Source organism: Mobula birostris, chromosome 23 (assembly GCF_030028105.1).
Source record: "Mobula birostris isolate sMobBir1 chromosome 23, sMobBir1.hap1, whole genome shotgun sequence".
Lineage (NCBI taxonomy): Eukaryota > Metazoa > Chordata > Chondrichthyes > Myliobatiformes > Myliobatidae > Mobula > Mobula birostris.
In genome coordinates this window covers 22,167,780-22,456,137 of record NC_092392.1, presented here as the reverse complement: position 1 = coordinate 22,456,137, position 288,358 = coordinate 22,167,780, and positions in this window count along the sequence as shown.

The window sequence follows — 288,358 nt, the reverse complement described above, 5'->3', positions numbered from 1 at the left end:
GAAGGCTTGTGAAGGTAGAAGGTAAAATGAATGCAGCAAAATACAGGGAAATCCTGAAGGAAACCTGATGCAGTCTGCAAGAGAACTGCAACTTGGGAGAAGATTTGTCTTCAAGCAAGGCAATGACCCCAAGCGTAAAGCCAAAGCTACACAAAAATGGCTTAAAAACAACAAAGTTAATGTCTTGGAGTGGCCAAGTCAGAGTCCAGACCTCAATCTGATTGAGAATTTGTAGCTGGACTTGAAAAGGGCTGTTCACTCCCCATATCCATGTAATATGACAGAGCTTGAGCAGTTTTGTAAAGAAGAATGGGGAAAAATTGCAGTGTCCAGATGTGCAAAGCTAACAGAGACCTATCTACACAGACTCAAGGCTGTCATTGCTGCCAAAGGGGAATCTACTAAATACTGACTTGAAGTGGGTGAAAACTTATGGAGCCAATTGTTCTGTGTTTAATAATTGTAATAAATTTAGACCAATTTGGGGAAGTTTGTTTTCACTTTGACACAAAAGAGTCTTTTCTGTTGATCAGTGTCAAAAAAGCCAAATTAAATGCACTGTGATTCAATGTTGTAAAACAATAAAACATGAAAACTTCTGGCGGGGGGGGAGGTGGGTGAATACTTCTCATCGGCACTATAGATTGGTTCTGCGGACATTAGCCTACTTGCTTTAAAAACCGTGGTTAATTTCTCATGTTCCCATTGCTTAGTGTTTGTGAAGCCCAATGTAGGTACAGATCAGAAAGTATCTTAGCTCCATAGCAATAGAGAAGATACAAAAAACATTGTGCTGAATTCTGTTGATCCTGACCTGATAATAAGCACATCGAAGAAAATCTTTTAAAAGATTCAAATTACATTTATTGTTAAAGAACGTATAAATTATACAATTTTGAGATTTGTTTGCTTATGGGCCGTCGCCAAGCAAGGAACATGAAAGAAACCAGATCAAAGAAAAGATAAGACCAACCTTCAATGTGCTCAGAGAAAGAGGGAAAAAAACAAAACAAATCATGCAAACAATAAGAAGTGAGCAACAACAACAGCATTCCGAACCAATTCAATCCTTAGATCCGAATCCTCGGATCAGCCCGGGGTAGGCCCAAATCCTCAGTATTCATTTTGTCATATTCGTGGGGCAAATCGCCACAAAGTTCGCAGACATGAAACACAGCAGCTGGGGGTGGTCTCAGTTAAGTATGATAATAATTCCCATTCAGCCAGGACTACAGCTTGCATTCGGACATACAATTATGGAGTCAGAGAGTGATAATACGGCACTACAGCACTGAAACAGACATTTCAGCCCATCTAGTCCATGCTGAACTTTATTCTTCCTAGTCCCACACATTGACTCACACCTAGACCATAGCTCTCCTAACCACGTAGCTATCCAAACTTCTCTTCAATGTTGCAATTGAATCTGCAACCACCACTGATAGTTCGTTCCACACTTGCATCATCTTTTGGTGAAGAATTTCCCCGACAGGTTCCCTTTAAATATTTCTCCTTTCACCCTTAACCTATGACCTCGAGTTCCAGTCTCACCCACCTTCAGTGGAAAAGGCCTGCTTGATTTTACCCTATCTATGCTCTTCATAATTTTGTATACCTCTATCAAATCTCCCCTTATACTTCTACATTCCAGGGTAAAAAGTCCTAACCTTTCCCTATTACGCAGGTCCTCAAGTCCTGACAACACCCTTGTAACTTTTCTCTGTACTCTTTCAATCTTATTCATAATTATATTATGCTTGTTACAAAGGAGTAAGTTAAAGGTGAAGAGAACAAAATAAATATCAACCTGTAATTATTTAAAATTAGCATCATTCCTGCGCTGTACCTAATGAACAATAAAAGCTCTTATTTTCTTGGAGTGTAGGGTAACAAACATGTTATTGTAACCAGCCTCCACAAATCACAAGGTGCAGTAAGTTTTTCTTTCTCCTGAGAAATGTTCTGTTTAATGATTACTGCATCGTGGAATGCTGTGAAACAGCTTTTGGCTGCTGAGTGAAAATAATCAGCTTACGGGAATGGCAAGGTCTTCCCACAGTCACAGAGTAAGCTCAGCATGCGGCACACCCATGTATCCTGCCCATCAGCTCAGAACACACAAGGTCCAGAACTGATGACAGGCTAGCCAAAAGCAGCAACAACTGCTTTGGTTTATGCAGCCATCCTTAGTATGCTTCACAGTGAGATTTCAAGGACAGAATCCCTTTGGCTATGTTGGCTTTATCCTTGACCTTTTCAGGGGCATGGCTGTCTTAAGCCGATCTTTCAAGATGTTTACTTTATAATTTAATGAACAAATGGGAGATTTGTTCAGAAAAGCTGCAATGGACCTTCACTGATTCAAGATGAGAGTTTATCTATCACGTAGAGATCGAAACAAACAGCCAAGTGTGTCATTTGTGTTAGCAACCAACATACCCAAGGCATTCCACACGTTGCCTCACACTCTGGCACCAACACAGCATGGCCGCAATACTCAGTAGAACAACAGAGAGCACAACAAAGCAGAACGAGAACTGCATATCAGGCTCTGTTCCTCTTTTCCACCCAGCCACATACATACTCCAACCTCAGGACAAGCCATCTTAAGACTTCAGCCTCCAGCAGACTTGAACTCAGACCAACAGACATTGGGCCTTTGACTTCTATCGCGACTGCAGAGAATCGCTGCAGATTTGGGCTCCATCCCATGGGCCTCGACTTCCTGACTTCTGGAAGTCCAGAAAATGAAGGGTCTCATCACGAAATGTCAATCGCTTATTTCTCTCCATGGATGTTGTCTGACCCGTCAGTCTTAGCTTATGTATAGTTTTTCATAAATTCTAATGTATTTCTTTATTTTCCTGCAAGGAAATGAACCTCAGATAGTATATTGTAACATTGGGTCCCATGATAATAAATTCATTTTGAGCTCTATGTTCCTTCAGCACTTTTTGTGTGTTATGGTAGTGTTCGCCTTTGTCAGGTATAATTTCCTCACCTGTTTGGCGAGCTGCTGCAAATCCAGCTAAATAGCACAAACTACTGCTCCTGTGGAGCAGTAATGGGGTGCTTATCAAGCAGGCTGCTTTTCCTCACCATTGATTACAAAAATTACAAATTATTGTTGATACGAGGAAATCTGCAGATGCTGGAAATTCAAGCAACACACACAAAAACTGCTGGTGAACGCTGCAGGTCAGGCAGCATCTATAGGAAGAGGTACAGTCGACGTTTTGGGCCGAGACCTTTCGACAGGACTAACTGAAAGAAGAGATAATAAGAGATTTGGAAGTGGGAGGGGTAGGAGGAGATCCGAAATGATAGGAGAAGACAGGAGGGGGAGGGATGGAGCTAAGAGCTGGAAAGTTGATTGGCAAAAGGGATACGAGGCTGGAGAAGGGAGAGGATCATGGGATGGGTGGCCTAGGGAGAAAGAAAGGGGAGGGTAAATCCAGAGGATGGGCAAGGAGTGTAGTGAGAGGGACAGAGGGAGAAAGAAGAGAGGGAAAAAAGGGGGAAAGAAAAATCAAACACATAAATAAATAAATAAATAAATAAGGGATGGGGTGTGAAGGGGAGGTGGGGCAGTAACGGAAGTTAGAGAAGTCAATGTTCATGCCATCAGGTTGGAGGCTACCCAGACGGAATATAAGGTGTTGTTCCTCCAACCTGAGTGTGGCTTCATCTTTACAGTAGAGGAGGCCGTGGATAGACATGTCAGAATGGGAATGGGATGTGGAATTAAAATGTGTGGCCACTGGGAGATCCTGCTTTCTCTGGCGGACAAAGCATAGGTGTTCAGCGAGACGGTCTCCCAGCCGGCGTCGGGTCTCACCAATATATAGAAGGCCGCACCGGGAGCGGTGGACACAGTATAGGTGTCGCCTCACCTGGAAGGGCTGTCTGGGGCCCTGAATGGTGGTGAGGGAGGAAGTGTAAGGGCATGTGTTGCACTTGTTCCACTTACAAGGAAAAGTGCCAGGAGGGAAATTGGTGGGAAGGGATGGGGGGGGGACGAATGGACAAGGGAGTCGCCAAGGGAGCGATCCCTGCGGAAAGCAGAAAGAGAGGGGGAGGGAAAGATGTGCTTAGTGGTGGAATCCTGTTGGAGGTGGTGGAAGTTACGGAGAATAATATGTTGGACCCGGAGGCTGGTGGGGTGGTAGGTGAGGACAAGGGGAACCCTATTCCTAGTGGGGTGGCGGGAGGATGGGGGAGGATTATTGTTGATGTACTATAACAGTCCCAGCACAGCACCATAACCACTTGAGGTGCAGCAGGATCACTCAGGATAGTACTGAGAACCTCAAGGCCTTGCATGAGGAGCACACAATGTGGAGAAACAAACAGACCACCTGACATTCTACCCACAAAAATCTGCAGATTCCAGAAATCTGAAATAAAATCAGAAAATGCTAGGAACACTCAGCAGGCCAGACAGCATCTGAAACGTTAACGCTATTTCTTCTTCAGCATTCGCTACCTGATCTGAATTACAGGGAAAGGTGGAATGGGTTAAGATTTTATTTCCTGAAGCATAGGAGAATGAGCAGGGATTTGATAGAAGTATATAAAATTATGAGGTGTATAGGTAAGGTAAATACAAGTAGAGTGTTTTTGGGGGGTGGGATGAGAACTAGAGATCATAGATTAAGGGTGAAAGGTGAAATATTTAAAGGGAACCTAAGGAGAAACTTCTTCACTCAGTAGGAGGTGTGTGAGGGAAGAGCTACCAGTGCAAGTGGGGGATGTAGGTTTGATTACATAAGCACGTGGATGGGAGGTGTACAGAAGGATATGGTGCAGTTTTGGGTCAAAGGAGCTGGGCAGAATAGCAGTTCAACACAGACTAGATGGGCCAAAGATACTGCTTCTATGCTGTAGTATTGAGCACAGACTCTATGAGTGTTTCCAGTATTTCTGTTTTCAGATTTGGGAAAAATAAAAAATGCTGGAAAAATGGTAACTTTGGGAACATTTTGAGAGTGCAAAGATGGTTAGTGTCATCAGAAAACACAAAAGCTGTTTGAACTGAATATTGGTGAGTGTGGGATGTGGTCTGTACAAGACAGAACAAATGCCCATTTTCAATAACCTTTCTTGTTCCAAGTGATCACTGAGAGGGGGATGACGTGGCTGCCTGCTGATGAGTTTCCTATAGCACAATGGTTCAAGGAGATTGATCACCATTGACCTTCTCAAAAACAGTCAAGGATAGACTGTAACAGCAAAATGAAGTTAGGGAACACAACAGATAAAATGTGAAATAAATGCATCACTTTTTATTAATTTATGCAACCAGTGCATTGAGGTCAAGACTGAAATTTACTGTCCTTCCCAAATTGCCTTAAACTGTGCCCATTTCAACACACATTTATCTATATCTTAGTTCTGGAGTCACAGCAAATATTGTGGGCCACTTCCTCACCTGAATGTCATCAACAAACCAGATGGGCCTTATCAACAATCCCATCATGGCCCCACTGCAGCCACTGGCTTCTTATTCTATATTTGTTTAATTAATTCAGTTTTAAACTTACATCTATGCTGAAGGAATTTGAAATTTATATAATTTCTGGCCTCTAGATTAATAATCCAGTAATATCGCTACTGTGTACGGTTTGTTTCAATTGAATATGTTACCCCTAATTATTAACACTATTTTAGGAGTGAAATAAACCTCAGAATTTCTAGTAATTGAAAACCAACAAAATTCAGATGCTGGAAATCTGAGATTAAAAAATAGTTTAGTTTGTCTCAGATACTTTACATCAAAACATACAGTGAAATGCATTGTTTTGCATTAAATCAAATCATCGAAGATCGTGCTGGGCAGTCTGCAAATGTCTCCAAGCTTCTGGCACCAACATATCATGCCCACAACTTGCTAACCGTAAGTGTCTTTGGAATATGGGGAGAAGCCAGGACACCCGGAATAAACCATGTGGTCGTGGAGGGAACGTAGAAACTCCTTAAGAACAGCAGTGCGAATCAAACCTCAGTGATCACTGGCACTGTAAAGTGATTGTGCTAACTGCTTTGCTATCCTGCTGTGAAGGTATTGTTTGAATGTCATCCCCATCCACAGCCAAGCAACAGAAGTTTGCACCCTAGTCAATTCTTCCAAACAATCTTATTGACTAATAAAGTGTACCTCCAAAGAATTATATCATGCTACATCAAAGTTTAAAAAAAACATGCTGATGTTGGATATCTGAAATAAAAGTTCAAAAGTTCAAAGTAAATGTATCATCAAAGTATGTGTTATATATGTTACCTGAAATTCATTTTCTTATGGGGATTCACAGTATTCACAAATAAAGTTTGCTCCTCTGGTTCAACAGATGATATATTGGTAAGTTGTTCAGAGACTTCTTCAAACTGGCCTGGTTGAAATCCCCCACAATGATAAGGAAGGCATCAGGGTGCATGCTTCAGGACTGCTGATCACAGTGCTCAGCTTCTCCAGTGCCTGACTGAAGTTGCCCTGAGGTGGAATGTACACCACCTCAGCAGATAAAATGGATGACATTTGATTACTAGATATTCTAGGTCAGGTGAGCAGGACAAAGCCTAAACTGCCACATTTGTGCACCACGAGAGTTAATCATAAAGCATACCCTGTCTCCTCTGCCTTTAATAGATTCAGCTGTCCTGTCTTTGCAAAGAATTTTGAAGTTATTGAGCTGCTGTGCTGCATCTGAAATGTTGGCTATGAGGCCATGTTTCTGCGAAGCAAAGTACACAGCAGTCCCTGATATCCCTCTGATACTGCAATCCAGAGTCTGTACCAATACCAGCAGGATAGTCAGGGGTGGGGAGGTCTAAAGCCTTTATGTTTTAATCATACATGCAGACTGGCATGCAATCCCCACTTCTGTTTTGTTAGAGGAGGAATACACTCACAACCGGAGTCTGCCATCCAAGGCTCGTCTGACACCAACAATCATTCCACAGTCACATTTCCTTCCCCATTCCGAGGTTTGGTCTGAACAACAATTGAACTTCTTGGTGATGCCTGCATGCATTTATGCATGGAATTGCTGAGACATGATTGGCTGATTAGATACTTGCATTAACGAGCAGATGTACCTGATAAAGTGGCCACTGAGTGTATTTAACAATGTGTTCTAAAGGTAGGATGACCCAACCGTGGCTGACAAGAGAAATAAAAGCAAAAAAAGAGGGTTCCACAGGGGTGTGTGCTGGGACTACATCTTTTAACGTTATATGTCAATGATTTGAATGATGGAATTGAGGGGTTTGAAACCAAATCTGTGGATGATATGAAGATAGGTGGAGGGGCAGGTAGTTTTGAAGAAGCAGAAAGGCTACAGAAGGACTTAGATATATTAGAGAATGGGCAAAGTGGCAGATGGAATACAATGTTGGGAAGTGTATGATCATGTCCTTTGCTGGATGAAATAAAAGCATAGACTATTTTCTAACTGGAGCGAAAACTCAGAAAGTCAAAGGGACTTGGAAGTCCTCATGCAGGATTCCCTAAAGGTTAATTTGCAGGTTGGGTCGATGGTGAGGAAGGCAAATGGGATGTTAGTATTTGTTTCACGAGGACTAGAATATTAAAGCAAGGATGTAATGTTGAGGCTTTATAAAGCACTCGAGGCCTCACAGAGTATTATGAGCAGATTTAGTCTCCTTTTCTAAGAAAGGATGTGTTGACATTGAAAAGGTTTCAAAGGAGGTTCACGGAAATGATTGTGGGATTGAAAGGCTTATCATATGAGGAGCACTTGATCGCTCTGGGCCTGTACTTGCTAGAACTCAGAAGAATGAGGTGGGGGAATCTCATTGAAACCTAACCACCTTGATAGAGTGGTTGTAGAGTTAATGTTTTCTATGGTGGGTTGTCTAAGGCTAGAGGGCACAGCCTCAGAATGGAGGGCTATCTATTTAGAACAGAGAAGAAGAGAACTTTATGTAGTCAGGGAGTGGTGAATCTGTGGAATTCATTCACAGGTGGCTGTGGAGGCCAAGTTTTTGGGTATATTTAAGGCAGAGTTTGATAGATTTTTGATTAGACAAGGCATGAAGGGATATGGGGTGAATGCAAGAGATTGGGGCTAAGAGAGAAATGGATCAATCATGATGAAATGGTGGAACAGTCTCAATGGGCCAAATTTCCTAATTCTGCTCCTGTATATTTATGGTCTAATATCTCAGAACCTGTGGCATTAAGTGTGATGAAACAAATAAGGAGGGCTGGAATAATCGCAGTTAGATAAATAGTAAAAGCAAAGAAAAGGAAAAATGAGGCAGATGCAAAAATAACACAGGAAAGATCAGACATTCAGAGAAATGTCAAACAGGTGAGTTAGGATTAAAAGATTAATTCAAAAGTTCAAGACTATTCATATGTTAATATTGATGTCATACTGCTTACAGAGCCATCCACTAAAAGACTTGTTCTGAATAGATTGAGGTATTTCCTTTGAATTACTTGCAACATCTGATGTGTTTAATTTGTGAAAACAATTACTACATTGAGCTGGTCATATTAAGATATAAAATTAGATCAATGGAAATGCTATCGATTACTTCAGTCATACCGATAGAAGCTCCTTGCTTGGGTTTTACGCTTTGAATTCACTGTAGAGTTCTGTTTATATTGGTATCCTACTGGGGCTGGCTCCCCAATTCACAAATCCAACAAGGTCAGTGGCAAACAGAGTTTGAATTGGTTTCACTAGAAAAACTATTCAAACAAAAAGCACACAAAAGTAAGAACTGTCTCCAACCTCCTCACTCACGTCAGGTGTCTAGGACTTTTAATACTGTAATTTTGCAAGATCTGTATGTTGCTAGCAAAATCAGTGCTTACTTGCCTACATCCATTATCCTTGAGAAGGTGGTGAAGAGCCACTGTAAGGGTTACCACAATGACATTGGAGACAGAATTGAACATAGAACATAGAACATTAAACAGTACAGGCCCTTTGGCCAAAAAAGTTGTGCTGATTTTTCAACCTACTCCAAGATCAATCTAATCCTACCCTCCCACATAGCCCTTCATTTTTCTTTCATCCATTGACTGATTGGTTGTCCATTGCTTCTTATGATGATAGTTTCATGAATAAACCTGTGTGGAAGAGCTGTCTAAAGTAGGAAAAGCATTTCCACCCCATTGAACTCAGAAATCCAGGTTCAGTGGTCCAAGTTGCCATCACAACTAAGGTGTTCCTTAGTAGCAGTGGATGACCATGATTTCTTCTATGCCGCGTCTTTCCCTTCACTCTCCACGGAGCTTTGCAGAATCATCTTCTGGTCATGCTAACACAGGTATATCCCAGTATGAGGCCCACCGGCTACCTTCAACTGATTTAGCCTGTCTGTCAAAGCGATGTACTGGGGTGTGGCTGGTGTCTCATGCCAGCAGCTACTTGGAGCTGCAGGTGACAGCTGAGTGTCTAGTGGGGACTAAAGGGAAGTGAGCTGCCCTGGAATGGATACAACAAGCCTCTTCACCAGAAGTGCTAACCCTCTTTAGACACGCCTTCATCAATTAGACTTGAATAAATTTCATACTGTGTGGGTTTTCAGGCTCCTGTACATTCTCTGTGATGGCAGTAATGAGAAGAGAGGCATGTTCTGGATGGTGAGGCTCCTCAGTGATGATGACACTCAGCGATGGCTCTTTAACCACAGGGGTTAATTTCACTCAACTTCACTCGCCCCATCACTGAACTGTTCCCACAACCAATGGACTCACTTTAAAGGACACTTCATTTCATGCTTTCTATATTTAATATTTATTTATTACTAGCTCAAGCTGGTAAAACATGAGGTACGGGCATAGACAAGCACACTCATTTTTCAATTAATCGGAACTTTAGGACTATTCTAGTGGTGTCTAGTATTGTGGCTTTCTGAAGGTTTACATAAAAATTGCTGTGAAGGCCTAACAGTTTACTGCTATTGTTTAGTGTCTTTGGGATGATACCAGTGTAGATATGACTATTGGGACAATGTTCATATTCCATAATTTTCAGTTTCCTCTTTTCATTCAGCATATTTCTGGTGTTTTTCACTGATTGATTTCTGTATGTTTTGTGTGTTTGGAATGGCTATATCTATAAGTTGTTCTTGCTTGTTTATCCTGTAATATTACATCTGGATGGTTATTATGGATTATTCTATCTGTGATGATAGAACAGTTGTAATATAATTTGTAGGACTCTGACTCTAAAACAGGATCAAGGTTGTACTTGTAGTAAGGCATGGTGTCTTTTTATGAGTTTGTTTTTTTAAAACAGGATGTTAGTGAATGATGTTTGCCTCTTGATTTGCCTGCTGTAAGTAATCAGATTGAGTTAAACTGCTGCAGGATCCTGTAATGTGTTGATTGGTTTTCTAATCCAGGTAGTTTCCTGATAAATCTCCTCTGCACCCATTCTAAATCTTCTACATCCTTTCTATAATGAGGCAACCAACACTGAACACAATATTCCAAGTGTGGTCTAACCTGAGTTTCATAGAGCTGCATTATTACCATATTATTCTTGAACTCAGTCTCCTGACTAATGCAGGCCAACACACCATATGTCTTCTTAATCACTCCATCAACTTGCTCAACAACTTTGAATGATCTGTAGACATGATGATTTGTGAGCACATTGAATGACTAAAAAAGAAGACATGAACCAATCTTGTTGAACCTTAATAAACATGTCAAAAATATAAACAGAAAAATTCAAGCCTTTTCTCGTGATTTATCAAAGCACCAATCAGCTCTGCACTGTTGCAACATGAAAAGCTTTATACCTCCGGCTAGGAGATACTTCTGGCGTGTGCTGTGAAATTCTGCCTAGAAATTTTGACATAATTGTTATAATAATCTTATATCTTGCCTAATTCGTAGGACTGCTTCCTTCCTTCAAACCTCACGTCTAAAAAGAAATAAAATTATCACTAAGAAGGGATGACAACCTTGATAAAGGTTTTGTGTTGTTGAGTGGAAGATTAACTGATTGTGACACACCTACTGTATATCGTTGCATATTTGGTTCCAGTCAGGCAGTGCACATTGAAAAGTTCATTCACAGTGGCCAAGGGCAGACAAGCATGAAAAATGGCAAACGTCTTCCTGATCTGGGAGATCACCCTGTTTTCATAGCGCTGGAAACACCTGATGGGTCAGGCAGCATTTGTAGGAAGGGAATGGGAAAAGTCAAGGAAGAAGCAGAGAAAGGAAGGGACAGTGCAGAGAGACTAAAAGGACCTATCATGTCACTGCTTGTGGGACCTTCTTGTGTGTAGATTGGCACTCCACTGTGTTTCCTGCATAACAGCAGTGACTACACCTTAAAAGTACTCTGTGATATTCTGGTAGATGGTCTAGAAATGACAAGCTCTTTTACATTTTTCAAACACAAGAGCTGCTCGGATGCAGGAAATCCAAAGCAACAAACACAAGATACTGGAGGAACTCAGCAGGTCAGGCAGCATCAATGGGGAGAAATAAACAGATGACCTTTCGGGCTGAGACCCTTTATCAAGAACTCATTTTCTAAGTTCCTATCAGCCATGACCTTGTAGCTCATTGTAAAAGTGTAGTACCTATCTAAAATACCCGTGAATTTAGGTTTGACTGTGCAAGTATGTGCTCTGAGCACATTTACATGTGTAATTGTGTGTTCACATATGCATGTGATGGTGTGTGTGTGTGGGCACATGCACAAGGTATTTTGATGTGTGCATGGTTTGTATGTACAGTATGTATGTGCGTGCTGTTTGTGTGTGAGGGTGTGCTCATGGTGTTTATACATCTGGTGTGTGAGTACATGTTCACTTCTATATGCATGCATTTCAGTGTATAATAATTTGCCTCTGTATCCATACAGGCATGCTTATGTATGCGTTGGTGTTGTATACGAACTTGCACCATGCATTGTGCAAAAGTGAAAATAATTGAGCATACTCCTAGCCCTACTAACATTATAAGAATTTCTCTGCCCCAAGAGTTATATAAATTATAATATCCCATGTGAATCCTTTCATGAATTTTACAATGCATTAATTTTGCTGCAGTGAGACTATAAATTTTCAACCCAATGACCTTTCACTGGAAACTATATGGATGCAGAATACATTGGTTCTTACTTTAGCTCAAGACCGTGAGAGGAAAGTGATTCTCAGTTACCATGAAGAGATTTGGATGATTGACGCCGGGGTTGCATAATGGAATGGAATCTGAAGGTGTTCAATGGCTGTGTCAATGTTTTGAAATACATTATAAATGGTATTTTTTGTTTTGATAATACTGGTGTCAGTGCTGGAAGCAAAAACATTTCATTCACAATTGAGGAATGTACTTAGGACTTATTGTCAAATTCAGTGTCATCGGCCTTCATTAGTAGAGGGCAGACATAAGGGGGCAATATTGCATAATACTTTATCATGCACCTCAAAGTACCCTGAAAACTCATCCTTAATAGTGGACTCCAACACTGAAGTTAGGCTAACTGGCCTATAATCTCCTTTCTTCTACCACCCTCACTTCTTAAAGAATGAAGAGACATTTCCAATATTCCTGTCCTCCAGAACCATTCCAGAATCTAATGATTCTTAAAAGATCATTACTAGTGCTTCTACATTCTCAACAGCTACCTGTTTCAGAACCATGGATATAGTTCATCTGGTCTAGGTGAATTACCTAACTTCAGACCTTCCAGCTTCCCAAACACCTTCTCCTTATTGTCAGCAACAGCACTCACTTCTGCCCCCTGACACTCTCGTATTTCTGGCATACTCTGATATCTTCCAATACATAAATTCGAGATTCAGATTTATTTATCATGTGCATATTGAAACCTACAGTGAACTGCTTCATTTGTGTTAACAACCAACACACCCAAGGATATGCTGGGAGCAGTTTGCAATAAATGGACAAAAATAGCTCAAGATAAACCCAAAATATACTTAGACTTGAGAAATGTGTGTCATTTTGGAAGATTCTGCGAACATTTTCTGTTGGAGAAGGGAATAGCACTTGAACAGGTACATGGAAAGGTGGGAGTTGGAGAGATAAGAGATAATCACAGGAAACTGGGACTAGTTGGTTGAGCAGCATGCACTTGTTAGACTGAAGGGCCTTTATCCCTATTGCTTTATACCCTTGTGACTCTCTAAGAGCTGACTATGAAGAAGCCTTGTTAATTTCACCATCCCGAATCTTACACTCTTTTCCACACGACAAGTATTTGACCATCAATATTAGGATGAAGGAAGGGGAATCATGGAACACAGTAGAGTGAGAGGAATGGAGAGTGCTAAGTAGGAGGTTATCACTGGGGTGGTCAAGGCAACCACTGCCCTGTAAGCAAGAATTCAACATATGGGCAGCACAACAGCACAAGTAGAAATTGATCATGAAAGGATACGGGATGAAGGCAGGAGATTGGGGCCGAGTGGAAAAATGGATCAGCCATGATGAAATGGTGGAGGCGTCTTGATGGGCTAAATAGCCTTGTTCTGCTCCTATGGTCTTATCTCTGCAAGCTTTTATGCATTCAGTTGCTGCTGCATGATAGGCTGATTAGATATCTGCATGAACGAGCAGGTGTACAGGAGTATCCAATAAAGTGTAGAGTTATACAGCACAGATCAAGCCATTCAGTCCAACACTGATCATCAAATATCCATTTATACTCATTCTATTTCACTTTCTCATTCACATCTCTATCCCCTCCCTCTTCGCCTCCAGATTCTACCACTGATCTGCATACTAGGAGCAATTTACAGTAGCCAAAAAATCCTCCAACGTACACACCTTTGTGATGTGGGAGGAAGTTGGTTCACTTGACTGTCACAGGGAGAGAACATATGCGAGCTCTGCCCAGATGGCGCAGGAGATTGGGGATATGGTCACGAGGTTTAGTTAATGTTCAGATCAAACATCAGAATGGGCAAGAACTATGATCTAAGTGACTCACTGTGGGATGATTGTTGGTGCCAGATAAAGTGCTTTGGGTACCTCTGAAACAGCTGATCTGCAGAAATTTTCATGCACAGCAGTTTAGAGAGTTTACCAAGAATGATGTGGAAAAACATAAATTATCTAGTGTGTGGCAATTCTGTGAGCAGAAACAGCTTGTTAATAAGAGAAGTCTGAGGAAAATAGCCAAACTGGTTCAAGATGGTTTTAAAAAGTGAGCAGGGCCTGTCGGGACTTCTCTGTGGAGCGGGAGATCGCGGAGTAAGTTGGAGACAGTTCCTTGTGGTCTTTATGTGCCAGTTTTAAAAAAGCAAGTGGGGGCCTGTCAGAGGAGCAAGTGATTGCTTGAGTTAATGGTAACTCGGGTTAATTAGCAAGGGCAAATAAAAGGAAGCAGGATTTGAACCGAGCGGCAGATGTGTGAGTGGGCAGTGTTAGAGTGGTTAAGCTTGGACAAGAGCAGGCACAGTCTAGAAATTAAGTTTGAGAAGTTAGAGGCATGACAAGTGCAGGCATGATGGTAGTTCAGGCAGTAGAATTCTCCTTCAGTGAGATGTGGGATTTCAGAGAAGCTAATGGTCTCCCTGATTCCTACATCTGCAGGAAATGCACGCAACTTCTGCTCCTGACTGACAATGTCAAGGAACTGGAGCTGGAGCTGGATACACTCAGGACACAGAGGGGCTGAAAACTTCATAGACGAGTCTTTTTCTGAGGTGGTCACACTCAGAGTGTAGGCTTCAGATGGGTGACCACTAGAAGTAAGTGGAGAAAGCAGACAGTGCAGGGTTCTGCCGTGGCCAGTCCTCTGAGCAAGCAAGTATTCCCCCTTTGGATACTACTTGGGGGAGGGGTAACGACACAGCAGCAGCAGCCAAACCAATGTCACAGTGGCCGGCTTTGAGGCTCAACACGGAAAGGTAAAGTCAGGCAGAACGGTACTCGACAGTTGGGATATCAAACAGAATATACTGTGGTTGTGAAAGAAAAGCCAGGATTGTATTTGTTTCCCATGTTCTAGGGTCCAGGATGTGGGTAGAGTGGCTGCAGAAAATTCTCAGGAGGGAGGGTGAGCAGCCAGTTGTGGTGCATATTGGCATCAGACACATAGTTAGAAAGAGGGAAGAGGTCCTATGCAGTGAGCATAAGGAGTTAGAGAACTCCTGAGATAGTAATCTCTAGATTACTCCCAATGCCACACGCTAGTCAGGGCTGGAATAGAATGATGGCACAAATAAAAGAGTTGGAGAGTAAGTGGTGCAGGGGGAAGGGTTTCAGGCTTCTAGATCATTGTGATGTCTTCTGTGAAATTGCAAACATCATTCTACTCTTTAAGAAGGGAGGGTAGCAGAAGAATGAAAAATTTTGGTCAGTTAACCCAACTACAGTTTTGGAATCTATTATTATGGATGAGGATTTGGAGTAGTTAAAGGCGCATGATAAAGGAGGCCAAAGTCAGCATGGTTTCCTTAAGGGGAAATTTTTCCTGATAAATCTGTTGGAATTCTTTGTGGAAATAACTAGCAGAATAGGCAAATGAGAGTCAGTGGAGGTTGTGCAGGACTCCAAAGGAAAACTTGCAGGTTGAGTCGGAGGTAAATAAGACAAATGCAATGTTAGCATTCATTTTGAGAGGAATAGAACATAAAATCAAAGTATGTGATGCTGGACCTTTTTTCAGACCACATGGAATATTGAAAGCAGTTTTGGGCCCCTTATCTGAGAAAAAAATGTGCTGGCATAGGAGTGGATCTAGAGGAGATTCACGAGAATGATTCTGGGAATGAAAGGATTGACGTATGAGGAGAGTTTGAAGGCTCCGGGCCTGTTCTCACCGGTGTTCAGAAAAATGAGGAAGGATCTCATTGAAACCCATCAGATATTGAAAGGCCTAGATAGAGTGGATATGGAGATGATGTCTCCTATAGTAAGTGAGTCTAGGACCACAGGGCACAGCCTCGGAATAGAAGGCACTTAGAACAGATGTGAAAAGGAATCCCTTTAGCCAGAGGGTGGTGAATCTGTGGTATTTATTACCACAGCAGCAGTGGAGGCCAAGTCATTGAGTATATTTAAAGTAGTAGTTAATACGTTCTCGGTTAGTCAGGGTGTCAAAGGTTATGGGGAGATGGCAGGAGAAAGGGGCTGAGAGGGAAAATAAATTAACCATGATGGAATGGCGGAGCAGACTCAATGGGCCAAGAGGCCTAACTTTGCTCCTGTGTCTTATGGTGTTATGGTTGATGCTGACAGGAATGTGACAGTAACTTAAATAACCACGTGTTACAACAGTGATGAGCAGAAGATCATCTCAAAACATACAACACGTCGAACCTTGAAGGGTGGATTACTACAGTAGAAGACCACAAACATAAACCCAGTCGCTACTTAATTAGGTACAGGAGGCACTTAATACAGTGGCAACTGAGTGCATATCCACAATATAGCATCACTTCAGAGTTGTTTTTGTACATGTAATTCATATAATAAATTACCTTGCATAGCATTTCATCTTGAATCTGGAAGCTGTATATAACACAGTCTGTGGTCCACTTCTGAGGCCAGATGATAACAAAAGCCACTCACATACAAATGTACAAACTGCCCTGAACTTCACAAGCCATTCATTAACTGATAAAAAGCAGTTTGCCTGTTTACAGAAAGGATCAGATTCTTCTGCACTGTTCTCAGAGCTTAAGGAAGGACAAGGGACAAACTACATCAAAACAAGAAGTTCCACATTTTTTTTTGTCATAACAAAAGGAAAAAGAATGTACACTCTGAGTGACAGCCAGAGAATGAACAAACCATTCCAAATTTTAGTGGCCTCCTGCTGCTGTAGCCCATAGAGCAGATATGGAGGTACGATACAGTACCAGGCACTTCTGCATCAATGAGGACCTGCCATACAATTGCTCCCATGTATTCAATTACCCTACTAACTCATCCATCAAGGAAACCGGAGCACCCTGATGAAGCCGATATGGTCACAGAAAGAATATACAAACTCCTTGCAGACAGTGGCAGAACTGAGCCCAGGGCGCTGGCGTTGTAACAGAATAGTGCCAACCGCTGTGCTACCTAGTCCCTCAATTTGTAATGTAGAATGGGGTTATTTGAAGTCAGGAATATAAACATTTGCAAACACGAGGAAATCTGCAGATGCTGAAATTTCAAGCAACACACATAAGAGTTGCTGGTGAACGCAGCGGGCCAGGCACCATCTCTAGGAAGAGGTACAGTCAACGTTTCGGGCTGAGACCCTTCGTCAGGACTAACTGAAAAGAGTTAGTAAGAGATTTGAAAGTGGGAGGGGGAGGGGGAGATCCGAAATGATAGGAGAAGACAGGAGGGGGAGGGATGGAGCCAAGAGCTGGACAGTTGATTGGCAAAAGGGATATGAGAGGATCATGGGACAGGAGGCCTCCGCTAATGCCTCACCTCCCCCTTGTACCCCATCTGTTATTTATTTATATACACACGTTCTTTTTCTCTCTCTCCTTTTTCTCCCTCTGTCCCTCTGACTATACCCCTTGCCCATCCTCTGGGCTTTTCCCCCTCCCCCTTTTCTTTCTCCCTAGGCCTCCTGTCCCATGATCCTCTCATATCTCTTTTGCCAATCACCTGTCCAGCTGTTGGCTCCATTCCTCCCCCTCCTGTCTTCTCCTATCATTTTGGATCTCCCCCTCCCCCTCCCACTTTCAAATCTCTTACTAGCTCTTCTTTCAGTTAGTCCTGACGAAGGGTCTTGGCCCAAAACGTCGACTGTACCTGTTCCTAGAGATGCTGCCTGGCCTGCTGCGTTCACCAGCAACTTTCATGTGTGTTGCTTAATATAAACATTTGATTTGCTGCTATCTTTTCAACTAAGATGTTTTCCTTACAAGATGTGAGCTTCAGTGGCAGATTACCGTTGAGTTTATTCACTCTACTGGTATCCAGAAACTCAGATTATTGATCTGAGATGTGTGTTTACGGCCTCCTAGGGAATTAAATTCAGTAAATTCAATAATGTAGAACTCTAAGAGTTTTGTGACAACGAAATTACTAGGTTGTCATAAAATCCTATCAAGTTCATTATTTTTCTTCAGGGAAGGATTATCTGCCACCTTGGGACTACATTTTAAACCTGATTTGTCAATGTGATGGACTCATACCTGCCTTTGAAGTGAAGTTAAGTAAAGTTCAATCGTCATTCAACCATACATGCTAACCCATGAATACAGACAAACATATCAGTGTTCCTCTGGGGCCAAGGTGCAAAGCACAGTACCAACAGTCACACACGACGCAAGGCACGGATAGCACATATAATTCCGATAGCAGTAAAATGAAAATATAGCCCAATTCCCCGAGTGTCATGTCCTATAGTTAGATGCTGCATCGGATGTTGTCAGCAGCAGTCCGATCACCAGGTGCTAATGCATCTGCAGACGAAGGCAATCCAGCTTCTCTTCCACAGAGTAAACACTGGAGAGAAGCACCAACAGGAGGGGCTGGCCATCAACCCAACATGAGAGCATGGACTTACAATTATCTACAGTGAAATGAACAGCAAGTTGTTCATTTCAAGGCTTCTGGGAATTCATAATATATTGCTCACCTTACTACCATCACCCAAATAATAAGAAACCATCGACTTGTAGTGCAGGAAGTTAAAATCTATGTTAACTATGCTTACTCAGCAAATATGAGGCAGCATCTGATGAAAGTCAGATAATGAAACTGTTGACACTGAGTGAACATTGCCATCATCAATCACCTTTTAACTTGTTTTTATCTTAAACTGACATTATAGTCCAAGCTACAATGAAGAGGAGCCATTTTAATCAGACCTATAATATTATGTATCATAATAATCAGCAGGCAGGTCTCCAAATTTCCTTGGCTCACAACTGGACTTAACCAGAGTCAAACAAGGTCTTAAATAAACATAATAATTGTTTGGCTTCAATAGCTGAGTATAAAAGTTGTGTTGCCTCTTTGCAGTTGTTTTCAAATTTCAATTGGGCCACATCTGTGAGTCTTAGTGAAGGGTCTCAGCCTGAAATATCGACTTATTATTCCTCTCCGTAGATGCTACCTGACCTGCTGAGTTCCTCCCACATTTTGTGTGTGTTGCTTTTGATTTCCAGCACCTGCACAATCTCTTGTCTTTATATCTGGAGCACTGTGTCCATTTCAGATCACCACGTTACAGGAAAGCTGTTGAGGCTTTGGAGAGGGTGCAGTAGAGGTTCACCAATTGCCTAGGTTGGAGGGTATTAGCTATAAGGAGAATTTGGACAAACTTGTATAATATTTTGCTGGTGCGTCAAATGCCTAGGACAACATGATAGAAGTACATAAAATTAAGAATGATATATAAAGGATGGATAAAATTTTACAGGGTGGAAGTGTCAAATATTAGAGGGCATTGGTTGCAGATGAGAGGGGGAAAGCTTGCAGGAGATTTTGTGGGGCAAGTTTTGTTTTATATACGTGCAGCGTGGTAAGTGCCTGAAACATGCTGCAGGGGAAGGTGGTAAAAGTATTTACAACAGCAACAAGTAATTGGCATTCTGACAGATACACAAACATGCATGAAACAAAGAGGTACAGGCTATCTGCAGACAGATGGAATTAGTTATACTTGTACCATGGTATAGACACGGTAGACTGAGTTGTACTATTCAATATTGTATATTGTATAACAGGGTGTCATTGAACACCAGTTAAAACTGCTTAACACTGATTTCACCACTAGTCTATTGATCTTTTATGATAGGTGGTAATGAAAAGTTGGTAAAGAATGGAACCTGGATTCAACCCTGACCTCAAGAGCTGTCCATGTGGAGTTTGCACGTTCCACCTGTGACTGCATTGGCTTCCTTCCAGGTGCTCTGGTTTCCCTTCATATGCAGGTTGGCAGGGTGACTGGCTGCTGTAAAGTGCCTCTAGTACGTAGGTGAGAGGTGGGATCTGCGGGGGACTTGATAGAATTGTAGTGAGAATCAAAGTAGAATTAGTCTAAGTGAATAGTTAGTGGTCAGCACAGACTCTTTGGGCTGTCTTTTTCCATGTTACAGATGGAACAGATGGATGAACTCATATTGTCCAAAATCAGGAAGATTCACCCAACATTCATTTTACAGGATCTGCAAATCATAGATTGAGTAGCCAGCCAGGGACATTTTCTCAGGGCGGAAAAGGCTAATACTTTGGGAGGCATAGTTTTAATGTGATTGGAGGAAAGTATGGGAGGGGGCGTCTATTTCAGTGAGTGGTATCTTGGATAGGGGCTACAGCATTCTAAAGGGGCAGGATGACCAGCTGGAAGTTGTGGTCCATATTGGTACCAATGACATGTTGGAAAAGGGAGGAGGTCCTGAAGAGAGAGTATAGGAAGTTAGGCTGAAAGCTGAAAACCAAGACCTCCAGGGTAGTAATCTCTGCCAGTGCATGTAAAAATAGGATGATTTGACAGGGTAATGTGTGGCTGAGAAATTGGTGTAGGGGGCAGGGCTTCAGATTTCTGGATCATTGGGATCTATTCTGGGGAAGATATGACCTGTCCAAAAAGTATAGGTTACACCTGAACCCGAGGGGGACCAATATCTTTGAGGGCAGGTTTGCTAGAGCTGTGATGAAGAGTTTAAACTAATGTGGTTTGAGTATGGGAACTGGAGTGATAGGGTTGAAGATGGGGCACTTAGTTTACAAGTAGATGCAATGTGCCATGAGGCTGCAAGGAAGGACAGGCAAATGATAAGAAAAAATTGCAGTCAGTGGGATGAGTTAATGTGTAACAAGAGGCCAAAATCAAAAAGGTGATGAGTACAGGACAGAATGTGCTATATTGCAATGCATGTAGTATGCAAAATCAGGTAGATGATCATGATGAGCGGTTAGAGGTTGGCAGCTATGATGTTCTGGGCATTTCTGAGCCATGGTTGAAGGAAATCAATTGGGAGCTTAACATCCAAGGATCGTTTAAGGGACTCCTGGATAGGTAAATGGAGATTAGAAAAATAGAGAGCTACGGGTAACCCTAGGTAACTTCTAAAGTAAGTACATGTTCAGCACAGCATTGTGGGCTGAAGGGCCTGCATTGTGCTGTAGGTTTTCTATGTTCTATGTTCTATGAGAAGCTAAAATCAGATGTATCAGTATTACAGTGGGGTAAAGGGGATTACAGAGGCATGAGAGAGGAGCTGGCCTCAGCTGATTTGATAGGGGATCCTAACAGGGATGACAGCAGGACAACAATGGCTGAAGTTTTTTGGGGGAATTTGGAAGGTGCTGGATAGATACATCTCAAAGATGAAGAAGTATCTGCCTGAAGATAGCTAAGTCATCTGGACCAGACTTGGAGATATGCACATGGACGAAAGTAAAATGGAGAGCTATGCAGGAGTAGGTTACAAGGCCGGCATAACATCAAGGGCTGAGGAGCCTGTATTGTGCTGTAATAGTCTATGTTCTATTTACATATTACACACCCCTCATCACCCTTCATGAATGTTTGGAGCAAAAGGTCATCAATGAAGACAAGTGTTAAACCAACATATTTTAATTCAGTGTCATAGAGTCACAGTTATGAAGTTATAGAGCTTGGAAAAAGGCCTTTCTGGCAGTATTGTCCATGCCAACCAAATTGCCAAGCTAAGCTTGTCCCATCTGGCTGCATTTGGCCTATATCACTCTAAGCCTTACCCATCCATGTATTTGTCCAAACTCTTTTGAAAATTGTATCTATACCCACCTCTACTGCTTCCTCTAACAGATCATTCCATATACACACCACCCTTTTAAACATGCCCCTTTATATCTTTCACCCCTCATCTTAAATCTATGCCTCCTAGTTTTAAATAAGACTCCCTAACCCTGGAAAAAAGACTGTCACCATCCGTACTATCTACTCCCCTCCTGATACTGTATATCTCTACAAGATTACCTCTGGGCTCTTCCGCTCCAAAGAAAACAGCCTGCCCAGCCTCTCCTTGTATCTCAAGCAGGTATCAGCAACATAAATCTAAGAGATTCAGCAGATGCTGGAAATCCAGAGCAACATACCTAAAATGCTGGAGGAACTCAGCAGATCAGGCAGCATCTAGGGAGAGGAACAAAGACTCAAAGTTTCAGGCCGAGACAATGAAGGGTCTTGGCCCGAAACGTTGCTCTTTATTCCTCTCCCTAGATGTTGCTTGGCCAGCTGAGGTCCCAGCAACATCCTTGTGAATCTACCCTGCACTCTGTCTGGTTTAATGGCACTCTTCCTATGTCAAGGTGGCCAGAACAATACACCATGTGTGATCTCACAATCAACTTGTACAGTTGCAGCATGGTGTTCCAACCCTTGTACTCAGTGCCCTGACCAATGCAGGCAGGCCTTCAGCACCACCCTACCTTCCTGTGTTGTCAACCTTTGGACCAGATCCCTCAATGACTTGATAATTGCAACAGCGAAGTAGGACTAGGTTGTTAGATGGAGTGGCTCGGTGCAACTGATATTTGGATATCCTGCCACAAAGTATTGAGGGATTGTCATAGCCTCGAGCTGACAATCAACACAGGTGTGGTTTGATGATGTGTGCTTTCCCACTGCCCTACACCCATGACTGTGTGGTTGAGCACTGCTCAAATGTTATCTATAAATTTGCTGATAACACCACTTTTGTTGGCATAATCCCTGACGGTGACAAGGAGGTGTTCAGGAGTAAGAATAATCAGCTGGTTGAGGGCTGTCACAACAACAACCTTGCACTCAGTACCTGAATGATAATTGGCTTCAGGGAGGGGAAGTCAGGAGAAGTCACACCAGTCCTCATCGAGGGATCAGCACTGGAAAGGGTGAGGTGCTGCAAGTTCCTGGTCACCAACATCAGAGAGGATCAACATATTAATGCAGTCACAAAGAAGGCAGGTCAGCAGCTGGACTTCCTTAGGAGTTTGAAAAGATTTGGTAGGCCAGCTAAGGCTAGCAATTTTTTTACGGGTGTACCAGAGAGAACATTCTGACTGGTTGCATCACCACCTGGTATGGAGGCTACTATATGCGGGATCAAAAGAGGCCGCAGAGGGTTGTAGGTTCAGCCAGCTCCAGCTCAGGCACAACCCTCCACACTATCGAGGACCTTTTCCAGAGGTGGTGTCACAGGAAGGTGACATCCATTATTAAAGACCATGCCAGCTCCTGCTTGATCCTTCCCTCTCACCACCTTATTCCGGCTATCTCCACTCTATACTCTCAGTCCTAATGCAAAGTCTCAACCTGAAACATTGACTATCCGTTTGCTTCCATGGATGCGACCTAACAGTTCCTCCAGCCATCAGTTTTCAGAGACTCAGAGATTCTGCAGATGCTGGTAATCTTGAGCAACACACACAAAACACTGGGGGAACTTAACAAATCAGGCACCATCTATGGGAGGGGAATAAGCAATTGACATTTTGGGCCAAGACCCTTCATCAAGACTCAAAAAGAAAGAGGATGAAGCCAGAATAAGAAGGTGGGTGGAGGTGGAGGAGTTCACACTGACAGGTGGTAGGTGAGTTTAAGTGAGGAGAGATGAAAGGGAATGATATGATACTATGGAAGATGATAAGTAGAAGAGGCAAAGGGCTGTAAAAGAAGGAACCTAATAGGATAGGACAGTGGGCCATTGAATAAGGCAAAAGAGTTGGGGAAACAGTGGGAGCTGATGGCCAGGACATGAAGGAGAAGAGAAGGGGTGAGAGGACCACCAGAACAAGGAAAATGAAAAGGAAGGGTCGTGAAAACAAGGCGGACTATGTATCAGAAGCTGAGGAAATTGATGTTCATACCATCAGGTTGGAGACTACCCAGATAGAATATGAGGAGTCACTCCTCCAACCTGCATCTAACATTCCCTTTTTTAGTTTGCTTTCAGCTTGTCTTCAATTAGACAGCTTATCTAGTTTTCAGATTCCAACAAGTTTATTGTAGATACACCAGGGTGCAATGAATTTCCTTGTGTACATGACAATACAAAATACAGCAATAAATACAGCGATGAGGGCCGAAGTAGTGAAGTGGTGCAAGATGGAGCAGGGCAAACTAAGGTAGTGCAGAAAGAAAAGACACAATGGAAGTGGTAGAAATAAGGGTCTCGGAACGCGGCAGCACCACTAAGAAGGACCTGTGAATCTGATCATTTGGGCTTCACCTCAAAGTTCAAAGATCAAAGTAAATTTATTATCAAAGTATGTACGTACCACTATGTGACTACCCTGAGATTCATTTTCTTGCAGGCATTCACAATAGAACAAAGGTAAATAATCGAATCAATGAAAAGCTACACACAAAGATTGAAAAACAATGTGCAAAAAAGGTGAACTGTTCAAATATAAAAAACAAATAATATACAAATTAATAAGCAAATAAACAACCAAATTTCAGAAAGCTTTTGATGAAGTCCCACATAGGAGATTAGTGGGCAAAATTAGGGCACATGGTATTGGGGGCAGAGTACTGACATGGATTGAAAATTGGCTGGCTGACAGAAAACAAAGAGTAACGATTAACGGGTCCCTTTCGGAATGGCAGGCGGTGACCAGTGGGGTATCACAGGGTTCAGTGCTGGGACCGCAGCTATTTACAATATATATTAATGACTTAGATGAGGGAATTAAAAGCAACCTTAGCAAATTTGCCAATGACACAAAGCTAGGTGGCAGTGTAAAATGTGAGGAGGATGTTATGAGAATGCAGGGTGACTTGGACAGGCTGGGTGAGTGGGCAGATGCATGGCAGATGCAGTTTAATGTGGATAAATGTGAGGTTATCCACTTTGGTGGTAAGAACAGGAAGGCAGATTATTATGTAAATGGAGTCAAGTTAGGAAAAGGGGAAGCACAACGAGATCTAGGTGTTCTTGTACGTCAGTCACTGAAAGCAAGCATGCAAGTACAGCAGGCAGTGAAGAAAGCTAATAGCATGCTGGCCTTCATAACAAGGGGAATTGAGTATAAGAGCAAAGAGGTCCTTCTGCAGCTGTACGGGGCCCTGGTGAGACCACACCTGGAGTACTGTGTGCAGTTTTGGTCTCCAAATTTGAGGAAGGACATTCTTGCTATTGAAGGAGTTCAGCGTAGGTTCACAAGGTTAATTCCCAGGATGGCGGGATTGTCATATGTTGAAAAATTGGAGCGACTGGGCTTGTATACTCTGGAATTTAGAAGGCTGAGAGGGGATCTTATTGAAACATATAAGATTATTAAGGGATTGGACATGCTGGAGGCAGGAAGCATGTTCCCGCTGATGGGTGAGTCCAGAACCAGAGGCCACAGTTTAAGAATAAGGGGTAGGCCATTTAGAACAGAGTTGAGGAAAAACTTTTTCACCCAGAGAGTGGTGGATATGTGGAATGCTCTGCCCCAGAAGGCTGTGGAGGCCAAGTCTCTGGATGCTTTCAAGAAAGAGATGGATAGAGCTCTTAAAGATAGCGGAATCAAAGGTTATGGGGATAAGGCAGGAACTGGATACTGATTGTGGATGATCAGCCATGATCACAGTGAATGGCGGTGCTGGCTTGAAGGGTCAAATGGCCTACTCCCGCACCTATTGTCTATTGTCTATTGTCTAAATAAATACATGCGATTATACATAAATACCTGAATAAATAATACAGAGAACTTGAGTTCTAGAGTCCTTCAAAGTGACTCCATAGTTTGTGAATGATTTCAGTAATGAGATGAGTAAAGTGCTTCACACTGGTTCAGGAGCCTAATGGTTGGAAGGTTGTAACTGTTCCTGAATCTGGAGTTGTGAGATCTAAGGCTCCTGTATTTCCTTCCTGATGGCAACAGAGAAATGAGTGCATAGCCTGGATGGTGGGGTCCTTGATGATGGATGCTCCTTTCTTATGGCAGTGCTCTTTATAGATGTGCTTAATGGTGGGAAGGTCTTTTCCTGTAATGGACTGAGCTGTATTCACCACTTTTTGTCGCCTTTTTAATTTTTCGGCATTGGTGTTCCCATATCAGGCCATGATGCAACTAATCAGGATCCTCCCCACTGTGTATCTGTAGAAGTTTGCTAAAGTTTTAGATGACATGCCAAATCTGCATAACTTCTAAGAAACTGGATACTGCATTACTGCTTGTCAGAGAGCTGGTTGTCTGTACACTAGCTGGTGCATTATAACAGCATTTCAGAAAATATTTCATTGGCTGCAAAGCAAACTGAGGCATTTATAAGTTGAAAAAAAGTTACAGAAATTGCAATTCTTTCATTGCCTTTGCCCAGGATGTTGAAGAAGTTGAGCACTTGGCTGAGCTGAATGATACTTTCAAGACTGACTCATAAAAATCATTATGGAGACTGTTAAATATTAATTAGCCACTAAAAAATACAATGAAGCAACTGTTAACTGGTTATCTGTAGCAATGACCTCAGTGGACCACTTAACTCTGGTTCTTTTCTAACTATGTCACCCATCACAGATCTGCACAGAAACCATTTTCTCCATCCTTTGGCCTAATGAATATTGATTGGTATTCCTAATTAAAGTACCAGCTCCAATTATCTGATAATTTTGCAAGGAACTGTTTATTTAATTGTGTCACTGTCTTATCATATGACAGGATCCTGCCCTGGGAAATGGCTTTGAAGTGAAGATTAGGGTCACAACTAAATGACAGCTGTTCTTCTGAGTGACTTTTTTTTTACGTCAGATTGCAGTTATTTTTAGGTACTCTGAGAAGCAATGTTAGATAGAAGAAAAGGCTTAGGAGTTAAAACAGTTGTTTGAAGTATGAATCTGAGATTTTGTAGCAAGTACAAGGAGAAATGGACTAGAAATAAGGAACTGATATTCCTCAACAACACAGACATCCTCACAGGAATAACTAAACCCCACAATGTGGATATGGGTATGTTGGCGCCAGAACATGTGGCAACACTTGGGGGCTGCCCCCAGCACATCCTTGCATTCTGTCGGTTCTTAACGCAAATGACACATTTCATTGTATGCTTTAGTATGCACTCAGTGGCCACTTCATTGGGTACAATTGCTTGTAGATGTAAATATCTAATTAATCAATCACATAGCAGAAACTCAATTCATAAATGCATGCAGACAAGGTCAAGAGGTTCAGTTGCTGGTCAGACCAAACATCATAATGGGGAAGAAATGTGATCAAAGTGATTGAACGTGCAATGATTGCTGTGTAGATTATCTCAGAAACTGCTGATCTCCTGGATTTTCACGCACGAAAACCTCTGGAGTTTACAGAAAATGGTGTGATAAACAAAATATACCCAGTAGGCGGAAGTTCCATGGGTGAAAGTGCCTTGTTATTGGGAGAGGTCAGAGGAGAATGGCCAGATTGGTTCAAGCTGGCCGGATGGCAAAAGTAACTCAGATAACCAAGTGTTACAACAGCGGTGTGCAGAAGAGTATCTCTGAATGCACCACACGTTAAACCTTGAAATGGATGGTCTACAACAGCAGAAGGCTACAAACATACAATCATATGTGATAAATAAATGAATCCAAATGTGAATTTGAAATCCCTCCCTGTGGTCTAATGGAAAATGAATCCTGTAGCTCTTAACTTAATGGCAAATGCTCTTCCAAATGAACAACAGTTCAGTGTTGCCAGTTTGTTATGCTGTTGAAGGTATAATCTTTTGTCCAAGACAGTAAACAGAAACTCTAACTCTAACAATTGAATTCACAATTTTTTTCTTTAAGCAGACACATTTCTGTTTGTGGGTGCTTGTTCTGTACAAATTAGCTGCAGTATTTCATATATGACCACCTTTCTCAGGGATTAATTGCCTGCACATCATAATTGGTAATCTTTAGCTAATTAAAGCCCTTATGGAATTTTAAAAAATCTGCCCCTCATAAATTTGTCTATCTCTTACAGGACACCCCTTTATTGCCCCCAGTCTAAAAGGTGAAAAAAAGTGATCCCTGTGTGTGTTTTTCCTCATAATTGGTACATTTTATTCCAGATAGCATCCTGGTGAATCTCCTCTGCTCCTTCTCCAGTGAAATCACTTCTTTCAATAGTGCGGCAATTAGGCTATCAGGGGATTGAGTTCAAGAATGGCAAGGTAGTGTTGCTACTCTATAAAACCTTGCGGAGAGTGAGTGCCAGCTGCCTGCTGCAGACAGCGAAAGGTCTGCTGCTGGGCTCGTAGAATGCTGACCAGGTTTTCTGAGTTTTGGATGTGGACTTGGACTTCAGACTTTTTTCAATCTTATTGTTTTTATATTCTGTCTTTTTTGCCCAGTCTTTGTTTATTTTGTGCAGGGAGGGGGACTTGGGGAGTCAATGTGCTTGTTCCATTTTGTTCACTTTTTTGTGTGGGGAGGGGAGATTTTGGGGGATTAATGATCGTGCTGCTGTTCTTTGCTTTCTTGGTTTCATGGCTACCCAGCGAAGAAGAATCTCATGTTGTATACTTTGATAATAAATGAACCTTCAAACCTTTGAAATTGGGGCATTGTGTTCAGTTCCAGTCACCTGATTATAGGAAGGAATTGGAAGGTGTAGAGAGGGTGCAGAGAAGATTCACCAGGGTGCAATATGGATTGGAGAGCATGTCTTAAGAGGATAAATCGAGTGAGCTAGGGCTCCTCTCTTTGGAGCAAAGGAGGATGAGAGATAATATGATAGAGATAATAAAAGGCCACTGATAGAGTGGGCAGCCAGTGACATTTTTCCAGGGAGGAAATGGATAATATGAGAGGACAATGATAAGGTGATAGGAGGAAAGTATAGGGGAGAATATCAAGGGTAAGATTTTTTATACAGAGAGTTGTGGTTGCATGGAACTCTGGCCAGAGTGCCAGTGGTGGTTGCTGAGGTAGAATCATTAGGTATATTTAAGAGACTCTTGGAGAGGAATATGGATGATAGAAAACTGGAGGACTATGTGGGAGGGAAGGGAAGGGTCAGAAAGATCTTCGAGTAGATGAAAAGGTTGGTACAACAAGGTGGGATGAAAGGACTGTACTGTGCAGTAATGGTTATTATTTTTATTTAGAGATACAGACCCATCTGGCCCAACAAGCAGCACCACCTAGCAACTATAATCTTTGCTCTAAGTTCTAGAACCGTCTATATTTGTGGTGTAATCAATATTTTATAATGCTATTTTGTAGCCCTTTTGCCTTTGATTTTAATATCCAGGCTAATGTATGCAGGTTTTGCATGTGCCTTCTATCCTATCTTTATCTCCCGGGAGGAGGGAGAAGATGACGGCGCGACGGCAGCACACGCAGCCACTTCGGTGATGATGTCTGTTATCTGTCAAGTAGGGGACCATGCACAATTCTGATTTGATGAAGACAGACGTGAGAGCACAGCAGAACATCTGGAAAACTCCTGAAATGCCCGCTTCGCTGCCGCTGCTACTGTGTGGTAACCGTAATCTCCGGAGCTGAAGGCCCCGAAATCCTCGGCTTTGTGTGTTTCAGCGGCCGGGGAGAGATCGAAGGTGCTCGGGAGGCTGTATCGGAGAGGCTGGTCGGAAGCTCGAAGTTTTCGGACAGATGAACTCAGTGTCGGCTGGGGTCAGTTGCTTCCAAGGCATCGGCAAGTTGATGGTGCCTGGAGGTTTATGGCAGGGAGTTTCTCCCTTTTGCCACCTGCTATCGAGGACTTGGGAGTTGATCGACTCAGGACTTTGAGACTTTTTTTTACTGTGCCCATGGCCTGTTCTTTATCAAATTATGGTATTGCTTTGCACTGCGCAATTATATGTTATAATTATATGGTTCTGTCAGTGTTGGTCTTTGGTCTGTCCTGTTTTCTGTGATATCACTCCGGAGAAACATTGTATCATTTCTTAATGCATGTATGCATTTCTAAATGACAATAAAAGAGGACTGAGTGTTCTCATAATCTAATCTAACTATTTTATTAATCAGTGCACCTATCTTCAGTAGTCCTTAGACTTTACCTTCAGGTTCTTTTGTTCTCCAATATTCCTTAAGGCGCTCCAATCAATTATCATAACCTTATTGGTTACACCCCAAATTGCCTATTTTCATATTGATCACTTTAAGCTCTGTTTGTTATTGTTTTGCCAACCTTACCAACTGATAGGTAGCATCCTGTAGCTTTCAAATTTCTTCCTCACTCTCTATAATATGACCAACTCTTAAAATAATTCATCCCACTTCTTCCAATGTGTCCTTGTCAGACCTCAAGAAATATTCATAAATCAGAAAGCCCAGTGACTTCAATTTTCTAAACTATCAAACTTACTATCTTCCCTTTTGTATTTTTAGTATGTCAGTCAGGAGTGTGGTTTGACCTCCCCACTGAAGCAAAAGAACACAGGACACCTCATTATGACAATCTGGCTCTTAAAGTATTTCCACTTTTTTGGGAGGATTCAGCAAATCTATGAAGATCGCTCAAACTTCTGCAGATATTATTTATTTTGAGATAAGGTATGGTAACAGGCCCTTCTGGGCCAATGAGCCCAAGGTCCAATTACACCCCCTATGAGCAATTAATTTACTACACTGAATGTCTTTAGAATGTGGAAGAAAACCAGAGCACCTGGAGGAAACCCATGTGGTTACAGGGAGAACATACAATCTCCATATAATGTGCCATGGAATTGAACCCTGGTCACTGGCACTGTGGTAGAGTTGCACAAACCACTATGTCACACATACCTGTCTTAGGATACGAATTCAGGTCTGCCGAACTACGCAAATGAGCTCAGCAGTGAAATAGAACAGCCAGGAAGGTGGTCTGGGGAGTGAAGGGCGTGGCACCGCACAGAAAAAGTCATCATCTTACACTGCAGCCAAGGAAGACTTATACCACTGGACCCAAACTTCCAAGGTCGAAAGAGTGCAACTGCCCCAATGCAACAGATAGTCTAGTTTTAAAAACTCTCCCATACAGGTGGCAATGTCAGATCACATAGGACAGCCAACCAACCTAATCGACTGCAAAATACGTACAAAATGCTAGAGGAACTCAGCAAGTCAGGCAGCATCAATGGAAATAAACAAACACTTGACGCTGAGACCCTTCTTCAGGACTGAAATAGAAGGGGGAAGATGCCAAAGTAAATAGGCTTTCAAACTTGACCTTATAACCTTATGGTCTATTATGTCCATTTTGTAAAGTGCAGCACTTTATCTTGTGAAGAAATCAGTTGTGAGTACTCTGATCTGTTTTCTACTGGTGCAAGTGTGCAGACATAAGTAAGATATTGGGGAATTGTTCTTTGCAAACATCTACTCTCACTGTGGTACTTGAATTTAATCTGCCAGTTCATTGGTGGAGATCACCTGACTCTGCAGAAAAACAAACACGACTGTCCACCTTCAGATTTTTCCCTCAAAAACGCCTTTCCCATTTGAACCCTAAGCATCTGACATTTACTATCAGACATTTACAATTGGACATGGAGTATATAGAATTTCATAAAAGCAAGAGATTCTGCAGATGCCAGAAAACATACAAAATGTTAGAGGAACTCAGCAGGTCCATCACCCTCTTCACATCCACCCTCTGGTCCTTTGAACATTCGGTGGGTTTTAATGAGATCCTCCAACATTCTTCTAAGTTCCATTGAGTACAGGCCCAAGGCTGCCAAAAGCTCCTCATATGTTAACCCCTTCATTCCCGTTTGCCTTCTTAAACACTGACTCAACCTGTAAATTAACCTTCTGGGAGTCTTGCATGAGAACTCCTAAATCCCTCTGCACCTCTGATGTTTGAAACTTCTCCCAATTTAGATAATAGTCTGCACTATAGTTCCTTTTAAGAGCTTACCAATCATTCAACCTCCCACTCACTTTTATTGCATTACATGCCCTATCCTTGGCTTTTATGCAGGGCCTAACATCCCTTGTGAGCCACAGTTGCCTAACCCTGCCATTTGAGAACTTCTTCTTCTGTGGAACATACTTATCCTGCATCTTGTGAACTAGTCCCAGAAACTTCAGCTATCTCTGCTCTGCCATCATCCCCACCAGTAACTTGTTCCAATCCACCTGGGCAAGCTCCTCTCTCATGCCTCTTTACTTCCCATTATTCCATTGCAATACTGTTGCATCTTTATGCATCTCCCACTCAAATTGCAGTATGAATTCAATCATAATGAGCACTGCCTCCTAAGGGCTCCTTTACATTAAGCTCTCTAATAAGATCTGTGTTAGTACACAACACACAATCTAAAATAGCCTTTCCCTGAATAGGCTCAAGCACAAGCTGCTCTAAAAGGCCATCTCGTAAGCATTCAACAAATTCCTTCTCTTGCAATCCAACACCAATTTTCCCAATTCCCATGCATATTGAAATCCCCCATTACAATTGTGTCATCACCCTTATTACATGCTTTTTTCTGCTCCCTTTGCAAACTCAACCCCACATCTTGGCTACTATTTGGAGGCCCATATATAACTCCCATAATGATTCCCATAAAGGTCAGGCAGCATCTATGGAAAGGAATAAAGAGTTGATGTTTTGGGCCAAGACCCTTCATCAGGACTGGAAAGAAAGGGGAAAGAAGTCAGAATAAGAGGTAGGGTGACTGGAAGAAGTACAAAGTAGAAGTTGATAGGTGATGACCAGTGAGGAGGAAGGTAGCTGGGTGGGTTGGAGGCCAAATTTTGAAACTGGGAGCCGACAGGTGAAAAAGACGATGGGGTGAAGAAAGAGGAATCTACTGAGAGAGGAGAGTGGACCAGGGGAGAAAGGGAATGAGGAGGGACAGAAAAGGGAGGTGATAGGCAGGTGAGGAGAAGAGAAGTGGTGAAAATGGCGCAAACACGAGGAATTCTGTAGATGCTGGAAATTCAAGCAACACACATCAAAGTTGCTGGTGAACGCAGCAGGCCAGGCAGCATCTCTAGGAAGAGGTACAGTCGACATTTCAGGCCGAGACCCTTCGTCAGGACTAACTGAAAGAAGAGCTAGTAAGAGATTTGAAAATGGGAGTGGGAAGGGGAGATCCAAAATGATAGGAGAAGACAGGAGGGGGAAGGATGGAGCCAAGAGCTGGACAGGTGATTGGCAAAGGGGATATGAGAGGATCATGGGACAGGAGGCACAGGGAGAAAGAAAAGTGGGGGGGATCCCAGAGGATGGGCAAGGGGTATAGTGAGAGGGACAGAGGGAGAAAAAGGAGAGAGGGAGAAAGAATGTGTGTATATAAATAAATAACAGATGGGGTACGAGGGGGAGGTGGGGCATTAGCGGAAGTTTGAGAAGTCAATGTTCATGCCATCAGGTTGGAGGCTACCCAGACGGAATATAAAGTGTTGTTCCTCGAACCTGAGTGTGACTTCATCTTTACAGTAGAGGCCGTGGATAGACATATCAAAATGGGAATGGGACGTGGAATTAAAATATGTGGCTACTGGGAGATCCTGCTTTCTCTGGCAGACAGAGCGTAGGTGTTCAGCGAAATGATCTCCCAGTCTATGGCGGGTCTCACCAATATATAGAAGGCCACATCGGGAGCACCGGACGCAGTATATCACCCCAGTCGACTCACAGGTGAAGTGTCGCCTCAGCTGGAAGGACTGTCTGGGGTCCTGATTGGTGGTAAGAGAGGAAGTGTAAGGGCATGTGTAGCACTTGTTCCGCTTACACGGATAAGTGCCAGGAGGGAGATCGGAGGGGAGGGTTGGGGGGGACAAATGGACAAGGGAGTCACGTAGGGAGCAATCCCTGCGGAAAGCAGAGGCGGGGGAGGGAAAGATGTGCTTAGTGGTGGGATCCTGTTGGAGGTGGTGTAAGTTACGGAGAATAATATGTTGGACCCGGAGGTTGGTGGGGTGGTAGGTGAGGACAAAGGGAACTTTATTCCTAGTGGGGTGGTGGGATGATGGAGTGAGAGCAGATGTGAGTGAAATGGGGGAGATGCGTTTGAGAGCAGAGTTGATGGTGGAGGAAGGGAAGCCCCTTTCTTTAAAAAAAAGAGGACAGTTTCCTCGTCCTGGAATGAAAAGCCTCATCCTGAGAGCAGATGCGGCGGAGACAGAGGAATTGTGAGAAGGGGATAGCATTTTTGCAAGAGACAGGGTGAGAAGAGGAATAGTCCAGATAGCTGTGAGAGTCAGTAGGCTTATAGTAGACATCAATAGATAAGCTGCCTCCAGAGATAGAGATAGAAGGATCTAGAAAGGGTAGGGAGGTGTCGGAAATGGACCAGGTAAACTTGAGGGCAGGGTGAAAGTTGGAGGCAAAGTTAATGAAGTCAACAAATGAATCTTAAGGTAAACATATGGTGAGATATACATACTTTCAGAATAAATTCCTTTTAAACTTTGAACTTTGAAAATTGAGTTTATTGAGGCCAACACGGGTAAGTTTTTGGACTGCAAGAGAGGCAACGGTGATAGTAAGAAGTAAGAAAATAGAACTGAGACCAAGATCAGATAAGCCATGACTTTATAGCACAGACTCAGTGGGCTGTATGGTCACTCCTACTCCTTTTTTATCATGCGTCTATTCACGGCCTCCTCTACTGTAAAGATGAAGCCACACTCAGGTTGGAGGAACAACACTTATATTCCGTCTGGGTAGCCTCCAACCTGACGGCATGAACATTGACTTCTCAAATTCCGCTAATGCCCCACCTCCCCCTTGTACCCCATCTGTTATTTATTTATTTATATACACACATTCTTTTTCTCTCTCTCCTTTTTCTCCCTCGGTCCCTCCCATTATACCCCTTGCCCATCCTCTGGGTTCCCCCCCCCCTTTTCTTTCTCCCTGGGCCTCCTGTCCCATGATCCTCTCATATCCCTTTTGCCAATCAACTGTCCAACTCTTGGCTGCATACCTCCCCCTCCTGTCTTCTCCTATCATTTTGGATCTCCCCCTACCCCTCCCACTTTCAAATCTCTTACCAGTTCTTCTTTCAGTTTGTCGTGACGAAGGGTCTCGGCCGGAAACGTCGACTGTACCTCTTCCTAGAGATGCTGCCTGGCCTGCTGCGTTCACCAGCAACTTTGATGTGTGTTACTGCTAAGAATGGAACCAGAGTAGGGAATGAAAAAAGAGAGAATGGAGTAGGGGAAGAAATTTTCATAAATTAGAAAAATCAATACTCATACAGTAAGATTGGAAGTTATCCAGATGGAATATGAGGTGTTGCTCCTCCAAACTGAACATTGCTTCATCAGTAGGGGAGGCTGTAAATGTTGGAATGGGAATGGGGTTTCATACAGCCTGGTGAAATGTTACTGACCTGACATTAGTTCTCACATAGTCAATGCCTAGCTGTGGTAGGTTTACAACACTTTGCCCATTTCATGTTCAGATTTACTTTCAATGGACTCACTTTAAAGGACTCAGTCTTATTTATTACCTTTTTTTTATATTTGCACAACTTGTCTTTTGCATCGTCGTGGCTATCCCTCGAGGTCGAGGATAATGGTCCTCGTTCTAAAGTGGCCCACAGAGCGAAGACGCCTGTGCATGTATTTGTTTAACATGTACTTGATGTTGCACTCCAAGAAGCACATGATACTTCACAAATCAACCAACTGATTCCAGTGGCATGGAAACCACGATGATGGGAGCTGATGGATTGTTGCAGCCTTCATCCGCCTTCACAGCCGTTGAGTTTGAACTAACTTCGTCCACCTGTTCCACGGTTGAGGTCTTGGTTGGATTGTTCTTTGTCAGGGGCCTCACCCTCGACCTTACTGTCATGGGTGACCCTACCAGGAGCATAGCTCCAGACGGCATTGTTCTTGGGATCACAGGACCACACAAGCTTCTCCACCGCGACAAGGTGACAATCCACGGAGAAGTGTCTTTTGCATATTGGTTGTTTGTCAATCTTTGTATGTAGTTTTTCATTGATTCTATTGTATTTCTTTGCTCTACTGTAAATGTCTCCAAGAAAATGAATCTCAAGGTAGAATTTGGTGACTTTTACAGCAGGCACTTTGATAATAAATTTACTTTGAAATTTGAAGATTAGTTTGATAACTGGAGCAAAGTTCAGAACTGGATAAAGAGGCCGGAAACTAATGTTGTTTTTTCCATTATCCTATTCCCTTAAGTGATCAATAAATAAATCTGAACCTCCTTATTTTCATTCAAAGTACGAAATCAGTTGCTTTCAGCACACGTTTTTGGGGAGATTAGCTCTGTACCTGCACACAATGCAGTGTGAATGTCTGGAGCCTTTCTCAATGAGTTAGGTCAGCAGTTCCAGCTCATCACTCACCTGAGATGCTGGTAACTGACCCTGATCTCCCCACAGAACCCTGCTCCAAAGAGGTAGTTTGCATTCTTCATCTCATCAAAACACCAAAATTAAGAAAACTATGTTAAAAAGACAAAAAAAGTTGAAAGGTATACTGCAGTGAACATCTCGGGTTGAGTGAAATAGTTCAGAGATATTTTGAAATGCCCAGTTCTCAGACATTTATACTATAATTGTTTGTGACATTTTTTTAAAAAGTCTTTATTCATGGTTGACACCTGCCTTCATCCTGACCTCCCACAAGCGAAAGTAAGAGGAATGAGTAACAAAAATAAACTTAGCTGTTCAGAATAAAACATGTGGTTTATTTTATCTGGGAAACAGCTTGCTTTTAGTGAGATAGTATCTTGTCTCCCAAGTTAAAAATGTACGGCTTCAGGTCTGCCTTGAGTTTATGATCTGGCCTATTACTTCAAGGTTGTGGGGGAATCATGTTCATGGGTGGGGCATACCTTCTATCTATTAGATCATCCATCAGACAACGTCACATTTAGCAGATTAACCTCCTGCTAACAGGTAACTAACACAATGCCATTTGTAGTAACTAGATGCATATATTTTCTCTTAGTGACAGAGACAATAAGTTAGAGCATAGAACAGTACAAGTGCAGGAACAGTCTTTTTGGGCCATAAATTTCTGTAAAATAATTAAGCTAATTGCACCTAATTAAGTTAATTCGTGACGAAGAGTCTCGGCCCGAAACGTCGACTGTACTTCTTCCTAGAGATGCTGCCTGGCCTGCTGTGTTCACCAGCAACTTTTATGTGTGTTGCTTGAAATTCCAGCATCTGCAGATTTCCTCGTGTTTGTGTAAATTAATTCCTTCTGTCTCCTTGTGGCCCATATCCCTCCAAGTTCTGCATATTTGTGAGCCTCTTTAATGCCTCTATCGCACCTGTCTCCACCACTACCCCTGGAAGCACAACCATGCACCCACCACCTTCTTTGTAAGAACTTGCCATACACATATCCTTTGAACTTTCCCCCTCACCTTAAATGCATGCCCTTTTGTATTAGACATTTCAACACTGGGAATAAAGTTACGCCTTTCATAGTTTCATAAACATCTATCAGGTCTGTCCTCAGCCTCCACTGCTCCAGAGAAAACAACTTATGTTTATCCAACCTCTCCTTCTTGTTCATATCCCTTAATGCAGACAGGAACCTGGAAGTCGTAATCTGCACCCAGGCCAAAGCATCCATATCCTTCCTGTAATGGGGCAACCAGAAATAGAGCACCAGGAGGAAATCCACATGGTCACAGAGTAAAGTACAGACTCCTTACAATTAGTGGTAAGGAGCTCACACTTCCTTTGTACATCATTATTGTTAAGGGAACTGCAGTTAGTTGCATACTTTCCCTTTAAATTTAATCTCCCAAAATGCAGCACCTTGCACTTGCCCAGATTTCCCATCTTACCTTTCTCCGCCCATATCTACAAATGTTCTATATCCCACTTTATGTCCTGACATTCTGCTACACTATCCACAAAACCACCAATCTTTGGGTTCATTGTACCAGACCAACCCCATCTGTCCTGAAGGCATTGCAAAAAAAAGGATGAAAATCTCGGTCTGCAGCAAACATGTCATTCCTGATAAAGAACAGAATACAATGTGACAATACTACCCGACCTAGATAAAACTACCTGTAGACTAGCATAGCTCAATCCAACCCACGTACTTTAGCAGAATGTAAAACCAAACTGACCCTGAAGCTGAAAAAGTTTCAAAGTTTCAAAGTATCGAAATATACGAGGGATGATTGATAAGTTCGTGGCCTAGGGTAGAAGAACATGAGTTATTAATTTCAAACTTTCTCAATTTTCACTCAAAGAGTTGAACTGCACGTTCATGTAACGAGAGCTGTATAACTCATCTCCTTCTACCTTAGGCCACAAACTTATCAGTCACCCCTGCTGTGGACCACCTGGAGGTCCAAGACGCTCTCGTTACATGCACGTGCAGTTCAACTCTTTGAGCGATAATGCAGAAAGTTTGAAGTTAATAACTCATCTCCTTCTACTTTAGGCCATGAACTTATCAATCACCCCTGCTGTGGACCACTTCTACAAAGAAGTGATCCACATGCTCCACAACCACTGGACTATGTGTGTACATGTAGGAGGGGACTATGTTGAAAAATAAATGTGCTAGGTTTTCTAAAATTCACTCTTTCTACCTTAGGCCACAAACTTATCAATCACTCCTCGTATATATGATACTATATGCTGCTTTGTGATTCATTTTCTTGCAGGCATTTACAGGAAAAATAAAGCTTAAAGTTCAAAGTACATTTATTATCTATGTATGTATACTATATAAAAGCAACACTCACAACACACTAGAGGAACTCAGCAGGTCGGGCAGCATCCGTGGAAACGATCAGTCAACGTTTCGGGCCGGAACCCTTCATCAAGACTGAAGAGGGAAGGGATTAGGGCCTCTGCCCCTTCCCTTTTCAGTCCTGACGAAGGGTTCTGGCCCGAAACATTGACTGATCGTTTCCACGGATGCTGCCCGACCTGCTGAGTTCCTCCAGCGTGTTGTGAGTGTTGCTTTGACCCCAGCACCTGCAGAGTATTTTGTGTATACTATATAAAACTTTGGGATTGGTCTCCTTACAGGCTGCCACAAAACAAAGAAACCCAATAGAACCCATTAAAAAAAAGACTGTCAAACACCCAAAGTGCAAAAAAAAGTAAATAGTACGGACAACAAAAGCAAGCAAACAACTGAAGTTCATGAAAGTGAGTTCACAGCCATGAAGCCGGTCATCACTGCAACTGATCTGGGAGCCCGTTAGTTGCAGGCCACAGACTCACTTCAGCGCAGAGACGAGTAAACCCGCAGAGCAGCGAGCTGAACCAGTCCATCCCTGACCTGTTCAATCTGTTCCGATGCTTAAACCATCCAAACTTTGGGTCGCTCCTCACTCTCAGACTTGGAACCTGCCGCTTTGCTGCACTCTCGGGCCCGAGCCCTGCCGCCTCAACTCGATAAAAAATACAATAGAATTTACAAAAAGACTATACAGAAACAAAGGACAGCAAACAGCCTCTGAAAAGGAAGACAAGCCATGCGAATAAGAAATAATACCGAGAGAATGAGTTGTAAAGAGTCCTTGAAAGTGAGTCTGTAGGTTGTAGAAACAGTTTGGAGTTGGGTGTGCGAAGATATCCACGCTGATCCGGAGGCCTGATGGCTGTAGGGTAATAATTGAACACATATAATTATCATTTTGGATCAGTTAGTTAGGCATCCTTGCATAAATTCTTACTCTTTTAACCTTAGCTTCGGTTGTACTTACCCTGATTTAATTTTAGTTTTCAGGTACCACACCCCTGAATGAAGTTCAACAGAAAAATATCCCAACCTATGAATCTATTTTTACATAGACCTGTAAAGACAAGAGAATGTGCAAGTGCTGGATATCTTGAGCAACCAAACCGTGGTGAAGGAACTCAGCAGGTCTGGCAGCATCTACAGAGAGGAATAAACAGTCAACATTTCTGGCCGTGACCCTTATTCAGACTGGAAAGGAAGGGGGCAGAAACCCGAATAAGAAGGTAGGGGAAGGGAAGGAGTACAAGCTGGCAGGGGATAGGTGAGACTAGTTGCAGGGGAATAAGAATCAAAATCAGAATCAGATTTATTATCACCGACATGTGTCATGAAATTTGTTAACTTAGCAGCAGTAGTCAATGCAATACATAACATAGAAGAAAAAAATAAGTAAGTAAATCAATTACAGTATATGTATATTAATAAAAATTGTGCAAAAACAGTAATAAAATATATTTTAAAAGTGAGGCAGCATTCAAGGGTTCAATGTCCATTTAGGAATCAGATGACAGAGGGGAAGAAGCTGTTCCTGAATCGTTGAGTGTGTTCCTCAGGCTTCTGTACCTCCTACCTGATGGAAGGTCCTTAATAGTGGACGCTGCCTTTTTGAGACACCGCTTCTTGAAGATGTCCTGGGTACTTTTGCAGGCTAGTACCCAAGATGGAGCCGACTAAATTTACAACCCTCTGCAGCTTCAATCAGTCCTGTGCTGTAGTCCCCCCATACCAGACAGTGACGCAGCCTGTCAGAATGCTCTCCACAGTAAATCTATAGAAGTTTTTGAGTGTATTTGTTGACATACTAAATGACTAGCCACACAGTCATGGGTATAGAGAGAGTAGAGCAGTGGGCTAAGCACACTCCCCTGAGGTGCACCAGTGTTGATCAGTGTCAGCGAGGAGGAAATGTTATCACCTTTTGTGGTCATATAGTTAGGAAGTTGAGGATTCAATTGCAGAGGGAGGTACAGAGGCTCAGGTTCTGTAACTTCTCAATCAGGATTGTGGGAATGATGGTATTAAATGCTGAGCTGTAGTCGATGAACAGCATCCTGACAAAAGTGTTTGTATTGTCCAGGTGGACTAAGGCAGCGGTCCCCAACCACCGGGCCGCGGACAGGTACCGGGTCGCAAAGCATGTGCTACTGGGCCGCAAGGAAACAATGTAAGTCAGCTGCACCTTTCCTCATTCCCTGTCACGCACTGTTGAACTTGAACATAGGGTTGCCAACTGTCCTGTATTTGCCGGGACATCCTGTATGTTGGGCTAAATTGGTTTGTCCCATATGGGACAGCCCTTGTCCTACTTCCCCCGCTAAGGTAGAGCGTTCGTATGAAATCTTTCGTGCCAAAATGGCATAAAGCGAAGAAGCAATTGCCATTAATTTATATGAGAAAAATTTTTGAGCGTTCCCAGACCCAAAAAATAACCTATCAAATCATACCAAATAACACATAAAACCAAAAATAACACTAACATATAGTAAAAGCAGGAATGATATGATAAATACACAGCCTATATAAAGAAGAGTATGTACAGTATCGTCAGGAAGATTAAGCCAAAACCAATTTGTGGAAAAAAAATCAGCACATACATGCATGCGCACACAGGTGCCCGTGCAAGGCTTCATGGTCATGGTAGTCTTTCCTGGGGTAAACACAAGTGTCCCAGGATTTGACTGCTACTTTTGTCCCTTATTTGGGAGTGAGAAAGTTGGCAACCCTAACTGTAAAAGACATGTTGAGGTGAGTTTAACCCTACTTGAACACTCAACCCCCGGTCGGCCGGTCCACGAGAATATTGTCAACATTGAACCGGTCCACAGTGCAGAAAAGGTTGGGGACCCCTGGTCTCAGGCCATGTGAAGAGCCATTGAGATTGCATCTGCCATTGACCTATTGTGGTGATAGGCAAATTACAATAGGTCCATGTCCTTTCAGAGGCAGGAGTTCAGTCTAGTCATTCCCAACCTCTCAAAGTATGTCATTAATGTAGATGTGAGTGCTATGGGGCGATAGTCATTAACTGGTTAAATCATTAAAATAGGTGGATGGGGGAGAGGCAATGAAGTGAGAAGCCAGGATGTGATAGGTAAAGGGCTGATGAGAAAATCTGATCGGGGAAGAGATTGGACTGTGGGAGAAAGGGAAGGTGGAGGGGCCCCAGAGGGAGGTGATGGGCAGTTGAGAAGAAGAGAGGGTGTGAGATCAAAACCAAAATGGGGAAATGGAAAAAGAGAGGAGAAAGGGAAAATTTATTGGAAATTGGAGAAATGAATGCTCATGCCAACTGGTTGGAGGATACCCAAATGGATTATGAGATGTTGCTCCTCGAACCTGTGAATCTTTCAGCAGGATTGGGGAATAGGAGTAGTTTTCTGAATGCTGGAAGTAAAGCCATGGATAATGAGAATGTAAATCTGAGTTACTTTAATCTAGAAAAAACACTTAACTCTTAAAGAGTATGGCAGGCTCAGTGATTGCAGCTAAATCATCCAGCTGGCAGCAAATTACTAATAAGGTGGATCACGGATTGAGACAGGGCCCTCTGACTTTTCTAATCTATGAAATGTAGCTGAATCAGGCATGGTAATATAATAACAGATAATATAGAACAGAAATTGTTTAAAGATGGTGCTGGTAAACCTGCTGTCGCACAGCTGTGGTGACCAGGTTTCAATCCCGGCCTTCAGTGCTGCCTGTAAGGAGTTTGCAGTTCGTTCAAGGTAACACAGGTTCTACCTACGTCTGAAAGAGCTGCAGGTTGGTAGGTTAACTGGGCACTGTAAACTTTTCCTGGAATAGGCAGGAGAAAGAGGGTCAGGGTGGAGTTCATGAGAGAGAGAGAGAGAGAGAGAATGAAAGAATGAATAGGTTAGAGGGGAATAGGAATAGGATTGGTGAGATTAACCTGAGAGCAGACATGATTTTAATGGTTCAAATGGCCTCCCTCTACATCATAGGAGAATATGAAATAAATATAAGGATAAAATATTTAACAATGATCCACTGTGTACAACACTCTGCTCTGGACCATTGGACAACAGGATCTGACATGTCAAGCTGCTGTTGATCGACTACTGATCAACATTAAACACAATCACCTCATCCAAACTCATCATTAAGCTTCAAGTCCAGGGTCCCTATACCCTCCTCTGCAACTTGGCTTCCTCATTGGCAGACCTCAATCAGTGACAATATCTCTTTCTCACTGACCATCAACGCAGATCCACCTCAAGTCTGCATCCTGAGCCCCCTGCTCTGCTGTGTACACACACATGACTGTGTGGTGTGGCTAAGCACAGCTTCAATGCCATCATTAAATTCACTGATGGTACTACATTGTTATTGGACAAATCACAGGTGAGGATGATTCAGCTTACTGAAACAAGATAGGCCATCTAGTTGATTGGTGCCAGAAAAACAAATTCTCACCCAACATCGAAACATACAGTGAAATGGGTCATTTTACGACAACGATCAACTCAGTTGGAGGACGTGCTTGGGGCAGCCTGCAAGTGTCATTAATCTGGCGCTAACATAGCATGCCCACAACTCCCTTATCTTAACCAATATGTCTTAAGAACGTGTGAGGAAACCAGTGCAGTCACAGGTTGAATTTACAAATTCATCCTGTTTGAAATGTTTGGGATGTTCAACGAGTCAGAAAACAGCTGAGAGAAGAGGATCAGAGCAAGAGTAATACTGTATTGCTAAAAAGTTAGCAAAGTTAAAACTAGAGGACATACATTTATGGTGAGAGGGGAAAGATTTAAAAAGGACTCAAGGGGAAACATTCTAATACAGAGGCTGGTAAGTACACAAAACGAGCTGCTTGAGGGAGTAGTAGAGGGTACACAATGACAATCTGTAAAAGACGTTTGGACAGGTTCACGGAAAAGATCTAAAAGCCTATGGGCTAACTGTGTGCAAACAGGGTCTGCTCAGACATATTTTGGACAGCATGGACAAGATAGGGTGAAAGGTCTGATTCCATGCTGTGTAAGTCTATGATTCAAAGGTCCACTGCAGAATCTAGAGAGAGGCAATGCACAGCCCTGTACAATTTATTAATCGATCAAAATAACTACTTCACAAGAGAAACAATCTGGCTGCTCGATTCAATTTTACGTCCCAATGAGCAGTCCATACGAGCCATTTAATTAATTATCCGTGGCTTTGCAACATGTTTTCCCACAACTGGTGACCTAATATATTTTCCAAAGGCGTAATTTCAAGATACAAAGTATAAAGTAAATTTATTATTGAAGTATGTATATATCACCATATACTATCCTGAGGTTCATGTTCTTGTGACATTCATGGTAGATTTAAAAAAATAATAGAATCAATGGAAAACTATACACTGAGACTGACCAATGTGCAAAAGAAGACAAACTGTGCAAATACAAAAAAAAAAGCTTACTGTAAATACTTACAGTATCTGTGGTTCCAGTATCCAGGACGTAAATCTCTGGGCTCCGTGTAAAATCGACATTCCATGTACCCATTCCCTCTATCTTTTTTAAAGATTAGTTTTAATTGTCACATATATGTCAAAACATCAAAACATACAGTGAAATGTGCTGTTATGATTCAACGACGAACACATTCCAAGGACGGGGAGAACATACACGCTTCTGACAGTGAGCGGAGGAATGGAACCCAGGCTGCTTGTGCTGTAACGCATTACGCTAACCATGTCGCTACCATGTCACCCACTCTTTTGCACCACTTCCAATCTTTATTTCTTGAATCAATTGAGAAAGTCTTCCTTCTGTTTACCTTTTCTGAACCTCTCATGATCTTTTACAATGGTGTGCGGTCTAATTTTGTTGAATTCTTCAGAACTCATTACACTTTGAATTAATGCCACAACGCCTACTTATGTATAGTCACAGGAAACTTAAAAGACGATGCTTGCCTTTTACATTAGGACCAATAGCCTTCCGCCAGAATGACTATGACTAAATTAAAGATGAATGATCAGCTTTATTTGTCACGTATACATCAAAGCATCGAAACATACAATGAAGTTCGTTTGAGTCAACGCCAACACAGCCCATAGATGTCCCCATGTTCCCAGCACCAACATAGCATATGCCCACAATTTACTAACCCTAACCCATGCGTATTTTGCAATGTAGGAGGAAATTGAAGCACCCAGATGAAACACACATGGTCTTGGAGAATATACAAACACCTTACAGACAGCGGTGGATTTGAACTCAGTCACTGACACTGTAAAGCACTACACAAGCCACAATGCTACCATGTCACCACCACCCAGCCTCTTGCACCGCTTTCAATCGTTGGCTTTGAACAATATAATACTGAGAAAGACTTCCTTCTGTTTACCTGTTTTGAACCTCTTGTGATCTTTTACAATGGTTCCAGTCTACTTTTGCTGAATTGTTCAACAGTCTTTAAATGTTGAGTTGATTTATTCAAATGTCACTGGTATCTGCTCAAGACCTTTGCCTTTAACATTAGGACTAACGGCCTTCCAGAATGACTAGGACTAAAATTAAAGATTATTGACTAGCTTGTTTTGGTTACATATATATCCAAACATTGAAAGATAAAATGAAATGTGTCACTGCGTAAAAAACCAACACAGTCTGAGGATGTACGGGGCAGCCCGTAAGTGTCCACCAAGCTTTTGGCACCAATATAACATGCCCACACCTATTAACCATAACCCGTACATCTTTAGAATGAGGGAGGAAACCAGAGCACTCGGAGGAAACACATGTGCTCACGGAGAGAATGTACAAACTCCTTACGGGCAGTGGTGGAACTGAACCCTGTTGCCGACATTGTAAAGCGTTTGTGCTAACAGCTTCACTACCACGCCACGAAATTTGATAAGGGTAACAAAAGCCAATTTAGATCTGCAGGACCCCTTTGGAATTTTCTAAGTAATGGCAGGCAAATACTCCCAAGGAAATGTATTCATCAGTTAACCACAGTCATGCTTTTATACTTTTTATACAAGTCTCCCCACAATTTTTAGTGTTTTAAAAGTAATAGTTACAAAGTGACGTAGTCTGGCCACTGAACTGTGCAAGTGTAGATGGAATTCGAGTCATTTCTCCTGAGGCGTGAAGTTTAATGACAAGACTAGTCATGTTTTAAGACTGTATTTAACTGCCTGTTGTATAAAGCTCTTTACTAAGTTAGAAATTTATCAATTTTTATAGTAGGAAAGTCACAGATTAGTGTTACTATCTTCTTGTCAAAAAAAAATGTTCAACACCTATATTAATCAGGATCTGCCAAGCAACAATGTTAACAAAATATAGAAAAGTTTGTGTATAATGCATCTATCACAACAGCAGAAAGTTTCTATGGTATTTCCTGAACCTAACCTTCAAATGACCTTGTTTTTCCCCTTCAGTGGAAAAGCCTCACACATTATTGAGTGTCAGTGTAACCACACCCATGATATCTCCTTACCTGAAGATTGTGCAAGGAAGTCTTGAGGAGGTGACTCACCCACAATGCTGGGAGGCAGGATAATCCTGTTTACACTTACACAGAATTTGCATATTCCGATTCTTGTCAACTGGATTCAACAGGGTTTTTCTTTCAGTTGACTGCAGTGCGTTCAGAAGATGGGGGTCTCTGTTGCTTCTTTGAGAAGCCTGGGTATGATCTTCCACTTTTTCACAACTAAACTTTAAATATTAAAGATCAAAAAATTAGCCTTTATTCCTCAAATGTTCATTCAAGCATACAGTAAAAGGCATCATTTGCATTAATGACCAGCACATTCTGAAGATGTGTTGGGAGCAATCTGTAGGTGTTGCCATGCCTCTGGCACCAACAAAGCATGCCCATAATTTACTAACCCTAATCTTTGGAATGTAGGAGAAAAGCAGAGCACTTGGAGAAAAGCCACACAGTCATGGGGAAAATGTACAAACTCCTTACAGAGAGCGGCGGGAGTTGAACTCTAATTGCCAAGCCAAATAGACACAAGTAAATGAAGGAAAATATACCCCAAGCCTTCATATAAACGATAAGAAAACAAAGAGGGAGCTTCAACCCCACTCATGCAGAAGACAATGAAGATTATGGTTTATGCTTTGTCCCTTCTGAAATTCAGGCTGTGGAGATTTTAAGATGTGCCCCCTTCTACTGCATGTGTTTCTTTCATTGTAGAGAGGTGAAGGAATTAAAAGAGACCTGAGGGGCAACTTCTTCATACAGAGGGTAGTGTGTGTGTGAAGTGAGCTGCGAGAGGAAGTGTTTGAAACATTCAAAAAAGATTTGGCTAAGTGCACGGATAGGGGGTTGTTTAAAGGGTATAGGCTAAACATGGGAAAATAGGACTAGCTTGTTAGGCACCATGGACAGTATGGACGAGCTGAGCCGAAAGGCCTGTTTCCATTGCTCCATTGTTCTGTTACTCTAAATTTTTGGAGAGTAGAAAAGAGTGATCAAGGTGAACACAGATAAAGAAACCCCAAAGTTGACAGGGCAATAGTGTTGGAGTTAAATTCTGAAGTGGGTGCTTTGATTTTTTTTCAAACTTGTGAAGAGATTTGGTTAAGTATCCAGCGGAAGTGCAGTTCCTCCAATTGGAAAACCAGGCAGTCACACGTTGAACACCAGAATCCCAAAATAGGCACATAGGAAGAGATACCAGGTGGAGTGAGGAAAAGATTCAAGAATGTGCCCAAAGCTTCTAGTACAAAACTGATAGTCTAACATAGAACAGTAATCTAGAGTCCACTGTGTTTCAAGACACTGGAAAGATACAACTAATGTTGTCTACAAAATCCTTCAAGTTCTTTGGAAGATCTAATGAACCGACATCAATGTCTGCTCCTTGGATACCTTCCCCAGCACCGAGACCACAAATACACAGTTAACTACATTGGGCACTCTGTATCTTGAATCTTTCATGCCAAGACCAAATAGATTCAAGGAATCTCTTTGAAGAAATGCAGCATCCCCATGACTTTTGCTAGAAGGAAGAAGGAGCATTTGGCATGGTAAATTAGTATTGTTATGCCGTCCATTCAAATCATTTTATCACATCAATACATTGAGGTGGTATCAGGGAAAAGCCATAACAGAATGCAAAGTACAGTATTATAGTTTCAGAGAGAGTGCAGTGCAAGCAGACAATACAGAAAGTAATTTTTAAGAGACTTAGAATTTAGATATAAAAAGAGCAGATTGATTGTATTAGAAGCAATGAGTATAATGTATCTTCGAAGAGCATCTTGGAATGAATCACCACCAAAAAAAATAGAGGTATAATTGAGATTATGCAGATGTCCTGCGTAAGCAGCAGAAGGAGAGAGTGATCCCACACCCATCCATTGGATTGCACCGTCTCCAATGTGGCCTCATCATTCACCTCCAAACTTGTAAAACCAGAGTGTAAGTAAATCAATCACCACCCCAATCGAGCTCCTAGAAAGAAGGGTTGATTCTGAACAGTCCTTTTAAAGAGCTCAGCAAAGGAAAGCTTGATAATTCTGGCCACTTCCGTGATGTTCACTGCTCATAGGAAAGGAAAGGAACGTCGCATCCGGAGTTTCTCCGGTTAGCGGACGATTTCCCTCCACACCTCTCTGACGTAGAGGGGAATCACGTACGAGGCAAGTTACAGCAGTGGTTTGCCATTGCCTTCTGCCAGGTGAGTTTCCAAAGAGATCACCAGCTCGTAACCCAGCACGGATGGAAAGCATGCAGGAGAGCCAGCAGGATTCGAACTCGGGACCTTTCGTCCCAAAGTCCAGCACTGATGCCACTATGCCACCAGCTGGGGCTTCACTGCCCATTCTTTAACTGCCCATAAACAATTAAAAAACAACACCAGTGCAGAAAATACTAAAAATACTCAGCGGGTCCGGCCACATCGGTGGGAAGAGAAACAGGGGGAATGTTTCAGGTTGAGGCTCAAGAGACTGCAGATGCTGAATCTGGAGCTAAAAACAAATTACAGGCAGAACCCAGCAGGTCAGGCAACATCTTTGCAGGGAAATGGATGGTCAACGTTTTAGGTCAAGACCCTTCATCTGGACTGAAACTGAAGAGGGGAGATAGCCAGGATAAAGAGGTAAGGGGAAGAACTGGCAAGCAGAAGGTGGATCCGGCTGAGGAGGGCTAATAGGCATGTAGAGGAGGGAAAGATGAAGATAATGAGGTGTTAGATGCAGGCATAGAATCTGATTGGAGAGGAAGGTGGATCAAAAATAAGGGATATGGGGAAGGAAGATGGGAATATCAGGGAGGGGACCCAACAGGAGGAATGTGTGGATGATGAGCAGATGGAGTGGGTGAAACAAAAGAGAGAAACAGTGCAATCAGAAACTGGGATATGGGATCTGGGTAAATGTAGAATAAACCAGATAGTTCCTCCTGCGGTTCTTTTTGATTTTAAAAACTGCAGTGATATCCCAAAATATCTGAGGTGATGTGAAGTTCAAGAGTACAGGACGTTTTGACTCTACCGGCCAAGGTACATAGGGCCAAATGGCAATGTTATAAACTTTTATTAGTCTAGTCTTTAAAACATGTGAAGCCTTTTGCCTAATGAACTATTTTTATTTGGAAACTCTTTGTAAGAACGACATTATGTGTATGAACTAAATGGGTGATTCAGACAGTACTCTCCACTCCTTTATTAGAAGCCAGTGGAGGTGAGTTTGGAAGGATGGTACCTCAGGTGCTCAGGCTGATATCATGAGCAACACACAAAATGCCAGGGGATCTCAACAAGTTAGGCAGCATCTATGGAGTGGAACAAACAGCCAATGTTTCGGGCCTAAACATTTCATCAAGTTGATATCATGCTCATAGACAAGGGACAACACAAAAATTTCTGAATGGTGCACGAATCCATGAGCACAAAGTCACTATTCCTCATTTGCACTATTGATTTATTTTATTTTTCTCATAAAATTGTAATTTTTTATGTATTGCACTGTGCTGCTGCCACAATAAATTTCACAATATATGCTGTTGATAATAAACAAAATTCTCATTTTGATGTTATGTGAAAAATTGCAGTAATCAGTCTTCCAGAGCCAGATGGAATAAAACGTGTGACATTCTGGTTAATTCCCAAGCTATCGTGCATTCACTGTTATATTAGTTCTCTTCCTCTATACTCTTTTGGCAGGTTGATTGCTGACTGCAGAACTAAGTGCTCTGTCCTAGAATATTTGCAGATCAATCTCCAGTCAGTACATAGTTGATTGGGATAAATAATGAAAACCATTCAGTGTAGATCCCTGCCATTAGAGATGGTGGGGAACTTGTGTGCCTGTGCATTCATACAGCAATTCAAAAGCACAGGAACATCAGAAGCTACAGAGAGTAGTGGGCCGTGTCCAATACATCCTGAGCACATCCCTCCCCACCATTGATATCAAGGAGGCAACATCAGTTATCAAAGTGCCCCACCATCTGGGTGATGCCATCTTCTTGCAGCTACCATCGGGCAGGAAGTACAGAAACCTGAAGTCAGACATCATCAGGTACAAGAATAGCTATTTGTTTCAAGCATTCAGTTCTTAAATCGATTTTCACGACCTTAATCAGTACAACAGTATAGTAACACTATAACTATATAACTATTTTCTTTTGTTCTAATTGTGTTCTTTCTTGTTTTTTTTTAATAATTTATGTTTAGTTTGTATTTTCTCATGGATATTCTGTATTTGGTGCTATGTTCAGAATTCAAAATAAAGTTTCTATCAATGTATGTAATGTCACCATATATGTCACCATGAAATATCTCCATGAATTTTATTCTCTTGCAGATATTGATATTATAACAAAGAAATACAATGAAAAAACTACACACAAAGACTAAAAAAACATATGTGTAAAATAAGGCAAACTCTGCAAACGGTCTCGAGGCGCAGAAACTTAGAGACAGGATGAGAGCTGATCAATTCCATTCTGCCGATTAAAACGTTTAATTGGCAATGAAAGTGTCGAGGAAGATTGAGACATCAAGGCAAGCGAGGGTTCAGCAGCGACTGCCTTCCTTTTGGTCGCTGATAGGATCCCTCTGCTGCCGAAGAAGGAGTCTGTCTCTGTGTGGTGGCTCACTGTGGCAGGCACGTAGGCCTCTGAATTCATATGGTATCTCTCTCTTTCGATGATGCTGCGTTTAAGGATTGGACAATTACAATTATGGGGACTGTGGACTGTTTCAGACTTATGGTCTCTATATTCTGTGTTTTCGCCCATTTCTTTCCATTTTGTTGTGTGAGGGGAGGAGGCCCGACTTCCATGATTTTTCTTTGTTTCATGGCTATCTGGAGAAGACAAATCTCAGAGCTGTATATGGATACATACCTTGATAATAAGTTAACCTTTAAACCTTTGAAATACAACAAAAACAAATAATAAATAAATACATAAATAATGCATGAGTCACAGTGTTCTTGCAAGTGAGAAAGAATGTTTTCTAAGATGCTACTGCAGGTTAGTTTAATACCGCAGTTCTGCAATACATACATATACTTGTGTATCTAACAATAATCTCAACATAGCTTTGACCTTAATGCCTCTGCATTACTGGACGACATTTCCATTGCTGATTCCCAGTTGACAACAATTGCTGCCAAATGATCATCGATTCACCTGGCTTTTCCTCTGCCTTTCGATTAGATTGTGGCAGACCTGAGCCTCGGTATCTCCGCTGGTGGCACAGTGGTGCAGCAGGAAGAGTCACTGCCGCACTTATACCGTGACTTGGGTTCGATCCTGGACTCTGCTGCTGTTTGCTCAAAGTTTCCAGTTTCTCCCTGGAATCATTGTGAGTTTCCGCTGGATTCTCTTATTTCCTCCCATATCCCCAAACTTGTGCAGGTTGATAAAAAGGAAGCTAAAGATTAGTTTTATTTCTCTCATGTACGGTACATCAAAATATACAGTGAAATGCATCATCTATGGCAAATCAAATCTTTGAGGATTGTGTTGAGCATCCCACAAATGTCACCGCGCTTCCAGAACATACCCACAATGCACTCAGCATAACCATACCTCTTTGGAATGTGGGAGGAAACTGGAGCACCCGGAGGAAACCCATGCAGTCATGGAGAGAGAGTACAAACTCCTTACAGACAGTGATAGGATTCAAAAGGCAATCTTACAGCTAGTGCTGGAAGCATAGCATTATCTGCTATGCTACTCTGCCACCACCGATAAATTTAGTGACCACTGTAAATTTGATAGGTAAAAGATTGAACATGAGAGGAATTAATGGGAATATGAAGTACACAGCATACAAGGAAAATTAATGAGGAATGGGCATTGTTGTATGAGGTAGCATAGAACTGATAGGCCAACATGAAATCAGAAATACAATTAGCAAGCTGGAAATGGTGCAGAGAAATTCACGAGGATATTACTGAGACTGGTGAGTTTAAGTTATAAGGAGAGGCTAGATTTTTTTTCTCCCTGGTACATGAGAAGCTTATGAGTGACCTTACAAAAGTTGCATAAAATTATGGGAGGAGTAGTTAAAATAGATGGTCACAGTCTTTTTCCCAGGGAAGGGGAGTCTAAAACTAGACAGCATACAGTAGATTTAAGGTGAGAGGGGAACATTTTTAAAGGGATCCAAAGGGCAAAATTTTCAGAGTTTGAAATAAATTTATTATCAAAGTACATATATACAGTATCACCATACACTACCCTGCAATTAATTTTCTTGCTGGTACAAAAGAAACACAATAGAACCAATGAAAAACTGCATGCAAAAAAGAACCAGCAACCAATCTGCAAAAGAGGACAAACTGTGAATGCAAAAATAGGAAATTAATAATAATAAATAATATTGAGAACAAGAGTTGTAAAGTCCTTGAAAGTGAGCCCACAGGTTGTGGAATCAGTTTAGTGTTGAGGAGAGTGAAGGTTGAAGGGTAACAACTGTTCTGAACTTGCTTAATCTTTGGCTTACTATCCAAGAACAACTATAGTCTAACTTAAATTGAAAAGGAAAAAGGCAAAATTAGGAGAAAACACAAAGCTAGAGTGGAAATAGATCCAGAAAAACAGTGTGGGGCATAAAACAAACACTTCTGTTGGGTTAACTTTAAATTGGTACAAACCCATTTGCCAGACAGTCCTTCATAAAAATCCTGGCCCTTTAAGTAATCGAGTAGAATTTCTTTTCCTCTCATGTAGATAGTAGCCATGTATAAATTATTGAAAATTATCAGGTGCAATGAGTGTATTTGAGAGATTAACACAACTCACTGAGCTGCAGTTTATGCTGTTGTCTGGGACCCCTCAGTTGTGTGGCTCTTTAATTTCCTCATTATTTCTTACTCCTTTCATTTTGTAGTTCCCCTTGATTTCTCCACCAATGTTTCTATTTTTATCTGGCTTTCTATTTACTCGGTGTCTTTCTATTTTTCCTGTTACAGCTGAATACCATTCCTCTCAACAGTCAAGATACACCCCTGTGTGGTTAAATGAGGAGACTGAATAAAGAACGGCATTTTCATTCTGCCAGTGTGCACTGCAATAAACAACATTAATTTAGCTTGAAACTGATATTCAGTCAAATGAAATAATTCTAGGTAGTCAATTCTGATGACAGAAAACTGGATTAGCACCTTCTGACTGCTCTGATTAGTCTTTACTTCACATTATCAACTAATATTAACAACACTGTAGTAAACCATTCAGTCCAATTGGCTTCTGCCGACATTTATATCTTATGAGTATCTTCTACTATCTTAATTCATCTCAGTTTAACAATACATATTTTTATTTATTTCTGCTTGTAGTATCTGCTTGAGGCCACTTTATTAGGTACACTTGTACACCAGCTTATATAACAATTCAATGCATAAAAGCTTGCAGTCATGGTCAAGAGGTTCAGTTGTTGTTCAGACCAGACATCAGAATGGGGAAGAAATGTGATCTAAGTGACCTTGACCGTGGAGATACTGTTGGTGCCAGATGGGGCAGTTTGAGTATCTTAGGAACTACTGATCTCCTGGGATATTCACACAAAATACTCTCTAGTACTTAAGGAGAATGGTGTGAAAACAAAAAAAAAATCTAGCGAGCAGCAATTCTTTGGCTGAAAAAGCCTTCAGTGAAAAAGCAGAGGATAATGACCAGACTGTTTCAAGGTGGCAGAAAGACAACAATAATTCATATTAGGTTATGAGAACACTCAGTCTTTTATTGTCATTTAGAAATGCATACATGCATATAACCACATGTTTCAATAGTGGTGTGCAGAAGAGCATCTCAAATGCACAACATATCAAACCTTGAAGTGGAAGGGCAACTGTAGTAGGAGCCCATGAATATAGAATAAATTGGGCACAGGACCTACAGGTGAACAACAACTGAACCTCTTGACTATGTCTATGCATTAAATTGCTCCCACATAATTGGCTGATTAGATTTTTGGATTAAGAAGTAGATGTACAAGAGGCACCTAATAAAGTGGCCACTGAGTGTATGATTCGATGTGTAAAACATTTGCCTTTGAATTGGAAGTTTGTGCAACTAAGTCAATGCAGACTGACTTCATAATTTAACCCCTTGAAGCTCTTGTGTTATCTTAGAAAAACTGCTCTCAGTTCTTCCAAGGACAGTAATACATTTAGCCGCTATTTCACAGTTTCAGCAGCCCAGCTTCAATCTCAATGTCTGACGCTGTCCTGCTCAAAACTTAGACTTCTCTTTGTAACTCTATGGGTTTCCCTCGGATACTCCAGTTTCCTACCACTTCCCAAACACAGAGAATCTTGGATTTATAGAGCACAGAATATTAAGATTAGCTTTATTCATCATATTTACATCAAAACATACAGTGAAATGCATTGTTTGTGTCAAATCGGTAACGATTGTGTTAGTCACCCCACAAGTGTCGCCACACTTCCAGCGCTAACATAGTGTACACACAACTCACTAACCCTAACCAAACGCCTTTGGAACATGAGAAGAAACAAGAGCACTCGAATGAAACCCATGTGGTCACAGGGAGAATGTACAAACTCCTAAGGACAGTGGTGGGAATCAAACCTCGATCTTATAGCTGGTGGTGTAATGTGATTGCGCTAACCACTGTAATACTGTGCCACCCCTTTCGGAACAGGCCCTTTAGCCCAAGTGGTCCACAACGACCAACATGCCCAATTCAAGGCTGTTCCACTCGTCAGTGTCTGGCCCATTCTAAATCTTTCCAACCCACGTACTGTTCAACTGTCTTCTAAAAGCTGTTATTGTACCTGCCACAATCACTCCTTCCGGCAGCTCATTCCAAATAGATACCACCTTCTCCACAAAAATTTGCCCTGATAGCTCCAGTTAAATCTTTTCCTTCTCACTTTAGACTGCTGCCCTTTAGTTCTTGATAGCCTAATCCTGGGAAAAAGACTGAGTGCACTCACCCTACCTATACCCCTTATAATTTTATACCCCTTGAAAAGATCATTTGTCAGTCTCAGCACTGAATCTAAGGCACAGCACTAGCCACAAGCTTCCTGTCTGATCAATACCATCACACCATCACAGTCTGCTTTACGCCATCAAGCTTAATGTGTATCCAGTTTGTCATTTCTCCCTATGATCCATGTAATCTAATTTTCCAGAGGAGCCTACCATGTGGAAAATTATTAAAGTCTTTGCAGAAGTCCATATACACCACACCTACTGCCCTGCTATCTTCAACATTCCTGGTCACATTATCAAAAAAAAAACAAGCAAGTTCATGAGACATGATCTCCCATGCACAAAGCCATAATGACAACCTTTAATCAAGCCCAAAATGTTCATGCCTTTCTCCATGGTAAAAACAGAACAGAAGAGAAATATTAATCGAGCACCTTGTTCATCCACTGCATCTCCACTCAACGATGTCCTCTTTGGTCTTTAAGGGAACCTATTTTCTCTCTGATTACTATTTTCCCCTTAATATACCAAGAAGATTTCTTTGGATTTTCCTTAATCTTCTCTGCCAAAGCTATCTCATGCTGCCTTTTTACCCCCTTGACAGGTGCACGTTTATCTTATCCCTCAAAATCCCCTCGAGTCACTTATTTACCACAGATGTTAAACCTACTGTTCCATACTTCTGAGATTTAACTTTGCCACCTTCTCAAATAAAGGGACAAACGTCGCTACCCTCCAGCCTCCCTACCACACTTCCTCACCCATGGTTAACAATGTAAATGTTAGCTAGGGCTCCTGCAGTTTCTTCCCTTGTGTCCCATCTAGGATATGCCTGGTCATGCTCTGGAGATTTGTCTAGCTTCATACCTTCTAAGACATCAAGTATCTCCTTGTACCATAATGGGGGCTTTTCCAAAGATTCCCCTTTTCCTTATCTGAGTTCTGAAATCTTCATGTCATTCTCTATGGTTCAATACTGAAGAGAAATGTTCATTGGACCTTGTCATCCCCTGTGGCTCCAAACAAAAATATTCCCTTTGGTCTTTGAGGGGCTCTCTGCTTTCTGTCGTTACTCTTTTTTCCCAACAATGCTTTGGATTTTCCTTAATCTTACCTGCCAAATCTCAAAACCCATTTTTGCTGTCCTGACACGTGAGATGATAGCCACTGTAAATCGACTTTAGTGTGTTGGTGAGAAAATATATCGGAAGGGGGAGGAGCTGGGAATATGGAATGGAAGCTCCGTTGATTCTCAGTGCAGACAGAGCAAAGGTACTGTTGGAAGTCCTTTATCTTAAATGGGATAGTAAGCAGGATCTTTTAATGTGAAGAAAATTCATATCAATAATCATAAGAAAATTTACTGACAGAAATATGAAAAAAACTTTTGCAACAGGAAGTAATCACTAACAACGCCTCATTCATTCAAGTTTCTCTTTGTGGGAGCTTCCCATGCACAGACTGGGCTCAGTGTTTCTCACTTCAAATCTGAGGGCTCCATTGTCTGCAAAGCCCTTTGGGATATCCTGAAGAATATAAAATCCCCAAAATAATCCTGAAATCTGCCAAAAAATAACAAATTTCACGTCATATGCCAGTGATATTAAACCTGATTCTGATCCTGAAAAGCACTGTACAGATGCAGGTTATTACTGTCTTCCCCGTGAATTAGGCAAACATTTTTTTTAATGAGTCTGTAACTTTAAAGGTTTCAGCGATTTCATTTTATGTTTTATTCTTGAACAGAATAAAGCTTGATAAAGCAGCAAGTTCATTCTGTGTTCTTTTATTTTGAGATTTAGTTTGACCCTTGAAGCTGAATTTTAGAAGCGGCCTTTAGCTTGCAAACCTTTTTACGTCACACATTGAGCTTATCTGACTGAGGGCAAGATTCAAGATTAAAGTTAATTTATCATGTGTACATCGAAACAAACAGTGAAGTGTGCTATATGGGTCAACAAGCAACACATTCAAGGGTTTGCCGGGGACAGCCTGCTGAGCAGTACAACGCAGAACACAAAAATTGAGCAACAACAGCAATGTTAACCCCATTCCTCCCTCTAACCCAGCACAAACACAGCCCTCTAACCCCAAAACAGCCCAGCTTCTTCAGCCTACAGCCTTCAATGGACTCAGATTTGGATGCAGATAGGAAGGCACTGGGCCTTCAGCTACCTCAGTGAACTCACATAGATTTGCAGGCCCAGAGTATCAGGCAACGGGCCTTGACTTCCAGACTTCTGATTCGACCCCTGGGCCTCGATCCTCGACATAGGCTACAGGACACGCCAATCACCAGAAGTTAGATTTCGAACACCGGATTGCCAACTAGGCCTCGGAACTCCAGTCTCGCTAATTCGCAAACCCAGAGGAGTCACTGGACCTCGTTCCTGCTGCCTGTATGAAACTCTGACCCTGGAACCCGGTCACAACTTGCTGACCCTGGGGGAACCACCAGCCTTTGTCAACAATGGTCTGTTGGCATGGTTTCTGCGATGCAATAGCCTCAACAGCTAGAACACAAAGGGTTAACACACCTGCAAGTGTCAGCACTGTTCTCTCCTATTTTGGGTCCAACTGTTCACAGGGACTGCCTGAAGCCTTGAGGGGTGAAACCTGGCTCTTTTCTGTGCTGCATTGTACAATTCAGAATGCAGCACCTGCAAAGATCATCATTAATATTATACTTCCCACTCCAGCTGATGAAGGTATCGATGACAGTAGCCCAGTACTCTCCTCAGATTCATCCACGTGCTCCTTTGTTTTTGACTCTGTAACAACAAATTTCCTTTCACGCTGCCCTGTCAGGTGCCTGTGATAAATTGCTTACGGGTTCAGGGGCACTTCTCTGTTCTTTAAAAGACAGTATCATTTTTGACTGTGCAGGTTTTGAGATATTTCAGACAATTATAGGTGTGCACTTCACTGCCGTCTAACGCTACAATCACTATATAGGCAGGTAAACATCTGAGGAATATCGGGGACCCATTGTGAGTGCTGGAAATGAATAGCAGGAATGTAAGAGGCTTGAACGCGTGCTTTGCTGATTACATAATTGCTTAAAACCAATCCTCATTGTAGGCCTGCAATTCAAGAAAAGGGCCTTGGGCAGAGATAGCAGGTAAAGAATGAGTAATTGGAGTGGGATAACAGTTCGACTGTGGTTCCTCCCTGCATGCACTCAACATACAAAATACCTACTTACCTGCCCACCCATGCATAAAGAGGACGGGTCTGCAGGAATTTCAGCCTCCCCTGGGGACCTTGCTCCTCAGCTCTCAGTGTTGATGGGATCCAGGACCCAGTGAAGGATGAGCATCCAAGCCAGGACTGTGATCAGCTTAGAGGGGCCAGCCTGCAGGTGGTAGTGTTTCTATATGCCTGTGACCTTTGTTCTTTTGAGTGGTCAAGATTCAATCCATCTATTCTCTCTTGAAGAAGAAGAACTGCATGCTTATGTCTGTAAATGACACTTTAAGAAACACAAGAGATTCAGCAGGTCAGGCAGTACCTGTGGAGGGGAATAAACAGTCAACATTCTGGGCTGAGACCCTTCATTGGGACTGGAAAGGAAGAGGGCAGGAGCCAGAATAAGAATGCAGGGGAGGAGTACAAGCTGCCAGGCGGTAATAGAGACTTTGTGAGGGGGGCAATAATGTGAGAAGTTAGAAGCTGAGATGTGGAAGAGGTAATGGATTGAAGAAGAAGGCATCTGATAGGAGAAGACAGTGGACGGTAGAATAAAGGGAAGGAGGTGGGGAACCAGTGGGAAGTGATGGGGTTGGGCGAGAGAGCCACTGGAATGAGGGAAAATCAAAACAAAAATTCTGAGGAAATAAGGGAGTGGTTACTGGAAGTTAGGAAAAACAATATTCATTCCATCAGGTTGGAGGCTAACCAACCAACTGGAGGAGCCTCCAGTCTTCATTTGGTCTCATCATGGCAAGAAGAAGCTGTGGGACAGAACTGTTGGTTTGGAAATAGGAAGCAACCTGGAGATCCTGACTGTTGTGAGGACGGAGTGAAGGTGCTCAATGAAATAGTTCCCCAATCTTCGTCGGGTCTCATGATGTAGAAGAAACCATACCAGGAGCAATGACCCTGACAGCCTCATAAGTGAAGTGCCAAAACCTGATAGGACTGTTTAGGGCCCTGAATGGTGCTGAGGAAGGAGATACATTAAGGATGTTGCAAGGAATTTTAAAGGTTATACACAAGGGGTAAATCTGCCTGATAAACTTGGTACATGGTTATTCAGCTTCTCACCAACTCTAACCAGGCAACTAACATAGTTATGGTCATCTGAATGAGGTCACTGAGCTATATTGGGAAGCTTAAGTGATGTTAGAACTTGGGTCGTAGAACAGCACAGCACTGAAACAGGCCCTTCTTTCCATAATGTTGTGCCAGATCAATTAACTTACTAATCAAGTGGCTAACTAATCTCTTCAGGCTACATAATGTTCATATCTTTCCATTTTCCTCACATTCATGTGTCTATCTAAATGCCCCTTAAATGCCCCTAATGTATCTAGGCAGTGCATTCCAAGCACCCATCACTCTCTGTGTAAAAATCTTGCCCCTCATATCTCCTTTGAAATTACCCGCTCTCACCTTAAATGCATGCCATCTGGCATTAGACATTTCAAACCTTGAAAATACATTTTGTCTAGCTACAATGCCTCGCATAATTTTATAAACCTCTACCAGATCTCCCCTCAGCCTCCTCCGCTCCAGAGAAAACAACGGGATTTGGTCCAACCTCTTGTTAGAGCACATGCCATCTAATCCAGGCAATTGCTTTCCAAAATGCTCAGAAATCCTATCTCTATGAATTCACTCTAGTAACTTCCCTACCACTAATGTGAGACTTACCAGTCTACAGTTTCCAAGATTATTCCTGATTCCTTTCTTGAATAATGGAACAACATTAACAACTCGCCTCAGCAATTTATTCTGTTGACTCTCTCAGTAACCTGGGGTATATCATATCTGACCTTAGGGACTTATCCTTCTTAACGCACTTTAAGAGTATCCACATTACCTCCTCCCTTATCTCAAAATTCCTTAGCATATCAATACACAGTGCTGATCTCCCTACCCTCCATGTCCATCTACTTGGTAAATACTGATGTAAAGTGCTCATTAAAGACCTCACCCATATCCTCTGCATCCAAGCAAATGTTCTCCTTTACCCTTGAGTGGCCCTATCCTCTCCCTAGCTCTCCTCTTGTTCTTGTTTTACGCATAGAAGGCTTTGTGATTTTCTTTAATCCTTTTCCCCAAGAACCTTTCATGGCCCCTCCTGATATTCCTAATACCCTTCTTGAGTTCTTTACTGGCTTTTTTATAATCCTTATGGGCTCTCTTCGATTCTAGATTCCTAAGATTTTCCTTTTTCTTCTTGACTAAATTCATCACCACTCTCAACATCAGAAGTTTTCTTACATCCCCATCCTTGTCTATCATTCTGATTGGAAGATACTGTACCTGTCCTGTACTCTGAACAATTTGTCTTTAGACATCCTCCACATGTCAGATGTGGTCTTTCCCCAAAACAGCTGTTCCCAACTAAATCTCTCTCGTAACACACATAAAAGTTGCTGGTGAACGCAGCAGGCCAGGCAGCATCTCTAGGAAGAGGTGCAGTCGACGTTTCAGGCCGAAGGGTCCTAGAGATGCTGCCTGGCCTGCTGCGTTCACCAGCAACTTTTACGTGTGTTGTTTGAATTTCCAGCATCTGCAGAATTCCTGTTGTTTGCGTTTTTAAATCTCCCTCGTTCCTGCTTAACGCTATCAAAATATTCCCTGCGCCAATTTAATACTCACCTGAAATCTCCATCCTTAACAATAAAACTTAAGGAATTGTGGTCACTGTTCCCTAACTGCTCACCCACTGAGAGATTGGTCAGTTAAGTGTTTTATTTTTAACTGTTATTAATTAACATGTTTTGCATAAGTCAAATATGCTTGAAATTGACATTTTATCATTAGTAAAAAGCACATATACTTTTATACATATAAATATATACATATATATTTATGTACATTTATATAATATATGTATATATTTACATACATATAAATGAGGAATATACATCTCTGATATTTGGTTTCTGATGAAAAACAAAGTAGTAGAAAAACCTTTGACAACATAAGCTATCAATAGGACATCATGATGATTGGGGGGCAATCCAGCTGGAACTCCTAGACCACTCATGGAACAGCCTCATCTTGTCTTTTTAAGTTGCCCATGGTAACAGAGGGGTTGATATTTTCCCGGGCAGCATGCTTAAGAGGAATAAGACAGTCGATTAAATAGGTAAGACATAAAATGATACAGTGCTAATGCTTGCAAATAGGATTAGTGTAGGCAAGCAACTGCAGGACTGTCCATGCATGTAGGTTGGAGGGAGCAAGGGGGTTGTTTTGCTGTCATTGTTTTGTTGCTTGTTGTATTCTGTGTTGATCTGCTGAGCATTGAATATGATACTTGCTATATTGGCACCACGTATTCACAATCCGCAAGTGTCGCCGCACATGCAAATTTGAGCCAACGCTTGTGGGTTGCCCCCAACACATCCCTAAGTTGTGTTGGTTGTTAATGCAAATGATATATTTCACTATGTCTTTCGAAGCACTGTGCATGTGATAATACATCTGATTCTGAATCTGATTTTTTTTGTGGAAGTGAGAACTGGAATATAAGAATTTACAAACAATGGTGAAGTTGCAAATATCTTTAGGATCTTACGGTCCAGTACCCATAGGACACGATCTGATCCTTTTTGTTCTCATTGTGAGTTTCTGAGAGTGTGTTGGATGAAAGCTAGATGAAACATAAGTGATTTATTGAGAAACAGGAGCTCGGGAGTGATTGGAGCAATCATACTGTGCGTTGCAATCACACTTGACAATGCGTGAAATTAGGTCTGTTAACTGGAATTAAATGTGATTTATTTAAGTAACATTTTATGTTACTGCCAGAATACATACCCATTGCTGAATTACGTGCAGTTGAATAGTAATCCATTTTGCAGCAATAACAATTGGAAGCTCAAAGTTAGCTAGAGATATTGACCATCTTAAGATAAGTAGTAAGCCATTTCACCAATGGCTATACTCCGGCTACTCTCCTTGAGCTGGCATCTCAGTTATAATTTAAGCTCCTAGCTGACTGAGGTTGTTTCTTTCTATAGAACTAAATATACTGGCCATACCCTGAGATGTTCATTTAGTTTGTTGGATCACTGAACACTGGATCATTGAGATGAGACTGTTGCTCCCTAAAGTCCCATTCATTCATTCAGGTGATGAGTTAATATTTATAGTCTAATAAATAGTAAAATAGACATACGAGTAAAATTAGGCCATTCAGCCTGCTCTGGCATTCCATCATGGCTGATCCCAGATCCCACTCAACCCCATACAACTGCCTTCTCGCCATAACCTTTGATGCCCTGACCAATCAGGAAACTATCAATTTTTGCTTTAAATATACCTACAGTCGTAGCCTCCATAGACGTCTGTGGGAGAGCATTCCACAGATTCACTACTCTCTGGCAAAAAAAAATTCCTCCTTACCTCCATTCTGAAAGGTCACCCCACAATTTTGACACTGTGCCCTCCAGTTCTGTACACCCCCACCACAGGAAACATCCTCTCCACATCCACCTTATCAAGTCCTTCCAATGTTCAGTAGGTTTCAATGAGAATCCCCCGACATTCTCCCAAATTCCAGTGAGTATAGGACCAAAGCTACCAAACACTCCTCATATGTTAACCCCTTCATTTCTGGAATCATTCTTGTGAACCTTCTCTGGACTCTGTACAATAACAACATATCCTTTCTGAGATATGGGGCCTAAAACTGTTAACAATACTCCAAGTGCAGCCTGACTAATGTCTTAAGAAGCCTCAGAATATTCTCCTTGTTTTTATATTCTATTCCCCTTGAAATGAGTGCCTACATTACATCTGCCTTCTGTACCACAGACTCGACCTGTAAATTAAACATCTGGGAGTCTGGCACGAGGACTCCTAAGTCCCTCTGCACCTCTGATGTTTGAACCTGCTCCCCATTTAGATAATAGTCCGCACTATCGTTCCTTTTACCAAAATGCATTATCATACATTTCCCAGCACTGTATTCCATCTGCCACTTTTTTGCCCATTCTTCCAATTTGTCTAAGTTCTGCAATTACATTGCTTCTTCAGCATTAGCTACCCCTCCACCTATTTTTGTATCATCTGCAAACTTTGCCACAAAGCCATCATTTCCATTATCTAAATCATTGACAAACAATATGAAAGGTAACGCTCCCAATACTGACCACTGAAAAACACCACTAGTCACTGGCAGCCTACCAGAAAAGGCCCCCTTTATTCCTATTTGCTGCCTCCTGCCTGTCAGCTATTCCTCCATCTATGCCAGTATCTTTCCTATAACGCCATGAGATTTTTTATCTTGTTAAGCAGCCCCATGCGTGGCACCTTATCAAATGCCTTCTGAAAATCCAAGTAAATGACATCCACTGCCTCTCCTTTGTCCATCCTGCTTGGTACTTGTTTGAAGAGCTCTAACAAATTTATCAGCCAAGATTTCCCTTTACAGAAACCATGCTGTCTTTGACATATTTTATCATTAGTTTCCAAGTACCCCAAAACCTCATCCTTAATAATAGACTCCAACACTTTCCCAACCACTGAGGTTAGGCTAACTTCCCTATAATTTCCTTTCTTTTACCTTCCTCCGTTCTTAAAGAGTGGAGTGACATTTGCAATTTTCCAGTCCTCCGGAACCATTCCAGAATCTAGTGATTCTTGAAAGATCATAACCAATGCATCTATTATCTCTTCAGCAACCTCTTTCAGAACTCTCGGATGTAGACCATATGGTCCAGGTGACTTATCCACCTTAAGTCCTTTCAGTTTGCCTAGCACTTTTTCCTTTGTAATAGCAATGGCACACACTCCTGGTCCCTGATACTCTAGCACACAGCTAGTGTCTTCCACAGGGAGACTGATACAAGGTACTTATAAAGTTCATCTGCCATTGTATTTGTCCCCCATTACTACCTCACCAGCATCATTTTCCGCAGTTCAATATCAACTCTGTCCTCCTTTTTACTCTTTATATAACTGAAAAAACTTTTTAGTATTCTGCTTTTCACTTCTTAAGGCTTTTTTTAGTTGCTTTTTGTTGGGTTTTAAATATTTCCCAATCATCCAACTTCCCACTTACTTTTGCTACATTATATGCCCTTTCCTTGGCTTTTATGCAGTCCTTAACTTCCCTTGTCAGCCATGGTTGCCTACCCCTGCCATTTGAGAACAACTTCTTCTGTGGGACATATCCATTCTGCGCCTTGTGAACTATTCCCAGAAATTTCAGCCACCTCTGCTCTGCCGTCATCCCTGCCAGTATCCCCCTCCAATCCACCTCTCTCATGCCTCTGTAATTCCCTTTATTCCATTGCGATACTGATACATCTGACATATGTTTCTCCCTCTCAAATTGCAAGATAAATTCAATCATCTTCTGATCACCGCTTCCGAAGGGTTGCTTTACCTTAAGCTCCCTTATAAAATCTGGAATATTGCACAACACCCAATCTAAGATTGCCTTTCCCCGAGTAGGCTCAAGCACAAGCTGCTCTAAAAAACTATCTCAAAGGCATTCAACAAATTCCCTCTCTTGCAATCTGACACCAACCTAATTTTCCCAATCTCCTTGCATATTGAACTCCCCCATTTCAATTATTATATGCCCTTTCCAATCTCAACCCCACATCTTGCCTACTATTTGGAGGCCTATATATGATTCCCATTATGTTTTTTTATCCCTGCAGTTTCTTAACTTCATCCACAAAGATTCGACATTCTCTGATCTTATGTCACCTCTTACCTACAGATCCACACCACCACCTATGCCTTCCTGCCTGTCCTTTTCATAGCAAGTATATCCTTTTATATTAAGCTCCCATCTATAACCTTCTTTCAGCCACAACTCAGTGATGTCCTCAACATCATACCGACCAATCTCTAATCATGCCACAAGTTCATCTGCTTTATTCTTGCACTTAAATCAGCACCTTCAGCCCTGCATTCTTTGCCTTTTTGAATTTTGCCTCTGTGAAAATTTAACTCTTTTCACTGTCTGTATTTGTACCCAATCATTGGCTTGTCCTTCCTTACATTCATATTACACCCATCTTTTCTTTTAAACCTGCCATTTCATCCTTGGCTCTATCATACTGGTTCCCATCCCCCTGCCATTCTAGCTTAAGCCACTCCCAACTCTAGTAAACCTGCCTGCAAGAATATTGGCCCCCTCAGATTCAAGCACAGCCCCTCCCTTTGTACAGGTCACACCTTCCCCAGAAGAGATCACAATGATCCAGAAATCTGAATCCCTGCCCCCACTCCAATTCTTCAGCCTCACATTTATCTGCCACCTCATTCTATTCCTATCCTCACTGTCACATGGCACAGACAGCAATCCCAAGATTACTACCCCTGAGGTCCTGCTTCTCAACTTCCTTTCTAACACCCTGCATTCTGTTTTCAGGACCTCCTCCCTTTTTTTACTTATGTCATTGGTGCCAATATGTACCATGACTCCTTGCTGCTCACCCTCCCTTTTCAGGATATTGTGGACGTGTTCAGAAACAGCATGGACCCTGGCACATGAAAGGCAAACTACCATACGTGTTTCTTTTTCATGTCTACAGAATTGCTTATCTGTCCCCTAACTATAGAGTTCCCTATAACTGCTGCCATGTCTTCAGTTCCCTACCCTTCTGAGCCACAGGGCTAGACTCTGTGCCAGACGCATTGTCACTGTTGCTTCCCCCAGGTAGGTCCACTCCCCAACAGTACTCAAAATGGAGTACTTATTGTTCAGGGGAACGGCCACAGTAGTGCACTCCACTATCTCCCTTCCCTCTCTTGACAGTCACCCATTTAACTGTCTCCTGTAGCCTTGGGGTGACTGCCTCCCTGTAGCTCCTGTTTATCACTGCTTTACTTTTCCTAACAAGCCGAAGGTCATCGAGCTGCAGTTCCAGTTTCCTAACACAGTCTCTAAGGAGCTGCATCTCGATGCACCTGGTGCAGGTGTGGGCATCAGGGAGAATGGAAGTCTCCTGGAAATCCCACGTCTGACACCCAGAACAGATCACTGGCCCTGCAAACATATCCCCTATTCTTTCAAGAGATAAATAAGAAAATTAAATAAAAAATAAACTTATCTACTTACCTGTTCTCGCGTAAGCCTGTGTGAATGAAAGCCTGACCACTCTGACTCAGCCCATGCCAACAATGACCACTTTGCTAGACTTTCTTTTATAAAGACATAGAGACTGGGTTTTTCAAACTCTGTTCCAGACCTGTGTGGGAATGCTTCTACTGCAACTGTGCCGCTGTCCCATCTAAGACTCCCACTGAAAATTGACTGCTTTTTCGAGCTATGCTACGGACCTGCACAGGAACACAGCAACTGCGACTGCGACATTGATCAATCAAAGACTCCTGCTGAAAACTGGCTGCTTTTTCAAGTGCTGCTCCGAACCTGCGCGGGAATACTTCTACTGCGTCTGCACCGCTGTCCAATCAAAAAGGTATTCTGACCCACTGGAATGAGAGAGAGTGCAGAGATTTACCAGGATGCTGCCTGGATTGGAGAGCATATCTTATGAGGATAGGTTGAGCAAGCTGGAGCTTTTCGCTTCGGAACGAAGGAAGATGAAAGCGTAAGACTTTAAGACCATAAGACATAGAAGCAGGATTAGGTCATGTGGCCCATCAAGTCTGCTCCACATTCCAACATTGCTGATTTATTACCCCTCTCAACCCTACTCTCCTGCCTTATCATTAAACCTTTGATGCCCTGCTAATCAAGAAATATACCCAATGACTAGACATCCACAGCCATCTGTGGCAAAAAATTCCACAGATTCATAACCCTCTGGCTAAACAAGTTCCTCCTTTTCTCAATTCTAAAGGGACGTCCTTATATTCTGAGGTTGTGCACCTGTTTCGAGATTCCCCCATACAGAAAACATCGTCCCTAAGTCCAATCTATCTAACCTTTCCATATTCAATAGGTTTCAATAAGATTGCCCCTCACTCTTCTAAACTCCAGTGAATACAGGCCAAATGGTATTTGTATTCTGATCTACTGGATAAAGAGGGTGTATAGAGGAGATAGACCAGGATGGTGCCTGGATTGGAGAGCATATTTTATAAGGAAAGTTAGGGCATTTCTCTTTGGAATGAAAGAGGATGAGAGGTGACTTGATAGTAACGTACCAGACGATAAGAGGCATATATGGTGTGAACAGCCAGAGACTATTTCCCAGGGCAGAAGTGACTAATGCGAGGGAGCATAATTTTAAGATGATTGGAGGAAAGTATAGGGTGGATGTTAGAGGCACATTCTTCACACAGAGAGTGGTGAGCGCATGGAACACACTGCCAGGTGTGGTCATAGAGGCAGGTATACCAGGGACATTTATGAATCTCTTAGGTAGGCACATGGATGATAGAAAAATGTCAGACCATGTGGAAAGGGAGGAATAGATTGATCTTAGAGTAGGTTAGGAGGGCAGTGCAACATTTTGGACCAAAGAGCCTGTATTGTGCTGTAGTGTTTTATATTCTGTATTCTACATTAACACCTCAACAGTACAACATAGATGGAGCCTATTATGCTTGTTACCTATTCACAAAAAGATTCCATTTCCCCAAATAATTCTCCCCCTAACCTATATTCTCCACCTTCCCTTTAGCTTCTCCCAGATTCTAAGCATTAGAGGGAATTTAAAATGGCCAATAAACCTAGTAATCTGCATGAGTCTGAGGGATGGGAAGAAACTAAAGAAACCAGGGGAAAATCATACAGTCAAGAAGAAAGTGCAAACTACATAGCAGCAGCAGAAGTAAGGAATAAATTTGTTTTGCCTGATTGTGAGGGTCGCATAACCTCTAGACCTTGTTTTTAATTGTTCTTTCTAAATCCGGCCAAATTCTGTCATCCCTTCCCTTGGAATTAGCATGGTTCCATGAATCTTAGAGAGTTGGATCCTGTGCAAATAATTCTGTATGGATATTAATGAATATTACATCGCATTAGCTTGCAACTTTTAATTGAACAAGAAGATGAAATGCTGCCACTGATAGCTGTAGTTATTTGATGGACATTCAATGTAAGTTTACTTTATATAATATAATATCTCTTTTCCCTAACACAGGTTTAAATCAGGCTGTGTAGACGTAGAATTAAGATGGAGATTGCAGACGCTGGAATCTAAGGCAACATGCAATCAGCAGGTCAAGCAGCCCCTGTGGAGGTAAATTGACTGTTGCTATTTTGGGCGAAATACTTCGGTCTACACATCTCGCTGCCTCAGTAAAACAGCCAGCATAATCAAAAAGCCCCACCATCCCTGGACACTTTCGCTTCTCACAAAGGAGCGCCAAACTGAGATGTCTATTTCAAACTGTACTGCTATTGGTTTATTATTGTCACATGTACCAAGTTATGGTGTCATGTGTCCTGTTCGTACAAATCAAATCATTACACAGTGCATTGAGGTAGAACAAGAGAAAACAATAACAATACAGAATAAAGTGTTATGTCTTCAGAGAAAGTGCAGTACAGGGTGCAGGTAAGAAATAAAGTAGAAGCTCCTAATGAAGTAGGTTGTGAGGTCAAGAGTCCATCTTACCATAGACCGAGAGGCAGCAAAAAAGTTTTCATTTTGCATATCATCCAGACAGATATCAAGTACTCACTGTGGGGGAAAAAATAGCCTACTCCCTCAAATCCCCTTTTAAACTTCTTCCTCACATGTTGCCCTGCGCATTTTTAGCCTATGGCTTGTTCTGTCATGCTATATTCAGTGTAATTATATGTAAATCTACTCTGATACCAAACCAAGAAAGTAACCACATCTTCAATGAACTGAATCTCTGATTTCACTAATTCTAACCATTTTGTTTCTGAAAGGGCTAGTATGCTCATAGCCGAACAAAAACTGGTATAACTAAGAATACTCTTCATAATCCTCAGGCGTGCAATGTATTAGATCAACAAAATATGTCATCAGTTAGCGGTTTACCAGCAATAAACCACAAAATGACTCAGGCCTACTTTGATAGGCCGTTTGCTTTTTTTTATCTTCCATAATAAATATACATTAACATGGGTTTTTTGCTATTTTGTTGCTGTTACCATTAATCAAGTGGTTATTGCTGTTTTGGTTTTTTCTTTACCAGGGCAATTCCTCAGGAATTCAAGATAGCTTCCATTCATGCTTTGTGGGTTCCGAGCTGGTAAATAAGGAATCCAGAGACCTTGAGCTGGTAAATTGGCAAATTAGTTGACTCTTCTGAGCAGTTTTGGTGCTTATTGTGTTCTGTTTTTCTGCTGGAACGTGTGGCAACACTTGTGGGCTGCTCCCAGTCCACTCTCGGGTGTGTTGGTTGTTAATGGAAACAGCAAACTTCACTGTATGTTTTGACGTACATGTAACGAATAAACTTGAATCTTGAATCTATAGTCACATGTACCAAGGTATAGTTATCTTGAGCTTGGAAAGGTGCAGTTAGTTCACTGGAGTATTATCTTATGAATCTTTCTTTCGCTCCCTTTACAATCTGATCTCTCCTCTTGGTTTCCACATCCACAACATCATCGGGTGAAACTCTACTTTTATATCTCCATTGACACCTTACTTTTGGTCTTCCGTTCTTCCAGCTGGTCTTTCTTCTTTGCATCTACTTTTACAAGCAGCTTTTTGTCTCCCACTTGAAGTTTATGCAATTAATGCACACAGAGTAGATTCGGGTTCCTTAAACTCAAAAAAGCCAAATGCTTGCAACTTTCTGGAAGCTCCTTGAGCTCTCTTCCAGATTAAAATCAAGCCACATTTTCCAAATAACTGCCTGATTAACATATCAGAAGCTTTCTCAAATAGGTTGCCTACTAAAGCTGTTGTTGTTGGACTGCTGCCTTCATCAATTTCACGATTCCTCTGAGCATGGTCCTTCCTTGTTCCAATACGCTTTCCAACCAGAGGCACAGAGGTTGGCACCAACACTTGCTTGTCTTCTGTTGGGCTACGGTTCATAGTGTTCGTCATGGAGACAGTCATGGCATCATCCAATACATTTCTTAACTTGCTTTCAGTTGGCTTTACTTCAGGGGATATGGCATGCAAATTGTGGATGGATCTTCAACCAAGTTGCAGTTGTCTCAGCCAATCTTGCCCCACAATGCTGGTCCTTCTGTTTTTACCACATATAAGCTCAATGTGGCTTGTTGTTTGTTGTATTTCACTGTTATGGTTGTTATTCCCACAGAAGTTATCTTTCTGTTGGATATCTGCAGGCTTCAGTTTGGTGTTTTTGAAATTCCATTCCAATTCATTTGTGGAATGATTGAAACAGCTTAGCCAGTGTCCAATTCCATTTTAATAATTTGCTGTTCAATTCTGGTGTAAGCCATATTGCCTGTCTATTGCTAAGTTTCACACTGTAAATCTCAAGACTACACAGTCCTGTGTCACTCTCATTGTTGTTAGATTTTTCATCAGCAGCATGCAAATTAATGTTCTTTTTGAAACTGCTATTTGACGTTTTAGTGTTTTCTCTTCTCGGTGTAGACCATTTGTTTTAGTCTGCCTGACGTACTCTTTGTATATGCCTTACTGTATTGGATTTTCTGCAAGTTTTGCCTTTAAATCTACATTTACTTGATGTATGTGAGCCCCTGTCAAAAAGGTAACACAATTTGTTCAGTCAGGCTGGTCTCTGTTCAGAAGCTGCAATTTTATTCACACTCGCTTTCAATTCTGACTGCAACTCAATCTGCCTGTTTCCATTGTAATAGTGATTGTAATAGTAATTGCTCATTTGAAGGTAAGCTGTGCTTCAGTGAGGTACCATTTTTGAATGCTTTCTTGTAAAATCCAAAAATTAAGCGATCTCTCAGTGTATCAAGAACATTACTGAATTGACAATGCTCAGACAATTTCTTCAATTCAACCACATACTCTGAAAATGATTTCCCTTCTTTTTGATTCGACTTATGAAACCTAAAGCATTCTGCAATTAACAATTGCTTTGGTTCTAAGTGTTCCTGCTTCACTTTTACAATAGCAGCAAAGCTTATTTCAGATAGCTTGGCTGGAGCAGTCAAACTTTGAAGCAAACCGTATAACTTTAATCCTAATGTACTTAGCAAAATTGACACTCACTTCTCATTGGTTATTTCATTTGCTTCAAAATACTGTTCCAATAGCTCAATCTATATGAGCCAATTACTTGTTATGTAATCGAACTCATCAAACTTTCTGACATAGCCAGCCATCTCTCATCTTTTTCATGATTATTATCACACGGTACTCATTCTTTATTAACACTGAATTCTTAGATTTTCTTTTTTAAAAAAACTCGATCATGTCTTCCCTTCTGAAGAACACTGCTTTAAAAAAAACTCGAGCTATCTGTGCATGTGCTGGTAGTTTCTTTTTACTCACTGTTGCTCTATTTTATTTTGTTTTGAATGCCTCCTTTGCTTTAAGGGGTCGGTAACCATCTAGGGTTCTTTTTAAAAATATCACATCATCAATGTTACGTAACTTTAAAACATTAAACTAATTCAAAGAAATCACAGGGACTCCAGGAATGCAAGTTTAACTTGACCTTTTACTTTAAGCAAGGCTCGCACATATCATGTGGTATCATGTTGACGCAGACAATTAACATATTTATGCATATAGCCCGTAATGAACAATATATAATCAAACTATATATATACATACAAGATTACTCAAATATTATTGAAATATCAAATACATAATAATATTTAATTGTTGTATTATTTGACTAATTTTGTAAATATATTATTTGATTGAACATTCTTTGTTTACGTAAGTCATTATGGGTTATATGTGAGAAGTACATGAATGACATACGTCATTATGCCACCACATTATATGTGAATGCCTCACTAAAAAGAAAAGAAAAACTATGTAGACAAATCTTCCAACTCCAGTGTTTTTCTTTTGATTAGTTTTTGGAGTTACAAAACATAACAGTAGTGATGAGAAAGTTTTCAAACAAACCTGAGGTGAATATCTACCTAAACAACAAGAATTCTGCAGATGCTGGAAATTCAAGCAACACACATCAAAGTTGCTGGTGAACGCAGCAGGCCAGGCAGCATCTCTAGGAAGAGGTACAGTCGAAGTTTCAGGCCGAGACCCTTCATCAGGACTGAATATCTACCTGTTGAAACACAGCACATTTTCCTTCAGGAAGGGAGAGAGATGCTCAAGTTAAAAAAAAGAAGATATGGCCATAGGCTCAAAAACAGTGACTACTGGGTAATAATAATAAATTTAATAAAAGCAGAAATGGCTGGCTAGATCAGGAAGATAGACATGTCTGATTGCACAAGAGATAACTGGTTAATGTACACTGAATGATTAAGCAGTATTTTAAAGTAAATTAAATAAACAATGCAAAGCGAGTGCCAATTTTGCTGAATGCAATAGGTGGAAGAGCATACAATTTGCATAAGTTTTACTGCTCCAACCAAATCAGTCAAAATGAACTTTGCTGATATCATGAAAATAATGCGGGAATATTTAGAACTTCCAGAACACTTTACATTTCAAAAGAGGAATCAAAAAGAAGGGAAGTCCATTTCAGCATACAAATCTGACTGAATTGAAGGAGCTTTGTAAGCAATATCAGTTCAGTAATGGACTTAATGATGCACTGAGAGATCATTTAGTTTGTGGAATCTTATAGGTGAGCAGTTAAAAACTGCATCCAACAGAAGCACAACTCACATTTAAAAGAGCAGTTGAAATCACAGTATCAATGGAAATGGGAGCCAGGGACGCAACTGATTTGTAGTCAAGAATGAAAGTAAGCATGGACGAATTTGTAATGTCTAAACAGAAATCAGCCTGACCGAACAAATTGTGTTACCATTGCAGTAGGAGCTCACATATATCTGACCAATGCAAGTTTAACAGCGAAACTTGCATAACAGGCAACAAAGTAGGGCACATACAAAGAGTATAATGGGCAGACAAAAATAAATGGACTGCACAGGGAAGAAAAAAAGATAAAAAGTCACGTTGCGGTTTCAAAACAAGCACCAATCTGCATGCTGTTGACGAAAAACATTCTGTGGCCATTCCCCTCAATAATAAGTATACAGTTTTGGATACTGTTGTGGGGGATGACCTCCCAGGGAAATGCCACAGAGACCGGGTTACTGGCACTAAGCATCGGTCCACAGTGCAAAAGCGAAAGAGGGAAAAGAAGGGAGCTGTAGTGATAGGGGACTCAATAGTCAGGAGAACAGGCAGGATATTCTGTGGACTTGAGCAGGACACCCGAACGGTATGCTGCCTCCCAGGGGCCAGAATAAGGGACATCTCGGATCACGTCCACAACATTTTGGCAAGGGAGGGAAAGGAGCCAAGTGCCTTAGTAAATTTTGGTAACAATAGCATAGGAAGGAAAAGCAAAGAGGTCCTGAAAAAAAGAATTTAGAGAGCTACGTAGAAAGCTGAGAAGTAGGACCTCCCAGGTTGTAATTTCTGGATTGCTACCTGTGCCATGCGCCAATGAGGGTAGAAACAGGATGATTTGGCAGATTAATGCATGGCCGTGAAGCTGGTGCAGGGGACAGGGCTTCTGGTTCTTGTATCATTGGGATCTCTTCTGGGGGAGGTATGTCCTGTACAGAAGTGATGGGCTGCACCTGAACCCAAGGGGAAAGAATTTTCTCACAGGCAAATTTGTTAGAGCTATTGGGGAGGGTTTAAATGAATTTGGCAGGGGGGTGGGAGCCAGAGTGAAGGAACTCAAGATAGGACATGGTAAAAAAGCAAAGATGCAAAGATAGTGTGCAGTCAGACTGTCAGGAAGAGCAGGCAGATGATAGGAGATAATTGCAGTCAGCAGGGTGAGTATCAGAGCATTAGGAATGTAGAATCAAAAAGGGTAGCAAATACAGTACTCAAAAGTGTTATATACAATGCATGGACTATAAGAAACAAGGTAGATAATCTTGTAGCACTATTACAGATTGTCAGGTATGATGCTTGGCCATCACTGAATCATGGCTGAAGGTTGGATGTATATGGGTGCTAATTGTCCAAGGTTACACGTGGTATCAGAATGATAGGCAGGTAGGCCGGGGGGAGATGGCATTGCTCTGCTGGTAAAGAATGGCATAAAATCAGTCGAAGGATGTGATATAGGACCGGAAGACGTTGAATCCTTGTGGGTTGAGTTAAGAAACTGCAAGGATATCCTCTAGCCTGGGCAGAGGGTATTGATCTACTTTCAGTACTAGGTTAGTGGTGACCTTGAGATAACCACAAATGCTGATAGACCCATTCTTTTTGGCTACTGGGACCACTGGCATTACAGATGGACTCCACCCAAACTTGGAAAGAGTTCCTTCAGCTTCTGTGCAATCTCACTCACTGGCTACTTTTTCACGGATGATATTAGAAACCGAATGGGCTTTGCAAAACTTGGGTGTGGCATTATCATTTAGTATTATTTTACCCTTGATTTGTCTGGGGTTTCCAAAGCCATCTTTGGACACTGCTGTGGCATCATCCAGTACCTTTCTTAGTTCTTTCTGTTGACTCTATTGCAGGTGATGTGGCATGCAAATAGTGGATGGATCTCCAATCGAGTTCCAGCTCTCTCAGCCAAACACATCCCCACGTTGCTGACTCTTCAGTTTTTACCACATACAAGTGCAATGTGGCCTGTTGGTTGTTGCATCTCACTGTTACGAATGTCATTCCCAGAGGAATGACCTTTTCTTCAGTGTAAGCAGTTAGTTGGATATCTGCAGGCTTCAGCTCAGTACCTTTGAGTGCCATTCAAACTCATTTTGTAGAATGACTGAAACAATGGAGCCAGTGTCCAATTCCATTTTAATTAATTTGCAGTTCAATTCTGGTGTAAACCAAACTGCTTGTCTATTGTTAATTTTCACATTACAAGTCCCAGTGGTAGTGGATGATTGCTTATCAGACTGGAGGCCTGTGACGAGTGGTGCGCCTCAAGGATCTGTGCTGGGACCATCATTGTTTGTTGTCTATATCAATGATCTAGATAATAATGTGGTAAATTGGATCAGCAAGTTTGCTGATGACACTAAGATTGGAGGCGTTGTGGACAGCGAGGAAGGCTTTCAAAGCTTGCAGAGGGATCTGGACCAACTGGAAAAATGGACCAGAAAATGGCAGATGGAACTTAATGCAAAAAAGTATGAGGGATTGCATTTTGGAAGGACAAATCAAGGTAGGATATACACAGTAAATGGAGGGGACTGAGTAGCGCAGAGGAACAAAGAGATCTGGGAGTTCAGATACATAATTCCCTGAAAATGGTGTCACAGGTAGACAGGGTTGTAAAGAACGCTTTTGGCATCCTGGCATTCATAAATCAAAGTATTAAGTATAGGAGTTGGGATGTTATGGGGAGGTTGTATAAGACATTGGTGAGGCCAAATTTGGAGTATTGTGTACAGTCACCTAACTATAGGAAGGATATCAGTAAGATTGAAAGAGTGCAGAGAAGATTTACTAGGATGTTGCCAGGTTTTCAGGAGTTAAGTTACAGGGAAAAATTGAATAGGTTCGGACTTTATTCCTTGGAGTGCAGAAGAATGAGGGGAGATTTGATAGAGGTTTACAAAATTATGAGGGGTATAGACAGAGTAAATGTGAATAGGTTCTTTCCAGTTAGATTAGGAGAGATAAATACCAGAGGACATGGCTTTAGGGTGAAAGGGGAAAGGTTTAGGGGGAACTTCTTCACTCAGAGAGTGGTGGGAGTGTGGAACGAGCTGACAGTAAATGCAGGCTCACTCCTAAGTTATAAGAGTAAATTGGATAGGTACATGGATGGAAGAGGTCTGAAGGTTTAAGGACAGGATGCAGGTCAATGGGACTAGCGGAATAATGTTTTGGCACAGACTAGAAGGGCTGAATGGCCTGTTTTCTGTGCTGTAGTGTTCTATGGTTCTATGAAACACTTCAGCAATGTAGGCTGAGCTGAAGCCTGCCTACAGATGGATATGGAAGAAGAGTCCAAAGTGTTTCTCATCATAAACACTCACAATGGGCTTTATCACTATTAAAGGCTTATTTTTGGGACAGCAGCTGCAGCTGCACTCTCGCAGAAAGCTATAGGCCCGGTGGTCCATAGCTACCCAGGCACTGAATGTTACCTGGATGACATCATTGTTGCCAGTGAGGATGACAAGATACATCTCCAAAATCTCAAGACACTGTGAAAAAAGATTAGAAGATAATGGCCTCAGAGCATGACATGACATGTGAATTCTTGAAACCAAGATCACTTAGTGTGGTCACACTATTGACGCACAAAGATTACGCAAGTGTGCTGAAGACATTCAAACCAGTGTAGGATGCCCCAAGACCAAGGGAGATTTAACATTTGCAGCCCTTTTTAAAGTTCAAAATGTAAAGTTCTAAGTGCATTTGTTATCAAAGTATGCATACAATATACTGTATAAACTTGAGATTTGTCTCCTCAGGGGCAGCAACAAAACAGTGAAACCCAATAGAACCCATTAAAAAAAACAAGACTGTCAAACACCCAATGTGCAGGAGAAAAAAAAACAAATCATGCAAACAGTAAACGTAATCAAATAACATTCAGAACTGAATTTCACGAAACTGAGTCCACAGCAGCGAAGGCAGACATAGCTTATCTCGGAACCCATCAGTGGCAAGTCACAGCCTCAATTCAGCGGGGGGAGGAGTAAACATCATGAGCAACTAACTGAACACTGGACCATCTCTCTCCACCAACCCACCCCTCTCCTCCAGCCCCAACACCATTTCAATCTGACCCTGCACTTAAATCGGCCAAACAGCAGTTCATCCCTTGCTCTCAGGCCTGGGACCAGCCACCTCGATTCAGCCTGTACCCAATCTCCAATCTAGCTCGGAACTTAAATCAGTCAAACACTGGCCTGTTCCTCACTCCAGGGCCCGAGCCTCACTGCCTCAACACTGCTTTATCTTGGTCCTGCTGCTTCGAATTACTTTCAAGTTCGCTCCAGCAATGGTCAAACATTAGCTCGTTTCCCACTGTCGGCCCCATGCTCCACCACCTCAATTCGGCCTGTACACATTATACCTCAATGTCCTGCACCTTTAAGACTTCAGTTCACACCACCAAAATGCCAGATTTTACAAGCAGTTAAAAAACTCAACGCTGAAAGGGAAGTCACAGGTAGTGATTGTTTTCCAGAAAAAGTGTGATCAATAAAGTCTTTAGTTATTTTATTTGCTACCAGTAATACATCACCAGAGCATCTTAAACTGGAAGATGTGCCAATTACTAAAACAGGTTCCTGCCAAACCTAGCAGCTGTGCTCCACACCTTGAGCTATTACTACAGATCAGGAAGAAGTAGCAATGGTCAAACCATTGTGAGGTGGCTTTCAAAAAGGCAGAAGAAATGGTAACATCAGATATTGTACTCACACATTATGATCCACATTGTCCATAGGAACATAGAAACATAGAAAATAGGTGCAGGAGTAGGCCATTCAGCCCTTCGAGCCTGCACCGCCATTCAGTATGATCATGGCTGATCATCCAACTCAGAACCCTGTACCAGCCTTCTCTCCATACCCCCGATCCCTTTAGCCACAAGGGCCATATCTAACTCCCTCTTAAATATAGCCAATGAACTGGCCTCAACTGTTTCCTGTGGCAGAGAATTCCACAGATTCACCACTCTCTGTGTGAAGAAGTTTTTCCTCATCTCGGTGCTAAAAGGCTTCCCCTTTATCCTCAAACTGTGACCCCTCATTCTGGACTTCCCCAACATCGGGAACAATCTTCCTGCATCTAGCCTGTCCAATCCCTTTAGGATTTTATATGTTTCAATAAGATCCCCCCTCAATCTTCTAAATTCCAATGAGTAAAAGCCCAGTTGATCCAGTCTTTCATCATATGAAAGTCCTGCCATCCCAAGAATCAATCTGGTGAACCTTCTTTGTACTCCCTCTATGGCAAGGACGTCTTTCCTCAGAATAGGGGACCAAAACTGCACACAATACTCCGGGTGTGGTCTCACCAAGGCCTTGTACAACTGCAGTAGTACCTCCCTGCTCCTGTACTCGAATTCAGTGAAGCTTGTTTGAGACGCCTCGCCTATAGTATTGGTGCAGTCATGTCACATGTTATGATTGATGGAAGTGAACACCCATAGACTTTGCATCACATTTCCTTACCACTGCAGAGAAAATTTGTGCATAGATTGACAGAAGGGTCTTGAGTCTGGGTTGGGCTGTAACATGTTTCAATCAGTACTTGTATGGGAGAGAGTTTACCCTCATTACTGATCATCAACCATTAGTGTCCATCTTCAATCGACAGAAGACTGATTCACTAACCGCAGCAGCAGCACAAAAGCATAGGTTCCATTCCTTGAAGAATGCAAGTACAAAGTCAAATTCAAGGAGACAACTAATCATGGAAATGCTGATGGATTGTCCCATTTACCCTTGGAAAAGGAAACACCTGAAAAATTTACAGAAGAGGACTCTCCTCTTAATGTATTCTCCCTAATGTGAAGTAAAAGTCTCCCTATTACGGCAGAGTTGATCCAAAGGGAAACAGAAAAGTCCCTGCACTGTCTCGGGTCTACATGGTCACCCAGAGTGGCTGGAAGGTGCAGGAGAAACTCCAGTTTCCCAGTGCCAGGACGAACTTGCCCTGGATGGGGATTGCCTTATGTGGGGACTGAGAGTTGTTCTACCATCCAAACTGAGAGCTAAAGTGTTAGAGGAGCTTCATGTCGGTTATCTAGGCGTGGTCAAAATTAATCTGTTGACTCAAAGTCAATGCTCATCTGGAGCCTTGAGATTGCAGATTGACCAGCTTGCCATGCACTGTTCAGGATGCCAACACGTCCAAAAGGTGCCAAAACTATCTTGGAGAAGAAAGATGAAAGGAGAAGAAAGGTACCCAAAGCTGTTAGAGCCACTTCCTGCAGACCCAGTGTCAACTCATACAACCACAACGGAGGAGGCCCCAGAACCTGAGACTGTTTCACAGCTACGTCTCACCTGCTAAGAAGAGTGACACCCCTCCCCCCACCACCTGTCTAGAAAAATGTTAAAAATGTTATCCCCAAGAGTAAGAAGTCATCTACAGCAATTAAATCATTAGGCCTGAATGGGACAACTTAAAATTTACTATGCTGTTGAGGTCTATATAGTAGTTGTATTATTGCATTATATAGCAGACTGTGTATGCAAGCAGCAATTCTAGAAACGGTGGGCCACAAAATGAAATTCAGTGGAGAGTACTGTCATAACCCCCCCCCCCCCAGAGACGACAACTGGAAGCTAGGATGAAAACCACAAGGGCGGAGGTCAACAAACTAAATGAGCTGCAGAAAGGTATGAAGATCATCTCGGCTCCCAAGGAAGAGGTATGTCCACAGCCAAAAACCCTGGAAACTGCCAAGCAACGGTTAACAGCTCTGGCTACCAGACTGCAGAGGTACACTAAGGATGCAGAGGCCAAACGAATAAATGCAGTCTTCTCCAAAGAACCAGGAAAAGTATTTGCACAATTCAGTGCAACAACATGTCAGTACCTGAAACAACCAAAACAGCAACTGAGGGGTACTGGAGGAGTATATGGGAGAAAGAAGCATCACATAATACCAGTGCCCAATGGCTGAAAGACCTACAAGTAAGCCTCTGCAACCTCCGAGAGGAAGAACCTGTCACCATCCAAACAGTAGATGTCCAGCAACATATGAAAAACTGCACATCACCAGGACCTGACATGATCCACGCCTTTTGGTCGAAGAAACTAACGGCAATACATACACAGCTGGGAGTTCAAATGAACCAACTGCTTGAAGCAGGCTCCCACCCTGACTGGCTAACTCAAGGAAGGACAGTACTCATAGTGATAGATCCTCACAAAGGATAAACACCATCAAACTATTAGCCTATAACCTGCCTATCAACAACATGGAAGCTCCTATCATAGCCACCAAGCTGAAGGAGCATGTGTGTAAATTCCTGAGCCCTGCTCAGAGAGGGATTGGTAATGGATCCAGAGGTTCCAAGCATCAACTACTGGTAGACAAAGCAGTTATGCTTGACCCCACAAGAGCAATATAAGCAGGGGTCAAACACATAAGACAAGACCCAAGACTGTGCAAGAAATCTGCTGAAACCATCCAGCACATAGTAGCAGGGTGCAAAATACGTGCAAGATGCACTGAACAGCACAATCAAGTTGCAGGAATTGTGTACAGGAGCATCTGTGCTGAGTATGGATTGGACACTCCCAAGTCCAAATGGGAAACACCCAAGAATGTAGTGGAGAGTGACAGAGCTAAGATCTTGTGGGACTTCCAAATGCAGACTGATGAGCAGGTACTGGCCAACCAACCAGACAAGGTAATATTGGATAAGGAACAGAAGAAAGCAATAGTAATAGAAGTCACAATCCTGAATGACAGTAACATCAGGAAGAAAGAATATGAGAAGCTGAAGAAATACCAGGGCTTGAAAGAGCAGATAGAAAGGATGTGGAAGGTTGAATCCAGAGTAATCCCAGTGGTGATAGGAGCACTTGGAGCTCTAACACCTGGTCTGGGAGAGTGGCTCCGGCAAATCCCTGGAACAACCTCTGAGATCTCAGTCTGGAAGAGCGTACTGCTAGGAACAGCTAGGATACTGCACCTAACCCACAAGCTCCCTGGCCTCTGGCAGAGGACCCAAGACTGAGGGAAAAATATACATACACACTACCCATAACGGGAGTGAGGGGAATAAAATTATTAGACAAATCTCCAAGCTCCTGTTTTTCTCTGGATTATTTTCTGGAGTCACAGAACTTAGCAAGTGTTGTTTTGGGAAATTTGATGTAGGAAGCTTCATGGTCCTCGGTTAGATATCACCAGTTTGCCCTCGCCCAGCCCTGTGGATGTTATGACCAAGAAAGCACACCAGTGTCTCTTACTTCCTTTTGCATGTCCCAATGATTCTCACCAATTTTTACAGATGCGCCTTAGAATGCATCCTATCTGGATGCATCACAGTTGGGTATGTTAATTAATCTGCCCAGGACTGCAAGAAATTGCAGAGGCTTCTGAATGTTGCCCTGTTCATCAGGCAAACCAACCTCTCCTCTTTTAACACTGTCTATATTCCCTCTACCTCAGGAGAGCAACCAACATAATGAGAGACCCCTCCCACCCAGTCATTCTCTCTTCTCCACTCTCAACCTAAAGATATCACTGTTTTTGTTGCTTTTTGCATCTGACCAGGCAAAAACTTACTAAGCAAATATATGAACTCGGGAAACAACCCACAGATTTATGAAGTGGGACTTCAATAGGAGTTGCATTAACTTGAAAAAGAAAAGATTTGTGGAGTGATGCAGGCTGGTCCTTTAAGATGCTAAAATGCATGAAGAAATACTGATTTAGATTTAATGTAGAGTTAATTAACTTGGGCTCTGATCACAGAACCAGAGGAAAAATGTACAAAATTAACAAGCCTCAAGCAAGACTACAAAGTGGTAGATAAGTAGAACAGGCTACCACTGGATGGTAATTAACTCATTTAAAACTGTGTTTCTGCTTGGTACAGAATAAGTTGACCCATGCAAACATCCCACGATCTTGCTACACGAGCTAAAGTGTGGGAGAATCTACTAGCACGTTTATTCCTGTTTGTACTTATTGTCCAGTCAGATGGGAAGTTGGGGGAGGGTGTGTGGTGGTCTTCTAAATTTGACCCATACTACCTCACAGGGGTGAGTAACATTATTGGGATGCCTTGTCTATGTTTTTTGGATAGATAATGGACACATGATTTTTGGAGATTCAGTAGACTTGGTGTAAAACTACTTAACTCAAAAACTGAAAGGATTTGATGAAGGACATAAGCATTAACTGTGTCTCAGTCAGAAACGTCTACTGTCTATTCCTCTCCATGGATGCTGCCTGACCTGCTGAGCTCCTCCAGCATTTTGTGTGTGTTGCTCTAGATTCCCAGCATCTTGTGTTTACTCACTGTTCACCTCTCTCCACTGACGCTGCCTGACAGGCTAGTGTTTCTCGCATTTTCAGTTTTCCTTCCAACCTATTGCGAGCTTCTCAGTATAAATAAGCCTTAGGTGTCACACCACCGGGTTCAGGAACTGTTCATACCCTACAACCGTGAGGTTCTTGAACCAACATTAATTACTTCACTCACCTCAATTCCGAACTGATGGCAGAACCCACAGGCTACTCCACATCTACTCTATTTAGGCCTTTCAATATTTGAAAGATTGAAGGTTATTGGGGTCTCCCTACCTTCTGTCCAAGACCTCTTTCAGAGTTGATGCCTCCAGAAGACAATACATCATTAAGGACCCCTCACACCCTCTCCATGAACTTTGTTCTTCTGCCATCAGGCAAACGTTACAGGAGCATCAAAACTAAAACTACAAGGCTACTAAACAGCTTCCTCCCACAGGCAGTCAGACTGCTAAATAGCTGCTCCACCTGACTCTTGACTCTGCTTTGGACACTTTTAATTTGCACTGGACACTTATAACTGATTTTAACTGACATGTGGCTGTTGTGTTTTACTATTTATTGTTATGTTTATTATTTAGTGTTGCACTTGTTATGTTATGATTGCACTGCCCCTGAGAAATGCTGTCTCATTCTGCCCTGCAGAGCTGATGTATGGTTAGAATGACAATAAAGTTTTTTGAATCTTTGAATCTTTGAATTTTAGTGGGATCCCCCTGTCATTCTTCTAAATCCAGCGATTACAGGCCCAGGACCATCAAATGCTCCTCATACATTATCCTTTTCATTCAGGGAATCATTCTCGTGAACTTCCTCTGGATCTTCTCCAATGCCAGCACATCCTTTCTTAGATAAAGGGCCAAAAACTGCTCACATTACTCCAAGTGCAGTCTGGCCAGTGTTTTATAAAGCCTCAGCATCACATCCTTGCTCTTATGTTCTACTCATTTCGAGATGAATGATAACAGTGCATTTGCCTTCCCTACCACCAACTCAGCCAGCAAGATAAACTTCAAGAAATCCTGCACAAAGACTCCCAAGCCCCTTTGTACCTCATATTTTTGAATTTTCTCCTTTTTCAGAAAATAGTCCGTTAACTTATTCCTTCTACCAAAGTGCATGACTATACACTTCCCTACACTATATTCCATCTGTCACTTCTTTGCCCACTCTCCTAGTCTGCCCAAGTTCTTCTGCAGACTCCCTGCTTCCTCAAAACTATCTGCCCCTCCACCTATCTTTGTATCATCTGAAAACCTGGCCACAAAACCATTAATTCTATCATCCAAATTGTTGACATATAACTTGAAAAGTAACAGTCCCAATACTGACCTCAGCGGAACACCACTAGTCACCTGCAGCCAATCAGAATAGGCCCACTTTACTCTGACTCTGCCTCCTGCCAGTCAGCCAATCTTCTATCCAGTCCAGCATCTTTCCTGTAATACCATGGACTCTTCTTTTGTTAAGCTGCCTCATGTGTAGCACCTTGTCAAAACCCTTCAGGAAATTCAAGTAAACAGCATCCTCTTACTCCCTTTTGTATATCCTGCCTGTTATTTCCTTAAAGAATTCTAACAGATTTGTTAGCCAAGATTTCCCCTTGAGGAAACCATGCTGACTTTGGCCTACTTTATCATGCACCTCCAAGTAGCCTGAAACCTCATTCCTAATAATGGACTCCAACATCTTCCCAGCTGCTGAAGTCAGGCTACCTGTCCTATAATTTCCTTTTGTCTGCCCCCCTTGCTTCCTAAAGAGTAGAGTGATAGTTACAACTTTCTAGTCCTCTGGAACCATTGCAGTATCTTGAAAGATCATTACTAATGCTTCCACAATCTCTTCAGCTTTTTCCAGAAACAAAATATCTAATACTGGAGGGCATATATTTAATGTGAGAGGGGATAAGTTCAAAAGAGATATGCAAGGCATGTTTTTTATACACAAAGTGGTGGGTCTGTGAAATGCACTGCGAGGGTTGGTTGTGGAGAAGGCAGATATGATAGTGAAGTACAAGAGACGCCTAGGCATATATAGGTTTAACCAGTAATATACTGGTACTCAAGCAATATGACAATTAATAGTGGGATAATATAGACACAAGTTTCCAGCTCCTCTGAGGTATATGTCAGAGAAGACAAGCCTTTAGCAGGATGGACACAGCAGTCTGAATCGTGCTTCCAAATTTACTCCTCATCCTGACATTTCACTCAAAAGTACAAAACAATGAGTTCTTTTCTTGATCCACTGAAACCTTGGCAACGTCATCAATGGAATTCAATTAGTCTGGATTGTCTAACACAGTATTTTTCTGTTAACCTGCAAACTGCAAGTCACTTGATTACCTCAGCCAGTTAAAGCAATATAGTTAAGTAATCCCTAACATCTTTATATTTGACCTGTCATTACTTTGATATGTCAATTGATTACTAAGTCAATAGTATCTTACAGGATTATTTATACTTGTTGGAAGGAATTCTATGGGTTTCTGGTGTTGCATGTTTTGTGATTTAGTTTTGTTGCATTTTCAACATCCTGTAGATTAAATTATGCACATATTATGTTGATGTATTTAGATATGAATGCTAAGTCAATATGTGTAACTATCACGTGTAGCTCGACAAGATATTATTGAGAAACAGATGCAGAAGGTGCTTTGAACAAATCTGTTCAGTATATCAGCCAAACATTTTCCCAATTTGCAAGCTGTTTGCAAGTAGTCCTATATTCAAATAATTCATAAACAATAAAGCAAGAGGAATCCTTCAATGAACTGTTACCTAACAAGGTTGGAGAGTAGGAGCTCCTTGAGAAAATCTACAACCACTGGACTGTTGACCAATGAGTTTAAAGATGATTTAATTGTATTACTTGTAAACTTTGTAGGAACTGGAAAAAAAGTTGTTGTAGAAATATTGTAGAAATGTTTGTTTATACTACTTGAATCTATTAAACTTGAAAAGGAAAAATAAAACAAAACAAGATGATTTAATCTGATTACTAATCTGTGATAAATAATTGATAGAAGTACATGACAAAAAGAGTATTTGTATAGACTCTTGCAGGCAGGTGAAGATGTCAAACTATCTGGGAATCTGATCATTTTCAATAAGATCAGCTCTTATTTTTTGAAGCTGTAGAGGATATGGACTCATTCTACTAAGCAATGTTGTAGTAAAGGGGAAAAGAGTTAGATGTTGAAATGATTGAGTGAGATGGTTTGTGTGGAGTATAAAATGAATCGTGGATTGGATGGCTCAATAATCTGCCATTCCATGGCCTGCAGTACCAGACTAAATCAATCAGAAATTGTGGGCTGAAGTTAGACCCACAAGTTTGTCACCTGTTTTGAACCTAAGAATTGCAGGATGCATTAGCTACCTATGCAAAAATCATGACTATCTAGCTTTATATTCTTCACACAGCATTTTATTAGTAAGTGAGGACTTGACTTTATTGTCGCCAAACAATTGGTACTAGGACATACAATCATCACAGCGATATTTGATTCTGCGCTTCATACTCCCTGGATTACAAATATTAAATATTAAAATTATTTAAAATAGTTAAAATTAGTAAATATTTAAAAATTAAATTATAAATCATAAATAGAAAATAGAAAAATGGGAAGTAAGGTAGTGCAAAAAAACCGAGAGGCAGGTCCGGATATTTGGAGGGTACAGCCCAGATCCGGGTCAGGGTCCGTTCAGCAGTCTTATCACAGTTGGAAAGAATCTGTTCCCGAATCTGGCCATATGATTCTTCAAGCTCCTGAGCCTTCTCCCAAAGGGAAGAGGGACGAAAAGTCTGTTGGCTGAGTGGGTCGTGTCCTTGATTATCCTGGCAGCACTGCTCCGACAGCGTGTGGTGTAAAGTGAGTCCACGGACGGAAGATTGGTTTGTGTGATGTGCTGCGCCATGTTCACGATCTTCTGCAGCTTCTTCCGGTCTTGGACAGGACAACTTCCATACCAGGTTGTGGTGCACCCTAGAAGAATGCTTTCTACGGTGCATCTATAAAAATTAGTGAGGGTTTTAGGGGACAGGCCAAATTTCTTTAGTTTTCTCAGGAAGTAAGTGCGCTGGTGGGCCTTCTTGGCAGTGAACTCTGCTTGGTTGGACCAAGTCAGGTCAGTTGTGATATTGACCCCGAGGAACTTAAAGCTTTTGACCTGTTCCACTTGCGCACCACCGATGTAAATTGGGTTGTGTGGTCCGCTACTCCTTCTGAAGTCAACAACCAATTCCTTCGTCTTGCTGACGCTGAGGGATAGGTTATTGTCTTTGCACCATGTCATCAGGTTCTTAATTTCCTGTCTGTACTCAAACTCATCATTACCCGAGATACAGCCTACAGTTGTTGTGTCATCAGCAAACTTATATATTGAGTTTGATGGAAACTTGGCTACACAATCATGGGTGTACAGTGAATACAGCAGGGGGCTGACTACACAGCCTTGTGGGGCACCGGTGCTCAGAGTGATTGTAGAGGAGAGCTTGTCCCCTATTTTTACAGCCTGGGTCCTGTCTGTGAGGAAGTTGAAGATCCAGCTGCAGATCTGAGTGCTAAGGCCCAGGTTCCGGAGCTTAGGAATCAGTTTATTTGGCATGATGGTATAAAAGGCAGAGCTGTAGTCAATGAAAAGGATCCTTACGTATGCGCCTTTATTCTCCAGGTGTTCTAAGGAGGAATGTAGGGCCAGAGAGATGGCATCAGCCGTTGACCTGTTGCTCCAGTAGGCAAATTGCAAAGCATTGAGGTTGACTGGTAGGCTGTGGTTGATGTGTGCCATAACCAATCTCTCGAAGCACTTCATAGCAATTGATGTCAGAGCCACAGGTCGATAGTAATTCAGGCATGCCACCTTGCTCTTCTTCAGCACTGGGATTATCGCTGCCTTCTTAAAACACGAGGGGATCTTAGACTGAAGCAAGGAGGAGTTGAAGATGTCAGCAAACACTCCAGCTAGCTCGCTTGCGCAGGCCTGGAGAACCCTTCCTGGGACGCCATCTGGGCCCGTCACCTTCCTTGAAGGCCCTTCTAATGTCATCCTCGGTGACGACGAATCTCGATGCCACCAGGTCCGGTTCATCCAGAGGGAGCAGGACACTCCTCTTCTGTTCGAATCTTGTGTAGAATGCGTAGACTTATGGGGGCTTAAGAAAACCAAAGATTAAAGAAGAGATTTTATCTTTCATTAACAAGCTTGGTCCCTTGTCGTGTTATGAGGAACATTGGTGTAAACCTCCAAGCACAGCATGAAAGCAGGGTTAGGTCTGGTTGGGGTTCTTTGCATTATAAAATAGCCTGTTACACAGTGATAACTAGTACATGGAACACAGACTATGGAACCACTGGTTAAAAAAGAAGTTTATTGAGTTCACTAATGTCAAGAACATAGAACAATTCAGTACAGGAAAACATCCTTCAGCCTACAAAATAGTGCTGAATTAACTAAACTAGCAATTAAAAGCCTATTAAACAGTTTCTTTCTGCCTATACAATGTCCTCATCCATCTGTTCTCTACTCATTTGGTTGGGTGAGACTGGAATTAGAGGTTATAGGTTAAGGATGAAATGTGAAATAATTAAGGAGAACCTGAGGGGGAACTTCTTCGCCCAGAGGGCAGTGCGAGCGTAGAATGAGCTGCCGGCAGAAGTAGTGGATGTGGGTTCGATTGAGAAAGTAGTATGGATAAGTACATGGATGGGAAGGGTGTGGAGGGCAATGGTCCAGGTGTTGGCCAACAGGGTTAGGCAGAATAACATGGACTAGATGGACTGAAGATCCTCTTTCTGTGCTGTCATATAGTGTTCTATGATCCTATGACACAGATTTGTGTTAGGACATACAGTAAAATATTGACTTCAGTGATCAACCTTCAGATCTAAATATGCATTGTAGAATAAATTTAAAATGCAGCTCAGAACAGTTCTCTTTCTCTCTCCCTCTCTCTTCCTCTCCCCTCTCCCTCCCTCTTTCTCTCTCTCACACACACACACACACGCTCTCTCTCTCTCTCTCTCCCCCTCTCCCCTCTCCCCTCCCCCTTCCTCTCTCTCACTCTCTCTCTCTCTCTCTCTCTCTCCCTCTTTCCCTCTCTCCATCCCTCTCCCCCTCCACCGGTACTTCTCGCCGGTGACTTCATTCACACAACAGAAATGTGCATATCTAATAATCTCTTAAATGCTGATATCACATTTGCTTCCATCATTACCACAGGAATGCATTCCAGGCACTTCAGGGATAACTGGGAAAAACGTGATACGTCTTCTTTGAACTTACCCATTCTCACATCTAATGCATGACCTCTTAAGAATAGATGTTTCAACCCTGAGAAAAAGGTACTGTATGTCTCCTTTATCCATACATCTCATAATATTACAAACTTCGATTTGGTCTCCTCTCAGACTCCACCGCTCCAGAAGGAAACAACCTCAGTGTGCACAACTTGTGAAGAATAATACAGTGGACGGGAAGACCATCTGGTTCTTCATCTCCAACTCAGCTGAGGATGAAGCTTAAAGGCTTACTGGCCCTGTCTTGTAGTTTGAACAGCACCTTTATTCATAATGGCTCTGTTTTCAGTTTATTTAATTCACTGGTTTTACTTCTCCCAGCAACAAAAGATCTAACTGATTTTTTTTGAAACATTGTTCAATAATTCATTGTGTCTCAGAATCTAATGTGTTGGGCAGGTGGAACTTTCTTACTCAGGCACAAATTGTACAGCTACTTTCATGGTTAGACAATGATTCGAAACAACTGATCTCCACCTCCAAAATAGTCAAACCTGGCTTTTGTGAATGTTGGACTTCTAAGAGTCCTGCAATATCTCCCCAAAACCTGTTACTGATTCTCAAAAATTCAGTTAGCCCTTCCATTAAAGTCTGTAACTTTTTGCTTTTATGTCATACTATGTCCCCAGATGCACAGAATGCATAAGGAAATGAGACTCCTCTTAAACAAACCTCTTGGCTTTGATGTAACTGTTATCTCCGTAAGTGTGAAAGGGGCAGGCAACACTTTCATTCATCTTAGTGCATTAGGTCGATTAGCTGATTCACTGGAGTATGTGATCTCATTACCAGCCAAACTGCAATCCTGTGACCTCATTATTCTAGACAAACTAAGATGACAACATCTCAAGATATGAATTTTTTTTATGGTAGACTTGACTTAAAGCTAGGTATGTTTTAACTGGGAGGATCAACAAAGCAGATTCTAAAGATGCTGTTGAATCTAAGTCCCAACTTCTGAAGATCCATGAAAACTGGTCAGATGATGTTTGAAAGGTTGAACATGTTGGCAAAATACAGGGTTAATGACAGGATTCTAAGCAGTGTGGAGGAAAAGAGGGATCTTAGTATGCACATCTATAGGCTCCTCAGGATTTCCACACAAGTTGATAGGGTGATTAAGAAGGCATGTGGTGTGTTGCGTAGGTCTTCATTGATCAGTAGATTGATTCAAGAGCTGTGAGATAATGTTGCAGCTCTATAAAACTCTGGTTAGACCACACTTGGAGTATTGTGTACAGTTCTGATTGCTGCATTATAGTAAGGATATGAAAGAGCTGGGGAGAGCGCAAAGGAGATTTACCAGGATGCTTTCTGGATTGGAGAGCATATCTTATGAGGAAAGGTTGAGAGAGCTAAGGTTTTTATCATTGGAGCAAAGGAGGGTGAGAGGTGACTTGACAGCGGTGTACAAGATAATAAAAGGGATTGATAAAATGGGTAGCCAGTGACTTTTTTTCTCCAGGGAGGAAATGGCTAATATAAGAGGACATAATGTTGATGTTAAGGTGATTAGAGGAAAGTGTAGGGAGGGAGGTCAGAGGTAAGTTTTTTTTACACAGAGAGAGGCACATGCATGGAGCCAAGAGTCATGACATTAGGGACATTTAGTCTCTTAAATAGGCACATAAATGAAAGAAAGGTGGAGAGTTATGTTTAAGGGAAGGGTTATACGGATCTTGCAGTAGATTAAAACAATAGCATAACATTGTGGGCCGAAGTACAATTGTGCTTCAATCCATCCGAAAATGTTCTCAGTATGAAATGGCTAGTCCTTTGTGTCCTTTGATCTCTCTCCTTTCCTCCATTGGTTTATTACTAAAGGAGCCTCAGGTCTTTATGTTTCATCTAAATGAAAAAATATTAAATGATTAACCCGACGAGTCTTTGCTTATTGTGATTGGATGGCTTTTCATATCATTAACAGTATAAGTCAGTTTAACTGTTTGCAAGCGTGATTAATAATTTACTATTACAGCAGCAGGACACTTTTCTTTCACTGTTATAGAAGAACAGTAACATCTCAGATTGTGTTCATGAAATAGAACATTTTATTCTCATAATATTAGAAAAGTCTGTGTAATAGTGTGGTGTTGAATCTCCGCATTAATCCTGAACCCTAGTAATTATCCACTTGCGATTCAATTTTTATAATTTATACATTCTTAACATTGTACGATATCCAAAAACACATCATCAGAATGTGATCAAACATAATGACCTGTATGGTGCTGCAGTGTTCTCTGTTCTATGGAGTCTGTCACTGGAAATGGTCAGAGCAATGGTCAATATGGAATATTCAAAAGAAAGTAAAAGTACCACAGGGTATGTAAGGCTTACTTACTCAGAAACAAATTCAGCCTTGGCTTTACCGTCCTTCACAATCCACCTAACTACCCTCTTCTCCTCCCCCCCCCCATTTCCTTTGATTTCTTTAGCATTAAGAAATACACGTATCACTTTCTTATTTAATGGCTTAGCCTCCACGGCCTTTTGTAGCAGAGAATTCTACATGTACACCATGATCTGTGTGAAGAAATGTCTCCCCACTGTGATTCTAAATTAAGTACCCCTTATTCTGAGGAAGTTACCCCTGGTTCCATCTATCAGGAACAAAAAACTGACCTGCATGTAGTCTGTCCAGTTCATTTGGAATTTTAGATACTTAGCTGTCTTAAGAGTAATGGTTTGAGCAAGTGAAATTTTTTCCTTTTTGGAGTTTTGGAGGATTAGAGACAACTTGATAGAGATGTGTAAGATTATGAGAAGCATAAATAGGGTAAACAGCTAGTACAATAGAGACATGTAAGAAACTCTTGTATAGGCACATGAGTATCAGAAAAATGGAAGGTTATGGGCTTTGTAGGAGGGAAACGTTAGGTTAATTGTGCAATAGGTTTATATAGAATGACACAACATTGTGGGGACAGAAGGACCCGCGCTATTCAAGATTCAAGATTTTTCATTCATTGGCCAAATTAAGCGCTGGGCCAGACTGAAAAAAGTCAAGGTGTCAGGGCCGGAGGCAAGGGAAGGTCAGTGTTTAGTTCACTGCTCACGAGGTTTACTCGTCTCTGCCCTGAACTGAGGCTGTGGCCTGCAACTAGCAGGCTCCTCGACCGGCTGCACTGATGACTGGCTTTGTGGCTGTGGACTCACTTTCGTGACCTTCAGTTCTGAATGTTATTTGCTTACTTTTATTGTTTGCACAATTTGAGTTTTTTATGCACATTTGGGTATATGGCTGTCTTCTTTTTTTACTGGGTTCTGTTAGGTTTATTTGTTTCATGGCTACTGTGAATATAGGCTTAATCACCCCAATCTACCTTCAAATGTCAGTCCTGCCTTTCCAAAAACTGTCAAATAAGTGTTTGTTATACTGCAAGGGGGCATTCTTGCTGCAATAAGGAAAACCAAACTACACATAATGTCATTGGTAATGTTCACCAGGGCCAAGTACAGCAGTAATAAGAAATCTTTGTTCCTATACTCATATCTTTTTACAATACTGTTGCCTTCCTAACTGTTTGCTGCACCTAAACACTGGGCCAGCTGGTGGCGCAATGGCATCGGCGCCAGACTCCGGAGCGAAGGCTCCTGAGTTCGAATCCAAGTCGGGCCACCCCCCAAGCACACTTTCCATCCGTGCCGGGTTGAGCATCGAGCTAGCCACTCGGCCTCATAAAAAAAAAGGGTCAAGTCAGGAACGTTCATATCGTGACCCAGTTAATTCGAAAGGAGACCAATCCTGACACCATGCACCAGACAGGAATGGCACACACCAAAAAAAAACCTGAACACTTGTGCAGTTATTGAAAGCAAGTTTTGTTGTATCTTCCTACTTCTCTTTTGCCAATCCATTGTCATTCAAATAATGAATAATTTTCTTGTTTCTGTAACCACAGTGGAGCACATCATATTCACCCACATTAAAGATTAGTTTTATTTGTCACACGTACATTGAAACAGATCTTGAAATGTGTTATTTGCTTTAACTCAAAGCAGCAAGGATGGTGTTGTGGGCTGCCCGCAAGTACCGTCACACGACTGGCACCAACATAGCATGCTCACAACGTGCAAAACCTAACTGTACATCTTTAGAATGTGGGAGGAAAGCCATGTGGTCATGGGAAGAATGTACAAGTTCTTTACAGACAGTGGCGGGAATTCAAACCTGTTCTTATAGCTGGCACTGTAAGCTGCGTTTGGCCAGCATTCACCCACTTACCCAACTTGTCTAAAGCTTGTGTAGGGTAGGACTTCCAGATCTATGGCCTTGACATCTGGAGCTATGGCCAGCCACAATGGAATAATTGATAACAGAGCCAAACAGCACAGAAACAAACCCATCACCGTATCAGATCCACTCTGGCATCCAAAGTCCCCCGTACACCAATCCCACATTTAAATTGCTAAATTGGGTTATCATCATTTTCACATGGACTGAGGTGCAGTCAAAAGTTTTGGTTTGCATTCCATTCATGCAGATCATTTCATCTCATCAGTGCATTGAGTTTACACAAGGGGAAACAATAACAGAAGGAAGAATAAAGTGTTATACTTACAGAGAAAGTGCAACACAGCAGACAACAAGGTGCAAGGCCATGACGAGGTAGATTGTGAGGTCAAAATATACATCTTATGCTATGGGACTGTTGAATAGTTTTTTAACAGTGGGATAGAAGCTGTCGTTGAGCATGGCGGCATGCTTTCAGGCTTCTGTATCTCCTGCCCAGTGGGAGGTGGAAGAGAGAATGCCAGGACGGGAGGGTCCTTTGATTATGCTGGCCACATTGCTGAAACAGTGAGAAGTCTAGACAGGGTCCATGGACGCAAGTCTGGTTCCCTCCTTATTTGGAGGGAACAGATTTTTATACAATCGTGCCATTTCATTGGGACCCCGCAGATATATTTCCGTTAAATCATCCACATAATTTCTCAAATACAAAGGTTTTGAAAATGTGCATGATAGAAACTGGAAGTGAGACCAAGAGTTTAATAAGATGTTGATATATTATACACTATTACTGAAAATTTAGTAAATATAGAATAACATGAAAGAAGATGTGACACAGAAGAAAAACCATTTTATTTTTTGAAACATCTGTAGCTTGAACTTTGACCAAAATATTTTGACTTCTTTCTAATATTTTGGATTCTACAATGAATGAGAATCAGGAATTTATTTTCAACTTGAAAAGCAAGAAAGATTTTCTTAATCTTATTGAACTTGCCTCTATTATTTTGTTGGAAATGAATTATTTCTCGTTCTATCTTATAATGTCATTCTACGACTGGTGGCAGATAAACTGTTCTTGGGAGAGAGAGAAAAAAAAAGTTTTAATTAATTTTTCCATTTTTTATAGAAAGATTGCCTGGTAGCAAGTGAGTGATCCTAAACTCTGTCTTATTGATCATGAAGTCAGGGCTGGCGGCAATGCATTCAGAACTAAGTATTCCTTCAAAATATCATTTTCATCTCTCCCAGAAAATTCTGAAATGCTGTTAAATAAAGGATGCATTCTGGCTAATTTTAAGAATTTTTGTGTTACATGGATATAAAAAGGGAAAGGTCGGGTTGAACCTGTAAAAAAAGGAAAATTGTAGAATATGTTCCAATGGAAGAACATTGATGGTATTTAGAGCCTATAGAGTCAGAGAGTACTACAGCACAGAAACAGGCCCTTCAGCCCATTTAGTCTGTGCAGAACTGTTATTCTGTTGTCCCATTGACCAGGACCTGGATCGTTGACCTCCATACCCATCCCATCCACATATTTATCAAAACGTCTCTTAAATATTGCAATCAAACCTGCATTCACCACTTCGGCCAGCAGCTTGTTCAGCATTTACACCACCACTCTCTGAGTGAAGACATCCCCCTCAGGTTCCCCTTAAAGGGGCAGAACAGCAGTATAGTGTCTGTTAAAAACACACACACACATACACGTGCACAGACGCACATGCCCACACATACACTTACTACATACATGCATGCGCACACAAACACACACGCACACACACACACACACACACACACACATACACGCACACACTTTGCACAATACTGTTTCAATTGCTGTCAAGAAATTAAGCAACTTTTTTTCACAACAAACTCACCACAACACCAGCAGGATAATGACCAGATAATCTGGCTTTAACGACAATGATTAAGAAATACGTGTTGGCCAGGACATATTGTTGTTATTGTGCCAAGATGACATTTAGCCTCCTTGACCTTGATAGCAATTTACCATTTGACTCTTTTTTTCCCCTTTTTATTTTTTCCCATTAGTTTATATATTGGTCTCATGCTTGTAAAAAAATTGTTTAGGCAATACTGCTATAAATTCAAATCTGAGTAGTTTTGTACACTAATGGTATTACCTGATTCACAATCAGGGCTATGGTAAATTTATCTGGGCATTAATACATAGGGGCTGTGGCAAAAGCTCTGTTGATGGGATAAATTTCATTTACTATTCTGTTGGCTAGCTGTCAGTTAAGCAGTTTCCAGGATAGTGTGGATCATTGGATAGAGCGAGAGAAAGCTGCGACTCAGAAACAGGCCCTTCAGCCCATCAAGTCCGTGCTGATCATCAATCACCCATTTACCTAATCATTACATTCTCCACAAATTTTACCCCTCACAGCAGCCAATTCGCCTACTGACCTACATGTCATTGGACTGTGGAGGACACCACAGCTCCAGTAGGAAACCCCAGAAATCACAAAGAGAACATACAAGGTCCACGCACACACAATGCCGGAGGTCAGGATCAAATCCGAGTGGCTGGAGCTGGGTGCAGCAGATCTTCCAGCTACACTACTATACCGCTTGGATTCACCTCAATGGTGTCATTGGACCTCGTTCCTCCTACCTACACAGACCTCCAATCCTGGGAGCCGCTGACCTGAGGGAACTAGTGGACATGGCAGGGCCACAAGCCCTATAAAAATCATCCCCACCTTCTCAGAAACTGTTAGCGATGGGTTACAATTGCTTTATGGGCTATAAATGTTAGTAACACATGTATCCAGAAAGGGGTATAAAATGAGTTATCTGTTACAGTTGCCTACATAGTTCACTTTCCAGGAAAGTGCCTGCTAATGAACAGGCAGACAGTTGTTTTGCCATGACGAAGATTATAAAATTGTGAGAGACATAGACAGTGAGCTTCACAGAGGGAGCGGTGGGTGCCAGAGATGGTAGTGTAACCAATGTGACAGTGGTGTTTAAGAGGCTTTTAGACAGACTCATGGCCATCCATGGTCCCTCCTCAGTATTGCCATCAGGAAGAAGGTACAGGAGTCTTTGGTCCCACACCACCAGGTTCAGGAACAGTTACTACGCTTCAACCATCAGGCTCCTGAACCAGTGTGGATAACTTCACTCACCTCAACACTGAACTGATTCCGCAACCGCTGGACTCACTTTCAAGGACTCGACAACTCATTCTCAATATTAACTGATTAATTACTTGTTTGTTTTTATTATTATTTTGGTATGTTGCATTTGCACAGTTTGTCTTCATTTGCATTTTTGTCTTTGTGTTTAGTTTTTCCATTAATCCTATTGCATTTCCTTGTCTTGCTATGAATGCCTGTAAGAAAACGAGTCTCAGAGTAGTGTATGTTGACTTTGAGATCAAACTTATTTTAAATATGCAGGGACGGAGGGTCAAAGATACCCTTCTCCCATGCAGAATGCATCAATTCACCCTTTTCCAGAATAACCTGGAATCAATACACTGGTAAGCTTTAGTTATACTGAAATACCTGAAAATAATTCTTTTTCGTAGGTTGACCCACGTGAGAATTGTAACGACATAGAAAGCCTTAATTAGTGTTCAACAAATTCTTTGACTCTCAGAAGAACAAATATGCATCTGCATTCTAATTATGATAATTTAAGTATTAAACAGAACAGCTCTTCAAATAATACACATTATTACTATAGCATTTCTTTAAAAGGTTGATCTAAATTTGCAACTTAATGTCTACCTGCACTGTATTTTCTCTAGACTGCTGCATCTTATTCTGCATTCTGTTTTTGTTTTATCTTGTACTACCTCAGTGCCCTGGGTAATGATTTGAACTGTGAGAACACCACTTGGATTACTGTGTTCATTTCTGGTCACCTCACTACAGGACGAATGTGGATACTATAGCAAGAGTGCAGAGGAGATTTACAAGGATGTTGCCTGTATTGGAGGGCGTACCTGATGAGAATAGGTTGAGTGTACTTGGCCTTCTTTCCATGGAGCGACAAAGAATGAGAGGTGACCTTGCAGAGGTGTATAAAATGATGAGGGGCATTGATTGTGTGGATAGCCAGAGGCTTTTTCCCAGGGCTGAAATGGCTAACATGGGGTTGGGGGAAGCATAGTTTTAAGGTGTTTGGAAATAGGTACCAAGGGAATATCAGGGGTAAGTTTTTCCACACAGAGAGTGGTTGGTGGCTGGAATGCCCTGCTGGTGGCGGTGGTGGAAGCAGATACAATAGGATCTTTTAAGAGCCTCTTAGATAGGTACACGGAGCTTAGAAAAATAGAGGGCAATGCACTAGGGAAGTTCTAGGCAGTTTCTAGAGTAGGTTACATGGTCGACACAACATTGTGGGCTGAAGGGCCTGTAAATTTCTATGTTCTATGTTCTATTAACAGTACGCGAGACAAACTTTCTACTATCCCTCACTACATGTAACAATAATAAACCAAATCAATTTAATAAATTTCGGTTTCTTGTCTGTGTATGCTTCAATCTTTATTTCACTCTCTGTGAAACCATTAATTTAAAAATTGTTATGTTTGCCTTCCTGGTTTGCAGCTGTTTGATTTTTTTCAGCTTGATTGGACAAAGGACTGCTTGGTGAAATTATAGCCACTGTGATTTGAACTCACCTCTGACAACAAGCAATTCTTGTAAAGATAAAGTGTTTGATACAAAGGTTTCAAAGTGGCGTCGGACAGTGTGGCTGAGGTGGTGATACATTCTGTTACTTACTTGCTGACCAAAAGGTCCAGGGCAATTTTCTATTCACCTTATTGCCTGCCTACACTGCACTTTTTATGTAACTTTTGCACTTTATTCTGTATTCTGTGAATGTTTTACCTTGTCTACTTCAATGCACTGTGTAAGGAATTGATGCGTATGAACTGTACAAGTGTGTCCAGTCAAGATGGTGCCTGTGTACAATGGTCTATCTTCTGGATAGATTATGAAACCATATATTTCACTTCTTTTATACCTTTTACATTTGTTTTCATCTTGACTGTAATTCTGGAACTATTGGAACCTGTGATTTGCAGTTTGGAGATTGTTTGTGTGTTTCAGCCTCTGAGAGGATTCTGGGGGACAGAGGCAGCATGCAGGCTCCGTTTCACCGATTAAAGCAAAGAGGCAAATTGAGGCAAATGTGGAAGGTGAGTGCCTGCTGCCTGCCTTTTGATCACTGGTGGGATCGCTCTGCTGCTGGAGAGGGGAGAGCTTATGCTATGCCCGGAGAATGTTACCCAGGTTTTCTGCATTTTAGCTATGCACTCAGACTATGGACTTCTTTTTCAGTCTTTTAGTATTTCATATTCTGCGTTTTTTGACCAATCTTTCTCAGTTTTTTTTGTGTGCGGTGGAGGGGGATTTGGGGATCAATGTGCCTATTTGGTTCTTGGCATATCAAAAAGTGGCCGGTCGTGAGGCCATGAGAGTGGGTCCCATTTCTGCAAAGAATTGAAGTCAGCATGTAACTCCAGGTCAGGGTCTTCAAAAGAACCCTGAAAAGGAAAAAAAGAGATATTAAAGATAGAAACAGAGCTGTTTCCGAAGATCCAAGCAAAGGAGTCGCCGTTAGGTGCCATCATCCTAAGCTCCGCCCCTCTGTCAATTACTGATAGGAATAAAATATTTCGACCATAAGATCACTTCAAACATTGGGAAGAAAACAGACAGGCTTCCGATTCAATGCTACTTTACTAAAGACTTTACCTAATTCACAATACTGCAGAAATTATGAGTTCTAGAGGATCAGGCCTCTACTGCAGATTGGATTGTTTGACTAACTTCTGCTCTTAGGATCTCTGACTTCTGACTTGACCCCTCCCAGAACCTCTGAACTTCTCTCTTGGCTGTTCCTGGATCAAGCTGACCACCCAACCAACCCAAACCCCAGTCTCGGCTGTTTTTATAGCAGATACCATGAATCAGACCAATCACTGCTCTGGAGTGGAGTCATAGACTGCATTGCACCAAGGAACATGTACAACCTTTGCTTGGTTTGTCAAAAGAATCTGTTCCTCGACAGAATTTTTGAAAGCAAAATTGAATAAATCAAAATAAAGCTAAGTGACGTGCATTATGATTACACAGGAGACACAGGAGACAGCTGAAGCTGGAATCTGGAGCAACACAAAATCTGTTGGAAGAACTCAGAGATTTGAGTGGATTCTGTGGGAGGAAAGGAATTGTCGACATTTTAGGTTAATACCTTGTATCAAGGCTCATACGTTAGGTCAACCAAAAGCACTGACAAACCCTTTCCTCCCACTGATGTTGTTCGATCTGCTAAATTTCTCCAGCAGGTTGTTTATTCTACCCTAACCATACATCTTTGGGATGTGGGAGTAAACTGGACCATCCAGAGAAGACCTATGTGGTCATGCATAGAGTATATAAATTCTTTTCAGACAGTGGTGGGAATTGAACCCCAAATGGTGATTGCTGGTGCTGTAAAGCATTAAACATTAACTGTTATGCTACTGTGATTCCCTTTATGTTTCAGCGATTCCAGGCTTCAGATGGACTATTCTAAGCTGCACCAAAGATGTGTGCAACTCATAAACCTCACATCCAATGCATGTTCATGGGCAACCAAACCTTATAAACTAATTGTAACCCTCAAAAAAGGCATCAAAACTCTTGGGAAAGTTGAGTAATCCCACATAATTCATTTAGATATCAATGAAAAGTTGGATTCAGAGCATTTCTGGACTTCCTAAAATCCATCCTTGGTCAATGCACAAGACATTACTGCAAAAAGGAAGAGTTGGACACAAGCCCCTGGTAGTGCAAGAGGAGGGTCATAGTACTCCATTACTGAAGTAGGGTTAGGATTCTGCAGGTCACTTCAAGTGCCTGATGATTGTAGGAAAATAGATGTACTTGAATCTGGTGGTGTGGTACTTTAAGCTTCCGTAGTTCCAGCACAATGGTGATAGTGAGAAGATGGCATGACCCTGGATCATGGAGATCTGTGAAGGTAAATGCCATCTTCTTGAGGTACTGCCTGCTGAAGGCTAAATAGCCTCCTACCATGTTGGAGAAATATGAGGAAGTCAAAGACTGGTCAGTATATAAACGCATCTTTGATCAGTAGAATTAACCAGATGTACAGGAGTAAGTACAATTGATACTTAATGTCACTCTACATTGATGACTCAACATCAGAAAAATGAAAGAGCTGATTATTGACTACTGGAGAAGGATCCATGAGCCAATCCTCATTGGGGGTTGGAAGTGAAGTGTGTCAGTAACTTTAAATTCCCTGGTGTTATCATATCAGAGGATCAGTCCTGGGACCAGCACATAAGTGCCATTACAAAGAAGGTAAGACAGCACCTCTGTTTTTTTAGATGTTTGCATAGATTTGGCATATCGACAACATTGACAAACTTCCACAGATGCACAGTGAAGATTATCCTGGCTGGCTGCATTACGGGCTGGTATGGAAACACCAATGCCCAAGAATGGAAAAGCCCACAAAAGTGATGCATCCAGCCCAGTCCATCATAGGAATACCTCACCCTGCCATTGAGCACATCTACAAAGAGCACTGGCATAACAGAGCAGCATCCATCATCAAAGACCCCCATCATCTGGTCCATGCTCACTTCTCACTGCTGCCTTCACAAAGAAGGTATGGAAGCCCAAGGTCCCACACCACCAGGTCCAGGACAATAACCCTTCAACCATCAGGCTCCAGAAACAGCATGATAACTTCACTCACTTCAACTCTTAATTGATTCCATAACCTATGGACTCACTTTCAAGGACTCTGCAATTCATGTTCTCAGTATTATTTATTTACTACTTTGTCATCATTTGCACATTGGTTGCCTCTCAGTCTTTGTTTAATGCATAGTTTTCCATGGATTCTATTTATTTATTCTACTGTGAATGCCTGCAAGAAAATGGTCAACTTTTCAAATATTGAACTTTGATACTCAATACACAAATTTAATGATTGTGACTGTGCAGGGTTTTTAGAACCGAGTGATCTGTACCTGTACTGAAAGCACAGCGGAAAATATATTTCCACAGTGTCTCCTAAACATTTCAAAGCAATTAGTGTTTCGCTGTATGATTTTTCAAAACATGTCACAAGACACCTTGACAACATGTTTCAATGACCCTAAACACACAAATGGATTGACGTAAGTAACACAGGGAATGTTTTCCAAATTGCAAGCTATATGTCAATTAAATAAACTACCGTAGAAGTATCAATGAGGGTCTTGTTTATTTTTGACTGCCGTTAATAGATTTGTTGAATTTGTAAAGCAAGAGAGGGACATGAGAAAATAACTAGTTGTTATTTCCCAGGCAGTCTCCATAACATCAACCGCATCCATCTCTGTTTCCCCGCAGAAGAGGGACATATCTCAAATAACGATGAGTCAGAGTACAGGAAAAAGATGGAGAGTCCAGTGACATGGTGTCATGACAATGTCAGCAAAACAAAAGAGCTTGTCATTGATTTCAGGAAGGGGTACCAGGCACATACTTCAATTTAAATCAACAGTTCTCAGATGGAGAGGTTTGAATGAAGTTCCTCAAAGTGAACATCTCCAATACCTATCCAGGTCCAACCATGTTGACACCACAGCCAACACCTCTATTTCCTGAGGAGGCTAAAGAAATGTGACATTTCCCCTTTGACCCTCACCAACTTTTATTGAAGCTCCATAGAAAACATCATGTCTGGACACATGATAACTTGGTATGGCAACTGCTCTACTCAGGACTGCAAGAAATTGCAGAAGACTGTGGTCACAGCTCTGAAAATCATGGCAACCAGTGCCACAGCCCCTCCATGTACTGTGCCTATACTTCTCGCTGCCTCAGTAAAGTAGCCAGCATAATCAAAGATCCTACTCACCCCAGATAGGTTCTTGATTAGCCAGGGCATCAAAGGGTATGGGGAGAAGGCAGGGGAGTAGGGATGACTGGAAGAATTGGATCAGACCATGATTGAATGGCAGAGCAGACTTGATGGGCTGAATGGCCTACTTCTGCTCCTATATCTTATGGTCTTATGGTCTTATTGTGTAAGGAGGGAAGAGTACTGAGGAGCAGGAAGGGACACATCTTTGAGGTTATAATCAAATCAGCCATAATCTTACCAAATCTTTGACGGGTTTGCAGAAACCTGCTCCTAATTCACATGTTGGTATGTAAAACCAGCTTGTAAAGGCTGTTAGCTGGTAAGCAATTGAACGGATTGCATTGAGGATTTTGTATCTCAATGAAGCTATCATTAAGTGTTTGCCTAAAGCTGATCAATTTCACTGACTGAATGAATAACTGCCACAAAGAATGATTTGGCCACACTAAGTCAAACATTTCTCATTTTGTTCAAGCAGTTTATCAGTAGGTCTGTAAAATGGCCTGCCATTGATCGGTGCACGTAAGTATACAGCTGCAGAAGATTGATAATCTATTAACTAATTCCATTCACTTACAGCAATGTATTATTTTATACTTATAATGACACAGATAATGCCATTTGGCCCATCAACCCAACTCTCATTTCTTCATTATGTGCCATGGTCATATGATGTGGGCAACCATGCTCTTTACAAGGCCATGATTGTCCTTGGCAAGTTTTTCTACAGTAGTGGTCTGCCATTGCTTTCCTCTGGGCAGTGACTTTACAAGACAAGTGACCCCCAGCCATCATCAATACTCTTCAGAGATTGTTGGCCTGGCATCAGTGGTCACATAACCAGGACTTGTGATATGCACTACCTGCTCCCATGGCTTCGCGTGACCCTGATCGGGGGCTAAGCAGGTGCCCAAGGGTGACCTACAGACTAACGGAGGGAAGGAGCACCTTACACCTCCTTTGGTAGCGATGTATCTGCACCCTTCCACTTTAAGCCCACACTAGTTCCCATTAACCCTATTCCCTCATCTCTATTTCCCTACTTCCATGCAATTCATTCTCTTTCACACTTATTCTTCAAATGCCCTTTGATTCTTTTTAACCTATTCAAAGGGACAATTTGTATTATCCAATCAATTTACCAGCATGTCTCGGGAGCAATCTGCTTGGATGGCATGCAGACAAATCTCTGTACATGTGACAGTAATAAATCAAATTGAACTCTAATTCTGAAATATGGGAGGAAATCTCCAGAGGGAGCCAAAATCTCCATGGAGACCGAGAAAGTGACAAATCACTTTCTCCCCATCATGGAATACAGTCTGGATACAATGTATAGTCAAAGTTCAAAGTAAATTTATTATCAAAGCACATATATGTCACCATATATAACCCTGAGGTTAATTTTCTATAGAATGGTAACTACAGATCAATGAAATATCAACTAGAGTGCAAATGCAAATATAAATAAATAGCAATAAATAATGATAACATGAGATAAAGAGTCTTTGACAGTGAAATCATTGGCTGTGGGATCATTTCAATGATGGGCAGGTGAAGTTGAGTGTTGTTATCCCCTTTTGTTCAAAAGCCTGATGATTGAGGGGTAGTAACTGTTCTTGAACCAGTTGGTGCATGTCCTGAGGCTCTTGTACCTTCTACCTGATAGCAGCAGCAAGAGGGGAGCATGACCTGGGTGGAAGGGATCCCTGATGATGGAAATAGAGCCATTGAGTAATACAGCATGGAAATAGGGCATTCAGCCCAACACAATATTGCTGACCATAGTGCCCAGCAAAATAGTCCCATTTGCCTGTGTTTGGCTCATATCTCTTTATATGTTGATTCGGGGACTGGGGACTAACAAGAGAAATGCATAGGTAAGAACTTTGGTCAGCATAGATGCGTTGGGCTGAAGGGCCTGTTTCCATGATGTTTTATCCCATGAATCTCAACTCCCCTTTGTCTTTTTTGCCATTTACCTTCACAGGGTAATTTATTGTATTCAATAAGCCTGCGACACATCTTTGTGATGTGGAAGGAAATCAAATGGAACCGATAGAAAGGTGTGCCGGTCACGGGAGTCCAGGACTGATCCCAGGTCATTGGAGTTGTGAGGCACCAGGACTATCTCCTTATCGAGTCTACTCCACTGTTCCAATACGGCTGATTTATTAACACACTCAACCCCCATTTTCCTGCCTTCTCCCCATAACTTTTGATGTCCTTAATAATTAAGAATGTATCAACCTTTGCTTTAAATATACTTAATGACTTGGCCTCCACAGTTGTTTGTGGCAATGAATTCTATCAATTCACCATCCTTTGGATAAAAAAATTCGTCCTCATCTCTATTCTAAGCGAACATCCTTTTAGTCTGCCGCTATGCACTCTAAACCTAGACTCCCCCACTATAGGAAACATCTTCTCCACATCCACTCTATCTGGGCCTTTCAATATTTGTTAGGTTTCAGTGAGATCCCCCAGCATTCTTCTAAGCTCCAGCAAGTACCAGGTCAGACCCATCAAACACCCTGCATATGTTAACCCTTTCATTTCCGGAATCATTCTCGTGAATCTCCTCTGGACCCTCACTAATGCCAGCAAATCCTTTCTTAGAGTCTTTGCAAAATGAATACTAACATTTCAAATGCCTTCCTCACCACCGATTCAACCTCCATCATCATCACCATTAGGTGCCGTGCCCAGTTTGAGCTTTGACTGCCACGGCCCACACACTCCTGTTTCGGATCAAGTGGATCAATTCATTGGTATTCATTTCCAGTTCTCTGACTGTAGTCTCCATCATCATTTGTCTTTGTCTTCCTCATGCTTTCTTCCCTTCAATCTTTCCCATAATTACCGTGCATTCTAACTCCTCTTTGCTAATCACATGTCTAATGAAGTTACGTTGTCTTTTCATGATCTCACACATTATTTCTCTTTTTGTGTTTGCTCTGTTCTTTGATATTCTTTGCATCCTCCTCAAAAACCACATCTCTGCTGCTTCAATTCATTTCCTCATGTTACTAGATATTGTCCAACATTCTGAGCCATATAACATAACTGGATAAACATAACATTTCAGTACTCTGAGGCGGGTTGTCATGCCTAGTTTAGTATTGGTCAGTATACTCTTCATTCTCGTAAAGGTGTCCTTTGCCATCCCTATTCTTCTTTTGATGTCCATGTCGCACCTGTCATCTGATGTCTCCTAGCTTCCTAAGTAGCAAAAGTTCTGTACTTGTTTTATGTCTTCCCTGCACGTTAACCTTTAGGGAATCCTGCACGAGGGCTTCCAAGTCCCTCTCTGGAAAGATGTGTTCCAAATAGAATAATTCCAACAATTCCATAGGGGAAGGGACAAACTGAATGAGTTCCTGCACAAAACAAGGTTATCAAGAAACAAAATAATATGGTTAGAAATTCTTTGACAAGTGAAATGTGTTAGGGCAAACAGATCCTCAGGGTTACATGAGGGCATAACAAAATATATTTGTTCTGTTCCAGTTATTCCCAGTTTTGCCTTGTTACATTTAGAGTAAGACACAAGGTCAAGGGCATTGGCCTGCATGTGCAATGTGGGCTGACCCACTTAAGAGCACAGTGGAAGTCAGAAGACTTCCTCTATTTATGTGATGATGTTAAAAATAAACTTGCATTTAAATAGCACCTTTCATATCCTTTCTTAATGTCCCAGGTTGCATTACCACCAATAAAGCACAGAGGCCAACTAAATAAACTGAGGCATCAGTACTGAAATTAGAAGAATGAATGCCTCTCCTGTACTTATGACATTCCCATCCCATCCCACCTCATTCCCTTTATTCCATTATCCACTGTTCCCTCCTATTAGATTCCTTCTTCTTCTCCGTTTTCTACCTATTACTTCACAGCTCCCTAAATCATTCCCATGCACCCACTTTCATCCTCACTTGGTCTTACCTATCACCTGTCATCTTGTACTCCTCCTCCTCTCCCTACCTGTCCTAGATTGGCTTTTGCCCTCTTCCTTTCCAGTCCTGACGAAGAGTCTCCAACTGAAACATCGACTGTTTATTCCACTCTATAAATGCTGCCTGGCGTGCTGAGTTCCTCCGGTATATTATGTGTGTTGCTCAAGATTTCCAGCATCTGCAGAATCCCATGTCTATGAATTCTTTTTGTTATGATAGGATGAGATCAATGGTCCATGCACCAGTGTTCATTAGGAGATTGGAATTGGAGAGGGTCAGTAATTTTAAATTCCCGGGTGTTATCAGAGGATTTGCTCTGAAACCAGCACGTATGTGCCACTTCAAACAATGCATGCGGACCCACTACTTTCTTAGATGTTTGTGCAGATTCAGCATGTCACCTAAAACTTTGACAGATTTCAGTAGATATAATGTGGAGAGTATCTTGACCGGTTGCATTACACCTGGTATGGAGCCACCAGTTGCTAAGAATGGAAAAGTCGACAAATAATGATGGATATGATCCAATACCTCACAGGAAAAGCCCTCTCCACCACTGGACACATCTACAAAGGGTGCTGCCACAAGAAAGGAGCATCCGTCATCAAGGACCCCCACCATCAGGCCATATTCTCTTTTCACTGCTATCATTGAGAAGGAAGTACAGGAGCCCACACCGCCAGGTACATCCTTCAACCTTTACCACCCTTCAACCCCTGCTTATGGTTTAGCTTTAGCAGTGAATGTTTGCCTCGCTATTCTGCCCCCAATCACTCAAGACAAAATAAAGAACAGGGGTTGTTGAGACAAACCCTCAGACTTGCTCCACCATTCAATAATTTTGTGACTGATCTGATTTTAGCTTCACACACAAAATGCCGGAGGAGCTTATTAGGGTCTTCTGAGATCCTCCAGCATTGTGTGTGTATTACTCGGATTTCCAGCATCTTCAGATTTTCTCTTGTTTGTGATCTTGACTTCAACTCTATCTGAACTTGATTGCCATAACCTTTGAATCTCCCATAATCTAAAAATTCTACCTCAGCCCAGCTCTAAGGGGATATTAGTGATTAACTGATTGATTGGAGAAGCTAGCGTTGTTGGTAAGGCTAACTTTTATTGCATGTCTCTAATTTTCATTGAGTTGTTACCCACCAAGCATCAGACTGCTGAACCAGCATTGATGACTTCACTCACCCCAACTCTGAACTCATTCCACAGCCTATGGATTCACTTTCAAGGCCTCCACAACACATGTCCTCAGTATTATTCATTTGTTTTTTTTATATTTGCACAGTTTGTCTTCTTTGCACATTAGTTGTTTGTCAGTCTTTCCTTGTGTGATGTTTTTCATTAGTTTTATTGTATTTCTTTGTTCTAATATGAATGCCTGCAAGAAAATGAATCTCATGGTTACATATACATATTTTGCTTATAAATTTACTTTGAATCTTGAACCTTGAAGGTGGAAATGGGCAGTCTTCATAATCTACCATATTCTTTGTTGGAGTTTTTCTCACAGTGCTTTTATAAGCTCTTTTTCATCTTTCCTTTGCCATCGTTCATGAACTAGGCACATGTAGCACACTGCTCCTGTTCGCGCCGGTTGTGCTCACTTTACAGTTCTGTGCATTCTAGTTTATATCTCCCGTTCTTAATCTTCCTACCAAAATCTTCCAAATGCTGTTCTTCTCATGCTATGTGCTTTTGATGCTGCTGCACGTAGGTTTTTCATTGCATTTGTGCACATGACAAACTCGACTTGACAAAGTCTAACACATCCGATTTAGTCACAGTCATAGAGTTCTACAGGCTCTTCAGCCCATCTAGTCCGTGCCAACCTGAGCCCTCCAATCCTCATTCACGTACCCATCCAGATTTCTCTTAAATGTTACAATTGAATCTACATTTGCCACTTGCACAGGCAGCTTATTACACACTCACACCATCCTCTGACTGAAGAGGTTCCTCCTCAGGTTCCCCTTAAATATTCCACCTTCTACCCGAAACTTATGACCTGCGGTTCTAGTCTCACAGAACATGAGGGGGAAAAGCCTGAATTAAACTCAACCTGCCATATATATTCCTCCCGTTCCACCAGTATATTTACATTTTCTTCAAATCTATTATTACCCTTCTCAGTATTATTAAATTACAGAGGAAAATGGGAAGGGGGGAAAGAACAAAATCTGGACAGAGTGGTGACTTGGAGAGACTGAATAATATTAGGGGTGGAGATGATGGAAAGAGCTGGTGACAATGGAAGAGATGTGAATAGAGGCATGTAAATATAAATATCTTCTGCATCCTCTCCAACAGAAGCGTATTATTCCATGTCTATCTCAGAATTGGATACAATACTCTATTTATCACCAGACTATTGCATTATAAAGGATGGAATTATGGTTCATTCACAGAATAACGAATAAAAGATACAACACAGTGCACACCCTTTGACCTATAATATTGTGCTGACACTTTCACCAACTTAAAGATCAATCTAACCCTTCTCTCCTCCATTTTTCTTTCATCCACGTGCCTTTCTAAGAGTCTCTTAAATGCCTTTAATGTGTCTGCCTCTACTAACATCCCTGGCACTGTGTTTCAAACACCCACCAACCTATGTTAAAAAAAACTTAACTCTGACATCCGCCCTATACTTTCTTCCAATTGGCTTAAAGTTATGCCCCTCATATTAGTTATTTACACCATGGGAAAAAACCTCTGGCTCTATCCATGCCTCTTATCATCTTGAACACCTCTATCAAGTCACCTCTCATCCTCCTTTGTTCCAAAGAGAAAAACCCTCGCTTATCTATCTATCCTCGTACAACATGCTCTCAAATCAGGCATCACCCTGCTAAGTCACTTCTGCACACTCACCAAAGCTTCCACGTCCTTCCTGTAAGGAGGCAGCCAGAACTGAACCCAATACTCCAAGTGTGGTCTAACCAGAACAGCAACATTACCTCATTACTCAATCCCCTGATTAATGAAGACCAACACTCCACGTGCTTTTGTAAACAGCTTATCAATGTGCACAAAAACTTTGAAGGATCTACTGACATGGACATCAAGATCCCACTGTTCCTCCACACTACTAAGAATCTTGCCATTAACCCTGTATATGGAAAACAGCACAAAGCAGTATATATATATATATATATGTGTGTGTGTGTGTGTGTGTGTGTGTGTATATATATATATATATATATATATACACACACACACAGTATAACCAATACTGGAAGATCTAACAAGCGAATACTTGAAGAAGTACAGCCAAATTGTTCACCAGGAGGCTTGATTATGAGACAAAAGCTCAAATATTTTGGCCACATCATAAGACTCTCATGTTAGGTAAACCAGAAGGTAAAAGGAAGAGAGGACAACAGAGACTATGATGGAGAGGTAATATTACTCAGGCAATGCATATGACCTTGGGAGATCTTGGCAGTTTCCAACAAAAAGCCATGGTGGGCAGAAGTCCGTGAGGTCATGAAGAGTCAAACTTGACTTAATGACTGAACAACAACAAAATAACCAATAACCGCTCAGTGGCTACTTTATTAGATACAACTGTACTCCTGCTCGTTAATGAAAATATCTAATTATGCAGCAGCAACCCAATGCATAAGAGCATGCAGGGTGGTCACATTTGGTGTAGCGGTTAGTGTAACACTATTAATTACAGCTTAGGGCGTTGGAGGATGGAGTTCTATTCTGATGTCACCTGTAAGAAATCTTCACATCATCCCTGTGGAATGTGTTGGTTTCCTCTGAATGTACTGGTTTCGTCCCACCGTCCCAAGAAATACCAGTTAGTGTGTTCATTAGTCATTGCAAGTTGCCCTGTGATTGGGCTAGGGTTGAATTGGGGGTCGCTGGGGCAGTGTGGTTTGAAGGGCTGAAAGAGCCTACTCCTTTCTGTATCTCAATAAATAAAAGAAGTTTAGTTGTTGTTCAGACCAAACATCCAAATGGAGAAAAGAATTTTATCTAAATGATTTTGACTGTGGAGTGATTTTTGCTGCCAAACAGGGTGGTTTGATTATCTCAGGAAATGTTGATGTCCTGGGATCTTCACGCACAACAGTCCCTAGAGATTACAGACAATGATGCGAGAAACACAAAATATCGAGTGGCTATTCTGAGGGCAAAAATACTTTGTTAATGAGAGAGGTCAAAGGAGAACGGCCAGGCTGGCTCAAGCTGAAAGGAACTCAAATAACCATGCATTACAACCATTACATCCATACATTAGTGGTGTGCAGATGAGCATTTCTGAATGCACAACACATCAAACCTTGATGTGGACATGTTACAGCATTGGAAGACCACAAACATGGAATCAGTAGCCATTTTATTAGGTACAGGAAGCACCTAATAAAGTAGCCACTAAGTGTAAAATTATTCTAATAGTTAAAATTGATGCAGAAGTTAGGGAAATTTTATGCACCATTAAAAGAAATTCCAAATTTATTTTGTGAAGCAATTTTACTTTTAGAACTTAATCAGCTTTTTGGTGATTTGCTATCTAATTTATTGTGAGAATTCAAAGGTACAGATTCAAAGGCAAAATAAGTGGTATTATGAACTATATTCAAGAAATTACCTGTACATTCAACTCACCAGGTTGTGCTTTACTGAGTAGTAGGTAACATTTGTCGGTCACCTTACTAGTGCATACTTTGACTCACTGACCTTTACTTCGAATGTTGTTGAGGTATTTCGAACGATCGAATCACAGAAATATCAATAGCCTGAAATCTTGCTGTGTTGTTCAGGAGGCCTTTTGTCAAGCACATTAACAACTATGCATAAAAACAAAAGCAATATAAATAATTACCTCCCTTTATTTTGCATTTTCACTTATATACGGGAGATAAAATAACGTCCGCAGCAATGTCACTTTGTTGCTAAGGCAAGTACTGTAAGATTAATGTTTCATGAGCTTGGCCAGGTGACATTAGCAACTATGGGTTACTGCAGGCTGGTTGCCAGCTCTAACCTCCAGGTTGCTCTGCAGTATAATCATGGCTACACTGCGTATTGTAGTGTACCTAACCCCTTCTGAAGCTCACTTCAAAGGTCCTGGATCTGCAAAAACAGAAAGGGCAAGCAAACACCTGCAAGACTTTAAGCCAAGACCTTAGCTTCTTTGGAAATATTATTGCTAATCAGACCATAAGACGTAGAAGCAAATTAGGCCATTCGGCCCATCAAATCTGCTCCACCATTCAATCATGGCTGATTTATTATCCTTCCTGACCCTGTTTGATTTGGTTTGCTAGCCTTTATTAATCAGAGCATTGAGTATAGGAGTTGGGATGTAATGTTGAATTTGTATAAGGCATTGGTAAGGCCAAATCTGGAGTATTGTGTACAGTTCTGGTCACCGAATTATAGGAAGGATGTCAATAAAATTGAGAGAATACAGAGGAGGTTTACTAAAATGTTACCTGGGTTTCATCTCCTAAGTTACAGAAAAAGGTTGAACAAGTTAGGTCTTTATTCTTTGGAGTGTAGAAGGTTGAGGGGAGACTTGATAGAGGTGTTTAAAATTATGAGGGGGATTGATAGAGTTGACGTGGTTAGACTTTTTCCATTGAGAGTGGGGAAGACTCAAACAAGAGGGCATGGGTTGAGAATTAGAGGACAAAAGTTTAAGGGTAACATGAGGGGGAACTTCTTTACTCAGAGAGTGGTAGCTGTGTGGAATGAGCTTCCAGCAGAAGTGGTTGAGGCAGGTTCTATGTTGTCGTTTAAAGTTAAATTGTATAGATATATGGACAGGAAAGGAATGGAGGATTATGGGCTGAGTGCAGGTCAGTGGGAATAGGATAGGGTAAGAGTTCGGCACAGACTAGAAGGGCCGAGATGGCCTGTTTCCATGCTGTAATTGTTCTATGGTTATATGGTTATATTATCCTGCCTTTTCCCTATAACCTCTGGTCTTTTATTAATAAACCTCCAATTTAAATATGCCTAATGACTTGGCCCCCACAGCCATCTGTGATGAATTCCAAAGTTTCACAACCATCTGGCTGAAAAGATTCCTCATCATCTCTAATGTAAAGGGATGTCCCTCTACTCTGAGGTTATGCCCTCTGGTTTTAGAATACCCCATCATAGGAAACATCCTCTCCACAACCACTCTATCTAGGCTTTTCAATATTCAATGCATTTCAATGAGATTCCACCCCCCTCCAGTTTTCTAAATTCCAGTGAATACAGGCTCAGAGCCATCAAACACTCCTCATACATTATCCTTTTCACTTCCAGGATCAGTCTCATGAACCTCTTGGATCCTCTCCTATACCAGCACGTCTTTTTACAGATCAGGTAACCAAAACATCTCACAATGCCCCAAGTGTAGTCTGGTCAATGCCTTATAAAGTCTCAGCTATTGATTTCTTATTGTCATAGGTGCCCAGAAACTATGAAAAGCTCTGCTCAGCTTGCCATCTTGTCAGATCATACCATATATAATTATATCTAGATTGTAAAAAGAAAACAGGATTGGGTTATAAAGAGTAGAGTGCTGACAGGCAAACATAAGGTGAGAGCAATGATATGGAGACTGGGAGATCAAGAGATCAAAAATTTATCTTTTAGCATGTGAGATGTTTGTTGAAAAGTCTGATAACAGTGGGATAGAAGCTGACCTTGAGTTTAGTAATTTGTACTCTGGGGTTATTGTATCTTCTGCCAGATGGGTGAGAGAGAAGAAAGAACGACTGAGTTACAAGGGGTCCTTGATTCTGTTAGCTGCTTTTTGATGCGGTGGGAAGTATAGACGGACAAGTTTTGAGTAAATGTCCAGAATATAAATACCATAAAAATTAGCTTTTTCACAGCCACAACACAAACATGACAACATAAATTGCACAAACTTTAATAAACATTGCTAAAGCAAAGGAGGAGGTGCTGATTTTTGTAATGGGCTGGGCTTATTTCACAGTTCCCTGCAATTTCTTGTGGCCTTGGACAGACCATGTACCTATCTTAGAAATTATTAAATGCCTCGAATGTATCTGCCTCAACTGCTAACCCTAGCAGCAAGTTCCACACACCCCCCACTCTCTTGTGTAAAAAATCCTACCTCTGACATCCCCTTGTAACTTCCTCCAATCACCTTAAAATTATGCCCCCTCATATAAGCGACTTATGCCCTAAGAGAAAGCCTCTAGCTATCTATTCAATCTATACGTCTTATCATCCTGTAACACTTCTATCACGTCATCTCTCATCCTCCTTTGCTCCAAAGAGAAAAGCCCTTACTCACTCAAGCTAGACATGCTCTCTAATCCAGGAAGCATCTTAGAAAATCTCCTCTGCACCTTCTTTAAAGTTTCCACATCCTTTCTATAATGAGGCAACCAGGTGTGAACACAATATTCCAAGTGTAATCTCTCTAGGGTTTTATAAAACTGCAAAATTACCTCATGGCTCTTGAACTCAATCACCAGTCTAATGAAGGCCAACACACCATATGCCTTCCTTATTTAACCGATGTCAAGTCATTGGCCTGAAGCACTGACTTTGGTTGTCTCTTGACAAATATTGCTTGACATGTTAGGTAACTTGTATTCTTCTGAGTTACACCTGGTGTCCTTGCCAATGTTTCTCCCCTCAACTTATAACCTTAAAAAAAAATCTGTTGAACCCTGCTACGCTGCATTTCTGACAATATTACAGTACCTTGCAAAAGTCTTAGGCACACATATATAACTAGGTTGCCTAAGATTTTTGCTCTGCTCTGCTGCTGCAATTAAAAAACAAATTAACCTGATCCTCTATTGTGGACTTAGAGTGGGAAGGGGCAGGGAAAAGGAGACGGGATAGGGAAGGGAGTGGGAAGCACCTGAGAGACATTCTGTAATGATCAAGAAACCAATTGTTTGGAATCAGAAGATCTTGCCTGGTGTTTCAGGACTGTGTATGTCTACAGCTGTGTCATCCCCCACCCCTGGCACTCCTTCTCTACCACCTGTGCCACACCCCTGCCAAAGTGCTGTACCTTCGTCATTCCCAATATCCTTTGCCTATGTCAGATCGACAAACTCGCTCTACACTCCATGCTGACAAATGAAGAACACTGAAAACCTTTTAGGCACCCTAGTTATATATATATATATGTGCCTAAGACTTTTGCATAGTAACATACTTCACTGACAGTTGAAGTCACAGAGAAGTAACACACAGAAATGACTCTTTCAATGACCAAATTCAAGCTGACGTTCAAGCACGTATTTCTACACCAATCCTACCCTAACCTATTCTATTCCCTCCACTTCCCCATCAGCTCCCCCACCATTCAACACATTAGGAGCAATTTGTTGTAGTAAATTAATCTGTCAGTCTGAGTGATTACAGGACGTGGGAAGAAACTAGAGCACCTGGCATCACGGAGGGGAAGTGTAAACTTCGCACAGACAAAAACACAGGGCAGGATTGATCCCAGGTCAGTGGGACAGTGAGGGGAGCAGATTTACCAGCCGTATCTCTGTACTTCCTTCCTTCATAAATTGTGAATGGTACATCCACCATCTTCCGCTTGTTCCAGCACTCTGCATTCCCCTCGTTTTAACCTTTTGAGCATTGTGTCCATATCCCTATCATCTCCCCACACTAGCAGTTTCTGACACACGATGCTTCCTTCCTACACCTCCATCCTCCTGAGCTCCCTCTGCATCTTCAGAACGCACATTGAAACTTGCTTTTTTTAACAAGGCGTATACACTCAGTGGTCAATTTATTAGGTATGCCTGAACACTTGCTTGGAAATGCAAATATCTAATATGCCAATCAGGTGGCAGTAACTCAAAGTATAAAAGCCTGCAGACATGGCCAAGAGGTTCAGTTGTTGTTCAGACCAAACATCAGAATGGGGAAGAAATGTGATCTAAGTGACTTTGACTGTGGAGAGATTGTTGGTGCTAGACAGGGTGGTTTGAGTATCATGGAAATTGCTGATCTGATGGGTTTTTCATGAACTAAAGTCTCTAGAGTTTACAGCAACTGATGTAAGAAACAATAACATCCATCGAGCAGCAGTTCTGTGAATGCAAAAGCCTTGTTAATGAGAGAGGTCAGAGATTGTCCAAACTGGCTCAAGTTGACAGAATGGTAACAGTACTTCAAATAACCATGCACAAAACCATAAGACCATAAGACAAAGGAGTAGAAGTTGGCCATTCGGCCCATCAAGTCTGCTCCGCCATTTTATCATGAGCTGATCCATTTTATCCTATTTAGTCCCACTCCCCTGCCTTCTCACCATAACCTTTGATGCCCTGACTACTCAGATACCTATCAATCTCTGCCTTAAATACACCCAATGACTTGGCCTCCACTGCTGCCCATGGCAACAAATTCCATAGATTCACCACCCTCTGACTAAAAAAATTTCTTTGCATTTCTGTTCTGAATGGGTGCCCTTCAATCCTTAAGTCATGCCCTCTCGTACTAGACTCCCCCATCATGGGAAACAACTTTGCCACATCCACTCTGTCCATGCCTTGAACCTTGAAGGAGGTGGGCTACAGCAGCAAAGGACAACAAACATAGATTCAGTAGCCACTTTGTTAGTTACAGGAGGTACCCAATAAAGTGGCCACTAAGTGTAAGCTACCTGGCCTAACAGCTCTCCATGCTTCAGTGTTAAAATCTTCACTTTGGATTTTTTTGATGAAAGTGCTGTAATTATGCAAATTGTTGGTCTTGAGGCACCTGAGGGTCCACTCAGAAATCAAACAATCCAAAGTCATGGAAAGATTTACACTTGTCATTTCTGAAAGGAAGTATTGAGCGAGTCAGTCCTCTAAACTATGGGGGAGTCCTGTGCGTGTTGTTAGGGAACCCTATTTGTTTGATTCCAAGCTTCATGTCTATGGAAACACTGTGGGGATGGGTTTGCAGTTGTTACAACATCTGTGTTACAAAGAATATTTATTTTAGGGATCAGAAAGTTTTATATGTAGAGAGTGGCAGATGTGTGGAATGGTTCACCAGGGGCAGTAATGGAAGCAGGCAGTTTGGTGAAGATGAAGAGGTTTGAAGGTAGAACAAGAATATGAAAGGAAAAGAGGGATATGAATGATACACAAGAAGAGGACATTTATTATAAAGTTGTATCAAGGTCAAAGTTCAAAGTAAACTTATTATTAAAGTACATATATTTCACCATATACAATCTTGAGATTCGTCTTTGCTGGCATTTACAGACAAATAAAGAAATACAGTAGAATTTATGAAACACTACAAATAGCAAAGACAAAAAATAAAAGAAGACAAATTGTGCAAATTAAAAATAGATAAATACTGAGTTGTGGAGTCCTCGAAAGTGAGTCAGTCCTGGGGAGTCAGTTCAGTGTTGAGGTGAGTGATAAAAATCAGTACAATATCATGGGCCAAATGACCTGTCCAGTGCTGTACTGTTCTGTGTTCTATGTTTGCAAGCAGATCAGAAATCTGGTACAGTTCAGAGTACCTTTTTTATCAAAGTATGCATATGTCACTGTATATGTCACTGTTTGCTACCCTGAGATTCTTTTCCTTGCGAACATTCACGGCAGATCTAAAGAAACACAATAGAATCGATGAAAAACCACACACAAACAACCTATGTGCCAAACTGTGCAAAAGCAATAAATAAATAAATAAATAAATATTGAGAACTTGAGTTGTAGAGCCCTGGAAAGTGAGCCTGTAGGTTGTGGAATCAGTTCAGTGCTGAGGTGAGTGAAGTTATCCACACTGGATCAGGCGCCTGATGTTTGTAGGGTAAGAACTGTTTCTGAACCTGGTGCTATGGGACCTAAGGCTCCTGTACCTCCTTCCCATTGACAGCAGTGGGAAGAGAGCGTGGCCTGGTTAGCGAGCGTCCGTGACGATGGATATTGCTTTCCTGTGGCAGCACTCCTTGTGCTCATTGGTGGGGAGGACTTTTCCCTGTGATGGACTGGACTGTATCCACTTCTTTTTTGAGGGCTTTTCCATTTATGTTTGCATAACCAGACCAAATACAACCTGTTTGCCCACACGTGGGCTTTACTTTCCATGGAATATCAACTTGGAACCAAAGGGCATACGTCACCAACTGTCAGAAGAGAAAGCAAGGAGATATAGAAAGGCAAAACAGTGAAAGGCAACCAAGAAGAATTTAAGTGATGAAGAAAAACAAATTAGGGATAGCACCCTCGGAAATACTTTTTAATAAATTAGTTCCAGGTATATCATTTTAGTCAGAACCACTTGTTGCTCTCAACTAAAGCATGGTGGGAATCTAGTGAATCTGGTTCTCAAAACTCATGAAACTTACAAAGCCAATCGACATGAATGAGATGGTTTGTGTGCATTGATAGTTTTGAACCACAGACCATGTAACTCAGCCTAATAGAATGACTGCACTATGGCTTTTCCTTTAATGTCAAACGCTATTAGCAAAAAAGCTATTTATCCATATTTCGCTCCACTGCTCAAATGCCTAGCCAACTAATTGGGTTTCATTACAAATTCCACCCCCCCCCCCCAACCCCCATGCATAGTCTGACAATTAGGCAGTAGCCAAGCTTTACGACCCCTGGAACTTCTCTAGGTAGCTTTGATCAATGCTTTGTTCAGTGACACACATCTAATAGCCAGGAGTGGCGAGAGCTGCAGTGTCAGCCATTGATTTACGTACCCAGGCTACATCCTCGCCCAAACAGAGGTGTAATTAGCAATCATGGTGACTACTGATTTGACCTGACCTCTAGGCAGTTTTAGTTGCCTTTCATTCTTCGCTGGCTCTCCGCATCTTGCCTCGATTCACAAAGAACTATCTTGTTTCATTTTCAATTAGCCTTAACAAAAAGGCCCGGCAAAGGATGTACTTCTTGGTAAAATTCCATCGTCCCCAGAACATACTGGTGCAATTCTACATTGCCATCATAGAGAGCATCCTCACATCAGTCATCATGGTCTGGCTCGGAGCAGCATCTTCTCACAATATACAGTACAAAAACTTCAGGGAACTGTCAGATCAGCAGAAAAAGTCATTGGCTGCAGTCTACCATCGCTGCAGGACTTGTATGTGTCCAGGAGAAAGAAACAGGCAAAAAAAAGCATTACAGACACTACCCAGCCTACAAACTGCCTTTTTCCAACAGCTCCCACCTGGAATGTGCTTCAGGTCTATAAAAATAAAGCCTTCACACCATCTTAAAGCCTTCTTCCCCTACCCTCCTGTATCTACTACTCCCTCATTCCACCCCCCCCCCCGTCGATGCACTGTAAACACTTTAAATCCACTTTTTAGAATGCTGTTTATATAGTAAGTACAAACGTACATGCTAGTATTTATGCATTATGTAATTTTATTCCATGTCTGGAATTTTACCTCTAACATTATTTATAATCTTTGAATGTTCCTTTTTGTTGTATGTCACACTCTGACCATCGCACCACAGCAAATTCTTAATACATGTAAATGTACACGGTACCTAAAGTTGATCTTTGATTCTTTTCTGAGTTGGAAAAGCATATGTGACTGATATATTATTTAAACATCTTTCAGCAAGGATATGTGGACAGCATTAGCTTTGCATAAGAAAGCTCACCTTTTTGTCCTTGATATGTAATCGCACTGCTAATTGTACTGTCACTCTTATATTAAAATGGAGAAATTTTGAAATTAAGTCAATGGTCTAACTTTAAACGATAGGTCAACTGAAGACGTTGAGTGCTTGGAACACATTTTCAGGTGTGGTGGTAGAAGCTCATACATTCATGACATTTAAGTGACCCTTAGACTCATGGATTAGGAGGGGTTACATTGATTACGGAGTAGGTTAAAAGGTTAGCTCAATATCATGGACTAAAGGGCCTGTACTGTGCTATACTATATTGTATGTTCTAAACAATCTGCTAGAGGAACTCAGAGATCAAGCAGCATCTTTGTGGGGTGAAGGGAATCGGGTTGAAGCCCTACATAAGGTCCAAGAGTGGAATTAGAATTGAAATTGGCTTATTGACACACGTAATGAGATATAATGAAAAGCTTTGCTTTGCAATCCATTCATACAGATGTTTCAATACCAAAGTATAATGAGGTTGTCTCAAAGAAAAAGCCACAAAAGGATACAGAGTATGGTGTTACAGTTACAGAGAAACCATTTGGCCAGTAGACAATAAGCTACAAGAGCTATGACAATGAGAGGTTCCCCTTATTTTAGGCCTCCAGAGATGACCTTACCAAAGCCTCTCTACTCCTACAGCGCAAGCAGCCTTTCGACTCCAGACATTGACAATATTGTAACTTACTGTAAATCATTTCAAGAAGCAGACACAAGAGGCTGCAGATGCTTGGATCTGGAACAATAAACAATCTGATGGAGGAACTCAGCAGGTTGAGCAGCATCTGTGGGGGGGTGGGGGGAAAAGAAATGTCATCACTTCTTGGTTACAACCTTGCAGGGTTTCAATGCAAAACATCAATAATCCAATCCTCCCCACAGACACCCCTCAGCCCACTGAATTCCCGCAGCAGATTGTTGCCCTATATTCCTGTGGCTGCAGCTTATAGCATCAATGCATATGGATCAGACAGGATAAAAATACTGGATCATTACAGTAGAGTCTCAATGAATCAGTATGGTTTTTATAATAAGCTCAAAGTGGTGTGCAGCTTTATTAGTTAATTTTCCAAGTAGCTGCACATAAATTACCATATTTAATTTGTACAGCTCTCAAGCCTTGGCTTGTTGTTACAATACGACCACGACCATTTGACTGGATGTGCTTCTGGTATTCTGAAGCAGGTGCATTGATAACTGAATCACTGAATTTCATGGTTTAACAAATGGCCAAGCTGCCGCCTTGTCGCTGATGGATCCTTGCAAGGGCTAGGTTTTTATGCAACCATTTTAATAATTTAACATTTTAAGATGACCAACAATTTGATTTGAAAACAGAATTGAGAATAGTGACAAGCAACACACACACAAAATGCTGGAGGAACTCAGCAAGCCAGGCAGCATCTATGGAAAAAAGTAAAGATGCCTGGCCTGCTGAGTTCCTCCAGCATTTTGTGTGTGTTGCTCGGAATAATTTCCAGCATCTGCAGATTTTCGCTTCTTTAAGAATAGTGACTCTTTATTTGCAAGAATATGGGTGCCATGGTGACGTAGTAGTTAGCACAATGCTATTACAGCTCAGGGAGTCAGAGTTTGGAGTTCAATTCCAGTGTTCTCTGGAAGAAATTAGTATATCCTTCCCGTGAGCACATGGATTTCCTCCAGGTGCTCCGGTTTCCTCCCACAGTCCAAAGATGTACAGTTTAATTGGTAATTGTAAATTATTCTGTGATACGACTAAAGGCTGATTTATACTTGAGCGTCAAATTGACGCCATAGGTACGGTGTAGTTGCGAATCCTACGCAGTGCCTACACGGATCCCTACGCCGTAGCCTGACACGCACCTCTCCCAATATGTAAGTACGCGTCGCGGCAATGCAGACGGCAACAACTGTGATTGGTCTGCCTGGTAGCATCACATTTCCTCCTACGCTGCAATAGCTTCCCATTGGGTGACTGAAAGGCAGGGAAGGAACTCTAGCTGCAGTGCTTTCCATAAGGCTTTACAGACCTCCGAAATTATGGAGGACACATTTCGCTTTTACAAAAAAAGACGCTCACTTTAAACTTGTTTACCCTGAGAAAGACTACCGTGACCATGAAGCCTTGCACGGGCAGGTGTGTGCGCATGCGTGATGTGCGAATACGTAACGTGCACATGCGTGTACGTGTCCGAATTGCAGAGCAACGCAGACACACCAGTGCATAAGTATGAATGCTCACAACGGCGTAGCCCACTTGCGTAGGCTACAGCGCAAGCTAGAACACACAAGTATAAATCAGCCTTAAGGATAAATAGATCGGTTGCTGGGCAGTGCAGCTCACTAACTAGGTTGGTCTATTGACAAAAATTGCTTTACAACGACTGCTTCTAGATGACTAGTTCTTCAATGAATGATGTGAAGACACTGCATTGTAGAGTTAGCCTCCCTGTTGTAAATGTCTCTGCTGCTCTGAAATAGTCATTGAGAATATCAGTATCTTTCCATTTTAACTGAGCCCATATCGGCAGTCTGAATTTTTTCCAACAGTAGGATGTGTTTTAATTATGAATGTGAGAGCCCCTAAAAGTTAAACGTTAAAGAGTGAAAGGATTTGATACCTCAAGTATCAATGTTAATTGAAAAGATTAAAAACATAACATTAAAATGACATTTTTAAAAAGATGTTCTGCTTTCTTAGAATCACAGAGAGATACAACATGGAAAGAGGCCCTTCAGCTCGCTGAGCCAGTTACAACCATCAAGCAATCATTTACCTCAATCCCATACTACCATATTTTACTCTTAGGATCAGAATCAGGTGTTGTGAAAGCTCAAGCAAGAGAATCTCTGCAGCTGCTGAAAATCCAAGTAACACACACAAAATGCTGGAGGAACTCAGCAGGCCAGGCAGTATCTTTAGAAAAAAAATACAGTCGACGTTTCAAGTCAAGACCCTTCGGCAGGACTGGAGAAAAAAAAAGATGAGGAGTAGATTTAAAAGGTGGTGGGAGGGGAGAAGGGAAACACAAGGTGGCAGGTGAAACCGAGAGGGGAAAGGACGAAGAGTTGGGAAGATGATGTTGTTTTATATTAACGGTATCTGTAGATAAATGCAAATAAATATAAATAAATGAACTAGGAAAGTAGGATTATGCAAAGGGCAAAATTAAAACTCAATACCAGTTTTGTTGCCAAGAAATAGCTGATATTGAGCAGCTATGGTGCTGAATTGCAATTCCTATATAGGAGTACAGTTAGTAACAAGCATTAATTCAAATAACGCCAGTTAATCAGTGAACAGTTAATGAGGACATTGTCTCAGGATTCCTGCTGTATTTAAATCAGTTATGAAATAGAATGATTCTATAATGGTGCCATTTCACTTTAGTTTGGCAATTTTAATTAGTTGCAGGCTTACAATGATCAGCTCCTTTGATGGTAAAGTTTGAGTCTTCTGAAGTATTTCACCAGCACAGGCTGTGAATCTAGTTTTATGTCTGAAATTAGTATGTATATAAAAAAACAAGATTTTGATCCTTTACAAATTCAGGGTAAAGGATGATATTATATATCTCTATCGTATCTTGATGCATGGTCACGCAGCAGTTAGAGCTGCTGCCTCACGCTGCAGGAAACCAGGTTCAAGCCTGAAATTGGATGCTGTGAATATGGAGTTTATATATTAAATCTAGTCTTCTGGTTTCCTCCTAAATCTTGTGCTTGTAAGATATTTGGAAACTGTAATTTACCCTGTAGTGCAGGTTAACAGCAAAAACAATAAAAAGGATTGGTAGACATTTGTGAGAGGGAATAAATGGCAGAGGTTCAGGGAGATAAAGAGGGGGTTGTGGATAATTGTTCCACTGTAAGTCAGCATCAGTCCGAAGGCCCAAATAGCCTGCATCAGTGGCTAGACTATCAGGGTCTGTATTTCTTGGAGTTTTGAAGAATGAGAGGTGACCTTAATCAAGTCATCCTACAGGGAACAGCCAGTGGACTTTGAGATGTTTCCACTCAAGTGAGAGATACAAACAAGAGAACAAGCCCACAAAATAAGGGTTAGTCATTTCAAAATGAGGTGCGTAGAAGTTTCTTTTCTCAGATAGTAGCGGGTCTCTCAAATTTTCTGCCCCCAAGGGTGGTGGAGGCTGGATTATTTGATATATTATGGTGAAGATAGATAAATATTTGAAAAAATCAAGGGATCAAGAGTAATGGGGAACTGGCAGAAGAGGAGACTTTGTTCTTATTTGGCGATATATCTTGGTGACAAGCCCTTCTGGCCCAATGAGCCAGTGTCTCTCAATGACATCTATGTGACCAATTAACTTACTAACCCACACGTCTGCAGGATACAGGAGGAAACCGAAGGATCCAGAAGAAGCCCATGCAATCACGAGGGGAACATGCAATGTCCTTACGGAGAGCGGCAGAATTTTATCTGAACCACCAGTGCTATTATAGCATTATGATACCTGCTACACTACCATGTTTGAGGCCAGCGTAGGTCAGCTGTGATCATACTGAGAGAGACACTACATTCTGCAGATGCTGGTACCTGGAGCAATACACAAAGTGCTGGAGGAATTCGGCATCGGCTGACCCACTGAGTTTATCCAGCATTTTGTGTGTTGACTCAGTAAGTTAAGATCTACTAGTTACTTTTCCCCTCCGATGTTAACCACCATCAGATCCCACTCGATGTCTTGAAAGTGCTCACTGCTTGTCTGTGGATCATAATACTGTTGATCTAACTCTGAGATTGTCGATCACCTCTACCTCTACCTCTCTGCTCACCAGCGAACCCATCTTACCCCATACAACACAACCCCTCTCCATACCACTATCATTACAAACATCCCTTCCCACACTTTCAGATCCATGGAATTCCTCAAATTCCCGGAGAGAGGAATACACCTGGACGTAGATCCCCAGCAAGGCACTGATCACTGGTGAGTCCAGCCCAAATCACTCTCAGTCTGTGATCAAGTTTCCCATGCCAGCATTCCTCTGCTGATTGCCACCAACCCGAGCCAAGCCACGAATACACCCCTCACACACCACATAGAGCATAGAACAGTACAGCACAATACAGGCTCTTTAGCCAGTGATAATTTGCCAATCTATACTTACTTACTCCATGAACAATCTAACTCTTCCCTCCCACACAGCTCTTAACCCTCCATTTTCATCCATGTTGCTATCTAGGAGTCTCTTAAATGTTCTTAACGTTTCAGTGTCTACCACTACACTCAGCAGTGTTTTCCAGCCGCTAACCACTTACTGCGTAAAATATCTACTTCTGACATCTCCCCTAAACTTTCCTCCACTCAGCATAAAATGACTTTAAAGACTAGCTTTATTTCTCACATGTACATCGAAACATTGAAACATAGTGAAATGCATCATTTGTGTCAATGACCAACACATTCTGAGGATGTGCTCGGGACACCCCAGAAGTGTTGTCATGCTTCCAACACCAACACAGCATGCCCAAGACTTGAAAATAGTATGAATTTGGATTGTGAGAGGAAAATGGATCACATGGAGGAAATCTACATGGTCATGTGAAGAGCGTACAAATTCCTTATAGACAGTGGGAGGAATTGAACAGGGATCACTGGCACTGTAAAGTGTGAAGCTAACTGTTATACTGCTGCACCACTAAACCCCTCTGGTATTAACCACTGCCATCCCGAGAAAATGGTGCAGGCTGTCCACGCTATCTATGCCTCTTATAATCTTATATACTTCAATCAAGTCACCTTTCATCATCCTTTGCTCCAAAGGAAAAAACCCTTCTTGCTCAATCTTTTCTCATAAGACATGCTCTCTTATCCATACAGCGTCCTGGTAAATCTCCTCTGTACCCTCTCTAAAGCTTCCACATCCTTCCTTTATTAATCGACCAGAACTGAACACAATAAACTTCCTCCCTTAACCCCTACATCCCCACATCTCTTCAGATTATGCCTTGGTTGAGAATGCCAAACAACCAGTGTGTGAATGAAATTGTGTACCAAATGCTCAGTTGGTAAATTCTGGGTCTTTCAAGTTGTTACACCGTGCTCAGATCCCGAGTAAGGTAAGCCCCACCAATTTTTACTGCAGCTGATTAAACAATCATTAACTCACTGCATCATAATCCTACAATGTGTTTTATACAATGCAGAATAACCCCTGTGTCATTTTACCTCAATTTGTTGTTGAAATTGTATGGAGCGTCCGATGCACAGGATTGAAAGAGGGTTACAGACTTAGCCGGTTCCACCACAGGCACAACCCTCCCTACCATTGAGGACATCTTCAATAGGCAGTGCATCAGGAAGCCAGCACCCATCATTCAAGACCCTCATTATCCCAGGACAAGCCTTCTTCTCACTACCTCCACCAGGGAGGAGGTGCAGGAGCCTGAAGACACACACTCAGCATTTTAGGAACAGCTTCTTCCCCTCTAACATCGAATTTCAGAACGCTCCATGAACTCTTGAACACTACCTTATTATTCATCTTTTTCATTATTTATTTATTTTTAATACCGTAGCTTATAGTAATTTTTATGTTTTGCACTGTGCTGTTGCTACAAAACAACAAATTTCACAATGTATGAGTGATGATAAACCTGGTTCTGATTCTGAAATGAAACATTAACTCCTATCTCCATCTCTATTGCTTGACCCACTGGCTACTTAGAGTGTTTTCTGATTTAATTCCTTTTCCAGCTCCCTTGCCCTTCCACTTCAGCGCTGTCTCTATCCACATGCAGCCAGGTGAGAAGAAGCAGAGCAGGGTTAACAGCAAGCAGATAGGTGTCTCTCTAAAAGACATCACTCAAGTCACTGATGGAGTTCACAAATGGTGCAGAGTCAGCACATGTTTTCCTGAGGGCTCCTTGTGTAGCTGGGATCTGATAAGGTGCACGTTCATTTATTATGAGCCCGATATTTGTGTCTTCTAAGGAAGTTTCATATCCGGTTAATCAGGTCATCAAGTATATCAAATGAAACCAAAAGGGAACTACATAAATATTACATGCTTAATCAGTGAGACATACCATTTGAAATTCAAAACAATTTGAAAAATTGAATTAACTCTGACATCATTCTCTTTCTCTTTACTTTTGTTTCAATGCTTTGCTTTAAACTGTAATCCCTGTGTCAGAGTGAAAGGGAGAAGCAGTTACCAGGAACAAGAGTGAGAGGGAGCTAAATCAACACTTACTCCACAGAGACGGGATTAAAAACCTTGGACTGGACTCTCCACTGGATAATAAGAACACGCTTCCTGTGAATAATATGCATGAAGAATATAAACATGTGTCATTGTGTGCTTTATATTTTCAAGTCTAGGTTCATATCCTGAATGGAACAAGCTTGGTTCTGAAATTAGAATGACTCATCCATGCATTGTTCCCTCAATATTTGAATATTCAAATACATGACTGGATTATTCTGCCCTGCATTATTACACTTTTCATAAAATTGCCATCTGATAGCTATGTCTTAACTTTAACCTGGACTCACTAACTGGTCAACCATTTTAAGATAGATGATGAATGCCCTGGTCAAGGGATTATGTTTCAGAACACATCTTAAAGTGACTGCTTTAGGGAAGTGATTCCATTTAGGATATTGAGAGTTTGAAGGTGAAGGGCAATACATACAATCATGCAATCAATCTATGTATATAAGCTCCTTTATATATTTAAATTTATTGCATTTTTTATGATTGTGTTCTGTATCGTGTTGCATTTGATCTGGAGTAACATGTGGGTCAGCAGATTAATAAGCAACTATAAATTGACCAAAAATGCATAGATGAGAAATGGAATTGATGGTGGAGGGGTGGGGGGGTGTGGGGTGTGGTGGATGGGAGTCTTGAGAGAGTAAACTGGCATGAGTGTATGAGTAGTGCAAATGGGTATTTGGTGGGACAGAGGCTCTATTTCCATGCTGGATGACTCTCTGACTCACAATAACACTGGTTGCTTTACAATAAGCTTCTGAATATTGTAGATGGACACCTGTTTTACCAATGTTACTCTTACCCAGAATGGCCTATATGTGACTCCAGACCCTTCAATATGATTGACTCTATGAATCAAATCAGATGCAAATAGAAATAGGCAGTTAATGTCATCAAAGCTGGAAACCTCCACAAACTGTGATTAATAGAAAGGCTATGTGCAGGCAAACTGCCTCAAAAAAGAAACACTTCTCGGGCTTCCAGACGGGTATCGATTATGCCCAACGTTTCGATGACAAACTCTGCCATCTTCTAGAGCATGTCTAGACCTGTGATATTTATACCCCTGTAGTCTGTTCCTCCTGATTGGTTAGTCCTCATCCAATCAGTTTTCTGCTCTCCTACCTTGTTTACAATCGGATTTTAGTTCTTACTTAGAGTGAGACCTTCATCTTTGTTAAAATTCTTTAGGACTAGAGTGCCTTAGAATTTGCAATAATTTTATGAACTGCACTGTACTGCTGCTGCAAAAACAAAAAAAAATGACATATGTGAATGATGATGAACCTGATTCTGATATGGGTCTCTACTGAGGACTGAGAAGTGGGAATGGGGCAGGGAGAGGAGAATCATGGTTAGGAAAAGGGGAAAGGAGAAGGAAGGGAGCAGGAAGGACTGGAAAGGCAGTCTGTAACGATCAATAAACCAATTGTTTGGAATCAAATAACCTTTCATGGTGTCTCAGGGCTGGGTTTGTCTGCACCCTCACCCCTATCCCCCCAACCGTGGCACTCCTCTGTCCCACACCCCTCCTGTGGCACCCCTTCCTCACCAGTCCCAACATCTTTTCCTCCTGCCAGATTTACAAACTCACTCTCTGCTCTGCACTGACAAATACAGTAGTGGCAAAGGTCTTAGACACCCTAGCTGTATAGTAAAAACGAAGTTAGACTCACATTCCTGGCTCCTTTGTTTTCCCTTCAATTAGTTTTTATGTTCTGAAGTTACAAAACATAACAAGGGCAATGAGGAAGTTTTAAAATGAACTCAAGGCGACTACCTTCTGTTCAAGCACAGCGAGACATTTGAGTTTATAAAAAAGCAGCACAGCACATGCTTCTTCGCATGGGGATAGGGACATGGAGTTTTAAAAAAAGCAGAGAATGGATTCAATTCATGGGTTCATAAAGATTGAGTACTGAATGATAATAATCATAAATTTAAAAAAACAGATATGGAAAGATAGCTGCATTTGATTGCATAAGAGATAACTGGAATATGTATCCTGAGCTAATTGAGCAGTATTGTAAAGCAAATAGAATAGCTAATGAGAAACAAGTAACAGTTTTGCTCAGTGCATTGGGTGGAAAAGCATGCAGTTTGCTTAGACGTTCGACTGTTTCAATCAAATCAGCCAAAATGAGCTTTGCTGATATCATGAAAGTAATGCAGGAACATTTAGCACTGGATTCATTATTGATTGCAGAACAATTTAGGTTTCATAAGCAGAATCAAAAGGAAGGTGAGTGCATTTCAGTGTACATGGCTGAATTGAAGATGTCTGAGTACGGTTAGTTCAGTAATGGGCTTAATGATGCACTGAGAAATTGCTTATTTTGTGGAATCTTACAAGAAAGCATTCAAATATGGCTCCTAACTGGAGTATAACTTACATTTAAAGGAGTAGTTGAAATAGCTGTATCAATGGAAACAGCAGACAGAGACACAACTGAGCTGCTGACAGGAATGAAAATGAGTGTGAGCAAAGTTGCAACATCTGAGCAGAACCCGGCTTGGCCAAACAAACAAGAGAAAATGTGCAGATGCTGGAAATCCAAGCAACACACACAAAATGCTGGAAGAACTCAGCAGGCCAGTAAGCATCTATGAAAAAGAGTAACAATCAACGTTTCAGGCCAAGACCCTTCATCTGGACTGAACAAATTGTGTTACTGTCATGGCAGGGGCTCACATACACCTGATCAATGCATATTTAAAAGTAAAACTGCAGAAAGTACAACTAAGTAGGGGGCATACAAAGAGCATGTCAAGCAGACAAAAATAAATGGACAGCATAGGGAAGAATTAAACGTAAAAAAATCAAGTTGCAGTTTCAAAAAGAGCATTAATCTGCATGCCATTGATGAAAAATCTGTTAATGGTGAGAGTGACCAAGACTGAGTAGCCTTCAGATTTAAAATGTGAAAATTAACAATGGACAAGCAATATTATCCACACCAGAAGTGAATGGCAAATTAATTAAAATGGAATTGGACACTAGCTCAGGAGCTTCAGTCATTCCACAGAATGAGTTTGAATGACATCCAACTGAAGTCTGCTGATATCCATCTAAGAACTTATACAGGAGAAAATACAATTCCTCTGAGGATTACATTCGTAACAGTGAAATACAACAACCAACAAGCCACATTAAGCTTGTTTGTGGTAAAAACAGGAGGGCTAGCATTGTGGCGATGTGATTAGTTGAGACAACTACAACTTGATTGAAGCTTTATCCACCATTATCTTGCCACATCCCCTGTTATTGAGTCAACAGAAAGTAAGTTGAGAAAGATACTGGATGATGGCAAATATATCAGGGGTAAAATAGTGTTAAGTAGAAATGCCACACCCAAGTTTTACAAAGCCAGTCCAGTCTCCTATACCATCATGATAAAGAAGCCAGTGAGCTAGATCACATGAATGTTGAAGGAAATCTTTCCAAGACTGATTGGAGCCCAGAGGCAATGCTAGAGGGCCCAGTAGCCAAGATGAATGCATTTGTCAAGATCTGTGATTTTACGGTCACCATCAACCCAGTACTGAAAGCAGATCAATACCTCGGCCCAGGATTGAGGATATCTTTGGAAACCTTTTTGGAGGGAAACACTTCAGCAAAATAGATTTAGCTGAAGCCTACTTTCAGATGGAGGTGGAAGAGGAGTCCAAAGTATTTTTGGAGTAGCATCTACAACTGGACTCTGGCAGAGGCTATGAACCAGGGTGATGGAAAGCTGTTCAGGTACTCAGTGTTACATGGATGACATCATTGTCACCAGTAAGGATGATAAGGAACATCACCTAAATCTCAAGACAATGTTAAAAAAAAGATTAGAAGATTTGAGCAACACACATCAAAGTTGCCAGTGAACGCAGCAGGCCAGGCAGCATCTCTAGGAAGAGGTACAGTCGACATTTCAGGCCGAGACGTCGACGTTTCAAGCCGAGACTCTTCGTCAGTTAGTCCTGACGAAGGGTCTCGGCCTGAAATGTCGACTGTACCTCTTCCTAGAGATGCTGCCTGGCCTGCTGCGTTCACTGGCAACTTTGATGTGTGTTGCTTGAATTTCCAGCATCTGCAGAATTCCTGTTGTTTGCGTTAGAAGACTTGAGACTTAGAGCACAATACACCAAGTGTGAATTCTTTACACCAAACATCACTTACTGTGGTCACACCATTGACACACGAATGTTACACAAATTATGCTGAGAAAATTCAAGCAGTGGTGGATGCCCCAAGACCAAAGGATGTGTCGCAGTTGCAGTTCTTTTAACAATTTATCAGTTACCATAAAAGGCTCTTGCCAAACCTGGCTACTGTGTTCCACCCCTTGAACTCACTATTTCAGATTGGGAACAAATGGCAGTGGACAAAGCAGGGTGAGGTGGCTTTCCAGAGGGCAAATGAAATGGTGATGTCAGACACTGTACTCTCACTTAGTTATGCACATCATCCAGCGAAGCTTATCATGCTCTCTTCGGGTTGCCAACCCATCCACAAGTGAGGTATCCAGGGCTCTCAGAACCTCTTCATACAGTCTCAAAGTCAACTCCTACAACCACATATGGAGGAGACCCCAGAATCTGAGATTATTTCAGTGCCACATGTCTCACCTGCCAAGTAGAGTGATCCTCATTATCAGGAAAGACATCCCACAAGATAAAGAAAACCTCCACAGAGATTAAATTTACTATGTGGAGGATATCTCTATAGTAACTGTATTAAATAGTATTCAATTGTATAAGTCGAGATGCATTCTATATTAAGTTGGAGCTTACAGCTAAGCAGAGTGCAGTGCTGTGTATTCAATATTTCATTAATATTTGAATAATACTGTAAATATATTGTTTGATTAAGCATTCTTTGTTGTTTCTATAATTCATTCTGGTTATATGTACAAAGTGCATGTGTGACATAGGTCATCATACTGCCATATCATAAGCATGCACCTTGCTTAAAAACAAAATTAGACTCGCATTCCCAGCTTTCTTGTTTTCCTTCCAGTTGGTTTTTATGTTTTGGGGTTACAAAACGTAAAACATGATCATTCTTAAATTTTTGACACAAAGTAGGAATGAGCTGTCAGAGGAAGTGGTGGAACAGGAAAAGCATTGAAGAGATTTCTGGGAAGGTACTTGAGTGAGCAGGGCATCATGGGATATAGAATTAATAAAGCTGAGTGGTGTAGATAGGCATAATAGTTAGCAGAGATTGTTTTTAATAAGATTAGCTTTACTTCTCACATGTACATCAAAACTTACAACAAAATGTGTCAAATCACATCAGCAAGGATTTTGCTGGGCAGTCTGCAAAAGTCATCACACTTCCAGCAACAAAACAGCATGCCCACAACTCACTGAACCTAATCTATTCAGCTTTGGAACGTGGGAGGAAACCAGAGCACCCGGAGGAAACATACATGGTCACAGGGAGAAAGTACAAATTCCTATCAGACAGCAATGGAAATTGAACCTTGTTCTTACAGTTTGACCTATAATAGTTGTGTGCTAACCACTATGCTATCATATCACCCAGAAAGGCCTATTTCTTTGCTGAGGAACTCCAATGATTTCCTGACTCACCTCAATGCAGTCACCTCTTATAACCTTTCTCAGTTTGACGATTCCCAGGTATTGATCTGCCGGGAGGCGAATCCTTCAAGACAAACAACAACTGAGTCCTGGCTTCTGGAGAAGGAGGGTGCATCCAAATGTTTTCTTCACTTCTTCCTGTTTGCTGGATAAACAGTTAATGACTATCCTTGAAAAAACTGGAGAGATCCTTTCAGCTCAGGTATTGGGTATGGCCAGAGTCCCAGAGAGTTTAAACAAACAGGCAAATGTGTCATCTAATACTCCATCAAAAGGCCTTTGTAAAAGACATAAGTCCTTTATCTCCCTCTTTCAGATTTTAATCAGGGAGGTGATTTGCATTTTCTCTGAATCTCTCTGGTGATTTATTTGAAGAGGGTACTGTGTGCCCAGGGATATAAAATCATTTACTATAAATGAAACATTGAAAGGCTTGTTTTATCTCCCTCCCCTTTTGGAATTAACATAATAGGTTTTAATTGGATTTAATTTCTGATTACCAAAGACAAGACTTCAGTTCTCCCTGCACTGAGATGAGATCTAGTTGGAGCTGCCTCCACACACTTTGAAGACAGGATTATGCAAATTCCAAAAATAAACCACTGACATGATTTTATGTTTCTCCAGTGGCCATAGTCTAACCTTTCAGTACCCCAAACACAATGGTCTAAATTCTAGAGACATACAATGAATCACTTATCCCTTTAACAAACATCCTAGTAAATACGGTATAAAAAGGAAAAATGATAAATCTTTTGGTAAAGGCCGCCTGAAATATCATTCTCCCTCGTTTTATTAAATTTGTGAGTCTCCAATATTGCAGTAAACAAAAAATGTAAGATCTGATTCAGAGAAACACAACAAAATGCTTGAGGAACTCAGCAGGTCAGACAGCATCTATGGAAGGGATAAACAATCAATGTTTTAGGCTGAGGCTCTTAGGGGGTTGACTGTTTATGGTTGGCCATGCCTACAAACTGTGTATTCCCCTCCATAGATGCTGTCTGGCCCACTGAGCTCCTCTATCATTGTGTATGTATTGCTCTGGATTTCCAGCATCTACAGAATCTCTTGTGTTTAAGATCAGAGTCAAAATCCGGTTTATCCTTAATATCACATATGACATGCAATATGCTGTTTTGTTGCAGTAGTACATTACTCTAAAATACAAAATAAATAAGTCGTGCAGAAGAAGGAATAATGAGGTAGAGTTCATGAGTTCATGGGTTCATGAGTTATTCTGAAATCTGATGGTGGAGGGGAAGAAGCAGTTTCTGAATCATTAAGTGTGGGTCTTTGGGGCACTGTACGTCCTCCCTGATGGTGGTAACAAAAAGAAGGCATGTCCTGAATGGTGAGGATACTGCTCACAATACTCACTGCAATTTGCCTATAACCACAATAGGAATAGAGTGGATGCAGCCTTGCTGGATCCACGCGGCCTTGGATCTCCCAGACAATAAAAAGACTCACATCAGGCTGCTGTTTATTGACTGCAGCTCAGCATTTAACACAATCATACCTTCAGTTATAATCAACAAACTCCAAAACCTGGGCTTCTGTACCTCCCTCTGCAACTGTATCCTTGACTTCTTCACCGAGAAACCACGGTCTGTGCAGGTCAGAGAAAGCATCTCTCCATCAACAAACAATTCTGGCGCTGGTCAAGGATGTGTGCTTAGTCCACTTCTCCACTCCATCTACACAGCTCAAAAACCATCTATAAACACAACTATTGTTGGTAGAATTTCAGATGCTGATGTGAAGGAGTATATATAAGCGAGATAGATCAACTGATTAAGTGATGTCACAGCAACAACCTTGCACCTAGCATCAGAAAGACCAAGGAATTAATTGTGGAACGGGAAGGGGAAGTCGTTGAGCGACCAGAAACAGAAAATATGAGCAGTTTCAACTTCCTGGGTGTCAACATCTCTGAGTATCTAACCTGGACCCGACATGTTCATGCAATTACAGAGAAGGCATGTTAGTGGCTGTATTTCATGAGGAGATTAGTATGTCCCCAAAGATACTCATAAATTTCTATAGCTGTACCATGGAAAGCATTCTAACTGGTTGCATTACTTTCTGGTATTGAGGGACCTCTGCACAGGATCTGAAAAAGCTGCAGAAAGTTGTAAACCCTGCTAGCTCCATCATAGTCACCAGCCTCCTCAGCATCCAGGACACCTTCAAAAGACGATACCTCAAAAAAGTGGCGTCCACCATTAAGGATCCCCATCACCCAGGACATGCCCTCTTCTCATTGCTACCATCAAGGAGGAGCTACAAGAGACTGAAGACACACACTCAAAATTTTAGGAACAGCTTCTTCCCCTCCACCACCAGATTTCTGAATGGACAATGAACCCATATACATGCCTCAGTATTTCCCTCTCTCTTTGCTCTACTTATTTTATATACATATTTATACCTATGGTAATTAACTGTTTTTATTATGTATTGCAATATACTGCCGCCACAAAACAACAATTTTCACAACATATCCCAGTGATATTAAACCTGATTCTGATAATAATGGACGCTGTCTTCTTAAGGAACCATCTCTTGAAGATGCCCTTGATGGTGAAGCACATCCTTCCCCATCATTAATAGTATCTGCAGGAGGTGCCGACGACACAAGAAGGCAACATCTATCAACAAAGATCCCTACCACCTGGTCATGCCATCGTCTTGCAGCTACCACTGGACACGAGAAGCAGAGGCTTGAAGTCCCACAACACCATGTTCAAGAACAGCTACTTCCCTTCAACCATTTGGTTCATGACCTTCAATGGATTTAGTGGGCTTTTATGCCCTAATTGTGTTCTTTCTTGTCTAATATTGTACAATTTATGTATAAATATCTTTAACTTTTGTTGAGTTTGCATTTTGAACTGAAGCAGAAGTGGCTGCAATGTCCAGGCTCATTGGGACAAAGCACCGCTGATTCCTGAACATCAGGCCTCGGACTCCGGTCTCGTCGATGATGGAGCTCCGAACACTAGGCTTTGAACTTCGGTCTCACTGATCTGTGAACCCAGAGGGTCATCAGACCCCGTTCCTCCTGCTAATCAACTGCTTTCATATGCACGATCGGGATCTACTTTATTCTACCTCTCATCTGCACCTTTGGAAAAATTTAGTGTCCACTTATCCAACGAACTCATATATCTTTGGCAAATTGGGGGGACCTGCGGTGAGTCATAGGAAGAAGGTGCAAAATTCACTCCAACGACACCAAAGGTCAGGATTGAAACCACGGTGCTCAGACAGAGGGAAAACTGTTCTCTTGGTTGCACCAGTTCCAGAGAATTCTATTGCCAATCACTTCGCTTCTTGGGTGCAATATAATCTTTGACATTGTCTTTCTGAACTCTTATAATCAGAATTGGGAGGTATGCATGTATATTCCCGTAGAGTATCATATGGAAGGACCATTAAAAATAACTTCTTTCGAACATGGACAGATAGGATTAACTTGCTGGGCAACACAATCGCCATGGATGAGTTGGAGTGAAAGGCCTGATTCCTTGCTGTATAACGCTATGACTCTATATCCCAGAGGAAGATTGGAATGGACAAGATTTCAGAGTTAGTCATAGTCATAGTCATAGTCATACTTTATTGATCCCGAGGGAAATTGGGTTTCATTACAGTTGCACCAACCAGGAATAGAGTATAAATATAGCAATATAAAACCATAAATAATTAAATAGTAATATGTAAATTATGCCAGATGGAAATGTCTAGTACCAGCCTATTGGCTCAGGGTGTCTGACCCTCCAAGGGAGGAGTTGTAAAGTTTGATGGCCACAGGCAGGAATGACTTCCTATGACGCTCAGTATTGCATCTCGGTGGAATGAGTCTCTGGCTGAATGTACTCCTGTGCATTATGTAGTGGATGGGAGACATTGTTCAAGATGGCATGCAACTTGGACAGCATCCTCTTTTCAGACACCACCGTCAGAGAGTCCAGTTCCATCCCCACAACATCACTGGCCTTACGAATGAGTTTGTTGATTCTGTTGGTGTCTGCTATCCTCAGCCTGCTGCCCCAGCACGCAACAGCAAACATGATAGCACTGGCCACCACAGACTCGTAGAACATCCTCAGCATAATCCGACAGATGTTAAAGGACCTCAGTCTCCTCAGGAAATAGAGACGGCTCTGACCCTTCTTGTAGACAGACTCAGTGTTCTTTGACCAGTTCAGTTTATTGTCAATTCATACCCCCAGGTATTTGTAATCCTCCACCATGTCCACACTGACCCCCTGGATGGAAACAGGGGTTACCGGTGGCTTAGCCCTCCTCAGATCCACCACCAGCTCCTTAAAAATGGGGATACCAATATCCAGCATGAAGGTTTAAGAGGAGAACAAAGAGAAACAGAGGGGTGAAAGAATTTGAGGAGAGTGAGATCAAAGTGACCAAAGGCATAAATACCAATAGTGGGATTAAGGAAAGGCAGAGGGATCCTGGTCAGAGGAATAAATAAACTGGAGAAATTAGAGATATAAACACAAAAGATTCTGCAGATGATAAAAATCCAAAATACACTCAAAATGCTGAAGGAATGCTGCATCAATTGAGAAGAATAAACCGTCAACATTTCAGGCCAAGACCCTTCATCAGAACTCAGATCTGATGAGGACTCAGTCTGACTTGCTGAGTTCCTCCAGCGTTTTTTGTGTATTGCACTGGAGGAATTAGAGAACTGAAGAAGATTACTGTGCTAGAGATGGGAAGTACCATGAAGATATTTAAACCATAGAAGGAGAATTTAGATCTGGGTGAATAGAATTTGATTGGGGATAAGATACAAAGTCAAGCACAATAACTGTAAATAAGTTTTGAAGTATAGAAGGGGGTAGGAAACAAATCTATAAGTGAGGCTGGTTTCACTAACAGGTAGGTGGAGTTATAGATGGAGGCAGGAGATACAACTGAGGGGGCTTTATGATAATCTGGGTTTAGAAGATAAGATCTTAGAACAAATAAGATAAGGCTGTCATCAAAGATCTTTGAAGTGGCTAAGAAAAAATATTAAACAAGGGTGAGAATACTGACTTTCATCACCCTAATACCCTGCCTCCTTGATGTAGACTGCATCCTATCGCAAGACTTCCTAATCACACTGTAGTTTCCCACATAGCTCCGCAAACTTGCCTCAGTTTGCTGGCTTATGAATTCAGGTAGACATTTTCTACAGCTGGGTTTCAACAGTTGATGCTTTATCTTGGGTTCTTATTATAACATAATGCATTATGTAAACTAACTTTAATTTGGAGCATTATAGGAACCAATATCCGTTATGGCAATGGATTCCCAAAGCCTAGCGCTTGCAGTGTTGGTAAGTCAACCATTTGACAACACTTCCAAGGTTAATATGGGACACAAATAACATTTGGTTTACTATTGTCATATGAATCGAGGTAAAGTGAAAAATTTAGCATTTATACATCTGGATGGTTGGCATCCTTCTGTCTCGGAGGACAATAGGTGATGATGATCATTATCAGAAGCCTGAGAGGAAAGTATGGAAATCTTGAGATGCCAGTTGTCAAGATCCCCTTCTCAGCCTCACCAGTGTAGTCCAAAAGAAAAGTTATGAAGCATACAGCCAAGAGAAAATCTGCAGATGCTAGAAATCCAAGCATATTGCTTCATAAGCAACACACACAAAATGCTGGAGGAACTCAGCAGGCCAGGCAGCATCTATGGAAAAAAGTACAGTTGATATTTTAGTCTGAGACCCTTTGGTCGGTCCTGCCGAAGGGTCTCGGCCTGAAACATCAACTGTATTCTTTTCCATAGATCCTGCTAGGCCTGCTGAGTTCCTCCAGCATTTTGTGTGTGTTGCTTTTGAAGCAATATGCTTAGCACCAGCTTGGCTACAGGAGCTGCCAGAAGAATGTTCAATGACGTCCAGCCACCTTAGGGGTTTTACTCCGGATTTGCTGTCTGGGTTTACTCCTGTAGGCCCTGTCTCTCCCAGAGCTGCCCACAAGGCAGTGGAGCTATTTACCTATAGCTAGGAATCTGGTTCACGAGCACCAGTGTACGTCCACATGCTAGAGGGCCTGAGTGCTATATGTGCAGGGGCCAGACCTCCTCCCTGTCCTCTGTAGTCCAACTTGAGTCCTAAAGGAGTTCAGTTTCCATGTGTCACCAGCACGGAGATGCTACACGAGGTTTGCTGTTGGAGAGTCTATGTACTGGCGGGGAGAGACTCACACATTCAGCTCTCCTTTTAGCAAGACCGCTAGCCAGCAATGGAAGATAAAACTGAGAACGGCCAAGCACTACCCGCCGCACTACCACACTAGATGCATCCCAGCAACCATTTTGACACCATATCAGGATAGTACAAAGGAAAATCAATAACAGAATGCAGAATAAAGTGCGACAATTACAAAGAAATTGTAGCGTAGGCAGACAATAAAGTGCAAGGCCATAATGAGATTGATTATGAGTCCAAGAGTCCATCTTATCATACTTAGGGATTGTGGAATAGTTTTATAACAGCAGGATAGAGTTTGGTGTACAACAGGAGGGCAGGGAATAATGGCCCCATCAACTTTAAGAAAACACTCGAAGTATATAAGCCAGAAGTCAATAGCGATCCCTTATCTTTTTAAGTGCAATTTAAGTGAGATCTTAAAAATTATAACAAAACAAATTAAACAAGGTACATTGCATTGGCTCAGTGGGGTGTTTCATACAATGTTCTCAAAGGGCAATGAGGGATGAACAATAAATGCTGGTCTTATCAATACACTACATCCAATGAAAGAATAAAGCTATTTTGGTGGTCTGGGAATCAAAATGGTTTTAACGACACTTTTCCTGGATTCTCTGTATCTCTCAAAGGGCAGCAGATATATGGAGCTTGCTCTATCATAGGCTGATGCAGGGCTGAAACCTACATGTCCCGATGAAGTCCTCACTTTGAGCCAAAACATCAGCAATTCCTTCCCTCACGTCCCTCCTCAGAGTTCCTCCAGCAGTTAATAGTTGTGATTGGATAAGCTGGAAAATGAGGGGCAAGAGAGGATGGGGTCAAGCTTCTTGTCCATCTGGAATTGCACATCCAGACAAGAGAAAGAAGCTCTATCAGCCAATCACTCTCCAGGTTCACCACCTCTTCATCCTAGCTCCCCTTAGTGCCTCTATGCTCTCACAACACGTGGACTTGAATATGCCATTCCAGCTTCCCGCTAACTAGTATTCTATGTTCCAAACATTCAAAAAACTTAAGTAATCATCATTTTCCCTTCTGATTACTGATGGCTTGTTCATTTCTGTATAATCCTAACAGTCCAACGCAAGCAAAATCTCAATGCTAGGAAATCTGCTCCTTCAGGTACCCCAACCCCACATACACACTTTTGCAACAGATTTAAAGTGATATTTCCCTACTTCAATTAATGGCTACTTCTCTTGCAGGCAAAGACAACTAAAGACACCAAAGCTGTTATTTAAAGTTTGCAGTTCAAAGAGATCTGCATGCGTTGTTCAGCTTTTTGCATTCTAATGTTGGAGCCAGTGTTTGAAAGCTTTGCTACTCCAGGTGCCTACATTTAAAAAGGCTTTGTTTATGTTCAAAGCCAGGTCATCGTAGCTGGTATGTTTTAATGAAAACATTACCTTTTTGTGACCTCGCAGAGTGTAAGGTGAAAATGCAGTCACCGGAAAGAACCATCCTGATTGTCACTGCACAGAACTCATTGTATGGACGCCAGTTGCAGTACTTACCTCAAATTCTGGTTGCTACTTTATTTCACATTCTTCAAGTAACACTACAATTATGAGCATTGTCTGGATGAATTACTCACTTAAAGGTGTGTCTTAATCCACACTGTGTTGAATGGCCGAATTCTAAAATAATTTGACTTAATTTACTGAAGACTTGAATTTTAAGATTTTTTTGGTTCATTTTGAAATCTCATGCTTTCTATTAAAGGTGGATATTTTCAGTTATTAACAGAGTTATAGAACCATGGTGTTATTCAGCACGTAAACAGGCCTTTCAGCCCAACTTGACAATGCCGACCAAGTTGTATTCTTAAACTAGTCCCATTGCCTGTCCTTAAACCATGTCCCCCTAAATCTTCCATATCTATGTATGTGCCCAACTGCCTGTTAAGCATCGTAATTGTGCCAAAATTTACTGCTTTCTTTGGCAGCTCGCTCCATATACTCATCACCCTCAATGCGGAGAAAGTTGTGCCGCAGATCCCTTTTAAGCCTTGCCCCTTACCTTAAAACTGTGACTTCTAGTTTTAGACTCCCCCAGCCTTGGAAAATAGATTGTGGCCATCCACCTTATTTGTACCCTGCATGCTTTTATAAACCTCTATAAAGTCACCCCTCAGCCCCCTACACTTCAGGGAAAATCATCCCAGGCAACCCTTACAATTGGAGGCTTCTAGCCTTGGTAACACCCTTGTGAGTCTTCCCTGCACCTGTTCCAGCCTAATGATGCCATTTTTTAACTGAGCATCCAGAACTGTACACAACACTTCACTTACAAAGCTGTGACGAGTTTCAGCCTCTGTAAAATGCAGCTCCATTGAAATGGGAGTTGGACTCAAATTTTTGTTGACTTATTGCAATTTGTCACCATCCACCAAGTTATCACCATTATGCCACTGACGAGCACAATCACAGGCAAATAGAGTTTGTTACTGGTCTGTGTCTGCATCATGAATCCCACATGCAGCATCCTGAATGCAGTATTCATGCAATGTAATTTCTACAACTTGATTCATGTTGCAGCTACGTAAAACCTAGATTTCACTCGGAGTATTGTGTGCAGTTCTGGTCACCCCATTATAGGAAGAATGTGGAGGCTTTGGAAAGATGTTGAAATGGTTTTAATTGTTGTTTCTCATAGACTTTATTGTATTTCTTCATTCTTCTGTGAATGCCTGCAATCAAATTGAATTGAATTGAATTTATTACTTACATAAATACATATATAAATGAGGAGTAAAAATCTTTACGTTATGTCTCCATCTAAACGTACAATGTGTAATTTATAGTCATTTATAATAAATAGTATTTACAACAGGATAGTCAATATAACATAGAAATACAGTTGTGTCAGCATAAATTAAGCAGTCTGATGGCCTGGTGGAAGAAGCTGACCTGGAGTCTGTTGGTCGCTTGGCGACACTGATTTGATTTGACACAAGGAATGCATTTCAATGTATATTTTGATGTACTTGTGACAAATAAAGCTAATCTAATTTTTTTAAAGCAGAGCCAGACCTTGGCAAAAGGCTTATCCAAAAGAAGACAATGCAGCACTCTCTCAATATTGCTCGGAACTGTGCAGAATTTAGCAAGACACCTCCTGGAGAAAGGTTTGAAGCTCTGATTACATCATCATCATCAGGTGTCGTGCCCAGTTTGAGCTTTGACTTCCATGGCCCACACACTCCTGTTTCGGGTCAAGTGGAGCAACTCATTGGTATTCATTTCCAGTTCTCTGGCTGCTGTCTCCATCATCATTTGTCTTTGTCTTCCTCTTGCTTTCTTCCCTTCAATCTTTCCCATAATTACTGTGCATTCTAACTCCTCTTTCCTAATGACATGCCCAATGAAGTTATGTTGCCTTTTCATGATCTCATACATTATTTCTCTTTTCGTGTTTGCTCTGTTAATGACATCCTCGTTAGATATTCCTTTCATCCATGATATTCTTTGCATCCTCCTCAAAAACCACATCTCTGCTGCTTCAATTCGTTTCCTCATGTTACTAGATATTGTCCAACATTCTGAGCCATATAACATAACTGGATAAATGTAACATTTCAGTACTCTGAGGAGGGTTGATTATAGAGATGCTAATTAGCAAGCTGCACTATTTCAGAACTCTTGCTCAGACCTGAATTGAGTCACAGCAACTATGGTTGACAAGCCTTCAGTTCCCAAGCTCCTAATCTCTAGAATTACCAACCTCAATCATTCAGGATAGATATGAGAAGAAATTTCTTCTCCCAATACCCTTGGAATTCTATAGCCTAAAGGACTGTAGCAGGCAAAGGCATTGAATGATAGATGGTATTCATATTTGCATTATTATTGTCATATGCATCGAGATACAGTGAACGGCTTCTCTTTGGGTGTCATCCAGAGAGACATTTTTTCTATTTTGAGGGAATAAAGGGATAGGCAGAATATGGAAGTGGTGCAGAGGTGAGAAATCAACTATGGTCCGATTGAATGGTGCATCAGGTGTAAAGGGGATGAATAGTCTCCTCCTAGCTCTCACACACAAAATGCTGGAGGAAATCAGCAGGTCAGGCAGTATCTGTGGGGGGGAATGAATAGTCAATATGTCAGGCCATGACCTTTCATCAGGACTGGAAAAGAAGGAGGGACAAGCCAGAATAAGAGGGTGGGGAGAAGAGGAGGAGCAAGAAATGTTGACTGTTTATTCCTCTCCATTCATGCTACCTGACCTATTAATTTCCTCCAGCATTTTGTGTGTGTCACTTACGATTTCCAGCATCTGCAGAATCTCTTGTTTCTCCATTCCTTACATTGTATTTTTTTCCTTGAACCTCCCCCCTTTCTCTCCTACTTTAAGATATCCTTTAAAATCTCTCTTTCACCAAACCCCTGGCCCCAGTCTTCAGAACTGACGTGTAGCTTGGTCAGAGTATTTTTTCGATAAAGCTCTAGCAAGAAATGTTTGGCACAATAATGGCCCGATATGGATATAAGCTGTAACAAATCCTGGCAGTACAGTGAGGATTAAACTCAGAATGAAGCAAAAGATTGGTTTTATATAGCCCCTGTCACATTCCCAAGTTTTACATCTTTTTAACTTTTATTGTTAAGATGATGATTTTGAAGAGTAGTCATTGTTGTGCAAAAGGCTCATATATAATAGAATAGTGATTTACATATTAAAAGAAGTCTCTGCCTTGAACTTCTTTTGCTCAAAGATCATACATACTTCAGAATAGTTATACTTCAAGAAGATATGAGGTAATACAATAAGTCTCTGTGTACTGCTAACTCAAACATTTCAGGTGCAAAACATAAATGGCTCATGGAACTCAATGGCTCAGGCAGCATCGATGCAAGGAAATGGACATTTGGCGTCTCAGGTAAAGACTGAGACTTTTCACCAGGACTGACCCAAGTGAAGGGTCTCAATCCGAAACATCAACTGTGCATTTCCCTCCACAGATGCTGCCTGACCCACTGCGTTCCTCCAGCCTTTGTGTGTTGCTCCAGACTCTAGCATCTGCAGGCTTCTTGTGTCTCATGCATTTTGGGTCACCGATCAAAATCCATAGAGTTGTAGAGTACTACTGAACAGAAACAGGCCCTTTGGCCCACCTGGTCCTTACCGAACTGTTATTCTGCCCAGTTCCATCGACCTGCACCTGGACTATCATGTACTTATCCAAACCTGCAGTCAAACTATCACTCACCACCTCCACTGATAGCTCATTCCACTCCTGCACCACCCTCTGAGTGAAGATGTTCCTCTTCAAGTTTCCCTTAAATATTTCACCTTTCACCCTTAACTTAAGACTTCTAGTCCAAATCTCACCCAAACTCAGCGGAAAAAGCCTACTTGCACTTGTATACCTCTACCAAATCTCTCATTCTCCTGTGCTCCAAGGAATAAAGTCCTAACTTTTTCAACCTGCCCCTGTAACTTAGGATCTGATGCAGCGTAAGAAAACACAATAAGCATAAAGAACACAATAAATAAAATACATAAGATCAGTTTATGTACATAGATTGTTTGTATATAAAGTGAGGCTAGTAGAAGAGCATCGATACATAAGGTGAGTCTGATAGGAAATAATAAAGTAGTCCTGGTAGGAAGTGTAGTGAGTGTAGGTTAATGGTTGGAGGTGTTGATTAGTTTGGGAGAGGTAACTAATTTTGGATCTGGTGGTCCTAGTGTGGATGCTACAGGGCCTCTTCCCCGAAGGGGAGCAAGGTGGTTGGAATCCTCCATGGTGCTGCTGGCCTTTTTCTGACATCAGTCTGCATATATGTAGAAAGAGAGAATCTCAAAACAAATGAAGGACAGTCTTGCAGCAACAAAAAGTCCCTGCACCCTATTGCAACAGTAATGTGATGGTGTACCGTGCAGTACCCTCCCATCAACATTGCACAGCACAGTGTGCTCATGAAGGAACAATAAACACAGCAAGTGCCAAGAACAGTATGTCCCTGTGTTTGGAATGGAATTTTGAAAACAACTCATTATTAATACATATAATGTATCAAAAAATTACAGACACACTGGAGCCTTTTATTACTGATTCCATTACTACAAATTACTTTTAATATTATTAAGCAGACAGTTGATAAGTTTACACTTTAATTAGACCTATTATGAATTATTTAAAGAGGCATCTTATTGCGCTGCTTTCTTTGGCTTTGGAGAATAAATTTTTGGTTACTATCTATTAATAAGATGGGGGTGTCACCGCGGGATTACTCATACAGCTCAAGGCGTGAGTGTTCAGGTTCAATTCTAATGCTGTCTGTATGGAGTTTGTATGTCCGCCCCATGAACGTGTGGGTTTCCTCCAGGTGCTGGCTTTCCTCCACATTCCAAAGACAAATGGGTTCATTGGTCGTTGTAAATTGTCCTGCGATTAGACTAGGGTTGCTGAGCGGTGAAACTCATTGGGCTGGAAGGACCTGTTCCATGCTGTATCTCTAAGTACAACCCTTCTCGGCCCGAAACGTCACCTGTACCTCTTCCTAGAGATGCTGCCTGGCCTGCTGCGTTCACCAGCAACTTTGACGTGTGTTGCTTGAATTTCCAGCGTCTGCAGAATTCCTCGTGTTTACGTTTTTAAGTATCATGATGTTCGTTGCTTTTCAGTGGCAGTACAATAAAAGACATTAACAATTATTATAAGTTTTAAAAAAAAGTAAACATTGCATAATCCGAATAAAGAGAAAGAATTCATGAGTTCATGGACTATTCAGAAATCCGATAGCAGAGGGGAAAAAACTATTCTCAAAATGTTGAATGTGTGCTTTCTGACTCCTGTACCTCCTCCCTGATCATAATGACATGAAGGAGGTGGTGGAGGCAGTTACTCTCACAACGTTCAAGCATTATCTAGACAGACACTTAAATTACCAGGGCATAGAAGATTGTGGACCAACTGGTGTAAATGGGATTAGCATAGGTGAGAAATGGATAATTTGGGCCAACTTGCCAATGGTGGGATCGGGCTCTGGTAGGAAAAGGTAAAGAGAATGTCAATGGTAAATTGGTAAGCTACTTTATTATTATCACATTTACCAAAATACAGTGAAATATCATGATTTGTTTGTCACCCATGCAGGAAATTTCATCATATCAGTGCATTGATGTAGTAGAAGAGAAAACAATAACAGAGTGGGCAGGAGGTCCAAGACTTTGAAAACCCAGATCTCAAGGTTCAATAACAGCTTCTTCCCCACTGCCACTGAAAATCCCTAACTCTGCCTCAGACTATATTTCTTTATCTCTCTTTCCACTTCTACCAGCGCTGTTACATTTGTTTTGTTGTGTAAGTTATGTTAAATTCATGTTAACTTGAGCTTGAAGTATATTGTATGTGTGCTGAAAAAACTGATTTTCCTGGCAATTAGACCCTGTGTCAGGTTACCTCTGAAAATAAATTTAGACTTGAAAAGCAAAGACGAGAGCAAATGGCACAGGACAATCAGTACAGCTTTGTGCAGGGCAAGATTTGTCTTTCCAACTTGATTAAGGTTTTCAAGGAGGCGATGAAGGTGATTGATGAAGGTAGAGCTGTGGATGTTGTCTACATGGATCTTAGTAAGGCATTTGACAAGGTGCTTCATGGGAGGCGCATTCAGATCCAAGATGATTTAGCTGTTTTGATTCAGAATTAACTTGCCCATAGAAGAAAGAATTATTGGTTGACAGGAAATATTCTGGTTGGAGGTCTGCATGGTGTTCCACATAGATCCTTACTATGACTTCTGCTACTATGTAGATGGATGGGTTAGTAACCATGTGCAGATCACTGTTCAACTTTAAGTTGCTATCCTGCTCAGTACATCATGGACCAGAAGGTCTGATCCTGCTCAATGTTCTAAGTTGTGCCTGCATTGAAGGCTTGGTTCCTGTGTTGAACGTTTCTATGTCCTACGAAAGTGGAGTCAAGGTCATGATCAGAATAAACACAATATTAATGAATAGTGGTACAGATCTGAAGAACCTCGCATGTTCTCCTGTTTCTATTTCAATGGAAAACTGCTGCAAATTTAAGACACTCCTGGATAGTTACATGGAGCTTAGAAAAATAGAGAGCTATGGGTAAAGCCTAGGTAATTCTAAAGTAGGGACATGTTCAGCACAGCTTTGTGGGCCGAAGGGCTTCTATTGTGCTGTAGTTTTTCTATATTTCTATGTTTCTAAGTGATTGATATTGTAAAAATAATTGAGAAATACCATTGACGCAAAAGGTGAACTCCCTCTCTCTTCTCTCTCTCTCTCGCTATCTACCTCTTTCAACTGATGTGACTGACCTGATGAGTATTTTCAGTACTTTCTGTTTTATTGTTAAAGAGCACGGATTTAGTATTATGAGACATTTTAGGCAACTCATACTAAACTTCAAGAAGACCTGAACAAAGGAGAAGAAAACTGTATGCAAATTTCCTTTTCTTACCCAATAAACAAAGAGTCCAATAGGAGAAAAGGATTGCTGGGTTTATTTTTAGAGAAATGCACTCGAATTTTTCTGCAAAGTAAAGTTGGGGAGCACATAGGCAATAGCAATCATAGAATAAGGAGTTTTCAGACAAATACAAGATAGAGGATCTGGAGGGATCTGGGGGAGGGGGAGGGGAAAAGTTCAGCTCCTGGAAACTTGCCTATGAGCCTACACAAGTGCAAACATGTGAATGAGTGGGGCTTTACATATGGTAGGATCACTGAGCAGAATTCTCAATGAATTTAATGTGTATAGAAGGTTGTATAAAGGACGTGTGAATCCAGAGACAATAAAAAAAACTTCAGTTATCTCACTTGTGATTGTCCCTAAGGAAACATTGCGTGGGAAGACATATCCCAGAGCAAAGAGGAACCACTCCATTGGATGGTATCAAGCAGTTCTACAGGTCCTAGGTATCTCTACCTGGAATGTCTATTCTGCCTTTACATGGCTTTGGTCATTAGAGACATGTTGTCAACTAAAAGTACCAATTTGGACAATGGCATCTGCAGATGTCTTGTTCACATATGAAGGTCTGAAACTTACAGTAGTGAAACTTACAGGGTGCCACCAAGGAAGGTACCAATGTTCCTCATGGAAATATTACAAGAGAAGTTGAACCCCTTCAGCCTCTAAAACAGTTGTAGATTTATGTTCATGTTGATTTCTGTAAATTGCATTCTTGCCCAGCTTCACATCAGGTATTTTTGTCCAGCCTAGGATTTTTTCTTTTTTTGTAATTCTTCCGAAGTTTTGACTTGTTTGCCAATGAGTTTCCAACAAATGGGTTCCACCAAAGATTGAGGATTATGGCAAAGCCCCAGTGATTGAAAAGTAACATTAACAACAGAACTGCAGCTTTTTAGCTTCCTGGTGCCAAGTCTAAGAGTTCCCAGCAATCACTGTGGTGGAATGAATGTGCTAGGAAAGCATTAAACTGTGCAGGAATGCAAAAATTATGCAGTGTGAAAGACTGTGAAGAAATCTCCCTCTGAAATGGGCCCAAAATGTGAATTTATGGAAGAATCTTGGAGTTAATCACGTCCTAGGAATCTGAAGTTGTGTCAGTGAGTCACACAGCATTCAAATAGACCTTTCAGCCCAACTCATCCATTCCGACCAGTTCTGATTGTGATTTTTTTAAATCTTCCCCTTTCACCTTAAACCTACACCCTCTGGTTTTAGACTCCCGTGCCCTGGGAAAAGAATGTGACCGTCTACCTTAACAACCAATGAGGCATATTTACAATATATGGTGTGTTCATATAAAACTGAGGTACATAGAAGTTTCTCTTGATAGATGGAGGTGAACCTCTAGAATTCACTACCCTCCCCCTCCCCCCACTACTATTATGTAGTCACATTCATTTGGAGCATTTTAAGAGGAAGTAGATGTATTTTTTTTCATCAGAGGATTAAAGGCTGTGGGAACTAGTAAAGATGAAGAGGTAAGGGCCTATGGTAGAGTAGCCATGATCATCTTGAATGCCAGGTCCTATATTTTTTATGTTACTCTATGTGCTCTGGTTTCCTCCCACATTCCAAAGACATATGGTTAGGATTAGTAAATTGTGGGTATGCTATGTTAGTGCCAGAAAGTACGGAGACATTTGCAAGCTGCCCTGGGCACAATCCTTGGACTGTGTTGGTCGCTGACTCAAAACAATGCATTTCACTGTATTTTTCACTGTTTCAATGTACATGTGACAAAGCAGACTAATCCTTAACCTTCATATTTTTAATACAATTGTTAATAATTTATTAGTAGACTGTTAGCTATGCTGTGGCACCACTAGTAGATCTGCTGCCTCACATCATGACCAGAGTTCAATCCTGAACTTGGGTGCTGTATCTGTAGGGTTCTCACATTCTTCTTGTGACTGCATGGGTTTCCTTTGGATTTTCCTCCCTTGTCCTAACAGTGTGTAGGTCAGATTGGTCAGTAAATTGGTCACTCTAACTGGTGCAGGTGAGTGGTAGAACCTTGGGAGTGTGGCTGGGAGAGGGTGTTGACAGCAGCGTGGGATGAATAAAACAGGTCAGTGTAGGATTAGTGCAAAAATGGGCGCATGGTGGTTGGCTCAAAAGGCTTTGTTCTGCACTGTACTTCTCTGACTCTATCTATGACTAAAGCATCCCTTCAACTTCATCAGTTGCTTTAAAGGAAAAGTAATTCCCATGGATTGGGTTTGTAGACTCAGCCAGTTCCATCATGGGCACGAGCCTCCCACCAACAAGGATGTTTTCAAAAGGTAATGTCTCAAGAAGGTGAGGCATGAAGAACCCTCACTATCCCGGGCATGCCCTCTTCTCATTTCTACCAGCACGGAGGAGGTACAGGAGCCTGAAGACCTACACTCAAACTATCAGACACCCACACTACCAGATTTCTAAATGGTCAACGGAATTATGAACACAACCTCTCTATTTTTCTTTTGCACTATTTTTAATTGTAACATAATAATTTATTATGCCACAAAATAACAAATTTCATGACTTATGTCCGAGACAATAAACTGGATTCTGACTGATTATTTCAGTTGAAACAAAGCAGGAGAATTTAAAACTTGTTCAATTTATCACAGAGTCTAAGGTACTCGCTTGGATAGCCTGAGGGAGGGTCATGGGCAGCCCACCTGGAACCTACACCCCTCCTCCATCTACAATCATTGTTGACCCTTGGTCACCTCACTGGTCCATTTGCCTCTGGGTCCCTGTTCACAGCTGACCTGGCTGAAGGGTGCTGACTGACCTAAGACACAGTTCAGTCTGCACACCGAAGGTTCAATCAGTTAAAGCTAATTCACTGTGGGACAGAGTGAAGGGATAAAATGATGCATGTCTCTAAAGCATTGAAATGTTCCTGTGGGAATGAGGTGCAAAGCATGCTATTGATTTATTTTTGTGACTTAGTATAATTTCTATGTCTTACACTGTACTGCAGCCACAAAGCAACAAATTTCACAACAGATGATAATAAACCCCATTTTGATCCTGAAAAAGACAAGATTGCATCAAAAATGTCTTTGCAAAGATTGCACAAGATTAGAAACAGAAAGAAATTCATCCACACTTGAATGCTCAGCAGGGTAACATGTTCAAAGGGAGTGAATTGCAGACTCAGTTGTGTTCTTATGGTAGTGCCATGCATCTTGTGGCTGCATCAGGTTAAATTTGTGACAACAAGCACATCCCACTGGACAACAAACACCCAGGGAAGCCTCACCAATACTTGATGAGTTGGAAGGTTTAGACTGACTTCTGTTGAGAAGGAAAATTGAAGGTTTTCAGGAGAGGTAGGTGGAGGTTCCATGATATCAATATGGGACATCGCTAAACTTAGGTGAAGTATGACTCTTTAAAGATAAAGATTTTTAAATATTAGCTTTAATTGCCATATGTACATCAACACATCAACACATACAGTGAAATGCGCCAACTGAGTCAAATCAGATTAGCGAGAATTGTTCTGGGGGCAGCCCTCAATTGTTGCCACACTCTCAGCATCAATATGGCATGCCCACAACTTACTAACCCTCAACGGTCATTTGGAGTGTGGGTGGAAGCTGGAGATTTCAGAGGATGTTTCTAGTCTTACTGAGTAGAAAAAGCTTATTTGCATTACCCCCATCTATACCCCTCATAATACTGGTTAGACAGCCAGATACATGCAGATGGCCAGATAAATGTAATTACAACGTTTGGCACTGCAGTTGGCTTCCATTTCCCTGGGCTAGGGAGGAAAGATTCAAATACTGTTTTCTTTCTTGATTGTAATACAATGATTAGCATTACAGATGATATTTGAATATTTCATGTACTGATTCAAAGTTCACTCCCTGGAAATGCTTCTCTGATGTAATAACTATTGAGTCGGCCTCAAACTGGCCTGAAAATACGACTTTAGATGAGAATGACGATACAGTTTTACAGAACAGAAACAGTCCCTTCAGCCTAACTCGCCCATGCCGACCAAGACAACTATCTATGTTAATCCCATTTGCCATTGTTTGACCCATATCCCTCTAAATGTTTCCTAACCATGTACCTGTCTGAATGCCATTTAAACATTGTAATTGTAGCTGCCTTTTGTTTCCAACCATAAATAATCTGTTTACAGAAATTTTACATGAAAGACATTTTATTCTCCCCACATTCCCCTCAATTCTAGCACTTAACCCACTGACTGGACGAGCTCAACTGGGGCCAATTAAAGTACCAATCTGTGCATTAATGGGATATGGAAGGAAACTAGGGCACCTGGTGGACACTGACTGCTGCAAATTGCCCTCAGTAAGCGAATGGTAAAATCTGGAGAGAGTTGAAGAGAATGTGGGAATTGTATACTATCTGGTAGCTTAGTACAGGCAGCAAGCCAGTGTAGTAGTCAGCATAATAATTTTACAGCGGTGATATGATTTGTAATGCAACACACCAGATTTACAGTGATCCAGATTTGTACAGCACAGAAATGGGCCCTCAAATGCCTGAAGCTAGATTCAAGTATGGGTGACAGAATGTCTTCACTAACAGTGTTATTGACCCATGGAAATTATTTTGAAGACAATCCAGTAGTTTCATGGTCAAGGTGACTAAAGTAAAGGCCTGATGATGCATGTGTTAGTCAGGGTCATAGTCCAGGTGTTCTGGTTTCTTCCCACATTCCAAAGACGTGTAGGCTGGTGGGTTAATTACTCATTGTAAATTGCCCCTAGTGTTTAGGACAGTGGTAGAATCTGGGTGATTTTAGTTGGAATGTGGGGAGAATAGAATGGGATTAGTGCAGGATGAGCGTTTGAGAGTCGGTATGGACTCAGTGATCTGAAATGTCTATTCTGATGACAAATAACTCTGTGACATTTGGAATTTTAAAAAGAGACCCTGTGTTGATGATTATGAAGTTAGTAGATTACCATCAAAACTATTCTTCTGGGAAGGAAATCTTTGGGAAGAAAATTAATATGATTGCATTATGATCTGGTAAAACAATTCAAGTGCTCAGGAATGTAAGAAGCCACCGAGAGTAGTGGATGCAGCCCAACGCATCACAGGCACATCCCTCACCACCATCAGTAGTACCTACAGGAGGGGAGATGCTGCCTCAAGAAGGTAATATCCATCATCTAAGATTCCCATCATTTAAAGTCCTACACCACCAGGTTCAAGAACAGCTACTTCCCTCCAACCATTTGGCTTTGGACTAATCAGCACAATCCTAATTGCAACAATTTAGGAACAGAAAGACCATTTTGTATTAAAATGTTTTCTTTTGTTCTAATTACTCGTAAAATTGCATGTAATTTATGTTTTTCTTGTGTGCAAATGTTGCTATGTGCCCGTGATGCGGCTGCAAGTAAGTTTTTCACTGAACTTCTGCATACAAGTACTTGTGCAAATGACTTTGACTCTGAACTCTTTGAGTCCTATGTGAGTTCAGGCCTTACAATGTGGTTGATTTTTGGCTGCAATATCAATCGACCACGTAGCTGCCAATTTTGAGAGAGGAGCCAAGGAATGAGCTACAACTGCTCCAATGAGACTTACACTGCACGGGCCAAAACACGATCACCCTTTGCTGATGTTTTTGTAGGTATTCTAACAGATCAGCTCATCTCCATTATCTGTGACTATACCTTCTCACATTTTGACCTGAGGGCTGGCTGGTATAAGGAGCACAATTGCCATTAACTTGAGTGGAGCTGCTACCTTGACTAAAATGGTAACACCATAGCACTATAAGTCATGGGAGCAGAGTTGTGCCATTTGGCCCATTAAGCCTGCTCCGCCATTCGATCATGGCTGGTTTACTTTCCCTCTCAACATCAATCTCCTGCCTTCTCCCCGTAATATTTGACACCCCTACTAATTATGTACCGATCAACCTCCACTTTAAATATAACCAATTGCTTGCTTTCCACAGCCACCTGTGGCAATGAATTCCACAGATTCACCACCATCTGGTTGAAGAAATTCCTCCTCATATCTATTCTAAAGGGGCATACTTCATTTCTGAAGCTGTGTCCTCTGGTCTAAATTCTCTCCACAATTGGAAACATCTTCTCCACGTTCCATCAAGGCTTTACAATATTTGATAAGTTTGGGTATGTTTTGTTTTAATTTTGATTTTAATCAATTTACCTTATTTAAAGATGCTTTAAGTAACTTTAGAATTTTTTGCTGAATTTATAAGTATCTGACAAAAATCAAGACAAAACTGCAAATTCTGGAAATCTGAATTGAAAACAGGAACTGCTAGAAACACACAGCATCTGTGGAAAGAGAGACTGTTAATGTTTCTGGCCTGGGGCCGTTTATTAGAACAGGGAAAGAGTGGAGGAAAAGTTGGTTTTCAACAGCAGGGACGTGGGGTGATGGGTAGGACAAGAGGAATATCTCTGATAGGGTGAAACCAGATAGGTTAGTGGGAGTATTTAAAAGCAAATTATGTTTCTCTGTCAGTATATTGTGCTGTTAATAGCAGGGTGGTGGGACATGTCCAGCAACATATCCTTAGATTGTGCTAATTGTTAACGCAAACAATGCGTTTCACTGTATCTTTCAATGTACATGTGATAAATAAATTAATCTGGATTAAGAAAAACTGAGCTAAATTGATCACAGCCAAAATAGTCAGTGCTGGTACAGGTAGAGAGAACAAGTGAGTTACCTAAAGTTGGGAAAGGCATAATGTCTGACCATAAGACAAAGGAGCAGAAGTCGGCCATTCGGCCCATTGAGTCTGTTCCACCATTTTATCATGAGCTGATCTATTCTCCCATTTAGTGCCACTCCCACGCCTTCTCACCGTAACCTTTGATGCCCTGGCTACTCAGATACCTATCAATCTCAGCCTTAAATACACTCAATGACTTGGCCTCCACTGCTGCCCGTGGCAACAAATTCCACAGATTCACCACCCTCTGACTAAAAAAAAATGTCTTCGCATCTCTGCTCTGAATGGGTGCCCTTCAATCCTTAAGTCATGCCCTCTCGTACTAGACTACCCCACCACGGGAAACAACTTTGTCATATCCACTCTGTCCATGCCTTTCAATATTCAAAATGTTTCCATGAGGTCCCCCCTCATTCTTCTAAGCTCCAAGGAGTACTGTCCAAGAGCGGTCAAACGTTCCTCATATGTTAACCCTCTCATTCCCGGAATCATTCTAGTGAATCTTTGTGAAACCTCTCCAACATTAGCACATCTTTCTTAAATAAGGAGCCCAAAACTGCACACAGTACTCAAAGTGAGGTCTTACCAGTGCCTTACAGACCCTCAACATCACATCCCTGCTCCTATACTCTATTCCTCTAGAAATGAATGCCAACATTGCATTCGCCTTTTTCACCACCGACTCAACATGAAGGTTAACATTAAGGGTATCCTGTATGAGGACTCCCAAGTCCCGTTGCATCTCAGAACTTTGAATTCTCTCCCCATTTAAATAATAGTCTGCCCGTTTATTTCTTCTGCCAGAGTGTATAACCATACACTTTCCAACATTGTATTTCATTTGCCACTTCTTTGCCCATTCTCCCAATCTATCCAAGTCTCTCTGCAGACTCTCTGTTTCCTCAGCACTACCGGCCCCTCCACCTATCTTTGCATCATCAGCAAACTTAGCCACAAAGCCATCTATTCCATAATCCAAATCGTTGATGTACAACGTAAAAAGAAGCGGCCCCAACACGGACCCCTGTGGAAACCCACTGGTAACCGGCAGCCAACCAGAATAGGATCCCTTTATTCCCACTCTCTGTTTCCTGCCAATCAGCCAATGCTCTATCTACGTATGTAAGTTTCCCGTTATTCCATGGGCTCTTATTTTGTTTAGCAGCCTCATGTGTGGCATCTTGTCAAAGGTGACCAGCAGACAGTATTGTGCTATCCTAAGGATATTAGAAAACACTGAGGCTACAGCTATCACCTGAGGTCTCATTGCCCTTAAGGAAAGGTCTACTTCATAGAGACACAAGATGCAGCTTCTGGAATCTGAAGCAAAAGAACAATTGCCGGAGGAACTCAGTAAGTCAGGCAACATCTGTGAAATGAGCAGAGATTTCCCTCTATACATACTGCCTTTGGCATTACTCTGCTTAAGACTCAAGGATCAAGGATCAAGGAGTGACTTTGTTGACAATATATATTTAAATATATTAGGAATTTAGCCCGCTGGTGGCGTAGTGGCATTAGCGCCGGACTTCGGAGCGAAGGCTCCCGAGTTCGAATTCAGCCAGCTCCCTTGCACGCTTCCCATTCGTGCTGAGTTGAGCGTCAAGCTAATAACTCGACCTCATAAAAATAAGAAAGCCTGCCAAAAAAAGTGCCGTCATAACGGCGTCAGGATGACTCCACTCGGAGTTAAGGGCTTCTTCTTCTATATTAGGAATTTGCTGTGTTGTGTTGATCAGGGTGTGGCATGAAACAAAAAAAACTACATTCAACAATTATGAAGAATTATATAAAAAATAACATTAGATGTTGAAGCATAGAGATTAAATAAAATGTGCATAAATACATAATTATTAGTATGTATTTACAATGTAAACAATATTATAAAAAGTGGTTTAAAGTTTTTACTGTGCAGTGCAGTGACTAAGGTCACAGATGGGGGGGGGCAATAGCTAGAATGATTGATCACATTAACTGCCTGTGGCAAGAAAATTTTAAGATTACGTGAAAATATTGTTTTAATAGTGTAATAGCCCTTTCCAGAAGGGAGATTTTGGAAAAAGCAGTTTTCAGGGTGATTCGTGTCCACAATTATTTTCCCTGCCTGCCTCTTTGTCCTGGTCACATACAAGTCCTGCAGTGATGGTAGACTGCAGGCCATGACCGCTTCTGCTGACTTGACAGTTCACTATGGTTTTTGTATATTGTGAAGAGGATGCTGCACCAATCAAGACAGTAATGGATGATGTGGCAGCCAAAGCCAGGAGTTCAGTTGGATCCAACTACCTTGAAAAATAAATGCAGTTGCAGCAATAGAGCTGGGGTGCTAGCCAGATCGAACAGAATCCTGCCCATTCCTTTGTTAACGATAGGGACTAAATGCAGTCAATGGAAAAAGTGTAGGTAGATATACTGAGCACTGGTGGAGGCATATACTCCTGCTGCTTGTGATTGACTGGTTCACCAAGCTCAGCACAATGTCATATGGACTCACCTTCAAGGACTCTACAACTCATGTTCTCAGTATGTATTTTTTTTATGTATGTATTTGTTTATCTATTTACTTACTTATTTATTTGTTAAATATTTGCTATTTTTGTATTTGCAGTTTGCCTTTTGCACATTGGTTGGTTGTCAGTATTTGTGTGCAGTTTTTCATTAATACTACGTATTGTATTTCTCTGTTCCACTGCCCGCAAGAAAGTGTATCTCAAGGTAGTACTGTGCGTAGTGACATATACATAATTTGACAACAAATTTACTTTGAATTTTGAACTTGGAACAAACATGCTTCTGCACTCAGCTGTGAGACACTAATAGGTAAAACATAGAAACAGAGAAACATAGAAAACCTACAGCACAATACAGGCCCTTCGGCCCACAAAGTTGTGCCGAACATGTTCCTACCTTAGAAATTACTAGGGTTACCCATAGCCCTCCACTTTTCTAAGCTCTATGTATCTATCCAAAAGCCTCTTAAAAGACCCTATCGTATCCGCCTCCACCGCCGTTGCCGGCAGCCCATTCCACACACTCACCACTCTCTGAGTAAAAAAAACTTACCCCTGATATCTCCTCTGTACCGACTCCCCAGCACCTTAAACCCATGTCCTTTTGTGGCAACCATTTCAGCCCTGGGAAAAAGCCTCTGACTATCCACACAATCAATGCCTTGCATCATCTTATACACCTCTATCAGGTCACCTCTCATCCTCCATCGCTCCAAGGAGAAAAGGCCGAGTTCACTCAACCTATCCTCATAAAGATACACCCCAATTCAGGCAACATCCTTGTAAATCTCCTCTGCACCCATCCTATGGCTTCCACATCCTTCCTGTAATGAGGAGACCAGAACTGAGCACAGTACAAATGGGGTCTGACCAGGGTCCTATATAGCTGCAACATTACCTCTTGGCTCATAAATTCAATTCCACTTTATTGAAGGCCAATACACCATATGCTTCCTTAACCACAGAGTCAACCTGTGTAGCAGCTTTGAGTGTCCTATGGACTTGAACCCCAAGATCCCTCTGATCCTCCACACTGCCAAAAGTCTTACCATTAATACTATATTCTGCCATCATATTTGACCTACCAAAATGAACCACCTGACACTTATCTGGGTTGAACTCCGTCTGCCACTTCTCAGGCCAGTTTTGCTTCCTATCGATGTCCCACTGTAACCTCTGACAGCCCTCCACACTATCCACAACACCTCCAACTTCTGTGTCATCAGCAAACTTACTAACCCATCCCTCCACTTCCTCATCCAGGTCTTTTATAAAAATCACAAAGAGTAAGGTTCCCAGAACAGATCCCTGAGGCACACCACTGGTCACCGACCTCCATGCAGAAAATGACCCGTCTACAACCATCCTTTGCCTTCTGTGGGTAAGCCAGTTCTGGATCCACAGAAAAAACAATGTCCCCTTGGGTCCCATGACTCCTTACTTTCTCAATATGTCTGCGATGGGGTACCTTATCAAATGCCTTGCTGAAATCCATATACACTATATCTACTGCTCTTCCTTCATCAATGTGTTTAGTCACATCCTCAAAAAAATTCAATCAGGCTCATAAGGCACAACCTGCCCTTGACAAAGCCATGCTGACTATTCCTAATCATATTATACCTCTTCAAATGTTCATAAATCCTGCCTCTCAGGATCTTCTCCATCAACTTACCAACCACTGAAGAAAGACTCACTGGTCTATAATTTCCTGAGCTATCTCTACTCCCTTTCTTGAATAAGGAAACAACACCCACAACCCTCCAATCCTCCAGAACCTCTTCCGTCCCCATTGATGATTCAAAGATCATGGCCAGAGGCTCAGCAATCTCCTCCCTCTCCTCCCACAGTAGTCTGGGGTACATCTCATCCGGTCCCGGTGACTTATCCAACTTGATGCTTTCCAAAAGCTCCAGCACATCCTCTTTCTTAATATCTACTTGCTCAAGCTTTTTAGTCTTCTGTAGGTCATCCCTACAATCACCAAGATCCTCTTCTGTTGTGAATACTGAAGTATTCATTAATTACCTCTGCTATTTCTTCTGGTTCCATACACACTTTCCCACTGTCACACTTGATAGGTCCTATTCTTTTACGTCTTATCCTCTTGCTCTTCACATACTTGTAGAATGCCTTGGGGTTTTCCTTAATCCTGCCCACCAAGGCCTTCTCATGGCCCCTTCTGACTCTCCTAATTTCCTTTTTAAGCTCCTTTCTGTTAGCCTTATAATCTTCTAGATCTCTAACATTACCTAGCTCTCTGAACCTTTAGTAAGTTTTTCTTTTCTTCTTGACTAGATTTATTACAGCTTTCATACACCACAGTTCCTGTACCCTACCATAACTTTCCTGTCTCATTGGAACGTACCTATGCGGAACTCCACACAAATATCCCCTGAACATCTGCTACATTTCTTCCGTACTTTTCCCTGAGAACATCTGTTCCCAATTTAAGCTTCCAATTTCCTGCCTGATAGCCTCATAATTCCCCTTACTCCAATTAAACGCTTTTCTAACTTGTCTGTTCCCATCTCTCTCTAATGCTATTGTAAAGGAAATAGAATTACAATCACTATCTCCAAAATGCTCTCCCACTGAGAGATCTGACACCTGACCAGGTTCATTTCCCAATACCAGATCAAGTCCAGCCTCTCCTCTTGCAAGCTTATCTACATATTGTGTCAAGAAACCTTCCTGAACACAACTAACAAAAGTCCACCCCATCTAAACCCCTTGCTCTAGGGAGATGCCAATCGATATTTGGGAAATTAAAATCTCCCATCACGACAACTCTGTTATTATTACACCTTTCCAGGATCTGTTTCCCTATCTGCTCTTCAGGTAACATGCACATAAAGCCCAATGCACTAGGAGAGAAGTGATGGACCCGTAACTACTCCTGACTGTTCACTCTACTGACACTCTGTCAGTATTAAGACTTCAACACTAATGACTGGGGAAAGGTGGAGTAAGTGACACAAGTCTTTAATTCAGCTCCTCTGATTTAATTTCTATTGCCTGCCAACATGTGCAAAGTGCTCTGCTTTTGGATGGGGATGCTCAGTGGAGGTGTGCCAAAACTTTAAGGAATCAGCGTTCTGCAAAACACCATGCACCACTTGGTAGCCAACAATCTTCTGTCTTTGTGCAGTTTGCCTCATCCCCCTGCTGTGCATTTCAAAACAGCCTTTACTGTGTCAATGCTGTGCCAGTGGTGTGATTGATTTACTTCGATGCTTCCCTTCTGCTTTCTTTCCTGCTACTTGCCACAAGCTGAAGCAAGTTATATCAACACAAGCATGCTTCACATCAGCATTTTATCAGGTTCCCTGAGCAACTAACTTTTACTCTGCCCCCACCTCTTAATGAAAACTGGGACTCAACACAAATTTTAGCCCAGCATTTCCCGTGATCTACACTCTCTGCTCAGTGCTCTCTGACTGTCAGGTGCACATTTACTTTCAAACATTCCTTTAACAGCGACTCTTTGGACAGAGCTGGCTCTGACTTGATCGCTGAGCACTTTAACTCCCACACAATTGCTTTGACAGCTGGTTAAGATATGTCCACAGGCTGAACCAGCTGTCAAAACTGTCAAACAGTTTGAATGTTTGTAGTAACCATTCAAAAGCTTTTAATTATGAAACTTGTTATTAAAATAAGTCTTAAAAACTAGAAAAGCTTTAACAATTAAATACACACTCACAAAATGCTGCAGGGACCCAGCGTGTCATGCAATATCTACGAAGGGGAATTAGCAGTTGATATTTTGAGCCAACACCCTTTATCAGGACTGAAAAGGAAAAGGGAAGAAGCCAGAATAAGGTGGTGGTGGGAGGGGAAAAAGTACAAGCTGGCAGGTGAAAGTTGAAACCAAGTGAGTCTGATGAAGCAAGACTGGGAGAGGATAGGTGTAAGAGGTAAAGAGCTAAAGAAGAAGAAATATGATAGGAGAGGACAGTGGACCATGGAAAAAAGGAAAGGAGGAGGAGAGGGCAGGTAAGGAGATGAGAAGGGGCAAGAGCCTAACTAGAATGAGAAATAGAAGAGAGAAGGAGGGAGGGAGAATAGAGATTACCAGATATTGGAGAAATCGGCTCAATGAAGGGTCTTGGCCTGAAACATCGAGAATTTATTCCACTCCATAGATGATGCCTGACCTGCTGAGTTCCTCCAGTATTGTGTGTGCGTGTTCCTCAAGATTTCCAGCATCTGCAGAATCCCTTGCATTAACAATTCAATGAACACATTTATTTTTTTTAAATGCAACCTAGTGAAATTTATCTCTCAACCCAGATTGACAATTCTTGCCATTGACATGAATAGAGTACCTGAACCAACAATAGGTTGAAATGCAAGAGAGACTGCAGATGCTGGAATCTGGATCAATGCACAAAGCATTAGATGAACTCAGCAGGTCAGTCAACATCTAGTTCAATTTCAAGTTCAAGTTTAAGTTTGTTTTCATTCAACCACATACAAGCGTTTGTACATGTACCTGTACTGCTAAACCAAATCATGTTCCTCTGGAACAAGGCGCACCACGCTGTACATGTAACTCTTATACATAAAGTACTATTACCACAAATAAGTTAACAAATAATAGAATATATTTCCAGAAGATTGACTTTTAGCATAAGGTGCATTTACGACACAAGTTAAAATTAAACAGCATAACACTACCGGGTCTTTATACATGATGAGACCTGGGTGGTGGTGGGGAGTTAAGTAGTCTCATGATTTGGTTTCCCATCCTAACAGTCCTTGTCCTAATGCAACAGTACCTTCTGCCTGATGGTAGAGGATTTATGAAGGGAAATGTGCAGTTGAGGTTTTGGATCAAGACCTTTCATCTGGGCCTATCAGCAAGAGGCTGAACCTTGCATTTGTTCAGAGAACAGAATTCCCAGCAAAATTGCTGAGAAATAGGAGGAAGTTGCAGTTCTGTCGCCAGACACCATGAGATATCTTGTGTCAAACAGCAGTGAAATTGAATGGGGTTTTTTTTAGGAGATCAGGATGTTTTCAGCCTTAGACTGGGGACAGGAATCTCTGGACAGACAATTGAAAAAATGCCAATTGTTGCATCAAAGTCAAAAGCTGAGTTTACTGTCATACCTGCAAGTACATGTATGGATGGATGCAATGAAAAGCTTACTCATGGCACCATTGCAGGCACATAGCATTATATAAGCAGTATTCACAATAAAAAAAAGCAGAAATTAAACAAATTATGAACAATTTTTACAAGAAAGAACACAATTAAAACAAATGAACATTAAATCTATTGTAGTGCAGAATGGTCAAAATGATCATAGTGTTGCTGAACCATAGTGATAATGTTTGTGCAGGTTGGTAAGAACTGAATGGTTGAAGGGAATTAGTTATTATTGACCTGGTGGTGTGGGACTTCATGCTTCTGTACCTCTTGCACAATAGTACTGCGAGACAGCTAACCTGGATAGTGAGGATTCTTGATAATCGATGTGCCTATTTGAAGCAGCACTTCCTGCAGATACTACTGATGGTGGGAAGGGATAAGCCCCTATTGTACTGGGCTGAGTCCTCCAGTCTCTGAAGCTTCTTACATTCATATGGATTTAAATTGGGGCAACAGACCATGATGCAACCAGTCAGGATGCTTCCAACAGTATACTTGTAAAAGTTTATTGGAGTATTCAGTGACAAGCTGAACCTCCTTAACCTTCTAAGAAAGTAAAGATGCTGGCATGTCTTCCTTGTGATTGCATCTATGTGCTGAGCCCAGGGTCCAATATCCTAATGACTTGACAAACTGCCAGCATTGCTCCGGAGAATCTCAGCCATTACTTCATACCGAACAACAATTCGCCAGTACCTTCAACAGGGGATTACTGTTCCCAAGTGCAGTTTTTCCATTGGCTGTTTCGCAACATCTAATGAGTATTAAAGATAATTCTGATTCTATCTTCACCTGACAGCCAGACATATGCATTTTCCACCACATGGTCTGCGGTGAACAATAAAAGAAGATTAAATGAGCCCATTTTTCCCATTGTTGCTCTTTGGAAGAGTTGTACAGTTTGCTTAATTCCCTGCTTATTCACTTTGATCATGCATGCTTCATTTTGTCAACTGCTCTTTTGTAGCTGCTTTTAAATAGGCTGATGCCATGACCTGAGAGACTGAACCATGGGGAGATGTTCGAAAGGCTGTACATTTACTCCTCGAAGTGTAGGAGACAAAGAAGTGATCTGAGATCTACGTAAATTAATGAGGAGCATTAATAGGGTGAGTGGTCATTATTCCAGGAATGAGGAATCAAAAAGCTATGAAGACACAAGAGAGCCTGCAGATATTGGAAGGCTGGAGTGACACACCGAAATCAACAGCATCAACAGAAGGAAAAGAACTACTGATAGTCCAAGCTGAGACCTTTCTTCAAGACTGTTTGGGAGACACAGCTTTAATGTTAGAGGCACAAGAGATTCTGTAGATACTCTAAATCCAGAGGAACAAACACAAAATGCTGAAGGAAATCAACAAGTCTGGCAGGAATGAACAGGCAATATCATGGGCCATTAAATGTTAGAGGGCTAATGAAAAGCTGATGGGTACAGTGATTGATAGATACATGAAACCAGTTGCCACAGCAAGTGGCTAAAGCAGGAACAGTAGATAAATTTAAGAAGTATGTGGATAGTTATATGAATGATAAGTGTTTAGAGGGATATGCGTAAAGTGATTGGGAATGAGATTAGCTTGGTTAGTTTAGCCAGTATGGGCCAAAGGGGCTTTACTGTGCTGTACAACTCTGAGTCTGTGAATTAAAACATCAAAGCAAGACAAGTTTTGAGAAATATACATTCAGTTCCAAGTGTAAGCAGGCCATAAGACCACAGGAGTAGAATTAGTCTATTCAACCCAATGGGTCTGCTCCACCATTTCATCATGGCTGGGTTATTATCCCTGTCAACCCCATTTTCTTGCCTTCTCCCCATAACCTTTGACTCCCTACTAATCAAGAATCTATTAACCTCTGCTTTAAATATACCCAATGACTTGCAAGACACTAGCCTATCAAACCAATTTTTAACTCCTAAACTCATCTTCGACACATTGAGTTCTGCAAGGGATTTATCTAGTGGTTGCCCTCAGCAGCTGGGATTTTAAAACAGAGAAAGAAAATAAAAATCAGTTGGAATATCATGACATCCCTCAGGGAAATGGAAATAATTCAAAAATTCACTTTGTTTCCAGTTGTAGCAACACACACATATACAGAACCCTTGAGGAACTCCGCAGGTCCATCATCATCTATGGAGGGAAATGAGCTGTTGGCCTTTTGGGCTGAGACCCTTCAGCAGTCTTTTTTGTATGTGTTGTTCAAAATTCCCAGCACCTGCAGAATCTCTTGTAGCTCTGTGGTACAAGCTGAGCTTGACTCCACTGACATTGTGCAGTCTTTCGGGGATTTAGCAATTGAATTGACTTTATTTCTTACATCCTTCCTATACATGAAGAGTAAAAAAATTTAGTCTCTGTCTAAATGTGCAATGTGCCATAAGAGAGAGCTCAGCGGACACTTGTAGAAACAGGAGACTGTTAATATATGAAATCATATCACAAACTAAAGAAGTAGGCCTGGTTGTCAAGGAACTGGCCATCAGTCAGATTATTGCTCTCAAATATTTCATTCAATGATTATGTGTGTTTGAAGAAAGTACTGTGGCAATATTGATACAAATACTAATGGTTATATTACATGCTTATTAATGACCTGAACCTTCATAGCATGGATCTCAGCTAGCTACCAATGATTCAATTTACTGAACATGTTTAAGAAAGAGATGGAAGACACAGGCAAGCCTTTTAATAGTGAAATATTTGAATGACAGTTAATGCCCTACACCTATCACGCTCGTCAGCTAATGTGGATAACAAAAGTCACCACAACTCTGAACTGATTCTACAATCTACTGATTTATTTTCAAGAACACATTACAAATCATAGTCTTAGTATTATTTTTATCTGCACAGTTTGCCTTCATTTTCACACTGGTTTTGTCACTTTGTTTACATTTAGATTTTATAACCATATAACAATTACAGCATGGAAACAGGCCATCTCAGCCCTTCTAGTCCGTGCCGAACTCTTACTCTCACCTAGTCCCACTGACCTGCACTCAGCCCATAACCCTCCATTCCTTTCCTGTCCATATAGCTATCCAATTTTACTTTAAATTACAATATCGAGCCTGCCTCTATCCCTTCTACTGGAAGTTCATTCCAAACAGCTACCACTCTCTGAGTAAAGTTCCTCCTCGTGTTACCCCTAATCTTTTGCCCCCTAACTCTCAACTCATGTCCTCTTGTTTGAATCTCCCCTACTCTCAATGGAAAAAGCCTATCCACTTCAATTCTATCTATCCTCCTCATAATTTTAAATACCTCTATTAAGTCCCTCCTCAACCTTCTATGCTCCAAAAAATAAAGACCCAACTTGCTCAACCTTTCTCTGTAACTTAAGTGCTGAAACTCAGGTACATTCTAGTAAATCTTCTTTGTACTCTCTCTATTTTGTTGACATCTTTCCTATAATTCGGTAACCAGAACTGTACACAATTCTCCAAATTTGGCCTTACCAACGCCTTGTACAATTTCCACATTACATCCCAACTCCTATACTCAATGCTCTGATTTATAAAGGCCAGCATACCAAAAGCTTTCTTCACCACCCTACCCACATGAGATTCCACCTTCAGGGAACTATGTACCTTTATTCCTAAATCCCTCTGTTCTACTGCATTCTTCAATGCCCTACCATTTACCATGTATGTCCTATTTTAATTAGTCCTACCAAAATGTAGCACCTCACACTTATCAGCATTAAACTCCATTTGCCATCTTTCAGCTCATTCTTCTATCTGGCCTAAATCACTCTGCAAGCTTTGAAAGCCTACTTCAATATCCACAACGCCACCTATCTGAGTATCATCTGCATACTTACTAATCCAATTTACCACCTTATCATCAAGATCATTAATGTATATGACAAACAACACTGGACCCAGTACAGATCCCTGAGGCACACCACTAGTCACCGGCCTCCAACCTGACAAACAGTTATCCACCACTACTCTCTGGCATCTCCCATCCAGCCACTGTTGAATCCATTTTACTACTTCAATATTAATACCTAATGATTGAACCTTCCTAACCAACCTTCCGTGTGGAACCTTGTTAAAGGCCTTACTGAAGTCCGTATAGACAACATCCACCGCTTTACCCTCATCAACATTCCTAGTAACCTCACCTCAAACAGGACCTTCCACGCACAAATCCATGTTGACTGTTCCTAATCAGACCCTGTCTATCCAGATAATTACATATGCCATCTCTAAGAATACTTTTCATTAATTTACTATAAAGAAGGTGTCTAAGGATGCTACAGGATCCTGATTAACTGGGAACAGAATGGCAGATGAGTTTTAACTAGACAAGTACAAAGTAATGCACTTACGGAAGTTAAACCAAGGGAGGACATGTACGGTGAATAATACTCTCTGCAGAGTGTTTTAGAATAGAGAAACCTAGGGATACAAACATAGAATGTGGTGACATAAGTTGACAGGTTGATAAAGAAGGCATATGCCATGCATGCCTTCATCGATTGGGGCAATGAGTACAGGAGTGGGATGTCATTGTTACAGCTGTAGAAGATATTGCTGAGACCACAACCGGAGTGTTGTGGTAGTTGGAATTAACTAAAATAGAGAGGCAACAGAAAAGCTTCACAAGATTGTTGCTGGTACTGGAGGCTTGAAGGAGGATAGGCTGAGGCCTTTTACCTTGGAGCAAAAGAGGCTAATGAATGTTCTTGTAGAGTTTTATAAAATCCGAAGAGATATAGATTAGATGAATTGTCACAGTCCTTTTTCCCAGGGTTGGTGAGTCCAAAATGAGAAGGAACAGTTTTAATGTGAGAGGAGAATACTTTGAAGGAGATTGGAGAGACAAATTTTTCACATAGAGAGTGGTGGGCACGTGGAACAAGTGCCAGAGTAACTGGTAGAAGCAGGTACCAGACACTTAGACTGATTGATACATAGATGGGAAAAGTGTCAAGGATATGGACCAAATGTAGGCAGATGGGACTAATTCAGGAAAGTAACTTAGTTAACATGGATGAGTTAGGGTGAAGTCAAAGTCAAGGTAAATTTATTATCAAAGTACATATATGTCACCATATACTAAATTGAGATTAATTTTCTTGCAGGAATTTACAGAAAATAAAGAAATACAATAGAACAACTATACATAAACAAAGACCGCAACCAATGTAAAAAAAAAGCCAAATTTATGCAAATAGAAGTTAAATAGATAATATTGAGAACATGAGATCTTCCATAGGTTGTGGAATATCAGGAAATTAAAATTGCTTACCTCATAGAAGGCATGCTACCTGGATGCACAAGGGCTTGATGTGGTAATTGCTCTGCATGTGACTCTGGCAGAAACTGTGGAGAGTTATGGACACAGCTGAACACATTACGGAACCAGCCTTCCTTCTTAAGACTCTGTCAACACTTCTCACTGTCTCAAGAAAACAGCCAACATAATCAAAGATCCCACCCGACCTGGACATTTTCTGTTAACACAAGAGATTCTGCAGATGCTGAAAAGCCAGAGCAACATGCACAAACTGCTGGAGGAACTCAGCAGTTTCAAATAGCAGTGATGGAAAGGAATGAAGAGCTGACATTTTGGGCTGACACCCTTGACTAGGACTCCTCATCCTCTGTTGAGGCAGAGACATTAGCAACATTTAAAAGTCATCCAGATAAGTGCATGGGTAAGAAAGGTATAGAGGGCTATGAGCAGATGGGATTAGCTTGCTGGCCAACACTGTCAGCATAGACAAGTTAGGCCATAGGGCATTCTTCTATGCCCTTTGATTATGACTTTAAACTCTAAAAATGCTTAATGATCTTAAAAAGCCCAACAAGTAAACAAGAGAAATCTAATTTTTCAAAGAACACATTGTTCTATAAACTTCAATGACTTACAGCCAACTTGAACTCATCACAGTTTGTTATTCTTGGCCATGTGGCAGTCCAGTCTCGCTCATGCCTCCTGTCTTTGCTTGAGAGATTATTAAAGACTCTCGGCAAATATAAATGTTTGCTGGGTCACTTGAGCTTCACTGCATTTCAAAAAGTTGCATTTCCTTTCCTAGAACAATACCATTTAAGGTAGCTGAAGGAAATAGGTGACAGCTGGCGGACCCTATAGACGTACACCATTCTTTCCCATTCACAAGAGACACTCCAGTGTCCAGGAAAAAAAGTAATAGATGAGTCAGAATCACAGAAATCAGAGGCAATTTGACAGTGAGAGTGGTTTATCGAACACAGATACCTGGGTTCCTTAGTGGGTCCAAGCTGAGAGGCCTGAAAACAGAACGGGAAGCCACATAGAACAAGGCTTCCTTTGGAGTTCTAGGAGTTGGCAGATTCACTCGCAAAGTTTATTTAATAATGTTTTTAGGAAGTCCCATAGGGTAGTTTGCTATATTTAGGGTAATGTATAAATACAAACAAAGTACCAAGTAAATTTATTATCAAAGTACATATATGTCACCATATTCAACCTTGAGATTTGTTTTTTTGTGGGAATACACAGTAAATCCAAGAAACACAATAGAATCAATGAAAGACCGCACCCAACATGACAAACAACCAATATGCAAAAGACAACAAACTATGCCAAAACAAAAGAAAAATAATAAATCAATAAACAATAAATATCAAGAACATGAGATGAAGTTAAATTTGCTGACTTTCTCCACCTCTGATCCCCCAATGAGGACTGACTCATGGACCTCCGGTTTCATCCTCCTGAAGTCATTAATCAGGTTCTTGGTCTTGAACACAAGATATTCCGCAGATGTTGGAAAAACAAAGTAACCCACACAAAGTGACTGACTTACTGAGCTCCTCCAACACATTATACATGTGAAACATTGACTGTTTATTCCTGCCCACAGATGCTGCCTAACCTTCTGAGTTCCTCCAGCATTTTGTGTGTGTTGCAATGTATACTCATTGGCCACGCTAATAGGTACACCTGCATACATGCTCGTTAATGCAAATACCTAATCAGCAAATCAATGATAAAAGTATGCACATGCAGACATAAGATTGTAAGATATAGGTGCAGAATTAGGCCATTCAGCCCATCAAGTCTGCTCTACCATTGAAGCATGGTTGATCTATTATCCTTCTTAATCCCATTCTCTTGCCTTCTCCCCATAACCTTTGACACTCAGGCTCATCAAAAAAAAATCAACCTCCACCTTAAGTATACTCAATGACTTGTCCTACACAGCTAACTGTGGTAATGAATTCCACAGATTAACTGGCTTCTGGCTAAGAAATTCCTCCTCATCTCCGTTCTAAATGGACATCCCTCTATTTTGAGGCTGTGCCTTCTGGTCTTAGACTCATCCACTGTAGGAAACATCCTCCCCACATCCTCTGTATCTGACCTATAAATATTTGATAGGTTTCAATGAGATCCCCCACCCCCACCCCGCCTCATTCTTCAAAGTATAATGAGTAAAAGCCCAGAGCCATCAATCACTCTTCATATATTATCTCGTTCATTCCTGAAGTCATTCTCATGACCCCCCTCTAGACCCTCTTCAATGCCAGAACATTTTTTATTAGATAAGGGCCCAAAATTGCTCACAATACTCCAACAGTCATTTGACCAATATCCTATAAATTCTCAGCATAACAACCTTGTTTTAGTATTCCAGTCCTCTGTGCACTTGTACAGTCATTACCAACTCAAACTGCAAGTTAATCTTTAAAGAATCCTGCACAAGGACTCACAAGTCCCTTTGTCTCTCTATTTTTTTTATTTTCTCCCTGTTTAGAAAATAATCTATGCCTTATCTCTTCTACCAAAGTGCATGACCATACACTTCCAAACACTGTATTCAATCGACTACTTCTTTGCCTATTGTCCAAGTCCTTCTGCAGACTGTCTGCTTCTTCAACACGACCTACCCCTCCACCTATCTTTGTATTGTCTATAATCTTGCCCTCAAAGCCAGCATTGACATATAACATGAAAAGTGGTCCCAATGCAGACCCTGCAGAACACCACATGCCATTGCATCCATCCAGAAAGGTTCTTCTTTATTCCCACAATTTTTCCTCCTGCCAGTTAGCCAATCTTCTATCCATGCTAGTATCTTTCCTGTAATATCATGGGCTCTTACCTTGTTAAGCAGGCTCATGTGTGACACTTTGTCAAAGGCCTTCTGAAAATCTGTGAACAACATCCACTGACTCTCCTTTGTCAATCTTGCCTGTTGCCTTCTCAAAGAATTCCAATATATTTTGGCTTATTTCATCATGTGCTTCCGAGTACTCTGAATCTCTTGACCATGTTTAATAAGGGTAGAAGGCAGTAGAAGAAACAGTGCAGGCCAGTTAGTCTAACTTCAGTGGTTAGGAAAGTGTTGGAGTCCATTATTAAGGATGAGGTTTCAGAGTACTTGAAGCATTAAAAAGCAAATCAAAAACGTACAAGCACTAATCCCACCTACCTAGACCATGTCCGTACCCCTCCATCTTCCTTACATCCATGTGCCTATCCAAACGTCTTTTAAAAACCTCTAATGGATTTGCCTTGCCACCATACCAGGCATCTGTCTATGCCACTCCTATTCTTATAAACCTCCATCAGATCTCCCCTCAGCCTCCAGCAGTCCAGAGAAAACAACCCAAGTTTATCCAACCTCTCGTGAGAGCACATGCCCTCTAAACCAGGCAGCATCCCGGTAAACTTCTCCTGCACCCACTTCAAAGCCTCAATATTCTTCCAAAAGTGAGGTGACCAGAAATGTTTACAATACTCCAGATGTGGACTAACCAGAGTTTTATGAAGTTACAACATAACCTCCTGACTTTTGAACTCAGTGCCTTGACTAACAAAAGCAAGCATTCTTAACCACTTTATTGACCTGTGTAGCCTCTTTCAAGGAGCTATGAACTTGACTCCCAAGGTCTCTTTGCTTAGCAACACTGTTAAGGATCTTGCTCTTAACACCTTTACTGTCTCCTTGCATTTGCAGTACCAAGGTGAAGCACCTCACATTGATCTGGATTAAACTCCATCTAAAATTTCTCTGGGCATATCTTCACCTGTTTTATATCGCACTGTATTCCTTGTCAGTCTTCAACACTATCCACAACTCCACCTTTCTTGGTATCATCCACTAATTTACTAACCTACCCATCTACATTTTCATCCAGGTCATTTATATGTGTCACAAACAGCAGAGGTCCCAGCACAGAACACTGTAGAACATTACTAATGACAGACCTCCAGCTTGAATAAGTCCCTTCAGCCACCACCCTCTGTCTTCAATGTACAAACCAGTTCTGAATCCAAACAGCCACTGTTAGCCAAGTCTCGGTGAATTTGACCAGGCAAGGTGGTTTGAGTATCTCAGAAACTGCTGTTCTGCTGGGATTTTCATGCACAGCAGCATCTGTCTCAAGTTTACAGAGAATGGCTAAACTTCCATTCTTTTTATCTTTCTGGAGATGGACTTTATTCAGTCGAGTGCGTTTATTTTTCCATATGTAGGAGGCTAACATAGAGTCCAGAGAGTCAAAAAAAGATTTAGGAATAGAAACGAGTAATGCTTGAAAGAGGTATATAAATCTAGGTAAAACATTCATTTTAATGGAGGTTTAGCCTTACCAAATTTTAGGTTTTATTACTGGGCAGCTAATATATGGAATCTCACGTTTTGGTTATACTATATTAACCACGAGGACTGTCCTGGGTGGGTTTCTTTAGAAGCTAAGTCGGTTGATAAATTTTCTATTATCTCCCTATTGGGATCTTCACTTCCTTTATCCTTAAGTAAGATAACTGAAAATGTGGTAGTCCAACATACTTTAAGAATTTGGATACAATTTAGAAAGCACTTTGGTTTATTGAGATTCTCCCTTTCTAGTCCCATTTTTTTTATATTATTTTTTTAAGCCTTCTATGACTGATGTAGTCTTTAAGCATTGGGAAGGATTGGGCATTACATGTTTTCGGGATCTGTTTGGGGGAGGAAGTCTTTCTTCATTTGAACAATTGTCAACTAAATATAGTTTACCAAAAACCCTTTTTTTTCAGTATTTACAAATTAGAGATTTTCTGCGATCTCAATTATATGCATTTCCTAATAGACCTGATAAGAACATATTAGATGAAATTCTTAAAATGAAACCATTCTATAATGGTTCAATGTCCAACATTTATGATATGTTGTTGGGAATGAGAAATGATTCTTTAGACAAGATTAAAAATCTTTGGGAACGAGATTTACAGACTTCAATTTCAGAAAAAAACTTGGAATGAGATTTTTAAATTGGTTAATACTTCATCACTATGTGCTCATCATTCCCTCCTATAGTTTAAAGTGGTTCATAGGCCTTATATGACCAAGGATAAATTATCTCGTTTTTATAGAGATATATCTGTCTATTGTGATAGGTGTAACAATGGAGAAGCTTCACTTATTCATATGTTTTGGACTTGTCCAAGTCTTGGAAAATATTGGAAGGAAATATTTCAAACTTTTTCTGTACTCTTTAAAGTAAATATTAAGCCTAATCCTTTGACTGCTCTAGTTGGTATTGCTGGAAGGAAAGATATCATTTTGAAGACATCTGATCTGCACATTCTGGCTTTTATCTCTCTAATGGCTAGGAGGGCATTTTTGTTTAAATGGAAGGATGCTGTTCCGCCTAATCATGCTCAGTGGTTACGGGATGTTATGGCATGTCTAAATTTAGAAAAGATTCATTGTTCAATTTCTGAATCTAACCAAGATTTTCAAAATTTGTGGGGGCTGTTTTTAAATTATTTTCATAATCTTTCACTTCTTGTTAAAGCACAGAAGTTGGTTAATAGTATATTTTATTATCTGATAAGTTTCTTTTTTCTTTTTTTTTCCCAAACAGCTTCGGCTTTGGTAGTGAGTGTAGATCTTTTTTACCTTAATAGAATTGTTTATATTCTAATATACAAACTAATCTAATCCATATGAATATAGAGTAAGGAGTTCATTAATGTGATTCAATATACTGTATCTGGTATTATTATATTTTTTCTTTTATCTCATAATATGTGTTCTCTTAAACTTTGCATTCTTCTATATACAGAAATCAAAATCAATAAAAATATTGAAAAAGAGTTTACAGAGAATGATGTGAAAAACAAAAAAAAAACATCCAGGGAGCAGCAATTCTGTGGGCAAAAATGCCTTGTAAATGAGAGAGGTCAGAGGAGAATGCCCAGAATATTTCATGCTCACAGAAAAGCAACAGTAACTCAAACAACCACTTGTGGCAGAAGAATCTTTCTGTATGCATGACATGTTGAACCATCTTGAAGTGGATAGGCTACACAAGCAGAAGACCATGAATGTACATTTTTTAGATATAGGTAATAGTGGTTGTAATGGATGACAGCTATCTTTTTCCTGTTAATCTTCTGTATTCCATTTTATTTTTCTCAAAACTGTATGCTGCTTCTGCTAAGTTTTTATAATGTTTATCAGTTTCTCTTATTTTCTTCACCTTGGTGTGCAAGAGGTGGAAGGAATTGAAAAAAAAAACTGTTGATTTATTTCTAATTTTGCCAACATTTTATGCTCTGCCTACAATCTCTCCCTTCAGGCAATGCAAAACAAATAGAAAAGGCATGTCACTAAAAATGTTAACAAACTTCTATAGTTCAAAGTAAGATTATTACCAAAATACATATAGGTCAGTCAATGCTACATTGAGTTCAATGTTCAAAATGCATATATGTCGCTATATACTATCCTGAGAACTATTTTAAATTTTATTTATTTAGTTTTTTATTTATTGAGATACAGCACGGAGTAGGCCCTTCTGGCCCTTTGAGCCATGCCAACCAGCAATCCCCCAATTTAATCCTAGCCTATTCACGGACAATTTACAATGACCAATTAACCTACCAACTTGTACATCTTTGGACTGTGGGAGGAAACTGTAGCACCTGGAGGAAACCAACATTGCCACGGGAGAATGTAAAATCTCCTTATAGGCAGTGGTGGGAACTGAACCCGAGTTGCCGGTCGTGCAAAGCGTTCTGTTAACCATTACGCTACCAACCATGCAGGCATTCATCACAGAGCAGAGAAATACAACAGAGATACACACAAGTAAAGAATGACAAGCAGCCAACGTCAAACAGAAAAGAAACTGCAAATACAAAAAAAGCAAATGTTAAGTAAATAAATATACAAAACAAATAAGTAAACAAACCTGAGTTGTAGAATCCTTGAAAGTAGTCGATGGGTTGTGGAATCAGTTGAGTGTAGAAATAGTGAAGTTATCACATACTGATTCAGGAGCCTGATGGTTAAAAATAATAACTGCTCCTGAACAGTAAGACGTACCCAACTGGTTATATAATGGCCTGGTATGGAACAACAATGCCCAGGTTTAGAAAAGTCTACAGAAAGTGGTGGGTACAGCCCATTCAAACACAGGGCACTGGCAAGATGAGCCTTTCTACAGAACCTGTCCAACATTTGCTAAAAGGCAACCACAGGGAACAGATTTGCTTCTATATTGTTGATTCGCCTGCTGGTGTTTGATCTTCCCTGGCTCCCTTGACAGAACCGCAGATCAATGAGATGCCAAAGGCGCTCCCAGAGTGAGGACAGGCATTCCTACCTATTCATCTAGGTTCAGCTCATGCCCTTGTAAGCATATCCCTTCCTGTGCCAGCTGCTAACTTGGACCTGTCTTATGTTCTGTTTGAATATGCTGGCCTTCTTAAGATCTTCATTAAGAAGAAGGTCACCTCTCTGCCACCACACCAGCTACATTACTGTGCTATTGATCTCTTCCTCTGTACTAGTCCTCCCCGGGGTCTGTTTTTCCCTTCTCTCATCCCAAAACAGTGGCCATCAAGAAGGCATTGGCTTAGGATTTATTCATCCGTCAAACTTGCCAGCAAACTTTGTGAAAAGAAGGATGGCGTGTTCGGTCTCTGCATTGTATTGGCTCCTCAGCAACATCACAGTGAAGAACTGCTACCCTCTTACCCTGCTTGCCTCTGCATTTGAACATCACAAGGGAGCAACCATATTCTCCAAAATAGATCTACACAATGATTACAACCTGGTTTTTATCAGAGAAGGGGACAGGTAGAGGACAGCTTTGAGCACCTCCACGGCCACCATGAGTACCTCCCAGACTCAAGCCATAATCGTGGGCACCCGCATGGGCTCCGGCAATGCCTGCATTTTCATTGCCTATATAGAACAGTCCATGTTCCAAGCCTTCCAACTCTTCCTGTGCTATATTAACATAAGTGTTAAGAGAGGGTCCAGAGGCGGTTCACAAGGATGATTCAAGGAATGAAAAGGTTACCATATTGGGAACATTTGATGGCTCTGGGACTATACTCACTGGAATTTAGAAGGATGTTTAAGATCTCATTGAAACCTTTCGAATGTTGAAACGCCTAGACAGAATAGATGTGGAAAGAATGTTTCCCATGGTGGGGGAGTCTAGGACAAGAAGGCACAGCCTCAAGACACAGGGGCATCCTTTTAAAGAAGAGATATGGAGAAATTTCTTTAGCCAGAGAGTGGTGAACTTGTGAGTTTATTACTACAGGCAGCTGTGGAGGCCAGGTCATTGGGTGTATTTAAGGCCGAGATTGAGAGGTTTTTGATTGGACACAGCATCAAAGGTTATGGAGAGAAGGCCAAGAAATGGGGCTGAGGAGGGGAAGAAAGGATCGGCCATGATTAAATGGTGGAGCAGACTCGATGGGCCAAATGGCCTAATTCTGCTCCAGGTCTTATGGTCTTAACAACTGTATTGGCGCTGCTTCATGCACTCATGCTGAGCTTGTCAATTTCTTCAATTTTGCCTCCAACTTCCACACTGCCTTTTAATTCACTTCGTCCATTTCTGACACCTCAGTCTCTTTCTCTGGAGACAAACCACTTACATCATTTTTTATAAAACCACTGATTCCCATGGCTATTTAGACTATATCTCTTCCCATCTTGTCTCCTGTAAAAATCTATTCCCTTTTTTCAGTTCTTTTTACTCCACTCCATCTGTTCCCAGGATGCAGCTTTCTGTTCCAAGACATCAGTAATGTCCACTCTCTTCAAAGAATGGGTTTTCCTTTCCTTCACCATTGATGCTGCCCACACCTTCATCTCCACCATTCCCCAGACATCAGCACTCACCCTATCTTTTTGCCACCTTAACAGGGATAGAGTTCCTTTTGTCCTTATCTACCACTCCATGAATTTCAGTATTCAGCACATCACTCTCTACAACTTCAGCCATCTTACCACCAAGCACACCTTTATTTCTCCCCACTCCCACCCCCAACTCTTCACTTTCCGTATGGATTGCTCCTTCTGTGATTCCCTTGTCCATTCATCCCTCCCCACTAATCTCTCTCAGGATTGTCTATGTATCTGGTTCTTCTGATGTAGCTTCCTCAGTACTGGGGAAACTCAGTGTAAATTGGAGGAGCACTTTGTCCAGCACCTCCACTCCATTCACCAAGAGTGGAATTTCCCAGTATCCAACCATTTTAATTCTTATTCCCATTCCCATCCTGATATGTTGATCCATGGTCTCCTCTTCTGTCACAATGAGGCCACCCTAAAGGTGGAGGAGCAACACCTCGTATTCCATCTGGATAGCCTCCCACCCGATAGTATGAACATCGATTTCTCCATCAGTAAAAATTTCCCTTCCCCTTCCTTCTTCTTCTATTCTCCACTCTAGCCTCTTACCTCTTCTCCTCACTTGCTTAACCCCCTGGTTCCCCTCTTTCTTCCCTTTCTCCCATGGTCCTCTCTCCTCTTTTATCAGATTACTTCTTCTCCAGTCCTTTACCACCTCCACCTACCTGGCTTCATCTATCATCTTTTATCTAGTCTTCCTTTCCCTTCCCCTACCTTTTCATTCTGGTATCCTCCCTATTCTTCTCCAGTCCCGAGGAAGGGTTTCAGCCTGAAATATTGACTGTTTATTCATTTCCAAGGATGCTGCCTCAGCTGCTGAGTTCCTCCTGCATTTTGTGAGTGTTGCTCTGGATTTCCAGCATATGTAGAATCTCTTGCGTTAATGTGTACCTTTTGGTCTGGCCAATGCCCATGTGGTTTTTCAATTATGTGCTCTGGGACATGTTGAATTAGATAGTTTTCGTGTATTTGAACATTCTTATCTATACCTTCTCTCATCAGGAACACATCCAGCATGTCCAAAATGTTCTCAGACTGGCTCCTGGAGAACAATCTTTATGCCAAGCCAGACAAGTATGAGTTTCACAGAAGCCGGTGTCACTCTTGGGCTATATCCTCACCCTTTCTAATGTTCAAATCGAATCATGTAAATTTCAGGCAGTCATGGGGTGGCCAAATCGGTCAAACAGATGAAGATCTTCACAGGATTTGTAAACTTCTATCACCGCTTCATCAGAAACGTCAGTTCCATCATGGCCCCCACAAATGCACTCACTAAGAGGACCTCTGCAGAATTCCTATGGATAAGTGAAGCTGACCAAGCATTCTCAGAACCAGAGAAGATACTTTACCACTGCCCTGATGTTACAACATACAGACCTATCCCATCCATTCATTGTCGAGGTCTATGCATTAGATGTTGGAGGCAGATACGATAGCGTCTTTTAAGAAACCCCCGGACAGGTATATGGAGCTCAGAAAAACAGAGGGCTAAGGGTAACCTTAGGTAATTTCTCAGGTAAGGACATGTTTGTTACAGCTTTGTGGGCTGAAGGGCCTGTATTGTGCTGTAGGTTTTCTATGTTCCTATGTTGCCTTTGGAGCTGTACCCTCCCAGTGCTCTTCTGTGGATAATTAGTTGCACCGCTGTGCTTTGCTTTCTTGTTGCTCAACTCCTGCTGAATGGAGCTACGATTTCAGTAACTGAGAACTTCTGGCAGTTAAGGAGACCCTGGAGTCATAGCAACACTAGCTGGAGAGGATAGAGCATCCCTTTCTGGTACGGACAGATCACTAGATCCACTCTTACATTCAGGATGCCAAAAGACTCAATTCCTGTCAAGCACAACGGGCTTTCTTCTTCATCCGGTTTAATTTCATGCTCACCGACTGTCCTGGCAGCAAGAATACCAAGGCCAATGCTCTGTCCCATCAGTTTTACATCTCTGAGGAGAACGTTAGTAGAGAGCCCTTCCTCGCTCGTGCTTTGCTGCCCTAGTAATTTAGGGAAGAGAAGCAGAGGTGAGGGCTGTCCAAAAGTCGAATCCAGGCTCAGGTGGGGGGATCTCACAACCAGCAGTTTCTCCCTGCCACCTTGCACCCCATCATGTTGGAGTGCTGCCTTTCTTCCCATCTGGTTGGCCATCCAGGAATTCAGTGGACGCTGTAATTTTGTTGGCCATCTATGTCCCAGAATGTCCTCCAGTTCATCTCTGCCTGTCCCACTTATGTCCAAAACAAAATGTCATGTCAGTACCTTGCAGGTCTGCCTGTACTTCACTGTTCCTGGTCCCACTTCACAGGTCTGCCCCGTCAGATGGAAACACTACCTTTCTGGTAGTGGTGGACCAGTTGACCAAAACTGCCCACTTCATTGCTTTCGTCAAGCTCCCATCGGTTCATGTGAGCGCCACCCTCATGCTTCAGCAGACGTTCAGTCTGCAAGATTTCCCTCAGGACATAGTGTCTGATCGAGGACCATATTTCACGTTCTGCTTTTGGAAGGCTTTCTGTTCTCTTTTAGAAGCCACAGCCAGCCTCTCATCTGAATTCCAACCCCAAAGTAACAGCCAGACTGAGAGAGTGAATTAGGAGCTGGAGACAGTCCTGTGCTGCCGTGTCTCTTCCAACCCCACAACCTGGAGCTTCCAACTGGTTTGGGCAGAGATTACCCACAATGACCTCCACTAACATGTCCCTCTTTGAATGCCAAAAGGAATTCCAGCCACCACTCATCCCTGACCAAGAGGTTGACATGGGAGTTCCTTTTGCTGAACAGTTGATCCAACACTGCAAGCACATGAGGAGACAGGCCAATCCTTCATTGCTGCACAATCCGAAACAATATGCCCCACAGGCTGATCGGTTCCACTGACAAGTGAGGCCTTTCAAGCTAGGGGAGAAAGTATGGCTGGTGTCTAGAGAGCTTCCTTTGAAAGCTAAAAGCCGCACGTTGGCCCTACACTACAAGGGACAATTCAAAGTGGAGAATGCTAACAATAGAGCCTCATATGGCCTGTGCCTACCATCACTGATAAAGATTCACCCAGTGCTCCATGTTGCCCACTCAAGCCGGTGACTTCCTCCATCCCCCACCGCGCCCCTCCCACCAGTCACACTCCCGTCCTTCCCGCTTGGTGGATGGGTCCCTGGTGTATTCTGTGCAGCACCTCCTGGCATCTCGCTGAGTGAGGGGCAGGGGTCCAGAATCTCCTGAATTCAGAGACGTATGGCCCTGAGGAACATTCCCAGGCTCCAGCCCATGATATCCTGGACGTCTCTCAACCAGGACTTCTGGCACAGGTTTCTGGTACCTTAGATACTGCACCTAAGGAGGGGGGCCCTGTCACAATCACGGACCCTGCTGTACAGTCTGGTTGTCCTTGCAAGTGGATTCAGTGAGTATGCACATTTCAGCCAAGTAGTGTTTCATTGCGGTTGTACTTAATTCCCTGCTTTCAGTCTTGTCGAGACTTGACCAAAGCACATCAATGTCAACACTTCCTGTTCAACTTGCCTTTGGTCCGAGATAAAAAACTATTGTTTAGATTGATGCTGTAAAGGAGCGGTAATTATCTCATACTTAGTTACTGCTTCTGAGCGACAGTGTCGATATTAACTTTCAGTAAAGAGTTTTATTTAATGGCCCTGTTAGTCTAGCACTTATTATATTCCCTTTTGTTCTACACAGTTCTTATTAAAATTTAGTGAACAGTTCAGCCACTTCAGTGTCTCTTCCACTGCATTTGGGCCATCAGCAAACACCATGTCAGTGCTGCTCACCTGTGCAAAGTGACATTGTGCTGGCTGGATGTTTTTTATTGGGGTGTTTTGTTACAGAAAGTAAGATTTACATTTGTGCAGAACTTCCATGAACTAGGATATCACAAGCAATGCAACATTTTGAAGTACTGACGTAATAGTAATAAAGGAAATACACAACAAAACCACACACACCAACCTTCTCCGGACAGCTTCATGATTCACAGAATTTGTTGCTTGAGGGATTAATGTTGGTTAACAGGACAAGGATCTCGTAGGAGTTAGAGCACAACAATGGAGTCTTGTGTATGTCTCAGATAATGACAAATGGCAACAATGGTAGCACAGTGGTTAGTGTAACATTATTCCAGCGCCAGCCACCTAGGTTCTTCAATTCTGCCGCTGTCAGTAAGGAGTTTGTATGCTCTTCCCATTACCACATGGGTTTCTTCAGGGTGCTCCCATTTCCTCCCACATTCCAAACACAAACAGGTTAGTAGGTTCTTCGGTTATATGGGTGTAATTGGGTGGTGGGGGCACATTGGACCACAAGGGACTATTACTGTTCTGTATCTCTAAACAAAAAAAATTATAAAGTGTCAGTTTTCTAAATGTGTTCCTTCATGAGATGCTGAAATTGCTGAAAAGGCTGACATTTATTATATGTCCAGAGTTACTTCAAAGGGCAACTAAGAATCAAATGGATTTTTGTACCTGAAATCATGAGTACATCAGAACTGTTAAGGTAACAGGTTTATTTTCCTGATGGCCACTAATTATGGCATATTTATATCACAATGCAGTGATATGTTGCTAGTTTCAAATATACACTCAGTGGCCATTTTATTAGGTCAATTTGTACACCTGCTCATTAATGCAAATATCTAATCAGCCAATCATCTGGCAGCAACTCAATGCATAAAACTGTGCAGACATGGTCAAGAGGTTCAGTTGCTGTTCAGAGTGGGGGAAGAAATGTGATCTCAGTGACTTAGACATGGAATGGTTGTTGGTAACAGATGGGGAAGTTTGAGTATCTCAGAAACTGCTGGTCTCCTGGGATTTTCATGCACAACAGACTCTAGAGTTTACAGAAAATGGTGTGAAAATCATCCAATAAGCAGATGCTCTGTGGGCAAGAATGCCTTGTAATGGGAAAGGTCAGAGGAGAATGGCCAGACTGGTACAAGCTGACTGGAAAATCACAGTACTCAAATACTGACACATTACAACAGTGGCGTGCAGAAGAGCATTTCTGAACACACAACTCATTGAATCTTGAAATGGAAGGGCTACAGCAGCAGAAGACCGTACCGGGTTCCACTCCTGTACCTAATAAAGTGGCCACTAAGTCTATATTTCATTATTAAAGTTAAATCTTCAGTATAGCTTTGAATCAGTCCCTTGAATAACAGTAACTTACACATTATGTTACTATATTTGCAGTCAAGAAGTAATGAAGACGGGCAGATGTGAATCCTGTATTAATTTCCTGGTGGATGAGCTATGAATTAATGATTGCAGATAAAATTAATTGGCTTAATGTGGAAAAACGACATGGATTAGACAGAACCAGTAAGACATTAGAGTGCTGCAGAGTAAGCAAATGAACATTCAGTTGTTCCTTTGATGACTGCAACCTAAGGTTAAATAAACTCCAAACTATGTGAGAGTAGTGTCATAAATAGTCAACAATATATTGGTGTATTTTAATTGTAGTTTTTGTTTCTAATTTAAAAATGACATAAATTCTAAATAAATAGAGTTCCAACAGCATATTGATAATTGTTAAAGAACCTAAGCTTATTCTGTCATGTTGACAGGTTAATATTACGGTGCCTGAATATAAACCGTGCATGAATAGAGGAAACTTGTTATTCACCTGTCCAAATGATCACATCACCATCACTGACCAATCCAGGTAATTTAAGATCCTTCTGAACAGAGCATGGATACGACTAATTTTCCCCAGTCTGCTCCGCTTCCAGTCTGGTAATTACCATAATCAAGTAGGCAGAGTCTGGGTCAACAGTCAGCGGCCATTTGGCTGGAGATGAGGCTAGAACAAGGGGCCCATTGGATCAGGAGAGAGGCCAGTGGACAACACTAATCACCATGGTGACAGGAATGTCTGTCACAGGACAGCAGAAGCATACAGCTTTGATGACAGACATGGTACGAACAATTGTTGCTATAATTTTTCTCTCTCTCAGAAAAATTGTTCGCTTTGCCATTTGTCAGCGTCAGGATTAACTCTTGAAATTATAGATGCAAATGCATATTTATTTCCATTGTCCATGAATAATACAGAGTTTAACAGAGGAGCACTTTAAACATGGGGGCACTGAGTCTGGCACTGTGGCTCAGAAGGGAAATGGAGGGGACAAGAGGACTGCGGTCGTGATAGGAGATTCCATAGTTAGAGGAGTAGACACGAGATTCTGTGGATGTGATAGAGACACCCTGATGGTATGTTGCCTCCCAGGTGCCAGGGTCAGGAACATTTCGCATGGGGTCCACAGCAGTCTAAAGGGGGAGGGTGAGCAGCCAGAAGTCTTGGTACATATTGGCACCAATAGCATAGGTAGAAAAAGGGATGCAATCCTGAAGAGAGAATTCAGAGAGTGAGGAAGAAAGCTGAAAAGCAGGACCTCCAGGGTAGTAATTCTGGATTGCTGCCTGCACCATGCTGCCAGTGGGGGTGAAAATAGGATGATTTGGCAGATGAATGTGTGGCTGAAGAGCTGGAGCAGAGAGCAAGGTTTTCAGATATCTGGATCACTGGGATTTCTTCTGGGAAAGGTATGACCTGTACAAAAGGGACAGGTTACAACTGAACCCAAGGAGGACCAATAGTCTTGTGAGCAGGTTTCCTAGAACTGTTGGGAGAGATTAAACTAATTTGGCAGGGGGATGGGAAACTGAGTGATAGGATTGAGGATGGGGCAGTTGCTATACAAGCAGAGGCAGTGTGGAGTGAGACTGTGAGGAAGGACAGGCAAACGGCGGGGCAAAATTGCAGTCTGTGGAATGAGTTGCAGTGAAACGGGGACATAATCAAAACGGGTGATGAAAACAGGACTGAAGGGCCGGCTTGTGGCACAATGGCATTGGCGCCGGACCCAAGAGCGGGGGTTCCCGGGTTCAAAACCAGTCGGGTCCGCTCCCGAGTACGCTTTCCATCCATGCCAGGTTGAGTGTTGAGATCGCAACTCGACCTCGTAAAATAAAGGGAAAAATACCGTGGAAATGTCTGTGTGAGGAGTGGCGCACCACAAAGTCTCTCTCTCTCGCTCCGCACCTTGTAAAAAGCCATGAAAAAGACATCATCACGGACGCATGCACGCACACGCCGATGCACATGCAGACGCACATGCACAGATTTGCGCGCACGCAGGCACACGCCAAAAAAAAAGGACTAAAGATGTTATATTTGAATGCACACAGTGTACGAAGTAAGATAGATGATATTGTAGCTCAGTTAGAGATTGGCAGGTATGACTTTGTCGGCATCACTGAGTTGTGGCTGAAAAAATATTATAGTTGGGAGCTTAATGCCCAAGGATACACATTGTATTAAAAGGACAAACAGGTAGGCAGAGGGGATGGCATGGCTCTGCTGGTAAAAAATGAAATCGAATCATTAGAAGGAGGTGACAGAGGATCAGTAGATGTAGAATCTTTTTGGATAGAGCAAGGAACTGCAAGAGTAAAAAAAAGAGTTGTATACACGTCTCCGAATAGTTGTATACAGGCCTGCATGTGATCTATGAATTACAATGGGACATTAAAATGCATGTTAAAGGGGCATATTACAATTGTCATGGGAGATTTCAATATGCAGGTAGATTTGGAAAATCAGGTTGGTACTGAGTTTGGATCCCAAGAGACAAAATTTGTAGAATGCCTAGGAGGTGACTTTTTAGCTTGTGATTGAGTACAATAACCACTCAACAATTCTGGATTGGATGTTGCATAATAAACCATGTTTGATTAGAGAGTTTAAGGTCGAGGAAACCTTAGGAAGCAGTGATCATAATATGATAGATTTCACCCTGCAGTTTGAGTGGGAGAAGCTAAAGTCGGTTGTATCAGTATTACAGTGGAGTAAAAGGAATTACAGAGGCGTTAGAGAGGAGCTGGCCAAAGTTTATTCGACGGGGGCATGAGCAGGGCTGATGACAGAGCAGCAATGGGTGGAGTTTCTGCCAGCAATTTGGAATGTGCAGGATAGATACATCCCAAAGAAGAAGAAGTATTCGAAAGGCAAAATGATACAAACATGGCTGATGAGGGAAGCCAAAGCCAAAAAAATGACATATAATAGAGTAAACATTAGTGGGAAATTAAGGATTGGGAAGCTTTTAAAAACCAACAGAAGTCAACTAAAAATCCATAAGGAGAGAAAAGATGAAATATGAAGATAAGCTAGCCAATAATATTAAGGATGATATCAAAAGTTTTTTTCTGATATATAAAGAGCAAAAGACAGGTGAGAGTAGATATCAGATCGCTGAAAAATTATTCTGGAGAGCTAGTACTGGAGATCAAGAAAATGGCGGATGGACTGAATAAGTATTTTGCATGACACTGCCAATATGCCAGGTATTTGAGAGTGTCAGGGTGCAGAAGTGCATGCAGTTGCTATTACTAGGGAAGAAGTGCTTGGGAAACTGAAAGGTCTGAATGTAGATATGTTACCTGGACTAAATGAGCACCAAGAATTACCTGGACACTTGAGGGTTCTGAAAAGGTCACCTGAAAAAATTGTAGAAACATTAGTAATGATCTTTCAAGAATCACTAGGCTCTGGCATGATTCCAGAGGAATGGAAAATTGCAAATGTTGCTCCACTCTTCATGAAGGAAGGGAGACAGAAGAAAGGAAATGATAGGTCTGTTAGCTGAACCTCAGTGGTTGGAAAGATGTTGGAAAAGATTGTTAAGTCTGTGGTTTCGGAGTACTTGGAGGCACATGATGAAATAGGCCAAAGTCAGCATGGTTTCCTTAAGGAGAAATCTTGCCTGACAAATCTGTTGAAATTCTTTGAGCAAATAGCAAGCAGAATAGACAAAGAAGAATCGGTTGATGTTGTGTGCTTGGATTTTCAGAAGGCCTTTGACAAGGTGCCACACATGAGGCTGCTTAGCAAGATAAGGGTCCATGGTATTACAGGAAAGATACTAGTATAGATAGGGCATTGGCGGATTGGCTGGAGGCAAAGCATCAGAATAAAGAAACCCTTTTCTGATTGGCTGCCAGTGAATACCGGTGTTCTGCAGGGATCAGTATTGGGGCTGCTTCTTTTTCTGTTATACGTCATTGATTTGGATGACGGAATTGATGGCTTAGTGGTCATGATTGAGGACGATACTAAGGTAGATAGAGGGGCAGGTAGTGTTCAGGAAGCAGAGAGGATAGAGACGGACTTACACAGATTGGGATAATGGGCAAAGAATTGACAGATGAAATACAGTGCCGGGAAGTGTATAGCCATACATTTTGGTAGAAAGACTGAAAGTGTAGACTATTTTCTACATGGGGAGAAAAATCAAAAACTGTGGTACAAGGGAACTTGGAAGTCCTCATACAGGATTCCTACAGGTTAACTTGCAGGTTGAGTCAGCAGTGAGAAAGACAAAGGCAATGTTAGCTTCCATTTCGAGAGGACAGAATATAAAAACAAGGATGTAATGATAAGGCTTTATACAGCACATGTGAGGTCTCATGGAGTATTGTGAGCAGTTTTGTGCCCCTTTTGCTGACCTTTGAGAGGGTTCAAAAGAGATTTGCAAAAATGATTCCGAGGTAGAAAGGCTTATCATATGAGGAGCATTTGATGGCTTTGGGCCTGTACTGACTGGAATTTAGAAGAATGAGGGAGGACCTCGTTGAAACCCATCAAATGTTGAAAGGCCTAGATAGGGTGGATGTGGAGAGAATGTTTCCTGTAGTGTGGGAGTCTAACACCAGAGGGCACAACCTCAGAATAGAGAGACACCCATTTATATCGGAGATGGAGGAATTTCTTTCACTCGAGGGTGGTGAATCTGTGGAATTCACTGCACATGCAGCTATGGAGTCCAGGTCCTTGAGTGCATTTAAGGCAGAGATTGATAAATTCCTGATAAGTCAGGTTGTGAAAGGATACGGGGAGAAGGCAGGAGTATGGGGTTGAGAGGGAAATGAATCAGCCATGATCAAATATTGGAGCAGACTTGATGGGCAAGTAGCTAAATTCTGCTCCGCTTTCTTATGGTCTTACGGTCTTTAAAGAAATGGCAGCTAGGCTTGGGAACTGGAAATATTATGGCCTCAGAATACAAGGACATCCCTTTAAAACAGAGATGAGTAGGGACAGTACAGCACAATATAGGCCCTTTGGCCCATGATGACATGCTGACACTCTAGACATTTTAAAGTTATGCCTCCTTATGTTAGCCATTTCTGCCCTGAGAAAAATTCTCCGGCTGTCCACTCTATCTATGCCTCTCATCACCTTGTGACCCTCTGAAATACCTCGGTTTCCTTGGCTGTGTAGGTCTAGGAAAGGCAACCTCTGGCCCCGCCAAACTTTAGAGACTGAGGTGCACTGGGTCCCACCCCAAGCCCCGGTTTGTGGGGATGCTGTGTCATTTGCTACCCTGTTACAAATTAATGCCATGAAATAACTGACAGTAAACTGCATATGATTAAAGGAATTATATTTATGAATCTTAACTGAAGGGTTAGTAAAGAATAACAAAAAGGAAAGGTCCCATTCTAATTAATTAAATGTGCACAAGTTGGAGTTCATCTTGAATTTCTCTGTCACTCACGAGTTGCATCTTCAGTCAATGTGAAAGCACACACCACCTTCCAAACATCGCTCGCAATCCATCTTGAACAAACGGGTCTCCCACATACTCCAACCGGTTCTCCCCAACGTCTTCTCTCTTCATCTTTCGAACAAAAGCCCAAGACCAACCTTATTGTTGCTCACCAAGAAAAACCTCAGATAAGGGATGATGTGGATGGCACACATTCCACATCATCCCTTATCTTCAACAGTAACCCTAACAGACTGAAAGCTGAACAAACAGCTCTTACAGAGCTGCACAAAATGAAATACATACAGCATAACAGTAAAAAAATATGAACCAGGGCATTACACCTCTATCATGTTACCTCTCAGCCTCCTTCTAAGCAAAGAGAAAAGCCCTAGATTACTCAACACATCCTCAGAAGACAGAATCCTGATAAAACTCCTCGGCACCCTCTGTAAAGCTTCCTCATTCTTCCTATAAAGAGGCAACCAGAACTGAACACAACATTCCCAAGCGTAGTGCAACCAGAGTTTTATAGAGCTGCGTCATTACCGCACTATTCTTGAACTTAATCCCCTGACTAATGAGGACCAACACACCTTACGTCTTCTTAACAGCCCTATCAACTTGCACCACAGCTTCGTGAGATCTATGGACATGAACCCCAAGATCCCTCTGTTCCTCCACACTGTAAAGAATCCTGCCACTAGCTCTGTATTCTGCCTTCAAATTCAACCTTCCAAAGTGAATCACCTCACTCTTTTCCAGATTGAACTCCATCTGCCGCTTCTCAGTGCAGCTCTGCATCCTACCAATGTCCCATTGTAACCTAAGACAACCTTCTACACTATCTACAACACCTAGTTTAAGCTGATAGGAAGGTGACAGTATGTCTAATAATCATGCATTACAGCATTACAACAGTGATGTGCAGAGCAGCATCTCTGAACTTGCAACATGTCAAAACTTGAATTGGAAGGGACTTAGCAGCAAAAGATCACGAACATACACTCATTGGCCACTTTGTTAAGTGCAGAAGGGACTTAATAACTGGCCACTGAATGTCATTCAGCCAGCTGATATTTCCAACCCCAACTGATGACTGTTACTTAATACCAACTACACTTAGTCTAAATCATTGCAGCACTTTTCCATTCAGCAACTGGCTCTTGTTCTGCTGAAGATGTTTAGTTTTTGCACCATTGCAAGTTATTCTTTCAACGACCACAAAGGAATGGGATTCTAACACTAGAATGCCTCAGCTATTGTTTGTTAATCCTACTTCAGTATGTCAATATTGGGAAACTTTTCTTCATGAATAGAAATCCACCTGTTTTGCAAATACTTGGTTACAAATTTAAGGCTGATAAATCAACACCGGAGAGAGAGCATTTAAATTCCCTTTGGCTGAATACTTGAGCAGAGCAAAGTTTTTTTTATTTCTGCCACAGTCTCTGAAAAAGTGATGAGAGAACACCTTGGAGGCAAATGGCAGACACTGATGAATTAGTTTATTCCACACAGGTGTTGAAAGACTCAAAATAAAGGAACTGTAAGTTCACTTTTCTTCCCCGCACAGAAGAGGAAAATTCCAAATGTGATTGGTTACTTGCAAAATGACAATTGCTTAATTTGTAGTCTTGGGATCTACATTCAGTTTATTAGGTACCTCCTGTACCTAATAAAGAGGCCACAGGGTGTATGTTCATGGTCTTCTGCTACTGTAGCCCATCCTGGTCCAAGAGTTTATTTTAAGCTGTAAACTGCAGGAAGATTCACTGTTTTGTGGATATCCCTAATCAACCTACAAACTATGTAGCAATCAAAACTTGCTTTTGGCACTATTCCTTGCTAATCCTCTTTAATATGTATAGTCTTATATAAGATGAGGAAATAAATACATTTTCATATCAATTCCAGTCTTAACTTGGTTTTAATAGTATTAGAGGGTACAATGAAGATTTACCAGGATACAGCCTGGATTAGAGAGTGTACCTTATGAGGATAGGCTGATCAAGCTTGGGCTGTTTTCTTTTGAGTGAAGGAGGTTGAAAGGTGACTTGATAGAGGTGTATAAGATGATAAGAGGCATAGATCAAGTGCATGGACCAGGGCAAAAATGTTTAATATGAAGGGGGCATAATTTTAAGATGACTGGGGAGACAACAGAGGTAAATTGTTTACACAGAGAGTGGGGAGTGTGTGGAACACCCTGCCAAAGGTGGTGGTGAAGACAGATACATTAGGGACATTTATATATGCAAATGGATTATTGAAAAGTGGAGGGGTTAGTAGGTTAAAAGGTCGGCACAACATCATGGACCGAAGGGCCTGTACTGTGCTGTAATGTTCTATGTCCTATGTTTAGATACACTACACGTCACTTTGACTTAATCCAATGAGATGAGAAATGTTTACATTCACAAAGATGTTTTTGGATTTGGAGAGCAAATATCTCCGTCACAATTATTCTGAACACTGTTGCTCCACAAGGTTATTTCTTCAGACCCCTCCTCTACTCCCTGTACACTCAGGATTGCATGGCCAGATTCTGCTTTAACTCCGTCCTCAAGGTTGCATCATAGTGGGCTGCATACCAAATAATGATGAGTCAGAGTACAGGAAGGAGATAGAGAGCTCAGTGACATGGTGTCAAGACAACAGCCTTTCCTTCAATACCAACAAAGCCAAAAAGCTGGTAACTGACTTCAGGAAAAGGGGGTGGTACACAAGCTCCTGCCTGCATCAACAGTTTTGAGGTTGAAAAGGCTGAGAGCTTCAAGTTCCTATACATCAACATCACCAATAAGCCCATCCTGGTTCAACCCCATTAATGTCATGGTCAAGAAAACTTACCAACGCCTCTACTATTCCTGTACTCTAGAGAAATTTGGCATGTCCCTGCCACCCCTTACCAAGTTTTATCGATACACCATAGAGAGCTTTCTGTCTGGATGCATAATGACATGATACAGAAACTCTTCTGCATATGACCGCAATAAATTTCAGAGAGTTGGGGACACTGCTCAGTACATCACAGGAACAAGCCTCCCCTCGATGGACTCTGTCTACACTTCTAGCTGCTTCACTGAAGTAGCCAGCAAAATCAAAGATCCCACCCATGCTTGACATTCTCATGCCCCCCTCCTCCCATCAAGCAGAAGATACAAAAGACATACCACCAGGCTGAAGGACAGCTTCTATCCATTGGTATCAGACTCTTGAATAGACCTTAGCCTCATAATTTTCCACAATATGATCTTGCATTTTATCATCTACCTGCAATGCATTTTTTCCAGTAGCTTTTACACTTTATTCTGCATTCTGTTATTGTTTTACTTTATTCTCGCTCAATGCACTGTGTAATGATTTGATCTGTATAAAAGGCGTGCAAGTCAAGTTTTTCACTATATCTTGGTCCATGTGATAACAATAAACCAATACCTACACCAATATCAGTAATAAACATGTGAACATTTGATTTAGAAGCAGGAGAAGGCCCTGACACCTGCTCCATCATTCAAAAAGATCAGGTCATAACCTCAAAGCCACCGTCCCATCTATCTATGCTAACCTTTCAACCTGTGCTTATCAAGAATATATCAACATCAACATTAAAGACATTTTAAAAGGTGCTTCTACCATCTTTTCAGAGAGTTTCAAAGACCCAATCCTCTGGGAAAAAAATCTCTATCTGTGTAAAATGGGTGATCTCTTAATCTTAAACGATGATCCCTCATTCTAGATTCTTCCAATAGAGGAATCATCGACCCCTATGTGAAGGTGTTTGTAATCTTATGTGTTTAAATCATATCTCCTCTCACTGTTTATGATTATAGCAGGTCTGCCTATTTTTATCTCTAAAAGTTATTTCATCCATTGTAGGCATTGGACCTGTAAACCTTAGAACTGCAGCCAGTTCATTAGCACTGTTCCTTAAATAAGGAGACCAAACTTGTAAATAGAAGTGTACAGATGTGGTCTCACTAATGTCTTATCTAAGTCATAATCTTAGGGAACTACGTAAGCCCTTCAGCCCAGTGCTTGCTAAACTGTTTCTCTGCTTATACCCATTGACCTGCAGCTAGGCCATAGCCTTCAATACAACGAAACAAATAATCCCTACTTCTGTATTCAATATCTGTACGATAAAATTACTTACTGTGCCTACATATAGTCTTTGTTCCAAATTGTGCACCAGGACATCTAATCCCACTGCACCTCAGTGCTCTGCCATCTCTCATCATTTCAATAAAGTGTTTCCTTTGCAATCTTCTCACCGGAATGAGAATCAGAAACTGTATCTCCTTCCTGACAGTAACAATGAGAAGAAGGCACAACTAGCAAAGTTAAAATGAAAATAACATGACGATGGCCTTAGTCAGGAAAATTGACAAATTTGATAATGATGACTGCAAATTGTGTATCGAGAGGGTTGAACTGTATTTTAAAGTGATGGGCGTGGATGGGGAAAATAAAGTACCCATGCTTCTTAGCTTCAGGGCTTTACACAACTTAGAAAAGCCAGCAAGCAAGAGATTCGATGAAATTGATACAGTTTTACAAAATCACATGAGCCCTAAACCATTGGTAATAGCTGAGTGATTTAGATTTCTCAAAAGGAAACAGTCAAAGGATGAAAGCATTTCTGACTACACTGCAGAATTGCACAAACTTTCCCAATACTGTGACTTTAGAGATGGACTTTCTGATGCATTAAGGGACAGGATTGTATGTGACATGCATAGTCAAAGCACTCAGAAGAAGCTACTGTTAAAAAGTGACCTAAGAGATGGGTATGACCATTGCAATATTGTTAGAGACTGCTGAAAAGGATGCAGAAGAACCTCAGAAAAAGAGTTTAGAATGGGAAAAGAACAAAATGTCCCTGAAAGAGCCAAAAATTTTATCGACGTGCCAAATCCTCTCATGACACAAATGACGGTTGGTTTGAAGAAAGAGTTTGCAGAAAGTATTACAGACAAGGTCACAGAGAGAGAGAGTGCAAGTTAGACAAAAAGCACAACCAAAGAGGAAAAAAAATACACAGGATGAAAAGTTTCAAACACAAATCTAAACAAATCCATAAAGGGATTCAATGGGAAACGGAATCAGACAACACAGAGTCTGACAAAGGTGAGCTGTCATTCCTGGAACAGCATAGCATTGCTGAAGCAGATCACAATAAAATGGAGCTGGATATAGGGCCAGCTTTGTCTATGATTTCAGAGGCTGACTACAACAGACTGCTTTCTAAGCTACCACGAGAAAAGACCTCAGAGATGCTCAAGACCCACACCAGTGAAAATGTGTCTCCCAAAGGCACGCTGAAAGCAAATGTGATGTATGGAGGCAAAACACAGCCATTAGAGCTTCATGTGTTGAAAAGTGAAGGGCCAGCACTTTTTGGATGTGAGAGGTTGGGAAAAATCCAACTGGACTGGCACACAATCAAAGCTCTCAAGGCATCATCAACAGGCACAGCAGCCCAATTTGCAAGAATAACCAAAGGCTGGCACAGCTACTTAACGCTAATGAAATGTGTTTGAGAAGAGTTTGGTAAACTCAAAAGCCTGAAGGCCAGAACTAAGGTGGATGAAGCAGTAACACAAAGATTCCATAAAGCATGTCCATTCCCTTACGCACTACATCCTAAAGTGGATGCTGAACTGCAGAGCTTGGAGACATCTGGCATTCTCTCCAAGTTTGAGTGGAGGGATTGGGCCATGCCCGTTATCTCAATGATCAAGAAAGAGAAGGCCAGATGTTTTGAAATAGAAAGAGAAACAAAGAATGACCTGACATTGTCAAAAGTGTACGACATCATCATGGTAACCCTATGTTTCCAGAGCTCTCAGTTGACGCGACTAACTGCCTGTTTGTCAAAGGACCCTGATGTGCAGATCTCCTGTTGTTGTCCCCTCTAAACTGCAGCAGAGTGTTAGAAAATCTGCATGAAGGATACCTGGATACAGTCAAGATGAAGAGGCTCACCTGGAGCTACATGTGGTGGCCAGGAATAACCAGACAGATTGAAGACTTGACCTAAAGCTGTTTCGGATGCCACAGAGTTCAAAATGCACCCTCACGGGCACCGTTACACTTGTGGGAATGGCCATCTTCACTATGGCAAAGAGTGCATATTGACTTTGATTTGCTGGACCATTCATAGACTCTATGCTTTTGATTGCTCTGGATGCTAATTCAAAGAGGAAAGATGTCATACCAGAGAAGTCAACCACATTAGAAAAGATTGTCTTCACTCTGAGTCCACCTTCGCCAGAAATGGCTTACCTGAACAAATTGTGAATGACAATGGACCACGATATATGTCAGAAGAGTTCAGAGTATTCATGGAAAAAATAGCATCAAACATTTCAAGTCAGCTCCTCATCATCCAGCAATGAATGGGTTAGCTGAAAGGTTTGTCCAAACCTTCAGGAAAGCCAATAAAGCTATGGACAAGGAGGATATTTATCTACAGCACAAGGTGGACAACTTCCTTTTTATGTATCAAAACTCTGTTCATGCGATGACATATCGAACACCTGCAACGGTGTTGATGAGCAGGAATCTGAGATCTCCTGAAACCAGATCTACGGAGGGAAATGCAGAATAAACAGGCAGCCAGTTGCCAAGTGAATCAACAAGGAGCTTTGAGATTGGACAGAAAGTCCTAGCACATGATTATCGAGAAGACAAGTGGACACCTGGTAGGTTAGATACAAGAAATGGACCACTGATGTACTCAATGGGTGTTGGAGACCACACATGGAGATGTCATGTGGACCAGATACTGGATGCTCAGCCAAAGAACACACCTGAGTCAACTGCATCCAACTAAACGGACAAATTACTGCCACCGGACTTACCTCTCAGTGATGATCATGTCACTAACAGCAACGTGACACCTACAACAGGGAAAGTTATCTTTGATGAGACAGCTGCCAAAGCTGATGCCACTCCATGGGTCCAAAGACGCTATCCTGAAAGAAGCAGAGCATCAACCAAAAGACTGATTCATTAGTACAGTATAGTGAAGGTAGTTATGGAATGTTATTGTGAAAGCATGTTTATTTGTATGGAAATTGGATGTTTTGTTACGTATATAGTTTTATGTAACATTAATCTAAAGTGGAGGGGGAACTGTAATGTATGGATCTATTTCTTTTCAAGCAATGACTCCCCTTAACACTACTCATGGACTGATAGCTTACCTATGAGCATCGATCTGTTGTCTACACATGTGCATCGCTCTCTCGCTCTCTCCCTGCAATGTGAATACACCAGTTAACCTCACTCTCCACATGCATGCTTTTATTTATTGATGTGTAGTTACACAGACACAACAAATTCAATTTTAGAACATAGAACATTACAGCACAGTGCAGGCCTGTGATGTTGTGCCAACTTTTTAGCCTACACCAAGGTCACTCTAACCCCTCCCTCCCCCATAGCCCTCCATTTTCCTTTCATCCATTGAAGAGTCTCTTAAATGTCCCTAATGTATCTGCCTCTATCACCACCCCAGCAGGATGCTCCATACACCTACCACTCTTGTATAAAACGGACTTCTGACGCCCCCCCCATACTTTACTCCAATTATCTTAAAATTATGTCTATACGTATTAACCATTTCCAGCCTGGAAGAAGACACTGGCCACACTTTCAATGCTGCTTATCATCATCTTTCTACAATAACTTTTGATGAGGTTTCTTCTTGCATGTTTTATGGAAACGTTAGTATATCCACTTCTTCCCCTTTTATCCACAGCACTGGTTACATCTTTAAAGAGGCGCAATAAACTTGTCAAACATGATTTCTGCTTCTTTGAACTATGTTGACTTTGTATAATTTATGTTGGTAATATAAGTTTCTCTTGCGAGATCTGTGCATCTAATGCTATATGCCTGTGATGCTACTGCAAGTAAGTTACTGAACATTTGAGGGCATACTTTCAAGGTGAGAGAGGGAAAGATTAAATGAGAAGTGAGTGGCAAGTTCTTTACACAGGTTTTTTGCACAATATTTTTCCCATGGTAGGGGGTCTTTCACCTAAGGCCATAGATATAAGGTGGAAAGAAGAAATTAGTCCATAGGACTACAATGCCATGAGACACGAGAGCAGAATTAGGCCAATCAGTCCATTGAGTCTGCTCTGCTATTCCATCATGGCTGAGTTACTCTCCCTCTCAGCCCCATTCTCCTACTTTTTCCCGGTAACCTTCAACACCCTGACTAACCAAGAAGCTATCAATATCTGCTTTAAATATATTCAGTGTTTTGTCCTCCACAGTCAATCGTGGCAATGAATTCCATAAATTCACTACCTTCTGGCTAAAAAAATTCCTTCTCATCTCTGTTCTAAATGGACATCCCTCTATTCTGAAGCTGTGTCCTAAGTTCACCCGCACTATAGGAAACATCCCCTCCACATCCACCCTGTCTAGGCCTTTCAATATTTGGTAAGTTTCAATGAGATTTCATCAAATACTCCTCATACATTAACACTTTCATCCCAGAATAATTCTTGTGAACATCTTTTTTTCTGAACCCTCTCCAATACCAGTACCCCTTTTCTTACATAAGGGGCCCAAAACTGCTCACAATACTCCAAGTGCGGTCTGACAAGTGCCTTATAAAGTCATAGCATTACATCCATGCTCTTATATCCTGGACCTCTGAAAATGAATGCTAACATTGCATTTGCTTTCCTTACTACTGACTCAAACTGGAAGTTAACTTGTAGAGAATCCTACACGGGACTCTTGAGTTGCAACTCTGATTTTCGAATTTTCTCCCCATTTAGAAAATAATCTACGCTTTTATTTCTTCTACCAAAGTGCATGACCATACACTTCCCTATACAATATTCCACCTGCCACTTTGCCAATTCTCACAGTCTGTCCTACTGCAGACTCCCTGCTTCCTCAACATTACCTATCCCTCCACCTATCTGTAAACTTGACCACAAAGCCATCAGTTCCATTATCCAAATAGTTGGCATATAGCTTGTTCCGAACCCACAGGTTTCGTTTACTGTGGACTGTCACTTTAAGAACGCCTAAGTGAGGCAGGATTATGACGTCAGTCACAGGCTGCTGTGAACTTAAACTCATATACAGTGAGCGACCTTCAGTTGCGAGAGAGAGAGAGAGAGAGAGAGAAAAAGGAGACCAGCTGCTGAAACTCCAGCTGGTCACTGTGATGGTTCGAAACTCTTTTAAGCCCAAAAGATTGGGTTAAACATTGGCCCGGAGTGCATAACGAATGTGTGGCTGTCACTTCGTACAATCCATAGGAGTGGATTTTGGGGTATCCTGTGGAGACCACTGATGTGTTAACCCTCGCCTGGGTATGTTGTGTTGTGTTGTAACCACTGGAAGACAATATCCCTGTGACAGATCACTTTCGGTAATAATTCGTATGTGGATTTGGAACAGTACGACAGACAAGCTCTACAGTGACTGTTACCTCATTTTACCATTGTAGAATCTGTGGAATACTTCGTACTTAGCTTTTCTCTACGTTTCACCCTGGATTACAAATATCTCTCTCCTATCATTTATTCTGTGGGTGAATTAACTTTCCTACTTTACCATCTCAGGACTCTAAGCCTTGTCTCCCAAAGCTCAACATAGTTTGGGAGCTATATTCACACACATATATACACATAACACTGTTAACATTTGTTTACCTTGGTTAAGTTACGATATTATAAGTAGATACAAATAAAGATAGTGGTTTTAATATTAAAACCCAACTCAGTGTGAAATCTCTTGCTGCTGGTTTATTTCTAAAACATTACAGCTCATAACGAGCTTGAAAAGAAGATGTTCCAATATGGAACCTTGCTGAACAACACTTGTCACCAGCAGCCAGGCAGAATAGGCCTCCCTTATTCCGACTCTTTGTCTCCTGCCAATCAGCCAATCATCTATCCATGCCAATACCTTTCCTGTAATACCATGGGTTCTTATTTTGTTAAGCAGCCTGATGTATGGCACGTTGTCAAAAACCTTCTGAAAATCCAAGTAAGCAGCATCCATTGGCACTCCTTTGTCTATTCTGTCTGTTATTTCCTTAAAGAACAGACCAGTGAAGTCAGGCTTACTGTCCTATAATTTCCTTTCTTTTGCCTCGCTCCCTTCTTAAAGAGTGTTGTGATACTGGCAATTTTCCAGAACTCCAGAACCATTCCAGAATCTAGTGATTTTTGAAAGACTAAAATTCAAGTTCAAAGTTCAAAGTAAATTTATAATCAAAGTACATATATGTCACCATATACAACCCTGAGATTCGTTTTCATGTGGGCAAACTCAATAAGTACAATAAACGTGATAGAATCAGTGAGATAACACACTAACAGGGAGACAACCTGTGTGCAAAAGACAAAAAACTGTGCAAATACAAAAACAAATTACCCGTGTGTTACTAATGCATTCTCTTTCTTTTTAAATCTTTTTATTGAATAAGTACACAGAAGGTAAACCATATAGGCACTAATACACTGTTAGAATATATTACAGGAAATATTAATACAGAAAAAAATTAATACAAACAGTGCAATTTAAACATAAAATAACAAGGTAATATAATAGTATACTAATTTTTATATATATCAATAGAGAAAGAAAAAAAACCCTAAAAAAACCCACCGTGCAACTAACTAAAAGCAAAGCAAAGCAATGGGCTAACTAGGAAACAAGTAGAGTTAAAGAACTTAAAATCACGTCCTCAAACCCGACCTCCATTAAAAACAGTTAAAAAAAACAAGAAGGGAATATAAATATGGACCGAGAGAAAAAAAATTACATTAAATGAAAATGTTGAATAAAAGATCTCCAGGTCTGATCGAATTTAACTGAAGAATCATAAAGATTACTTCTAATTTTCTCCAAATTTAAACATATTTTTCGATCTTAACCAATTTGGGCTAGCGATCCCTATTTTAGGTAACATATTTTTTCCTCCCTCTTTCATGGATCGTGCTTTTCAAATTTGGAAGACTAAGGGTATTTCATGGTTTTTGGATTTATTTTTAGATGGTTCCCTTATGTCTTTTGAACAATTATCTAATAAATATAGCTTACCAAAAATACATTTTTTTAGATATCTACTAATGCATTCTCAATGTCTTCAGTTCCCTCTTTCAGAACCCTGGGGTGTAGTCCATCTGGTCCAAGTGTCGTATCTACCTTCAGACCTTTCAGCTTCCCATTCACTTTCTCCTTAGTTTTGGCAACTGCACTCACTTCTGCTCCCTGACATGCTTGAATTCCAGGCATACTGCTCATGTCTTCCACAATGAATACTGATGCAAAATACTTTAAGTTCATCCACTATTTCTTTCTTCCCACCTCCCCATTACTACCTCTCCAATGTCATTTTCCAGTGGTCTAATATCTACTCTTGCCTCTCTTTTACCGCTTATATCTGATAAAACTTTGGTATCCTCTTTGATATTTTTGGCTAGCTTACCTTCATTTATCATCTGTCCTCTCATGTTGTTTTTTAGTTCTCTTCTGTTGGGGAGGAGAATTAAGGAAGAAATTTAAGGGAAATCCCAGGGGTATGTTTACCACACAGAGGGTGGAGGTTATGTTGAACAAGATGATAGAGGAAGCAGTAGAAGTAGTAACAATGACAGCATTTTAAAGTCAATTGGACAGCAAATTAGATAGGAAAGGATTAGAGGGACACTGCACTTATGTGGGACATGGGATTAGCATGCAGAGACATTGTCGTCAGCAATAGCGCTAGGAAACAAAAACAGTTAATTTTTCAGATTCATGACCCTTGTTCAGAACGGATGAGATGAAAAACCCCAGATTTGAAATATTCATTGTGCGTTTCTCCACAGATACTGCCTGATCTTCTAAGTTCAAAGTTCAAAGTAAATTTATTATCAACATACATATATGTCATCATACACTACCCTGAGATTCATTTCCTTTCAGGTATTCACAGTAAATATAAAAAAATACAACAGAATCAATGAAAAACTGCACAAAAATTAAGATGTACAAATGACCAATGTGCAAAGGACAATAAATGTGCAAATACAAAAAGAAATGATAATAGATGAATAAGTAATAAATAATACTGAGAACATGAGCTGTAGAGTCCTTGAAAGTGAGTCCATAGGCTGTGGAATCAGTTCAGTGCTGGGGTGAGTGAAGTTATCTGTGAAAATGTTTCCATAGAAAGAGTTTCCAGCACTGTCTGTCCTTACTTCATTGCAAATGAGATCAAGAGAGAGATCCAATGTCCAGGAAGGCAGTTCCGCAGCACTTCGTGGAGAGTGAAGGTCGTGACAAGACACAGAAGAAGTAATGGTCATCCGCTGCTACTGAGGGAGATCCCAGTTGTGATGCTTCTTGTACCACTGGACCTGGACCTCCCAGTTCAAAAGAGTGGAACTGTCCCAGTGCAAGAGCTTTTCTACTTTACATATAACATAGAACATAGAAATTTACAGCACATTACAGGCCTTTCGGTCTACAATGTTGTGCTGACCCTGTAACCTACTCCAGTGACCGCCTAGAATTTCTCTAGTGCATAGCCCTCTATTTTTCTAAGCTCCATTTATCTATCTAAGAGGCTCTTAAAAGGCCCTATTGTGTCCACTTCCACCACTGCCACCAGCAGTACATCCCACACACCCACCACTCTCTGTGTGAAAAACGTAACCCTGACATCCCTTCAGTACCTATTTCCAAGCAACTTAAAACTATGCCCCCTCTTGTTAGCCATTTCAGCCCTGGGGAAAAAACCTCTGACTATCCAACGATCAATGCCCCTCAGACTTTAAAAACCTCTTCCACACAGGTTTCTTCATGGAGTTTGAACAGCACAAAGAAACCTGTGCGGAATAGGTTTTAAAGTGGAAAAATCCATTGCTCTGAGGCAGCTCCACACTCCCTATAAGATGGACTTTCTTGCCAAGGCACATAATTAGTCCATTTGTAATCATTCTTGAAGCCCACCAAAGGATACCCCTTGCAAGAGATCCCCCCACCCCATGCATCCATTCCTAGGCAATGTGGCTTTTCAGTTATGCCAATCAACCTCTGTGAGTTTATCTTCTGTTACCAAGTCTGATAAAGTCTCCCTTTCTTTTAGTAGGGTGAATACAAATTTTGTGAGATCTCAATGCAGGTCAAAGGTAGAATGTGTAGAAAATTACGAGTAGCAGCCATTTTGCAGTGATTCTTTTCTACAACTAAATATTGAAGGGTTCTTGTAACTTCTCAAAAACTAAATATAAATACTTCATTCTGAAAGAAGGCAATGCCTTCACAAATGTAACCAAACCGGATGAACATTTATTTTTTTTGTGCTTTTATTTCTGTAATTATGCACCAGGAAAAACAAAATCTGGAGCAAAGATTCATAGAGATGACATAACAGTCAATCATGCGTGGCTGGGTATCAAGTTCCTGAGGTGTCAACATCTCAGAAAATCTGTGCTGGGCTGAACTCACTGATGCAAGCATGAAGAAGACACACCAGTGGCTCTACTTAATTAATAGTTCCAGGAAATTTAGTATGTCACCAGACATCCTTGCAAATTTCTATAGGTGTATGGTAGAGAACATTCTGACTCGTTGCGTCTTAGCCTGATGTGGAAGTACCAATGCACAGGATTAAAAGAGGCTGCCAAGGATTGTAGACTCTGCCAACTCCATCATGGACACAAGCTGTCCCACCATCAAGTACAACTTCAAAAAGCAGTGCTTCGAGAAAGTGGCATCCCTCATTAAGGAACCTCACACCCCAGAACATGTCCTCTTCTCATTACTATCATCAGGGAAGAGGTACAAGAGCCTGAAGGCACACATTTGAAAGACTTAGGAACAGCTTCTTCCCCTCCAACATCCTATTTCTAAATAAAACACTACTTTGTTATTCCTTTTTGCATTATTTATATGCCATCACCGCAGGACTTGTATGTATCCAGGACAAAAAAGTGGATAAGAAAAATTATTGCAGACACTATCCACCCTGCAATCTGCCTTTTCCAAGAGCTCCCTTCTGGAAAGTGCTCTAGGGCCATTACAACAAAAAACTCACACCATCTTAAAAGTCGCTTACCCTCAGCAGTTAATCTGATCAACCATTCCATTAGACCCTTTACCCCCTTACCTTAGTCGCAACACTGCACTCTACACACATTAAACCACTTTTTGTAATGTTGTTTACATTGTAAATACCTGCACATTTTATTCCATATCCACATTTTGACCTCTAACTATATGGAATTATTTAATTTTTGTAATTATTGAATGTTGTTTTTGCATGTCACGTCAGCATACCACAGCAAATTCCTAGTGCATGTAAATAAAGTGCATGTGAATAAAGTTGATCCTTGATGCTTATTTATTAACTTTGAATTTATAGAAACATAGAAAACATACAGCGCAATACAGGCCCTTCGGCCCACAAAGCTGTGCTGAATGTGTCCTTACTTTGGAAATTACCTAGGATTACCCATAGTTCTATGCTTGCTGGTGGCGTAGTAGCATCAGTGCTAGACTTTGAGGCAGAAGGTCCCGAGTTTGAATCCAGCCAGCTCCCGTTCATGCTTTCCATCCATGCTGGGTTGAGCATCGAGCTAGTAACTCGACCTCGTAAAAAAAAAATTGCCTGCTATAGAAACATCAGCAGCAAAAAGTTGATGGCCTGTGCTCTCTTGTGAGTTTAAAAGGCAATTTTTCTTTTTTTTCTCTTACCCACAGCCCCCTATTTTTCTGAGCTCCATGTACCTATGCAGGAGTCTCTTAAAAGACCCTATCATATCAGCCTCCACCAAAGTCACCAGCAGCCCATTCCAAGCACTCACCACTCTCTGCGTAAAAAACGTACCCCTGATATCTCCTCTGCACCTGCTTCCAAGCACCTTAAAACTGTACCCTCTCATGCTAGTCATTCCACCCCTGGGAAAAAGCCTCTGACTATCCACACAATCAATGCCTCTCATCATCTTATACACCTTTATCAGGTCACCTCTCATCCTCCGTCACTCCAAGGAGAAAAGGCCAAGTTCACTCAACTTATTCTCATAAGGCATGCTCACCAATCCAGGCAACATCCTTGTAAATCTCCTCTGCACCCTTTGTATGATTTCCACATCCTTCCTATAGTGAGGTGACCAGAACTGAGCACAGTACTCCAAGTGGAGTGATTTTTATATCTTGCATTGCACTGTGGCTGAAAAACAACGTACTTCACAACATACGTCAGTGATGCTAAACTTCATTCTGATTCTGATATATTTGACTTGCATTCTGAAATTTGTGTGTTCAAGCCCCAAACTGGAAACCTGGATGTAAAATTCAGGGTTCCTGTTCTAATGCAAATGTGATAAATACCCTCGGAACTTTTCTTTGTAATCCATGATATTTTTTATATACAAGCAACACACATCAAAGTTGCTGGTGAACGCAGCAGGCCAGGCAACATCTCTAGGAAGAGGTACAGTCAACGTTTCAGGCCGAGACCCTTCGTCAGGACTAACTGAAGGAAGAGTTAGTAAGAGATTTGAAAGTGGGAGGGGGAGGGGGAGATCCAAAATGATAGGAGAAGACTCTTGGCTCCATCCCTCCCCCTCCTGTCTTCTCCTATCATTTTGGATCTCCCCCTCCCCCTCTCAAATCTCTTACTATCTCTTCTTTCAGTTATTCCTGACGAAGGTTCTCGGCCCGAAACGTTAACTGTACCTCTTCCTAGAGATGCTACCTGGCCTGCTGCGTCCACCAGCAACTTTGATGTGTGTTGCTTGAATTTCCAGCATCTGCAGAATTCCTGTTAATGGCATTTTTTATATGCATCTCATTTTCATTGTACCTTGGCATATCTCTATACCATGGGTTCCCAACCCAGGGTCCACTAACCCTTCAGTTAATGGTGGGGGTCCATGGCTTTAAAAACATTGGGAACTCCTGTTCTAAACTGTTTTTTAAAATGTCACAATAGTAAAATGGAGGCAAAAAGGACTGCAAATGCTCCAGAATAGTGAACAATCTGCTTACTACTATTGTGATAGGCCTGAGTCAAGTCATTTTTCATTTGGAGACCTTCATCCCTTCCCAGATAGATTGTTGTTATTTCGCGAGGGTAACAGCAACATTGCCATTCCAGAAAGATGAGTGAACGGCCTGAAGACATCCTTTGTCACTTTATGATCTTATATAAAGATCATGTGGAATATTGAAGACCTCCCCATCATCAGACATTCAGAACAATAGATCTAAGACCTACTCCATCATCTACAAGAAAGTGTTGTAATCAGGCTATCAGTTTGTTGTTGGATTAAGAGTTGAACAGAACCACATTGTTTGACTAAGGCAACAGGAAGAACAGATGGATCGCAAAATCCTATATTGTCCAGTATACAGATACATGGGTGATATGGTAGCATAGCAGCTGGCATAAGGCTTTACAGTCCTTGTCATGGGGGTTCAATCCCGGCATCCGTCTGTAAGGAGTTAGTATGTTCCCCCTGTGGCCGCATGTGTTTCCTCCAAGTGCTTCGGTTTCCTCCCACATTCCAAAGATGTATGGGTTAGTGTTAATGAGTTGTGGGCATGCTATTGGGATATAGAGTTGTTGTATGGGCTCTACATCTCTTAGGGAAAAAAAGCTGCCTCTGCCGCAACAGCAGGTACAGATGTTTTATTAATTTTTCACACGAAGTACCAAAATGTGGAAATACATGAAGAGTGAGGAACAAGATGTTATATACTTACATAGATTATACAATATAATATTTACACAGATCAATTAATATTCAACTCCTTCTTCATTCTAGTTCATAAGTGCCTACCACACTTAATAGTTCCATTTAATATCACCCTGCAATATACACCCTGAAATTTTTGTTCTTTGCAGACATCCATGAAAACAGAAGAGTGCCCCGAAGAATCAGTGATAGTTAAAACATTGGAAACCCAAAGCCACCCCCCTACTCACCCCCCACTCACAAGCAGTAGCAAAGCAATGACCCTCCCCCACCCCATCCCACCCAGTTCCACAAAAAAGCATCAGCACCCTCCACCCACCAGACAAGCAATAGCACAGCTCCCAAGAAAGACCATGATCTGCAGTACAACAAAAACCAATTGTTCACCTGACAATTCAATATACCACAGTGTCTCTCCCTCTCCTGTTGCAACTCCCCCTCCCACTCCCCCACCCCTTCCCTCCCCCTCTCTCTCTCCCCCCACCCTCTCTCCCTCTTTCTCACTAATAAAGGGAAAAAGATCTGTCCTCCCCTTTCACAGCAAGAGGGGAGACATAACAAAGCAACTTGCTGATTTACAGTGTTAAAAGTCTGTCACGTTTCTTTTTTTTCCAAAGTTCTCCAACCGGAGAATAAAGAACAAACTCTCCCCCTCCAACAATTGAGAAAGAAAGGGAGGGAGGGAGGGAGGGAGGAGAGAGAGAGAGAGAGAGAGAGAGAGAGAGAGAGAGAGAGAGAACGATTCACCAAGTACAGAGCCTCCGACAACTGATCCGCTGTTTCCGATGTTCTGTTTTCTCCTGCGATGCTTCAGTCGGTGGCACTAGCTTAGAATCAGCTGGTCCACAGGGTCACAAAACCTCGGAACCACAAAGGTATGCTCTTCTTCTAGGCCACAACCTTGAGATTTCAAAAAGCAGCTGGTTTTGAGCCCCTAGGAGTGGGTCCAACCACCGCAAAGAGCCGAAGTTGAGTGTAACTCCAAGTCAGGATCTTCAACAGAACCCCATCCACCCTGAAATGGGAAAAGAGAAACATCAAATGTAGAAATTAAGCTATTTCTGCAGATGAGCTAAAAGGACTTGTTGTCGATCGCATCGTAGCTCCTGTCGCTCAATATCAGGAACAGGAAAAGCCAATTGCTTCTCTAAGCATCCTTGCTGACCTGATTTTCTAGGCTCCTTGGTACACCCCCCCACCCCCCGTACAGACGATCACACAGGTCTGGCAGTGGCTGCAAACCAGCTTTCGATTGGACCACCGGATATGTCACACTTTCGGCTGGACATGATCCAAAGCATTTCAAAACCATTAAAAGATCATTCAGCACAGGCAGGTCCCTCCCCACAATTTTGTCTTCAGGCAAGCAGTCCAACATTGAATAAGTACATTCGATCTGTCACAACCAGAGAAACTTCTGCCAAAGGAGACAATTTATGGTCTCAGTGAACACATTGAATATGGGTGCAGTCACTGTAATTAATACTGCTGTCTGGTACAAGTTTCTTCTGAATCAAAGACATGGAACTTCCTGTGTCTAATAATGCCTGTGCTTGTCATCCATTCACAGCAAGCTCGCCATCCCCCAGACAGGACTATCACCAACCCTTGGTACATAACAAAACTCTGTCAACTTAGGTTTTCCTTACCAGACATACTGACACCGTACAGCCTGGCTGCTGGCAGTAAAAACACACCAGTCCCTTGGTAATTGTTGTCACTTCCCACTTTTCTCTCCCCACCTCATCAGAATTACCTCCAGTGTCCTGCCTGTCATCCTGGTCTGTAGTACCTCTATGGGCTGAAGAGTGGGGTCATTAAGGGCCCCCTCAGTGGGCACTGATGTACAGTAGGGCCAGTTTTACTGCTGCCAGGCTGTTGACTGGTTTGTGTGCTCTGATTCAGGTCTGGGTGTCATAGGCTAGGACACGAAGCAGTAGCTTCAAGACGATCACTGCTCTGCTCATATCCAGTCCTTTAGGACAGTGGTCAGTCCCGGTGGGTGTCTCACCAGATGGAGTTGTGGTTGCTCTGACGTGTTGCTGGTAGGACTCTGGTGAGATCTCAAATTTCTCAAGTAGTGCCTCCTTTAAGTCAGAGTTGTCATTAGACTGATCTTCGTCTACTGTAAGTCTTCAGTGCTTTGCCTGGGAGCTAAGGCACAAGTCAACAGTTCATGTGGGACTGTTGCTGTAAAGAGCTCTCTGAGCGTGGGCAAGGAGCTGGAGAGCATTTTGGATATGGTTTAACCATGCAAGTGCACAAAATACAATGTTGCAGCACTTCTTGGTTGATTATGTTACTAGAACTGTTTGTTATCTTTTGTTACTCCAATACATAAACACTAATTGAAAGGAAAACATGAGAGATAGGAATGTGAGACTAACTTTGTGTACAGTATACTATATAGTGCCACAGGCGTAGCGGTTAGTGTGAGGCTATTACAGTTCAGGGCATTCCACAGTTTGGAGTTCAATTCTGGCACCATTCTGTAAGGGGTCTGTATGTCCTCCTTATGGAATGTGAAGGGTTAATCGGGTTATGTCGGTGGTTGCTAGAGAAGTGTGACTAAAAGGGCTGGAATGGGCTACCACGCGCTGTATCACAAAATAAAATAAAATAAAATAATTCAACTACTGTGTAAACATCCACAGCAGACTAAAGTTTTAACTGTCCCATTCAGGTCTAACGATTTAATCTCTATGGAGGATCTTTTAATCTTGTGATATAATGTCTTTCCTGACAAAGGAGGACGCTCTGTTGCTAGGTGAGACCTTTGGCTGTAAAAACAATTTCAGGTTCTGGGGCCTCCTCCATGGTGGTTGTAGGAGTTGACTATGAGACTGCAGCAAGTGGTCCTGATAGCTCTGTATACATTTCTTCTCTTTTCCTTGGCTTGTCTCTCTGGATCTACTTCAATCCTTGCTTCTCTCCTGATCCCAGCTTCTTTCTGTCTCTTTATCCCACTCTCAATCCTTTTATTTTTCTTTTTCACATTCCTTCTCTTTCATGCCTTACTCTTTCCCATGGACATTCTTTCTCTCTAGCTCTACTCTCCATTTCAACTTTTTGTCTATCCTCTGGTTTTTTGTATCTCTGAATTTGGTAATTTCTCAAGAAGTCAGGTCTTGTTTATCCTTTTCCATTTCCATAGCACTTCTGTTATCCTCCATTTTCTTTTCCTTTTTCTTCTTTCTACGATGAGCATCTTGATCTTGGGAAGGTGCATTCAGTCCACTGGAGTATTCTCATATTAATCCTTCTATTGCTTCCTTTACGATCTGATTTCTCCTCTTGGATTCCGCATCCACAACATCATCTGATGAATCCTTTGATTTCCCATCTCCATTGATCCTTTTCTTTTCGGCTTTCCATTCGTCCAACTGGGCTTTGGTCTTCGCACCTACTTTTAATAGCAGCTCTTTGTCTCCCATCTGAAGTTCACGAAATAACCCCAAGGCACACAGAGTAGATTATGGTTCTTTATACTCACAAAAGCTGAATGCTTGCAAGCTTCCTGAAGCCCCTTGAACTCCCAGCTTAATCAAGCGTACAACGTTACCAAAGGCTATGTCCTCAAGACGGATCAGGAAGCAACTCCTTTCATTTCCTTTATGTCTTCTTTTTTATTTCTTTTTTGTTTTTGAGCCGATCAGGCGATCTGGCGCATTGCTGTCTCAGGGAGGGTTCCACGAGGCTGCAAGCAAAGCCTGGAGACAGGGGGCAAAGCCACAATCGACTCCATCTCTGGCCGATTAAAGTGTTGAGGAAGATTGAAATTATTGAGGGCGAGCGAGTATTCAGCGCTATCTACCAGCCTCTTACTCATTGCAACCAGAGGACGGTGTCTGCCTGTGATGGTTTCTCTCCACCTCTCCCTCGCTGCTCCCAAGAAAAGTTCCACGCGTACAAGTGATCTCTCTCTCCTTCAATGCTGTCAGACAATAGTGCCGGAGCAAGGTTTAATTGACATGGTTTGTGGATTGTGGACTCTAATTCACAGTTACAATGTGTTCTAGTTTCTGGTCACTCCTTTTTTTGTTGCTTTTTTTTGGGCGACTTTTGAATCATGGTGGACTGCAGATAACGAATACTGTGCTGAACTGAAATATGCCTCTTGATTTTATGTTTCCTATTCTGTATTTTTGCTCTTTTTATTGCTGTTGGTGTGATTTTTTTTGTGCATGGGGGGAGGAGGTTTTTGATGTTTTTTCTTTGAACGGATTCCACAGTTTTTCTTCGTTTCATGACTGTCTGTGGGAAGATGAATCTCAGGGTTGTACACTGCATACATACTTTGACAGTAAGTGTACTTTGAATCTTAAATTTCGCAAGTACCTGCCCAATTAATATATGAGAAGCTTTCTCAGGTATGTTGCCAACAAAGACTGCTTTCGTCACTTCCATGATTCCTCCGAGCAGCATGGTCCTTCCTTGGTTCACTATGCTTTCCAAGCAGAGGCACAGAGGGTGGCACCCGTACCTGTTTGCCCTCTGTTGGACAGTGTTTCGTGGTGAACAGCAGAGAGGCAGTTGTGGAATCATGCAGTACCCTTCTTGATTCGCTCTATTGCAGGGGATGTGGTTGATAGATCTCCAATCAAGTGGCAGTTGTCTCAGCCAGTCACATCCCCACTATGCTGGCCCTCCTGTTTTACCACATGCAAGCCCAATGTGGCTTGTTGGTTGTTGTGTTTCACTGTTAAAGATGTCATTCCCACAGGAGTTATCTTTTCTCCAGTACAAGTTCTTAGTTGGATATCTGCAGACTTCAGTTCAGTATCTTTGAAATACCATTCAAACTCATTTTGTGCAATGACTGAAACAGCAGAACCAGTGTCCAATTCCATTTTAATTAATTTACCCCCAAACAAGAGAAAATCGGCAGACGTTGGAGATCCAAGCAACACACCAAAAATGCTGGAGGAACTCAGCAGGCCAGGGACCATCTATGGAAAAGAGTACAGACAACGTTTCAGGCCGAAACCTTTCGGCAAGACTGAAGAAAAAACGATGAGGAGTAGATTTAAAAGGTAGGGGGAGGGGAGGGAGAAACACAAGATGATAGGTGAAACCGGGAGGGGAAGGGATGAAGTAAAGAGCTGGGAAGTTCTTTGGTGAAACAGATTGCAGTCTGATAGAAGAGGACAGAAGGCCATGGAAGAAAGAAAAGGGGTGAGGAAGAGCACCAGGGGGAGGTGATGGGTGGGCAAGGAGATAAGGTGAGAGAGGGAAAAGGGGATGGGGAATGGTGAAAGAGAGGGTAGGAGGGAGAGTCCTTACCGGAAGTTTGAGAAATTGATGTTCATGCCATCAGGTTGGAGGCTACCCAGATGGAATATAAAGTGTTGTTCCTCCAACCTGAGTGTGGCCTCAGCACAACAGTGGAGGAGGCCATGGATAGCTGTACCGGAAAGGGAATTAATTTGCCGTTTACCTCTGGTGTAAGCCATAATTCTTATCTCTCAATGCCAAACCTTCAATTATAAATCAAGCCCTGTGTCACTCACATCATTATCAGATTTTTCATCAGCTGCGTGCTGATTGGTGCTCTTTTTGAAACTACAATGACTTTTAATATGTTTCTGTTCCCTAGGCAGTCCTTTTATGTTTGTCTGCTTGACATGCTGTTTGTACGAGTCCTACTTGGTTGCATTATTCTGTAAGTTTCACACCGTGGGCTGTTTGTGGACAAGCAGTGGTAGTGGTGGTAGTGGTTAGCACAACGCGTTACCGTGCGAGCAACTCTGGTTCAATACCAGCTGCCGCCTGTAAGGAGTTTTCATATTCTCCCTGTGACTGTGTGGGTTTCATTTAGATTCTCCAGTTTCCTCCCCAGTCTAAAGACATACCAACTGGTAGGTTATTTGGTCATTATGAATTGTCCCGTGATTAGGCTAGGATTAAATTGGGGGATTGCTGGATGGTTCCGCTTGAAGAACCTATTCCGTGCTGCATCTGTAATAAATAAACAACCAGACTCCACCCCACTGACAACAAATGAATCTCATGGTAGAATATGGTGACATATACTCAGTGATCACTTTATTAAATGCCTTGTAATGCATGTTCATTGTCTTTTGCAGTGGTAGCCCACCCACTTCAAGATTCAACATGTTGTTCATTCAAAGGTATTCTTCTGCACATCGCTGTCGTAATGCATGGTTATTTGAGTTACAGTCACCTTCCTGTCAGCTTGAACCAGTCTGGCCATTCTCCTCTGACCTCTTTCATTAAGAAGTTACTTTAGCCCACAGAATTGCCACTCACTGTGTGTTTTTTTTTGTTTCTTGCACCATTCTCTGTAAAAAAATACAGACTGTTGTGCATAAAAATCTAAGGAGATCAGCAATTTCCAAATATTCAAACCACCATCTCAGGCATTTACAATCATTCCACAGTCAAAGTCACCTTGCTCAGATTTTCCCCTATAACTGATGTTCGGTCTGTTCAACAATTGAACCTCTTGAGCATGTCTAGATACTTTTATGCAATGAGTTGCTGCCAGATGATTGGTTGATTAGATATTTGAATTAACGAAGTGTACAGATCTACCTAATAAAGTGGCCACAGAGCGTACATTTCCCAGCCTTAAGTGTTCTGTTTATGATCAATATTTGTAATATTTTTAATCCACTTATTTTTTGGTAAGATTTTAGAACTTCATTTTTAGCTATTGGGATATTTATTCCTCACTAAACAAAGCAGAAGTTCAAATAGTAAATCCAAAATATACTGATTAGCTTACCTTCAGAACCTTCTGTTCTGTGCTGCATTCCAATAGGAATTTATCATGATACCTTAATAATGCAGAACGAGACATGTTATACTTAGCTATGGAAACCTTCATGCTCCAGGCCTAAAGTTTGCCAGTGAATGTAATTTGTATCATTTGTATCTAATTTGTATCATTATCTCACTCAAGCAACTAGTTAATTATAAAAATCCACCCAACCCCATCCTCCCAGCAATATATGGAAGCAGAGTATTGCAAGCATGCCCTGGGGCTCTGTTGTGTCATTACTAAGTTTTTATAAACTCTTTCAGTCCCTAAACAATACACAAAGGACTCATTTTTTTTTTAGCAAGCTTTACCCATTCTTACAATTTTTCATCTTCAGTGTATAAATTTTAAACTTATTTTATAGGTAATTCCAAAAGACTGTAAGCAAAATTAGGCCGTTTAGCCCATTGAATCTGCTCCACCATTCAATCGTGGCTGATCCTTTTTTCACTTCTCAACCCCATTCCACGTCCTTGTCCCCATAACCTTTGATTCCACGTCCAATCAAGAACCTATCAATCTCTGACTTAAATACAACCAATGACCTGGCCTCTACAGCTGTATGTGGTAACAAAATCCACAAATTCACCACTCTCTGGCTGAAAGGGGTTTCTCTGCATCTCTGTTTTAAATGGACTCTATCCTGAGGCTGTGCCCTCTTGACCTAGACTCCATCACCATGGGAAACATCCTTTCCACATCTACTCTGTCTAGGCCTTTCAACATTCGAAAGGGTTCAATGAGATCCGCCCTCATCTTTCCAATTTCCAGTGAGTACAGACCCAGAGCCATCAAATGTTCTTCGTATGATAACCCTTTCATTCCTGGAATCATCCTTGTGAACCTCCTCTGGACCCTCTCCATTGCCAGCACATCTTTTTTAAGATGAAGAGCCCAAAACTGTTCACAATACTCAAGGTGCAGCCTCTCCAGTACCTTATGAAGTCTCAGCATCACATCCCTACTCTTTTATTCAAGACCTCTTGAAATGAATACTAACAATGCATTTTCCTTCCTCACTACCGACTCTACCTGCAAGTTATCCTTTAGGGTGTTCTGAACAAGGTTTCCTAAGTCCCTTTGCATCTCATGTTTCTGGATTTTCTCCCTGTTTGGAAAATAGTCTACACATTTATTTCTAGTACCAAAGTGCATAACCATACATTTTCCAACATTGTATTTCATTTGCCACTCTCTTGCCCATTCTCCTAATCTGGGTGTCCTTCTGCAGCCTACCTGTTTCCTCAACACTACCCGCCCTTCCACCAACCTTCATATCATCTGTAAGCTTTGCAACAGAGCTATCTATTCCATCATCTGAATCATTGATATACAGCATAAAAAGAAGTGGTCCCAACACTGACCCTTGCAAAACACCACTAGTCACTGACAGCCAACCAGACAAGGATCCCTTTTATTTCCACTCACTGCCTCCTACCAATCAGCCAATGCTCTAACCATGTTAGTAACTTTCCTGTAACACCATGGGCTCTTAATTTAGTAAGCAGTTTCATGTGTGGCACCTTGTCAAAGGTCTTCTGAAAGTCCAAATGTACAACATCCACTGCATCCCCTTTACCAATCCTACTTGTAGTCTCCTCAAAGAATTCCAACAGGTTCATCAGGCAAGATTTTCCCTTAAGGAAACCATATTGATTTTGTCCTATTCCGTCCTGTGTCACCAAGTACTCCATAACCACATCCTTAACAATTGACTCTAACATCTTCCCATCCACTGAGGTCAGGCTAACTGGTCTATAATTTCTTTTCTGCTGCCTTCCTCCTTTCTTAAAGTGTGGAGTGACACTTGCAATTTCCCAGTCCTCTGCCCCCATGCCAGAGTCCAATGATTTTTTGAAAGATCATTGCTAATGCCTCCATAATCTCTACCACTACCTTTTTCCGAACCCTAGGGTGCAGTTCATCTGATCTGGTTAACTTATGTGCCCTTTGGTCTTTCAGCTCTTTGAGCACCTTTTCCCTTGTAATAGTAACCGCACTCACTTCTCTTCCTTTACGCAGTACAACATCTGGCATACTGCTAGTGTCTTCCACAGTGAAGACGACACAAAATACTCATTTAGTTCATCTGCCATCTCTTTGACCCCTGTTATTATTTCTCAGGCCTCATTTTCTAGCAGTCCTATATCCATTCTCATCCCTCTTTTATTTTTTTACATACTTGAAAAAAACTTTTACTTTCCACTTTGATATTGTTTGCTAGTTTGCTTTCATATTTTATCTTTTCCCTTCTCACGAGTCTTTTAGTTGCTGTCTGTAGGTTTTTAAAAGCTTCACAATTCTCTATCTTCCTGCTAATTTTTGCTTTGCTGTGTGCCTTCTCTTTTGTTTTTACATTAGTTTTGACTTCCCCTGTCAGCCACTGTTGTAATATTTTGCCATGTGAGTATTCCTTTGTTCTTGGAATACATCTGTCCTGCACCTTCCTCATTTTTCTCAGAAACTCACGACATTGCTGCTCAGCTGTCATCCCTGCCAGCATCTCCTTCCAATTTACTCTGGCCAACTCCTCTCTTATCCCATTGCAAGTTCTTTTACTCCACTGAAATACTGCTACATCAGTCTTTACTTCCTCCCTATCAAATTGCAAGTGGAACTCAATCATATTGTGATCACTGCCTCTTAATGGTTCTTTTACTGTAAGCTGCGGTTCACTTACATATCGCCCAATCCCGTGTAGCTGATCCCCGAGTAGGCTCAACAACAAACTGCTCTAAAAAGGCGCCTCAAAGGCATTGAACAAACTCACTCTCTTGAGATCCATTTCCAACCTGATTTTCCCAACCGACATGCATGTTAAAATCTCCGATGACTATCATAACCTTGCTCTTTTGACAGGCCTTTTCTATTTTTGTAATCTTTGGGCCACCTCCCAGCTACTGTTGGGAGGCCAATATATAACTGCCATCAGGGTCCTTTTTCCCTTGCTGTTTCTTAACTTAAACCACAAAGATTCAACATCTTCCAGTCCTATGTCGCATCTTTCCATTGATTTGATGCCATTCTGTACCAGCAGAGCCATGCCATCCCCTCTGCTTACCTTCCTAACCCTCTGATACAATGTATAACCTTGGACATTCAGCTCCAAACTACAACCATCCTCCAGTAAAAATTCAGTGACGGCCACAACATCATACCTGACAATCTGTAATAGTACAACAAGAACATCCACCTTATTTCTTATACTCCATGCATTGAGATATAACACTTTGAATGCTGTATTTGCTACCTTTTTTGATTTTGCATCCCTAATGCACTGATACTCACCCTGCTGGCTGCAATTTTGTCCTATCTGCCTACCCTTCCTGACAATCTGACTGCACGCTATCTTTCAACTGTGTGTGTGAGCTTGAGCACGTGTGAGGGATTTTGCTGGTGAGTGTCGATGTGAGTATTTGCAGTCTGTCTGTGATATTTCATAACACCTGGCTCGGCCTATACCTTCCACTTTTGGATGGAGAAGTGATAGATAATCCTGTCCTTCTTAACTTGCACTTCCTTTATTTACTGGTGTATCAATTTCTCTGCAACACTCTACTCTGCATTGCTTTATTCTTATAATCGCAATGTAGTTAGTTATGGCACAGCCTGTTTAGAAAAAACATGCAAAAGATGTGAGGGGAAGGGGTGGAGCCACAGCTGGCAAGTGATACGTGGATCCAGCTGGGATGGGATGATTGGCAGAGGGAGGAGGTATACTGGTTGTTAACACAAATGACACATTTCACTATATGTTTCAATGTCAACGTGACAAAGAAACTTGAACCTTCATTTTTTGGGCCTGGTGTGCTCTATCAAGCCCTTGTACTTCAGATTGGAAATATGAAAGAGTCATGGTGCCAAGGAGAGACAGGGCACAGAAACTGACTCCATGCTGACCATTAAGAATCTAATAAACTTGTCCTAACACAGTCCCATCACCTGCCTCCAGATTTTACCACTCACCTATGCACACTAGGGACAACTTACAGTGGCTAATTAACCTACCAACCAGAATACTTTTGGAGGAGCTGGAGGAGGTAATCAGAGCAACCTAGAGGAAACTCATGTGGTCACAGAAAGAATATGCAAACTCCACACAGTCAGTACAGAGGCCACAATTGAACCTGGGTCACTGAAGCTGTGAGTAAGCAGCTCTTCTGTGTCACTCCTTTTATACAATATAAGAATGGACCACTGAAAGAATGAAGTTGCCTTGATTCAATAGACTGTGAAAAGCTGTATAATTTATTGTCATTTTTATTGAATTATATCCTTGAGTATTCTTCTCTCACAGAATGTTGTACAGATATGAATTTGTATTGATTGTAAAGTTAAAAAAAGATAGCAATGCAAACCTAATTATAACTGTATGCTATTCTGCGAAGGTTTCATTCAGCTTGAGATGTAAGTTTGCACTATTGTTCAGACTGTTTAATGTGATATTCAGTTAATCCTGCACTTTCATGCTCATTTCAAGCTGGAATGTATCAAAGACACAAGCTAAAAAGCAACTGGAAGCACGGTGTTCTATAACCAGTACGGCAAAGTGTGTTGATACCAGCAGAGTTAGTTACTATATTTTAATCGGTCAGGCAACGAACAGGTTTTCTAGATCAGAATCCATACCATCAAATACTTTGCATGCACTTTACCTGGACAAATTGGAATAGTTTTCTCTGATGTGTCGGAGTTTTACTGGCAATCTAACAGAACTTTATAAAATTATGGCAAGCATCGACAGACATTGGCTTATTCAACAATTTATATTTCTATTAGCTTTATTTTTCATGTGTGCATCCATGTGTTGTCGGCATCGAGAATGTGCTGTTGGTAGCCCACAGGTTTTACCACATGTCTGTCACCAACACTGCTCACAACTCACTAACCTTAACCCTCACATTATTTTTGAAATGTAGGAGGAAAATGGGGGAAACCCATACCATCACAGACAGTAGGTACAAATTCCTTGCAGACAGCAGCAGGATTTAAACCCTAATCTTACATCAGGCACTGTAATGTCATTATACTGACTGTTATGCAATGATGCAACCCCATAATGGTGTATGTCGCGTACTAGTCTCCCCACTATTGAGGACATCTTCAATAGGCCATGTTTCAAGAAGGTAGCATCCATCATTAAAGATTCTCACATTCCAGGTCATGCCCACTTCTTACTGCTGGCATCAGTGAGGAGGCATAAGAGCCTGAAGACAAGCACTCAGCATTTTAGAAATAGCTCTTCCCCTCTGTAATCAGATTTCTGCATGGTCCATGAATCCACGTAGACTATCTTGCTATTTTGCTTTCTTTTTGCACTACACGTTTTTTTGTATTTCTTATTGTAACTTATAATATTTTTTATATGTATTGCACTGTACCGCTGCCGTGAAACAACAAAAAAGCCTGTGTTTTGTATGCAACCCAGACAGATCACACCATACATAATTGCATCAAGGTTGCAAAAAGAAAGCAGAAAATAATGTTTCAGTTACAGAGAAGTCTAGTGCAGGCAGACAAATAAAGTACAAGTGTCACAATGGGGTAGATTGGGAAATCAAGAGTTCAGCTTTAACTTATGAGACGTCAGCCCAAGAGTGGGATAGAAGCTGCCTTGAGTACAGTAGTTCATCTCAGAATTTTGTATCTTCAACCCGGCAGGAGGTACAGTTAGTGCAATACTATTACAGCTTAGAGCGTTGGAGTTCAGAGTTCATTTCTGGCGTCGTCTGTAAGAAGTTTGTACATTCTCAGAGTTGTAGAAAACCACAGCACAGGAACAGGATCTTCAGCTCATCTTGTCCATGCCAATACCATTTAAACTGGCTAGTCTTATTGACCTGCACCTGGACTATCACCCTCCATATCCCTCCCATTCATGTACCTCTCAAGTCTTCTCTTAAACATCAAAATCAAAATTGCAAACACCACTTGCACTGGCTGCTCATTCCACACTCTCGTCAACCGTTGAGCGAAAAAGTTTCCCTTCATGCTCCACTTAAACATTTCACCTTTCAGACTTAACCCATAAACCCAGTTGCAATCTCAGTGGAAAGAGCCTGATTGCATTTACCCTATCTATACTCCTCATAATTTTACCTCTATCAAATTGCCCCTTGACCTTCTACATTCTAGGGTATAAAGTTCTAACCTATTCAATCTTTCCTTATAACTCAGGTCCTCCAGTCGCAGCAACATCTTCATAAATTTTCTCTTAACTCTTTTAATCTTATTTACATCTTTCCTGTAGGTAGGAGACCAAAGCTGCACACAATGCTCCAAATTAAGCATCTCACAGCATCTTACGCAACTTCAGTGTAACATCCCAACTCCTGTACTTAATACATTGATTTATTTTACAAGCCTATGTAGTTGTGATGCCATTTTCAATGAATTATGGATCTGTATTCCCAAATCCCTCTGTTTTACCACACTCCTCAGTGCTTTATTACTCACTGTGTGAGGGCTGCCCTGGTTTGCCCTCCCAAAGTGCAACATCTCAAACTTGTCTGCATTAAATTCCAACTGCTATTTTTCAGTCCATTTTTCCAGATGGCTCAGATCCCACTGCAAGCTTTAATAGTCTTCCTCGCTGTCCACTACACCTTCAGTCTTAGTGTCAACCACAAATTTGCTGATATAGTTAAGCACATTATTATCCACATCATTGATATAGATGATAAATAACAATGGACCCAGCACCAAGCCCTGTGGCACACCACTAGTCACAGGCCTCCAGTCAGACAGGCAACCATCTACTACCATTCTCTGGCTTAATCCTACTTACTTCCTCATCTTGAATGCCAAACAACTGAACCTTCTTGACCAACCTCTCATGCAGGACCTTTTCAAAGGTCTTGCTGAAGTCCATGTAGATAACATCCACTGCCTTGCCTTCATCAACTTTCCTTGTAACTTCCTCGAAAAATTGTATAAGATTGGGTAGAGACAATCTACCACATACAAAGCCATGCTGACTATCCCTACTCGATCCTTGTCTATCCAAATACGTAACCAGGTGACTGCTAAATATCATTTTTTATCGTGAAAGTGCACTTATGTACTCACCCTTGTAATGCTAAAATATCTGCCTGTGCCTTTAAGAGAAAATGATGATGTCATTTTGCACGTATGAAGAGTTACAATGTTCAAGTAAAAATGTGGAGTGCTAGTCGTATAGTGAGGAAGGGTGAATAATATTCGATAATATCCATGTAAATTTGTTTATACTTGTTTGTAAATCTAGAATATTGGTAATTTGATATGCATTACATGTGTATGCTTTAGATTTGCGCGAGTAAGATATCGGCACTGGATAGCGTGGTTGTGTGATGTTCCTTATCGGCCTAGTAGGTTAGTTCTTCTAATAATTTAACTACAAGGCAATATATTGTAGAAGTTTATTTTTGTCTTTCTTTACTGTTTCATGACCAAATATGAATGCGTTAATCTCTGTTCACATAACGTGAGCGAGGAAAATTCGTCTCAGTGTCTAACCGATATGTGTTTGGAAGTCAAGCACGTGTGTACTAAAGTGAGTATACCTGTTAGATAAGATGAGATGTATTTATTCATATTTTTGATGTTGTATATAAGGTTCAGGGTTGGTGGGACTCTAATGCTATTTGTATTTTTTTTAGAATTGCCGCTACTCTATTGGTTTTATATACTTTGTTTTATTTATTTTCATGCTGCATATGTAACTAGTTGATACACAAGTGGGTGGACCGAAATTAAGCTGAGACTGTAACAGCAGGAACTGTGTGTTTTTTAAATTCATTTTGTGCTTTTATTTTGATACCCTCTTTCTGTATTAAAACATCTAAAACAGATAAAGGAATTAAAGAATTAAAGACCTGAAAAAGTATTTGTTGTCCTGAGTGTGTATTTTTCCCAGGCTACAAAATACAGATATATACAGTCTTTTAAAACACCTTCCAATAACTTTCCCACAGCTGATGTCAGGATCACCGGCCTATAATGTTCTGGTTTATTCTTAAAGCCTTTCTTAAGCAGTAGAACAGCATTAGGTACCTTACCTGTAGCTATGGAAGTTTTAAATATCGTAGGGTCCCCTGCAATTTCTGCACTTGACTTCCACAGGACCTAAGGGAGCATTTTGTCAGGCCCTGAGGACTTGTCCGCCCTGATTTGCCTCAAGACAGCAATTGCCTCCTCCTCTGTAATCTGTATGTGGTCCTTGACCTTGCTGCTGCTTTGCCTCACTTCTATAGACTCTGTGTCCCTCTCCCAAGTAAATACAGATGCAAAATATCAGGCGGAAGGAAAAGATGGCTGCACGATGCAACGCGCGTAGCTCTCCGGTGAAATGATATCGCATTTGTTAAATAGGGGCCATGCACAATTCTGATTTGATGAAGACAGACGTGAGAAGCAGAGGAACATCTGGAGAAATTTCTAAAATGCTCGGTTCGCTGCCGCTGCTACTGTGCGATCGAGAATCTCCAGAGGGAAGGCCCCAAAATCCCCAGCTTTGCCTGCTGCTGGCAACTGAGGCTGAGGTCGAAGCGTTCGGCAGAGATGGTGCTCGGTACTCGGTGTTGGAGGGCTGATCAGAACTCGAAGTTTTCGGACGACTCAGAGTCGGACTGTGGTCGGGCATGGCAGGGAGAGTTTTCTTCCTTCTCCCGTCTGCGTGAGATGTGGGACTTTCGAGAGACTGAACTTTTTTACTGTGCCAGGGCCTGTTCTTCATCAAGCACTGTTGTAACTATGTGTTATAATTATGTGGTTTTTGTTAGTTTTTCAGTCTTGGTCTGTCCTGTGTTTCTGTGATATCACACAAGAGGAATATTATATCATTTCTTAATGCATGCATTACTAAATGACAATAAAAGAGGACTGTGTGTCCTCATAATCTAATCTAATCTAAAAATATCCACTTAAGATCTCTTTTAGCTCCATCCATGGATTACCATTCTGATCTTTCAGAGGACAATTTTGTCCCACGCAATCCTTTTGCTCTTAGCATATCTCCAGAAACCCCTAGGATTCTCCTTCATCTTGTCTGCTAGAGCAACCTCATGCCTTCTTTTAGCCCTCCTGATTTCTTTCCTAAGTGTTCTCTTGCATTCCTCAAGTACCTCATTTGTTCCTATCTGCCTATACCTGCTATGCACCTCCTTTTTTTTAACCAGGGCCTCGACATCTCTTGAAAACCAAAGTTCCCTAAACTGTTACCCTTGCCTTTTATTCTGGCGGGAACATACAATCTTTGTACTCTCAAAACTGTATTTTTGAAAGCCTCCCATTTACCAAGTACACTTTGCCAGAAAACAGCCTGTCTCAATCCACACTTGCCAGATCATTTCTGATACCATCAAAACTGACCGTTCTCCAGTTTAGAACCAGACCTATCCTTTTCCATAATTACATTGAAACTAATGGCATTATGATCACTAGATGCAGTGTTCCCCCTACACCAGCTTCTGTTATGTGCCCTCTCTCATTCCCTAATGGAAGATCAAGTATTGCACACACTTGTTGTGACTTCTATGTACTAATTAAGGAAACTTTCCTGAACACATCTGACAAACACTACCCCATCTAGTCATTTTACAGTATGGGAGTCCCAGTCAACATTTGGAAAGTTAAAATCACCTACTATCACAACCTTATGCTCCTTGCAACAGTCTGTGATCTCTTTACAAATTTCTTCCTCTAAATCTTGCGCACTGTGGGGTGGTCTGTAATATGGATAGATATGCTTTATTGATCCCGAGGGAAATTGGGTTTTGTTACAGCCGCACCAACCAAGAATAGAGCATAAATATAGCAATACAAAAACCACAAACAATCAAACAACAATATGCAAACTATGCCAGATGGAAATAAGTCCAGGACCAGCCTATTAGCTCAGGGTGTCTGACCCTCCACGGATAGAGCTGCAAAGTTCGATGGCCACAGGCAGAAACAACCTCCCATAATGCCCAGTGTTGTATCTCGGTGAAATATGGCCGGAGTCCAACAGCAAGAAGTTCAATATCTGGTCTACAAACACGTTCCTCGATCGTAATATGACCAGGGTTGTATCATCCATTGTTAACCATTATATATAGTCCATTAACATGGTCATACTTTTCTTATTCCTCAGTTCCACCCATAACGCCTCACCAGACAAGTTATCTGGTCTGTCCTGAGACCGCCATGGCATTTTCCCTGACTAGTAACACCATCCCTCCCCCTTTAATCGCCCCTGCTCTTTCACGTCTAAACCAACAGAATCCTGGAATATAGAACTGACAGTCCTGCCCCTCTTGCAACAAAATCTCACTAATGGCTACTATATCATACCTCCATGTGTTAGACTATGAGGACACTCAGTCCTCGTTTATTGTCATTTAGTAATGAATGTATTAAGAAATGATACAATGTTCCTCCAGTATGATATCACAAAAACACAAGACAGACCAAGACTAAAACTGACAAGACAGACCAAGATTAAAAATGACCTTAATTTGATAAGAGCAGACCATGGCCACGGTAAAAAAAAAAAGTCTCAAATTCCCGATAGCCCCATCATTTCACGCAGGCGGTAGAAGGAAGAAAAGCTCTCCCTGCCATGAACCTCCAGTGCCGCAAACTTGCCAATGCAGCACCCTGGAAGCACCCGACCACAGTCCGACTCTGAGTCCGTCTGAAAACTTTGCGTCTCTGATACCGAGCACCAAGAACCACCTCTGCCGAGCGCTTCGACCCCGGCCTCGGCCGCCAAGCCCTGATCAATGCCCTGAGCTCATTTGCCTTTTCTACAATACTACTACATTGAAATATACGCAACTGAGAACATTAGTCCCATCATGCCCAATCTTTTGATTCTTGACTTTGTCTGAGGTCAAACATCTGTCTCCACAACCTCGCCACTATCTGTTCTGCTATTCAGGTTCCAATCCCCCTGCAGTTCCAGTTTAAGCACCACCCACACACCCCACCCCCATCCCAGGCAGTACTAGCAAACCTTCCCACTGTATCAGTCCCCCTCCAGTTCAGATGCAAATCCTCTCTCCTGTACAGGTTCCACCTTCCATGGAAGAGAGCACAATGATCCAAAAATCTGAAGGCCTCCCTCTGGCACAAATTCCTTAGCCACATGTTAGACTGTATGATCTTCCTATTTCTGTCCTCACTAGCACATGACGCAGGTAGTAATCCAGAGATCACAACCCTGGAGGTCTTGTCCTTTAACTTAGCACCTAACTCCCAAACTCACTTCGTAGAACCTCCTCCTCTTCCAACTTACATCATTGGTACCTATATGGACCATGACCTCTGGCAGCTCACCCTCCCTCCTAAGAATGCTGAGGATTTAATTCGAAATGTCCTGGACTTGGCACCCAGAAATGCAGTTTATTCTTCCTGTAGGTTTCTGGGTTTCCTCCAGGTGCTCCGATTTTCTTCCACAGTCCAAAGACGTACCAGTTAGTAGGTTAATTGATCATTGTAAATTGTCCTGCGATGAGACGAGGGTTGAGTGGCTGGATTGCTGGGTGGTGCGGCTCGTTGGGCTGGAAGGGCCTACCCATGCTGTATCTCTAAATTAAATATTAAAAAAAAAAGAATGGCTTGGGTGGGAGGGGTCCATGATTATGTTGACTGCATTCCTAAGGCAACAGGAGTTAATAGAGAGGAGGCTGGTTTGTATGTCAGAGTCTTTCTCCAAGGTGGAAGTGCCAAATACTAGAGAAACTTTTAGGCCTGCACAAGCAGGTACCTTACAGTCTCCACCCATCTAACTGAAGTCATCTGCCACTCATTTGCAACTCCTCACCTGCAACCTATTTAAACCCAGCTTCCATTCATAATCCTTGTTCATTCACATGAACCAGCCAGCCTCAACTAGTGGCTCCTCACCTTCAGTTACCTTGTTACTTTGTCGTGTTAAGAATCCGTTCTCTCTTCTTCTGTGGCACCTTGTGGCTTATTATTTTGCAGTTTATTATTAAAGTGATCACTCACTGCCAAAATCATCCCGCTGTGCTGTGTTTGAGTTTAGCCTCCTCAATACAGCAATTATAGCAATTTTTTTACACAGAGTGTGATAGGTGCCTGTAATGCTACACTGGGTCGGGTGGTGGGAGAAAATTATGTAGCAATATTTAAAAGGCATTTAGACAGATACATCAACAGGCTGGGAATGCAGAGACAGGTACCACATGCAGGCAAGTGTGGAGTTTTAATTGGTACCATGGTCAGTACAGACATCATTAGCTGTAATGTCTGTTCCTGTGCTGTTCTGTTCCATGTACTGTTCTAGTTTTACAGCCCATTTTTTTCAATTAACAGATCTTCCTGGTACCAAATAATGTTTACTGCATACTGTTTCTACAGATTTCCCTGAACTGTATAAACAGTATGGAAGACAAGCCTTACACTGTACTTTGTACATGTGACAATAATAAATTAAACCAACCGAATTACCAAAATTATGTATGTTCATCAGAGTTTTGAAATGAATAATATTATGAGAGCTTTTTGTAAGTATTGGTGGCCATAAATTGAGTGTTCAGGGTATGAACTATAATATTTGCCCGTAACAAACCTAGTCATGGAATCTTCACAGGCAAAGTCAAGTTAGTAATAAGCAAATGTTTATGTATTGATGGGATGTATAAGAGATGGTGTTTTAGATCAATGCATTGAACAACCAATTAAAAAGACTAGATCTGTTTTTATTTTTATAATGTCAAAGAGTTAATTGATAAGTATATTGCAATTCAGAGATCATTGACCATAATATGAAATAATTTTTAATTGAGTTTGCAAGTCATGTAGTTTCCTCTAAAAGTAGGACCTCAAATCTTATCAAAAGAAGCAATGCTGATGTGAGTTGGCTGCAGATGTTTGAGAAAATGATTGAAAGTTTTAACAGTGGGTAGGTGATAGTGAAATTTCGCATAAATAATGTATAGCATGAAAAAATAAACAAAGTCTTCACAGGCTTAAAAACGAAAAGGAAAAGTGATTCATTTGTGGCTGACAGGAGAAATTAGAGATAACAGTAGTTCAAAGGAAGGGGAATATGAAGTTGCCAGAAATAACAGCAAGCCTGAGAGTTGGGAACATTTTAGAAATCGGTATGGAAGCAACAAGATATTGATGCAAAACAATGCAAGGTAGAATACTGAGACACCTAAAAACAAGATTGGAGAAGACGTAGTTATGGAGAGTATGCAAACTCTACACAGATAGCGCTGTAAGGTTGAACCTGGATCGCTGATGCTGCTGTGAGGCAAAATCTGAAGCAATTAGAGAACCGGAGCTCTGGTTAGAATGAGGAACTTAAGGAAACAGGTTTTAGTCAAATGTTAATTAGAGAGAAGAGTTAAGCTTGAAATCCAATAAATCCCATGGACCTATAATGTACATCACAGAGTTTTGAAAGAGCCAGCCACAGACAGAATGGATACTGGACTATCATCTTACAAAATATTTTAGATTTGGGGAATTTTCTATGCGTTAGAAAGTTGGAAATTTGACTCCTGTGTTGGGGGGGTGGTTAGTGTTGATTAAGTATAGAGAACTGCTACCATAGAGAAATGTTGGAATCAATAATGAATGATTTACGAACAGATTACTTTGGAAAGAACAACACAGTCTGCATGGACTTATGCAAGGAAAACTATCGGAGATGTTGAAAGAATATTTCTCGCCAAGCAGCATCTACGGAAAGAGAGCCAAGTTAATGTCTCAGCCTGAAGACCTTTCATCGTCGATAGAAATAGGTATCAACCAGTCAAAGCTAAGCTTGAAGCCATTATCAAGGGTCACCAAACTTCAATATTTCCTGGGCAGAATCCATTCTCACTGTAGCTGTTTGTTTGCCCTCGCAACAGTATTGACACCATCACTCCATCAAGTGTTGAGGAAGATGAATCATGGTGATAGACAAAGAACGCAAGGAGTCTGAGCTCTGAAAGATATAGACATTAGCCAGGAAAAATCTTGGTTGCACACATTATTAGCTCAAGTGGAGCAGAAAGCACTAGGATTCATATCTGAAATCAAAACATACCACCTGTTCTTTTAAAGATCAAAAAATCAAAAGATATAGGAGGAAAATTAGGCCATTCATCCCATTGATTCTGCTTTGCTACGGTGGAATTTTTTCAACCCAATTCTCTTGCCTTCTCCCTGTGGCAATTGATCTCTACTAATCAAGAATTGATCAATCTCTGCCTTAAATACATGCAATGACTTGGCCTCCACTGCCCTCCGTGTCAATTTAACCTACACTAAGATCAATCTAACCCTTCCCTTCAACATAGCCCTCCATTTTTCTATCATCCATTTACCTGTCTAAGAGCGCCTTAAATGTCCTAATGCATCTGCCTCTACCACAGCCCCCGGCAGGGCATTCTATGCACCACCACCCTCTGTGTAAAAAATTGTCAGTGATAATATTCTGTATGTCAGTGATAATATAGTTTATTTCTGAATCAAATTCAGACTCAGATTTGGATTCTGGCTCTGATTCTGACATACAAATGTCATATCAGTCACATGTTGAACATCAAATTCCCAACAATGCTGAAGAGCAATCACACCAACATCTTTAGACTTGGAACATGGTCAGCAGGTGGTCAAATCCTTCATAAGTGGAACAGTTAAGGGATGTAACACGTAGACAGTGTGCCTTGAACCATTTGTTCACTATCCTAACAATAAATGTATTCAAAGTACAACAACAAAGGTACAACGTAGGGGCGCTATGAATGCTGGTGAGAAGCATGCAAAGCAATGCACTCACTCATCACCTTCCTACCTTCTAGATTTCTGACAGTGATTTATGACAATTACAAGTCAAATTTCTAATTAGCTAGTGGTAACAGATGGGCTGATATATCCATCTGAGATGCTCTGTATGACAGATCCATCCCTTCCAAAACTACCTTGAGGCTTTTTATTTCCAACCAACAATTCTCAGCCAAGAAGGAAAGTTTTTTTGGCAAACAGTCCCATTGCATGTCAGTATAGTCTATCAAGAAATAAGTTCCCATGAGCAGCCAGTAGGGATTGTAAAAGGATTTTATTTTGTTTGTGTACACATATGCTGAAAATTTCTTGCTTGATTGTCTGACAGCCAGATATCCTTAAAAAGAAGACCTAATGTATTTTAAATTTGTTTGGGATCCCATTGTGGTATTTTATGGCCTTTACATATAATATCTTTTAACATCACTTTTAATCTCATAACAAAGCTGGGTATGTTGCCTTTAAGTTTTGGCTTCCTCTCAGCTGAGTCTTGTCCTACTTTTCCTAGGTATGTTCTTTTCAAGGACATGTCTATTAAGGTAAATTGGCACCAATACTTTGCCATGCAATTATCCCTAACCTTCTGTGTTAATTCCTTTAACTATTTAATCCAACCCATGGTGTAATACACTTGATTAATTCCATAGATAATATGGAATTAACTGGAGTTAGACATAAACAGCCTTTTTTGGACAGATGTGGCCAGCTGCCAATTACTATTGACTACCCAACATGTCATATCACGCAATAAGCAAATCAACACTGTTAGGGCTTTACTCATATAGGTGTACAGACCAATTGCTACCAAAGCAGAGTACATTTTTAATTTCTTTTATTTCTTATTGCGGTAGTCTCAGAAATGCTAGTCTGACAATTGTGAGTACAACTTTTTCATTACCATTCCACAACACATTAATGCAATCACAGAGAAGGCACACCAAGCGGTTTCACTTCATTAGGAGTTTGAGGACATTTAGTGTGGCAGCAAAGGCTCTTCATATTTCTATAGATGTACAGTGGAGAGCATTCTGACTGGTTGCATCATCATCTGTTACACAGGCTCTAATGCACAGGGTTGAAAGAAGCTGCAGAAGATTGTAAACTCCAGCCAGTCCCCGACATCAAGGACGTCTTGAAGAGGTGATGCCTCAAGATGGTAGCATCCATCATTAAAGACACTCACCATCTGAAGCATACGTCCTTTGCATTACTACCATCAGAAAGAAACCACAGGAGCCTGAAGACCCACACTCTATGCTTTAAGAACAGTCTCTTCCTCTCAGATTTATGAACAGTCCGTGAACTCATAACACTACCATATTATTTGTTTTTTTTGCACTATTTGGTTATTTTCTAACTTATTGTAATTAGATATCTTGCATTGTATTACTGCTGCAAAACAACAAATTTCACAACATATGTCAGCAATAAGAAACCTGATTCTGATTCATCTAGCATTTTACTCCCACGTACCTTGATTCCAGTAATTGTATTCATCCCACTGGTGAATATACCCAATGGTTGAGTATTTCCAACTCTCAGAAATACAATAAAATACTTTACTGACACCCTTCTGTCACCTCTGAGCTATTCTCTGACACAGAAAAAATAACACCTCCAATCAAGATCCAAACTCCACCAAGTACCCTTAACATAATGTCTGTCACTCCATCGAATTCAGCCTTCATCTTCCACCAGCCTGCAGAGCTCTCAGCGTCTGGTTTGCGCTGTCGAAGGCCAAAAATTTTGTTACTAGGGTGTAAAAGCTTATCACTTGGAAATTCAAATGAGTATTGCAATTATATAATTAACTGTAGGGAGGTGTAGAGGTATACAGTGCTTTCTGTAATATTACATGCGCTCTGAAACTTCAGTATTCTGTGTAAACATAGGCTCAATCCAATTTCTACTAAATCCTATAATTGCTGTGACTTTCTCTTTACATCATGTTTTTTTAATCCACTACTTTTCTCAACAGGGCATTTTGCTAGTAAACCGGAATGTTCAGTGTATATTTATAACATTTGCAGTTGGCAATGCCAAAGGCATTTAGGTATAGTCGTATATGGATGAGAAGTGTCATGGAATCATAAAGCAAATCAGCACAGGAACAGGCTCTGCAGAAGTTAATGCATGATAAGGTCCAACATGGCAGAAGTATCTGCAATAAAATATCAGATGTATTGATACAACACACATCAAAGTTGCTGGTGAAAACAGCAGGCCAGGCAGCATCTCTAGGAGGAGGTACAGTCGACGTTTCAGGCCGAGACCCTTCGTCAGGACTAACTGAAGGAAGAGTTAGTAAGAGATTTGAAAGTGGGAGGGGGAGGGGGAGATCCAAAATGATAGGAGAAGACAGGAGGGGGAGGGATGGAGCCAAAAGCTGGACAGGTGATTGGCAAAAGGGATATGAGAGGATCATGGGACAGGAGGCCTAGGGAGAAAGACAAGTGGGGGGAACCCAGAGGATGGGCAAGGAGTATAGTCAGAGGGACAGAGGGAGAAAAAGGAGAGTGAGAGAAAGAATGTGTGTATAAAAATAAATAACAGATGGGGTACGAGGGGGAGGTGGGGCATTAGCAGAAGTTAAGGAAATCAATGTTCATGCCATCAGGTTGGAGGCTACCCAGAGGGAATATAAAGTGTTGTTCCTCCAACCTGAGTGTGGCTTCATCTTTACAGTAGAGGAGGCCGTGGATAGACATGTCAGAATGGGAATGGGATGTGGAATTAAAATGTGTGGCCACTGGGAGATCCTGCTTTCTCTGGCGGACAGAGCGTAGGTGCTCAGCAAAGCGGTCTCCCAGTCTGCGTCGGGTCTCGTCGATATGTAGAAGGCCACATCGGGAGCACCGGACGCAGTATATCACCCCAGCCAACTCACAGGTGAAGTGTTGCCTCACCTGGAAGGACTGTCTGGGGCCCTGAATGGTGGTAAGGGAAGAAGTGTAAGGGCATGCAATTTTGTTCACCAGCAACTTTGATGTGTGTTGCTTGAATTTCCAGCATCTGCAGAATTCCTGTTGTTTGCGTGTAGATGTATTGATACATCTGTATTGCCATGATATGTATTGGTATTGATGCATTATTTTTAACATGCATTCAGTGGCCACTTTATTAGGTACACCTATACACCTGCATATTAATGCAAATATCTAATTAGGCAATCACGCGGCAGCCAATCAAAACATAAAAGCATGCTGACATGGTCAAGAGGTTCAGTTGTTTCTCAGGCCCAACATCAGAATGGGGAAGAAATGTGATCTAAGTGACTTTGACCCTGGAATGATTGTTGCCGCCAGAGGGGGTGACTTGAGTATCTCAGAAGCTGCTGATTTGCTGGGATTTTCACATGCAACATTCTCTAGAGTTTACAGAGACTGGTGTGAGAAACAAAAAACATCCAGTGAGTGGCATTTTGGTGGGTGAAAATGCCTTGTTAATGACAGAGGTCAGAGGAGAATGGCTAGACTGGTTCAAGATGACAGTAAGGCAACAGTAAATCAAATAACATCACATTGCAGCAGTGGTGTGCAGAAGAGCATCTTTGAACACACAATACATGAAACCTTAAGGTAGATGGGCTACAGCAGCAGAAAATCACAAACTTACGCTCAGTGGCTACTTTATTAGGTACAGGAGGTACCCAATAAAATGGCCAATCAGTGTATACCAAGATAAAGTGAAATGCTTGATTTGCATACAGTTCATACACGTCAAATCATTACACAGTGAACTGAGGTAGATCAAGGTTGAAAAAATAGCAAGCAGAATGACATTAAAAAGCTACAGAGAAAGTGCAGCAGAGGTAAGCAATAAAATGCAAAATCAGAACAAGGTAGTTTGTGAAGTCAAGAGTTCATCTTATCATACAGGAGGTCTGTACAAGAGTCTGATAACAATGGGGTAGCTGCTCTCCTTGAGTCTGTTGGAATGTGTTTTCAGGTTTTGTATCTTCTGGGTGAGGAGAGAAGAGAGAAGGTCTGGGATGGATGGTGTCTTTGATTGGGCTGGCTGCTTTATTGAGGCAGTGAGTTGCATAGTAGACAGAGTCCATACTCTGTGTGGACTCACACAGAGACACTTTGGAGCGTATCTCCTCAGATCCTTAGATAAAATGCTAAAAAAAACATGCTTTCCTTCCTCAGCCTAACAATAGAATATAAAAGCAGGGAACTGTTGGTAAAATAGGGTACAATGTTTTTATAGGCCACAGCTTGAGTGTGGTGTACAGTTCTGATTATCACATGCCAGAAACAATAGGATCCCACTGGAGAAGGTATGCAGAAGATTCATAAGGGTGTTGATAGGACTGGAAAATTTTAGCTAAAAGGAAAATTGGGATTATATTAGAAATAGAGGCTGGGAGAAGATTTTGTCTGAGATATATCACAATATGTGGTGCTAACATGGAATAAATGGGAAGGATCTATTTCTCTTTGCTTTTTTTAAAGATTTTTTCAAGTTTTGCTTTTTTTTTAAAAAGGTTAGCTTTATTTGTTACATGTACATTGAAACATCAAAATATACAGTGAAATGTGCTGCCTTTGCATTAATGACCACACTTCGTCCAAGATGTGCTGGGGGCAGCCGATAAATGTTGTCATGCTTCCAGTGCCATCGTAGCACACTAACCCTGACACATACATCTTTGGAATGTGGAAGGAAACTGGAACACCCAGTGGAAACACATGTAGCCTTGGGGAGAACGTACAAGCTCCTTACAGACAGCGGTAGGAATTGAAATGAGATCTTACAACTTGCACCCGCAAAGTGTTACACTAACAACTACGCTACTGTGCAAAGGATTTAGCACTAGAAGGCACAGGTGAAAAGCAGTTTACAGAAAGATTAAAAAAGAGATATGGGTAAATGTTCTCCTCCTGATCTAAGGCCAAACAGATGCTAGAGACAAACATCTTTATCCCACTCAAAAAGTGCATTAATGTGTTCCTGAGCACCATGAGAATTATATCATGTGCAGGGATAGCAATTTAACTATGTAGCACTTCTTTGAAAACCTCCTTCTGTGCCATGGGGTTTTTATGACCCCATAATAGGGGACATTGGATGCACAGTGGGCTGGTGTGGATTAAAGTAAGATAGGCTCTCCTCTAATTGAATAATGGAACAGTTAGAGGGGGCTGCACGGCTTTCTGACATTGCTATGACCCTGTAAAATATGGATCAGATGGCATCTGCAATGTCCACACAACCTGCTTAGGCAGTGCAAAGTTAGTGATGATCTCAGCTCGAAACGTCAGCTGTATATTCTTCCCATAGATGTTGCCTGGACTGCTGAGTTCCTCCAACATTTTATGTGTGTTGCTCTGGATTTCCAGCATCTGCAGAATCTCTTGTGTGTAACATCAACCTTGCAGTATTGACTTAATGAAATGAGCTGGAAGCCACCAGATCAGAATCAGAATCTTTTTCCAATTTCAAAGTTCAAAATACGTTTATTATCAAAGTGTGGCTATATCACCATATGCTACCTTGAAATTCAATTTAGACCATAAAACATAGGAGCAGAATTAGGCCATTTAGCCCATTGAGTCTGTTCTGCCAATCCATCATGTTTGATTTATTACCCCTTTTAAACCCATTCTCCTGCTTTCTCCCTGTAACCTTGGATGCCCCGACTAACCAAGAACCTATCCACCTCCACTTTAAATATACCCAATGACTTAACCTCCACAGCTGTCTGTGACAATGAATTCCACAGATTTGCTACTCTCTGGCTAAAGAAATTCTCCTTGCAGAGATTTCTAGGAAAATAAAGAAATACAATAAAAATTATGAAAAACCATACATAAAGCCTGACAACAGATGTGCAAAAGAAGACAAATAGTGCAAATAACAAAAATATTAAATAAACAATACTGATAAAATGAATTATGTAGTCCTTGATGTTGGCGCGTGGCCAAGTGGTTAAAGCGTCGGTCTAGTGATCTGAAGGTCGCTAGTTCGAGCCTCGGCTGAGGCAGTGTGTGTGTCCTTGAGCAAGGCACTTAACCACACATTGCTCTGCAGCGACACTGGTGCCAAGCTGTATGGGTCCTAACGCCCTTCCCTTGGACAACATCGGTGGCGTGGAGAGGGGAGACTTGCAGCATGGGCAACTGCTGGTCTTCCATACAACCTTTCCCAGACCTGCACCCTGGAAACCTTCCAAGGCGCAAATCCATGGTCTCATGAGACTAACGGATGCCTATAGTCCTTGAAAGTGGCTCGAGAAGTTATGGAATCAGTTTAGTGTTGAGGTCAGTGACATTATCCATGCTGATTCAGGAGCCTGATAGATGAAAAGTAATAACTGTTCCTAAACCTGGGGGTGTGGGATCTAAGGCTTCTGCACCATCAGCCCAATGGTACTAGTGAGAAAAGACAATGGCTTGGATGATGGATACCACTTTCTTGTGGCAGCTCTCCTTGTAAGTCATCACCTCAGGAATACTAACATGTACAGAGCTACCAGAGCTTTTCTGTCAATTTATCACCCTGGTTTACAATAATCTGCAGCAATTCAATGGCTTCAGATCAAAGTTCAAAGCTCAAAGTAGATATATGTCACCATATACTACCCTGAGATTCATTTTCTTGCTGGGAATTCCAAGGAGATACAAAGAAACACAATAGTATCAATGAAAAACTGCACACAAAGACTGACAAACATCCTATGTGCAAAAGAAAACAAACTGTGCAGATAGATAAATAAATAACCCAGCGAGCAAACAAACAAATAATGAAATTCAATGAATAAATAAAATAAATAAGTAAATTGGAAAATAAATAAATAGACAGATCTGGTTAGTTGATTCCTTGTTTATTTATTTAATTTGTGTTCATTCATTCATTTATTCGTTTGTTTATTTGAAAACAAGAGTTGCAGAGTCTATGCAAGTGAATCTGTACATTTTGGAATCAGTTCAGTGCTGAGGTGAGTGAAGTTATCAACACTGGTTCAAATTATTCCAGAGAAAACTCAGGGATAATTTGTGGTCCATGTACTGTATACCTGCTCTTGTGATGCCTGATCGCATTTTGATAAATTCCAGTGCTTAGCTTATAGTATTTGACTTGATAGATTATGCCAAACATCATATCTTCTGTCAATATTTTCCTACCACCTGCTGCAAGTTTAAGTTTTATAATCCAGTTTTACCTCCTGCTGTACTTTGAAATAAAGTCTGGTCTAAGTTAAATATATATGCTACTATTTATCTTATGTGCACAAAATACAGTACATTTATTGTACTGTTAGCTGAGAGCCACAGGAAATTTTATCTGTAACCTTGCATGGAATCCTTCACTTGGCACTCATTTCTTAGAAAGCAAGTAACTCCCAATTGTGCTAAGTAGATGTGAAGGGAATTACGCACTACTTTGGCACTGACACACCCTACAATTTGGAAAGGGTTATTTGGAAGTAGTTTGTCAATTTTTCACTCAGGCCACAATCAGGTTGGAGAAGCAACACCTTATATTCCATTTGTGTAGCTTCTCATCTGATAGCATGGAAGTAGCTTTCTCTAACCTAGTAATTTCTCCCCCTCCTCCTTCTCTATTTTCCCTTTTCCTATTCTGGCTCCTCTCTTGCTCTTTCTCTCCTTCTCATCCATCCATCCCCTCCTCCTTTCCTTTCTCCCATGGTCCACTCTCCTCTCCAATCAGATCCCATCTTCTTCAGCCTTTCACCTTTTCCACCTATCATCTCCTAGCTTCTCATTTCTACATTCCCCCCCACACACCTACCTCCCCCTCACCTGGTATCACCCATTAGTTGCCAACTTGTACTCCCTTCCTCTCCTCCTCCCATCTTCTTGTTCTGGCTTTTGCCCCCTTCCTTTCCAATCCTGATGAAGGGTCTTGGTCCAAAACATCAACTGTTTTTTTCCTCTCCATAGATGCTGCCTGACCTGCTGAGTTCCCCCAGCACTTTGCGCGTGTTCCTCAAGATATGGAGAATCTGCAGCATCTCTTGTGTTTATGATCTTTGCCTTATGCTACCCATGTGCTCATCAGCCCCTGCCAGATTTGACCACTCACAAAGTTCCTCGACTTACAGAGTTGGGGCATTTTAAAGTGGCCAGTTATCCGACCACACCCTTGACAGGTGAGAAGAATGAGCGGAGAATTTTTTAAAAAACAGATTAATTTAGTATTGGTGCAAATTATTAATTTTGGACTGCACTCCTGAGGTTTTAGAGTTTATTTTATTATATATTCTTTGTCATGCTGCAAAACGTTGAGCTGCTAAACTGTGTTTCATTGCTCCACAACAATGACAATAAAGATATTCTATTCTATTCTATTCTAAAATGAGCAGTGTGAGAAGATTCAGGAGGGTGAGGAAGGATCTTTCAAAAAGTTGAGAAGGGTCCTCATTTAAACCTACCCAACAGATATAACATGTTCTGGCTCATATTCAGTTCTGGATAGTGGACGTAGAGAGGTTATTTCCATTAGTTGGAGAGTCTAGGATCCCAGGGCGCAACCTCAGAATTACGGGACATCTGTTTAGAACTGTGATGTGGAAGAATTTCTTCATCCAGAGGGTGGTGAATCTGCGGACACACACGTACACACAAACATACAACCAGGAGAATGAATCCCTGCCCCTCCCCCCCCCACCCTTTGTCACGTCTGTGGCCCCACAGTGGTTCAGCACAAAGCTGGGAGTTTCCTGATCTATGCCGTCTGGGTCCAAAATCAACAAAACTTTAAGCAGCTCAACTTTAGAGATTACTTCGTAAGGTTAAACAATAAAAAAAAATGTATGAGGTAAGTTACCATTTTTTCAGAGAAATTACTTGCTTAACCTTTATTGTTCGCAATCATTAGTAATTAGTTTCGCAGAAGGGGGACATATCATCCTGGAAAATACACCACATGATAACAAGGTACAAGTGCTTAACACTTTCACATCTAAATTCTCTGTAGTGTCTTAGAGATGAGGGAGTTATGTTGCATTAAAATTGTGCATGGGGGAGTTTTATGCGATTGGCACTAAATGTGGCATTCTACTGAGTCAGCTTCACATTAACAAATACTGTATCTACTCTTGTGACACAGATATCTTGGGTGGAAGAGTGCCACAGCTAACAGAGCCACTTTCCCATGGTATTAGACCTAGGTTCAATCCTGACCTCAAATGTTGTCTGTTTAGAGTCTTCACATTCCCCCTGTGACTGTGTGGCCTGTCTCCTGGTGGTCCAGTTCCCTCCCAGGTCCCGAAGACTTACGAGGTTGGTAGGTTAATTGGTCACTGTAAATTAGCCCTGGTGTGCAGGTGAGTGGTAAAATCAGGAGGGGAGCTGCTGAAAATGTTGGACAAATACACCAAAATGGGGTGAATGTATGCAGGATCGGTGAAAACTGGTGCTTATGGTTTGTTAGTCTCATGGTTAACTTACTTGACTCTTTGATTCTGTAACATAAACTCAAACCTTTGCAAGCAATTGCCATATCTGAAGAATGAATTAAAAATGGACTTTTGGACCCAAGTGGAATTGAAGAATATGAAATTTGGGAAGGAAAAGGGTTTTGAGACATTGGATTAGTCATGACCTTTTTGAATGGCAGAAGGGACTCAGAGGCTGAATAGCTTTTACTTGTTTCTATTTCTCATGTCCTTTGACAGGACTTGGAGGCTTTCTGAGCTGCTGGAAACACTCATCATTTTATCCACCTACCAACCCCTTTTCTCCCTGGTAGGTGCTAAATCCCCTCATTGTTTTTCAGAAAGAGACATTTATCATTTAACTGCCATGGAAGAGTATCCACAAGACATTCCGGCACTAACATAGCATGCCTGCGATATCAAAAACACAAGCAACACAAACAATGCAACAGCAAAACAGGCTCCAATTTTTCACCACACGCCAAAGCTTCCTTACTCTGGTACTCCACCAACCATTCTCCACTGCCACTGACTCTTCCCATTCCCACCAACTCTGGCAGGCATTTCCCTTAAACACAAGAGATTCTGCATATGCTGGAAAGCTGGAGTAATGCATACAAAATCCTGAAGGAAATCTGCAGGTCAGACAGCATCTATGGATAGGAATAAGCAGCCAACATCTGCTGCGAGGTCTCAGTCCAAAACATCGATTGTGTATTCCTTTCCATAGGTGATGCCTGATCTGCTGAGTTCCTCCTGAATTTTGTGTGAATCACAGGTAATTTTATACTTATATTAGGAGCGAGAAGGTAGTTAGGGAGAGAGTAGGTCAGCTCAAGGACAAAACATTTATGCATGGAACTAGAGGATGTGACTGAGATCCTTAATAAGTACTTTGCATTAGTATTCACTAAGGAGAAGGACACGGATGACGGTGAGATTCAAGAGGTGTATGTTGATAATCTAAAGCATGTTGATATTCAGAAAGGGGAGATGTTGTGCGTCTTGAAAAGCTATTAAGGTGGAACTAACCCCTGGGCTCTATCCAGGGACACTAAAGGAAGCCAGGGAAGATAATCACTGCCTCAATATAGCAACACTGTGACCACTCTGATCACTTTGCCCGAAAGTGGACTTTGTTTTTATCTTATTCGACTTCTTTTGTCTCAATTGCATTCTTTCTTGTAAAAAAATATGTATAATTTATGTTTATTACTTCAGGATAGCTTGAAGCAGTCTCTGACAAACTATCACCAACATGTCACCTCTGGAACCAGAGGAGCCAATATATCTTACCAAAGCTACACACCATCAAGAATGCTTACCGTATCATCCCACCTCCATACTTTGGCAAGTCCCATCACCTGGATGTACTTTGTCTCCCAGCATATAGGACAGACACTGAGAACTGCAGCACCAATGGTGAGGACAGCGATGGTATGTTCCTATCCATTGCTTGGAGTCAGTGGACAGGACCATATTCTTCAGATCCCAGTGAATATGTCACAGCCATCACCAGCTTCAGCAAAATCTGGGTGGATAACTGTGCGCCTTCAAGAGCATTCCAAATTTTCCCAAACCAGAAGCTCTGGATGAACCAGGAGATTCACAGCTTGCTGAAGGCCACATCTGTACCCTTCAACACTGGTACGACCTACAGAGAGCCATCATGAGAGCAAAGATGCAATTCTGTGTGAAGTTAGAGATACAAGTGGGTACACCTCAGCCGTAGCAGGGTTTGCATCCTTAAAGTGAAATCTAGCAGCATAATCTGCAGTGGTGCTTCAGTCCCTGATGAACCCAACACCTTTTATGCACACCTTGAAAGGGGGAATCTCTTCAACCTCTAAATTATCATTGATCATTTATTTCAGACACAGGACGCAGAAGGAAAATGTCAGGACAGGTGGCTTCAGCCTCTGAAGTCTGTGTTAACCATCAACTGCCTATTTACATCAGCTACTCTAACCCATGTTATTATCCCCACATTCCTGTAAATGCCATAAAGACTCCACAACTCAACTACACACTTGGGCCAATTTATAGAGTCCAATTAACCTGCCGACTGTATATTTTGGGAGATGGGAGTAAAGTGCAGCATCCAGAGGAAACCTGTGTGGTCTCGGAGGAAACGTAAACTCCACACACTGGAGATCAGGATTGAATCTGGGCCACTGGAACTGTGAGGCAGCAATTCCACTGGACAAAACTGCTCATGAAGGTACTTAGAATCGCAGGGAACATCAGCTCGGACATGAGCCGGCCAGTTCACCACGGAAGGAGTTACACAGGTTAGGGATTTGCAAGCTGTGGGGTAGGGCTCGCTAAGATCTTGAAGAAAGAGGAGGTCAAGGTCAAGTTTATTGTCATTCAACCATGCACGTGTATACAGCCAAATGAAACATCAGACCTCCGAGGCCAAGGTGCAAAGCACAGTACCTATAGTCACATACAGCACATATAGTCACGATCCAGCACAGTTAGTCACAAAACAGCACAAGCCCCTGAGTGACACAGCCTAAAGACTGAGTCAGGCCATGCCACTCACCCTCCTTCACTCCAGGGAGAAACCCCCTAACTCTCAATCTTCCGACATAAGACATACTCTCTAATCCAGGCACGATCCTGGTAAATCTCCTCTGCACTCTCTCTAAAGCCTCCAATTCCTTCAGATAATGAGGCAACCTCTACTGAACACAATGCTCCAAGTGTGGTTAGTAAAGACATCCGTTTGTCTTGCGAGATCATGGATCTGCGCCTGGAAAGTCTTCACTCTCCAGGGCGTAGGCCTGGGCAAGGCTGTATGGAAGACTGACAGTTGCCCATGCTGCAAGTCTCCCCTCTCCACGACACCAGTGTTGTAAAAGGGAAGGGCATTAGGACCCATACAGCTTGGCACCAGTGTCGTCGCAGCGCAATGTGTGATTTGAGTTCCTCGCTCAAGGACACAACATGTTCCCTCAGCTGGGGCTCAAACTCAAGACCTTCAGGTAGCTAGTCCAATGCCTTAACCACTTGGCCACGTGCCCACACAAGTGTGGTTAAACAAGAGTTTTATAGAACTGCAACATTAGCTCATGGTTCTTTAAACAATCATTCAAAGGCCAAAGCACCATACACCTTCCTAATTACACTATCAACTTGTGCAGCATCTATGAAGGATCTGTAGACATGGATTCCAGTATCCCTTTGTTCTTCCACACTGCTAAGGATCCTGCATCAATCCTGTCCTCTGACTTTAATTCAACCTTCTAAAGTCACTTAGACTTGAACTCAATCTGCCAATTCTCAGCCAGCTCTACATGTCCCATTGTAACCCACAACAGCCTTCAATGTTATCCACACAAACTCACACCAAAATGCTGGAGGAATTCAGCAGATCAAGCAGTATCTATGGAAATGAATAAAGAGTTGATGTTTCAGACTGATATCCTTTATAAGGACTGGAAAGAAAGGAAGAAGGGCAGAGAAAAGGTGGGGGGGAAGGAAAGGAGGATAGGCTAGAAGGTGATTGGAGAAGCTAGGTGAGTGGGGGAGGAAGGATGAAGTAAGAAGCTGGGAGGTGTAAGTGATAAGCTCAATTTTTAGGCCTTCCAGTTTGGATCCACTGGAGTTTCCAGGTACCTGCACTTAATTAATTGCTCCTTACACTGGTTCTCCCTTCATATTCTATGGAACGAAAATCGGGGGGCTACTTTGTCCACACCTCAGCTCCATCCACAAAAAGAGGAATTTCTCAGTGGCCATTTCAATTCCAATCTCCATTCCCATACCAACATGTTTGTCTATGGCCTTCTCTTTTCCCACGATGAGGTCACTTTCAGGTTGGAGGACCAGCAATTCATATTCCATCTAGGTAGCCTCCAATTGATGGCATGAACATCGATTCCACCCTCCCCCCACCACCCACTTCCCATTCCCTCTTCTTCAATTTCCCATTCTGGCATCTTCTCATCACGTCACCCTTGTGCCACTCCTTCCCTTTCTCCCACGATCCATTCTCTTCTCCTATAGGATTACTTTTCCTCCATCCCTTTGCCTTTTCCACCTATGATTCCCCAGCTTCTTACTTCATCTCTCACCTGGCTTGTCTTCCTTCCTCTCCCCTGAACCCCACCTTCTTACTCTGCCATCTTCCCCCTTCCTTTCCAGTCCTAATGAAGGGCTTTGGCCCAAAACATCAACTGCAGGATCTCTTATGTTAATACAATCCACAACACCAGCACAGTAACATACGCAAAATACTAGAAACACCCAGAAGGTCAAACAGTATCTAAGAGGAGGAAGAAACAGTTGACATTTCAGACTGAGACTCTTCAATGGAATTCATCACAATACCACCAACACCAGAATGTCACAAAACTTTGTGTCATCTGAAAACTTACTAACCCACACTTCCTTTTCCTCATCCTTGTCATTTAGTTAAACTACAAGGAGTGGGAGTCCCAGAGCAGATCATTAGTTCTTGACAATCCAGGTTTTCGTCCTTGCAAAAACCATATGGGGAAGTATGCGTGATTTGCAGACTTTTAGCGGCCGAAAGTAAAAAAAAAGCTCTCTTGTCACAATTTATACTGAGTAGTTTAGCTATACTGTGTACTTCACTACACATGATGAAGTGGTGAATGAGAAAATTGGTGCAATGGTAAGTCAGGTTGGCAAGCATTTTGCTAAACTGCCTTTGAGTGAGTTCAGCAGCTATTCCTTTTTTATTTGAGTTTTGGTGGTTGATTTAAATATCAATGCATCCTCGTCATTAAATCTGAACAGCCTCCTGGGCTGAGATCGAAGCCCCAAGCTGGAAGGTTGAATAGCCAGGCTCTCCTTGAGATGAATCATTTTTATAAATGAGGAGAGGGAGAGGTCAGGGCACAGGGACACAGAAGGTTACGCGTGTGGCAGAGATAAGAGCTTATTCATTCTATTCTTTCTGCTGGAGCTCGATAGAGCAGCGTAGCTAGCCTCCAGCTCTCCTGAAGTGTCTGCTGCTCACAGAGCAGCGGAAAAAGTGTCCAAGCTCTCAACCCAAAAGAATTTTCACTGCTGTTCTGCTGCTTAGCTTCTCAAGTGATCATTTCCTCACAGCTCTACTTAATGCGGTTTAGTCTGAGTTGGTTGTTGATCTGCAGTGCTAGGTGTAACATTGTAAGTGCAGTTTTACAACACAAGAGGTTCTGCAGATGCTGGAGGTCTTGAGCAACACACACAAAATGCTGGAGGATCCCAGCAAGTCTGACTGCATCCATGGAGAAAAATAAACAGATTTCCAACTGATTTCTCTAATTTCCAATCAATTCTCCCCCTCCCCTTTGTCATGGTGTGCACTGGCAATGTCAGAACACAAATGCAGAGGAAAGCCAGACATCGATGTAGTCTGACCAAAATTTATTCATAAGAACTCCAACAGAACAGTGGAAAGATGAGGGGGAACATATTTACACAGAGCGTGGTGAATATGTGGAATAGCCAGGCTCTTTCTGAGGAGGAAATTGGGGTTGATAATAAATCAGCCACAGGAGCAGACATGATGGCTTAATTCTGCTACTATGTCTTATGGTTTTATAGTCTTATCAAATGAGTAGCTAGAGTACGTGGCTAAGGCTGGTATAAATCTAAAGATTATTAGATAGGAAAGCCTCAAATGTTATGGACTAAACACCGGAAAATACAACAATACGACAAAGAAGCAAGGATTAGTTTCCACGCTGTCTGACTCTATAAATTAGAAATAGGTTTATTATTACTGTCATACATCATGAAAAATGTTGTTTTGTGGCAGCAGTACAGAGAAATACAGTTAAGAAAATAATAAGTTACAATAAAAAATTAAAATGTATAAATGGTGCAAAAGAAAAATGGTGAGGTGGCGTTCCTGGGCCCATTCAGAAATCTGTTGGCGGAGGGAAATAAACTGCTCCTAAAATGTTGAATGTACACCTTCAGGTTCCTGCACCTCCTCCCTAATAAGAAGAGGGTATATCACAAGTGGTGAGGATCTTAATGATGGATCCAGTCTTCTTGAGGCACTACCTTCTGAAGATGCCCTCGATAGTGGGGTGGCTTTTATCTGTGATGGAGTTAATTGAGTCTACAACTTTCTGCTCTCTCTTTCAAACTTGTGCAGGGACAGCTCCATACCAGGCTGTGATTCAACCAGTCAGAATGCTCTCCACAATACAGCTGTTCAATTTGTTGAAGTCTTTGGTGACATACCAAGCTCCTAAAAGAAGTATGTCCTGCAGGCATGCCTTCTTCATGACTGCATCAATGTGCTACACCCAGAATAGATCCCCTGAGATGTTATTGCCCAGGAACTTGAAGCTGCTCACCCTTTCCACTTGATGAGGACTGGCATGTGTTCTCCACACTTCTCCTTCCTAAAGACCACAATCACTTCTTTTGGTTTTGTGACGTTGACTGCAAGGTTGTAGTTGTTGTTACACCACTTGACCAGCTGAGCCATCTCACTCCTGCATGCCTACTTGATGCCATAGAGCAAACTCCATGATAGGCTGAACGGCCGGTTATATTGTTGAAAACTATGTAAACAGTCACCTATTGTCAGAAACACACATATATGACAGTGTAATTATGTAATCCTTGTAAAGAAAATTTATAATTTTGCAACTGTAATGACAGTTGCCGAAATTGTATAGATGCTGGGAAGTTTCCCAGAGTGCTATAAAGGATATTTTATTCATGTAGTACATGGGCATCACAGAGAAGTTGTTGGAAAGATGCTGACTTCAATCACTGTACTCTGTCTAATGAAGGCACTTCCATTATGTTGGTTACAGCCCCAAGATTTAGATCCAGGAGGTCAGCTCTCATGGTAGGACAGCGAGTTGGAGATAAAACCTGCAGGTGGTGGTGCTCCCTGTTTGAAGTAGATAAGTCATGGGTTTAGGAGGTACCCTTGAGCAATTTGCATGCGGTCAGTTAACCTACCTTTGTGATGTTGGAGGAAACCAGAGCACCTGGGGAAACCCATATGGTCACAAGAAGAACTTGCAAACACCATTCAGACAGCGTCTGAGGTCAGGACTGAACCCAGGTCACTGTCAGGCAGTGGCTCTTCTATCTCACCTTTGTGCCATGCATTATTATTTTACTTACCACTGGTATTGGACATTGAAAGTGAAATGCTTGCCTTGCAAACTGTTAATACAGATCAAATCATTAGGTAGTGCATTGAGGTAGAACAATAACAGTGAGGTAGAAGCTATCCTTCAGCCTGGTGACATAAACTTTCAGACTTCTATATCTGCTATCCAATTGGAGAGGGGCGAAGAGAGAATGCCCAGATGCGTTGAGTCTTTGATTACGCTGAGGCAACGAGAAACGTAGATGGAGTTCATGAAGGGGGAGGCTGGTTACTGTGAGGTGCTGAGCTGTGTCCACAAGCTCCTGCAGTTTTTTGCTGACATATGCTGAGCACTTGCCATACCAATCCATTATGCATCCAGACAGAATGTGTTCTATCCTGCATTGTTAAAAATTGACAAAAAGGTACTTCCCTCTTCTTGCAAAAACACAGGAGATTCTGCAGATGCTGGAAATCTTGAGCAACACACACAAGGTTCTAGAGTAACTTGTTAAATCAGGCAGCACCTGTGGAGGGGAATAAACGTTCAATGTTTTGGGCTGAGACCCTTCATCAGGACTGATTCAACAAATTAACTTCAACTTTCTATGTGACCTCTTTAATTCTACAGTATTCACCTGTCTGCATCACTGGAACCCTCCATATTAACAATTCAATGGCCAATTGTATGTAAATACACTTGCAAAATGTTGGCAACTATCTACACTTGAGGTGTCGATGTTGTGAGAATGCGGATAATCCCACTGAGGTGTTGAAACGAACAAGAAGCTGGACGAAGAAATGAACCGTAAAATTGCACATAAATGATTAAGTGAGTTAATAAATATTTATGTGACACAGAAGTTGCCATACATTTTGCTGTTCTTGTTATTTTCCCATCAGTTTGAAGCAATCTGTTATTAGGTCTGTCTGAGCCACTTGAACACATGACTAAGTTACACCCAGGGAACGACCTGATATCATTTTTAACACACTCTAAAACTTCTCAACATTAAGTGTGCTAAGGAAATGAGGGGTGTGAATTTTGTCAGTGTTCCCGTGATTTCCTGGATTTGTGCACGAAGAAAAGAAAACAAATAACTTTGGGTCAGATCACACCGATGGAGGTTCGGCAGCCAGATTCAGTTTGCAAGTCAGCGCATTTCGGCCTTTTGCGTGTACACGCAGTTGCGCCAATATCAGAAGTGCTCTAGAGGTTAAACATATGAACAGACATTTAATTTCTCACTCCACCCTGAAGCCCTCAATGAGTCTGTGGGTTATTGAGCTGGGGATGGGTGGGGGTTGCTGCCAATGTGGGAGAGCAAGTGCACTTCGTACTTGGCCCCTCAGCTTCCACCAGTCAGTGCTAGCATGTCTGGTGTCTCGCCATTCATTAGAACTGGTGTCACATGAAGCTAAAGATTTGGAAAATTGAACAAGGAACTGCAAATACTGTAAATCTGACTAACAAACGAAAGAACCCACTGAGTTTTCCCAGTGTCTTCTGTTGTTATTAAGTTTTTAAATTAGTTTCCTTTATATCCCTGCAACAAAAAATAAATTTATTGTTTTTTTGGAATTTTAATAATGTTATATATTTTTTAAAATATTTATATTGATTGGCCATATTTCAAGGTTTTTGGAGGAAACTAGAGGAAGTGTTTTTTACAGAGAGTGGTGAGTACATGGAACACACTGCCAGGTGTGGTGGTAGAGGCAAATTCAATAAGGACAGCTTTGGACACTACCTCACTTTTTTAATATACAGTATTTCTGTTTTTGCACATTTTTAAAAAATCTATTCAATATACGTAATTGATTTACTTGTTTATTTATTATGTTTTATTTTATTTATTATTATTTTTTTCTCCCTGTCTGCTAGATTTTATGTATTGCATTGAACTGCTGCTGCTAAGTTAACAAATTTCACGTCACATGCCAGTGATAATAAACCTGATTCTGTTTCTGATTTAAGAAACTCTTAGATAGACACATGGATGAAAGAACAAAGGAGGGCAATGTGAGAGGGAAGGGTTAGATTGATTTTACAGTAGGCCGAAGGGTCTGTAATGCACTGCTCTATGTTCTACTGTATGTTCTTTCTTTGTATTTGTTTTAGCTGTTCCTGGAAATGGTAAACAGAAGCTAAAGTTTCACTTTATTTTTCTGTTGTTATTGTGTGTCAATGCAAAATTATCGCTTTTAATTTGATCATAACAATTTATTTAAAAAATTATTTGTCAATTCAGACCTGACCTCTGATGCTGTCTGTTTGGAGTTTGCACGCTCTGTCTGTGGCTGTGTTTCCCCTGTGTACTTTAGTTTCCCAAGGATGTGTGGTTTGGTAAGTCAGCATTGGCGTGTAGGCGGGAGGTGGGGTCTGAGGGGAATATGAAGGCAATGTGGCATTAAGTGTTAGATGTTTGTTAGACCGAAGATTCTGTATCCATGCTCTATAACTTTCATTTTAATGGTTTTACTTACCTCTGATTCACAGAGATGTGCACAAACCGGGTAATGGATCAAACTGGCACAACCTAACTAACTGATGCTGAGTGACAGTCCTCGAAGTGTGACTCACAAGCTGGTGTGGAAATGAGGCCCTCAATATTGTGCAGCATGGTGTCATAGAGCACTACAGCACAGAAACAGGACCTTCAGCCCCAGCTAGTCTGTGCCAAACCATTTCTCTGCCCAGTCCCATCGACCTTCACCCAAGTCATAGCTCTCCATATCCCTCCTATTCATATACCGATCACAATTTCTCTTAAATGTTGAATTGAACTGGCATCTACCACTTCCACTGACAGCTCATTCCACACCAGTGGTTTTTGTTAGTTTTTCAGTCTTGGTCTGTCCTGTGTTTTTGTGATATCACACCGGAGGAATATTGCATCATTTCTTAATGCATGCATTACCAAAGGACGTTAAAAGAGGACTGCGTGTTCTCATAATCTAATCTAATCTCATCACCCACCGACTGAAGAAGTTTCCCCTTCAACATTTCGCCTTTCACCCTTTAGTTCTAGTCTCACCCAACCTCAGTGGAGAACGCCTGCTTGCATTTACCCTTTCTATATCCCTCATAATTTTGTCTACCTCTATCATGAGATATTTGTACACCTCTATCAGCAATCCAAGATTAACAGGGTTGTGGGGCTGGTCAAAGGAATGTATAAGAAAAGACAAGCTAAATCAAGCCTGTCTCGTCAGTACATTCAAGCTCATAGCTCAGCATTGGCTTGTAACTGGTAATTGGTTTATTATTCTCCTATGCATTGAGATACAGTGAATAACTTCTGTTTGCATGCCATCTAGACAGATCATTCCATATAGTTTTGCGGCACGGCGACATAATGTTCAGCATAACGCTAATACAGGACTTGTGACTCCCGGTTCTTTATGCCATTGTCTGTCAGGTGTTTGTACATTCTTCCCATGACTATCTCTGTTTCCTCCAGTGCTCCAGTTTCCTCCCACATTCCAAAGATGTATGGGTTAATAGGTTATTTGGTCGCACGAGTGTAATTAGGCGGTATGGACTTGTTCAGCAGGAAGGGCCTGTTACCATGATATATATTCAAATAAATTTAACAAATATAGAATTTCAAAAGAAAATAAAAGAACCAAATGCAGAATATAACATTACAGTTTCAGGGAAAGTGCAGTGCAGGTGGACAATAAGACACAAGGGCAGCGATGAGGTAGATGGAGAGGTCAAAAACTCATTGTATGAGTGGGCCATTCAAGACTCTGATAACAAGAGGACAGAGGCTGCCCTTAAGCCTGGTGATGTGTGCTCTCAATCTTTTGTATTTACTGCCCAATGGAAAAGTGTGGAAGAGAAGGTGTCCAGGGTGGGAGGGTAGATTATGCAAACATATAATGATGATACACTGAAAGTAACACACACAAAATGCTAGAGGAACTCAGCATATCAGGCAGCATCTGTGGAGAGAAATAATTGGGCCCAGACTCTTCATCAGAACTGCTCTCAGCCTGAAACATAGATGCTGACTGTCCTGCTGAGTTCCTCCAGATTTTGTGTGTGTTACTCTGGATTTCCAGCATCTGCAGAATCTCTTGTGTTTATTGTTAGTTAAACGGGTTTCTGACATATCTTTGTAAACATGGAACGCATGTACTTGAAACTCCAACATCAAATGTGTTTTTGTGCTTTTGCATAGAGTACTTATAAGGCCATAAGACATAGGAGCAGGATTAGTCCATTCAGTCCATTGAATCTGTTCTGCTATTTGATCATGGCTGTTCTATTTTCCCTGTAACACCATTCTCCAACCTTCTCCCCATAACCTTTGACTGTGTATAAGTATCTCTAGTGAACCTTTTCCAGAAAAGGTCCAGATCTCTCTGCCTAAGGAAGGATATAATTCATTAAGAGAGATGAAATTGAGGTTCTTCAGGCTGATTCCTGGGAAACAGCACTGTCATATGAGTAGAGGTGAGTAGGCCGGTCCCATATGGTCTAAAGAAAAGAATAATGAGAGATGAACTCAATGAAACAGAATTCATAGGACATATATATATTAAGAGAGACAGGGGATAAGGAGTTAGTTCAAAGTATATATTTTATCAAAATATGTATGCCATATACAACCTTGAGATTCATTTTCTTGCAGGCAACCATAAGAAAATAAAAGAATACAATAGAAGCTATGACAAACCATACATAACAAAGGCAGAGATCCTGAAAATGAGGTTATAGACTGTGTAGGCAATTCAGTGCTGAGGCAAGTGAAGCCATGTACACCGGTCCAGGAGCCCGATGGTTGTAGGGTGACAACTGCTCCTGAAACTGGTGGCGTGGGACCGGAGAGACCTGCACCTCCTACCCAATGCCAGTAGCAGGGGGAGGGAAGGAGGGAGATGGGTCAAAGAGAGGCAGATGCAACGGGCTCAGGTGGAGGATCTTGGCTGGTATGGAGTAGTGAAACTGAACACCAGTTTGTTTTTTGCTCTCACGCCTCAACACTTTAATCTGGCTTGAAGGCCAACTCGATTCTTGCTCTTCCAGTGCTGGTCACACTTCATCCACTTCGAGGTGCCATGCCTACATTTCTAAGATTCAAGTTCGCCGAATCCTTCAGGAGATTGTAAAATCACTATTTCATTTAAAAGTTCATTTCTTAAAGGGAAACTACAAGCTGCGGATTACAATGATCATTGTTCTGAAGAAGTACACCTAATAGAGTATCCAGTAGTTTTATGAGCTGCCTGCAAGGCATTGCCGTATATCGGCAGTGCTATCTTTGATCTTAATCCAAGAAAATGACTTGAGGTAAAAGATCAACCAAGCTTGTTTTGCTTTGTTGTTTTCTGTGTTGTTCTGCCAAGCATTGTGGGCATGCTATGTTGGCACCGGAATGTGTGGCGACACTTGCAGGCTGCCCCAAGCACATCCTTGGGCACGTTGGTTGTTAGGACAAACAACACATTTCACTGATTGCTCCAATGTCCATGTAATAAATAAATCTGAATCTGGATCTGAATATGCAAAATATGGTACCTTTGTGCAAAATAGCCTCTGATTTACTGACCGCTGAGTCCACCAGACCTGTGGGCCAAGGAGGGGAGGGTGAGAGCTGGACAGACCCAAATGATCCTACACCCCAGTGTTTTACTGATTTCTGTGCTGCAATGCACTGCCGTGGAAGGTAATGACTAGCTGACCTGCACCGTAACCTATAGGTTCTTTCTTTTTTTAATTACACAGTCTGGTCCATTGTGATGTATGGTTTTACATGTTCACCCGAGCAGACAGACCTGTGTTGCTTTAATATCTCATTCCCACTACTACATCACCAACAGTGCAGCTCCCTTGCAGTATGGCACTACGGCATCAATCTGGACTATTGCGTACAGAAATCTTCAGAAAGGTTTGAGCTCAATGAGCAAAGCTTTGTGATTTTTATAAGTGACCTGGATGAGGATGTGGAGGGTGGGTTAGTAAATTTGCTGATGACACAAAGGTTGGGGGTATTGTGGATAGTGTGGAGGGCTGTCAGAGGTTACAACAGGTAGGGTGCAAAACTAGGCTGAGAAGTGGCAGATGGAGTTCAACCCAGATAAGTATGAGGTGGTTCATTTTGGTAGGTCAAATATGATGGCAGAATATAGTATTAATGGCAAGACTCTTGGCAGTGTGGAGGATCAGAGGGATCTTGGGGTCCGAGTCCAAAAGACACTCAAAGCTGCTACGCAGGTTGACTCTGTGGTTAAGAAGGCATACAGTGCATTGGCCTTCATCAATCTTGAGATTGAGTTTAAGAGCCAAGAGGTAGTATTGAAGCTATATAGGACTCTGGTCAAACCCCACTTGGAGAATTGTGCTCAATTCTGGTCGCCTCACTACAGGAAGGATGTGGAAACCATCGAAAGGGTGCAGAAGAGATTTACAAGGATGTTGCCTGGTTTGGGGAGTATGCCTTATGAGAATAGGTTGAGTGAATTCAGCCTTTTCTCCTTGGAGCAACGGAGGATGAGAGGCGACCTGATAGAGATGTACAAGATAATGAGAGGCATTGATTGTGTGGATAGTCAGAGGCTTTTCCCCAGGGCTGAAATGGCTAGCATGAGAGGGCATAGTTTTCAGGTGCTTGGAAGCAGGTACAGAGGAGATGTCAGGGGTAAGTATTTTACGCAAAGAGTGGTGAGTGCGTGGAATGGGTTGCCGGTGGCCGTGGTGGAGGCAGAAATGATAAGGTCTTTTAAGAGACTCCTGGATGGCTACATGGAGCTTAGAAAAATAGACGGCTATGGGTAAAGCCTAGGTAGTTCTAAGGTAGGGACATGTTCGTCACAGCTTTGTGGGCCAAAGGGCCTGTATTGTGCTGTAGGTTTTTCCATGTTTCTATGTTTCTACTGAGGTACAGCTGGTTATCTCTGGAGATGAGTCTCAAGGCAGAATGTTACCATGAGAGGCACTCAATAGCATTTGGAATTTTCTGTGTGTTGCTTGGATTTCCAGCATCTGCAGATTTTCTCTTGTTTGTCATTTCCCACTTCTTTGCCCATTATCTTGTATCATGCTTCATGGCCAATATTACAGTTGAGAGCGAGATCAAAGTCACAGTATGTTGTACAATTGTACATTGATCTAAAAGACAACTTCCTTATCGTTGTTTGGTCTTGTCTTTTGCACCAGTGACCAAAAGACTATAAGACCATTAGACATGGGAGCAGAATTAAGCCATTCAGCCCATCGTGTCTGCTTCACCATAGCTAATTTATTATCCCTCTGAACCCCATTCTCCAGTCTTCTCCCCATAATCTTTACAAGACCATAAGACATATGAACTTATGTTCATATTTAGGCCATTCAGCCCATCGATGTGTAATCCCACAGGGATGTCTTCAAGGATAGAGAAAAATGAAACTGACAGGAGAGGAGAGTGGCCAATGGGACAGAGGAAAGGGGGGGGAGGAGCACCAGAGGGAGGTGAAAGGTGGGTGAGGACGACAAAAGTGGTAAGAGGAGAGCCAGAATGGGGAATTAAAAAAAAGATGAGGGGAGGAGGAGAGCAATTACAGGAAGTTAGAGAAATCGATGATCGCGCTATCAGGTTGAGTCTATCCAGATGGAATATAAGGTGTTTCTGGTCCAACCTGAGAATGGCCTCATCTTGGGAGTAGAGGAGGCCATAGGCTGACAAGTCAGAATGGGAAGTCTCCTGAATCTGATGTTAATGTGAAATTAACAACATACCTCGAAGCTCTCGGTTCTCCCTAACAGCATTCTTTCTTTGCTATAAGATGAATAGGTTGCACAAAGCATAGATAATACCCCGAGCCCAGTCTGAACTTAAAGTAAAATTGTAGAAGATGAGAAAATGAGAGAGAATGCATGCCCTCTCATTGAGTTTCTTTTTACAAAACAGCTTCACAAAAACAGCATTGTCAAAGCAGCTCGTTGTCTTGAAGACCTATTCATGATCCCCAAGTCTGCACTCTTGTAATTTAGAGTGGTGGATAATGCAAATAAAGAGATCAGTGACATATCGCCAGAACATTTTCTTTCCTTATCTATGAGGCCATTATTCTTCTACAGTGCATCTTTCTCTGACCCGTCAATCACCAGGGCTGAAGGAAGTCAGTCTTTTAAGGTTCATAAGAAGCCATTAAAGTTTACAACCACATCCAAAGAAAGACAAACCAGCGTTAAATGTGAACGTATACGGCAGATGATAAAAAGGAGGCTCCTATCTATTTTCTTTGGCAATACTCCTGAAGACATTAGGTGCTGAATTAGATATAATTATAGAATATAAATTGATTAATACAGTGCAATGACTGAGAAAAGACTGAGATTATTTTTTTAAGGCTGAGTATGATCTCCCCTTCCTGTTGTGTTCAACAATGACGTTCAAACGTGACCCTGATAAAAGGTCTCAACCAAAAACATCGACTGTTTATTCCCCTCCATAGATCCTCCCCAACATGCTGCATTCCTGCAGCACTCAGTGCCTGATGCTCAATAGTTCCTGCAGCTGCAGAATCTCTTGTGTCTATGGATATCTTCTTGACTTCACTAATGCACAGAAACATGGGGATACCCTCATGTAATAGTGCGAGAGTATTCACTCAACACCTTCCCCCACAGAAGGAACAGATTTCTGAATGAGGAAGGGACACACTTAGATGGTGTTGGTGATTCTCTAAACTTTAGGGCACTTGATAAAGAACATAAAGTACCTAAACAGCTCTGTGCAAACAGCTACTGATTTAACAGAGCTTTAATTTCAGACCCTGCCTGGCTTGTCCTCCTTATCCACATAGCCTTCTTTGGGCAAATAACTGTTAGTGTATCCTGATGCTTTTGTGATCCAAGGGTTCTGTGGAAGTCAAGAACGAGGCATAAAACTTGACGCTTATGATCAGTTTATTAAGTGTTAAAGGAGCAAAGAAGGAGAGGAAGAAGAAGCCCAGCACAGGAACAGGCTTTTTGGCCAGTATAGTCCATATCAAACCATTTAAGATCAGACTGGACCTGGACCAAAACCCTCCATACCCCTTCTATCCATGTACCTATCCAAACTTCTCTTAAATGTTGAAATCAAGCTTGCATGCAAAACTTGCACTGACAGCTCATTCTCATGACCCTCTGAATGAAGTTTTCCCTCATGTTCCCCTTAAACTTTTCACCTTTCACCTTAACCCATGACCTCTAATCGTATCCCACCCAACCTCAGTAGAAAAAGCCTGCTTGCTTTTACCCTATCTATAGCCCTCATAATTTGGTATACCTCTATCAAATCTCTACTCAGTCTTCTGCGTTCCAAGGAATAATGTCCAAACCTATTCAATCTTTCCATATAAGTCAGGTCCTCCAGGCCCAACAGTATCTTTGTAACTTTTCTCTGTACTCTTTCCTGTAGGTAGGGGACCAAAACTGCACACAATACTCCACAAATTAGGCCTCACCAATGTCTTCAAACTTCAACATAACATAACATCCCATCTCCTGTACTCAATACCTCAATTTATGAAGGCCAATGCACCAGAGGTTTTCTCTATGACCCAACCAAGCTATGACACCACTTTCAGTGAATTATGGGCCTGTATTCCCAGATCCCTTTGTTCTGCAGCATTCCTCAGTCCCTATCATTCACTGTGTAAGGCCTACCCTGGTTAGTCCTACTGAAGTGCAAAACCGCACACTTGTCTACATTAAATTCCATCCGCCATTTTTTCAGCCCATTCAGCTTGCAAAATAGAAAGAATAATAAGGTAGTGTGTACGAGTTCAAGGGTTGTCTTCAAATCTGATGGTGGAGGGGAAGAAGATGTTCCTGAATTGTTGAGTGTGGGTCTTCAGGCTCCTGTATTTCTTCCCTGATTGTAATAACTTTTAGATGAGTGCCACTGTTCTCTCCTTTCAGATTCATTCTTCTTCAGCTCTTCCATCTACCAACTCTCAGCTTTTTATTTCATCCCTCCTCCCCCAGCCACCCACCTTCCTTCTTAACTGGTTTCACCAAACACCTGCCAGCTTGTACTCCATCCCCTTCCCCCAATTTCTTCATCTGGCTTCTGTTCCCTTCCTTTCCAGTCCTGATGAAGGGTCTCAGCCCAAAAATTTGACTGTTTATGCCCTTCCATAGCTGCTGACTGACTTGCTGTTTTCCTCCAACACTTAGTGTGTGTTACCAAGTTGAAGATGTATGCAAGTGTAAGTGTGAGGACAGCTCACAGTAATTAAACCATTAGGGAGTAAATTACCTGAAAACTGGCAATTATATCTCATTAGGGAGGAATTCAGCAAAATAGAAAAATAGCAAAATAGCAAAATAGCAAAGCTTTTCTCTTTGGATCTGTATTAATATAAATATACTATCCCATGCCACACCCCTTTACCTGCACTCACCAACTTTGAAACTAAAACCTGCTGAAGTATTGATTATACATGTACTGAAAGGTACTGCTTTTTTAACCACCCTATCAACTTGGGCAGCCACTTTCAGTGAGCTATGAACATGGACTCCACGTTCCCTCTGTTCATCAGCACTGTTAAGGTCCTTGCCCTTAACAGTGTATTATCTCTTTACAGTTGACCTGTCAAGGAGCAACACCACATTTGGTGAGGTTAAACTTCATCTGTCATTTCTCTGCCCAAATATGCAACAGATCTATATCCCACTGTATTCTTTTCCAGTAATAGATGCTGTCCACAACACTACCTATCTTCATATTATCTGCAAACTTACTAACCCACCCATCTACATTTTCATCCAGATCTTTTATATACATCACAGCAGAGGTCCCTGTACAGATCCCTGCAGAGCACCACTAATCACAGTTCTCCAGCTAGAATAAGTCCTTTTGAGTACTACCTCTATCTCCTATGGGCAAGCCAGTTCTGAATCCCCAAATGGCCAATTGACTATTGTTCCCAGCAATTTAATCTTCTGGATGAGCCTCCAATGAGGGACCTTGTGAAACGCCTTACTAAGATCTGTGTGGAAAACATCCACAGCTCTACTCCATCAATCACCCTTGTCACCTCATCAAAAAATGAATCAAATTCGTAAGAAATGACTTGCCCCACAAAAAGCCCTGCTGGCTCTCTCTAATTAGGCCATAATTTTCCAAATGCTCATTAAACCTATCCCTAAGAATTCTTTCCAATAACTTCCCTACCACTGATGACTCACTGGACTATAGTTCCAGGAATATCCCTGGTTCCCTTTTTAAAAATCAAGACATTTTAGACCGCTGTCTTTCAAAGGGCATTAGGAGCACTTTGAATATCTTTCAGGTTGAGTTAGATAGATTCTTGATGATCAATAGGGTGAAAGATTCTCAGTGCTGCAAAAGAATGCAGAGTTAGTTTATCATCTCATCACAATGATCTTGTTAAATGGTAGAACACACGTGAGGCTTGGCTTGTCCCTGCTCTTAATCTATATATTTATAAATGCACTTGGTCTGGGAATAAGCAAACTATTTCAGCAATATTTGATGAACATGAACATTTTAGCGTTTGTCATTCATTAAACAGCAACAGATACTCCCAGTAAAAGACTGCAACAATCATTAGACCTAATAATTTTGTGTGTAACTCTTGAATCCACGGCTTTATGATCCTGATCTCCAACATATTAGATGACCTGTCCTGACCTTAGCACCAAGGTGTAATCACAAGGAAGGTACACCAGCCTCACTTACTTTCTTAGAAGGTTAAGGAGGTTTGGCACGTCACTGAACACTCTAACAAACTTCTGCAGATGTACTGTTGAAACTAATCTGACCAATTGCATCAAGGCCTGGTGTGGTAATTCAAGTGCACAGGAATATAAGAAGCTGCAGAGAGATGTGGACATCACAGGTACATTCTTCCTCACCATCAGTACTATCTACAAGAACAACTACCAAAGGTGGGTGACTGATACAGAGAGAAATTAAGTTACCTGAAGCTATCTGGGTGGAAACTGAAATGTGTTTGTACAAGTGCCTGATTACTCATTTGCAAATTTGGATCAGGTGTCATTTTGAAATCTGCTGATCTCCACCTTCTATGATTTGGCACATTAGGTGATCACAAAGTTAACCCATTTTCCATGATAAATTTAGCATACTCCTAAATGCTTGCTCTACTCTCCTTTAGAATTACAATGAGGTTACTTGGAATTATCCCAAGAGGTGACAAGGTCAATTTAATTACTAGAAGAACTGTACCTATAAATGTGGTTAGATATCTCCCTCACCTTCTCCCTCTCCCCCCCTCTCCTCCCCTCTCCCCTCTCCCCTCTCCTCTCTCCCCCTCCCCCTCCCCCTCTCCCCCTCTCTCCCCCTCTCTCCCCATCTCTCCCCTCTCTCCCTCCCCTCTCTCCCCCTCTCTCCCCCTCTCTCCCCTCTCCCTCCCTCTCTCCCCCTCTTTCCCTCCCTCTCTCCCTCTCTCTCTCTCTCTTTTACTAGGGATTAGAGAATTAGGCATTAATTGTCACATGAACGTACATCAAAATTTACAGTAAAATGCATCATTTACTCAACAACCAACAACAGACCGAGCCTGTGTTGGAGGCAGCCTGCAAGTGTCGCCATGCTTCCAGTGCTAACAATTTACTAAGCCTAACCCATGTGTCTTTGGAACGTGGGAGGAAACTGGAGCACCCGAAAGAAGATCACTTGGTTACAGGGAGAACACAGAAAGTTCTTACAGACAGCAGTGGGAATTGAACCCCCGATCAATGTTACAGCTGGCACTGTAAAGCATTGCACTAATTGCTATGCTCCATGCTGCCCCAATGTGAATGCTGTTTTCACTAAAACAGAACATTGTTAGATCCAGGCACCACAAATCATATTTAAAAGAAACTTGATAGTTTACGGAAAAAGAGGAATATTAAAGGCTATTGGAAATCAGCTGGGATTAGACCGCCAAGGTTAAGGAGCAAAACACTGTTGTGCATGTGATGAACTGAATGACTCTTTTCTCTACGATAATGTCTATGAGTCTACAAAAACATTAATCCATTTGCTTTAGGGAGCTCTTGCTGGGTATAAAACAGACTGTGTTATTAATCCACATCATAGCAATATTAGTTTGTTTCCCCTGTGGGAAGGACTTCAGAACATTTATGGGGCATAAAGGCTCTGTAGCTAAGTTTTAGTTCATATCCCATAATTTAAAGGAATCACATAAAAAGTTGTATGATCTCAAAAGTACCTCCACTTCCTCGGGTAGTTAGAGAAATTTGGACTGTCACCGCTGACCATCACCATAGAAACCATCCTATCTGGATGCATCTTGCCTTGGTACAAAAACTGCTCTGCCCATGACCATAAGGAACTGCAGAGAGTTGTAGACAGAACTCAGCATATCACAGTAATCAGCCCCCCCCCCCCCCCACCGGTAGACCCTGTCTATATTTCTCACCTCGGTAAAGCGGCCAGCGTAATCAAAGGCCCTCCCACCCTGGACATTCCTTCTTCTCCCCCGCCCCCCCCACGGGGCAGAAAATATAAAAGACTGAAAGCACATACCACCAGACTCAAAGACAGCTTCTATCGAGTTGTTATAAGACTATTGAACAGTCACCTAGTACAATTAGATGGGCTCTTAACAATCACAATCTACATTGTTATGGCCTTGCACCTCATTGTCTGTAACTGAGCACTTTATTCTGCAAACTCTGCTATCGTTTTCCCATGTACTAGCTAAGGGCACTGATTTGCTGAAATGATCTTATGGATGGTGTGCAAAAATAAGGTTTTACACTGTATGTGAAAATAATGAACTAATTTAACAATTTACCAATACTTATTGTCAGGCTAAATCACAGTATGTAGCTGCTTTGAAATATGTGACAGTGAAAATTCACAGCATTATCTCTTTGAAAAGAAGGAGGTGACCTAACAGAGATGTACAAGATGATAAGAGACGTAGATCAAGTGGACAGCAGAGACTTTTTCCCAGTGTGGAAATGGCCAAGACAACGGGGCATAACTTTAAGGTGTTTGAAGGAAAGTACGGGAGGCTTTTTACACACAGTATGTGGGTACATGAAACATGCTGCTGGGGATCATAGCAGAAGCAGGTACATTAGGGATTCTTAGATAAGCACATGGATGAAAAAAAATGGAGGGCTATGTGAGAGGGAAAGGTTGGATTGATTTTGTTGTAGGTTAAAGTTTCCGCACAACATCATGAGCCAAAGGACCTGTACTCTGTTGTACTGTTATTGTTCTATGTTCTAAAATATGCAAATAAAACAATTTCACGTAAAAAAATTACATCCTAATTGTAACTGATGCAAATGACTGTATCATATTAAAAATAGTTCTTCATTGAACGTTCATGAAGAATTGCTTATACTCTCAGTCTTGAGATGATGATCTTTTTTCAGATCAAGAACAGTCACCCATGAGCAAAAGAAGCCTTCAGTTATCAGAATGTAAATAAGGTTTTGTGATTACCCTGTGAAAAGCCATTACAGACACAACACAGATAGATACGGGCAGCTCAGTACTGAATGCAATGAAGCTTAACTAAAAAGACCGTTTCAATGTATTGTAATTTCAAAGATATTTTTACATTACAATCTATTTCCAATAAATTAAACAAAACAAAATGAGAACAATTGACTTCCATTTGAGATTTTCCTCTCAAAGGTAGTTTACGTTCAAACCATTATAGTCGGTTCAAAGGGACTGATGCTTGATCTTCACTCAGCCGTACCCTCCGGGAGCTGTGTTGGGATTGTGAGTTGTTTTTGACCTCCCTTTTATATCAGGCAGGGGCTGCAGGTCCAGGATGGGATTATTCTGTCTGAGGAAAACTGGTGTTCTTTCTGATGTAAATATACACACAAATGCACACACACACACACACACACACACACACACACACACACACACACACACACACGCATTCATGAACACACACTCTACTATCCACACACACACATTCATGGACGCATGCACACACATGTGTGTGTTTGTGTGTGTGTGTGTGTGTGTGTGTGTGTGTGTGTGTGTGTGTGTGTGTTTATGTGTGTGTGCATGTGCAGTTATGAGCATGTGTGTGTGTGTGTGTGTGTGTGTGTGTGTGTGTGGCCTGAAGAACTGTCTGGACTTCATGAATATAAAACAGCAAACATTGGAAACACACAGCTGGTCAGGCAGCACTTGTGGAAAGAGAAACAATTAAAGTTTCCAATTAAGTACCCTTCATTTTCACCGTGGATTAACTCTGATTAATTAATTGTTAAACATTATTTGTTTCATTTCCTGTTGACACTGCCAAACTGCTGAGAGCTTCCATCATTTTCTATTTTTGTTTCAGATCTCCAGCATCTGCATTTTTTTTGAGTTCACTTGACTTGGAGTTCAATGACTTGGCTCACGATGTGAAGTTACTCTATGGGGTTTGGGACAGTGATTGTGTTTCTAATTAGTACTTTCACTGAAGATGAGTGGAAATTAGAAAGATTTTTTTAATGTACGTAAATCTCAGTAGAGCTTTCCCAAAGAACACTTCTGGAGGATAAAAAGCTGATTCCATAATCCTTAGTTCCCAGGAAAGCTGATACAGAAAAAAGTGATAGTCTGTTCAGGGGAATCCTGAATCCAGGTTTGTTAACTGCAGATGGAGTATTTCTGGAGAATGGAATGTCAGCTTCCAATCATCTTATTCCATCAAGTAATATATTTTTAATTAATAGACAATAAAACAAAGCCAGCGAAGGTCTGTGGAGGCCAAGTCATTGGGTGTATTTAAGGAGGATATTGACAGGACGCAAAGTTCTTAGCGTTGTCAATGATCCCTTCCATCCTTCCAACAATCCCTTTGACCCATACCATCAGGCAGAAGGTACTGTAGCATTCAGACAAGGACTGTTAGGATGGGAAACAGCTACTTCCCCCAGACTACAAGACTAATGAACACCTTGGCACCACCCAGGTCTCAGCACATATGAAGTGCCAGTAGTGTTATACTGTTTATGTTATATCTTGTATCATATATGCACTTTATTATTTGTGGTAATATTACTTCATGTCAGTTAAATGTACAATGTTGTGCACCTTGGTCCAGAGGAATGGTGATTTCATTTGGCAGTATACATGTGTACGGTTGAATGACAATAAACTGAACCTGAACTTGATTGTTAAGGGGGGATAAGGATTATGGGAGAAAATGGGAGAATGGGGTTTGGTAAAAACAAAAGTCAGTCATGATTGAATGGAAAAGCAGAGTCGGGCTGAATGACTGAATTTTGCTCCTGTATACTACGGTCTTATAAATGAAAATTTTGAAAGCAAAGAATAACAATATTTTATTAGCCTTTTGTTCTGCAACTCTTGTTTGCATTTTCATGGAATTGCAACAGTAGAAGGTAGGCCATTTGACCCATCAAGTGTATGCTAGTGTTTTGGCAGAGCGATAGTTTCACTCATTCCTTATTCATTAACAAGACTTCAGGATAATCCAGGAAGATTGTAGTTCATAAACATGAGAAAATCTGTAGATGCTGGAAATCCAAGCAACACACACACACACACACACAGTGCTGGAGGAACTCAGCAAGCCAGGTAGCATCTATGGAAAAGAGTAAATGGCCGACGTTTCGGGCTGAGACCCTTCATCAGGACTTTGCACTGGATCTTTTAGATCTTCTCAGTGTGAATCTCAGTATCTGAAACTCCAGCCTAATTAGATGGAGACATAAGAAATGATCCATTCAATTTAATCTTTGGGTGACATGGTAGCATACTAGTGGCCAGGGTTCAATTACATCACTGTCTGAAAGGAGTTGATTTGTTCTCCACGTGACCACATGGGTACCCTTCCACATTTCAAAGGCGTATGGGTAATTAGGTTAACTGGTCACATGGGTGTAATTGGGCATTGTGATCGTGTTGGTCTGAAATTGCTACCATGCAGTATCACTAAAATTTTCAAAAGCTATGTTAATAAATCCAGACACCTTAGTATTGACTGCACCCAGTTCTCATAGAGCTCTGAGAGAGACAATACTGACTCTACTCCAACGATCAACACCCATTTACATTGACATACACAGAATGCTGGAGAAAGTCCAGCATCTTGAAGGTGAGAGGGGGTAGGTTCGAAGTGGATGTGAGAGTTTTTTACTCAGAGGGTGGTGGATGCCAGGAAAACACTGCCTGGTATGGTGGTAGAAGCAAATACATTGGAGGCTTTTAAGAGACATCTAGATAGGTACATGAAAATGAGGAAGGTGGAGGGATATGGACATTGTGTAGGTTGGGGGAATTAGGTTTTGAGTTACTTTTTATCTGGTTCAGTGCAACATTGTGGGCGAAAGGATCTGCTCTTGTGCTGTACTGTTCTATGTTCCATTTTCTGTGTAACTCATCAGGTCAGGCAGCACCTACAGAGAGGAATAAAGAGCCGAGACCCTTCATCAGGGCTCCAATTTACACTCAGTGGCCAGTTTATTAGGTACCTCATGTACTGAACGTAGGTTAAACATAGAAACATAGAAAATAGGTGCAGGAGTAGGCCATTCGGCCCTTTGAGCCTGCACTGCCATTCAGTATGATCATGGCTGGTCATCCAACTCAGAACCCTGTACCTGCCTTCTCTCCGTACCCCCTGATCCCTTTAGCCACAAGGACCATATCTAACTCCCTCTTAAATATAGCCAATGAACTGGCCTCAACTGTTTCCTGTGGCAGAGAATTCCACAGATTCACCACTCTCTGTGTGAAGAAGTTCATGGTCTTCTGCTGCTGTAGCCCATCCACTTCAAGGTTAGGTGTGTTGTACATTCCAGCATCCTCTTCTGCACACCACTGTTGTAACATGTGGTTATTTGAGTTAGTGGCACTTTCCTGTCAGCTTGAACCAGTCCGGCAATTCTCCTCTGACCTTTCTCACTAACAAGGCATTTTGCCCACAGAACTGCCACTCACTGGATGTGTTGTTTTTTTGTTTTTCACATCATTCTCAGTAAACCCTAGCGACTGTTGTGCATAAAAATCCTAGAAGATCGGCAGTTTCTGAGAAACTCGAACCAACCTGTCTTGCGTCAACTATCATTCCATGCCCAAAGCCACTTAGATCACTCTTCTTCCCCTTTCTGATGTTCGGTCTGAACAACAACTGAACCTCTTGGCCACATCTGCATGCTTTTATGCATTGAGTTGCTGCCACATGACCGGCTAATTAGATATTTGCAATTACGAGCAAGGTGTACAATCAAGTGGCCACTTAGTGTACATTAATTCTATCTTTTTATCATACCATATTCTCATCCGCTCACCTCAGTTTCTACCATCCACCTACGCCCTACACACAATGGACAGTGTTCAAATACAAGTTCAAGTTTATTGCTATTGAACTATACATATTGTATATACAACCAAATGAAGCAACACTTCTTCAGACCACGGTGCATCCACAAAACACGTATCACATACAGCACATAAAACAAAATATTACCATAGATAAGTTAGCTCAATATAATTCAAAGTGCATGTAGCACACAGCACAGGCAAAGAGCAAACAGCTGAGGCTGTGAGACTGCTCCATAGCTCACTTCTGCAAGCTTTGCGACGATTTGCCTTGCTGTGTGATGAACTGAGGCTGAGGCTATGGGCCTGCTCCAGCTTCTCCAGGCTTCATGTCTGTGGACTCACTCTCATTCTGAATGCTGTTGCTTGCTTTCATTGTTTGCATGATCTGTGTTTTTTTTCCTCTCTCTCCCTCTCTCTCTCTCTCTCTCTCTCTCTCTCTCTGTGCATTGTGTGTTGGTCCTATTCTAGTAGAGTTCTTTTGGGTTTCTTGGTCTGTGGCTGCCTGTAAACACACGAATCTCAAGGTTGTATAATTTATACATCTGGGCATCTGTTAGTCTCATGAGACCATGGATTTGCGCCTTGGAAAGTTTCCAGGGGGCAGGCCTGGGCAGGGTTGTATGGAAGACCAGCAGTTGCCCATGCTGCAAGTCTCCCCTCTCCATGCCACCGATGTTGTCCAAGGGAAGGGCATTAGGACCCACACAGCTTGGCACCGGTGTTGTCGCAGAGCAATGTGTGGTTAAGTGCCTTGCTCAAGGACACACTCGCTCCCTCAGCCAAGGCTCGAACTAGCGACCTTCAAATCACTAGACGAACGTCTTAACCGCTTGGCCACGCGCCAACACAGTTTATACATACTATGATAATAAATGCACTTCGAACTTTGAATTCACTATTCTAGTGATGAGACCTCAGGGCTAGCAGTGTATTCATTAGTCTCACTGCTTGAGGGAAGAAGTTGCTTTCCAGTCTGGTCGTCCTGGTCCTGATGCTCCTGTATCTCCTTTCTGATGGTAATGGGTTATGGGATGGGTGGTAGAGATCCTCAACAATGCATTGGACCCTTTGTATACAATGCTCCTGGTAAATGTGACAAATAGGGGGGAGTGAGACCCCCTGAGACCCTCTCAGTATTTTTTACTGTCCTCTATAGGGTGGTGAAGTCCAGTGCCTTGCAGCTTCCGTACCACACAATGATGCAGCCAGAACAGTACACTGTCGATAGCGCTCCTGCAGAAAGTTGCTAGAATGGGGAAAGGGAGCCTTGCAGGCCTCATTCTCCTCAGAAAGTATAGATGCTGCAATGCCTTCTTGACTAATGAGAAGGTGTTGTGGGTTCAGGTTGAACTGATCGTTATGTGCAGACCAAGGAAATTTGTGCTCTTTACTCTCTCCATGGCAGAGCCATTGATGTTCAATGGAGAGTGGTCAACCTGTGCCTTCCTGAAGTCCACAATCATCTCTTTTGTCCTGTCCATGTTGAGACTCAGGTTGTTGTTTTCACACCATTTGTCAAGCCTCTCTACCTCCTCTCCGTATGCCGACCATCATTGTTCATGAGGCCAAGCACTGTTGTATCATCAGTGAACTTGGTGATGCGGTTTGAGTTCAGTCTGGCAGTGCAGTCATGAGTCATGAGCATGAACATCAGTGGGCTGAGTGCACAGCCCTGGGGGGTCACCAGTGCTCAGCGTGCTGAAACTTGAGATGTTGCTGCCAACTTGAACTGACTGGGGTCTGTCAAGATGTCCAAGATCCCATTACAGAGAGGAACGCTGAGACCAGGTTACCCACTAGCCTTTGAAGAATGGTTGTGTTAAATGCCAAACTGAAATCAATGATCAACAACCTCGCGTATGAGCCATCATTTTCTAGATGGGACAAGACGGAGTAGAGGGCCAAGGCTATAGCATCATCAGTGGATATGTTGGAGCAGTAGACATACTGGAAAGGTTCCAATGTAGTTAGTAGTTGGGATTTTATATGATCCATTATCAGCCACTCAAAACATTTCATGATTGTTGAGAACAGTGTCACTGGGTAGTAATCATTTAGGCCAGTTACCATCACTTTTTTGGGCACCGGAATTATGTTGGTTGCCTTGAAACCTGTAAGGACAGAGGACTGTTGCAAAGAGATATTAAAGGTGTCCATTAAGACTTCTGTTAGTTGGGCTGTACTATCCCTCAGCACCCGACCAGGTACTATATGTAGTCAGGCTCCGCAGTTTTGTGTAGATTTACCTCGGCTAGGGTCCTCCTCAGCTGGGCTGCGGCCAGACAAGGTACCATTTCCTTGGGGGAAGGCGGGCTTTCCTCTATGTTACATTATTCAATGCATTAAATCATGTATAGAAGACATTCAGCCTTTCAGGAAGGGAGGCGCCGCTATCATTGATGTGCAGGGTTGACTTTTAATTGGTTATGGTTGGTATACCTTGCTACACGTATGTCCATAGTGTCACAAAAGTGTCTGTATTTTCAAAGTGCTTTCGCTTTGCATTCCTGATGGTACGAGAGAGTGTGCCTCTTGCTGTGCCTTACTGAAGTCCACAATCATCTCTTCTGTCACAATCTGAATAACAATGTCCTGATCCCTAATCAGTGCACGAACTTCTGCAGTCAGTCATTAACCTATCAACCCATATATCTTTGGAGGCTCTACGAACTTCACCACAATGCCATTCAGATAAAATTTTCTCCTCTATCTCCTGCCTCAGTCTATAAACTCTATAAACATTCACATCAAATTTTACAGCTGCTGTATTACTAATCTTTGTAAACATTTCCAAATACTGGATCTCGCTATTTGTTTACATCATTACCATAATCCTTCAGCTCCGTGAAGATCTTTGATCTCTGTTGAGGATTATATTTTAATCTTCCTAATTTATAATCCACGATCCTTCAGCAAAATTCAACAGAGAAGAAAAAGGGGTAAAAAGACAGAAGTGACCAGTATTATATGCAGTAGCTATAAATGTGACTGAAGAAAATAGAAAGAACTAAACATACCACTGTTACTAATGCAGCTAGAGAGAGTTTCACAATCGATTGTGTACGGTACATAGCAAGTTATGAAAGTAGCTAGTTTGGCTAGGTAAATAAAAACTGAAGCAAATGATCTAAATGATGAGATTGCAGGGCGAGGAGATATAAGAAGAATCTGATTGTCCTTGTTCATGATTCACAGAAGTCTAGTATGCAGGTACAGCCAGGATTTAGACCATAAAACGTTGGATCACAATGAGGCCATTTGCCCATCGAGTCTGCTCCATCATTTGATAATGACCAATCTATTTTCCCTCAAAATCCCATTTTCCTGCCTTCTCCCTTTCATTCCCAGGATCATTCTTGTAATGCTCCACTGCAGCCTCTCCAATGCCAGCATGTTCTTGCTTAGAAATGGGGGCCACAGCTGAGCACTAGGACAGGTAACAGAATATTACTGTCACTATGGTAATTTAATACAAAGATGTAGATATTTATTTTTGTTATATAGGTGAGACTATATCTGAAGTATTAGATTCATTGAGAACTTGGGCCTCCTGAGCATTGTCAAAGAAAGGAGGTGTCTGAGGCCCATTCATTTACCTCTTAGCATTTTCACTCCCTTTTAAGCTCTCTCTTCAATGCTCTTTTCAACTTCCCAAGGGGTGACACGATAGAAGTTTATAAAATTAGAGAAGTATAGATAGAGCAGACAGACAGGATCCTTTTTTTTTCCAGGATTGAAATGTCTAACACCAGAAATGTGCATTTAAGGTGAGAGGAGATAAGTTCAAAGAGGTATAAGGGATACAGTGTGGTGGGTGTCGGGGTGGGGTTAGAGGCAGATACATTAGGGAATTAGGGTCATTTAAGAGACAATTAGACAGGTGCACAGTTGTGAGGGAAATAGAAGGATATGGACATTGTGTAAGCAGAAGGGATCAGTTTAGTTGGCCATTTGATTACTAATTTAATTAAGTTGGCCCAGTACTGTGGACTGAGAGGCCTGTTTCTCTGCTGTACTGTTCTATATTCTATATTCTGTGTTTCCCTAACACTATTTGTTGACTGTTGGTCTTGTGCCAGTATTTAGTCTTAGAGGGAGTTTACCACCCTTTGTGGGCTGCATTCACAAACAACCTGAACCCAAGAAGACTCCATTCCAATGATCACACCTCACACCATCTGTAGTCCGGGCCTCAATCAGAAGGACTGTGTACAGTTTTCATCTCTTTGTTCAATGAAGGATGCCAATGTTTTGAAAGAAGTTTGGAGAAGACCTGCCATCCTAATTAATGGAAATGTGTAGGATTCCTGGGAACATTGGGTTGCACAGGTTGATCCACTGGAGTTTACAGAAGTAAGAAGGGGTCTGATTGCACATATGAGATCCTTAGGGATGGGTGTGCAGAGACTGTAACCTCTTGTGGGAAAATATAAAACAAGGGGACACTGTTTAATAAATGATGGGTTGCCTATATAGGACAGAGATTAAGTGGATGGAACCATGAAAAGCAAGTGGAAGAAAAAGTACCTTGGTAGGCTGCTATGTTGATTTGAGGTTAGAGCCAGTGGTAATCTTACAAAATGCCAGAGCAGGTTTGAGTGCTTAGTCTTACTATTAGTTCACATGCTGGAATGCATAGCATGGATTGACATCATATAATCTGACACAGTATTTTGTTGAGAATGATTTTACAGTTCCAGCATGTGATAGCTTGTTGGCTAGAACATAGAACCGTATCTTGATGTGCTGGTCTTGATCAATTTATACTAAATGTCCTCTTCCTGTGTACCACTCACATCCCTTAATACCCTTCATATTCATGCGTCCATCTGAAAGCCTATTAAACACCTCCAAACTTTCTGCTTCCACTGCCACCCCTGGTGACCCACTCCAGGCACCTACGACTCTACGTAAAAAAAAACTTACCCTTGCATCACCTTTAAACTTCTGCTTTTTACAATTAAAAGCCTGTCATCTGGTGATTGACAATTCTATCTGAGGATTACAGATTTTGATCTTCACCTGTCCCTTTGACTCAGCAGAATCATTCCCTAGATCTCTAGGCTAGGCAACACAACCACAAAAGATGCCTACCCTGAAGGACTTCCAGAGGGGTCAACTCTGGCTTGAATCACTTGGCACAGCTGAGCATTTTGGTTTTATTTTTACACATTCCAAAACACGGATGCTGATGGCAAGCCCATTGTCTATCGCCATTGCCAATTGCCCTTGAACTGAATCAAATTGCAGTTAAGATTCAACCATATTGCATGGGCGTGTGAAGGGGACTGTGAGTCATACTCCTGCACCTCCTGCACCTAATAAACTGGTTACTGAATGTACGTTCATGGTCTTCTGCTGCTGTAGCCCATCCACTTCAGCGTTCAACGTGTTGTGCATTCAGAGAAGCTCTTAAGCACACCACTGTTGCAACACATGGTTATTTGCATTACTGTCACCTTCCTGGCAACTTTGAATACTCTGGCCATCCTCCTCCTCCTTGTGGAGGAGGAGGAGAAGATGGCGGTGCGACGCAACGTGCGCAGCCTCTCCAGTGATGAATATCTGCTATCTGTCATGTAGGATGCCGTGCACAATTCTGATTTGATGGAGACAGATGTGAGAGCACAGAGGAACATCTGGTGAAACTTCTGAAATGCCTGCTTTGCTGCCACCACTACTGTGTGGTCCGAAATCCCCCAAGGGGAAGGCCCCGAACCCTCGGCTTTGCTTGCTGCTCGGCAGCCAGGGCGGGGACAAAGCGCTCAGCAGAGATGGTGCTCAGTGCTCGGTGTCGGGGGGCTGGTCGGAGGCTCGAAGTTTTCGGACGGACTCAGAGTCAGACTATAGTCGGGTGCTTCCAAGGTGCTGCATCGGCAAGTTTGCGGTGCTGGAAGCTCATGGCAGGGAGAGTTTCTCCCTTCTACCGTCTGCATGAGATGTTGGGGCTACCGGGACTTTGAGACTCTGTTTTTACTGTGCCCATGGTCTGCTCTTATCAAATTACAGTATTGCTTTGCACTGTTGTAACTATATGTTATAATTATGTGGTTTTTGTCAGTTTTAGTCTTGGTCTGTCTTGTGTTTCTGTGATATCCTTCTGGAGGAATACTGTATCATTTTTTAATGCATGCATTACTAAATGACAATAAATGAGTGTCCTCATAATCTAATCTAATCAAACCTAATCCTTTTCTGACCTCTCTCATTAACAAGACATTTTCACCCTTAGAACTGCTGCTTACTGGGATTTTTTTTTCTTTGCTTTGTGTACTATTCTCTGTAAACTCCAGAGACTGTTGTATGTGAGCATCCTGGGAGATCAGCAGTTTCTGAGATACTCAAACCACCTCGTCTGGCACCAGCAATCATTCCACAGTCAAAGACACTTAGATCACATTTCTTCCCCATTCAGTGGCTACTTTGCATACCTGTGCAGCTGTCCATTAATAGAAATATCTAATCAGCCAATCATTTCGCAGCAACTCCATGCACAGATGCACATAGACATGGTCAAGAGGTTCAGTTGTTGTTCAGACCAAACATCAGAATGGGGAAGAACAAAGCCTGAGGAAATGTCGGGGGCTGTTCGCAAGTGTCACCATGCTTCCAGCTCCAACATAACATGCCCACAACTTACTAGCCCTAATCCTAGCTCATTAGGATTGTGGGAGGAAACTGGCGCACTTAGAGGAAATCTACATGGTTAAAGAGAGAACGTATACATTCCTTACAGGAATTGCTGACATTTCAGGTCGAGACTCAACACGAGGACCAAGAGAGGAGAGGGGAAAGAGCTGGTATAAAGCGGATTCGGGAGGCGGGGGGGGGGCGGTAGGTGATATAATGGCGATCAGAATAAGCTAGATGGAGGAAGGAGGTGGACATGGGAGAGAAAAGCAGGTGGGTGATAGATGGAAGAAAGCAAGAGAAAAGATTCAGATAGAGCCATCTGGTGGGGGAAGGGCGGGTGAAGGTGGAGCAGCTGGTTTTGTGATGAGCAGGAACACAAACACTACTTTTGTAGGAATCACAAACAAGCAAATGTACAATGAGAACAAATAAGGGAGAGATGCAGGGCCGTTGGATCCAGATGGGGAAGAGGGTTAGAGTGGGTGAAGTGTGTGGGTAGCTGGGGCAAATGGGAGGATGGGTTTGGGAAAGGGAACAAAAATGGAAAGCTCAGAAATGAATTGGAAGGAAAGGGAGACAACAAGAGAGAGAGAAGGAGATGGTAGTTTTCCTTCCTTGAAAGATATTGGTGAATGAAGTGTAACTTTCAACTGTACCATGGTCACTATTACTGGCAATTACACTTTATTACAGATTGCTGATCTGATATTCTCTAGTTCCTATGATGGGTTTTGAACTCAAATCCTAGATAAATGGTGCAGTCATCTGAATAGCACTTTGGTAACTTAATCACCATTCCACCGGCCTTGTCGAACACACTCACATGCTGGCGTCAGTACTTTCACTGTGAAAGCATTATTTCCTCTACAAACATATTCACTTTTTGAAACTGAACTTTTGCAAGATTAAAGCAGATTCAGGATGTGCATGTTTAATGGAGATAAGAAGCTCTGCACTGCGGACAAGGGAGGAGACAAGTGTTGATGAGTCTGTAATGCAGAACCTGGTGTTTCAAACATGGGTATTGCGGTGGCTGGGCTTTGTAGTGGGTGATTCTTGGACCAGAGGGCACAGTCTCAGAATAGGACGTCCCTCTAGAACAGAGAGGAGGAGGAATTTCTTCAGCCAGAGGGTGGTGGATCTGTGGAAATCTTTGCCACAGATGGCTGTGGAGGCCAAGTCATGGGGTATGTTTAAAGCAGAGGTAGATAGTTTCAGGATTAGTAAGGGCACCGAAGGTTACTGGGAGGAGGCAGGAGAACCAGTTGAGAGGGATAATAAATCAACCATGATGGAATGACAGAACAGACTCGATGGACCAAATGGTCTAATTCTGTTCCTATGTCTTTTGGTCTTATGGTCTTATAATGTTATACTGCGACCAAATGCTTCATATCGACCTGAACTCATCCATTGTTCTTCACACAAGCTATCTCACAAGTTAGAGCGCCACAGTAGCATAGCAGTTAGATCAATACTAAAATAGCTTGGGTCATCAGAGTTCAGAGTTCAATTCCGGTGTGCTCTGTAAGAAAATGTGTACAATGTTCCCGTGAGGAGTGGGTTTCTTCCGGGTGCTCCAGATTCCTTCCACAGTCCAAAGCCGTACAGGTTAGTAGGTTAATTGATCATTGTAAATTGTCCTGTGATTAGGTTAGAGTTAAATAGGTGTTTTGCTGGGCGGTGAGGCTTGTTGGAACTCCCTGCTATCAGGGTAGTGGTGTCAAGGTCAAAGTTGAGTTTACCCTCATATACACAAATACATGTGTGCACAGGTGCAGTGAAAATCTTACTTCCAGCAGCATCACAGGCGCATAGCATCGGATAAGCAGCATTCACTGCTTGCCTTCTTTATAGCTGCATCAATACATTGGGACCTGGTGAGGTTCTCAGAGACATTGACACCCAGGAACTTAAAATTGCTCACTCTCTCCTCTTCTGATTCCTCTATGAGGATTAGTTGGTGTTCCCTTGTCTTACCTTTCCTGAAGTCCACAACCAGTTCTTTGATCTTGCTAATGTTCAGTGCAAAGTTTTCGCCGCGACACCATTCTACCAGCTGGTATATCTTGCTCCTGTACATCCTTTCTTCACCATCTGAAATTCTGCCAACAATGGTTGTATCATCAGCAAATTTATAGATGCTGTTTGATCTACACGTAGCCATACGGTCATGGGTGTAGAGAGAGTACACCGGTGGGCTAAACACACACCCTTGTGGAGTGCCAGTGTTAATTGCCAGCGAGTTGGAGATGTTACTTCCAGTCCACACAGATTGTGGTCTTCTGTTAGGAAGCTGAGGATCCAGTTGCAGAGGGAGGTACAGAGTCCTAGGTTCTGTAGCTTTTCGATCAGGACTGCAGGAATGATGGTGTTAAATGCTGAGCTATAGGCAATAAACAGCATTCTGACATAAATATTTTCATTGTCCAGGTGATCCAAGGCTGCATAGAGAGCCATTGAGATCACGTCTGCTGTAGACCAGTTATGGCAATAGGCAAATTGCAGTGAGCCCTGGTCCTTCTTAGGATTCTAGCCACGACCAACCTCTCAAAGCAGTCCATCACTGTGAGTGCTAGACAGAGCTCTCAGTTTTCATGTCAGCGCTATGGATCAAAGTTATTGGAGACGCATGCTTCAAAACTTTGATCAGTTAGAAATTGTGGGGTCTACATTCGTGTTTGAAGAATTGTGACAAGGCTTCAGAAGGTTGTACCAGCTGAGTGAAGGAATTGTGTCAGAGATCTGATGTAAAAGACTGGTATCCTGGGACTTTGGACTGTTTGAATCCCATCAGAAGAACTGGGGAATTTACCATCAAACCACAACACAAGCTTTTCCAGATAACTTTGGACAATCATGAAATTCTCACTTGCTTTACTAACAGCTCCACTGAAGGAAATCTGTCCTAACCTGGACTGACCCACAAGTAACTGCATACCCATGGTTCTCTGAATTGTTCTCTGAAATGTTCCAGAACAGTTCTGTGGGCAGCAAAGACTGAGCACTAGAAGCTAGTGTGTCCAAGAGATGCCCACTAAGTTACTAAGAGGTGATCAGCAGGATAGGAAAGTCTGCGACTTAAGGAGATGTTCCCGAATATGTTACTGATTCTTCACTGAGTTTTCTAACCTACAGCTCAAAATGAGTATTTATTCTCTGTATAAAAATCCTACCTCTGATGTTCCCCCTATATTCTTTTCCAATCACCTTAAACTATAACCTCTCATATTAGCCGTTTCCATCTTCAGGAAAAAAAGGCATTGCCCGAACAGTCCATCAATGCCTCTTGTCACCTTATGCACCTCTATCAAGTCATTTCAGCGTCCTTTGCTCCAGAGAGAAAAGCCCTAGTTTACTCAACCTACCCTCAGAAGACATGCTCTCCAGTCAGGCAGCATCCTGGTAAATCTCATATCGTTGGTTATGGTGGAAGATTGGTATTGTGTTATTTTAATAAGGATTAGCCATACCCATACAGGATTGAATAGCCTATTCATGCTCCAATTTTCTATGTTTCTGTGATAGATTTTTAGGCTCTGAATATGGTGGCCAGACTGCAAAGTGAATGTTAGATTATCACTGATGACCTTGTTCATCAGACCAAAGGATCATAGGGTTTAACTTTGCTCTTCCATTTTATGTTCTTAGGCAATGAGGATTTGCCTCTAGAATTATAAAGTCATAGAAAGATTCAGTACAGAAACAGGACCTTCAGAACTCTGAGTTCATATTGACAGTCACCTACCAATCTACACTAGTCCCACATTAATCCAATTCTTTATATTCTCCCTACGTTCATATCAAATCAAACTCAAAATCGAGTTTATTGTCATAAGGACAAGCACATGCATGCGAGGTACAATGGAGAACATATCTGCAGCAGTATCACAGGCACACAGCATCAGATAAGCAGTATTCACAAGAAAAATATAAATTCTACATAAATTATATGCACTTTTCACAAGAGAGAATACAACTAGAATCAAAAAAGGTCCATCTTAGTGCGAAGTGATCAAAGTGATCATACCGTTGCTAAGCTCTAGTGATTAGAGTTGTGTTGACTTGTTTAAGAACTGAATACTTGAAGGGAAGAGGCTATTCTTGAACTTGGTGGTGTGGGATTTCAGACTTCTGTACCTCATGCTCAATAGTAGCTGTGAGAAGACGGGATCTTTGATAAAGTATGTTATCACTCCTGCTCACTTACTAACTGGAGGCAATTAACCGACCAACCACAAGACATTGAGATGTGGGAACAAGTTGGAAGATGCAGAAGCGTTCACGGAGAGAACATGCGAGCTCCACACAGACCGCTCCCGAGGTCAGCATTGAACCCAGGCCTCCAGCGCTGTGAGACAGTGGCTTTAGCAGATGCACCACTCTGCCACCCATTTAACCCACAATGAGTTCATGCCGGCAGATGTAGAATGGTTTGCATTTCTGTAGCGCATCTTGTGTACATAAACCATCCACAATCACTAAGAAAAGCAGCAGATCAGAGCGAGAACAAAGCAAGCCAGTTCAGTTCTTCTCTTGACATCCTTCACAATCTCCAAACACTTCACTTGTATGTCCTGTTAATTCTATAAATAACTGCCAGTTAAAATCCTACTTTTTTTTAAAAAAATGTAACTGACTTTTCATTTAATTTCTAATTTCAGTTAATTTCACAGTTCTATTGTGACTATTCAATATAAAACCTTTATTTAATTAACACATAAAATTACACCATATGTGCAAAACGCAGAGGAAAGAACCACCTTTTTTCAAGCCCTATATCCATATCTGAGTGTTCACTAACTGAAACCCCTTAAAAGTTATTTTGTTGATGATCAAATGGCATTAAAATAGTTCTTGGTGTAAAGGTGCACCGCTGCATGCTGCAAAGAACCCTAGTGACATTTGCAGACTTATTAGCTAGTTTTCTGACTGACTTCAATCAACCTCCTTAATCCTCCCAGGGAAGAGCATTTTTAATTTGCTGATCTATTGATAAGACAGCAGCAGTAAAAAATGATTTACACAGAGATGAATGGCACTTACAAGATAGAATTCGCTGTATTAAAAGCAGATCTGCAATTCTTATCTGTCATTTTATTTGCAATGTTCATTTTTCTTTCCTCACCATTAACCCATCCTGATTGCAATCTCCAAGCGCCATTGGGCACTGCCTTCGTAGTTTTTAATCTGCCCTTAATCCCATAGATTTTAAATATTCTCAGCACCAAGAGACTGGAGGCAATTAACTGGCCTTCTGATGCCTTCCTTATCAGTTGCTTCCCTGTATCTCACAGAAGCAGCCTGAAGACAGTACTGGCTCACAAACACTACTTTCCCCACTTCCGAACCCTCTGCAGGATTTGCAGTGAGAAATCACATCAGCCTATGCTTATTAACGATTCCATTACACCCAGAGATTTATATATAAAAAAAAACTATCTTACATTTTGCTTTTTTAATAGGAACGATCGCTATCACAAATTGAGTCCCTGAAAATTTTAATGCAGGCCCAAGGTTGAGTGGCATTATGCATGGCGATTTAGACCTGATTGCCTGCTTTTGATGCTGCTGAGACCCATATGTAAAAGCCAGGCTGTGAGCAGGTTTTAAAACCTGGCAGCTGAAACACAGATAAAATTTTAGAGAAAATAAAAGTTCCGGCTGGAATCTCTAGGCATTTGTACTTTGATTGACTGCTGCATTAATGGGAAGGAATCCACTTGCCATTCTCAATTTTTTTTTGTTAGTAAACCATAAGACAGATTTTTTTTTATTATTCTGAAGAGTGGTTACAGGTCATTACCTTTTCCTTCACTACAGAGTTCTGTAATGTGCAGTAACTTTGACCCCTGGATTGAATGCTTAGCAGACAAGAGTTTGTGTGTGTTTGTGTGTGTAGGTAGGTAGAAAAGAAAGGGTGTTAGAGACAATTGATTCATACCACAGTACTTTATCTTCTGCACTCAAAGTGGTTGCAATGCCGTTTTCAATTGGTGGTACTGTTAGCGTAATGCTATTGCATCCGCGATCAATTCCCACTGCAGTTTGTAAGGAGTTTGTACATTCTCCCCATGATCACGTGGATTTCCTCTGGGTGCTCTGGTTTCCTCCCACATTTCAAAAGACATCGAGGTTAGGTTTAGTAAACTGTAGGTATACTATGTTGGTGCTGGATGCATGGCGACCACATGTGGGCCACGCCCAGCACAGCCTCAGACTGTGTTGATCATTGACACAAAAGACATATTTCACTGTATGTTTTAATGTGCACGTGACAAATAAAGCTAATCTCTTTATCTCTGCACTGTGCTAAAATTGTGTTTGCCATGAATGGAAACTCAAAGATCTAATGATCACACTTCGCATTGCAAAAAAAATATATCCCTTAAGCATAACTTGACCTATTGCACCAGATGCCATTTTTTAAAGTGCTCTGTTTCCCAATTCTCATGGTTACTTCTGGAGCAGGACATTTGATGGTGGATGGTATTACTGAAGTTAACATTGATTCCTATGCACCAGCCACACTAGGAGATCTATAAGACCGCTCTTTAAAGTTATGTAAAACACTCAGCTGATAGGGACCTTCTGTTGGAGTAGTTCTTAACCAGATCTGCTACGGTCTATCATCAATGATCTCTGCTATCCGGACCACACTCTATTACTGCTACTGCTATTAGGCAAAAGGTACAAAAGCCTTAAGACCCACATTAACAGGTTCAGGAGCAGTTAGCATCCTTCAACCATCAGGCTCCTGAACCAACATAAATAACTACACTCACCTCCAGCAGTACTCCACACATATAAGGACCATTGAATCAGCTGACAAGTGAACTCACTTTCAGGGACTCGACAACTCATGTTCTCCGTATTATTTATTTACTTACCTACTTATTTATTTGAGGAGGTTTGGTTTGTCACCTAAAGCACTCAAAAACTTCTACTGATACACCATGGAGAACATTCTGACAGGCAGCATCACAGTCTGGTACGGGGGAAAGGGACTACTGCACATGATCCAAAGAAGCTGCAGAACATTGTAAAATTAGTCAGCTCCATCTTGGGTACCAGCCTCTGTAGTATCCAAGACATCTTCAAGGAGCAGTGCCTCAGAAAGGTGGTGTCCATTATTAAGGACCCCCATCACCTAGAATATGACCTCTTCTCATAGATACCATCAGAAAGGAGGTACAGAAGCCTGAAGGCACACACTCAGTGATTCAGGAACCTCTTCTTCCCATCTGTCATATGATTCCTAAATGGACATTGAACCCATGAACACTATCTTACTTTTTTAATTTTTATATTATTTCTGTTTTTGCACTACTTTTAATCTAACTATTTAATAAATACATGATTTATTTATTTATGTATTCCTTATATATTATCATGTATTGTATTGTATCGCTGCCAAAATTAACAAATTTCACAACATGCGCCGGTGATATTAAACCTGATTCTGATTTTAATTCTGATTTATTTATTTAATTTTTAACTAACTTATTTATTTAGTATTTGCACAATTTGTCTTCTATTGCACATTGGTTGTTTGTCAGTCTTTGTGTATATTTTTTCATCTACTGTATGTCTTTGTTCTGCTGTAAATACCTACAAGAAAATGAATCTCAGGGTATACATACAGTATAGGTACTTCGATAATAATTTTTTAAAAACTCTGTAAAGTTCAAAGTTCAAGATAAACTTAATATCAAAGTATGTACGTATATGTCACCATTTAAACCGTGAGATTCATTTATTTGTAGACATTCACAGCAGAATAATGAAATACAATAGACTCAATGAAAAACTACACACAAAGACTGACAAGCAACCAATGTGCAAAAAAGTCAAACTGTGCAAATGCAGAAATAAACAAATACTGACAATAAAAAATACTGAGAACATGATTTGTAGGGTCCTTAGAAATGAGCCCACAGGTTGAAGAATCAGTTTAGTGTTGAGGTGAGTGAAGTTATCCAGCAGTACTCCACACGTATAAGGACCGTTGTGCACTTGGAACTAATTGAACGATACTCTGAAGTGATTTCCACTAAGGACCAGAGTTACAGGGAAAGGTTGAGTAGGTTAGGCCTTTGTTCCCTGGAGCATAGAAGAATAAAGGGAGATTTGACAGCGGTGTACAAAATTCTGAGGGGTACAGATAGGGTAATGCAAGCAGGCTTTTTTCCAGTGGGGTTGGCTAAGACTAGAACAAAGGGATCATAGGTTAAGTATGAAAGCTGATATATTTTCAGGGAAACTGGGGCAAACTTCTTCACTCAGAGACTAGTTCAAGTGTGGAACAAGCTGGCAGCAGAAGTGGTGAATGTGGGTTCAAATGCAACATTTAAAAGAAATCTGGATAAATACATGGGCAGGAGGGGTACATGGCAATGGTCCAGGTGCAGATCGATGGGTCTAAGTAGACTAACAGTACAGCATGGACTAGTGGGGTCAAGTGTCTTTTTCTATGCTATAGTGCTCTGTGACTCTGCGACTCGTTGTTTCTCTTAAAAGAGAAAGTAGCCATAGAGAGGATTAAGTGGAAGGGTTGGGGTGGTGAATACTGAGCTTTTGCTCCTGGTAACCAGGGCCATGGCTGCTAATTTTTTGTGTAAATATATTTGGAGATAACAAAGTGGCCATATTTGGAAACATGTTGGTAGGGTGGGGAGGCATTTGCTGAGAAAGAGGTGATGAAAATTTAAAGATTGAGGTGTTTCTGAATGGGAAGACATCATGAGTCAGTATGCACTGGGTGTTGGTTATTGGTATTAACCTGTATCAGTTTCCAGAATAACAAAATGTCATTGACCCAAAATATGAAATCTTTGTTCATTTTGCTTCAGATGCTGTCTGACACTTTGTGTCTTTCCAACATTGTTTTATTTTAATTCAGATGTCCAGCATCTGCAGTATTTGACTTACTCCACATCTGAAATTCTCATAACATGCTTCCCATCTCTTACCCTTGCAGTCTACACAGTAATGAACAGTGAGAACCTTACACACTGAAACCTTGAAATGGTGAAATCCTCATACACTGAGATCCTCTCCCACAGAGAGATTTTCACAAATTGAAATCTTCACACCAAGATCATCTCACACACTAATTTCACAGGGTAAAATTCTCATATATTATATCCTCTCTTACAGTGATATTATCGATCATTGAAATCTCCATATACTTTAATCCTCAGGAATTTAAATCTTCGCTTAGTGAAGCCCTCAAACACTGAGATTCTCTCTTGTAGTGAGTTTCACCAGGCAGAATCTTCACACGAATTTTCCCTTGCACAGTGAAATCCTCACACACGAACATCTTCATACACTATGATTCACAGTGTTCAGTAAAATCACAGAATGTTACACTTTTTTTCCTGCATTCTGTTAACGTTTTACCTTGTACCGCCTTAATGCACTGTCTGATTAATTGAACTGTATGAACAGTATGCAAGACAAGATTTTCATTGTACATGTGACATAAATAAACCAATGCCAATACAATCTCACTCAGTCTGACCTTGCAACTTATTGTTTACCTGCACTGCACTTTCTCTGTAGCTGTTACACTTTATTCTGCACTCTGTTATTGTTTTACCTTGTACTACCTCAATGCACAATGTGCAATGATTTGATTTGGATGAACAACAAGTTTTTCACTGTACCTCAATACATGTGAGATTAATAAACCAATACTGATACCAATTCTTCACAGAATGATATCCTCACAATGAAGTCTACTACCATGGTGAGAACGTCATACATACACCAATGCATTCACAGCCTAAAAACACAAAATTCAAGGAAAACAAATTTACAATTTGCAGTTAAGAGAAAGTATTGTGAGGAACAAGAAGCCTCTGCTTTTTTTTTTACATTCAGAAGGCTAAATATCACTCTTCTAAGAATAAAACATCAATCATTCACACCCAAGAGCCATAGTGTGCTTCCTATCAAAGTTAGAGACTGCACTGGAACTAACATGGCTGATTTATTCTGACTTCAGATAGTCACCTCATGCAAGGCCATGGAAATGATCACTCTGTCACACAATATCAGGTTGCTGGGGAAGGCTTAACATTCTCAATTTGCTTTAACTGAGACACTGTTCCCTATGACGATAACCAGATGGTAGGGACAGGACTCTGATCTGGTAAAGGTAAGCATTGTCTGCAATGGACCAGCTCCATGAACTGAAACTTCTCCCTATGACCTTCATAAATCAGAATCAGAAACAGTCTTATTATCACTGACACGTGCTGTGAAATTTGTTGTTTTGTGGCAGCAGTACAGTGCAAAACGTATTTTGAAATTACTATCATTAAAAAAAAACCATATCATAACTAGCTGCACACTTGACAGATTGTAGACTTGGAAGATAAAGATTAAAAATTAGCTTTATTTGCCGTATGTACAATGAAATGTTTCATTTTGCATGAACAACCAACACAGTCCAAGTACTGTGCTGAGGGAAGCCCACAATTGTCGCATGCCAACAACTCACTAACCCAAACACTAACTGTTGTGCCTGTATGACTACATATCAATTAAAATAAAAGCATGCACAGGGGAGATGAGGTTCAGCTGGCATATTCACATTGTAGGGGGAGACAGAGAGAGAGAAAGATCACTGATCAATGTACATGTGTAAACAGATCAATGCGCATAGGTAAGTTATCAGTCCATGAGTAGTGCTAAGGGGAGTCATTGTTCTAAAAGAAATAGATCCACACATTACACTTCCTCCCCTTTAGATTAATCTAACATAAAACTATATATGTACAAAACATTCAATTTCCCTTTAACAACCCATTTTCAAATATACATCCTTTCTCCATGTCTAATCTCCAACATCTACTGTGTACATCAAGGGTCCATTTCTTGTAGTTACCCGACCAGGCATCGACTTGTCTTCTTGGTAATCACATGCTAGGACTTCCTGTCCAATTCACTTGGCAACGGGCTGAAATGACTATTCTGCACTTCCCTCCGTAGGTCTGGTTTCAGGAGATCTCAGATTCCTGCTCATGAACAGCATTGCGGGTGTTAGATTTGTTGTCGCATGAACAGAGTTCTGATACACAAAAAGGAGATTATCCACCTTGTGCTGTGGAGCAGCGGTCCCCAACCATCGGGCTGCAGGGCATGCGCTAGCGGGCCGCGAGGAAACAATATGAGTCAGCTGCACCTTTCCTCATTCCCTGTCACGCACTGTTCAACTTGAACATAGGGTTGCCAACTGTCCCGTATTTGCCGGGACATTCCGTATATTGGGCTAAGTTGGTTTGTCCCATACGGGACCAGCCTTGTCCCGTATTTCCCCCGCTAAGGTAGAGCGTACCTATGAAACCTTTCTTGCCGAAATGGCGTAAAGCGAAGAAGCAATTACCATTAATTTACATGGGAAAAATTTTTGAGTGTTCCCAGACCCAAAAAAATAACCTACCAAATCATATCAAATAACACATAAAACCTAAAATAACACTAACATATAGTAAAAGCAGGATATAATAAATACACAGCCTATATAAAGTAGAAATAATGTATGTACAGTGTAGTCGGGAAGATTAAGCCAAAGCCAATTTGTGGAAAAAAAATCGGCACATACGCGCATGCACGTGTCACGTATGCACACGTCACATATGCGCACGTCACCCATGCGCACACAGGTGCCCGAGCAAGGCTTCATTTTTATGGTAGTCTTTCTTGGGGTAAATCCAAGTGTCCTGTATTTGACTGCTACTTTTGTCCCCTATTTGGAAGTGAGAAAGTTGGCAACCCTAACTGTAAAAGACATGTTGAGGTGAGTTTAACCCTACTTGAACACCCCCCGCCCCGTTTAGCCAGTCCGCAAGAATATTGTCAATATTAAACTGGTCCGCAGTGCAAAAAAGGTTGGGGACCCCTGCTGTAGAAAAATGTATTCCTTGTCCAAATCTTTAATGGACTTCTTGAAGGTTTGGATAATCTGTTTATACTTTATACTTTATACTTTATTGTTGCCAAACAATTGATACTAGAACGTACAATCATCACAGCGATATTTGATTCTGCGCTTCCCACTCCCTGGATCGATAGTAAATATTAAAAATTTAAATTATAAATCATAAATAGAAAATAGAAAAATGGAAAGTAAGGTAGTGCAAAAAAACTGAGAGGCAGGTCCAGATATTTGGAGGGTACGGCCTCAGGATCTGTTCAGCAGTCTTATCACAGTTGGAAAGAAGCTGTTCCCAAATCCGGCCATACGAGTCTTCAAGCTCCTGAGCCTTCTCCCGGAGGGAAGAGGGACGAAAACTGTGTTGGCTGGGTGGGTCTTGTCCTTAATTATCCTGGCAGCACTGCTCCGACAGCATGTGGTGTAAAATGAGTCCAAGGACGGAAAATTGGCTTGTGTGATATGCTGCGCCATGTTCACGATCTTTAGCTAACCCTTTCATCACTGGGTGGGGAGGAGCTGACTTGAAATGTTTTATGCCTTTTTTTTCATGAATGGTCTAAACTCGTCTGACATGTATTGTGCTCTGCTGTCACTCACAATTTGTTCAGGTAAGCTATTTCTGAAGAAGATAGACCTCAGAGCGGGAACAGACTTTTCTGCGGTGGTTGACCTCATTCCAGCCGCTTTGAATGAGCGTTCACAGCAATCATAAAACATGGAGTCCATGAATGGCCCAGCAAAGTTAATATGTACTCTTTGCCATAGTGAAGACAGCCACTCCCATGAGTGTAATAGTGCCCATGAATGTGCATTTTGAACTTTTTGGCATCCCGAACAGCTTTTGGTCAAGTCTTCAATCTGTTTATCTAATCCCGGTCACCATATGTAGCTCCAAGTGTGACGCTTCATCTTGACTGTACCCAGGTGTCCTTCATGCAGTTTGTCTAACAGTCTAGTGTGCAGTTTAGAGGGAACCACGGCACAAGATCCACACATCAGCATTCTTTGACATACAGACAGTCGGTCTCACCTCACTGAGCGCTCTGGAAACATGGGGTTACCATGAAATGGCCATCCCTGCATGGTGATGTCATCGACTTTTGACAATGTCAGGTCACTCCCTGCTTCTCTTTGTATTTAAAATTTGTTCCCGGCAACTGGTCCACCAATGCTGTGTGGAACACCTCTGCTGAGTCACAGAATGAAGAATTTTCATCTTCAGTTGCCAACAGAGGAAAACATGACAAGTCATCAACGTTGCTGTGCTGTTTGGTACCCTTGAACTCTATATCATAAGAGTGGGCTCCTAGGAAATGTGCCCAGTGTTGTAACCAGGTTGCAGTCATCACTGGAATTTCCTTCCTGGGATTGAAAATGGACACAAGGGGCTGGTGGTCTGTCACAAGGGTAAACTTGCATCCATGGAGGTAGTGGTGGAACTTCTTTATTCATACTACACTAAGAGCCTCTCACTTGATCTGTGCATAGTTGCATTCTGCGCCTGACAGTGATTCTTGACGCAAATGCAAGCGGGCGTAGATCCATCTTTCATAATGCATGACTAAACAGCTCCAGTGCCATAAGGGGACACATTGCATGCCAATCTGATAGGCAGAGATGGGTCATAATGAGTGAGCAGTTCATCTCATGTTATTAGTCTCTTCTTTTTTGAATGCTTTTTCACATCTTTCTGTCCATTCCCACATCACTCCTGTCTGCAACAGTGCATTCAATGGGTGTAGCACTATAGCAATGTTTGGGAGAAACCGGTGGTAGTAGTTTACAAGGCCTAAGTATGACCTGAGTTGTGACACATTTTCCAGTTTGGGTGCCTGTAGCACTGCTCAGTCTTCTCTTGTGACTTACGCAAGCCCTGCTTGTCAATGACCTTCTTGAAAATCTCACTTTTGTCTCTCTTTGCGCACAGACCATACTCACTCAGCCTGGTAAACACTTTACCAAGGTTCTGGAGGAGCTCTTCATTAGTCTTGCCAGTCATGATGATATCATCAAGGTAACATTGTGTTCCTGGGATATCTTGGAGCACTTGGTCCATTGATCTTTGCTAAATTGCTGGAGCTGAAGTGATGTCAAAGACGTAACAATTATACTGGAACAATCCTTTGTGAGTGTTGATTGTGAGGTACTTCCTGCTTGACTCCTCAACCTCCATTTGCAGTTAGGCTTGTGAAAAGTCAATATTTGAAAACCTCTCCCCACCTGCCAAAGAGACAAATGTCTTCTGTTCATGGCAGGGGATACTGCATGGTATGCAGCACTGGGTTGATGCTTACTTTGAAGTCTCCATATATGTGAATAGTTCCAGCCTTCCCTTTCCTGATCACCAGGACAACGGGTATGGCCCAAACTCTCCACTCAACCTTGGAAAGAATGCCAGATGTCTCCAAGCTCTGAAGTTCAGCATCCACTTTAGGACGTAGTGTGTAAGGTGCTGGACTTGTTTTATAGAATCTTGGTGTTGTTGCTTCATTCATTTCATTACGGCATTCATGTCTTTAAGTTTACCAATACCCTTCTCAAACACCTTCTCATTATGACTAAACAGCTGTGACGGTCTCTGATCTGTTGAATTGAATTGACTTTATTTCTTACATCATTCACATACATGAGGAGTAAAATACTTTGTTACGTCTCCGTCTAAATGTGCAATCATAGTAATTTATAATAAATAGAACAGTCAATGTAACTTAGAAATACACTCAAATCAGTGTCAGTTAATCAGTCTGGTGGCCTGCTGGTCCTGGCTTTTATGCTGCGGTACCGTTTCACGGATGGTAGCAGCTGGAGTAGATTGTGGTTGGGGTGACTCAGGTCCCCAATGATCCTACGGGCTCTTTTTTCATACCTGTCTCTGTAAATGTCCTGAATCATGGGAAGTTCATAACTACAGATGTGCTGGCCTGTCCACACCACTCTCTGCAGAATCCTGCAATTAAGGGAGGTACAGTTCCCATACCAGGCAGTGATGCAGCCAGTCAGGATGCTTTCAATTGTGCCCCTGTAGATAGTTCTACCATTTGGGCTGCATTTGCCTGTTGATGATACATTGGGAGCTTTTATTGTGTGCCAGTCTAGTTTGATTTTTCTCAACCTTTCACATCCGAAAAGTACTGGTCCTCCGCTTTTCAATACCTAAAGCTCTAACTGTTGTGGTTGGCCTCCATACATCACATTCACTTTCACTTTGCAACAGATTTTCACTGGTTTAGGTCTTTAGCATCACTGGGGTCTTTTCTAATGGTAGTTAAGAAAACAGCCTATTGTAGTCAGCCTCTGAAATTATAGATAAAGCTGGTCCTGTATCCAGCCTCCATTTTCAGTTTTATACCAGACACACTTACTGTGATCCATGTGATTTTGTGATCTGCTTCAGTAAGGCTAATCAGTTCTAAGCATGACAGCTTAGAATCAGTTGTCTGATTCGTATTCTGTTTCATATTCGGTCATTTTATCAATTGCTTAGTTTTGTGTTTGAAACTTTTCACTCTGTTTTTTTCTTTGGTTGTGCTTTTTGTCTGCTTACACAATCTCTCTATATGACTTCGTCTGTAACACTTCCTGCAAACTTTTTCTGTACAATTTCCTTTTTCAAAATAATATTGCAATGGTCAATGCCCATACTAAGGTTAGGTCTCTTTCTTACAGTAGCCAGCCTCTTCTGAGTGCTTTGACAATGCAATCAAGCCTGTCCTTTCTCGCCTCAGAAAGTCCATCTCTAAAGTCACAGTATTTAGAAAGTTTGCACAGTTCTGCAATGTATTCAGCAATGCTTTCATACTTTGACTGTTTCCTTTTGTAAAATCTGAAATCTCAGCTATTACCAGCAGTTTAGGGCTCAAGTGATCTTGTAAAATTGCAACAATTTTATTGAACATCTTGCTTGCTGGCTTTTCAGGAGTTACTAAGCTGCATAAAAGCCTATATGTTTAAGCACCCATCAAGCTAAGAAGTGTGGAGACTTTCTTTTCCTCATCCACTTTGTTTGCATTACAATACAATTCAATCCTCCCTATATACAATTCCCTGTCCTCAGTAGCACTATCAAATTCGTCAATTTTCCCAACTAAGGCCATCGTCACATTATTTTAACTATAACTTTGTTAGTTGTGTGTCTTTCACTGTGTACTGCGCACTGTTACTCACACATCCCTTTGTTCACATCCGTGGCAGTCTTCTCCATGCTGTTTAACTCTTTCCTCTCACTCTCTCTCTCTCCCTCTGTCAAAGTCTGTCATCCCTTAACTGTCAGTGCCATTGGTGATATTCACTGACGTTCAGGTTTGTACTCATCGCCAATTTGTTTTGTCTGTGCAATTACATATCAATAAATTTTAAAACCACGCAGAAGAAGAGGTTTACTTGGTATATTCACATTGCAGAAAGAGAGACAGAGAGCACTGATCAATGCATATGTGTAGACAGGTCAATGTGCATTGGTAAGTTATCAGTCCGTGAATAGTGTAAAGGGGAGTCACTACTCTAAAAGAAATAGATCCATACATTACATTAACTGTACCTACTCAGTATGTGGGAGGAAACCGGAGCACCCAAACAAAACAGACGAGGCCACAGGAAGAATGTACAAACTCCTTACAGACAAAGAAGGGAACCAAAACCTGACCAGTGAACTCTAGCACAATAAAGCAATTGTGCTTAACACTACCTTACCAGTAACTCCATTTCCCTCTTAGGGCATTCTAAAGCCAATTGTAGTTCTGAACATTATTTGCAATTGTAATTTTGTGCAAATTGTGCAAAGTAAGCTCTCACAAACACACAAGCAACGATCCGTTCGTCTATTTTGGCAATGTTGATTGACAGATCAGCCTTGGCCAACTTCACAGTATTTTACTCCCATGTAATTCATCAGAAAACAACTCCTACGCCATCTGCACTGCTTAATCAGCTTTGAAAAGACTGAAGAATCATCTTGAGGGTGTATTCAGCTTTAGCTGAGCCTGATTACCTATTGTCTACACAGTTACTTCCCACAACGGGAGGGAGGTCATCAAGTGATGAAGGCTGGGTGGGGCAATATTGCTGTATCTGTGATGATTTTTAGTTTAGACATAGCCCAGGCACGCATTCCCGTTTTAGTCTAAACTGATGGAAATAGCAGCATTTCCTGCTTCCTCAACGAGTTAATGAGTGGTCATCATGTTAATACTGCTAACATCAGCAAAGTGCTTACTTGTGGAGCAAAAATACTTCATGCTTCGGTAGGATTCTCCACTTAACTAAAAGAAGCAAGAGTCCATTTATACATTTATAATATACACTCAGTGGCCACTTTTTTAGGTACCGCTGAACATTTGCTCGTTAAAGCAAATATCCGATCAATCAATCATGTGGCAGCAACTCAATGCATAAAAGCATGCTGACATGGTCAAGAGGTTCAGGTGGTATTCAGGCAAAACATCAGAACTGGGAAGAAATGTGATCTCAGTGAATTTAACCATGCGATGATTATCAGTGCCAGAAAATGCTGAACTCCTGGGATTTTCACATAGAACAGTCTCTAGGGTTTACAGGGATTGGTGTGAAGCACAAAGAAAACATCCAGTGAGTAGCAGTGAGTGGGTGAAAATGCCTTGTTAATGAGAGTGGTCAGAGGAGAATAGCCAGACTGGTTCACCTTATTAGAAATGCAACAGTAACTCAAATAACCACCAGAATATACCTAATAAAGTAGCCACTGAGAATAGTACTGTCACGTACCCCGTGACGGGTTAAAGAACCAGCAGAAATGGAAAACACTTTGGAGTCTGGTATTGCTGTTAACTAATGCTATTTATTAGTAACTATGTAATACAGTAATATAAAATCAGATAAATCAAACAGGTTAGCAATAATTATATATATATATATATGTGTGTGGAAATATAAAAATCAAGCTTCTTCAAGCCTAGGGGTAAATGGATACAGTCTTACACTGATGGGTAACGTTCAGTTCAGTTCATGGTATTGAGTGGAGTAGTGATGGAGAGAGGGAGGTGTTGTGGTTGTCCGAGTGAGCCAATGCCGTCCATTCTTCCCATTGTCCTCCAAAATCCTTTAGAAGTTACCGAATGTGACCACAAAATGGGGACCGTTTTATGTGGTGGAGTTATCAACCCAGGCCAGGGTTGGGCACACTAATAACTTCCCAATGGTCACACCTTTCCCACACTGCAAGAGCCACTGATCGATCGTCCAAAAACCCACCTTTCTGTGGGCACAACAAAGCTCATCCAGTGTCCAAAATCATGTGTCTGTCTGTCTACCAGCTGACCTTGTATTTATCTCACCATATTGAACACCAGCCGTCCATCAAGTAGCTCCTCCCTTCTATCTTTGTAGGAACTCAGAAGCTGGCAGTGCCCTTGCAGAAATTCCAAACAAACTGTGAAGAGTCTTCGCCTCTCTCTCTCTTAATAACAAGGTGTTTATGCGGTACAGCTCTCTCTCTCTCTTTAAAAGCACAGTCAGTTCATAAGGAATAATTCAGGATCCCCATCACAAGCATGTTTAGTATTAGTGACTGGGAATGAACTTTTAGGCATGTTGACTTTAAGTATTTTTTCCTCACTGTGGCTTTTTCCATTGTGTATCTGTTCTAATCATAAGAAGCACACTTCAGGGTTAGAAGTGCGATACTGGTGAAGGTGGATGCCACAGTTTGGGATAGATTTAATTGTTTTATCATTAGTTTCAGTACAAGAGTGCAATGCAGAGTTTGTACCTTTTCAATAGTATCCTATTGCAGATTTGTGTGATCCAGAAGATTATAAATGACCTCTCGTGCAGTGACTTGCTCACTAGATTAAAAGGGGATTGATATTGCATTACACATTCTTCTCTGAAATAATGCAATATTAACCCAGCGACTAAAATATTTGTTTACCATTCGCTCAGCAAGCAGCAACAAGCGTAAACATATGACTATCCTTATTTGGTGATTACATTGGTCAAGAAATATCTTTCAAGAACAGCAATAGTTCCGAATTTATGTATTCACTTGATTTTGCGCCATCAGTTGAAATTGGCTATGATGAGGGTCCATGGCAGTCTCAAGGGCAAGGGTGAGCAGCCAGAAGTCTCGGTATATATCGGCACCAATGACATAGGTAGGCAAAGTGAGGAGGTTTTGAAGAGAGATTTTAGGGACCTTTACTTTCCGTGATTCTTAACAACCTGGATGTAGGGGTAGAAGGGTGGGTTGGCAAGTTTGCAGACGACACAAAGGTTGGTGGTGTTGTAGATAGTGTAGAGGATTGTCAAAGATTGCAGAGAGACATTGATAGGATGCTGAAGTGGGCTGAGAAGTGGCAGATGGAGTTCAACCCGGAGAAGTGTGAGGTGGTGCACTTTGGAAGGACAAACTCCAAGGCAGAGTACAAAGTAAATGGCAGGATACTTGGTAGTGTGGAGGAGCAGAGGAATCTGGGGGTACATGTCCATAGATCCCTGTAAGTTGCCGCACAGGTGGATAGGGTAGTTAAGAAAGCTTATGGGGTGTTAGCTTTCAAGTCGAGGGATAGAGTTTAAGAGTCGCGATGTAATGATGCAGCTCTATAAAACTCTGGTTAGGCCACACTTGGAGTACTGTGTCCAGTTCTGGTCGCCTCACTATAGGAAGGATGTGGAAGCATTGGAAAGGGTACAGAGGAGATTTACCAGGATACTGCCTGGTTTAGAGAGTATGCATTATGATCAGAGATTAAGGGAGCTAGGGCTTTACTCTTTGGAGAGAAGGAGGATGAGAGGAGACATGATAGAGATGTACAAGATAATAAGAGGAATAGATAGAGTGGACAGCCAGCGCCTCTTCCCCAGGGCACCACTGCTCAATACAAGAGGACATGGCTTTAAGGTAAGGGGTGGGAAGTTCAATGGGAATATTAGAGGAAGGTTTTTTACTCAGAGAGTGGTTAGTGCGTGGAATGCACTGCCTGAGTCAGTGGTGGAGGCAGATACACTAGTGAAATTTAAGAGACTACTAGACAGGTATATGGAGGAATTTAAGGTGGGGGCTTATATGGGAGGCAGGGTTTGAGGGTCGGCACAACATTGTGGGCTGAAGGGCCTGTACTGTGCTGTACTATTCTATGTTCTATGTAGGGAGCTAGGTAGAAAGCTGAGAAACAGAACCTCCAGGGCAGTAATCTCTGGATTGCAGCCTGTGCCACCTGCCAGTGAGGGTAAGAATAGAATGACTTGGCAGGTGAATGCATGGCTGAGGAACTGGTGCAGAGGGCAGAGGTTCTGATTTATGGACACTGGGATCTATTCTGGGGAAGGTATGACTTGTACAAAAGGACGGGTTACACCTGAATGCGAGGGGGTCCAATCACAAACAAGAGAGAATCTGCAGATGCTGGAAATCCGAGCAACAGGCACAAATGCTGGAACAACTCAGCAGGCCAGGCAGCATCTATGGAAAAGAGTCGACATTTCAAGCTGATACCCATCCTGTTGCAGCAGAGATGAAGGAACTGAGAGAAGAGGATGGCGTTTTTACAAGTGACAGGGTAGGAAGAGGTATAGTCCAAGTAGCTGTGAGAGTCTGTGGGCTTATAATAGACATCAGTGGATAAACTGTCTCTGCAGATAAACAGTGAGACTGAGAAAGGGAAGAGAGGTTTTCAGAAATGGACAGGTAAATTTGAGGGCAGGGTGGAAGGCAAAGTTGATGAAGTTGATGAGTTCAGCTTGGTGCAGGTCCATTTCTGCAAAATCTGGTCTCAGGATGAGGTTTTCATTCTGGAATGAAGGAGATGTCCTCCTTTTTCAAAGAAAGGGACTTCCCTTCCTCCACCATCAACGCTGCTCTCAGCCGTATCTCTTCCATGTCACACATGTCTGATTCTTACCTCATCCTCCCGACACCCTACCAGGATAGGGTTCCTCTTGTCCTCACCTACCACTGCACCAGCCTCCGTATCCAGCACCTAATTCTCCGGGGCTTCCACCATCTCCAGCGTCATCCCACCACCAAGCACATCTTTCCCTCCCTCCACCCTACTTTCTGCTTTCCACAGGGATCTCTGGATTGTAAATTTACTATGCGACTCCCTTGTCTCTCCCGACTGATCTCCCTCCTGGCACTCATCCTTGCAAGTGGAGCAAGTGCTAAAGCAGGTTGACTAGAGTTGTTCAGGAGGGTTTAAATGAATTTGGCAGGGAGATGGGAACTGGAGTGATAGTGCTATGTATGAGTTAGCTGGTTTACAAACAAAGTCAATGTGGAGTGAGATTCCTAGCAAAGAGAGACTGATGATAGGGCAAAATTGCAGTCAACAGGATGAGTTGCAACATAAAAGGCTGACAAAATTGAAAAGGGTGGATACAGGACTGAAAGTGTTATATTTCAATGCGCGCAGTATACAGAATAAGGTCAGTGAACTTGTAGCGCAGTTACAGATTGGCATGTATGGTTTTGTAAACATCACTGAATCATGGCTGGAAGAAAATTATAACTGGGAGCTTAATGTCCAAGAACATACATTGAAAGGACAGGCAGGAAGGCAGAGGAGGTGACGTTGCTCTGTTGGTAAAAAATGAAATCAAATCATTAGTAAGTGGTGGCATAGCCTCAGAAGGTGTTGAATCATTGTGGATTGAGCTATGGAACTGAAAGGGTAAAAAGAACTGGATGGGAGTTATATACAGACCGCCAAACAGTAGTAAGAACGTGATTTGCAAATTACAATGGATGATAGAAAACGCATGCCAAAAGGCAATTTTACAATAGTCATGGAGGAATTGAATATGTAGGTGGATTGGGAAAAATCAGATGGTGCTGTATTTCAAAGGGGGTATTTGTACAATGCCTACAAGATGGCTTTTTAGAGCAGCTTGTGGTTGAGGATCAGCTATTCTAGATTCAGTGTTGTGCAGCAAACCGGAATTGATTAGACAGCTTAAGGTAAAGGAACCCTGAAGGGCAAGTGATCATAATATAATCGAATTCACCCTGAAATTTGAGGAGAGTCTGAAGTCAGATGTTTCAGTATTACAGTGGAGTAAAGAGAACTACAGAGGCATGAGAGAAGAGTTGGCCAGAAGTGATTAGAAAAGAACATTGGCAGGGATGACAGCAGTGCAGCAATGGCAGGACTTTCTGGAAACAATTTGGAACGCACAGGATAGATACATCCCAAAGAGGAAGTAGTCTTCTAAAGGCAAGATGACACAAATGTGCCTAAGAAAAGAAGTCAAACCCAACATAAAAGTCAAAGAGAGGGATATAATAGAGCAAAATTTAGTGGGAAGTTAGAGGATTGGGAAGCTTTTAAAAACTAACAGGAGGCACCTAAAAATCATTACGAAGGTAAAGATGGAATAATCCATCCAATAAAGAGGATACCAAAAGTTTCTTCGAATATATAAAGTGTAAAAGAGAGATGACAGTGGATATCAGACCGCTGGAAAACGATGCTAGAGAGGTAGTAATGGGGGAAGAGGAAATGGCGGATGAACAGACTAAGTATTTTGCATCAGTCTTCAATGCCGAAGACATTAGCAGTATGGTGTAAGTTCCAGGTGTCAGGGGTCACGAAGTGTTTTATGTTACCATTACAAGGGAGAAAGTTCTTGGGAAACTGAAAGGTCTGAAGGTGGATAAGTCACCTGGACCAGATGGTGCACACCCCAAAGTTCTGAAAAAGGTGCATGAAGAATTTATGGAGACATTAGTAATGATCTTTCAAGAATCACTAGATTCTTAGAATGGTCCTGGAAGTTGGAAATGTCATTCTACTCTTCAAGAAGGCAGAGAGCCAGAAGAAGGCAATTTTCGGCTAGTTAGTCTGACCTCAGTAGTTAGGAAGATGTTGGAGTCGATTTTGAGGATGTGATTTCAGGGTACTTGGAGACATATGATAAAATAGGCCATAATCAGCATGGTTTCCTCAAGGGAAAATCTTGCCTGACAAATCTGTTGGAATTCTTTGAGGAAATAACAAGCAGGATAGACAAAGGAGAATCAGTTGATGTTGTGTACTTGGATTTTCAGAAGGCCTTTGTCAAGGTGCCACACATGAGGCTGCCTAACAAGCTACGAGTCAATGGTATTACAGGAAAGATTCTAGCATGGATAAAGCTGTGGCTGACAGGAGCCAAAGAGTGAGAATAAGGGGAGCTTTTTCTGGTTTGCTGCCTGTGGCTAGCGGTATTCCACAAGTGGCTGCGTTGGGACAGATTCTTTTACGATTTGGATGATGAAATTGATGGCTTTGTTGCACAATTTGCAGATGACACGACGATAGGTGGAGGGGCAGGTAGTTTGGGGGAAGTAGAGAGGCTACAGAAAGACAGATGAGAAGATTGGACAAAGGAATGGCAGATGGAATAGAGTGTCAGGAAGTGTATGGGCATACACTTTGGTAGAAGAAATTAAAGGGTTGACTATTTTCTAAGTGGAAAGAAAATACAAAAAAACAGGTGTAAAGAAATGAAAGTAAAAGAGAGGGCTATATGGGAGGGAGGTATTAGATTGATCTTGGAATAGGTTACAAGGTCAGGACAATAGTGGGCCGAAGGCCTGTATTATGCTGTACTGTCCTATGCTCTATGTTGTATGTTCCATGTTCTATATCCCATGTTCCATTGCTTTAGGGTTGTGCAGGTTGGATCGAGAACCTGATGATTGTATGATAGTACTTCTACACTCTGTAAACTTGCAAGGACATAGTCCTCTTGCAGAGTTTCGGTCCAAATTGTTGATAATTCCTTTCCTCACACTGATGCTGCTCAACCCACTGAAATCCTTCAACAGAGTGTTTGTTGCTCCAAATTCTACCATCTGCAGTCTCTCACGTCTCCTACATAAATGCAAAATTTTCACATGCTGCAGCAGCTGTCCAAAGTGTCATTCCCCACAGGCCAATGGTGGAAAACAATGATTCTCAATGAGAAATGAATCATGGGATTATTAGACCATAAAAC